Source organism: Podarcis vaucheri, assembly GCF_965113315.1.
Source record: "Podarcis vaucheri genome assembly, chromosome: 11".
Lineage (NCBI taxonomy): Eukaryota > Metazoa > Chordata > Lepidosauria > Squamata > Lacertidae > Podarcis > Podarcis vaucheri.
This window is the reverse complement of record NC_138749.1, coordinates 15,375,553-15,663,910: the sequence shown is the minus strand read 5'-3', so window position 1 is coordinate 15,663,910 and position 288,358 is coordinate 15,375,553. Positions and strand designations below refer to the sequence as shown.

Genomic DNA, 288,358 nt, shown 5'->3' with positions numbered 1-288,358 from the left:
CTGAAATCTCTTCCATGCTGATGAGCACCGCCAGGATTCACCACCCTAGCATTCTCAACCACTACTGATGTGGCCAGCCTCTGCCATAAGTAATATTCCTCCTTTTCTGTGCCTCCCATCAGTTTTCATTCTCCCACTGCTTCCACTTAGGACGCCCACTCCATACAGCGCTGTGAAGTCCTGTAACGCAGCACATATTGTGGAAAGGTGTGCAAGTCAAAACACAGCCACCCCTGTTCTGTTCCAAATCTAATACAGTCATACCTTGGGTTACAGATGCTTTCTGGTTGCACACCCCACCAAACCCAGAAGTACCGGAAAGGGTTACTTCCAGGTTTCGGCGCTTGTGCATAAGCGCTAAATCGAGCTTTGCGCATGTGCAGAAGTGCTAAATCGCGACCCGCGTGTGCGCAGCTGCGGCGCTGCAGGTTGCAGACGTGCTTCCTGCATGGATCACGTTCGCAACCCGAGTGTCCACTGCAGTCGTAAGGGAACATTGTCTGACCAGAAAGAGAAAAATCAGATACAAAATACAGTCCTTTGCAAACATAACCATACTAAATCTTCTATCTTAGCAGGCGTTTCAAAGACATTTTCTTTGTTTTTTGCGATTAATGTTAATTGATTTTATCCACTATGTGCTTTTTGCAATCTTTACACTTAGAAGCTCCTGTGATTATGGCGGTTGTTTTCAACCAGGGTGCCTTAAGTGATGGTCGGGGTGCCGCAAGCAACACAGGCCTCTGTCCCTCTTTCCTTCCCTCCCTCCTCTGATGCCCTCTCGCATCTCTGCCTCCCAAAGGCTTGCACGGCTGTTTGTTGCAGCAGGAGCCCTGGCTACAAACATCCCAGGTGCCTAAAGGGCTGGCTAGGGGGTGAGGGTTGCCAGAAACCAAGTCAGCCTCAAAAAGGGGTGAGGGGCTGCCAGCTGTGCAGGCAAGGGGTGACGTAACTGGGCTCCTGAACCCCACAGGGAAGCTGCAGAAAGAATGTAGTTGGTCAAGGTAGCCATGGACTCCAAAAAGGTTGAAAATCTCTGGATTAAGCAGTATTAAAGAGCAGCTACAATCAATAACCTGCAATGGCGCAGCTGGAGCCCTGCAGCCCAGAGCCACTCCACATTCCAATGGCCATTGAGGGAGCAGAAGGGAAAGCAGGCAGCAGCAAACGTATATCAGCATCTAGGCTGGCATGGCCATACCAGAGTCCACAGCATCCTTTCTTACTTATTATTTTTTAAAAAATTAGTCAGTAAGCAGCTATTTAAACACGTGCATGCCTACAGATGCTCGTTTCATTATTTTGGACTTCAGAATTTAATTGACACACCACCGCAATAGTGCCCTAATGCATAAGAAACAGCAGCACTTGCACCCGGTCGCCAGGAGACCATTATTAGTATTCTGTTGTCTAAATTTATGCCTGTGGAAAATTAAACGAAACTCTGTATGTATTTGCACTTTGCAATTTTAGGTATCTACTAAAGGTGGACACCCAGAAAGGTGAAAGGCAACAAGCGTATAGGCCTGCAAACATGTATGTCAAGCAGATGTGCTTCTCAGGGGAAGGGCTGTAATCCAGCGGTAGAAAATCCCAAATTGAAACTCCAGCAGCTCCAGGTAAGGCTAGGAATGCCCCCTGCCTGAAACCCCAGAGACAGCTGCCAGTCATTTTAGACAATAATGAGCTTGATGGATCAAAGGTCTGGCTTGATACAAGATAGCTAAGTATGTCAGGAAGTTCTGAGTTTTTGAAAGTGCCTGTATACGGTGTGAAATGGCCCTTTAATCTAAAGGAGTTTGCACAGCAAGACTCTGCAAGGTTTCTATTCTTACACTTGGCAAAGGCAGCCTAACATTTTTAAAGAGAAAGAAAGGAAGGAAGAAATCCACCCTGGTTATATAAGCACTCGAAGCAAATGTCCTAGTTTTTACAACATATATAAAACCATCCTCAGAACGACAACGCGATCTCGCTGGAGCAATTCAGACCTGGGAACATTTCCTCTCAGTGAACACACTTACCTATGAACCATGACTTCTTCACCTGCAAAGTTTTGAGCGGCTCCCCCACCCCGCAGCAAACACACCTGCCAGTTGGCAAACAAGTAAGTTTCGTGTCGGAAAAGCCGGGCAGGATTATGCCAGCGAAAGTGCATTAATGGTTTTGAAACTATAACCTGAAGCGCTCCTCTCTATATTGCATGGGACTGAAGCTTCTCCCCCTATCAGTAGGCCCCTCTCTCTCCCCACCAAAAAAAAAATGGACAGAGCTTCTCTTTGCCCTCTTTGCTTACCCTTCCCAAGCGTCGAGCCGCATCCAGCACCAGCCAGCGACGCGAGGAGAACTGAAGAGTGCCCTCGGAGTTCCGAGAGCTGCCACTCCCAAATCAACTTGAGAGCTGGGAGTTGAGCAACAGAAACCACTCCTACCCCCGAGATGGGTGTGCCACCTCTTCAGCAGCACTTGAAAATCCTGGAACCTGCCCTGGCACAGAACGAGGCCAGGTGCTTGAACAGAGAGCTACTGTGCTGCGGAATGAGAGCGTGCCCGATATTGAAGAGAGTACAAAAGTAGGCAATGCAATACCTGCTCTTGAAAAGTCACATGTGTGGGGGGTTTTTCCAGCGCCCTCCACTCCCAAAAACTGTCCTGTGCCTTTAATAGGGTGGCGCTGTGGGTTAAGCCACAGAGCATAGGACTTGCCAATCAGGTCGGCGGTTCGAATCCCCGTGATGGGGTGAGCTCCCGTTGCTCGGTCCCTGCTCCTGCCAACCTAGCAGTTCGAAAGCACGTCAAAGTGCAAGTAGATAAATAGGTACCACTCTGGCGGGAAGGTAAACGGCGTTTCCGTGCGCTGCTCTGGTTCGCCAGAAGCGGCTTAGTCATGCTGGCCACATGACCTGGAAGCTGTACACCAGCTCCCTTGACCAATAAAGCGAGATGAGCGCCGCAACCCCAGAGTCGGTCACGACTGGACCTAATGGTCAGGGGTCCCTTTACCTTTACCTAACGTAGGAAACTGGGCAGAGTCAGACCGACGGTCCATCTAAGCTCAGCAATGTCCAGCTGCAGCTCTCCGGGGTTTCAAACAGGAGGTGCTCGGGATGGAACCAGGAACCTTCTGCAGATACTCTCTTGCTCAGTTAGTAATCCACAATTTAACCACCTGAAACTTTCCCCCATCCCTTCATTCTCCAGCTCCGTTGTTCAGTCCGGACAGTGAGATCCAGTTCCGAGGGCCCGCTGGAGATTTCCATCACTGCGAGAAGTGATGTTACTTGGAAACACAGGCAGAGAGTCTTCTCGGTAGCGGCGCCCGCCCTCTGGAACGCCCTCCCATCAGATGTCAAGGAGATAAACAACTATCTCACTTTTGGAAGACATCTGAAGGCAGCCCTGTTTAGGGAAGTTTTTAATGTTGGGTGTCTCATTGTGTTTTTCTATTTTGCTGGAAGCCACCCAGAGTAGCTGGTGTGACCCAGTCAGATGGGCGGGGTCCAAATAATAAAATCATCCTCATCCTCAAGCCAGGAAAATATGCCACCTGCTTAATTTGTCTGTGTCAGGCTATTACGCAAAGAAGCCAGGACAATACAAGAAATGGCATCCTAAACCATGTTTTCTCTTTTACTTCTGTCCTCTGCCTTAGAAGCAGCCTGCTTATTCCGTTCAGTAAGAGAGGCAGATCTGAAAAACTGGGGGCTTTTGCATTTTCAGAAAGAGAGCCATTGTTGCTGCTGAACTATGGGATGCTGACTTTGGAAATGTTGAAACTGGTGGTTGATGGAATGTGTTGACTACTAGCATCTGTAGAATCTTGGGTATCATTATCTTGGGCAGCTACTCCTCCCTCCGTTCCTCTCCTTTACAGTGGTACCTTGGTTTAAGAACAGTCCTGTTTAAGAACGATTCGGTTTACAAACTCCGCAAAACCGGAAGTAGTGTCTTGGTATGCGAACTTTACCTTGGTCTAAGAACGGAATCCGAAAGGTGGAAGGACACCAGCGGTGGGAGGCCTCATAAGGGAAATTGGGCCTCGGTTTTAAGAACGGTTTTCGTTTAAGAACAGACTTCTGGAACGGATTAAGTTCATAAACATAAATACCACTGTATTTTGCTTGGAGAATTTGATCACCATTTTATTTGGTTCAATGCCGATACTGCCCTACTGTGTGTTCTGGATTCTGCCCCCGACCCATGGACCAGCACTACTGCCTATGTCTTTTGTATACAGTGGTACCTTGGGTTAAAAACCCTTGGGTTACAAACACTACGGGTTACAGACTCCGCCAACCCGGAAGTAGTACCTCAGGTTAAGAACTTTGCCCCAGGGTGAGAACAGAAATCGCGTGCTGGCGGCATGGTGGCAGCAGGAGGCCCCATTAGCTACAGTGGTGCTTCAGGTTAAGAACGGTTTCCTGTTAAGAACGGACCTCCAGAACGAATTAAGTTCATAACCAGAAGTACCACTGTATTTCGGGAAACATTAATGTTGCTCTTTTGTACTGTCATGCCTGCGTCAGACTTGCAGGATGGATTCCAGACGCCCAGCATTAATATCCAACCAGCCCTGAGCATTCTTATGCAAAGGCAGAGATGTATTTGCCCACGCTCTGGCCAATTATTAATCAGATATTCATGCAAACAGCCTTAACAAACCAAGGCGGGAATTGCTGCTTGTGGGCTCCAGGCCCATAATTCTGTTTCCGTAGCTCGGCTTTCCTCTGAATAGAAATAATTCATGGCAGTTTGGCGTTTTCTATGGGACTACAAGATGCAATTTGGGTTAAAACTCCTAAAGGTGACAGAGACACATTTGCAAACAGTTACTTGCACAGGGACGCGGGTGGCGCCGTGGGTAAAACCTCAGTGCCTAGGACTTGCCGATCGCATGGTCGGCGGTTCGAATCCCCGCGGCAGGGTGATCTCCCGTCTTTCGGTCCCAGCTCCTGCCCACCTAGCAGTTTGAAAGCACCCCTAAGTGCAAGTAGATAGATAGGTACCGCTTTATAGCAGGAAGGTAAACGGCGTTTCCGTGTGCTGCGCTGGTGCCGGCTCGCCAGAGCAGCTTCGTCACACTAGCCACGTGACCTGGAAGTGTCTCCGGACAGCGCTGGCCCCCAGCCTCTTAAGTGAGATGGGCGCACAACCCTAGAGTCGGACACGACTGGCCCGTACGGGCAGGGGTACCTTTACCTTTACCTTACTTGCACAGAAGGCTGGATTGCAGTTTGCCCGTGAATGGAGGCAAATTCAATACAGTGTGACCTCGGAACTCGAACGGCTTCGTTCTCGAATGTTTCAGCTCCCAAGTGCCGAAAACTCGGACATAAGTGCTGTGGTTTTCAAAAGTGTCTCAGAACACAAGGCTTCTGCTGTGCAAAAATCTAGCTGTCGGTCAATTGGAAGCCATGCCTCAGAACTCAAACGTTTCGGAAGTCAAACGGTCTTCTGGAACGGGTTACGTTCGAGTTCTGGGGTACCACTCTACTTGCATGTGGAGAAAGAGGCAGAGATAGCCAATCTCTGCTCTCTCAAGCTATCGGAGTTTTTGGTTACAACCTTCCTTGCCTAATATAGTCAAACCTTGGTTGTTGAACGTTGGACAACTGAGGCACGGCTTCCAATTGGTTGCAAGAGCTTCTTGCACTCAAGCAGAAGCCGCTTTGGATGTTTGAGTTTTGAGGAACGTCTGAAAACTGGAACATTTACTTCCAGGTTTTCGGGAGCTGAAACTTTCAAAAACAGAGCCATTCAAGAACCAAAGTTTGACTGTAAACAGAGCTGCTGCTAATGGAAAGCCCAGGAGCCCTGAACCATAGAACTGTTTTGTTGGGCCCCAGATCTCACCTCCTTCCCCCACTTTCTTTTAAACATTTTTAAAAATAATTATCTGCTTACAGAGTTGCTGGGCAAATTGCAAAGAGCATGCAGGTGAGATCCTAGCCAACCCCCAACTTAAATTGCTCAGGCACATAAAATCAGCATGCACACAGCACATGCACATTTTATGTCAATCCACGCTGTGGGTCTGTGCCTTGGTCTTTAAAGTGCTTAGTAATGCCCTCATGTTATAAGGCAACTGCCACTCTAAGGCTGCAGGGAAACTGCACAAGCAACTGAAGGCACAGAGAGGGAATCTGCCTCTGATCTGGTCTTTGAGCCAGCCTTTCCTAAAACGGTCGAGGAAGTAGACCAAAACACAACCACAGCAAGAACTAAAATCATGTCTCCATATGGTTCAGTATCCTTAGCCTGCAGTTAACTCTAGCCAAAAGCCGCTTTTTGGAAATAAGTCCAGAAGGACCCCATAATCTGTACTTCCCACCCATCGCAGCTCCAATCCAGCCTTGCTAATTCTTCTATCCTTCTTAACAGGAGGTAAAGGGCAATCTGAAGAAATGAAATACCCATGGCCTAGGTGCAAGCTGGAGAGCGGGACAAAAAAGATAAATGTCATGTAACACAGCTCAGTCGTGAGAGTGTGAGACTCGTAATCCCAGGGTTGTGGGTTCGAGTCCCGCTTTGCAGGTGGGTGGACTACAATGACCCCCGTGGTCCCTTCCAACTTCACATTTCTATAATTCTAACATATTGCATACCCTCCAAGTGTCCCATTTTAAGCAAGACTTCCTGCCCTGGCTTCTGATTCCACAGCGCGGGACTAAAAGATGGGTGGTTGTTTTTTTGTTCCGTACTGTTGATTCAGTTGGCTCACACCAGAGTACAGGACTAAAAAAAACACGATGAGGGAATTCCCCTGTTGGAGGTGAGTGACGGGGTTGGCAGGATTGGGGTGTGTGCCCTTATTTGCCCACTTGAAATTTGGAAGGGTCTGCCTGGCTTGCTCAGAGGCTTGGTGAGGGCAGCAAGCCAGGCAGGGTAATGTTGCAGCTTTTCATTGCCCTGTGTACTGCCAGCTTACCACAGTGAAACCACCCCTCATAAATCTGATGGGAGAATGAAAAAAACCAAAACCAGACGCTGATCAGCAGTTGCCAGCTGAAACAGTTGTCAAAGCACACACACGAGCAACCGTTCCTGACCAAGAGAAGTGAGAACTTGGGATTTTATCAGCATTGCCCACAGAAGCTTAACTTCTTCCAGATGTTGCTAATTACTCCCCACAGGGGCTATGGGCAACTCCTGTTTTATTCTGCTAGAATCACATATTTGTCTTTTGGGATCCGTGAGCATGGGGAGAGAGGGGAATGTTCCTCAAATGCAGAAATAGTTATGGCTTTTCTAGTAAAAGGAACGAACTCTCCTTTGAGGTCCGTCTAATACCATGCAGAAGCCCAGTCCAATGGGCAAATCATTCCCTTAAAAACAGTATCGCTCATAATTTTGGCACAGCTCAGTTAAATACGATCCCTTCATTTCTTCCGTAGAAACAACTGAAGTCTTTGGTGCATACTAATAAGCTCTTAATCTTTCTTTCTTTATTTCATTTTAATCCTCTCAGCTACGCTATGCAAACAGACACAAGAGCAATAAGAAAAAAACACTTTCCTCACTCGTAACCAATTGAGCAGGAGAACAACTACGATACACGTGCCCTGGCAAAAAGTTTCATTAACTCTCTATTAAGCTGTTAAAGCAGTCAACTTCTGTGAAAAGTCAACAGCCAACTAATTAATTAGAAAAACGTATTACGCTGAAGTACATCATGCAACGCAGTTCAAAATGGGATCCAGACCTTAAATTCGGTTCCATTTCAGATCAAGTCCATTCTGGCCTTTGCTAATCTAGTGACCTTCAGAGGTGATCAGGACTTCAAATCCCATCAACACCAGCCAGCAATGATGGGAGTTGTAGTCCAAAAACATCTGGCGGGGGTACCAGACTGAAGCATTCTTGTTTATTCTGATATGCAATGGTCTTCAGCCATTAAAAGAGGCTTCAGCCATTAGCAGAGTTCTTCACCTGGAAAAACAGAGGAACTGGAGTTTAAATCCATTTCTGCCCCAGATCTCAGTGTATAGGATGCATATCTGATCAGAAAGCACTCTTCCTGAACATGTTGCATACTCCAAGCAGTCAACCCCAACACTGGAAACATGATTTGCCCCAAGCCCATGTTAATAACAGCAACGTATTCTGAGGCAGCCTTGAAGAGATCCACAAGAATTTCTCCTTTGAGTGTCTAGCCCTCGTGAGGTGTGGTGGGGGATGGGGCACAGTGCAAGAAATATTTTTAAGTTGTTGAAATAAATAGAATGCTTCTAAATTTAGGATGACAGGCACACAAGACCTCGGGCCACACTGAAATTAAAAGGAGTTAATTAAAAGGAAAAAGGAAATGTAGGAGAAAAAAAGAAGAGAAAGAAATCTACAACACTTTTGCTGTCAGCCTTTGGCACTAGACTGGGACACGGGTGGCGCTGTGATCTAAACCACTGAGCCTCTTGGGTTTGCCGATCGGAAGGTCGGTGGTTCAAATCCCCGCAACTGAGTGAGCTCCCCTCGCTCTGTCCCAGCTTCTGCCAACCTAGCAGTTCGAAAGCACACCAGTGCAAGTAGATAAATAAGTACCACCACAGCGGGAAGGTAAACAGCATTTCCGTGTGCTCTGACACTCGCCATGGTCCTCCATGCGCCAGAAGCGGTTTTGTCAGGCTGGCCACATGGCCTGGAAAAGCTGTCTGTGGACAAACACCGGCTCCCTCGGCCTGAAGGTTGATGAGCGCTGCAGCCTCACAGTTGCCTTTGACTGGACTTCACCGTCCAGAGGTCCTTTACCTTTTCACCTTTTACCAGACCTGCACAAACAGAAAACCCAACAATGCTCAACAGCATATAACACTTGTGCTCAGATATCTGCACTGATTGCTGATCTGCTATCGGGCCGAATTCAAGTTATTAGTAAATAAAGCCCGTAATAATTGGAACCAGTTTACTTATGAGATTCCCTAATCCCAAATGTGTCCACTCAACTGCTTTAATCAGTGGAACTGGCATTTTTACAGGTGTCAAATAATCCCTGCAAAACATTGGTGAAAACTCGATCGTTTAGTGTAATGGCAGCAGCACATTGGAACTCCCTGACTATTAATATCAGACATGCGCCTTCACGGTATTTTTTTGTTGTGCCTGCTGAACACATTCTTATTTAGACAAGCCTACCCAGATGTTTAGAAAACCTGTATGAGTTTTAATTTGCTTTAGCCTTTTCTATTGCGATTTTAACTTTCCATATATTTTAAATTATGATCGTAAATATATTTTTTTAGTGATCATTTTATGGTTCAATCTTTTTTGTAAACTGGTATATAAATTCTGTTAAAGAAACAAACGAACAAATCAAACCAAATTCAGTCCTCCAGCCAAGAACTGTGACCTGCAAAAGTGTCTGACAAAGCCGTTTAAAAAAAAATATTCCAGGGCAAAAAAATGAAAAACAACAACAGGTGATTTCTTGCAACCCTGGTGAGCAGAGTATTGCACAATTCTGGTTGGTGGGTCACAAAAATCTTACAGCGCTGCAGAATTTTCTCAATGGGAAATAAACACATACACAACTTTCCAGTGAAGAAATTTCACAGCTTTGTAAGTCTGTGCATCGGTCTAATACATTCTGAAGGGTACTGCTAAGCACTCCAATGGTTTATAAGTGTTTCAAGTTCCTGGTATGCAGAAGATAAGGTGAGCAAAGCTGTAAATTTCCACTGCGAAGGGATGCAGGTGAAAAGCCAGCCGCCTTCATGCAGTTTGCCTACAGTAGGCATGTCCAAAGTCCATTTCAGGGGCCTAATTCGGCCCCTGTGTCAGGTTCCTGAGGTAAAATCGTAAAAAAAGCTCAACAACTTCAATCCTAAAGAAAGGTCAACAAACAACTTTGGTGTTCACTTCATCAAATCTGGCCCTCTTTGAAAAACGTTTGGACACCTCTGGTCTACAGAAACATTAACACGAACCACCATTGTGGAATAGTTAATCAGGAAAGGGGAATTCTGAGCAAAGGGAAATCAGAGTTGTCACTAATCTCCATGTCTTCCACACTGATGCTGACCAAGGGACACAGCCCTCTCCCTGGCCATGGGTGGGAAGACAGCACAACTTACTGATTTTTTATTATTTTATGAACTTTATATACTGGCTTGATTGTAGAAAACCTACAAAGTAAAGGATAAAACTTAAAGCAATTAAGTTACAGCAACGCACTAAGAACCTAAAAGCTTCCATAATAGCTTGGTAGGCTTGTCTAAACAAAGATGTTTTGTTTTTAAATCTGTGCTGTCCTCTCCAACCCACCAGGCACTCCCAGGCCAAATTCCTATAGTTTTAACCTTGGAAGCCAAACGGAATCTGTTCCGGAGGTCCGTTCGACTTCCAAAACATTCGCTAGCCTAGGCGCCGCTTCCGATTGGCTGCAGGGCTTCCAAGCTGTGTCGGATGTTCGGCTTCCAAAGAACGTTCGCAAACCGGAACACAAAACGTTCGAGTTGCAAGGTGTTCAGCTTCCAAGGTACGACTGCATTTGTCGGTAGAGCATGAGACCCTGAATCTTAGGGTTCGAGACCCACCTTGCACAAAAGATTGCAGGGGGCTGGACTGGGTGACCCTCGTGGTCCCTTCCAACTCTATGATTCTACACCTACACACACACACACACACACACACACCCTAGCCTTTCCGAAAGCCCCAGGAAGCAAAGAATGAGAAAAAGAATACAACAGAAACACATTTCAAGCATTAGAAACATCAAAAAGCATTTGAAACAGCCACACACCCACAACGGCTAATAGTTTCAAGATTTTCGGGAGCAGCATCAAATGCCTGAGTGAACAGGAATGTTTTGGTTTTTAAAAAATTCCTCCTGAATGCTAATAAGGGGGGTGGGGAGAGAGACACACCTCACCAAGGAGGGCATTCCACAAACAGGGAGACATTATTAAGGTCAGTGTCGAGAAAGCACCACCCTCCAACGGCATCACCAATTCTAGGGAGGTGCCTAGGGCAGGTACTCTCTTAGGTACTTGGATTGCAAGCCATTTAGGGCTTGCAAGGGATTGCTAGCCCCTTAAACTGGGCCTAAAAGCTGACCTGTAACCAATGCAGCACTTTCCCGTTCCAGCCCGACTCAGCACCCTCGCAATTTATTTTATTTAAATGAAGCTGCCTTTGGTCTATTTGACCTACTCTGACAGGCAGCAGCTCTCCAGTGTGGTCTCTAGCACAGCTTACCCCCCCTCCCATCACCTGCTCCTTCTACCTTGGGATGCAGAAGACCTTGGTTTTGAAGCATACACTTTTGATGCTGAGATATGGTTCTCATTCCTGCCTCCCCTCTGGAAAGCTAACTGGCAGGCGTTCCATAAGCCGGCACTCCAACCTGGGGAGGGGGACCAGAGCTTAGAAGCTTGTCCCCACTCATTTTATGACTTACAAACAACCTAGTCCAGCATCTAACCAGACAGCCATGGAAAACCTGCAAGGAGGACACACACACAACAGCACTCCGCTGTGATTCTCTCTTCCCGCCATCTCTCTCTCGTATTTTTATTGATAAAGTAAAGGTAAACCCTTGGATGGTTAAGTCCAGTCAAAGGCGACTATGGGGTGTAGCGCTCATCTCATTTTCAGGCCGAGGGAGCTGGCGTTTGTCCACAGACAGCTTTTCCGGATAATGTGGCCAGCATGACTTAACAGAACACCATGACAGAAACCAGAGCACACGGAAAGGCCGTTTACCTTTCCACCACTTGTCCAAAGGTATTTAAAGGTATATAAAAATTCATACCCATCACAAAGTATCTTTTTTAATACACTGAAATACTTAATAATAATAAAAAGAACAGAGGCAGAAATAATATTTAGAAAGGAGAGAGAGGGGGGGAGGGAGGGAGGGAGGGAGGGAGGGAGGGAGGGAGGAAGGAAGGAAGGAAGGAAGGAAGGAAGGGAAAAGAGAGAAAGGAATAAAGAAAGGTAGAAGGACTTCCAGTTCTCAGTCTTGCTGCTAAACATAGTATTCACACATTAACGTCCAACCATTCTTTCTATAAACCAATATTCTTTCAGTCTTCAAATCCAGATATTGCAAGTTCATTTTCTCTTTCACGCAAAAAGTCCATAAAAAAATGTCAGTAATGGTTTTCTCTAATTAAACAAGTTAACTTTGCCATCTCATCTTAGTCCAATAGTTTTAGTCATTCCTCTACAGTGGGTGCCCATTTATGATTCTCAGCAAGCAGTATTTTAGAGGCATACTGCATCCGGCTGCCTTCGGGAGAAGAAAAGGCTAAGAAGCAAACCCTACTCAAATACGCAGTAGAGTCCCTAAGATGGTTGGACGGCGCCTTGTACGCCTCCTTCCGTCAACTCCTGCAAGCCAAGCTGCTGGTGCCGAACAAATTGCTCTGCTTTCCTTTGGACCCCACCAATGAGGCGGGGGGGGGGGGTCTTGGCCCAGAGGCACACTCCACAGTCTCTCCAGACAGATGCCAACAACTGCACCTGGAAGGTAAGGTTTCTCCAAGTGCGTGGAGCACGGAAGGGCATGCCCAGAATCTTCCATTTTGGGGGCTCTGAAGGGTTTTCCCAGGAGGTTCCAAAGTTCCTGGTCAATGGTCCTGAGGAAATGCAGAAGGAGTTCTGTATCCTTGACTAATTCCACCCAAGTAGCAACTTCCTCAGCGGTCAACCAAATTACCATTACAGGATTACAGCTGTGTTTAAATAGCTCCCACTGATAAATGGATAACAGCAGTGAAGCACCACAGAATGTTTTGCTGCCGCAGGGCCAGAGGATAAAAACAAGCAACTGCAGTGCGGAGACCGGAGACCAGAGCCTGCCGTATCTGGCCGCATACCTGAGGTTTATCTTCAAGTGTTTGTCACAGCAGCCCCTGCAACCACAAACCACTTTTAAAAACAGTGGCGACAGCATGGAAAGAACAGGCTGGAGTTCAGCAGGAGATTTTTATTTTATTTTTACTGAACATAAAAAGCCCGGGTGCGTGTATTTTGGATACTGGTTATGTTTAATCGGTGGGTGTTTTGGACTAAGGAAAGGTTCAGACACAAGGCCAAATAAATAAATTTGGTTTTATGTGCCTGAATCTCAAACACATTCATAGGAACATAGGAAGCTGACTTATACAGAGTCAGACAGCCGGTTCCACCTAGCTCAGCATTGTCTACACTGGCAGCAGCTGTGCAGGGTTTTAGGAAGAGGTCTTTATTATGTTTTTATAAATATGACCTTCTGTAGACACCTGAAGGCAGTCCATTTATGTGTGATGTTCTGTCATGTTTTTACATGTTCTGTTGGAAGCTGCCCAGAGTGTCTGCGGCAACCCAGTCAGATGGGCGGGGTTACAAATAATAAAATTATTATTACTGCATTTTTTGCTCTATAAGACTCACTTTTTCCCTCCTAAAAAGGGGGAATGTGTGTGCGTCTTATGGAGTGAATGCAGGCTGCGCAGCTATCCCAGAAGCCAGAACAGCAAGAGGGATCACTGCTTTCACTGCGCAGCGATCCCTCTTGCTGTTCTGGCTTCTGGGATTCAGAATATTTTTTTTCTTGTTTTCCTCCTCCTAAAACTAGGTGCATCTTATGGTCTGGTGTGTCTTATAGAGCGAAAAATACGGCGATTATTACCAGGAGATGACAAAGGGAATTGAATCTAAGACCTTCTGAAAGCAAAGCAGATGTTCCACCATTGCCCTACCCTGTGGGAATGATCCTGGGCAATGCCAAACTACAGTTAGCATCGAAGATTACGAGTTTGCAGCAGACGTTAAGATTCAAACCATAAACCTCCCCATTTACAATGAGGTCAACTGCCTATACACCAGTTGTCACAGCGTGAGCTGCCTAAGAGCCTGGCCTGAGCATTCCCACAATCACAGAGTTTCTGCAACCTGAAGATGGAACATGGAGGGTTACAGCCTACACAATTTTGCTTGTATGGTCTATTTTTTAACCTAGTATACCAAAGACAATCAGGGTCACCAGCGTGGTGCCACCAGAACTTCCCATGGCATCCAAGAGAAGTTTCAGTAAATATCCTGTCTACAACTGAAGCCATTATACCATGCCACCCCAAGCTGCCATTTTGTAAATAATAATAATAATAATAATAATAATAATAATAATAATAATATATTATTTGTACCCCGCCCATCTGGCTGGGTCTCCCCAGGCACTCTGGGCAGCTTCCAACAAAGATTAAAAATACATTAAAATGTCACACATTAAAAACTTCCCTGAACAGGGCTGCCTTCAGATGTCTTCTAAATTTCAGATAGCTGTTTATCTAGTGCCCATGGCACTCTCAACATTCCAGATCGGCCAACAAAAAGCTACCAACTTTCTCTTTACAATGGTACCTCAGGTTAAGTACTTAATTCGTTCCGGAGGTCCGTTCTTAACCTGAAACTGTTCTTAACCTGAAGCACCACTTTATCTAATGGGGCCTCCCGCTGTCGCCGCACCGCCGGAGCACGATTTCTGTTCTCATCCTGAAGCAAAGTTCTTAACCCGAGGTAATATTTCGGCGTTAGCAGAGTCTGTAACCTGAAGCGTATGTAACCTGAAGCGTATGTAACCCGAGGTGCCACTGTACTTCCATTTTCAGCATGTGTGTTTTGCCTAAGGATCCCAGGCAACAGCTGGGTTTTATATTTTTTTTGAAAGGGCAGGGGAATCAAACAATCTACAACCCAGTAGCGCTGGAGAGAGTCTTCCATGTAACTTGCATAGCAACTAGCAAGCCCTGATCTAATTCAGAATGTCTCTTCCCACCCTCAATCTTAGAACCATGACTAATTGCAGACACCATGCTTTCAAAACCAAGCCAATCGCCCACCCACACTTCTGTTTGTTGAGCATCCAGCCTGATGAAGGGTTCAAAAGCTCCCCCACTATTTCACGGCATTTTTGGTTGATTCCAAAGCCTTTGTCAGCTGTACATCTTGCCTCCGCGTTCGTGGACCAATAATACAGCTTTCTTCGATCTTTGGGAAAGCAAAGGATGTCTCAGGAGGAACAGGTGGGAAGAAGAAAGTCAACTTGTACTTCTAGCCGTTTCAACTCTCTGACTTTTGCTCTTTCTGCAATCCAGTTTTTGGCTCGCAGCAGGATTTGTTTTCCATAGGAGCTAAAAATAGATTAGTTTCCCCTTGAAAACATACAATAAAAAAATACTTCAACACACACAAAAATTAGCAGAAGCATATATTGTTGGGGAAAACAATTCAGCTGGCACAGCTGCAGAAAAACAGAAAGTATCAATTCTGTAGGGGGAAAACAGCTGTGGAAGCCTGTAGGGTGGTACAGACATTTGGTTTTTCGAACGCCATAAACCCAGAAGTAAATGCTTCGGTTTTGGAACATGCCTCAGAAGTCGAACATGCCACACAGCTTCCGCTGAGTACAAGATCCTGAGGCCTAGCTTTCAGATATTGAGTTTTCGGTTTTCAAACGTTTCAGAACTCGAACAGTCTTCTGGAACGGATTACGTTCGAAAACCAAGGCACCACTGTATACCGTGTGGGCCCCACACTGTGGTGATTAAAGGGAGAAAAGGATTTACAGACCTGATCAGCACAACACAGGGTGCCAAACCATGGTTTCTAGGGACTGCACAAACTATGGTTTCTGGGAGAGCAGCTTAAAGCAGCTTTGCTCCCTGCCAATCCTGTTTGCTTGTGCACTGCACCGCATGGAACTAAGCCAAGATTTAAGAATATAATGCTGCATCAGGTCACAGTGACCAACCAGAATGCCTATGGGAAACCCCCAAGCAGACAAGGGCCCTTTCCCCTCCCCACCGTTGCCTGCAGAAACTGGTATTCAGAAACACCCTGTGTCTGACTGGATAAAGAGAACATCAGTCATAGAGGAATTTGCATAGTGCAAAATTGCACAGGGCCCAAAATGGCCGCTATGTTCTCGCAAGAAAAAAATCACACAATCCCGGTTTTTCCAGGATACTTGCAGGTATGTTAACCACGAGCTATAGCCAAGAACAAACCTTGGTTTGGCTTATTATTATTATTACTGATTTATTAATCACCTTATAAATCACCATCTCAAGGTGATTTAAAAACAGCTAAAAACAGAACAACAAACACATTTAAAACAGGTAGACCCATTCACCCAGCAGGCAAAGGTTGTTTGAAGAGAAATGTCTTCAGTTGATTCTGCAAAGTGCAGATAGTGGATGCCTGTTGTTCCTCAATGGGAATGCTATTCGACAGAACATGGGTAACCACAGTTATTGTGTCATGTGAACCGGGTCAACGTAGATCCAAATTTTACCAGGTTTCTGTAACAACATGACACCCCAAACAAAATTACCGGCAGTGATGTGAGCTGTACATTTTTTTCCACCAGTATTCCCCCCCCCATACAAATGTTTCCACTTTTAGAAAAGTATTTGTCATAAAATTAATAAGTAACATAATGAACAGATGCAAGTCAAATTGGGCAAATAGGCTAGATACAAATCTGAAATCAAAGTTATAATTCACTACTGTATTTTCAGATGAAATAGCCCCTGGGAGGCTCATATATTTATGCACACAGCTCAGCAGGCCTGCTATAATTAATGTTAAGGATTTCCAGTGTTCTCCCTTGAGATCTAAATAATGCAAGATAAGCACGTGCTATTGAGTTGTGATGTCATGTTTACGAGAATCCCAATAATCCCCACTATACGTCTCTCTGAACACAACATATAAACCACACAAAATGTGCTTCGCTGAATTTTCAACCCCAAAGCAAATATTTCTGTTCAGCTGCTTTTGGCTATTAGATTAATTTTTTTTCAGATATTTATACAGCAGATGCGTATTAACATAGTGCTCATTTTTAGTTGTGTTTACGAACAAGCTAAATCGGAACTCTGGGGAGCAGAACGTTTTTCCAATTCTAAGGGTTGTAGCGATGCTAGTTTTACTAAAAGTAGACCCATTGGAATTAATGGCTATGAGTAACATGTGTAATTTCCATAGGCCTACTTTGAGTAGCACTTGCTTGGAAACGACCCCCCATTTTCCATAAATTTCTAGTCACAGGCTGGCCTGAGCACATTTCATTGGAAGGTGGTAGCATGTCTGATATTGAAGCTCCTTGTGGGTTCAGGGTATTTAAGTACTCCTTTGTAACAGCTAAGGAACAACCATAAGATGGGCCATCAAAGTACATAGCCAGAACAAAAGAAATAAAATGTGGCCAATAGCTTTGGATCACAGACTTGGTCCCATATATCATCTATCCTGACACATCCAACATCTCTCCAACATCTTGGGCAGCAAAAGGTCTTGCTCAACTCTGCTGCCAGAGAGTTTTTAATTCATGCATAGGTAAACTCGGCCCTCCAGATGTTTTGGGACCACAACTCCCATCATCGCTAGTTAACAGGACCAGTGGTCAGGGATGATGGGAATTGTAGTCTCAAAACATCTAGAGGGCCGAGTTTGCCTATGCCTGCTTTAATCCATCCAGGCTTCCCAAACTGGTGCCCTCTAGGTGTCATTGGACTATACTCCCCATCAGCCCCAGCCAGCAAAGCCAATGGTAAAGGATGGTGGGAATTATAGTCCAACTGTAACAACCATAATGTGGTGGTTAAGAGTGTTGGACTAGGACCGCAGAGAGGAAATTTCAAATCTCCAACTCGGACAGTCACTGCCTCTCAGCCTAACCCACCTCATAGGGTTGCTATGAGAAAAGAGTTGGGAAGAGGGGAGAAGCATGTACACCAACTTGGGAGGACAATTTGGATATAAATGTAAATGTAAACAAACAAACATCTGGAAGGCACCAGGTTAGGAGTATAGCCTACTATGATTCATAATAAGTTGGGACTCTGCGCTCAGGTCTGCAATCTAAAGGACACAACACAAAAGGAAAAAGAGACTGGGAGGGAAGAGGAAACTCAAACACTGTATCTTACAAAGTGATTAGAAATGTACTTCTGGTTGCAGGGCAGTAGAAAGAAAATGCCTGAAGCTGCTTCTTCTATAGCCAACTGATGGACCCACTACCCTTTGCTATTTGGAGAAGAAGGGGAGCAGTAGCTCTTGCTCTCCCAGCTGCTGTAATTTACCTACCCACCCCAGTTAAGGTGCACAGTACCGAAGGCCAGTCAGGTAATGTTGGCACATGAGCCAAAGAATCCCAGAAGCCCTCCTCCACTAGGAGCAAATTTAAACAATTTGCTGCACTACCCTGACTACACAAACGGCCGCCTCACTTTACCAGATGCTAGGGCCAGCCCTGGTTGCATATGCCAGAAGTATAGTCTACTACTCTCTCTACTACAGAGAGAGAAAAGTAGTATTCCTCCAAATGCTGGGGTAAAGGTAAAGGTAAAGGGACCCCTGACCGTAAGGTCCAGTTGCGGACAACTCTGGTTTGCGGCGCTCAATTCACTTTACTTGCCGAGGGAGCCGGCGTACAGCTTCCAGGTCATATGGCCAGCATGACTAAGCCGCTTCTGGTGAACCAGAGCAGCGCACGGAAATGCCATTTAACTTCCCGCCGGAGCGGTACCTATTTATCTACTTGCACTTCGTGCTTTCAAACTGCTAGGTTGGCAGGAGCAGGGACCGAGCAATGGAAGCTTACCCCGTTGCGGGGATTCGAACCGCCGACCTTCTGATCGGCAAGCCCTAGGCTCTGTGGTTTAACCCACAGCGCCACCCGCGTTCCAGTGCTGGGGTAGGTGATGGCTATTCATGAGTTTCCAAGCTGGCATCTAGATAGTCCTGAATGAGAGGAACAATATTGATTATTAACACACAGCAAAAAGCTCCTGTTTTGCAGCCATTCTCTCTCACCTGCTGCCATTTCAGCTTAACTTGTCTAGAGAGCAGATACTATTTGTGGAAACCACTCACAAACCTGCATTCCAGGGCCCTGGAATGGCAGCGTCTCAGAGTCTGGGGCTGTTATCTAACAGCAGAAGCAGCAGCAGAAGCAGCAACACACACACACACACACACACACACACACACACACACACACAAAAAAAAAAAAAAAAAAACCAGGAAAGTGACTGCAATGAAATTGTGAGGCTGAAAGTGCTACAGATTAAAAGCAGATTGCTTAAGGAAGTTGGCTCAGGGACAGAGCAAAGGTGGGAGGGCGGCAAAGTGCTGAATTCATGTTTTATTCACAGCTAAGAAACGTCAAATGCATTTAGAGTCAGAGAAGAGGAAACTGAACTTGAGCACAGAGCTATACAGCAAGTGATGTAGGATAACGATCCGGCAGATTCATTCAAGGCCTTTGGTACTGCAGATTTTGCAACAACGCAATGCAAACTGTGTGGCCTGAAAAAATTATACAGGCTATTTGCATCAAATTAAAGGCTATTTCCTACTTTTTAAACAGACTCTCGCCTGTGCTCTGGGGTTTAATCACAACTCAAAAATTTACCTTTAACCTCAAAAGCCAAGGATGAAATTCATATTGCAAGTCTAAGGGAAGGGTTGTGCCTTATTGTCTTCACAGTTACCCTGTGGAATGGGTTAGGCTGAGAGGCCGTGACTGTCCCAAGGTAATGCAATGGGTTTCATGGCTGAGTGGAAGATTTGAACCCTGGTCTCCCAGGTCCTAGTCTGACATTCTAACCACACCACCACACTGGCCAATAAAATAACAATGGCTTTGCTTCCACGAGTCAGGTTGGCAGGGATAAAAGCAGAGGACCCTGGTTGCTATAAATCTTAATAAACTACAGCCGCTTCAGAAGTGTCATGCATTGTTGGCACACACTTGCAATATTAAAAGCTATAAATTTCACGTTTAATGTATTTTATCCATATGATTGCGCTCCTGTATCACATTTCCTTCCATATGAGCCCAGGTCTGTCCACAGCACAATAAAATATCACTCTCAAAATGCAATTTAAAACTGTGTGTCAAAAAAACCCCACCAATGTTACAGCACAGCAGACAGGAATACTAAACTGTTGGGCTCCAGTTTGCATTTATGTTCCAAAAAGCCAGACGCACCCCCCCCCAAAAAAAATAAAAATCTTCAATTGATGCTTGAAGAGAGACAAGATGGGGAATAAGTGTCACCAATATCAGGGTCAAATGCCACACAGCAGGTGTGAGGAACCCTTAGCCCTGGACTGGCAAACTACAGTTCCCATCAAGCATGGCCAATAGTCAGGAAAGATGGGAGTTGTAGTTCAGCAACATCCAAAAGGCAACAGGTTCCCCAAACTTGCCATATAGGAACATAGGAAACTGCTTTATAGTAAGTGAGAATCCATCCAACTCAAAATAACTCAGAATTTTCCGCTGACTGAGGCCTGTCTTTTTGCTACCTGGAGATGGCTGGGATTGAACCCAGGGTCATGTGCACACAAAGCAGCTGCTCTACCACTGAGCTACAGCCCTTCCCCTCTCTGCAGCCTCTCTGTACTTCTGCAGAATCCCAGCATACACCTAGGTGGATGTCACCCTGTCAACATTTCTGAAATGAAGAGGAAACAGAGCATGCTTAATCCATAGCAGCAGAGCCCTGCACTTGGTGATGAAGAGAGACATTATGTAGAGAGACGTATTTACTGCCTCTCTGACCTTGCAGGCCATGCGGTACAACGATGCAAAGTCCAGCCCATTCCAGCACTTGAAGATCTCCACGCTCCCAGATGGGGCACTGGGCAGAGGTGGGAGTGACGCAAGGACCTCTCTAGCAGCAACCAGCCACCAGATACCCAAAAGCTGAGTCCCCAATACTCTCTTGGTAGCATTGCCACATTCATGCAAACCACAACTAGGTTCTTGAATTATAAGGAGAGACCTCTTTTTGGATTCACTCCTGAAGAAAATGACGAGAGACCCATGGATTTTATCTATCAATGGCCTCACTTATCGTCATACAAGGAATGTGTGAGGCCAAGTATCTAGCGAATATAATGGCTGACGGAGGTTTAATGGAGATCAAAGTCCTTTTGGGATGGGGAGGGCCGTCTGCATCAACAGCGATTCTCAACACAGGAAATATCACCCCAACTTTCAGGTTCCAGCTGAAACGCACTTGGAAGTGACACAGGTTAAATTGGAAGCTGCTGCACTCGCAAAATCACATCTGAAAACTTCAGGTGTGCAAGTGGAATACGGTATTTCAACACAAAACCAAGCTTGAAAGCGTTACGGGATATTGTTTCCTTGCCCTGTTCTGCCTACTGCAAATTTCTAGCTCATACGACAGGTCCAATTGCTTCATTTTCATACAATGAACTCCTATGACTAATGTTCCATAGGTATCAATTCAGTGATGCCACCAGCAAGTTCCTTTATAGTCAGTGTCCCCAATGCAGATCATGTGGGTCCAGGGACAACAATAAAGCTTCCATTGACATCTGAGAAGCCTCTGCACTCACAGGTACACCCCACTTGCCCCCTTTGCCAGGAGTTACTATTTTCCCTCCCTCTCTCTGGCTGTGGGAAAGCGAGTTATCTCTGCCTGGAAAACTACAGACAGTTGTGAGAGGAAGCGAGAGAAGTGCTAATCTTTCCCACTTCCTCTTTCAGCTCCAGTTTTCCAGGGTGAGATCAGAACCTGAGAGGAAAGCGCAGCAGGGGACCTGGCCAGGGAGAGAAGGGAAAGAACAGGTCGTCACTTACGCACAACCGCTTAGATGAGCAGCACCAGGAAATAAATGGATAAATCAATTTAAGCTGCAAAAAAGGAGCGAAAGGGGCTGGGGACGGCTCAAAAAGAGCAGGAAAACTGCAAAAATGGCGGCGGCGGCAGCAGCAGGTGAATCTGACCCACAGCCAAGCACTTTGGGGTACCAGTCTATTTCCCCCCCCCCTTGTCATTTCCACATCATCCTCCAGCGATGAGGAAGACTGACAGCCACCATTCATTAGGGTTGCCATATGTCCGGGAAATATTACATTTGGAAGCAGTGTCCAGGCAGAAATCGTTGAAATGTCCACGAAAATCCAGACGTATGGAAACCCATGTCGGCAGAGGATAATTTTCTTAAAAGTAGCTCAAAAATGTAATTTTTTGCTATTTTGAAAAACAAAACAAAAACAACCCCACAACTTTTGTGTGTCCGGATTTTCACTTTTTGGAACATGGCGATTCGTGCCAGACTGATGAGTGCTGGTGGCTTAAAGGTTTTTCAATGGTTTCCAAAAGGGATTTTTTTTTAGCAAGAACTCTGTGGAACTGAGTTCTGGCACCTGTCAAGTGAGCCCTACTGTAATTATAAAAGAACAATGGAGGCGTTCATGGTGAGTTCCGGCACCTCTTTTTCTAGAAAAATAGCACTGGTTTCCAGAAAGCTAAGGGAAGAGGGGCTGCCGTACTCTGGACCAATGACAGGCAGTTTGGGAAAGACTGCTCTCTACTGCTCTGTTGGATGGGTAGAAGGACACAGTAGGGATCAGGTGATACAAAGGCACTAATGGGGTCCCATCAGATCCTATAAAGGTGCCAATAACCCCTGTATGAGCAACCCATTTCTTAGAAAGGGTCTCTGCTGCTCTTTGTCATGGCTATCCAACAGACAAATCTTATCACAAAAAAGAACAAAAATTGTTAACAAGAGAAACTTATTTCTGCCAGGCCGGTCATGTTTTGTTTCATTTTGGCTCTGAATGCGGTGTTGTCCCATTCCCCCGCCCCCGCAAACTGCTTTGGTGGTGCTTTTTAGAACTGAAAAGACAATATAGAAAAGCTTTATAAATCTAATATAGCCCCTGTAGAACCAGGGGAAATATATTAGAAAAATGGTAAATGCGGAGTGTTTCCCATTAAGAATTAAAACTTAACCTGGAGTATCCTGGTTTTGTTAATGATATGTGTAAACACTAAGTGGTACCTCAGGCTAAATACTTAATTTGTTCTGGAGGTCCGTTCTTAACCTGAAACTGTTCTTAACCTGAAGCACCACTTTAGCTAATGGGGCCTCCTGCTGCCGCCGCACCGCCGGAGCACGATTTCTGTTCTCATCCTGAAGCAAAGTTCTTAACCTGAAGCACTATTTCTGGGTTAGCAGAGTCTGTAACTTGAAGTGTATGTAACCTGAAGCGTATGTAACCCAAGGTCACACACACACACACACACACACACACACTGCCTTCTTCCTCATAATGTCCCCATAACTGGAATCAGGTGGCCTGCTGCCATGTTCTTCTTAAGTTTTCTACAGAACACTGCAAGGTTCAAGTGATTCTCTTCAGCCCACTTCTTGATGGAGATGTTGACCCTTCAGGGTATGAGGAGATCATGTTCTCAAACTGGGAGTTGAAGAACAAGTTTCACTGGGAAAGCTTTCCAGCTCTCTCAGCTGCTGTTCCGATGCCTAGCTGGAGCAGAAGATGAACAGGGCCAAATTTTGGAAGGCTACCCAAGTTTGTGTAGCCAAAGTTTATGTGGCCAAAGCAGCATGACTTGCTCTTTATAATTCCAGCATTCTTCTTCTAAAGATCTTTCAACATGCAGGTCTCAAATAAGAGGACCCTTTTTTTAAAGGAGTCAAATACTTGGTGTATTTTCACAAATAATAAAACCAGAATTCAAAGTCTGAAATCTAGGAAGAACGTCATTTAATTAGGTACTGGGCAACACAGATTACCATGTGGCTGCACACATAACACGGGAATTCAGAGAGAGTATCATTCCTAATCCTTTCAATATATTATTTTTTAAAACAACTATTTATCTGATGTGTCAAATCTAATTACAGAAGAAATCAAAACTTGCACAGAATCACCTCACCTCAGTTTCATATTAGTTTCACACTGCTGGATAAATAATTTGTCAATATATAGAATTTAGGATTGGGGAATATTTCCCAGGCAGTCTCAGGGACTAGCAGGGCGGTGGAGGCAGCAGCACAATATTAAACAATGAGGCACCTGAAAATTGCCTAAGTACAGGGGAAATGCATAGATCACATGTGCAAGGGTTTGCACTGAAATCAGTCTCCCCAGGAGGTGAGCTTCAAATTGTGAATATGCTGATTTCTAAACATAAAAGGACAGGGTTGTCGAGAGAGAGGCTTCTTGATTCTTAGCTTGGAGAAAAATTATGCTTTCGGTGGGAGGTGGTCAAACACACACACCCTTATTGGAACAGCATCAAGCTGATCCGTCTGCTAAAGAACATCAAAGCAAACGCCAATTTACTTAAATCAAAACACAGCTGTGAACAAAGTAGGCAGGAAGGCTTTCACTCCCCTTGGGAGCCTGCCAAACAGTGACATCTTCTGGAAGAAGGCAGCAAGCACAAGGGGAGAAAGAAAAAAACACCTATTCCTTTTCCCATTCCCCCAAAGTCATCCAAACCTAAGGGCATTTGCCCTAAATTCCTAGGGAGTCTAGTCCTAAGCTTGCAACTCGGAGGACAACTGTACTGGGTGTATACCTAGAATTAACTATACAATAATTTATTTGTGTCTAAGGTTGTCATCATGCAGCAGTTATCTTGGCTGCCAACAGGTGGCGCTTCAAACTGCAGCACAATAACCACTTCAAGGAGCTTCTGGGCCACACAGCAGCACTGGAGGGTAGTAGTGGCAGGTTGTACAGCCCAGCAGTGGAGGACCAGTCACAACCAGATGGGACAGCTCCTTAGCAACTGTCCTGCTCTGTTGCTGCCATTCCCTGCTCCACCAGTGGAGCCGTTTCACCTTCAGTGGCGGGGGACAAGGAGGGAGGGAAGCAGCAGGCCAGTGGGACAGCTCGATGAAGAAGACCCAGCCTGTTGTGGCTGTTCCTTGGTAGGTCCCCTTAGCCACCTACCACTGCATCCCTTCTCCTCTGGGGAGAAGGTCTAAGGCATGGGATGGCAAACTAAGGCCTGCGGGCCAGTCAGACCCAATTGCCCTCTGGATCTGGCCTGCAGACGGTCCTGGAATTGCTGCTTGGATAGGCATGATTGTTCGGGCTGTGCCATTTTTTTGCATTTTTCCCCGGGTGCCATCTTTTTTTTGCCATTTCCCCCCCTTCCCTCCCTCACACACACAGCGGCAGCACCTCCTCCCTCTTCCTGGCTTCTCCCCGCCCTGTGGAGAAAGGGAGCTGGGCTTTGATTGGTGCCAGCCAATCCGAAGCCTCACCACCCGCCCGCCAGCCTCTCCATCCACAGCCATGTGGTGGGCATCATGACGGGCACGGTGCAGGGCTTTGGCTGGATCTTGCTGCGCCTGCTGGCCCCACACCTGGCACCTGGGAAAGCTGGCCTGGAAAGGAGAGGCGCCAGAGCCAGTGCCGGCTCAAAGCTGCAGGCAGAGCGACGGAGGAGGAAGGCAAGCAGCGGGAGGGGGGGCTGGGGGAGAGAGAAGCCCCCCAACGTCACGCGTGTATGCAGTCCGGCCCGCCACAAGGTCTAAGGGACGGTGAACCGGCCCCCTCATTAAAATGTTTGCTGACCCCTGGTCTAAGGCGAGGAGGCTTGTATGAGGGGTAAATGGGCTTGGCGCTCCTTTGTGCCTCTGACACAGACGGGGCAAAGGAAAAGCAAGGGGGGGTGCACAAACAGTTGAAAGGAGCAACACAGCGTAGGTGTTGCAAGCCTTCCCGTGCTCCCCCTTTCAACCTCTGATGGTGAGGTTTTGACCAGAGTCTGCCCTTTCCTCGCCACCAAGTTTGTAGCGTTAGACCGCAATAATAAATAAAACTTCTTTACAGTCGTACCTCAGGTTACAGACACTTCAGGTTGCGTTTTTTGGGGTTAAAGACTGCCGAAACCCGGAAGTACCGGAACGGGTTACTTCCGGGTTTTGGCGGTCGCACATGCGAAGAAGCGCTAAGTTGCGCTTTGTGCATGCACAGAAGCGCGAATCACAACCCGAGCATGCACAAACACGACACTGCGGGTTGCGGACGCTGCTGGTTGAGGACGTGCATCCCACACAGATCACGTTCACGACCCGAGTGTCCATTGTACTTGCAAGGAAGTGTATCTGTTGTTGTTGGGGGGGGGGCAGGAGGTGCCATAAGTATTGTAAGGATAGCATGCCTGGGGGGGTTGGAGATGGGGGAAGAAGTGCTCTCAGTCATCAGAAAAGATGCCCAGCATCTTGTTCAGTGTTCGAATCTCGGATATAAAAACTAATTGCCAAATTGCACCTTAAACCTGGGTTGCAGTCACTACAGCAGTAGAAGAAGAAGAAGAGGAGTTTGGATTTGATATCCCACCTTTCACTCCCCTTAAGGAGTCTCAAAGCGGCTAACATTCTCCTTTCCCTTCCTCCCCCACAACAAACACTCTGTGAGGTGAGTGGGGCTGAGAGACTTCAAAGAAGTGTGACTGGCCCAAGGTCACCCAGCAGCTGCATGTGGAAGAGCGGAGACGCGAACCTGGTTCCCCAGATTACGAGACTACCACTCTTAACCACTACACCACACTGGCTCTCTATGTCTTCTAGGCCCAATCCCCCCCCCCCCGTGGAGCTTTTTTATCGTTGTTGTTCATTTCATTTGTATACTGTTTTATATTTTAAAGAAAAAATCTCAAAGCTGTTTTCAACACATTAAATCAGGGGTCACACAGAGCCTCAGTTAATTCCCATCCTCATCTAGGCAGAAATGTTATTCTCTTCAAACGGCAGAACTTTCCAGAAGATGACTTGGCACAGCAGCTCTTTTGCTCCCTTGGCATATCACAAAATTCTCCTACCCTTGGCTTTAAAGAATCCTGCACTACAACAATTCAGGTTTTACACAACCTTTGGTATGTTCGAAGTGAGCAGAACGGTATTTATTTATTTATTCAGACATTCGCTCACTGCCCATTACTAACTTCCTCTGGGTGGGTCACACGAAACTCAAAACATTTTCTTTAAGAAAGGGGGGAAGGTGCGAGTTTCAAAATGACGTGCTCTTTGTAGGTCAGAGTTGTTGTTTTTCTGAGGGTTCCCTGGAAAGGGCCTGGCAAGTTTCTTTCTGTGTCCCGTCATTTACACAATACGCAAGTGTTTATACAAGGAGCCGTGCACCTCAGGAAAAAGGAGTGAAATAAGATTAAGGTGTTGCTTTATCTTCAACCGTTTCCAGATTTCAGACCTTTGCATAAACACAGATAAAAGTCCTGAATATGCCAGCTGTTAAAAAGGACTGCATCTGATATAAAACCTGTCACAATTCCAGTTGCACCCCACCTGTCAAAAACTGCATGGCTTCGACAACGTAGGTCAATCTGGTTTCATGTCATGGCTGCCAGAATTCCTCTCTCCAGTTGCAATATGACAGATAGAGTATTTAAGTTGTCTTATACAAGAAGTTGAGGTTGAAACCTCTGCTTAGCCATGGCGATGCTTTCAAGATCCAGAGCCTCCAAGTGTCCCTGTTTTCCAGGGAGAGTCCCAAATTTACAGAAGCTGCCTCGGTTTCTGATTTGATCCCAGATCCTGCTTTTCCCTGTGGCATCCCTGTTTTCATTGGAGAGTAGTAGAGGGCATGGAGTTATGTGACCCCCAAGCCAAGGGAACACATAAAAGTTTTAGAAGACATCCGAAGGCCTGTATGGCCCTGCACGGGGAAGTTTTTAATGTTTAATGTTTTATTATGTTTTTATATGCGTATGTAAAATATCATGTGGTACTTTTGTTTTAAGGTGTCTCATATGTGAATAGACTTAAGTTAGACGATATATCTATCAGTACACATTGAAATATAAAAGTTTATTATTTTCATTTTCCTTTCTGTTAGAATGATACATGGGGGGGGGGGAGAAGGGTAATTCAATGGGACCTCTTGATATAGTTTAGGACAGGGGTCAGCAAACTTTTTCAGCAGGGGGCCAAGTCCACTGTCCCTCAGACCTTGGGGGGGCCGGACTATATTTTGAAGGGGGGGGAAATGAATGAATTCCTATGCCCCACAAATAACCCAGAGATGCATTTTAAATAAAAGGACACATTCTACTCATGTAAAAACACACTGATTCCCGGACCGTCGGAAGGCCGGATTGAGAAGGCGACTGGGCCCGATCCGGCCCCCAGGCCTTAGTTTGCCTACCCATGGTTTAGGACGTCATCATGTCTTAATCTGGCCTTGTTGATGGGTGAACACTTTCCCGAGATGCAAATACCACACATCTTAAACCTGACCACACAGAGTTGAAACCAACTCACTGCAAGAACTGTGTGCTTTTATTATTGATGATGGTGGTATTGGTGATGATTTTCTCCAAGCTGCAAGTGACTATCTGCTGTGCTGAAGTATTATGAGTGTTGACTCCTCTCCTCACTTCCACTGCAAACCAAATGCATTCTCCTCCAATAATTTCAGCAGGTCGCGGTGCCTAGTGTCTCTCTGCTATTAGCAATGAACTTTTTTTGTAGTTTCCCATCTTGGTTAAAGAAACCTTCGTATGAACCACTGGGAAGTGAAGCACTCCACTGTCCAATAAATTATACAATTGCTGCCGCAGAGATGGCATTCTTTGAATTGGAGACAATCCACACTGGTAGTCCGACCATAATCAGGATGCCATCTGACCTATGCCGGAACATTTCTAGATTGGGTCAGAACAAAACAAGCAGCAAGAACTGGCTAGGTCCTGGCATTTCGGCATTGCAATTGTTAAGAAGAAGCAACACTGCCAGCTCCATTCTATTCAGCAGCCAAAACAAACATCCATTTCAGTAAAGTACAGATTTTGAAGGTGAAGTTCTGTATGTCAAAAGCAAACTCATTATCCAAGTGCCTATTGCTGAAACGGCATCATCAATATCCCAAACAGGGAGAGGCACTAGCAGGCTTAGCGGGAGAGGAGCTGCCAAGGTATGAAGAAGTATGAAGAATCTTTGGGGAAAACCCTTAAGGGCAGGGGAATCAAACCACAAACAGCCCAATGGGGACTGGGCATGCTTAGAGGGCGTGGAATGGCGACATTTCGTTTGGGGTGGGTTGCAAATGGAAAACCAAGTGGGGAGAGGAAATGGATTGGACGACACTGGGAGAGGGCTGGAAACCTGGATAGGAGCTCCCCACACTGCAACATTCTGTTGCAGATACAGTGGTACCTCTGGTTAAGAACTGAATTCGTTCCGGAGGTCCGTTCTTAACCTGAGGTACCACTTTAGTTAATGGGGCCTCCTGCTGCCGCCGCGTGATTTCTGTTCTTATTATGGGGCAAAGTTCTTAAACTGAGGTACTACTTCCGGGTTAGCGGAGTCTGTAATCCAAAGTGTCTGTAATCCGAAGTGTTTGTAACCAGAGGAACCACTGTATTACTTGTGTCCATTACTGCGCTAGTAGGAAGAGGTAAGCCTTGCTTGGGCTATTTCTTCCAAACAAGCAGCAAATTCCCCAAGGCCTGCTGTGGCCTCAGCCGCAGCAGCAGTGAAAAAATTGCTCTCAGGAGGAATGACCAACAGACAACATTACAAAAAACTGGAGGGGGGGGGAGAATTCCACAACTTAGGGGCTGCCAGAGAGCATCTGCCTCTCCTGGGTCACCACCATCTAGAACAGGCATAGGCAAACTCCGGCCCTCCAGATGTTTGGAACTACAATTCCCATCATCCCTAGCTAACAGGACCAGTGGTCAGGGATTATGGGAATTGTAGTCTCAAAACATCTGGAGGCCAGAGTTTGCCTATGCCTGATCTAGAACATGGTTAGGCAAACTAAGGCCTGGGGGCCAGATCTGGCCCAGTCGCCTTCTCAATCCGGCCCACGGACGGTCCGGGAATCAGTGTGTTTTACATGAGTAGAATGTGCCCTTTTATTTAAAATGCATCTCTGGATTATTTGTGGGGCCTGCCTGGTGTTTTTACATGAGTAGAATGTGTGCTTTTATTTAAAATGCATCTCTGGATTATTTGTGGGGCCTGCCTGGTGTTTTTACATGAGTAGAATGTGTGCTTTTATTTAAAATGCATCTCTGGGTTATCTGTGGGGCATAGGAATTCGTTTCCAAAATATTGTCCGCTGTCTGCCCCCACAAGGTCTGAGGGACAGTGGACCAACCCCCTGCTGAAAAAGTTTGCTGACCCCTGATCTATAACTTCTGAGGGAGGTGGAACTACCAACTCCTCCCCCCCCCCCCGCTGATCTTAACACCTGAGAGAGTCTGTGGGGAAGGAGGTGCCCTTTCAGATATGTAGGGCCCAAGTCATTTAGGGCATTAAACACCAGCATGTGTATCTTGAATTGGGGGAAAAACAAACCCAGACCAGCAACTAGTGCAGATGTTTTAAAACAGGGGCTATATACGAGATCTGAAAGGAACTCCATCTTGCTGCATTTTGGACCAGATGAAGTTTCTGAGCCATCTTCATGTAGGGTGCACTGCAACAATCGGATCTGAATGTGAGTTTATATGAAGCTAGATTAGGTCTATGTAGCTCAGCGTTTTGCCTGTCAGCATTCCTCGAGATTATGAAGTGTAGATCTTTCCTGGCCACAGCACCATGAGAGAGAGCCACTGAAGAGGGGGTCTTGCAAGATGCTAGACGCATGTTCTGCAACTGTGCTATGGCCCTTTCTCCACCAGCCACCTAAGAGCACTGCACCCCTCCCTCCCAGCACCCTCTGTTTACCTTACTTTGAAAAGAGAGCCTGTGACATGTTCTACTGAAGCCGAACTTGCCAACAAGTTCTAAATACAGAAAGCCTATTCCATGGTGCCAGGATAAGCAAAGGGTGCATGTTATCTGAGAAAACAGAGAAACTTGGAGTCAGAATAAATTCCCAGCAAGGTTTTCATTTGTTGACAAGATTCCCAGTCGGACAAAAAAAGGAAACAGAAAAACCCACTGAAGCCAAGGAAGATTTTTGTTTTCGCCTGCAACGGAAGATGCTTACAGAAGCCTCCGGATTATAAAGGTAAAAGCTAGTAGTTCTGGCTCAGCAAGCCTTCTCCAACCGGGTGACCTCAAAATGTTTTGGACTACAACTCCCATCATCCTTAGCTGCTGACCTGAGGCTCAAGGAGAAGTGTCTATCCTAGCACTGGGGCATTCTCTTCTAAAAAGACTGTTCCCTAGACAATTAAGCAAGACAGAAACATTACGGAATTGAATGGCCATCTGTCATGGATGCTTTAGCTGAGATTCCAGCATTGTAGAGGGTTGAACTAGATAAAAGGCCTCAGTCCAGTATACCTGAAGGAGCATCTCCACCCCCATCGTTCTGCCCGGACACTGAGGTCCAGCGCCAAGGGCCTTCTGGCGGTTCCCTCGCTGCGAGAAGCCAAGTTACAAGAAACCAGGCAGAGGGCCTTCTCGGTAGTGGCACCTGCCCTGTGGAACACCCTCCCATCAGGTGTCAACAAAAACAACAACTACCAGACTTTTAGAAGACATCTGTTTAGGGAAGCTTTTAATGGTTAATAGACTATTGTATTTTAATATTCTGTTGGAAGCCGCCCAGAGTAGCTGGGGAAACCCAGCCAGATGGGCAGGGTATAATAATAAATTATTATTACCCAATTATTATTAGTACTATTATTACCCTTCCTACTCTACAATTCTATGGTTCTATGGACATCAGTTGCAAGGAAGCAATCGTACTTCTTTGCTCCCTGGCTACATTAGTAAGAATCCAAGGATCAGCCTAGGTTTTGGACTTGCATTTTAAAGTACCGTATTTTTCCGTGTATAAGACTAGGTTTTCCCCTTTTAAAAAATGTCAAAAACTGGGGGGTGGCGTCTTATACATGGATATATCTCCCCTCTGTTTTCTTAAATCTGAGTCCCCCAAAATAGAGGGTGTCTTATACATGGGGGCATCTTATAGACGGAAAAATACGGTAATATTCATGCAGTCTGAGCAAATTTGTTTGAGAAGCCTAGGAGACATACCCCTGCGATGACATTTTCTCCTTTTTATAAAACGCTCATTATCGGCATTTTAAGTCTTTGCCTTCCAACCTGCTGATTAAGTATAACTGTGTGTGTCAGTAATTATACCTTCCAGCAGCGAGACTTTACCGCTGGATTATTCGGTTTAGATTAAATGCATTCCAATTTCTTCTGTCTTGGTGTGATTAAGGAACACAGCCACACGGGCGGAAAGTAGGTACATCACACCGAGAAGAGGGCATGACAGGTGTGTCCCACTGCTTGTTGAAGCAGAGCTACACAAAAAATTACATTCCTTGGATTAATGGCCAAGTTATGTACCCTTTGCTTAATTTGAGGTGCAGATCAATTGCAAGACATGAAAAAGTTCCTAAATGCAGCCCTCAAACAATGCTGCTTCGGGCCTTTTTAATGTAGAGGAGACACGGTCAAGGTGTAAAAAATTATACACTGTGTAGGAAAAGTGGCTAGAAAAAAGCTTTTCTTCCTCTCACATAGCACTAGAATTGGTGAGCGTCCAATGAAGCTGAATGCTGGGAGGTAACTGCCGAGATAGCTCAGCTGGCAGAACATGAGGCTCTTAATCTCAAGGTTGTGGGTTCGAGCCCCACACTGGGCAAAAGATTCCTGCATTGCAGGGGGTTGGACTAGATGACCCTAGTGGCCCTTTTCTAGCTCTGTGATGCTACGAATTCCATCTATCTATTCAGGGCAGACGAAGGAAAGTGCTGCTTTGCACAAAATGTAGTTAAACCTCGGCTCAAATCCGATCCACACTTCTCTTGTTCAGGTTTTCCCTCCCGCTCCCTCAATATGGGAACATGTGAAGCCACCTTATATCACACCAAGCCATTGATCTGACTAGTTCAAACAGTCAGCACTTACCACCATTGACTTTCCAGTGTTTCAAGTCAGGAGGGTCTCTCAGCCCAGCCTGGACTTGCCTGGGACTGAGCCTGGGATGTCTTGAACGCAAAGCAGGTGTTCCACCATTGAACTATGGCTCCTCTGAGCCTTGCTGCTTATCCCTTAGCCTGCTAATTTAAGGCATTTGTATCCCGCTCTTCCAAATATTCAAAAGTTTTGTATGCAAAGCCTTCATGGCTTGGGACTTAAGTATCTGATACATTAGAAGTTTTGCTTCATAGATCAGCAATATGTTGTTGTTGTTGTTGTTGTTGTTATGATGGTGATGATGATTACACCCATCAGGGGACACAGGTGGCACTGTGGTCTAAACCACTGAGCGTCTTGGGCTTGCCGATCAGAAGGCTGGTGGTTTGAATCCCTGCAACGGGGTGAGCTCCCGTCAGTCTGTCCCAGCTCCTGCCAACCTAGCAGTTCGAAAGCACGCCAGTGCAAGTAGATAAATAAGTACCGCTGCGGCGGGAAGGTAAACGGTGTTTCTGTGTTCCATTGCGCCAGAAGCGGTTTAGTTATGCTGGCCACATGACCCGGAAAGCTGTCTGCGGACAAACACCAGCTCCCTCGGTCTGAAAGTGAGATGAGAGCTGCAACCCCCAGAGTCACCTTTGACTGGACTAAACCATCCAGGGGTCCTTTACCTATTACACCCATCTGACTGGGTTGCCCCAGCCACTCTGGGCAGCTTCAAGTACATATAAAACATAATGAAACATCAAACATTAAAAACCTCCAGATACAGGCCTGCCTTCAAATATCTTCTAAAAGTCATATAGTTGTCCATTTCCTTTGCTTGCAGCAAAATATAAAAACACAGTAGGGTCTCGGTTCAGCCCAGCTGACTCCCAACAATTTGTTGGATTCTCCTCCTTAAATCTCTTCAGCCTTAATTTGTAGCAGGGTTCCTGTAATAACCCTGGAAGGAACTGGATTTTTTGGGGGTTTTTTACACATTAAATTTTAGGCTTAACTTGATGTCACAGTAAGGTGTCTATAGCCTGTAGATCAGGGATGAGGAACCTTTGGACCTTGGGCAATTGCTGGACTGCAACTCCCACCATCCCTGCTAAGGCTGATGGGAGTATCTGAAGGACCACCAGTTTCCCAGCCCTGCTCTAGATGGATGCACAGCATGTCATTAGGAAGCCAGTTCAAATTTTAAAAAATAAATAAAAGCACGCCATTTGAGCTAGAAATGGTTGGCTTGGTATAATGGCTCTATTCCACTGCAGTATAAAATCCCATTTCCAACTAGATTGTGCAAAGTTAATTTGGAGGGGGGGGGGAATTCATAGGAAAGAAACTTTTTACATTTTTATGAGATGCAAACAAATCGCAATAATCTTCCGACTTGCTTCCCTGATCAAGGCTACCAACTTTATACTGCAGTGCATCAGCCTACAAACACATCAACATTTTGCTGCTCTCTAAAAGTCATACGCAAGTAGCATGCAGCATTGTGACCTATGGATGCGATGGCTTTTAGGCTTCCTTCAGCTTCTAGCTATAAGTCATTTTTCTGGATTCCATTTCCTTTCTATGCAAAAGGGTTGTCTTTTATGTTAGGTTTCAGAATGAATTTTGTGCCAGTTTCAGAATCCTAAAGAGTATGGTGTGCCTGAGAGACGCTGAGAGATACAGAAAGAAGGAGAAATCAATCTAGGGTTTATAAACGTAATTATTTTCCACTATTTCCAGTACTGAATCTCTGGGATGCCCCATATGTGAGACTCCTAAAAGGTAGCAGCTATGCCATGCTACAGAATCTTCATGTGTTATAAATATTTGAAACTACTCAGGTCCTTCCACTTTTCCTTATCTAATTCCCCCTCCCCCTTTTTTTTTTTCAGTCTCCCCATTGGTATTTACACAGCCAGACACATTTCTTAATCATTTCTGTCATCCTTGTAATGTGTTTAGGCATGAAAATTGCAATTGCCAAAAATAAAACATTGGGTAATATACTCGTTTTTATTCCGGACATTCTTCTGCTGCATGGCGGATTAATATGTGTCCTTTCCCATAAATCTCTCCTAATACTTTAAATGAGACTTTCACAATTATCCTTAAAACAAAGCTGATGCTGTTTCACAAAGCTACATTTTACGTTAAGATTCCAGCCATGGTGTTTGCAATACACTTTCCCGTCTCATCTTTTCCCCGTCTGCTCTTACGTCATTCCCTAATAATTGCAATCTCACAACATTTACTATAACTATGGGGTTTCCCACATCATGAGTACCAATTTTCAGAGCCAAGTGAAAACATAGCTCTGGCTAGTTAACCAACACAGTCTGTAGAACTAAATGGGTGTCAGTGAAACAGCCCTCCCGTCTACATCTAGGGTTGCCATATGCCTGGAATTTCCAGGATATAGCTGGAATACCGCAGTCGGAAGCAGTGCCTAGGCAGAAATCGCTTAAATGTCTGCAAAAAATCGGACATATGGCAACTAATGTCGGAAGTCTAGGTTTTGCAAATTTCCTTTAATAGCTAAAAAACTATCCTGATTTTCACTTTTTGAAATATGGCAACCCTAAGTTGCACTCAAGTTCCATTTCTTGCTCAAACCCAGAAAGGTGTTTGAGAAAAATCTAGAGCGAAGATGTGAACACTTTCTTATGGCAATAATAACAACAATAACAATAGTAACAACAGCATGAGACTCTTAATCTCTACAAACCCCACGTTGGGCAAAAAATACCTGCATTGCAGGGGCTTGAGGTAGATGACCCTTGTGATCCCTTTCCAACTCTATAATTACATGGTTCTAGAATAAGAATAATTTATTTCTTATACCCTGTCCATTAACTGGGTTTCCCCAGCTTCCCCTGTGCAGCTTCCAACAAAAATACAGTGGTGCCTCGCAAGACGAAAAGAATCCGTTCTGAGAGTCTCTTCGTCTAGCGGTTTTTTCGTCTTGCGAAGCAAGCCCATTGACGGATTAGCGGATTAGCGGCTTTTAGCGGCTTATCGGATCAGCTGATAAGCGGGTTAGCGGCTTAGAAAAAGGGGGGAAAGGAAAAAAAACCCGCAGGAACTCGCAAGATATTTTCGTCTTGCGAAGCAAGCCCATAGGAGATTTGTTTTGCGAAGCACCTCCAAAACGGAAAACTCTTTCGTCTAGCGAGTTTTCCGTCTTGCGAGGCATTCGTCTTGCGGGGCACCACTGTACAGGAAAAAAACAGCAGCAGCAGCGGCAACAACAACAACAAATGTTAAAAGCTTCCCCAAACAGGGCTGCCTTCAGATGTGCACGAAAAATTATATGCTTGTTTAACTCTTTGACATCTCCAAGGTGAAGATTTGACAGGGCAGGTGCAACTACTCGGAAGGCCCTCTGCCTGGTTCCCTGCAACCTCACAGTGACGGAACCACCAGAAGGACCTCTGAGATGGACCTCAGTGTCCGGGCTGGATGATAGGGGTGGAGACACTCCTTCAGGTTTACAGGGCCAAGGCTGTTTAGGGCTTTAAAATTGAAAGCCAATTGTGCTTGGAAACATACTGGGAGCCAATGTAGATCTTTTGGGACCGGTGTTATGAAAGGTCCATGAGGTCAGACTCTGCTGCTGCCATGTATTTAATTTCCCCTCCTGCACAGCCAGCAGAGAAACACAGGCATATAAATTGCAGTCTAGGGGCATTAGAAGGCAATTCTGTTGGGCGTTGCCCTGATATTAAGCATATGCCAACTTTTGAAGTGCTACATAATAAAAATACTATATAGTAATAATTTATTATTTATTCCCCGCCCATCTGGCTGGGTTTCCCCAGCCACTCTGGGTGGCTTCCAACAAAAGATTAAAAATACATTAAAACATCAGTCATTAAAAACTTCCCTAAACAGGGTTGCCTTCAGATGTCTTCTAAACGTCAGATAGTTGTTTATTTATTTGACATGTGATGGGGGGGGGGGCGTTCCACACAAAAATGCTTTGGTAGTCTCCAGTGCTGGGGATACTGGAACCAGTTTAATGTTCCATTAGAGCATCCTGAGAGTTAACGTGCAAGCATCGCACAGGAGTCCCAAACTGAACACCAGTGTCTGTTTTCCCTCATTGCAGCCAACAGTGAACATGCAGCTCAGCTGCAACTAACACTGCCAACAATGTTCAGGCCAGAGAAATGGTATTTTAAACGTCTCCGGAGAGACATGTGACCAAACCCTGGAAACAAGCAAAACAGCCTCTTTCTCCTTCCTCCTCTATTATTAAAAAAAGGGAGCTTCTTTTACAGAGAAGAATTATGGTTAAACAGAATGAATTTTTTCGCAATATAATGAACTCATTAGGATCTGAGAAAATACTGTAGCCACAACTGAATTCCCTCATGACGAATTCAATAGAGGTTACACTCAGGCACTCATTGATAAAATGGTACTTGACACTGACTAGACTGGGAAGCACTCGTGAGAAAAACCAGCCCTTGTTACCAAAGACAAAGCGGGAACTCTGTGCATTGGCCGGGCATTCTGGTTACAAAATGCAGATCATCCAAGCTGAAGAAAAACCACATTCAGAATCAGCACACTGCAGAAGGTGGCAGCAAGTTCAGTCATTCATGAGAGAAGAGCAGGACTTTGTCCTTGCAGAACACAGATGTGCTTTTTGTTGTTGTTGTTGCTGCTGGAGGGAGAGAATGTGATCAACAAAATAAAAATGAAGATTCAGTCTCCCTTCTCACCCCACCCAGCTTTCAGCCAACCAAGGCAAATAAAGCCAGCCAGCTAGCCGTGTTTGAGGCTCAGCCTTCCCCCCACCTCACCCTATTTTTGCAGTCCCAGGCAGGCAGCACGCATGGGTACAGCTCCTGGCAGGCTGCCCTCCACAGAAATAATCGGCTTGGGGAGCCACAAGTTAATAAACTGATATATGATCGCACAAACGGGTCCACTACCTTAAACTAGCACACCCACACCAAATTGAGCCAAAAATAAAGCAATATCTGAGCTAACAAAACCACAGCAGGGTTTATTAAAACGTCTCTATCTCCAGGTGGTGACAGCCTGGATTTGCCATGCGATTAACCACCCATAACAACTCATCCGGATGACACTTTGCAGACGGGAAGGCAGCAGAGAAGAACAATATCTTCATCACCTTCCCTGCAGCAGCAGAATCCCTTTAAAGCAATCCATGCCACGATCAGTTACTTTTGGCACAAATTGAATGCCACCTCCGTTCTGTTCGTCTCCTTTCCCATTTCATCAGCTTCAGATGAGCCAGAGGAGAACATGAAAAACTGACAAAGCAGCAACAGCAGCAGGATAGCGCACCTGGGAGCCGCTATTTGCAATATGCAGCATCTGCCCCTGACTTTGCAGGTAAAACAGAGGAGGAGGAGCTGTCAGAAGGAGGGTAAGGAAAACCCCGCAGATAACTTCTGTAATCTGACTGCTGCTATGCGTTTTTGGGAGCGGAGCAGACTAACCAGGCATATTCATTATCTCAACATTTGTAACAAAAAAATGGCTCTTGGTCTGGCAAAAAAAATGAGCAGTCTTTTCTGCTCTGCTCAATGGAATGTGACATTCGTGGAATATTTGGCTACAGGGCAGCTATCTTGTGCAGGTGATCCAATCATGGTACCCGAGTACAGTGGTACCTCGGAAGTCGAAAAGAATCCGTTCCAGAAGTCCGTTCAACTTCCAAAACGTTTGGAAACCAAAGCACGGCTTCCAATTGGCTGCAGGAAGCTCCTGCAGCCAATCGGAAGTTGCGCCGGACTTTCAGGTTCCAAAGAATGTTTGCAAACTGGAACACTCACTTCTGGGTTTGAGGCGTTGGGGAGCCAAAATGTTCAACTCGCAAGGCGTTTGGGATCCAAGGTACGACTGTACTTGTTCACTTCTACTGAAGCCTTCATAGATGCTGCTGTCTCTTCGTGACTAAAGAGCTGATACATTGCAGACGATCCTCCATATGCCCTTTTAGGATGGCAACCCATCTTATGGGCAGACATGGGAGAACGCCTTTGGGAGATTATCTGAACATCATTTGCAGCCTAACACAAATATAAAAGAAGCACAACACAAAGGACCCAGCAGCCTCGCAAGGCCTCACTAAACACGTCCAAACTGTGCAGTATGTTTTTATTCAAAACTGGCTTTTAAGAAGCCAGGGCCAGGGCCAGAAGAAGAGATGGACATTTCCTGTATATGCTCCCTCCTGTTATTTTTAGAAGGTCACTTGAGTTTAAAGCATATCTTCATCTTCATGCTCAAGCTGCAGCTTCTGGCAAAAAGTTCTCGGCAGCTCAGTTTGCTCAGGCAGAACAAACCTCCATCTATTAAATGCCTCATCAGAAAAGCAGGCAGAGGAACCCAGCGGAATCCTGTTTCATTCTCTTCTTGGGGTTGGAGGGGAGCGACGAGCAACATTTTTACACCACTGGTTAGCTTAAAACTGGATCTGTTGAGAGGTTGAATGGAAGAGGAACTCGCAACCCCAGAAATTAGGCCTGATCCTAATGAGGCACTGTGAGATTCTCAGGTTGCAGCCTTTTAAGGCAGGCCTGCTCAAACTCAGCCCCCCAGATGTTTTTGGCCTACAACTCCCATGATCCCTAGCTAGCAGGGATGATGTGAATTGTAGTCTCAACACATCTGGAGGGCCAAGTTTGAGGACGCCTGCCTTATAAAGTTACTAGGAGACCCTCAGACTCCTTCCTGGCATGTCACCAGCCCTAAACCATAGCAACACAAGAATGGGCCTTTTCAGTGGTGGCTCCCTGGGCAGGCTTGCCTGGCAGCATCATTACATATATTGAGGTACCAGGCAGAAACTCCTCTTCAACCAGCTCTCTGGTCTCTATCTGTGACCTCTTAGAGGGAGTGAGATGTTTTTAATGCATCCTCAATGTATTGCTTTAATCGGTTCTTTGTTTTCTCTTACTGCATCTATGTGGGGATTTTGTTTGTTTCCTTGTTTGGTTGTTTTGAGCTGCCTTTGGCAAGATAAATTTAGCAAACCATAAATTTGGTAAATCATAATAAATACAGGTGAGTAAGTCGCACAGAATTTGGGGAAGGGCGTCTGCTCAGTATTGGAGTATCTGCTTTGCAAGCCAAACGTCTCAGGTTCAATCCCTAACATCTCAAGGTTGGCTCCTGCATGAAACCCTGGAGAGCAGCTTTCAGTCAGTGTAGGTATTACTGAGTAAGATGCACCAGTGGTCTGACTTGGTTTCAAGTGGCCAGTGTTCGAAACTCCCATTGTTCCAGGAGCATTTTGTGAAAGGGAATTTTATTTGCGGGAGCAGTTTCTGAGCTCTGGGCGCAGTACTGCACCTAAGATTTCAGATTAAAACTGCACAGTGGAAGGAAAGGAGAATCTTTTTCTGCCTCCCCACTTCCAACTGGGTGGGCAGGGGAAGGACTAGACCAGGGGTAGGCAAACTAAGGCCCACTTCCAGATGACTGGAAGAAGACTGGAGAAGAGACCCTCTTAAGAATATTAGGGGGGGTGGGGCAGGGGAAGGACTGGACCATGTGGAAAATGAACACACAGCGGTACCTCAGGTTAAGTACTTAATTCGTTCCAGAGGTCCGTACTTAACCTGAAACTGTTCTTAACCTGAAGCACCACTTTAGCTAATGGGGCCTCCCGCTGCTGCCACGCCGCCGGAGCACAATTTCTGTTCTCATCCTGAAGCAAAGTTCTTAACCTGAGTTACTATTTCTGGGTTAGCAGAGCCTGTAACCTGAAGCGTCTGTAACCCGAGGTACCACTGTACAGTAGTATTTTAGCTGCAGTTCATTCATTTGCAGCTTTGTATTCTTGTTATAAAAAAGCATGCCTAGACATTCTGTTGTTGCGCCCATAACTTAGGTTTCAGGTGCCCTTCAGCTCCTAGCTTTTGTATCTCGGTTTCTAACACTGCAAGTGGCCAACAGCCAGGTGCAAAATGTGCCTGGCGCCTGGCTAATTTCAAACACTGCTTCCTATGTTCCTACTTCTGAGTGTTAGACTAGGACCTGGGAAACCAGGGTCCAAGTCAACCACAAAGCCAGGCACATAAACACTCAACAGGTGATTGTTGTATCTGTTTTCACAACGCCAGTGGGAAGATATTTTCACACCCGAGACCTATGCAGACTTAACTATGGTTTGCTTATTTTATTAAACCACCGTTAAACGTATCCAAATACAGAAATCACAACCACAGGCTTGGCCCCAAGCTGGAATGTAAACCTATAATTACAGAAGCAGCAACCAAAACATGATTAAGGCTGTTTGCCCACCTCTCCAGTCTCTGTTGGCAAGAAGACAAGGAGGCCTTGTTGACATTTCCCCACACCTTCTGAGAAGCGGAGCTTAACAAAAGAATGGTTTCACTTCTTGAGCTACCTATCTCGAGCTACCAGTTTTAAGGCGACAAACCACGGTTAGTGCTAAACATGGTTAAGTGGTTTGTCTGCAAAGAGCTGCAAGTTAAGGGCCATAGCTTAGTTGCAAACTGTCTGTCCCAGTTTCAATTGCCTGAAAACCTTGGAGAGATGTGTCTAGTCAGGATACACAATATGGAGCTTGACTCTGATTCAGACAGCTTCCTATGTTACAGCAGCAGACTCAAGTTGGTGCCCTCTGAATGTTTTGAACTACAACCCCCATCAATCCTGATAATTGGCCTTGCTGGCTGGGGCTGATGGAAACTGGGAGCTTGAAAGGCACAGTCGTACCTCAGGATGAATACGCTTCAGGTTAAGCATTTTCGGGTTGCACTCTGCGGCGACCCGGAAGTAACGGAACGCGTTAGTTTCGGGTTTTGCCGCTCACGCATGCGGAGACGCTCAAAATGACATCACGCACATGCGTGGATGCAGTGAAACGCGACCCGCGCAGTCACGTATTATGTTCGCTTCAGGATGTGAACGGGGCTCCGGAACGGATCCTGTTTGCATCCAGAGGTACCACTGTACCAGGCTTGGCGAAGCTGCTCCAGAGCAAGGCCAGGAATATACATACAGGAGAGGCTATGTTAAAATATGCTTTAGCAAAATTCCTGACATGATCAGCCACTCTGTACAGTGACTGTACAGAACCTTCAAACTGAATGAGGGAAAGAGAGGTTGTTATTATTTTAAGGACAATTAACACCCCCTGCAAGAGTCAGGTTTCCACAGCAACACTTCACACCTACATTCAGACTTTGATTACAATTGTTAATGAAACGCTAGTCTTAATCAAAATGCCCCTTTTTAGCATTGTTAGCTTTGCTTTCGGGACCCCTCGGTCTCCGTTTCTCAACACCGCAACACCAATAAAGGAAATGTTAAAAGTGGTCAGAAGGGTTGCTCAAAATAAATTGCCTTTCAAACGAGAGAGAGAGAGAGAGAGAGAGAGAGAGAGAGAGAGAGAGAGAGAGGAGTCACTGCTGCTCTGCTGGAAGATCTGATTTTGTATTAAACTCTAGGATAACGCATAGTGGAAATTAACTTTCCATCTCACTATTTAAAAGGCAACTAAGAAATGAACAAAACTGACAGAGCGAGTTCTGCTGGAAAAATAGCAAGGACAGATAAAAGGGAAAGAATGGCTGGAGAAGACACACCCAGGAGAGTCAAAGTTCTCAAGGTAGAAGCAGCCTAGGAAGTGGCTGGGGGGAAATGCATGCTGCTTACTGGGGTGGTTCACATGTAACACTAAACCAAGGTTAGTGTTATGTGAGAACCCCGCCTGGCACTTTAACTATGGTTTGTTTAGTACCAAAATATGGCGAGCAAAAGGCAGAGTTTGCCAGAGTGGTTAATGAATCCACACAAGTGTCAGGTGTGCGTGCAGAAGCCAGGCCCTGTGACCAGTAGGACTTTGCAGGACTGGGGCCTTCCTAAGTTTCTTCTGAAGAGGCAAGGTGCGGCCACACAGGTGAGGCCAATTGGTAACTCACAGCACCTGGTGGCAGGAGCCGGGAAGGGATATAAGGTCAGCATTTCCCTTCGGCTCTTTGCCACAGCAACACGTTCCCTGCCTTGCTGCGTTTGACTCCTTGACTCCTTGCTTCTTGATCATCGGACCCTTGACTTCGTAACTCCTTGCTTCCTGACCCTTGGACCCTTAGCTTCTTGACTCCCGGCTCTCTGACCCTCGGACTCTTGGCTTCCAGACTCCTGGCCCTCCATTCCTGCTCCCACCCCGCCATCTTGCCCCCGGTCCTGACGTCCCCTGCCGGGACTTCGATCGCCCGTGAACCGGACCATGACAACGGGTCGTTGAAATGGCATATAACTGGAAAAGCCCGCAAACACCCTGCCCTGCCCTTTTATTAATGTTTCAGTGACATCTTTATGACGTTTCCGGGTCACTTCCGGGTTCGGTGTGATGCTCGTATACAAGGCCGCACAAATATTGTCTGCGCATAAACCGGGGGCTGCCTGTAATTAGCATCACTTCTATTCAGCACTGGGGCTCCAGTCTCCCTGCTCCTAACCTTTGACAGTCTGTATGAGAGATTCTAACAGTGTACTGTTGAAGATGGTTAGAATTTCCCCCACTCAACCAGAGTCCTATTCTGATGCTCTTACAGGAGAGCTCTGTCCCATTTGTCCACTTCAACTTCCCATGCATTCCCACTCATAAAACCCTTCGCAAGCTGACAGGCACGGTGTCCACATCCCCTACCTAGTTTGAGGCCTCGCGCATTCTTTTCAATACCTGATAAGGATTCTGCTATTTAGGACAACGCCCTTTTCAGTACCTGATCTCAGTGATGCCGGGTAGGAAATCTTCCAGCGCTTTATTTTTCCACGGAAAGCTCTACATTTCATGCATTCATTAGCAAGCAATTAATGGATGCCGTCTGCAAATGCATTATTAGGCAAGCCTGACAAGTTTTCAACTTTTTCCGCTCTCTTTTGCTAAATTTCAAGTGAAATAAACATGCTAATTCAGATCTCTCTAAGGCACCAGCAGTTTTTCCACTGCAAAACGAAGTTTTCCAAATGCAAATTAGCCAATTTTGCAGAAGAAATTCCCCCACAAACCCAACGTCACTGCCTCACACGACACGCACCAGCTGAGAAGAAATATCCAGCTTGCTTCAGGTTCTTGTACAACTATCAGCTTGCTATTATTTTAGCACAGGATTTTGGTTTTTGCATAATAGCTAAACTTCAGATTACAGATTAGTTTTTAAATTACAGATTACAATACAGATTACAAGGACACTGTGTCACTCAGCAGAGTGCCACATACATGAGACAGGACTGCAGAAAGAGATTGCAGAAAGAGATTCTGGTCTTTTTCATTTTACAAGCATACGGGTTATACAGTATAGGACAAACCTAAACACAGCTAATTTGAGAGAGCGACCCTCTACTGAAATCCAAGTGGCCATTAAGTGAGCATCACCCAATAAGCTGTTCAGCTTTTCAACCGCCATATAAATTAAATGCTGAGAGAAGAGGTCACTGAAGTTAAGTTTGAAAAAAAAAAAAAGAGCAGTGAAGACCCTGCCTGGCGCTAGGCAAACCGAGACAGACTCGGAACTGCTAGGCTGCCCTCAATATCTGGCTACCCTTGGCAACAGCCAATTCTGTCCCCAGGGAACAGAAATATGTGCTCTCAGGAGCAGGCTAGTTTTACTAAAAAGTCTCCAAGAAAAGAGGAGGAAGAGAAACCACACACAGAGAGAAAAGCAAAAACAAAAGGAGATAAGACATGAATGAAAAATGGATTCCAGTTTTGCATAGGTGACGTGCAATGCTTTCCCTTTAAAGTTCTCCAGTTGCAGAATATTAATACAGTGGTACCTCGGGTTACATACGCTTCAGGTTACAGACTCCGCTAACCCAGAAATAGTGCTTCAGGTTAAGAACTTTGCTTCAGGATGAGAACAGAAATTGTGCTCCGGTGGCGCAGCAGCAGCAGGAGGCCCCATTAGCTAAAGTGGTGCTTCAGGTTAAGAACAGTTTCAGGTTAAGTACGGACCTCCAGAACGAATTAAGTACTCAACCCGAGGTACCACTGTACAGTTTAAGATGAAGCTGGCTATTATTATTTTTAAGTCACTCATCTCAGCTTCCAAAGTTTCAAAATATTTACAAATTGAAGGGGGGGTAATGTAATATATTGTCTGCTTTTTCCTATCAAGATCCCACCCAACCCAGATCCTGGAGAGACCTCTTGGAAGAGGGCCCACAGAACTCCAGACACAGATCCACATCTCAGGGATGGTTAATCTGGACACCTCAAGAGCTGCATCCGCTCCCTTTTGAGTTCATTCATCTCCAGCTCCTTTGTCCTTTCTGGCTAAGCTCCATCTCCAGCATCTATGCCAAGGGCTGGTCACAGACGCCATAACTCCTCTTGGCTATAAACCAAGAGACACCCCTTCCTCATGAATGAGCATTGCCTGAAGACCACCATGAGAAGGAAGCAGGGAGTTGGCAAGTGTTCCCCTAGCCCAGCGCCAAATCCCACGGCTGCTCATTCCCATTTGCCTTTGGGGCTGGCAACTGGAGAAGAGGAGACCAGGGCTGACGTCAGGTGCCTCCCAATGGCTCCCTCACCACGACAAGTGCCCCCCCCGTTGGCTTATCAAGTGTTGGTCTACACTGGGCGGCCGCCATTTTGATTTCCTACAGTGCATTGTGGGAAATTGAGATGACAGGTGCCTGGGGAGGGGGGAGCCAGGAGAGGCAGCAATGGGAAGTGCCAGCAGCTGCCTGAGAATACTGCTTGATGACGCCAGACCTGGTCAAAGGGCATTGCCCAGCAAGCCAGATATGGCCAAGAAATTGCCAGCTAGAACCATGATGGTATTTGAGAACTTTCTGCATCTATCCTAGATCAACGACTGCTACAACCTGCTTCTGTGCAGACAGTAACACTTCTCCACCTCCAGAGTACGACGTCCGAATACCACATTTGGTTGCTGGCACTGTAAGAATCTCAGGAACTTGGCAGTCGCTTTGCTTTGAGAGAGACCAGTTCTGTCAACACTGACTGACAGGAGCTCTCCAGAGTTTCAGTCAGGGAATCTCTCCCCAGCCTACCTGGAAATGCCAGAGATGGAACCTGCATGCTAAAGGGATACTCTACCACTGAGCGATGGCTGCCCTTGTGGGCGTTGCTCCTGTACCCACAAATCCTTCCGCACATACAATGGTTTATGCACTACAGGGAAGTTCGGAGTGACAATCACAATAAGCAGAAATATGCACAAGGCTTTTGTCCACACACATAACCACTTCCCTTCTCCCTTTCTAGCACACAGCAATTAAACTCAGAAGTCTTCAATTTGTGCAGTCTGAGGAACTATGATTTCCACAGTGGAGGAAAAGCTAGAATCTTAAACCGCAAACTGAACTTAGCTTCAGATCCTGGCTTGTTCTGAACTTGGTAGCCACACCTTCCCAATACAGACAAAACAGAAACGACACTTCACTGGGGATTTACTAGCTTAACTGCAGTGTGCTGCAAATGGAGGAGAGAAGAGGGGAAAAGCTTGCGCACATATGAGCTTTTTAAGACAAGATATGATCACCAGAGCCAAGCATCTATCACCAAGAACCTATCCATTTGTTATCCATCACTGTTAAAGGGCTACTGATAATGAGTGATATTCAACCAGCTCCTTCCTTTAACACAATGACTATAAGGTTGCAGAATGCTCTCCCTCTTCCCAATGCTACCCCCTTAAATCTGTTCCGGGTATTCCCCCAAACCTCCAGAGCAGATTTGGAGAGGGCATGGGAAAGCCAAAAGGAGGAAGTTCCAGTGAGCAAGCAGAAATCCTTACACTAACAGAATGAGTTCATTGGACACTGCCCAATATACTTAAAGCCATTGAAACACTTAGTATAGTTACACTCCCTTTCCGATCATTAATAAGAAAGTCTCTTGGCATTTCTATCAGCTCTGCAATCTGGCCTGAGCGTTTTAGGAGCACATAAGATGCAGTGTTCAACCACAAAAAGCAGTTAAGTCGCTTTCCTGCCAACTCCCGTAGGGGTTCACACCACACATTCACTCCAAATAATAAATAACTCCCAATTTATTGCAGTCACTCTAGCATGTGAACACTTCTATTTGCAATCATTTAACTTTCTTCATATATAAACTCTTGACTAAAATATATGAATGTATGATCTATCTGTGTGTCTGGGTTGCCTATGGAGCCCAAAGCCACCATGTGCACTGACATTGTGCCTAGACACACACACACACACACACACACACACACAGAGAGAGAGAGAGAGAGAGAGAGAGAGAGAGAGGGAGGGAGAAACTAATCAACTCCTGCTAAAACCAAGAATACACACATAAAATAGGCAGAGTGTCCTGGGCTCACTGCTGGACAAAGAACTCAAACTACCAGTTCGGTTTCTGCCCAAGACTTTAACGCTTAAACCGGACAGTGTTTGTGATGGCCACATTTTTAACAATAGTGATAATAAAACAACTCCCGCCCATTCCCTCCAGTGTTCAAAATTCCCCGGTCGCCAGTGGTTTTTTGCGACTGCCGACTGTTCACTGTGACCAAGTGGAGAGGTCTTGTTGCCAGGTTTGGTGACTGACATCTCCACCATGTGGCTAGCTGGCACACAGCATCCTTTGCTGCCGCATACCTAAAAGGTTTAAGGTACCATTTGGAGACTAGCTTACAGTATATATTTGAGTTTCTAACGCTGATCCACTCAATTGGGGGGGGGGTGAAAATGACTGAAGTTGGTTCTAAAAGGGTAAAGGGACCCCTGACCATTAGGTCCAGTCGTGGCCGACTCTGGGGTTGCAACGCTCATCTCGCTTTATTGGCCGAGAGAGCCGGCGTACAGCCGCTTCTGGCAAACCAGAGCAGTGCATGGAAACACCGTTTACCTTCCCGCTGTTAAATAGGAGCGGTTCCTATTTATCTACTTGCACTTTGACGTGCTTTTGAACTGCTAGGTTGGCAGGAGCAGGGACCGAGCAACGGGAGCTCACCCTGTCGCGGGGATTCGAACCGTCGACCTTCTGATCGGCAAGTCCTAGGCTCTGTGGTTTAACCCACAGCGCCACCTGCGTCCCTTACGAAGTTGGTTCTAGGGCTAAACAAAAATCCTTGGACTGAGCACTCTGCTCCCTAATTCTATGTATACATGCACAGGATACGATTTGCCACCTGGGTCTGATAGCTTGGCCTCTTTTACGAATGTGATGAAAAAGACCTTGGGTCTGAGATCCTGCAGAGAGACTGTTAGTCACTGCTGATCATTGGCCTTCAACAGATGGACTAGGGCTCACTTCTGGGTGGCAGCCTGACTTAAAGTGAGTCACAATAAACAATACTGGGCCAGATGGATAAATAGCCTGACCTGGAATAAACAAACTTCCTCTGTTCTTGGCATGATAGCACCGTCCCCTTTTCTTCTTTCTACTTATGGTACATCAGAGGCTTAAAACCACAATAGGGCTGGTTCTATTGTATGCAGAGCATCCTGTTTTCAGGGTAAGAACTCAACTAGATACAGGAACTGCCAACCTTTGGTTCATGGGGAAGACTGGATCACAAGCAACTTTCTCTCCTACTATCTGAGCACAAAAGCTCCATGCACAGGAAGTTCTTGCTGCTGGGCAATTATTAGAATGCCTTATGAATCATTAGATGGTAGAGACTGCCCTGTTTGCCTTGGTGCTATCTAGACAAAACAGTGACCGTACAGAAGTTAAGGCAGGACCTGAAAAGGGCTGATTTTACAAATTCAGGCCATAACTTAGAGACATTAGGAATAAGTGTAATTGTTACAGAGTAGACCCAGATTAGAAGCTAACCAAGATTTTACTGTACACTGCACACATGCGGCTGGCAAGAAGCAAAAAGCTGATTACTCATTAAAAGCTGCCTTTGTAAAAATGCAGAATTGCTGTACTTCGGAGACAACTACAAAGTAGTAATTTTGTTATTATGTCTCAGCAAGTGAATAAACACTATTATACATAATCACTTGCATCCCTTGACACTTACAATTTTGCCATTTCCTTATTAAGCACATGTGACCAAAACAGATACGCTCCCTCTCTCCCAAGAAGAGAATCTTGATCGTCGACTGAAAACTCAATCGGTTTATTATTTCCAAGCAAAAGTTAATGTAAAAGCTAGGGGATGAGGAAACATCATCCAACCATACAGGCAACAGCAGTCCTATGAACAACCTCCACACTGCAAAGCAAAGTGGGTATGGATCCTTTAAAAAAGTCCCATATGACCAGAGGATTTGCGGCTGTCCATTGGGGGATATAGGAGGGATGCGGGTGGCGCTGTGGGTTAAACAACAGAGCCTAGGACTTGCTGATCAGACGGTTGGTGGTTCGAATCCCTGTGATGGGGTGAGCTCCCGTTGCTCGGTCCCAGCTCCTGCCAACCTAGCAGTTCGAAAGCACATCAAAGTGCAAGTAGATAAATAGGTACCACTCCGGCGGGAAGGTAAACGGTGTTTCCGTGCGCTGATCTGGTTCTCCAGAAACGGCTTAGTCCTGCTGGCCACATGACCCGGAAGCTGTACGCCGGGCTCCCTCAGCCAATAAAGCGAGATGAGCGCCGCAAGCCCAGAGTCGGTAACGACTGGACCTAATGGTCAGGGGTCCCTTTACCTTTTAAACAGAGGACTCAGCTCCATTAGCCAAAAAACAGCATTTTGAATGTGTTATAAACATACAACAACAAATAGTGCTAGAGAGCAAAAAAAAAGGGGGGGAGGAAAAAATAGGTGTTTTTTCTTTTGTTAAAATGATTTACTTTCTGACTTACTTATAGCAGGTTTTTCCCTGTGTGTAGATCTACCCAGTCACTGACATGAAATTTATTACGGTCAGAGACCAGCTTGAGAAATACAAATGGAGCTACAATTCCAATAGTAAAACGAACATTTACAACAATGGGTTTTAAGTTTAAAAGTGTGATAGGCACATAAACACATAAAAACTTTAAGATAAGACTACCTTAGAGAAATGACCCAGAGTCGCCTGTGGATCCGAGTTTGGGAATTTTCGTAACAAACTAGATTGAATCGGGGGATGGTCTGCGCCTACAGATCTGTGCGCAGAATCTGGTGACAATCCAGGTCGTCTTGTGGTCTTTGCCTAACAGGAGAAGAGCGAATTTTTGCTTTGCCGGGAGGTCAGCAAGCCTCACCAGCAGGGGGTCAATGGTTTCTCTACGTGCCTCATCGTAAAAGCGACATCTAAAAAATATGTGTTCAGGGCTTCCTATACCCCCCAATGGACAGGCGCAAATTCTCTGGTCATGGTGTTGTTGTTTAGTCATTTAGTCATGTCTGACTCTTCGTGACCCCATGGACCAGAGCACGCCAGGCACTCCTGTCTTCCACTGCCTCCCACAGTTTGGTCAAACTCATGCTGGTGGCTTCGAGAACACTGTCCAACCATCTTGTCCTCTGTTGTCCCTTCTTCTTGTGCCCTCAATTCTTCCCAACATCAGGGTCTTTTCCAGGGAGTCTTCTCTTCTCATGAGGTGGCCAAAGTATTGGAGCCTCAGCTTCAGGATCTGTCCTTCCAGTGAGCACTCAGGGCTGATTTCCTTCATTATGGATAGGTTTGATCTTCTTGCAGTCCATGGGACTCTCAAGAGTCTCCTCCAGCACCATAATTCAAAAGCATCAATTCTTTGGCGATCAGCCTTCTTTATGGTCCAGCTCTCACTTCCATACATCGCTACTGGGAAAACCATAGCTTTAACTATACGGATCTCTGGTCATATGGGACTTTTTAAAAGGATACTTCCAAGACCGGCTAGGGCAGAGCCAAGCTTCTGGCAAGTGTAAAAGCCCTTCTATCCAGTCACTGTTTCCTTCATATCTTTTGCACTCTGAGAGTGACAATGGGGGTGGGGTAGGGAAAAGGCAGGCGGTGTTTCTCCAGGATAGCTTGGTGATTGCAAGCATAATCTAGTCCAGTGGTTTCAACATTTCCCCCCATGGAGCACTTGAAAACTGCTAAGGGTCTTGGCAGACTACTTAATGATTTCTCTGCCTACTGCACCATCTGTAAAGCACTGTGCTAGATGCTGAACGTTTTTTTTAAAAAAAAAACTGAACCAAGATTAAATATCTTACTTCTAGCGTGCCATTAACTTCCCTGCTCACCCTCTCTACCTCTTTCCGTTACACCTCCATCCCCAATAGCTTCTCGCTTCTTACCTGCTCACAGACGGCTCAAGTCCTCCTGGCTGCAGAGGTCAGCTTTGTCAGCTCATTTCCCAAAGCAAACATGCTGGCGAAGCAGCACGTAGCAGAACTGAACCCCAAATCCCGTTCACCTGCTGACAGAGACAGGCGGGAGTGGTTTGGGGGAAATGGCCTTGCATGCTATGTTGAACCCCCTGACAAGCCAAGATTGACCCGCGGGCTGAAGGTTGCCCATCCCTGCCCAGTGTTAGAAACTCAGATATAGAAGCACTTTAAATCTAGGTAATGGCTACCACAACAGAATGTCTATTCACCATGGGGTTGGACGAGATGACCTTCCAATGCTGCTACACTTCTACAATTCTATGATCTCAACTACATTACTTGACTGTGGCTTCCTCTTACAACAATTCACTTGTCCCATTATGCAAGAAGGTGAAACACACACAGTAGAAATGGAATTAACTATGGACTAAGGCAGAGGTTTTTAAACTGTGGTCGCCAACCTACCACCCAGAAATCTCCACGTAGTAGCAATTGCACCTGCGACAGTAGCAAAACGCGCCTGGCGCCTGGCTAATTTCTAACACTGTGATCCCGCCGTATTTTTTTATGGCTGTGGTAGGCAGGAGGTTCTGGCATGAACTTCCTTGCGCACTTCGTGGAGAATATATGCATCCCATCCACTTTTGACTGCTGACAAACCTGTGCAGGCCATAGATGTTCCTATGAAGAGCTAGGGAAATGGCTGCAATCTGCAGGTATTCAGGCTTCTCTCACAGAGAAACAATAGTCAGGTAGTGGAGCTACAACCAGCCTGCAGGCCAAGCCTGTTCTTGATATTGATGTGGCAAGAGCAGCACAATGCATAGGACTTCTGTAGAATTCAGTTATGATCCTAGGCACCAGCATCAGGGCATTGCACATGCCAGGTACCTGAAGTTGCATCACAAAGCGGTTCAGAGATCATGTGGTACTATATACTGGTTTATTTCCTCATAGTCAGATCCCGTCTTTCCTTCCAGCAGGTGCTCAGTGTGACTATACTAACAATCATAATAAGCAATGAGGTATGATTGCAACACATCAAATAAAACACAACGGCAACAAATCCGGATGCAACATAACCAAACAGAACATCAAACGAGTGGCAGTGGAAGTATTAGTTACATCCAAAAGGCCTGGACAGACAGAAAGGGCTTTACCATACAGCTAAATATGGCCAATGTGATAGACAACCAAGCATCATTCATGCTGGAGTTTCATAAACCAGGAGGCCACCACCAAAAATGCCCTGCTCATGTTGCTGCCCTGATAACAGCAGCTAATGTTTGGACAAGCAGGGTATGCACTGCTGATCGTAGTAGTCAGGTGGGGCAATTGTGAAGAAGGCACACCTTCAGGTACGTGGGTTCCTATTTGCTCAACTCTTGGTACCCGATAACCTTGAATTAGGCCCAGTTACTAACAGGCAGCCACTGTAGAGATTAGATTAGTGGAGCCATATGGAATCCCCCTTCACCATTGCAGACAGTAACTGGGCCTTCTGCACCAACTGTAGCTTCTGAATAGTCTTCAAGGGCAGCTCCATGTAGAGCACAATGCAGTAATCTATCCAGGAGGTTATCAGCACATGGGTAAGCTGAGGACGAGGTGTCCCAGTCCAGGAATGGCCACAGGTTGTGAACTAGCTAGAGTTGGGCATAGACACTCATATCAACCTGTCTGTCTTTACTCAAGGTGCAAGAATAGGCAGCAACTGATGCAAAAGGTCATTATTCTGCACTGTCTATCCTCCTGGCAATGTTATGCTAGCAAGTCGCAACACCCAGACTGTCAGAGCAACTCAAGAGAAGGCATCAGCTTCACTGCTGGTGAAGGAAGCCACACCACGAGAAGCGGTGAACAAGTTAAAAATTAGGGGCGTGAAAAGACAGCAGCATTTGCTGTCGCAAGCTGGGCTTCCCATGTTGTCCCATCCACCCTACATCCTGCAGTAAAGTGAACTTGCAGGGCTGCAATAAAAATTAGCTTCAATCATAACAGAGCAGTTGTTAGCGTTCACTTCCTCTTGCAAAAATAAAATAAAAGTGACCTCACTTTCCCTCCCCTCTAATGCAGTATCTGGCAAACACAAGCCAATGTTGGGGTAACACAGCCAAGAAAAATAGTTGTGCTCTCTCATTTCTATCTCTCTCCTTCCAGCCACCCCTCCTTTTTTTAAAGAGCTGCTAAATAAATAATAATAATAATAATAATAATAATAATAATAATAATAATAATTTATTACTTATACCCCGCCCATCTGGCTGAGTTTCCCCAGCCACTCTGGGTGGCTTCCAACCAAACATTAAAAACAATACAGTGTCAGACATTAAAAACTTCCCTAAATGGGGCCGTCTTCAGTTGTCTTTTAAAAGTCATATAGTTGTTTATTCCTTTGAGATCTGGTGGGAGGGCATTCCACAGGGTGGGCGCCACTACCAAGAAGGCCCTCTGTCTGGTTCCCTGTAACCTCACTTCTTGCAGTGAGTGAACTGCCAGAAGGCCCTCGGCGGTGGACCTCAGTGTCCGGCTGAACGATGGGGGTGGAGACGCTCCTTCAGGTATACAGGACCGAGGCCGTTTAGGGCTCTAAAGGTCAGCACCAACACCTTGAATTGTGCTCGGAAACGTACTGGGAGCCAATGAAGATCTTTCAGGACCGGTGTTATATGGTCTTGGCACAACTCCCAGTCACTGGTCTAGCTGCCACATTCTGCAGTTTTTAGGGACGCCAACCTAGCAGTTCGAAAGCATGCCAGTGCAAGCAGATAAATAGGTACCACTCCAGCGGGAAGGTAAATGGCATTTCCATGCGTTGCTCTGGTTTCGGTGTTCCGTTGCACCAGATGCTGCTTAGTCATGCTGGCCACATGATCCGGAAAAACTTTCTGTGGACAAACGCCAGCTCCCTCAGCCTGTGAGGTGAGATGAGCACTGCAACCCCAGAGTCGTCTGCAGCTGGACTTAACTATCATTTTGGGGAGAGAAATGTTAACCCAGACCTCCATGGGCTGGAGGGCAAGAAAGCAGCACCAGAAATGTTCCTCTGCATGTTACTGCTGATCTCACTGTGGAGGGCACCGCAAAAAAAGAGAGGCCACAGCAGAATGGAGCCATTTTTTAAAGGTGATTTGTTCCAGGTGAGGTTTTTGTCCATCTAGCCCTGGATTAACTCTTTCAACAAGCACCATGCATTTAAAGCACATCCAACACACGACTTCCCCCAACATTTCCTGGGAGCTATAGTTCCCCCCGAAAAGAGATAAATTTCCCAGCACTCTTAACAGACCACAGTACCCAGAATTCTTCGGTGGAAGTCCTGTGTGTTGGAAGCACTTTATTTGTATCGTGTGGATCTGCTATTGCAGTCCCAGGATCCTCGGGTACAGCATTTCCACATCACCTGCTGTCCAAATCTCTGTTTGACAGCACCGCCATGGCATGGTTCCCAGAAGGCAACGAACCCCACAGAGCGGCCCCTGGAGGGCTGCCATTGCCAGACGAATGTGACGCTGCCAATGAAATGAAGGCTGAATAGGGACTGTGGTGGGAATTACTGAGGAGCAAGCCTTTTCACTACTCTACTGCTGTCCAAACTGGCACTGTAAAAAGCTCCAAAATTGTTAGCCTTCCATTATTATTATTATTATTAGTAGTAGTAGTAGTAGTAGTAGTAGTATTTATACCCCACCCATCTGACTGGGTTTCCCCAGCCACTCTGGGCAGCTTAAAGTACATTTAAAACATAACGAAACATCAAACGTTAAAAACTTCCCTAAACAGGGCTGCCTTCAGATGCCTTCAAAAAGTCTGAGAGTTATCCATTTCCTTGATATCTGCTGGGAGAGCGTTCCACAGGGCAGGCGCCACCACCTAGAAGGCCCTCTACCTGGTTCCCTATAACCTCACTTCTCGCAGTGAAGGAACCGCCAGAAGACCCTAGGAATAGCCCACCTGCTCATAAATATATTTCTATTTTGTGATCAGTATTCCATATTATAAGAACTGCCCTGCCTGGTCTCACCGGAAGGCTGTTCTTATGACAAGGGACAGAGAGCTGTTTACCAGCCTGATACACAAACATCTCATCCCATTCCTTTTAGGGGAGGACTATAACCTGAGTAGGGACGCGGGTGGCGCTGTGGGTTAAACCACAGAGCCTAGGACTTGCTGATCAGAAGGTCGGCGGTTCGAATCCCCGCGATGGGATGAGCACCCGTTGCTCGGTCCCAGCTCCTACCAACCTAGCAGTTCGAAAGCACGTCAAAGTGCAAGTAGATAAATAGGTACTGCTCCGGCGGGAAGGTAAACTGTGTTTCCGTGCGCTGCTCTGGTTCACCAGAAGCGGCTTAGTCATGCTGGCCACATGACCCGGAAGCTGTACGCTGGCTCCCTCGGCCAATAAAGTGAGATGAGCGACCCTAGAGTCGGCCACGACTGGACCTAATGGTCAGGGGTCCCTTTACCTCTTTATAAGCTGAGTGACAGAGGATGTGTCACCTTTACTACATAGGTGGCTAACATGCTGCCTTCCAGAGGTTGTAGGATTTCAACTCCCATCACGCCCTGCCAATTTGACCAAGGATGTGTTGGCTTTTTGCAGTATAGTAACGCTGCAGAGAGCTTGCTGGGGAGATCATGCATTAAAAAGAAAGGACTCAAAAATAACTTAAAGAAGGTTTTAATAAGAAAAACAAAAACTCCATTTACACTAAATACATCAACAAACCAGACCCAACCACCAACCCATCCCCCAGGGTAATGGGAGAGCTAGGTGCTGCTCCTTATATACTCTACCCAAATGCTGACACGCCTTAATCAAATAAACTCAGCAGCACCTGCTATGTTTCACAGCTGTAAAGCTGGGTCTCGTTAGTTTGCTCTGGCCCCTTAAAGACATACACATTGAGTGGAACAATGATGAACCTTTACATTTAAAGAAACCATTCAACATTTCCCCTGCGGTTCATCATTGTGGAACAAAAACATAAAGCATACTTTGTACATGTCTTTCATGTGTGATGTAAACTGCAACCTATAATGTTTGGTATGTTTAAGGTACGTTACCACTCTCTTAAGAGCAGAGAAACATTGCATAGTGGGCTTTTCCACACTGTGAAGCATCTTTTAACAAAAGCTTAACTGTTTCATATTTTATACTTAGTGAATAACACAAAACATAATCTTCACCTGGAATTTGTTGAAAACCCCTAGCAACTAATCTCGCCTTGTACCTTAGAACTTCATTTTTGTCATTCATTTTAACTCTATAAACCCATTTTGAATCAATAAGTCTCATATCTGGGGTTTGTGGTACAAGAGACCAAGTGTTATGCTCTTTTAAAGAAGCTATCTCTGAGTTCATAGCTTTATACCAATTTACAGCTTGGTGCTTAGGTAAATTCTGAACATCATTGTAGCTTTTTGGCTCAAAAACCGCCTTATTGGCATACACAGTATTAAAATGTTCATCTGCGAAACGTTGTGGCTTCTGCCTCTTTCTATCTGAACGTCTCAGTCCGGAAGGAGAGTCAGACTCCTCAGACTTAATGGGACTAAGTGAACTACTAGTTTCAGGTTGTAAATCATCATTGTCAGACTGAAGAGGTGCCTGTAGGCTAAGCTCACGGTCAGAAAACTCAAGAGAATCTAACCTCCCCTCGGGTGCCTGTGACTTTAAATCCAACAAATTATCAGATTCAACAGGCTTTTTGTCTTTCCCCATTAATTCAGAATCACCATTTCCTCCTGCTGCTGCTTCTTCTACCTCTTCTTCCTCAGTATCATTTATACCATTAGTATCTTGGAAAACAGCAACTCCATTCCAATTTACAGTTTGTATCATGCTTCTGGTAATATGAAATTTGCCAGTTGCTGGTATGTAAATTCTGTACGCCCCCTGCTGGTATCCCATTAATTTTCCCTGAACACTACGTTCACCCAATTTCTGCTTAGCAGGATAATGCATAATTACATCTGAACCCCAAATACGTAGGTATTTCAGATTAGGGCGTTTTTTAAACAGCTTCTCATAGGGGGTGACATCTAAACCAGAATGATAACTGCGATTTCTAACATAACAAAAGGCATGGAGCGCTTCAGCCCAAAAGTCTTTGGGCAGATTAGCATCGTGCAGATAAGTTTTAACCCCTGCCTGCAGGTCACGCTGCACAACTTCAACAAGCCCATTTTGCCAGGGACTTCGGGGGCAAGATAACTCATGAGTAGTCCCCTGCGCTTCCAGGAATTTCTCAAAATCCTCAGAAACAAATTCCCCGCCCCGGTCAGAAAACAGGTTCTTAATAGGTTTGTTAAAGTGCGTTTTTACCCAGTTGCAAAAAACCTTGTACTTCTCAAATGCTTGGGACTTCTCAGCTATTGCATAAGTCCAACAATATCTACTATACTGGTCTACGAGAGTAAGCCAGTACTTAGAACCTCCTAATGATGGTGGGAGTGGCCCAACTAAATCACAATGTACACGCTCAAATGGCTCAGTTACTTTCCTATCTGAGCACCTACCCTTGCGTGCAACCTTAATCTTATTCTTGCAACAGGATAGACACTGCATAAAGAATTTACATGGTTTTAAGTTGAGGCCATTGACAATACTCTTTGTCTTAATTACATCAGCAAAATTCAGGTGTCCCAGAATTCTGTGCGCCATGTGGACACACCCAGAATGTGGCCTTACATTCCTCAACCCCTGGCTTGACTGTGCTGCTCTGCAATTTATAGGCGATTGTGAGTAGGTGCGAAAATACAGTCTATATAAACCATCAGATTCCCGGGCATACAATAGACGTGTGTTCCCCTCGAAAAACTCACACATTGACTTTAAGAAACGCACAGTTATGCCTTGACGAGCAAAACACCTTACTGATAATAAATTGTCCATTGAGGGGCAGTAAATGCAGTTCACTATTGTAATGTTTAAAGAGTCAAGTTTAACAGTACCCCTGCCAAGCGACTGCAGGACTTGTGAATTGGCTAAATGTACATTACCAATTTCCTCTTCGAAAGAAATAAACAAGCTTCGATCATTGCAAACGTGCTGCGATGCTCCTGAGTCAATAACAAAAGACTTCCACTTGGCATCTTTAATTCTTTTACGATCTTTAGTCAGAGCGTGAAAAGCTTGCGGCTCGTTTCTGTCTTTACTATACGATGTCGGCTGCTGGGCTGACGACCGTGACTGATGAACAGAAACAGGCTTGGGAGTACTTTGCTTTCTTTTGGATCTGCAGTCCTTTGCAAAATGTCCTTGCTTATTGCAGAACCAACAACGCTTTGCAGCTTTAAATGCAGTTGTATCACCACAGGTTTGCATATGGCGTTCCTCATTCTTTCTGGAAACAGGAGTGCTTATGGCACAAGCCTCCCTTCTATCCAACTCGCCCATTAATCTTGCCGTTACCCCTTCCACAGTTAATTGTGCTGGTGGAACGGCAGATATCTGGCTAGCTATACCATCAAAGTCCTCATTAAGGGAACAAAGGATGATAAAAACATACTGAATATCAGGTACCTCCATGTCCCTTCGAATTAATTCGCCGCGTATTGCCTCCAGACGTCTCAAGTGTGCTGCCAAATCACCACCAGGCTGCAACTTCGTCTGGTACAACTGCTTGAAAAACGTCAATGCAGACGCTGACTCTTTTCTAACATGCACTGCTGCAAGACTGTCCCACATTTCTTTGGCAGTTTTCTTATTTCTTATATAGACTACTTGCTGGTCGCTGACTGCCAAATTAATTATTGCCCTGGCTTTTGCATCTCCTTTCGACCAAGCATTAGTTACAGGGTTAGGAGGGTCATCAGTTACATAGGTCCATACTTCTCTAGAGGTCAAAAGCGCCTCCACCCGAAAATACCATAAAATATAGTTCTCATCTGTTAGCTGTGGGAAGACCAGAGCCTTCTCAGCTTCTGGAACCCGGTCAACCATTCTGGAACTCTTCCAGACCCACAAAAACTACGCTAACAGGAGAAGGAGTTTTCAAACCTTTCTCAGAGTCCAAAAATATGCAGTCATCCACTCAGCAGCTGGGCCCATAACCAAAGATGTTGGCTTTTTGCAGTATAGTAACGCTGCAGAGGGGGGCGCGGGGGGCGCTGTGGGCTAAAGCCTCAGCGCCTAGGGCTTGCCGATCGAAAGGTCGGCAGTTCGAATCCCCGCGGCGGGGTGCGCTCCCGCTGCTCGGTCCCAGCGCCTGCCAACCTAGCAGTTCGAAAGCACCCCCGGGGGCAAGTAGATAAATAGGGACCGCTTACCAGCGGGAAGGTAAACGGCGTTCCGTGTGCGGCTCTGGCTCGCCAGAGCAGCGTTGTCACGCTGGCCACGTGACCCGGAAGTGTCTCCGGACAGCGCTGGCCCCCGGCCAATAAATGTGAGATGGGCGCACAAACCCCAGAGTCTGTCAAGACTGGCCCGTAAGGGCAGGGGTACCTTTACCTTTACCTTTTTAACGCTGCAGAGAGCTTGCTGGGGAGATCATGCATTAAAAAGAAAGGACTCAAAAATAACTTAAAGAAGGTTTTAATAAGAAAAACAAAAACTCCATTTACACTAAATACATCAACAAACCAGACCCAACCACCAACCCATCCCCCAGGGTAATGGGAGAGCTAGGTGCTGCTCCTTATATACTCTACCCAAATGCTGACACGCCTTAATCAAATAAACTCAGCAGCACCTGCTATGTTTCACAGCTGTAAAGCTGGGTCTCGTTAGTTTGCTCTGGCCCCTTAAAGACATACACATTGAGTGGAACAATGATGAACCTTTACATTTAAAGAAACCATTCAACAGGATGATGGGATTGTAATCCAACAACATCTGGAGGACCACAAGTTCCCCTCTGTCATGCCCATCTCCTAAAAGTACTTGAGCAAGCCATCACATCTTCAGCTAGAAAGAGCCCTGGAAGAGCAAGGAATTCAGCGCAGGAAAGCCTCTCTCATACTCTCTCTTATACTTCAGAATACAATGGAAAGCTGGCTAAATGAACAGCTAGAGCAACAGCAGAAGGATTCGGCTAATTCAGAGTCAATAAATCCAAGAGGCATGCTCGTTTATCATCAGATTACAGGACACCCACTGGATTTTGTTTCAGACAATCCAAGGTGGAATTAAGACGTTGCATGAGCAAAAACACAGGGCCGTTGCCTAAAAACCAGCCATGTGTCAAAAGACATTATAGGGGCAAATACAATTTACAGCACATCTTATTACTAAGGATGCAGAGCAGGCTGGGGCAGGACATAGGGGAAGCCGCACTAGAGTCTAGACCAGGGGTCGGCAACCTAAGGCCCAAGGGCCACAAGAGACCCATGGGGTCTGTTTAACCGGCCCATGGACCCCTGCTGCCTGCTTGGGGACCCCCACCGCTTGCTTGTTCGGCTCCTGTGCACAGAGCAGAGCAAGGACCACCTTCTGTGATGCTGGCCGGCTTCCCATTGGCTGCAGGAAGCTGCGCATGCCTCCTCCACACCGGGAGGAGCGCCGGAAATAGTGTTTTTGTGCACTCCAGCACACAGCAGCGTCTGCAGGACCGTGAACCGGCCCGAGCCACAAAAACTTTGCCGACCCCTGGTCTAGACATAATGCAGGAAGGCAAAGAGATGCTGTTTTGCACGTCGGTGCCTATTTTCTTGTGACATTTTCTCCTGCCTTCAGAAGTAACCAGGATCGCACATGCGACGAACCTCTTCGCAAAACACGCACTGATAGATTTCCTCCCGTCTCCATCGCAGTTCCGCAAATGCTTTCCCCCCTCTGCCTCATGCATAAAAATATTTTGCATTTTTTGAATTAAAAAAAAAAATCATCTTATTCTGGGAGTTATGAACTAAGCAGCCCTCTGCGTTCCACCCACACAAACACACACATTGTTCAATCCGGTTAGAACAAAATGGCGCAGCTGCTGCTTGATTGCAATGAACATTCACCCCATTCACTGAAATATGCATCGTGAATGCTTCAGTCGCTGAAGTTTACCCTCTCGGGGTCTCCATCTTGCCTACTTTTGTGCTGGCGCGACAAGAGAATTATCAGAAGATTAGCTCATAGCTAGCAAGACGAGGAGCATCAGTGCTCAGTACCTATTGGTCACATTTGCACTCTGCCTTTCCTATAAGGCAGGGGTAGCCCTTCAGATCTTGCTGGACTACAGCTCCCATGATCCTCCAGCCCTCATCTGCCCCAGCCAGCATCACCAGTGGTCTAGGATGATGGGAGTTGTAGTCCAGCAACACCTGCAGGGCCATGGGTTCCTCATACCTGGTGCAAGCTGACTCGCTATAAGACAGCTTCCTATGGCCCTAGCAAGGCTCTGAAGCAGCTCGGGCTGTGAGTGACAGGCTCAAGGTTGGACAGTGAGCTCCCTGTAAAGCAGAGAGCTGAGCCAAGCCAAAGCTCTGCACGCTACATCACCCAGCTCACACCATATTGTTTTATGTCACTGGAGGGAGCAGAACCCTAGCGTTGTTCTCCCTTGGGAGAGTGGTTTGTTGTTGTTTTAAGTACAGTCATACCTTGGATCCCGAACGCCCTGAGAGTCGAACGTTTTGGCTCCTGAATGCCGCAAACCCGGAAGTGAGTGTTCCAGTCTGCGAACCTTTTTTGGAACCCGAACGTCTGACGTGGCTTCCGATTGGCTGCAGGAGCTTCCTGCAGCCAATCGGAAGCTGCGCCTTGGTTTCCGAACGCTTTGGAAGTCGAACCGACTTCCAGAATGGAATCCATTCAACTTCTGAGGTACCACTGTAATTGCCTTTAGGTAACAGTTTGACTGCCAAAGGATCAGTCCTGTTCACTGCAGACAATTCTGGGTCATCTTCTCCAAGATCTCTAGAACTTGATTAACTATAGACCCCCTAGAACACACTCAAAGAGAAATTTAATCAACAACCACAACATTTCCTACCATCTCTACATTTCTCAGAAGCAGTGGGCAAGCTGTCCTTCAAGAAGTTGGCCCACAGTTACTGATCTTCAAATTGTGGAACCCCAATAACAGCCCCAGGGTTTTCCGCAACAGTTTGAAAGCCACTAATTTATTTTTATTTTTTAAGTTGACAAAGTAATGGTTATTAGCAATCACCACCAACCAAACCCTCCCCTCCCTGTAAATTATCTCCCCAGAAAAGCAGTCAACTCCACTCCCGATTTATACTCCAGACAGACTTTCTGGTTAATGTTTTTCCATTTGCAGTTTTCACCCTTGTTCCTAAAAGCGATAAATTCCCAGGAGGAAATTCTGCTGTAGAAGATTCAGAGTCTTAATTGCCTTCAAGGTGCCACAAGACTCTTGGCTGTGTCTCCCAAGGGCAGCCAACACCTCTCTTGTACTGACTTACTCCAAGCAAAGGGCTGATAAGACATGTTTCCTTTTGCGCTGAGCATGAATTTGACTTCTGGCAAACATCCCTGAATATAAATACATCCTATTCTCTCACCAAAAAAAGCCCAAAAAACATACTGGGGGAAGGGAGGGAGACACAGAGAAGCCTGCATTCCATCATAGCAAGCATATAAACCACCTTTGGTGCAACCAATTGTCTCTGAGCTCACAATAAAAGACTCTGTTTATACCAGCAGCATTCAATCTGTGTCCTCTGGAAGCCTAGTCGCCATTCCTAAGCAAGAAGATCAGCCATGCAGATGAAGGTTCTCAACAGAAATCTCTCTCTCTCTCTCTCTCTCTCTCTCTCTCTCTCACACACACACACACCCCTGGAGTACACAATTACAAAAGACACATTCTAGGTGTGCTCTCTCGGCCTGCAGACAGCAAAAGCAAAGTCCATGAGGTATGCAACATATGCACCGACCACTGCCCTAGAATGCTATCCCAAATCCTGGACTGCATAGGGATTCAGAAGATGATGTGCAAGGGACAAAATCAATGTACACGGAGCTGCCTCAACGCAAGGGAGCCTGAAGCCACCAATTTACATAGCCAGTTATCATGGGAGACGAACCCCCAATTCAGACATCCATTTCATTCCGTTATCATTCCATTCAGGCGTAATGCCAAAGCACGACTGCACCTCAGGTAATTTTGAGGAGATCAGTAAGTGTTTCTGACTTCTGTCGGCTTAACGGAAATGAAAAGCCTCCCCACCCAAAACAAAAATAGGCTAATGAAAATATTAAAAAGAAGGAGAAGGTTTGTTATGTGAAAGGATCTGTGTGAAAGCTCCAGCACAATACATTTTGGGGGGTGGGGAGGCAACTTTTTCCCGAGCCACGATTTTGCGCATGGATTCAGTCAATGGAACTCTGGTTCTAGTGGAAACTAAACAGATCCCTCCAAGCCTCAGGTCTCCCAACCCTGGCTCTGCTTTTACCAACCTGATGTACACCAGAAGTTTTGGACCACAACTCCCATCAACCTCAGCCACCACACACATACCCTATATACCGACTAACTCACTCCCGGCATATACGCTTCTGCAAGGCTGATATAGGGTTGGTCCAGGCTTTCCTGACAGCTTCAGAATTCCAACCTCTGATGTACCCGCTAATGATATAAAACCCCACAGAAATTCTGAAGGTTGTACCTGTGTCCCAGACCCTTATATAAGGATTACAGTCACCAAAACAGAACATCTAGTTGCCATTTGGGGTCCAGATGGCTCGAAAGTCGTATTTTTTTAATACGGCTTTTCAGGTCCTGAAATTCATTCCGATTGCGCAGATAAAGTACAACAGATAGAATTCCACAGGATGCGTTGCTAGTATGCGAAAAAGTGTCAAGAAAATGTTCCTAGCACCTGGCAAACTTTGAATGCTGGCGACTGGTATTCAGAAGAAATACCAGCCTCTGCCTAATGGCTAGTAGCCTTATCTCCCATGAATTTGTACAATCTTCCTTTAAAGCCATCTAAGTTGGCAACCCCAAGGGACACGGGTGGCGCTGTGGGTAAAACCTCAGCGCCTAGGAGTTGCCAATCGTCAGGTCGGCGGTTCGAATCCCCGCGGCAGGGTGCGCTCCCGTTGCTCGGTCCCAGCGCCTGCCAACCTAGCAGTTCGAAAGCACCCCCGGGTGCAAGTAGATAAATAGGGACCACTTACTAGCGGGAAGGTAAACGGCGTTTCCATGTGCTGCGCTGGCTCGCCAGATGCAGCTTGTCACGCTAGCCACGTGACCCGGAAGTGTCTGCGGACAGCGCTGGCCCCCGGCCTCTTAAGTGAGATGGGCGCATAACCCTAGAGTCGAACACAACTGGCCTGTACGGGCAGGGGTACCTTTACCTTTACTTAAGTTGGCAACCCCAGGGAGGCAGATTTGGCTTGGGGGCTTCCAACTGCCGACCTCCATCTAAAAAGGCATCCAGTGTCTCTAATGCCAGCAATTGCTTAGGACAGGCTTCCTCTTCAGAACCACTGAGTCTTAAACTAGACTCTGATCTTGCACAAAAGGTCCATGTACAATTTAATAGCTTGAACTTTTATCTGCTGTGATTTTTACTGCCTTGGCCATTATGGCTAATAATATAACACCAGGGAATTTGGATGCGGAATTGCGTTGGCATTATCTGCAGAGCAGCAACACCCAAAAGGCTCCTGCAAGATTATACGTTAGCAGAAGCAATCTTTGCCCTCCAGATTGGGCACATAAAAAGCTGATTAGATAACTTTTTTTTAAGGACCAAGGACTGAGTGCCAAGCACCAACTATTGGAACTTTATATATGCAACAAAATATGCTTGATCAGGCTCAATTTCATATCTCTCTATGCACATGAAACTGAGAAAACATTATGCCCAGCTAAATCTGCAACCACCAGACTTTAAGAACCACTATCAACCTGCCTGCACTTTGAGGTCACCATCCAAATCCCTACGCACACGTCTACCTGCAAAAACACTAAGAGCCAGATTGGCATAGTATTTGGAGCATCAGACTAGGACCTGGGTTCGAATCCCCATTGATTACAATGGGACACCATCCCAGTGTCTTTTCTATCCAGTATCTACATTCTTCATGTGCCTCCTCCATGAGAGGTCTTGCGGATAGCAACACAAGAACGGGCCTTTTCTGTGGTGGCTCCCCGTTTGTGGAATGCTCTCCCCAGGGAGGTTTGGCTGGCACCGTCATTACATATCTTTAGGCACCAGGAGAAAATGTTCCTCAAGACCCTGAGCCCTGTCTTGGCTGGGAAGGGCGGGGTATAAATAAAAATTATTTATTTATTATTATTATTATTATTATTATTATTATTATTATTATTATTCGACTAGCTGTTTGGCTGATTAACTTTCTATGGCATTTTAAATGTATTGGGGTTGCTGGTTTGTTTTGTTTTATGTATTTTGTGTTTCCATTTTCTATTTTTATGTTGTGAGCTGGCCTGGCATCTTCTGCTAAGGGGCACTATACAAATTTAATTAATAATTATAGTAATAATAATAATGCATTCCCATGTGTCTTCCTCACAAAAACCACCCCAATACCCAAGAAGTACCTGTTCCTATTAATTTTGTTGCCGTGTTAGTTTCACCGTTCTGAGAAGGCAAAGTTGTCACCCAACCCTCTCGCCCTACTGGATTTACGTTTCAGCAAACAAACAGCAGCTTACAAATCTCCTCCCAGGATCCTATGGTCCCTTCCAACCTAAGGGTGTGTAAACGTACCTCCACTATCAGCTTTTTGGAATCATAGGATCGTAGCGTTCGAAGGGACCCTGTGGGTCATCTAGTCCAACCCCCTGCAATGCAGGGATCTTTTGCCCAACACGGGGCTTGAACTCGCAGCCCCTGATATTCAGAGCCTCATGCTCTAGCAAATGAGCTATCCCAGCTTGGCCTGATCATTTCCCCCCCAAAATACACCCACGCTTTCCTACCACACATCTGGAAATGCACATTGCCCGGGAGATGGAAGATGTGCAGATGTGAGCAGCTTCTGCCTTCACCTACACAGAATGGAAAGGGAGCAACAAGAAGAGGTGGGAAAAGAAGTAAGCAAAGCGAGCACAATATAGCTCCCTATTGATTGGTAAGGGGGAGGAGCAAGGAAATCAGCGCCAAGTCTTCTGCATGTACACACACACACACAAGCACTCCTGTTTCCTTGGCTCATGATTCTTGCCTGCCATTCCTCTGTTCCCAGTCTCTGTTCCAGCCCCGAATTCACTCCCTAAATGGCATGCCACTCACTGGTGTGGTGATTTTATAAGCTTGCATTGGGTGCCCACTGCCACCAGGCAAAGCCCCTTTCCTAGATCTACCCCACAATATCTCAATGGTGTTTTTTTTGTTTTAAAGCAAAAGCTTAAACAGTACACTAATGGAAGGACAGAATCATTTATCCCTCCGTTTGCGCACACGGGCATCCAAATCCACACAACCATCGCAAAACACGGGTTGTGGCACATCTGGGTGGCAACACTCGCTTCGCCAACCAAAAGGCGCTCTGTCAATGCCCATGTCAACAACACCTGCTGCGGAAGACTACATGGGTCGACCGGGAAGCATTTCTGTGCAATTGCTGGTACAAGCCGTTCTTCCTGGGGAAGCCCATATATTAGTTCACATACATGCACACACATACACATGCCCATTGTTTCTTTCATATGATTCATTAAGTACACCAGCTTCCTTAGAGGAACGGAGTTCCTGGAAAAGAGGAGATTTAAACTATGTGGAGCATTTCTCTCTCCTATTTGCACACGTGCTATAGGAAGCACACAGCCTTCCAAGCCCTCCCGGCTCATCTCAAGGGAAACAATGGAAAAGATGCTACTCCTCTCCCACCTCGCGATTCACTTACCTGTGCAGTCATAAAGAGGCCGCTCACCTGGCTCGCCACCCGCCCCTTTCCTTCCTAGCTTTCACTCCAAAGCCCCTGGCTTTGCTAGGAAGCAGAACCTGTTATTGACAAAGGAGCATGCAGCAAGCCCCGTTCTAACTCTGCATTTCGCGTTTTGTTTTATTTATTTATTTGCATTTTTGATTTGGGAAGGCCGGCTTTATCCAGAGTGGGGGGCGGGGAGTGCAGAGCTCGTCGGAGGGAAACCCCCACGGGACCCCCTGTCCCTCCCCCCACCCCTGGCTTTGCATTTCCACACCGAAGGAACTGGAGCTCAAAGACTTTCGCTCCCAGCAGCTTTGTTGGCAAGATACCACCCTGATCCCCCCAATCGAGATGATGCGATAACAGTTAGCTTTCGTTCAAGTCCCAATCTCTCTCTGCAGAAAGGGAAACACGCATTTCTCTTTCTTTCTCTCTCTCCCCCCCCCCCCGCAACGTCGCCTACCGTGCCCATGCAATGCTTTTTTTTTTGCAAGGCAACCTCAGCCACAGAAAAGCCTTCGTTGCCCCCTTCCTCTCCTGCCCCCCACCCTGGTTCCCTCCCCCTCTTCTCCCCACCCAATTTGCAAAAATAAAGAGAGAGAAAGGGCGGGGGTGGGGGGAAGGGACGACTTCCCTGTTTTGCAAACCGGAATGCAAAGCGGGCAGGGACAAAGAGTGCTGGGGAGACGCTCCAAAACATGACACGCACATCACACACACACACACCCCGGAAACACGCGTGCATCGCTCAGCCCCGCTCTCTCTCTCTCTCTGCCGGCGCCCGGCTTACCTCTTCTTCAGAAAGTCCATAGACCGGCTCCACCAACCCAGTCGCCATGGGTCCGGAGGGCTGCGGAGGAGGGGGCCCCTCGGGCAGCGAGGCGAAAGCCGGCCAACGAAAGGAAAGCAACGGCGGACGGGTGTCCCTGCAAGGCAAGCGATGCACCGCCAAGCACGACAAGAACAGAAGCAGCCTCGCAGCTTTCTCCCTTCCAGCAAGAGTCAGGCGGCCAGATCCAGGTGGGGCGGGGGCTAGGGAAAGTGCGGCTTTCCTTTTTCCCCGGCCACCCACAAGAGAGGGAAAGGAGGACGTGGGAGCGCGGGGTGCAAATATGCAGCTGTTTCTCCTCTTCCACCCGAGCTGCGGGAGTGGTGGGAGGAAGCGACGGAACCACCGGGGACTCGAACCCGCGACCTGAAGGTTCCCCTCCTTCCTGCTTCTGCGCCCGGGCTTGGAACGGTTCTATTGCAGCCGCTGGCGAGCCGCGCGCAATCAAGAGCGGGGGGAAAAACCCTTTCCTTGAGCTCCGGAGCTAAGAGAAAGCAGGGGGCGGAGCTCCCAAGCAAGTCGCGGAGGGGGGGCGGGCAGAGAGCCCCGCCCGGGCCAATCGAAAGCGCTATCAATAATGAGAGGCGGAGCTTGGAGGAACCAGTGGGGTAGGTTGCCTCGTTTCCCACCCCCAACTACTGTACATACAGCTCTCGCTTTTGGATTTCTTCTGTTTTTCCTTTCTGAAGAGTTTGGACTCGCGAAGGTTCAAAGGAAGGAAAAGGTGGCCAGGGATTTAACGCAAAGCTTTGGGCTGCGGGGGAGGGGAAGGTGCGGGGTTTGCAGACCGGAAGGCGCGTGGGATACATTTCCAAATTTTGCACTTTTGGTAAGATTGTTGCCAGGATACTCTCTCTCTCTCTCTCTCTCTCTCTATATATATATATATATAATTTTTAGATTAGATTTTCCACAATGAGAACAAAAACCACAAAGCAGAATGATACACAAAAACAGAAAGAAAAGAAAGAAAAATACATCAATGAACGAAAAAAAAAGGGGGAAAGAACAATAAACAGATAAACAATAACAACAAACTTAATTCTTTACAAATCCAACCTTTTAAACATCTTGGTTGACTTCCTCTAGTTCCTCCCTTCTGAGTTTCCTTGTAGTTGAAGGTAACAGCTTTCCCGTATCATTATTAAACTAAAACAATTTCCAGTTATAGCCCATCTTATTCACATTTCTTAATATTCTAAATCCCATTTATTTCATTATAATTTAGTTTAATCCTAGGCCTATTCGTTCCCGGATACAATATAAATGTGCATCTGAGAAACATGGTTAGGCTCCCCTCCTGTAAACGGGGGTCGTGCGGGCGTTTTGCTTTGTTCTTAAGTAGAAGCAGCAATTGCTCTGTTTCATTTTTTTATTGTTGCGCGTCCTTTATTTACACGAGCACACGGTTTCTCATTCCAACACACGCGCGCGCGCGCCCTCGGTACGCATACGGCGCACGTTCGCCTTCCCGAGGCGGACTCCAGAGGAGAAGGCGCCTCCCAATGGCCACGGTGAGCAATTGCAAGCTCTAGCTCCGGAAAGGTGAAATTCTCTCATTTTTTCTAAAGGAAAATTAATGCAAAACCAGATAGGTGTAATCATGATTGTAAAAGCAAGTAGTTTGGGCTGATCTAGGAGGGCTGATCTCTTTTGTTTTTAAGCTTTGGGCTCTGTGGGGCTTTGTTTACACGGCATATTTATCAGGTCGGCAAATCTCTTCGGTTCGGTTTAAAACACCTTGTTCCTCCTGCGCTCCAATGTTTGAGTTAGAAACAAAGAAGGATGGTGTTTGAACGACAAACAAGTTCCGCTGCCGTGTGTTTGCTTTTCAGTCTGTTAAAACACTTTTATTCACAATATTCATTGGGCCAACAAAACCTTTATTTTGGACACACGCTCGCATTGCGGTGTACACTGCAAACACCTTCACTGATCACTAACTTTCAGGAATCTCATTGTCATGCTTTTGTTTGAGGTTGACTGCGCTGAGATTATACGTGGGAAGAAGGAGGGAGCACAATGACATTTATTTCTTTTTTGCGGGAAACTGGATTCCAAAAGCACCAGAGAGCAAAACTGGTGATTCATCCCTATTATAGAAAGCAATTTCCTCACCTTTTCTAAAAACCAGGGATGGGAAGCTTCTGTGTCCCTAGGGACCACTCTGTTCTCCAAACAGGAATGGAACAGAAGGGTGTTGCAAACCCATCCCCCTTTCTAGATATCTTTGTCTGTCTTGAGAGACAATGCAGTGAACCTCCAGGGGTGATGTCAAACCACTGGAATCACAGCTCCTGCTGTGGCTGCAGAGTAACCCATAACTGCTGCCTCCCACATTGTTTTTGCTGCATTTGCAGGACCAAAGTGACCACTCTGGGGCACAAGCCTAGGCAGTGTGTGGAGGTCCTGGGATGCCCAGACAACAAGAACCCCCTCTCGGCCTCACTGATGTGCTCCAAAGGAAAGCAGAGCAATACATTCGGCACCTGCAGGAGTTGACACAAGGCACCATCCAACCTGTTGCCTTTGTCCATGGAGTTTGGGAAAATTGGGAAAGGAGTACGACAAGGCTGTATATTGTCTCCCTGCTTATTTAACTTACATGCAGAATTCATCATGCGAAAGGCTGGGCTGGATGAATCCCAGGCCAGAATTAAGATTGCCAGAAGAAATATCAACAACCTCAGATATGCAGATGACACAACCTTGATGGCAGAAAGTGAGGAGGAGTTAAAGAACCTTTTAATGAGGGTGAAAGAGGAGAGCGCAAGATATGGTCTGAAGCTCAACATCAGAAAAACTAAGATCGTGGCCACTGGTCCCATCACCTCCTGGCAAATAGAAGGGGAAGAAATGGAGGCAGTGAGAGACTTTACAGTGGTGCCTCGCAAGACGAAATTAATCCGTTCCGCGAGTCTCTTCGTCTTGCGGTTTTTTCGTCTTGCGAAACACGGCTATTAGTGGCTTACCGGCTATTAGCGGCTTTAAGAAAAAGGAAACAAACTCACAAGAACTCGCAAGACGTTTCGTCTTGAGAAGCAAGCCCATAGGGAAATTCGTCTTGCGGAACGACTCAAAAAACGAAAAACTCTTTCGTCTTGCGCGTTTTTCGTCTTGCGAGGCATTCGTCTTGCGAGGTACCACTGTACTTTCTTAGGCTCCATGATTACTGCAGATGGTAACAGCAGTCACGAAATTAAAAGACGCCTGCTTCTTGGGAGAAAAGCAATGACAAACCTAGACAGCATCTTAAAAAGCAGAGACATCACCTTGCCAACAAAGGTCCGTATAGTTAAAGCTATGGTTTTCCCAGTAGTGATGTATGGAAGTGAGAGCTGGACCATCAAGAAGGCTGATCGCCGAAGAATGGATGCTTTTGAATTATGGTGCTGGTGGAGACTCTTGAGAGTCCCATGGACTGCAAGAAGATCAAACCTCTCCATTCTTAAGGAAATCAGCCCTGAGTGCTCACTGGAAGGACAGATCCTGAAGCTGAGGCTCCAATACTTTGGCCACCTCATGAGAAGAGAAGACTCCCTTGAAAAGACCCTTATGTTGGGGAAGATTGAGGGTACAAGGAGAAGGGGACGACAGAGGACGAGATGGTTGGACAGTGTTCTCGAAGCTACCAGCATGAGTTTGACCAAACTGTGGGAGGCAGTGGAAGACAGGAGTGCCTAGTGTGCTCTGGTCCATGGGGTCACGAAGAGTCGGACACGACTAAATGACTAAACAACAACCATCCAACCACCTTAAGGACTGCACTCCAGATATGTGTAGGGTTTACTCTTTAACCTATTCTTCTCCCAAAGTTTGGTGAGCATTTGCCTTACTGTTAGATAACTTGCGGTCTTCAGCGAGCCTCAGGTCGGTGATGCACTAGGTATGGAGGACCTGCAGTTGGAGTCAAAGTCCCACCAGCCCTAGAGAACATGGCCAATGACCAGGGATGATGGAAGCTGAGTGGCTGCAGGTTGCCTATCCCAGACATAACATGAGAAGAGCTTTACTGAATAACATCCCCTTTCCCACCACAGCATCCAGCACATTGACTCTGAAATACGCAAGCAGAATTTGCATTTCTATTTATAACTGCCATGGGTTAACACTGCAATCCTACACCTGCTAAGCCTCACTGAACACAATGGAACTTACTTCTGAGTAGACATGCTAAATATTGTGCTTTGAGCTGGCAGCTAAACCTGCCCTTTGTCAACTTGTCTAATCTCTTTTTAAAGCTATTTAAAATAGCCCTAAAGCCTATAAGTTCATTGTGCTTTGTTTCAACAAATGCTTCCTTTTAACTGACTTGTTGACACTGGTTTCTAGTATTATGAATGAGTGTAAGAGAGAGAGTTTATTTTTCTTCACACTGCATATTTTTCTATATCTATTTCACGTCCCCACTTAGGCTACACTCCTATTATGCACTTACCTGAGAGTAAAGCCCCATTTAATACAGTGGGATTTAACTTCCAAGTAAACATGCCCAAGATAAGAACATAAGAAGAGCCTGTTGGATCAGGCCAATGGCCTGAATAGTCCGGCATCCTATTCTTAAAGTGGCCAGCAAGAAACCCTCAAGCACACGAGCACTTTTCCCTCCTGCAGTTCCCAGCAATGGTACTCAGAAGTTACTGCCTGCCACCAAAAGGCATACTTTTCTTCTCCCTTCCTCAGTCTCTTCCCCAGCTAAGGTTTATGTAATCCAGGTGAAAGGGACATGGGTGGCACTGTGGTCTAAACCACTGAGCCTCTTGGGCTAGCTGATCAGAAGGTTGGCAGTTTGAATCCCCGCGACGGGGTGAGCTCCTGTTGCTCTGTCCTAGCTCCTGCCAAGCTAGCAGTTTGAAAACACACCAGTGCAAGTAGATAAATAGGTACCACTGTGGTGGGAAGGTAAATGATGTTTCTGTGCACTCTGGTTTCCATCACGGTGTCCCATTGCACCAGAAGCGGTTTAGTCATGCTGGCCAAGTGTCCCAGAAAGCTGTCTGTGGACAAACACTGGCTCCCTCGGCCTGAAGGCGAGATGACTGGACTTAACCATGCAGGGGTCCTTTACCTATGTAATCCAGGTAAGACAAAAGGAACAGACTTCAGTATGAGGCAGATATTCTCGGTGTGTTTCAGTGGCATAGCAACCTCCACCGGAGCCTGGGACAGAGCTTTTTTAAAGAGATCACCCAAAGTTGTTGAGCTTTGGTTAGGTAAAGGTAAAGGTAAAGGTACCCCTGCCCGAACGGGCCAGTCTTGACAGACTCTGGGGTTGTGCGCCCATCTCACATCTATTGGCCGGGGGCCAGCGCTGTCCGAAGACACTTCCGGGTCACGTGGCCAGCGTGACAACGCTGCTCTGGCGAGCCAGAGCCGCACACGGAACGCCGTTTACCTTCCCGCTGGTAAGCGGTACCTATTTATCTACTTGCCCCCGGGGGTGCTTTCGAACTGCTAGGTGGGCAGGCGCTGGGACCGAGCAGCGGGAGCGCACCCCGCCGCGGGGATTCGAACCGCCGACCTTTCGATCGGCAAGCCCTAGGCGCTGAGGCTTTAGCCCACAGCGCCACCCGCGTCCCCTAAAGGTAAAGGTAAAGGTACCCCTGCCCGAACGGGCCAGTCTTGACAGACTCTGGGGTTGTGCGCCCATCTCACATCTATTGGCCGGGGGCCAGCGCTGTTAGGAGAGCCACCAAAATTGTGTCACTGTGCAGCTCCAGTGCCACCCTTCAACCTCCTAGCCCCAGCCCCTGCCTTCCTACACTACTGGTGTGTTCACATTCCTGCCTTAGAGTGCAGTGAAGCTGTTTACCCCAGTGTGTTTTCCAGCCTTCCCCCCTCCAGCTGCTCACATCAGCATGACTTCCTTATTGTCAGATTTGGTTCTGTTTCTGTTCACACCAGGGGTGTTGGCAGGATGGTGCCACAATTTAAGGAGGATACAGAAAAGCTGGAATGTGTGCAGAGGAGGGCGACCAAGATGAACAAGGGTCTGGAAACCAAGCGTTATGAGCAATGGTTGAGTGAGCTGAGTATGTTTAGCCTGGCAAAGAAAACACTGAGAGGAGATAGGATAGCTGAGAATGGAGCAAGCTTGTTTTCTCCTGCTCTAGAGTCTAGGACCTGAACCAATTATTTCAAGTTACAAGAAAAGAGATTCTGAGTAAACATCAGGAAGACCATTGTGACGGTAAGTGCTGCTCAACAGTGCAACAGGAAGTGGTGGACTCTCCTTCCTTGGAGGTTTTTAAGTAGAGTTTAGATAGCCATCTGTCATGGATGCTTCAGCTGAGATTCCTGCATTTCAGGGGGTCGGACTAGATGACCCTCGGGGTCCCTTCCAACTGTACAGTCCACAGCTTGGGAACGTTCGTGATAATATGAACAGCATTGGAATAAAAAAGAGCAATGGTGTGTTGCTTGCTTCTCGCCTTTGCTTGTCACCCAAGAGAAATGGAAGCCTGTCAATTGAAAAGCTGAATTTCATAGCTATTGATAGACATGCTTCCATGAATTAGCCTGTTTTTAAAAATTTTGCATTTGAAGGGTAAGAATGTGACGATTCACCAAAACCACAGAGAGGCTGAAAGAGAGAAGTGCATGATTGCTTCACATATAGACATAGGGAGAGGCAAGGAGGGAGATACACAGTTTCTCTGTTGTCCCTCACCCCATTTTCCAATGTCCTCTGTAACAGGATGGGATAGAATTTCCTGCAGAAAGGTGGAATGTCTCTGACTGATGAATGGGTCTACGATACAAATGCAGAAAAATTAGCTCTCTCTTGCACACACCAGCTGGGTGATTGGCTGGCTGGTGCCTCAGCACCTCATTCATCACAGAGATCACTGGTTTATTTTCTTGCTGGGACTACATGCATAATTCCTCTTTAGATATTATATTTAGGGTAATGGATGGCGCTGGAGTGAATACAGGCCCGCCGTTGCCTTGTGCGGCACTGCTGACATCCACGCTGGTGATTGATGGCAGGTCTACGAGGACCTCGGGTGACTTGCATCCTTTCCTTCACCAGAAGCCCATTAAGTATTCACAGTTTCCAGGCAGAAATCAGATGGGATATAAACTCCAGGGGAGTAAACAAGCACCATGAAGCATGCGGGAAGTACAGAGGTGACATGTCTGTCCAGAGTTCGCTCTGAGGATGACCCTTCTTGTGAGAGAGACAGCGGAACTGCAGCCCTGTTTATTTCTGCTCCTTCTCTCCCTTTGACCATGATCTCCTCCTGGACAGACTTGGTGGGATGGACTTTATTACAGTGGTTCCATTCTGTGGTTCCCTGGCATACCTGGTGGTCAGTCCCAATGGCATAGTCATAGGGAATAGTCAGACAGTCCAAACAGCCAGGTCCAATACAATGAGCAACGTCCAAAGTACAATCCGTAAGGTCAGGTTTCTGCCGCTGCAGAAGATCCAGGTTGGGAACACCTGTCAGGGACTGTGCTGAGTGTTGGGGTGCTGCCATGCTGTTGTTGGGATGCTGCCAGGAATCAGGGGCAATTGGCAGGCCCCCAGTTGGCTCCGGACGATCACCGGTCTCCCGTGGAACAGCATCAGTCAGTCAGCGACACGAGCCTCAGATGCATGCACGCTCTGTCAGCAGAGTGTGTAAATCTCCACAATGGAAGAGGCGGACAGAACGATGTGCAAGCATAACATACAGCATTTTATTCAGCATAGTTCAGGAACAAAGGAAAACATGTCTGCTTGCCTTCGTGTCCAGCAAAACAGCAGTATAGCAAAAGCAACATACAACAGAAGTTCCCAGTGAGTGCTGGAAGTAAACACGCATGTGACACACAACAGCCTGTTCCCTTTTAAGGTGGAACGGAACTATATCCTAACACTGAGGAGGGATGGTGGGAGCCACCACCTCGCCCTGATCCTGAATCTTCCCAGGAACAGGAGGACAGCGTTGATTTGTATCAGTGGTTTGCAGGGGGGCATAGTTCAGAATGCAGAAGCTGGGAAACACTGGATGGGGAACAGCAAGAAGAAGAAGAAGAAGAAGAAGAAGAAGAAGAAGAAGAAGAAGAAACACTGGGAGAGCGAGGGTTAACAGATTCACAGTCGTTGGACAGCATGCCTCCACCGCCCTCCCCAAAGTCGAGAAGAGCTCAAAAAGTCCCAGAGCAGAAAGCGCAGAGGGTACAAGCTCAGATTACAAGACGTAGGAGTGACGTAGATTAATAGGGCTGGGAGCACCGTCATTTCTAGCGAGACACAATCTGTTGTCTCTCACTGTGATTATTAAAGAATCTAACTGGTAAGATGTTCCTTTTTTTACTTATTTACTGCTGCACGGGGGAGGAAGCTGATTCCCTGAAGCTTGAAAACACCTGGGGACAGTCCAGAAGTCCCGTGGAGTCCCACAAGCAGTCAAACCGTGGTCCATCAACAGAGAAAGTTTAGCAGATACAATCTCTCTACCTTGCTTCACTTTTATCCTTCCCATATTAGATTGCTGTGCCTGAGTTTGCTCCAGCTGAGCAGCTGTGTCTTTCCACTGTGATCCTCACCTGCCCTGAGCCTAATCCAGCTGTGTGACCATGTCATACCTTCTCCCAGACCTAGCAAGCCCCATGATCTCCACCTGGTCCACTAATGAGCGGGGCTGTGTTCCCTTGCGTGCCTCAGTCTCCTGGCAGTGTACTTCCTGCTGTCCCTGGTGCCTCAGAGCCTGCCATGTTCACGGGCGCACCTCTGGTTCTGGTGGTGTGTCCCCCTCCCCTGGCTCCCCTGAAATGTTGGCTGCTCTTGCAATGTTCTCTGATGTTCCACAAGAACCTTCTAAGTCCCCAACTCTCCCCTTCCCCAGATTTTAGGAATAACTATAGGCAAAAGAGACATGGACTGGAAATAGAGGGTTAGTCCATCACACTGGACATCTGGCTTGTTATCTTCCCAGTCCCCAACCCTCCCTCCACATAGGAGGGAACTTTGTCTTTGTATTTTTAATGCAAACCTACCAAACTTGCACTTCCTGAAGCAACACATGTACCAAAATGCAGCTGTCCTTTGAAAAATCTGCACTTCTCTAAATTTTGTGATGCAGTTCTCCAAACCCTGCCACCCCATCAAAATATGTAGGGAAAATGCACATATTTAGAGAAATTGCACACAAAATGCACACATTTTAATGAAATTAACATACAAAACCTTGCTGGAGAAGATCGCTTGCAAAAAAATATCCAAACTAGGCAAAAATGAATAAAAAATGTATTCAAATTTTCATGCAAAAATTAAATAAATTGCAAATGGATGCTGAAATGGGAAGAACAGGATTTAAGAAAAAGAACAACACCAGAAATGGATATTGACAGATCCATATGTCCACATCATGGCAGAGAGGCTGAAGCTCTTAACCGAGGGGTCAGCAGACCTTTTTAGCAGGGGACTGGTCCAATGTCCCTCTGACCTTGTGGGGGGCTGGACTATATTTTTTTTTGGGGGGATGAGCGAATTCCTATGCCCCACAAATAACCCAGACATGCCTTTTAAATAAAAGGACACATTCTATTAATGTAAAAACACGCTGATTCCCGGACCGTCCACGGGTCGGATTTAGAAGGCGATTGGGCCAGATCCGGCCCCCAGGCCTTAGTTTGCCTACCCATGTCTTAACCCATTCCAGTTACCTTCCGTAAAACTGTTAAAGGCCCATAATCCTGAGCAACTTAGTGCAATAGTTACCCAATTTCAAATAACCTTTGAAATTATAATGACACAACTGAGCATATGCCAGTGCAACCATTTGTGTGCCATGCATACAGTTCTGGATCAAGTCATCCCACATTGCACCAAGAAACAAAGTGACTCATCTCTTTCCTGCCATGTCAGAACTGGTGAAAGTAGAAAATGCTGACACGGGTATTTCGTGTCTCAAGAGAAGGGTTAGCAATGAGTCATTATGATTATGCTATGAGTGATTTGCCCATTTTTTTGGGGGGGGAATGTAACCAGATGGGGGATGGGGTAATTTTTTAACTATTTAGTAAGTGGCACTGTGGTCTAAACCGCCAATCAGAAGGTCGGCGGTTCGAATCCCCACGACGGGATGAGCTTCCGTTGCTCGGTCCCTGCTCCTGCCAACCTAGCAGTTCGAAAGCACATCAAAGTGCAAGTAGATCAATAGGTACTGCTGTGGTGGAAAGGTAAATGGCGTTTCCATGTGCTGCTCTGCTTCGCCAGAAGTGGCTTAGTCATGCTGGCCACATGACCTGGAAGCTGTACGCTGGCTCCCTTGGCCAGTAAAGCGAGATGAGCGTCACAACCCCAGAGTCGTCTGCGACTGGACCTAACGGTCAGGGGTCCCTTTACCTAAGATTTTTTAAGGAATTAAGAAATCCAATTACTCCATAGTGATAGGGATATGATAACATTATCATTAATATTTATTAGTCAACATGGCCAACTCTGCTCTATAAGTACTGTATTTTTCGCTCTATAAGACGCACCAGACCACAAGACACACCTAGTTTTTGGAGGAGGAAAACAAGAAAAAAAATATTCTGAATCTCAGAAGCCAGAACAGCAAGAGGGATCGCTGCACAGTGAAAGTAGCAATCCCTCTTGGTGTTCTGGCTTCTGGGATAGCTGCGCAGCCTGCATTCGCTCCATAAGACGCACACACATTTCCTTTACTTTTTAGGAGGGAAAAAGTGAGTCTTATAGAGCAAAAAATACAGTATTTCATTCATAGTTGGTTTAATTCTAAACAGACCTCTTCTAAGATCTCTGTTTCCCAGAATTTCAGCCTACCCCCAGCCACAGATATTGTGGAGACCAATATATTTGCTCTGCTTTGAAAGCTTATGGCAGGTATTATTATTTTTAAAGTGTCAAAGCACTGGAGGTTTCAAGCTGGCAATCTGTTATCTCCAAACAATACCCATTAAAAACAAAAGTCTCAACATGAACAGTTTCCCAGTGCTGAGCAATTCTGAGCAGCAATCTGCTGGCAACTCATGAATGCCACAGTATGCTAGTTGAAACAGTAGCGGAAGGTTATCCAAACAACAGTGGGAAAATTTGTTCCTAGTTCGGATTTTGACTGCAATGTTGCTTGTTCCCTTCAGGATGCAGGCACTGAGCATGCCGTGGGAAGCTTGCAAGCAAAACACATGACTTCTTCGGCAGCAGCGGATCTGTGGTCACGGTGAAAGAAAGCAACGAAGTTCCCCCCATATCAAATGTTTAATTTGTTTGTTTTTAAAGCTGGGGGAAGGGATAAAAAGAGGGGCACAGTCAGTGACGAAGCTGCATGCTCTGGCACCGTGGGGGGTGCGGAGAGCGGGCAGGGGCGTGGCATGCCGCTTGTGGAGGCGTGGTGCACCCCTTGTGGGGGTGTGATACCCACCACAGTGGGGGGGGTGCGTGGCGCGTGCCCGGGGGGGTACCACCCTCCCCGATGGTGCTGGGGCGTTGCACTCCCCCCACCCCCCATTCCTCTGCTGGTGGGCATAGTTGTACAAGACTACAGAGAGGCCTTACTTCTAACCTCAAGGCATATCCCATGTGAAGCCAGCACGGTTCCACAGCATTGAGGAGGGGAATATGCTTGGACATGCTCAGAGATACTCTTATTACTGCTTAACATTCCCACTGCTCCATATTTATGGCCTCGGTCCAGTATACCTGAAGGAGCATCTCCACCCCCATCGTTCTGCCCAGACACTGAGGTCCAGTGCTGAGGGCCTTCTGGCGGTTCCCTCACTATGAGAAGCCAAGTTACAGGGAACCAGGCAGAAGGCCTTCTCAGTAGTGGCACCTGCCCTGTGGAACGCCCTCCCACCAAATGTCAACTGCCAACAACTACCAAATGTCAAAGAGAACAACAACTACCAGACATTTAGAAGACATCTGAAGGCAGCCCTGTTTAGGGAAGCTTTTAATGTTTGATGTATTTTAATATTCTGTTGGAAGCCGCCCAGAGTGGCTGGGAAAACCCTGCCAGATGGGCGGGGTATAAATAAATTACTATTACTATTATTATTATTATTATTATTATTATTATTATTATTATTATTACCACAGCCTTTGATTCAAACAGAAATCAGGCATGGCTCTGACTCCATGGCTTCCCTGCCTGCGGCCTTGATTCCAGCTTCCAGCTCACATAACTCAAACTCTGCCTTTGTCTTTCTAATTATCAGAGAGCTGAGGAAGGAGGCGGGACTCCCCTTTGATCTCTGGCACAGAGCCACTTCCTTTGTTACCTTAATGACCCATACTCAGGGGGCCATTACCTCACCAGGAAGCTGGCTTGGCTATTCCAGGAATTTGAATCCTTGCTTAGATTTTAACATTAGCTGTATCCAGGAATAAGAAGGGTCTCAGCATACAGCTTACTCCCAGCCGGACTCATAACAATAGCATTTCCCCCTTCCTGGTTGTATGGAAAACTGTACCCAAAATGCCTACATGACCATCATGAGAAATCAAGATATATTTGCTTGTAAACACCTTCTCAGATCCCAGTAATCACATAAAAATAGATATGAGCTGATACGTACATTAAAAATAACAATAACAACAACAATAATAATTTATTTATACCCCGCCCATACCCCTGGGCCTCGGCACTGGACCTCAGTGTCTGGGCAGAACAATGGGGGTAGAGATGCTCCTTCAGGCATACTGGACTGAGGCCGTTTAGGGCTTTAAAGGTCAGCACCAACACTTTGAATTGTGCTCGGAAACTTTATGGGAGAAGCAAGACCCTTTTGTGGTGTTAATGCTGTAGACCCCTTCATTGTACGGTCAGGTTATATATGTGTGTAAATAAACCATATATCATAAAGACAACACAGTCTCTGCTGTAAGGTAAAAGACCCCCTCAATGGTTAGGTCCTGTCAAAAGGAAACATGAACCCTGGGTAAGGGCCTGGAACCCCTGCTTGGAGATTGGAGTGGGGTACAACATGTTCTCGAAGCTACAAACATGAGTCTGACCAAACTGCGGGAGGCAGTGGAAGACAGGAGTGCCTGGCGTGCTCTGGTCCATGGGGTCACGAAGAGTCGGACACGACTAAACGACGAAACAACAACAACAACACAACATTATATTTAAAAAGTACAATCTCCTTGATAGAGGCTTCCAGGTGGGTGGGCATGTCCCCATCAGTCACAAAATGACATTTGATGAGCACGGGACACCTAGACAGAACAGAAAGCAGAAACAGCAATCTTTGAAATACAAGTTTAACTTTCAGTAACGTACTTGCAAAAGCAACCCCATTCTGGACTCTGTTTTGGATGGAAACAGCCAAAAGGAGTTGAGATATATACTGATTATGGACACAGCATTTTCTGATGCAAACATGGAGTGTCCCTGCAAATTGTAGCGTTTGCACTTGCAGAGGGCAGTCTGCAAAAGGGAGTTGCTTAAGTATTCCCCAACTCTCTGGAGTCCCTCTTCCTGTCTGTTTGATCCCCACTTGGTTCCATAACTGGATATGGAGCAGGGGAAGCCTAGAGATGGGGAGATTGCTGGGAAGAACAAACAGGTGGTGAGAGGCTTGGATGACTCTCTCATACAGATTGTCCCCTGCAAAAACCCACCTTCCACATTGCAGGAAATACGTGTTTGCAAGTCAGAATGTAGACCTTACGTTGCTGAGCCCTCCTATAGAGGAAGCAGTGCTCCCTCTTAAATACTTAACTGTTCATAATACTTAACGTCCATAATTAAGATACATTAGATACATGAAGCAAATTGCAAAGGTGTTGACCTGGGTATACGTGTATTTATATATACACATCTGAACTAGTGATATAGTACAGGATAAATCAAATTAACAAGGTGTGAGCACTGTGGATAATGGGGATGCCAAAATCTGGGGAAGAATCTGGGGCTGGGAAAAGATTACAATACATCATCCGGGTTTGTGCAATACTGTGGAAGAACACATGTGAGCCAGATGCTGTACTGGCAGGTGGCCTTTTGGAAACTGCCAATAATTCTTAGCCAGATGCTCTACAGCCAAAGACTTGACCAGCTCTTTCAACTCAAAATGTAGCCTCTTTTGCTTCCATAGATCCAGGCTGTGTGCATCTCATCTCTTTGTCCGCTGTCTGTGCCCATTTTCCTTCATGCATACCTCTCAGATCCTGATTACCCTCCCGCACCCTCCTTTCAACTGCCCAAGGCCTTCATTCTTCTTAACCCATCCAATTTCTGTGACCCATGCCAAAGCCCCTGACCTTTGTGGCTACTTCTTTTAGTCCAGGGTGCTTGGAGGAAACATCTCTCAGTCTGAAGGCCTCTTTCCCTTATGAGCAACCTTCTGCGGAATGGATGGCAGGGATGGGTAGAACCAAGGGCAAAAGAGTTCAGGGCAACAGGTGCGACTAGGCTTGCCATATGTCAGGAAAATCCCTGACATGTCCTGGTTTTCGGGTGTAAAAATGGTGTCTGGGGGGGAATCTTGCTGAATCGGCAAAATGTCAGGGAAAACCTGGATGTATGGCAACGTGATGAAAAAAAGCTCCAAAAGCTTAAAATCACTATCTTCGGGGGGTTCCCTAAATTTTTTTTTGTGGCAACCCTAGGTATGACCCTTCTACACAAGGTTGCAATCCATCTGCATGCCTCTCTGTAGTCTTGAGGAGCCAGCGTGGTGCAGTGGTTAAGAGTGGTGGACTCGTAATCTGGTGAACCGGGTTCGCTTCCCTGCTCCTCCACATGCAGCTGCTGGGTGACGTTGGGCTAGTCACACTTCTTTGAAGTCTCTCAGCCCCACTCACCTCACAGAGTGTTTGTTGTGGGGGAGGAAGGGAAAGGAGATTGTTAGCCACTTTGAGACTCCTGAAGGGGAGTGAAAGGCGGGATATCAAATCCAAACTCCTCCTCCTCCTCCTCCTCTTCCTCCTCCTCTTCCTCCTCCTCTTCTTGTATAGCTGTGCCCCTCTTTTTATTCCACACCCCAGCTTTAAAAACAAACAAACAAACAAACAAACATACATACATACATACATACATACAAACAAACAAACAAACAAACAAATTAAACATTTGATAGGGGAGAAACTTTGTTGCTTTCCATCACTATAATCTCAGATCTGCTGCTGCAGATCCATCCTAGCAAGGAAACTTTCCAGCCAGGCAAAACTAGTAAGAAGTGTGTATTGGGGATGAGATGAAGCATAGGGTCACAAAGGCCAAATAGAGGGCCACATTTGGCCCTGTAGCCTGAGATTCTCTAAGCCTCTTTTAGTGCTGCTTCTGAACGCTCCTTTTCCTATCCAGTCCTGTGATGTAAGGACAGTTTAGCCAATCATTGCCATACCCAGTGCAGAATCATTGAATGTATGCACCATGCCTACTTCATCAATTTCCCATCAAAATTATTAGTTCACTAACAAACCTTGGATTCACATTACTTATGTGTCAACACATAAAGAATTTCAGTGCAGGAAAGGCCATATAGAAACTGATAAGGTAGAAGAGACCCTGGGTATTTTTATTTCTATTTTATAAAGTTTTATTAAGGCATTACAATAAAAGAACTAAACAAAAACATAACAAAAAGAGAGAGAGAAGAATACAAAGTCCTCTTTCACAGGTAAATCGTAGCTTGTCCCACACAGAGAAAGGTGAACCCTCCCAGATCTTGCCTGGGAGCTTCACTTTCTTCCCTCATCCTCGCACCCTGGGAGATTTTCTCTTCCCTGCTCCTTACTCAGGATACCCTGCATATTTAGTGGTGCTGTGGCAAAAACTGGTGACCAGCAGCCAGCAATGATGTCATTTTGGGAAGGCTGTATTTCGACAGAAACAGGAAAACATGCATCCACCAGATTGCTTCACTCGAACAGTATCATTACAAGGGACTTCCTCACAATGAAAAATGACCATTTCCTTGACCCATTAATAAATCGAAGGAACATCATTTGTGTACAATACGCCATTTCAGCTATCTTCCCCTACAACAAGAAAAGAGAGCTCTCCGAACTTCAGCTACGCAGTTCTTACAAAATATAAGGCTGAAAACAGACTGTTCCAAGGAAACTGAAAGCTCAACAGGCGGAATCTCTAGAGCAGAGAAGCTGGAACATTTTACATCCTTGTTTACATAACAAAGGTACAGTATCCTCAGCCTTCAGAAAGATGGGTGGTGTGGGTGCTCCCTCCCTCGCTGTGGCAAGGTGTACAACAACACTAATTACCCGGGAATGCACCATGCTAGAATGTTGCTTAATTTAGATGTTGATCTAAAACGACATAACAGAAGGAAGTACAAAGCTTTGGGGAAAGCACTCTGTCTTTGAATAACATCACTGAAGGAGGGGAAAAAAAATCTGCACAAAGGTCAGACAACCTGGATGATATACAGCTTCAGGAGATTTGTCCTGAATTTGCTGGTTTGGGCTCAAAACGTTATGCTTTTTCCATTTGAACTTTTTGACCCCTTTGCATTCCAGAGGGAGTGTATATGTCAGCAAGGGCATTCGCACTGTGAATATAAAGCCCTGTCATTCTGCTTATGGCTTCCCCCAAAGAAGCCTGGGAGTTATAGTTTGTTAAAGGTGTTGAAAGTTGTTAAGAGGCCCTCGATTCCCTCGCAGAGCTACATTTCCCAGAGTTCCTGGGGAAGAAGAACTGTTTTTATACCACTCTGGGAACCGTAGTTCAGTGTGGGGCCTGCACAGAGCCTTGGACTTGCCGATCAGAAGGTTGGCGGTTTGAATCCCCGTGACGGGGTTAGCTCCCATTGCTCAGTCCCTGCTCTTGCCAACCTAGCAGTTCAAAAGCACATCAAAGTGCAAGTAGATAAATAGGTACCACTCCAGTGGGAAGGTGTCAGGGAACTGACATCAGAGCCAGAGGCAGAGGGAAGGCTCCCAAGTGATGCTGGAGAAGGACCCAGCAGGGAGAGAGGCAGCTCATCAGCTGGGGAAGGAAATCAGCACAACACCAGGGATAAAGGGGGGCAGATGGGGGAATCGGCGAGAGGGCTCCTCGCCGGACACCAGCGGGGAGAGCACGGGTCCTCTGCTACCCACACCCTCCCTGCGCAGAAGACTTTCACACAGGGAGAGTAGGAGGAGACTTGGCGTCAAACAGCTTTTATGCTGGAAAAGGTTTAAGAAACGCCCACTGACAGATTCTGCTAGTGACTGAAGCAGCCACGAAGTGAAGGGCTGTCCAGACAGAGAAGGTTCAACCAGGCAAACTAGCCAGGAGTGGCGGCAACTTACGCACGAGCAACCCCTATTACTATTACAGAAGGTAAACGGTGTTTCCGTGCGCTGCTCTGGTTCGCCATAAATGGCTTAGTCATGCTGGACACATGACCCGGAAGCTGTACGCTGGCTCCCTTGGCCAATAAAGCGAGATGAGTGCCGCAACCCCAGAGTTGGTCACGACTGGACCTAATGGTCAGGGGTCCCTTTACCTTTACCTAACAACTCTCGGTGTCTTTAACAAACTACAGCTCCCAGAGCGCTTTGGAAGAGGCCATGGCTATTGATGTGCCATAATAGTGCTTATGGATGTGGTTGAATACACACCACTACTAATTTACTTAGCTTTTACAGAGATGCACATGCCTTTTGGCAGGTTTGATCTCGGATACAGTGGAGGACACCATCACATTGGTAGTGTAGAAATAAGGTTCCGCCTCAGTGCATGGAATGGGTAGAGGGCGCCATCTTGTCGTGCGCAGCAAGAAGCCCTAGTTATGGCACAAACGGCATCTTACTCTGTTGCCACAGGACTGGCTCTTTCTAGCTTCGAGTGGCTAACCCTAAAGGAGGACATTGACTAGGCTGCTGGGGAGAATGCTGGTTCCAGTCTTGGTTGATCTTGACTGGTTGGTGTGTGAGTGTGGGTGTGTGTGGGTGTGTACTATGAAATGTCCAGACTCTTAATATTCAAAAGAACTTTACTTTCATATGACTGAAAAGAAGAACATATCTACAACCTCATTTTACTCACTTCGCTCCTTATAGAGAGCACAGGTTTCTCCTCCCTGTTAACATTTAGGGATCTTCCTCTGTCTGCTTCAACCCAGACAGAGCACACCGACAGCGCATTGCCCTCAGCAGCATCCAGAGAAGCCAAACTCAGCAGCCATTCTCCCACACACAGAGAAAGGAGAACAGAAAACAGTTAAAAACGACAGTTATTTGAATAACAGTCACAACAGAATGGAATGCCTCTCTCATGTGACTCACAGCCAGCCAATCACATGAGAGAGCTGTTGCCAAAGGAAGAACCCTATGCAAAAAATAACAAATAAACACACACCAGTGCAACGTAAGCAACATTTCAGGAAATTAAACCATTGTCCTTAACACTGGCAGCCCTCGTCCTAGAAGCTCTTTGAGTTAGGATGAAATGTATGTAGAACAGGGTTGTTGTTGTTTTGCAAGATGGCTAGCATTGCTGTTTGCATCAGCCGGTTATAGAACGTCTGGTGCACAGACCTTGACCAAGCTGTGCCTTCTCAGCCCATCCCCCAAAGCCCAAAGAAGCATAAAATAAATAATGCCAGTAGATTGGTCTTTAAAGGTACTGCAGACAAATTGTGATGGAAAAGGCCATAAATCAAAGTACGGGCAGGCCATTGCTCTTGATGGAGACATAAGCCTCCCACCCCCTGTAGCTCCCGCAAGAGAGATTTTTCCACAGCCATATATGGGAAAGGGCCCTGCACGAAATGGCAAACTAATGACTGAAGAGCCAGGGATACACAAGAGAGGATAATAGAGGCTCTTCCCTACCCCAGTCACGACCCGCTTCCCCAGACTAACTGATTGCCGTTTCACAGCTGAGGCCCTTAAAGAGAAACACGTGGTTCCTGCCAGCCAGAGACATGTGCTCCCATTTCTAAGCCTCCTGCTACACTGATGCTTCCAAGTTCCCATTATGCCAATCCACCTTTTGTCTTCCCATCCGACTCTGACGGGTGGGAGAGGGAGGGAAGGTGATGTATTTATCACCCCTACATAATGAAGGCTCTGTCATCAACCCACATACATTTGATTCACAGCTGGAGGCAAAAGTCTCGCACTGTGCATTGATTTATGCAAGATTCTTTATTAAAAAAACAGGAGCCCAGGAGCTGAAATGGGTTTGTTCTCTCTCACATACACACACAATATCACACATTCACACAACACACACACACACTTGTGTGGCAGTTGCTTCAGGCTAAAGGTGCAGCTTACAGTGGGATCCACTTCTTTCAACTTTGGCCCAGACTTCTTCATCTAGCCAATGTCTCTGCTTCATAGTTGGCGAATTTTTTTGTATAAAAGATGCCCAGTTAGCAAGGGGGTGGGGGACTTTGGTAATATAGCACTCTGGTGAGGACAAAATCCCCCCCTTATTTTCACAGTAATTCATTTTGGTACAGTTGCTTTTTAAATGGATCTTCTCAGTAGGCACCTGAATAAATATAGGATGGTGATGATGATGTTGATGGTGTGCCCCCTCAGCTTGGTGCCCTGTGTGGGAGAACTGATCACACAACTCTAAAGCCAGTGCTGAGTTGGCTCACTTCATTCTTAATAGGCTTTGCAGCCCCCTGCTGTTTACCACCTAACTGGTGCTTTATTCCCTATTCTCTTCCCTTATTTTCAGGAAACATAAGTGTCAGGGAACTGCCATCAGTGCCGGAGGGAGAGAGCAAAATCCAGAGGGATTCCGGAGAGCGTCCCGGGATTGGGAGAGGCAGCCCATCTTCTGGGGAAGAGAATCAGCGTAGCACCAGTGGAGAAGGGGGGCAGATGGGGGAAGCGGCGAGGCGGTCCCATGACTCCTTGCCAGGGACCAGCGGGGAAAGTAGAGGTCCTCCGCTGCCTACGGCCTCCTTGTGCAGAAGGCTTTCGCGCAGAGAGAGTAGGAGGAGACTAGGCGTCAAAGAGCTTCTTTGCTGGAAGAAGTTTAAGAAACGCCCACTGACGGATTCTGCCAGCGATTGAGACAGCCACGGGTGAGTGGCTGTCCGGACAAAAAAGGTTCACTCAGGCAATCCAGCCAGGTGTTGGCACCGGCTTACGCACGAGCAACCCCTAGAACCATTACAATAAGTTTGGAACCAAAAGAAAATATGAGTCACATATTTGATTAATCAAATCCATTGCATTCAGCAATCAGGGGGCTATATTGATTGGATTTGTTGTTGTGTGTGTGTTATTTTTTAAAAAAGGCCTTCATGAGAATATTTTATCTGCTCCAATTCAACATCTCATCTGGTGAAAATGACATAATACAAAGCAACCCCAGGCAATAAAAAATTAACTGCAATGTTCTGTTATTTGTCTACATACTCCTTTTTTTGTAAACCCATAAATATGTGCTTCACTTTTGCAAAATAGCATTTGCTTTTGCTCTTTTTGGATTTTCAAGAACCTGACACTTGGTAGTGGGCAAAGGAGTTCTGATAAATGGCCTTTTAACGGCTAGTGGCTATTTCATGGCCCTGGACTTTGTGTTGTATTTTACCTACCTGGGAAATGGCTAAAAGAATTGCTTTTTGTAATCTTGAATTTTGCTGGAGAGAAAGAGAGAAATGGCAGCTTGGAGGCAGTTGCAGAGAAGATTCTGACTGACCATAGCAGCTTCTGGAAGATGGACAAGTACCTGAAGGTTCAAGGTCACAAGCAAATTACCACCACCTTCTCAACTGGTCTTACAGCTATAAGCTGTCTCTACATGTATAGAAGGGTGCTTGTGAAAAGCTGTACACTGCTTTATTTGACCAGCTTAGCTATTATAAGCACAGCTACACAGCTGGTACGATCATTGAATGTTACACGTGAATAACTGGATGAGCATATAGCTCAACTATTTATGTAACACAGATGGTTCACTCATTGAATGTAACATGATGTGAACATGCCTTACATCAGTGAGAGAGTTCAGAAAGCAGGTAGGAGGCTTTGACTCAGTGACACAAGCTGAGGAAACAGCAAGCGCCTCAGGTCAACCAGAGGGCACAAGGGGTGTTAAGCAGGCTTCTTTAATTTAAAATGCCTGTTCTGTATAACTCCTGTGTCCTACTTGGTAGGACACATCTCTTGCAACATATCCCCTGGATAGCTCAGTTGATTAGAGTGTGGTGCTGATAATGCCAAGGTTGCAGGTTTGATCCCCGTAAGGGACAGCTGCATATTCCTGCATTGTAGAGTGTTGGACCACATGGTCCTCAGGGTCCCGTCCAACTCTACAATTCTATGAAATCTGAAAGTTAAAGGTAAAGGGTAAAGGGCCAGCATGACTAAGCCCCTTCTGGCGAACCAGAGCAGTGCATGAAAACGCCATTTACCTTCCCGCTGGAGCAGTACCTATTTATCTACTTGCACTTTGATGTGCTTTCGAACTGCTAGGTTGGCAGGAGTAGGGACCGAGCAACGGGAGCTCACCCCGTCATGGGGATTCAAAATGCTGACCTTCTGATCGGCAAGCCCTAGGCTCTGTGGTTTAACCCTCAGCGCCACCCACGTCCCTGAAAGTTTTTCAAAATATAGTCCGGCCCACCACATGCTCTGAAGGACGATGGACTGGCCCATGGCTGAAAAAGGTTGCTGACCTCTGCTCTAGGCTTTGTGTATATTTTCTATGCAAGCCGAGTGCAAGCACTGGATTTGGTGCAGAACACTTAAGTATGCAAAGCAACTGCTCATCCTTAACCTTATTGTCTTCCTCCACAGATGCACAGCAGCAAGCAGATTTCAGATTCCCACTCACCCCCAAGCTTCCAGGGCTTCTCTGTATTTTGTTTTATTAGCGATTCACTCCTAAAGTGCTAAACTCAATGTTTCCATGAACAAGATGAATCACTGAGAGCAGTGGATGGTAAACAATAAGATATTAATGGCCCTTAATGGCTGGAAATTTCTGCCCAGCCTTTGGAATGCCCCAGTAGGAACAGCACAATAACTGTTGCTGCTTTGAATTCAGGCAGAGCAAGCTGCAATTTTGTAGTAGCTGGTTGCAGGCAAAAATGCCCTTGGGTGCACTGACTTTGGGGGCAGCAGTATGCCTTGGTTTATGATTCAGCTTGCCTCCAATGTGCTCTATTTGTAGGTCTGTAAATAACCAGATATTATAAAAAAAAAGATGGTAGGTTTCCAGTGTTTTCTTATTACCAGGAAATATACCTTGTAAAGATGCCATTCCCGGAATGTCCTACTGTTTAGGAAGTGAGCTGAGTCACCCTCTCTCTCTCTCTCTCTCTCTCTCTCTCTCTCTTTTGTAACAATATCCTAATGAGCTGCCATTGCATACATTCATGTTGAAAAGGATCTGCTACACTTCCTTCAATAGAAAGTTGCTTGTCGCAGGGTTTTGTTTTGTTAAAAAATGCTTCATACCACGGAAAGGGCTGCTTGTTAATTACAGAGTATACGCATGCATAGCTAATGCTTGTAGATTAATAAAAAGCAGGAGCATATGCTCTGTCAGTGAAACGATATCATTTGAATTGCAGTGGCGGAGCCTGAGCCCAGCAAATAATGATGCCAGCTGTTGCCAAAAGCAACTCATAAAAAAAAAAATCCGTTCAAGCTCGGCATTAAAACAACGGTGCTGGATCTGAGACGAGAAGGCATCACTTGCCCACCACTCCCTTTTGCAAAAAGTCAGTACTACCTCACAGAAGCAGCTCCAGCCTTGGAGCGATATGTGGGGGAAAGGGAGATTTTTGACAAAGCAAAAATAAAGAAATCACAGTATTATCTCATAGTTTTGCAGCAATGGTGAGGAACTGGGAATGATTAAGGATAGGGTTTTTTAAGAAATGCCCTGTTCTTGTTCCTTATGTTCCGCAGTAACATTAAAAAAAATAAAAATCTGCCCACATTATTATAAATATGCATGTGCAACTTGTTTATATGACAAATGCACAAGGCTTTTAAAAAATGTCTCATTTCCCACAGAACTGGCACTGAGGGGCTCTGGTCCCCTTCCTACTGCTCAGACAGTGGAGCTGTCCAGCAGTGTGGGGGTGTTCTTTCAGACCAAGGATGCTGAGATAGCCTGGGAGCTGTCCAGGGAAGTTAAAGAAACCAGACATTTTCAAGTCAGAGGATTGGACAGGAGGAAGTGTTGTGCCAACAACAGCCAGGCATCAGTGGAGTTGCTTTAGAGCTGCCCCACCTAGAGCACCAGCAAAGTCTTGATCCAGAGTGAGCTCTCTGCGAGAAGTGAGGTTATACAAGGAACCAGGCAAAGGGCCTTCTCGGTAGTGGCGCCCGCCCTGTGGAATGCCACACCCCATCAGATGTCAAGGAAATAAACAACTATCTGACTTTTAGAAAACATCTGAAGGCAGCCTTGTTTAGGGAAGTTTTTAATGTTTGATGTTTTATCATGTTTTTAAAATTCTGTTGTTATTATTATTATTATTATTATTATTATTATTATTATTATTATTATTATTATATTTCTTTTTATTAAGTTTCATATACATACCCAAAGGAAAAAATAAAAAAAACACCAAGTCAACCATTACAAAAGATAGGTAAATATATTATTATTATTATTATTATTATTATTATTATTATTATTATCATCATCATCATCATCATCACCACCACCACCATCTCTAGTGCTCTTTCCTCTAAAGCAGCGTTCTCAACCTGTGGGTCCCCAGATGTTGTTGAACTACAACTCTCATCACCCCTGAGCTCCGGCCTTGCTAGCTAGGGGTGATGGGAGTTGTAGTTCAACACCATCTGGGGACCCACAGCTTGAGAAAGGCTGCTCTAAAGGAAATCAAGTTGCAGTGCTATCCTTAGAGAGCTGGGGCCTATGCAACAGGATATCGCTCTCTTATCCACTTCTAAGTGAGAGGTTCTGAGGATGGCAGATTCTTATTTAGTTTTTTTTTAATGACATATACACACACACTTAATCAGGGATAGCCAACATGCTGACCTCCAGATGTTGTGGAATACAACTCCCATCATCCCTGACCATGGGCCGTGCTAGCTGGGGCTAATGGGAGTTGGGGTCAACAACATCTGGGGGGAACCACTGCCCCTGATATATATATCACATAAGTCTTGGGCAGTTGCTCCTTGCTTCCTTTAGGAGCAGACTGACCTCCCTTCTCTGTCCTCCTGTCAGCCTAGTTTGGCAGAAGAGAAATAACTCAGCCATCCTCTTCTGCATCTCCTTACCTTGCCTTCCTCTGTGGCTTATCATGTGGAGCCTAGGAATTTCCAAGCCTCTTATCAGCCCTGCATGCAGCCCATCTTGGCTGATTAGTATTTGGGCTACTCATGAACAGCTATTCTCATTTGCAGACTTAATTACAACCCCCCCCCCAACTATTTCTCTATTGTCTTTCCAAGCAACATGGGGTGTGTCCTCTCCAGTAACCATTAAGCCTCATCGGCAGAAATCTCAAGTGACCATTAGCAAGCAATTAATCACAATGTCCATCTGACAGCTACTGCAATATGATATGCCAGTTAACTTTTTCAGCACCGAAAGTGAGCAAATGCCATAAAACAAGTTGCAGATTCATTTTCATATAATAATATGTTTTTAAAGTGAAATCAGAACATAAACTACAATGGTCAGATCCATTAAAGATAACAGCCAAGGACCGCATCAGATTTGAGCCAGAGACTTGAGAGATAATTAGCTAATGTGGTCCAGGAGATGGAGCCTTTCTGCATTATTGGAAAAATATGTGCACTAACCACATTTTTCCTAATGCTACCCGGGAGTGCCAACAGCATGATAGCTTCTCACCCAATAAGAAGAGACTGACGGATCAGACCAAAGCCCAGCAATCTGTTATCGCAGTGACCAGTCAAGTTGCCTGTGAGAAGCCCCCAAGCAAAACTGCACTCTTGTAAACATGAATCCCAACAACTGCCAGAAAGAGGCTTACTACCTCTGATACCAGAGTTAATATAGACACTATGTGGATGGTGCCATGGATTGTCTAGCTTAAACCAACTAACAGACCAAATGTGGATAACTGTATGCTACAGTACAGGGGACAGGATGCCAACCTCTCTTCCCCAGAGCTGGCTGAGGTCTCCCCACCCAACTCTCTCTGCAATTTAATAGGCAGTTTACGTCTGCCCTGGATGTAGGTTTGCACTTCCATTCACAGGCAATCTTTAGTAGCGTGTGTTAAGTATATTTAAAGCACATGGCTTTCCCCCCACCCGCAAATCCTGAAGGAACTGTAGCTACCTGTAATAACTGTAGGGGTTACTCGTGCGCAAGTTGGTGCCATTCCTGGCTAGTTTGCCTTGTTAAACCATTTTTGTCTGGACAGCCCTACACTTCGTGGCTGTTCAGTCGCTGGCAGAATCATCAGTGGGCGTTTCTTAAACCTTTTCCAGCATAAAAGTTGTTTGACTCCAAGTCTCCTCCTACTCTCCCTGCGCGGAAGTCTTCTGTGCAGGGAGGGTGTGGGTAGCGGAGGACCCGTGCTCTCCTCGCTGATCTCCGGTGAGGAGTCCTGGAGCCCCCTCGCCGATTCCCCCATCTGCCCCCCTTTATCCCTGGTGTTACACTGATTTCCTTCCCCAGCTGGTGAGCCGCCTCTCCCCCTGCTGGGCCCTTCTCCAGCATCATTTGAGAGCCTCGCCTCCGCCTCTGGCTCCGATGTCAGTTCCCTGACACTACCCATCATGGAGCTACAATTCCCAGCATTTTCAACATACTATAGTTCCTAGGATTCTTTGGGTCCTCTTTCCCAGCATGGCCTGAAAGCACAAGATGCAGCCACTCTGCTGAAGGTTCTAAGCTGATCAGGCCACCTGTTTGTTGCCTTGAATACCTGGGTGGAAGAAAGATGGGACTATAATGATATTAACTATTCAAGGTGCACGATCCCTGTCCTCCTTGGTAGCTGGTTACTGTTGGCATGCAACCAAGGAAACAGGGGCAATTGGCAGGCCCCCAGCTGGCTCCAGCCCACTGGCCAGTGTGCCGGGCAAACCCCAGTTCTTGGTGCAGCATGAATCTGCGACCCGAGCTTCAGAAGTTAGGGCATGCTACTCAGCAGAGTAAACACTGCGCAACAGAAGTAGCAGGAGAGGCTGTGTGAGCATATTTACAAGCAGTTTATTCAGCGTACATCAGGACAAAAGGAAACATGTCTGATCTCCTTCATGTCCAAAGCAAGATGGCTAAACGGAAGTTCCCAGCAAGCTGTGCTGGAGTGTAAACAGACACGTGACACACAACAATCATGCCTGTTCCTTAAGGTGGAAATGGAATATCCCAACAGTTACCACACAATAGTGAAAACAATCCAGATTGCAGTCATGCATCTTGCTTTCTCCCATGCATTGCTCCTCCTTTGGATAGCAGCCATAGGGCTGGACCTAGGCTTAGTCATACATACCATGGTCTCGTGGAAGTCAGCTCAGCCACCCTGAGTCTTGTTAGTTTGAATCAGCCTGCTCTAAGCATGACTAAGCCTGGATCCACTCCATTTACATTTCCTCCTCCAAGGGTTAATATTTAATCTGTTGTCTTCTGATGCAAAAGTCTGGAAGAAATCAGTTCGGAGACAGCTAAACACAATAGAATGGAAATAAGGGTAGTAGTTTAAGGCCCCATATGCACTATAAATGTAAAGCAGTATATCACCTTGAACAATACAGTGGTACCTCGGTTTAAGAGCAGTCCTGTTAACAAACGATTTGGTTTACAAACTCCGCAAAACTGGAAGTAGTGTCCCGATTTGCGAACTTTACCTCAGTCTAAGAATGGAATCTGAACAGTGGAAAGGCACCAGCGGCAGGAGGCCTCATTAGGGAAAGTGCGCCTCGGTTTAAGAACAGTTTCGGTTTAAGAACGGACTTCCAGAATGGATTAAGTTTATAAACTGAGGTACCACTATAATGGCTTGCCCCAAAGACTCATGAGAGCTTGTGTATATAGTTGTTTGAAATACCTCTGGAAACAATTTCTAATCTCAGCTGGGTTTTGTATATTCCTTCCTTCCACTTCTAAATTTGTAACTGTATTTAATTTTTGTCTTTTTTTCATTTGCCAAGCCAGCAATTTCCCACATTTATTAGCCGACTCGAATGTCTTTTGTCTCATTTGTTTAATTTTCCATTCTATCTCCTGATTCATCATTTTCATATATTGCACTTGATATAACTTTATTTCTCTCAAAATCTCTTGAGACTTTGGTTTTGCTCTCAATTTTTTTTCACTTTCCTTTATTTTCTCCAAAATGTTATCCTTCTTCTCATTTTGGATTCTCTTCTTTAATGCATTCTGTTGTATCAGGAACCCTCTCATAACCGCTTTACTTGCGTCCCAGATTACTCTTTTTTCCACATTGGTGTTCATATTTATCTCAAAATAGTCTCTCAAGGTTTTTTGGGCCTTCTTAAGCACTTCTTCATCTCTGAATAAGGTGTCATTCATCCTCCATCTAAAGGAGCCAGTTGGTATTAGTTTCATTTCCATCTTAACAGCATTATGGTTGGAGCAGGTTTTTGGACAGATGTCCACTTTTCTTGTCTTTGGTGCCATTCCTCTAGTTACCCATATTTGGTCAATTCTTGTCCATGTCATATTGGCTTCAGAAAAGAAGGTTCCTTCTTTAGCCATGGGGTTCTTTGTTCTCCAAATATCAACTAAGTCCAAGTTGTCTGTCATCTCAAAGAAAGTTTTCGGTAGTCTACCATCCTTAGTGACTACCTGTCTTTGTGCCTTGTCCATATGTGTAGATACCACTCCATTCATGTCTCCCATCAAAATCACATTATAATCCAGATAGTCCATCAGGGTCTCATGCAACTTTTTAAAAAAATCAAATTTCCCCTCATTTAGTGCATAAATTCCTACTATCAAAAAATTTTCTCCTTGTATTTGAATTTCAATTGCCACAAATCTTCCTTGGTCATCTTTAAAGATAAATTTCGGTAATAATCTGTCCTTTGCATAAATCACAACCCCTCTTTTTTTAACCTTGTCCGATGAAATGAACTCCTGACCAAGTCTTTTATTAATCAGTAGTTTCCTGTGTAACCTTGTTATATGTGTTTCTTGTAAACAAATCAAGTCCAATTGTTCCTTTTTTAATAAATGAAACACAGATCTCCTTTTCTGAGGGGAGTTCAAACCATTACAATTCCAACTTAATAGTTGCAGAGCCATGATGTAGTTACTTTACTTCTCCTCCAACTGCACCCAGTGCCTGTTCCTGTTCTGTCGGTGGTATCACCTTCTTCAGGCGGTCTTTTAGTTCCGGAGGTAAATCTGGTATGTCTAAAGTTTCACTTACAAGTGCTCTTAGCTCTCCTGTAACTTTCTTCTGCAGGTCTTCTCCGTGGTCTCTCCAAAATTTATCTTTGTCGTCTTCTGATCTTATTTTTATCTTCTTCCCTTTATAACTGAAGGATAAGCCTTGGGGGAATTTCCACCTAAAAATGATTCCGTTGCTTCTCAACAGGGCGACCAAATCTCTATAATTGGACCTAAGGTCCAAAAGATGTTTCAGAATATCCTTAAATATTTCCACTTTTGACTGATGTATTTCCAAGGTCTTCTGGAAGTGCAGACTCAAGATTTTGTCTCTCTCCTCTTTTGTTTGGAGGGTGATCAAACAGTCTCTCACCCTGTACAAGGAATACGGTAGGTACAAGGAATACGGGTCGGAGCGAAACAATATAAACTGAAAGCATTTGCAGATGACTTGGTTTTAACATTACAGGAGCCAGAACCTAGTACAAAAAGAGTTTTGGAATTGATTCAGAAATTTGGTCGGGTGGCGGGTTTTAAGCTGAATAAACAAAAAACTAAGGTGTTAGGGAAAAACTTGACGGTTACTGAAACAGAGGGATTTCAGAAGGAAACAGAACTAAACATTGTTAAAAAAGTGAAATACCTGGGGGTCAATCTGTCCTCCAAGAATTTGAATTTATTTAAAGATAATTATGAAAAATGTTGGTCAGAAGTTAAAAAAGATCTAGAAATTTGGTCAAGATTGAAACTATCCTTGTTAGGCCGAATTGCAGCTATAAAAATGAACGTTTTGCCAAAAATGTTGTTTCTGTTCCAGGCCTTGCAGATTGTGGACAGAGTGGATTGTTTCGGAAAGTGGCAGAAGGACATTTCTAAATTTGTCTGGCAGGGCAAAAAGCCCCGAATAAAGTTTAAAATACTAACTGATGCAAAGGAGAGAGGGGGGTTTGCCCTGCCGGACTTAAGGTTATACTATGAAGCTGCGGCCTTCTGCTGGATGAAAGATTGGATTTTATTGGAAAACACTGATGTCCTAGATCTGGAAGGCTTTAATAATTCGTTAGGTTGGCATGCGTATTTGTGGTATGACAAGGGGAAAACACATGGAATGTTTAAAAACCATATTGTCAGAAAAGCAATATTTATGGTCTGGAAAAAATACAAAGACTTATTGGAAAGTAAAACCCCGAGGTGGATTTCACCAATAGAGGCCAAAGCTCGGAAAACATCCAATATGGAGGCATATTGGCCGAAATATTGGGAAATAATAGAAAACATTGGAGGTAATTGGAGGTTGCAGAGCTTTGAAAAATTAAAGGATAAGGTGCAAAATTGGCTACATTATGCCCAAATTAATGAGGTTTTTAAGTTAGACAAAAAAATAGGATTCCAGGTGGAAAAATCGAAACTTGAGACAGAGTTGTTAGAACCAAAGACCAAGGTAATATCGAGAATGTACAACTTGCTGCTTAAATGGAACACTCAGGATGAGACAGTTAAATCAGCCATGATAAAATGGGCTCAAGACATTGGTTACAATATTATGTCTGAGGACTGGGAAAGGTTATGGACCACCGGTATGAAGTTTACGGCATGTAATGCCTTGAAAGAAAACATTATGAAAATGGTTTACAGGTGGTACATGACCCCAGTCAAGCTCGCTAAGATATACCATTTGTCTGATAATAAATGTTGGAAATGCAAGGAGGCTGAAGGGACATTCTTTCACCTCTGGTGGACTTGTCCAAGATTGAAGGCCTTTTGGGAAATGATCTATAACGAGTTAAAAAAGGTGTTTAAGTACACCTTTCCCAAGAAACCAGAGGCCTTCCTTCTGGGCATTGTCGGCCAGAAGGTGTTAAAAAAGGACAGAACTTTTTTTATGTATGCTACAACTGCAGCAAGAATTCTTATCGCCAAGTATTGGAAGACCCAAGATTTGCCCACACTGGAGGAGTGGCAGACGCAATTGATGAACTACATGGAACTGGCCGAGATGACTGCAAGAATCCGAGACCTGGGAGAAGAGGCAATGGAGGAGGACTGGAAAAAATTTAAAGACTATTTGCAAAAATATTATAAGTTGTATGAAACATAAGACGTCGTATGATTTGGAACGTTAGCCCCAGCAATGAAATTTAATTATCTATGAAATTGCTAACATTTGTGAAAGAATCAAGGTTTAAATGGGTAAAAATGATATCATGTTATATTCTTAGAGTAAATGGAAAATAAGAGATTTAAACTTAAATTGCAACTGAAAATATAAAGAAACACACGAAATAAGGGTATAATTTGCTGATGACTTTATTATCAAGAATGCATTATGCGGGAGATGTGGGGAAGTCCAATGGAAATTTGAAATAAGCTGTTGAAATGGATGTGATTTTCTGTTCTTTTTTCTTTCTCTCTTCTATTCTGCTTTTCCTTCTGTTTTTTCTGTAATTTGGAAAAATGTAATAAAAATTATTATAAAAAAAACAAAAAAAAAACAACAAACAGTCTCTCACTGTTTGTTGTGAGAGCCAGTGTGGTGTAGTGGTTAAGAGCGGTAGTCACGTAATCTGGGAAACCGGGTTCGCGTCTCCGCTCCTCCACATGCAGCTGCTGGGTGACCTTGGGCTAGTCACACTTCTGTGAAGTCTCTCAGCCCCACTCACCTCACAGAGTGTTTGTTGTGGGGGAGGAAGGGAAAGGAGAATGTTAGCCGCTTTGAGACTCCTGAAGGGGAGTGAAAGGCGGGATATCAAATCCAAACTCTTCTTCTTCTTCTTCTTCACCCTGTTCTTCCTCCCTCCTTTTCCAAGCCTGAAAGCACTCGCTATGTTGAAACTATCCTTCCCCAAATCTGGGTTCCAAAAGTCTGCAAATTCCTGCGTAAGAAATTCAATCAAATTGTCTTTCTCCAATTCAGGTACGGCCCTGACCCTTAAATTTGCTTGTTTCTCCTTCAACTCAATCATAGACAGTATTGACTTGTGGTCTTCAAGTTGTTTGTGCAACGGTGGTATCTTCTCTTCTACAACAGTGGCTGTAGCAGTTGCAATTTCCTTAGCCTCTTCGGCTGTCTTTCGTGTCGAGGTGGATTCCTGCAGTAATTTCTGGATAGTTTCTGTATTGGTATTTACCTTCTGTCCCAAATTATTAATACTTGTGGTATTTTGATCAATTTTGCCCGATGCCTCGGCTACTTGTTTACTTATTCTTTCCAAAGATTCATTTATTTTTCCTAGTGCCTGAGCCAGGGCATCGTCAGCTGCCATACCTTTGGATTTAGGTTGTGCCGATGAGGTTACTGTTGGTAAACCAGAAGGGCCAGATGTCGAAGCCCTTCTTTGCAGCCCACCGTCTGTGCGAAATACTCTGCCAGACCTCGTTGCTTGTAACAAATCTATCTTCTCTTTCCCATCTGCCATAACCCTCAAGATATAGCCCAAGGTCAATCTCACGATCAGAGTCAGAGTTGTTTTGAAGTGGAAAATCCCCTTAGCCCAGCTGCAGTTGTAACAGTTTCAAACTTCTTCTAGGGGGACACAGTAACAAAGAAGAATGTCTTAAAGTAATTAACTTCTCCCTTTCGCCCCCCAGTTCACCAAAAAGACAACAGTTTCTATCTCAGTTATATCCTGTTACTTTAAAACCAGAAGAAGCCTGTCACACTGGGCAGGGTTGAGGGTGGTGAGCTGCGCTGTGTTGCCGTGGCCTTTCACTTCCCGGCCTTGGGGGAGAGGATGGGGGACTATGCGCGGGGTGGGTGCTGCTTTACCTCACTCCTGGCACTGTTTGCCCCTTGCTCCTGGCTGCATAACGTAAGGTAGCGAATATAAACCGCACTTTAACTTTTCACGGTCGGAATTGGGGGGAAAAGTGAGGCTTATATTCAGGCCAATACGGTATATTTCCCAATCTGTTAGCTGCGGCTTTTCAAACAAGCATTTCCTGGCATTCTCCTCTGGGTACACAGCAAAGGATGTCGAACCACAGCAAGCCAGAAAAGGGAGCTGAACAAGGGCTCCAGGTATTTGTCAGTCGGAATGAGACTGTGTGCATGTCTCTAGCACACTTTCTCTTCTCCACCCACAGGAGAGGAGGAGGCTATGATGGTGGCTAGCTTGAGTACTGTGTGAAGGATCGCTCTAGGCTTACCAACAAAAGAACACCTGTGTTCCCTTAACACAGAGGTGGCTGGTGCCTCTTGGGACTGGCGGGGTGGAAGACAGGGAGCCGAAAGAGTAGGTGCAGCCAGAGCCAATGAAAGGAACAACAAACACCTTCAAGTTTTCTCCCCACCTTCTTCCCTGATGAGTTCTACAATGGCAACACTAAGGAAGAATGGGAACCTGACAGGCAATGCCTTTGCTTGGACAACTTGCAATTAAGAAGGTGGGCAGATGAGGGCCAGCAGAGCAAAAAAAACCCCCATATTTTTTATTTTATTTGCATACCACCCTGCACCCGTAGCTACTGCTTATAACCTGCCTCAGCAGTTGGTACTTGCAAGAGGCTGGGGGAGAGACTTGTCCTCATGGCTCTCCTCAACATTTGCCTTTTGGTCCTGCCAGCTTCCTTTGGAGGAGAGGTGTGGGAGCCAGTTGTACATCATGCATCCCTCACCTCTGAACTGTATGTAAGCCAGGCTCTTTGGAGGGCAGGTAGACCAGTACCAAAAACTTTATTGTCGGTTAACTTTTGTTTTTGTTTTGCATTCATGTACGTAAGCCTAGATTGGTTGGATTTATTCTGTGTCTGCTAAACTGTTGGGTTTTTTTTTGTAATTTTGAAGTTACTGACATGCAGTGGCGTAGCGTGGGCGGTGCAGGGGGGGCCGGCCGCACCGGGCGCAACATCTGGGGGTTAGGGGTAGGGGGTGCAAATCCATGGGTTAGGGGGCGCAAATCCACGGGTTAGGGGGCACAAATTACTTGCCTTGCCCCGGGTGCTGACAACCCACGCTACGCCACTGCTAACATGTACTGTAGCTTTTATATTTGTAATTCCAATGTTCTCTATTTTAATGTTTTGGGTGTTTGCTGTCAGCTGATTTGGGCAAAGCTTGTGGAAATGTGGCATATAAGTGCAACCAATCAACCCATGGGATTCACTAGCTAGCTACTCGAGTGTAATGGTATTTTAAATGCCATCAGACAAAGAAAGAAACTCATTTATCCATTTTATTGTATTACCTGTTTTCTCCTGAACACGTTGAGGGAGCAATGACAAGTCAATGAAAGCAGGAGCGTAGCTAGCTGCTCCAGCCACCCAGAGGGGTGGGGCAATCCATGCATGGGGCACTGTGGTGATCCATCCATGGGGGCCGCGGCAATCCGCCCAGGGGGGCGGTGTGGTGCCATGCGGTGAGCTGCCCACAGAGTCTGCCTAGTAGACGCAAGCCCCATGCTGCCATTTTGGGCAGCACGGGGCCCAAACCACCACCTCACTCCCAGGAGAGATGCGTGGCTCAGGCACACTGCAGGCCAGGCCCTGTGGTAAGTTCTGCCCTCCACGGTGTGCCATTTTGTCACCCCCTCACCCAGGGCGGTCTGCACCCCCCTTCCTATGCCCCTGAATGAATGCATACAATGGTATGAAGCACACAATACCTGCCCCCACAGTTTGAAATTCAGTATTCTGGGCCCTCTTGGCTTTTGGAAAATGGAGCCCACATGAAGAATTTGGAAGGAGATAATTCATGCAGTTGCTAGATCTAGAATAGGCATAACTACAATATCTATATCCTGTATACTAACAGGAAACTCATTTGCTGAGTGCCAATCCTTATGCAACCAAAACAGCACCATTCATGCACAAGAACATACTCCTTAAGGGGATAAACCCCCAAAAGAGACCCAAAAGAGTCCAACGAGGAGTGAGCCTGTTCAGTGACCATGGGATGATGATTGACTGTTGGAGAAGGAATGGGAAACTGGGTGGTGGTGGAATGGAGTCTCTTAGAAGATGGCATGGCTGGCTGGCTGGAACTCTGAACAGAAGCCCTTGACACTTCAACATTTTGTTGCTGGGCCCACTTGTAATTGGAAGGCAAACAAGTGAATAAGAAAAAGGACCAGATGAAAGGAAGCAACAAAGAAATGTGGTGAGCAAGAGTCTCAGTAGGAGGGAAAGCGAGCTGTGATGTAGGGGGGTGGGAAATAGGAAGCACCACATTTGAGGAAGAAAAGTGTGAGTAAATATATATATATATATATATATATATATATTAAATCACTGAATCATAAGATGTTTATGACCACAAAAGGTATATCCCATCTACTTAGATTTTAAAAATGCATGAAGATGATCCTTTCTGCGAAGGAGCTCTCGCAGCCAAAAATACATTATACAAAAATCAATATTCATCACCTTGGGTTAGGCAATGGATGGTGAATCACCCTGCTGGTGTCTGTCTGTATGAGAATAGACTTTCTTTTCTTGGAGGCTGCATACATGCAAAATGTGATCCATGTGTAATAAAGGAAAGACAGGCAACAGAAGAACAAGTCAGACCATAAGTGAATACTGAACTTGGACATATTTCAGTGAGGGGGAAAACTCTGATCTCTAATCTGAGGAAACTGGCATGAGGTTGGTGGGGATGGGCGACTCTTTGCAAAAATCGCTTGACTGGCAAGCTGTACTAAATTCAGAGAAGTGCAAAACATGAAGGATAGCCATGCTTTGATTCTCCTACCATTTTGCAAAAATGCAAACGGCCTTCAAAGTCGAATTGAATCAGATTTCTTCCCCCCACCCATAGTGGCTGGTGCAGTGCAAATCTTGGACAACTCTGTGACAACAGGGGGTTGCCCAACGATGGAACAATTTGCCAGTCTGTGTTTTGGGGAGTCTGAATATTCCTTTGTAAGTGGGCCCATCTTCATGAGTGAGCAACTGTGTACTCCCAGGGACCTAAACTGGTTTTAAATCAGGCATTCCAAGTTCATTCCCTTATGGAGAGACACGAAATTCTCAATGGAAGGACCCTGCTATCTGAAATGAGTTGGGTCTCCCAATTCCAGGGGGATGGCTGACTACATGTGCATATTAGAGGCAATGCAGGTTAGGGCAAAGGTAGGTGACTTTTTTCTGTCCAGGGTTGTGCTTCATCAGGTGGGATCCGCCAAGAGCCATATTCCAGTGGTACCCAATTATTTATCTGCTCACCACTCTCATGAAATTAGGTCAAGGACCTTATGAAAACAGGCTGAGGGCTATAGGTTGCCGATCCCACAGGTGAGAGCATCAGACTCAAGCAAAGGAGAGATCCATGTTCAGATTCCTACTTAGCAATAAACCTCAGCAGGTGGACTTGGAATAGTCGCTCTCTCTTTCAGCTTAGCCTACCTTGCAGCAATATTTTATATTTAAATAGTTTTGATATTTATTGTAAGCCACCCAGATAACTTTATTTTGGGGGTGGGGTGTTGTACAAGCACCATTAAATAAATGAATAAGTGTGTGTGGGATTTTAGGCTGCTTCCATGACCTTTTCAGTCTCTTATGGGAGGCATCTTTGATAGAACACCCATCACAAAAAGGATTTGGAAAATGGAGCTTACCGTATTTTTCGCTCTATAACACGCACCTGACCATAACACACACATAGTTTTTAGAGGAGGAAAATACGTAGGCATGCCACCCGTAGGCATTCCCTCCATAACACGCATAGGAGGAAAAAAAGTGAGTGTTATGGTGCAAAAAATACGGTACCTTTCCCTCTTCCATTATTTGTTTTTCACTCTTCTCTACCAATAGCCTACTTCCTTCAACTTCCAGAACATCATTTAAGCTGCCTTAAGGCAGGAGTGAGCAGACTTCAGACTTCTGGGATCTACTTTGCCTATTAGGAGAATCCCAAGATTCATCAAAACCAAAGACAGGTGCAAAAGACAAGGAACCAAAGAATTTTGCAGCAAGGAATTTATTTTGCTCTGTGTACCAGAACTTGGATGGAGTCCTTTCACACAAAAATCCACTCCTAGTTCTCACTTTGAGTCTTTGGTTCCACCCCCTGCTCCATCTGAGCAGTGTAATTCAGGGCATGAGAGATTAAATTTTGTCACTGTTGCTGTTGTTAAACAATTGGGAGAAAAATGCTTGCAGAGCTACTGCAAATTAGAGACTACCAGTATATCCCAGTCTACATTTTGCTCACCTTTGTGGAGGGTTGAAAATTAAGATCTCCTGCTGGTTTTTTACCAAAGAACAGTGCAAGGGATTTGAGGAGAAAGGGAATGGATTTAGCAGAACCCACAATATGGTCATAAATCTGCTTCTTCCTCCACTACCAAGTCCCTTCAACTGCCAGAGCAGCCACTGACCCCTTCGCTGGATCTCAGCCATGAGAGGTGGATCTGTGTGAGCCTGGCGCCCTTTGGCTTGATCTGAAGTTTCAGCTGCCCATTCCATAAAGTAAGGTTGCTGTTCTATGCATGCCAACTTGGGAATATTTGAATTCAGTAGCACTGCCTTCTGGGTAAACATGAATAAGGGTTAGGCTGTAGGTTTCATATGCAGCCCAACCCATTGGACAAATCAGGATTGGGACTATGTTGAAAGGGCAAGGAGTTTAACCCTTTCCCCCACCACCTCAATGACATTACAATCCTGACAACACCACACACACCTTTCCTAAAGCTGCTTTTGGCTTCCATTGGTGCCAGTACATTCCTATATTACTTCATGCCACAAATTGCAGCACTTCAGTTTATGAAATCTGAAGATGTTCCTTTGTTAGCCCTGGAACAGAATGGTGTGAAACAGCCATTAAAAGCCTTCCTATGCTAAAGGAAGCGGTACTGGAGTACTGTACAGAAATCCATTACTGAATATACAGTTTGGGGAAAATTCAAGCTCAGATGAAGTTCCCAAACTGTCTCCTGTAACTTTCATAATGATAAAACTTACCCATGTTAATAATCTTTGGGGATCTTTTCAAGGAAGAAACATCACAGTTTCTCTAGAATTATAGACTTTGTTAAGGATGACACTCTGGCTTAATTTGAAACATTAAGTGAACCATTACAATGCAGGGGAACATAATGTTTCCATCCATATTTCACATTAGGCATATTATTCAATATATAATGAGAGTGTTCAGTGATGGCAGAGTTCAGCTGACCTCCTCAGGAGCCATATATAAGAGGAACACTATCAACATTTTATATTCTTGTTGGTAGAAATAAAATAAAAAATGGTAGGAAAAAAGTGTCTAAGATGAAAGGGAAAATGTCCAAGACTTTTGGAAATATCAGAATCTATGTGGTTCTCAAAGGAAAACACTTTAAAGGGCTGCAATAATCAGGGGGCTGGGACCGGGACCTTAGGCCTGCAGTCTAGATGCGGCCCTCCAGTCCTCCCTATCTGGCCCTCAAGACTTTCCCCAGGCCACACCTCTCAGTGGCCCTGCTTCGCACCTTCCTTGAGTAATTTTACCTGGCTGGAATGCGTCCTTGAACTCTGATAATGCTTCTTGCTTGCCTGCATGCATGGAAAGGCATGTGTTGAGTGGGTAGAAATTAACAAGATTAATTACCCACCCCTCACTAGAAGGTGGATACTGAGGAATACTGAGGAATGGGCAGCAGGAGAAGCTGAGTTGGAGACTGGCTTGGAAGAAAGGATTTGTGATCTGGGGGAGTCAAGAGGTGAGAGGCAGAGGCAGGAGAAGCTGAAGGACTGGAGAGTGAAGAACAGGTGCAAGAACCAGGTCAGGCTGATTATTTTTTGTATACCACAGCTGCGGCTGAAATCACAAGAAATTCCTACTATTTCGGAGTGGCAGGCGAAAGTGATGGATTATGAGGAGTTAGCCAAACTGACCGGCAGAATTCGGGACCAGGACGACCAGAAATTCCAGGATAATTGGAGTAAATTTACTACTGTTTATCTACAGGAGAACTGTAAAAACTTAAAGACGCTAGCAGGACTGAAGTAACCCCTACAATGTAGATAAGATGTTAAAAATTAAAATATTGGATTTGATAAGGGGTACCAGCTGAAGGGAAGGAGGGAAGTCACAAGCTCAGAAGAGCAAAAAGGTTTATATGTTGGTGAATGTATTGTAAGAATGATTGTGTAAGGAAAATAATAAAACTTTATTGGGGGGTGGAGAAAAAAGAGAGCTAGGTCAGGCTGTGGCAGGAGGTGGGAGGAGGGGGGGGAGACATAAGTCAAGGGCTTCCATACTTCCTCCTCTTGTTACTCCCACCTCTCCTGCTCCACTGTCTCTCAGGATCAGGCTAGGGCTGAAGAGGGAGGAGCAGGTGGGGGCTACATGAAGGCATAGTCTTCGTCTGCTTGCATGCAGCTCAGGTGGGAGAGATGCAAAAGTTGAGGTTGGGGGCGGGGCCTCTCTGTTGCAACCACTTCCTCCCTGGGTGCACACCTAGGAGTAGCTGAGAGACGTGGGACTGATGGACATGCCTTTCCCTAACTTGGAAATATACTTTCAACTATAAAGAGTTAATTCCTCACTCTGGACATGCCTTGCCTGAAAGCCCTGTGACATTTATGACTGTTTAAAATGGATGCGCTGCACATCGATCATGGTACCATCTACTCATTTAGCAGGTTACAGGGGAGAGAGGTTACACAATTTACATTCTATATGCACAGATTCCAGTCAAAATGGAATGAATTCTTGCAATCATCTTTTTCCTCTGATGGGAATGTCTCCATACCCTACTCTGGAACATAATAAATCATTATAGGTTGTGGTGGTGGTTGTTCTTGTTCCTTGTTGTGTGTGTGTAAAAATCTAGCAGGAGAAATAGCTGAACCAGTCAGACTAGTATCTTTGTAAAGTAATAGCCTTAGCTGGCCAGTTATGTGCTCTCATTAGCATCTCTTAAGGATGAGCTATGTTTCCATAGAGACAGCTAAGTGATTATGTTCTCCAGGAAAGGGGTAGGCATTCCTCCACCCTTACCTGGCTGGATGCCACACCATCCTACAAAGGAGAACAATAAACCAGGGCTGTTAGATTTTGATGTCTGAGTTTTGGCTGATGATGGAGACACAGACATTTCTTTGTGTGTCAAGACCCCGAAGCCACCCCCCTCGTTGAGAAATAACACACACAAGGACACAAATATTGAGTTAATGTTATTGGGCAAATTTTGGCCACAACTTTATTGATTACAGAATGTGAGTGGTATTGGCTTAGGCACTGAATGGACCAGACTATATCTGACTCCTGCCCGCTGCGCAGGGAGTCCAGTAAAGGTAAACCACCGGAAGGGGGAGCCCCGTCGATGCATACCGACTCCCTTGTGTTCCCATCGGGGTCATGTCATGGCCCTAGCCCCGTCCCAGGCTTCGGACAAGATCCACACCCCCAGATTCCTTTAACGGAATACCCTTAAGCTTGGAGGGGCAGGTGATGGCCACACCTCCCCTCCCCCATCATAAGGTCAAACAATGCCTAACCGCAACCCTAACAAAGTTGTGACGATTACTACGATGTAGGTGGAAACCAAATGTCCTGTGCCAATTTGCCAAGTGGAAAAATTCCTACCAAGCCCCTCAACGGCGACCAACCAAGGTCCATAGCAAGGCCAATGTCTAAAACCTGCAAAATAGGGAGGGAGGGTGGGTGATTGAGGAAGTGAGCCAAAGAGGAAGCCCTCAGACTTGCACCTCTGTTTAAATGGTCCCGGCCACACCCTCCGGCCAGAAGATTGGCTGGCTGGTCGCTGACGTAGCCAGGATCCCCCGGGCAATGCGGGACTACGTCCCCCACCCCCAGAGGAGAGTGGGTGGCCACGCGGTTCACCACAACTCCTCCCCATGCGGAAGTGGAGCGGATTTCTCCAGACTGAACCCCAAGAGGCTTCCCTGCAAACTTAACAGGGAAGGAAGGTCTCTTGGTGCGTTAATACTGTGAGCCCTTCCATCCTATGCTCAGGTTGTATATATGTGTGAATAAAACCACAGGTACTTAAGATGTCACAGTCTCCGTTGACCTTCATTGCAAGGACACCAAACCCTGGGAAAGTTCAGGCAACCTTGCTGATTTGGAGATTGAGGTGCACACAACCGTATGCACATTATGATTCTGATCTCTTCTTTCTTTTTCATGTGGGTATATGTATGCAGTGTATGCAAATGTTATATTTGCTTCTTGACTCCAGGGCAGGTGCATGTAAAAGCCTGAATGCAGTGGAAGGAGACCGCAGAACCAGCCATCCCGTTCATTGCAACTGGTGAAATTCATTATAAGATAGTCATTTGCTAGGCATAAGCGATTAGTGAGCTAGGCAGGGGAGAGAGAGAGAGAGAGAGAGAGAGAGAGAGAGAGAGAGAGAGCTCAGAATATGACTCACCAATTTGGAGTCTATTTTACACTGCACTGAAATTGTGTGTCATCTGAACTTTTTTCAGAACACGCCTTTGAACAATAACACCAGAATAAACACACAACACTTACCGTTTCTCATCACACATATTTCGAGATTATGATCAGGCTGATTAAAATATCTTTAACCGAAAACACAAATGCCTTCTTTGCTTTTAAACCACAAAACCCACCAGAACCAAACTAACTACAGTGGTACCTCGGGTTACATACGCTTCAGGTTGCATACGCTTCAAGTTACAGACTCTGCTAACCCAGAAATATTACCTCGGGTTAAGAACTTTGCTTCAGGATGAGAAAAGAAATCGTGCTCTGGCGGTGCGGTGGCAGCAGGAGGCCCCATTAGCTAAAGTGGTGCTTAGGTTAAGAACAGTTTCAGGTTAAGAATGGACCTCCGGAACGAATTAAGTACAGTGGTACCTCGGGTTAAGTACTTAATTTGTTCAGGAGGTCCGTACTTAACCTGAAACTGTTCTTAACCTGAAGCACCACTTTAACTAATGGGTCCTCCTGCTGCTGCCGCGCCACCGGAGCACGATTTCTGTTCTCATCCTGAAGCAAAGTTCTTAACCTGAAGCACTATTTCTGGGTTAGCGGAGTCTGTAACCTGAAGCGTATGTGACCCGAGGTACCACTATATAGGAACATAGGAAAGTGCCTTATATTGAGTCTGCCTGGCTCTGTAGTGCCTGCACAGGCTGGCAGCAGCTCTCCAGGGTTTCAGGGCAGGGGTTTCTCCCAGGTCTACCTGGAGACGCCAAAGAATTGAATTTGGGATCTCCTGCGTGTAAAGTAGATGCTCTACCACTGAGCTACAGCCCTTCCCAAATTACTGAAGCTGCATGTTCCACAATATGTAGCTGCTATGCTTAACAGAGAAATTGGAACCCTGGCTGGGCCATAGTGGAGCGTGACTGAGCAGCGCAGCCACCCTGCAAACCGCATGGAGGGGATACAGGCAAAATGTTGCTCCACACTCTGCTGGCTTGCAGTTAGCATAGTGATGGGGCCAAGATCAGGCTGGTGCCATCAAGTGATGGTTGCAGAGCCAGCTTGATATTCAGGGGATCCTGGGCCAGCTCAATTCTACCCTTGGCTACTTCCAGTGACAACTTATGCCCATATACTCTCCAAGCACAATTCAAAGTGTTGGTGCTGACCTTTAAAGCCCTAAACGGCCTCGGTCCGGTATACCTGAAGGAGCGTCTCCACCTGCATCGTTCAGCCTGGACACTGAGGTCCTGCTCTGAGGGCCTTCTGGCAGTTCCCTCATTGTGAGAAGTGAGGTTACAGGGAACCAGACAGAGGGCCTTCTCGGTAGTGGCGCCCGCCCTGTGGAATGCCCTCCTTTCAGATGTGAAGGAAATAAGCAGCTATCTTATCTTTAAAAGACACCTGAAGGCAGCCCTGCTTAGGGAAGTTTTTAATATTTAATGCTGTACTGTTTTTAACATTTGATTGGGAGCCGCCCAGAGTGGCTGGGGAAAATCAGCCAGATGGGCGGGGTATAAATAATAAATTATTGTTATTATTGGCAGGCAGAATGGAGAGCCAGAGTACTGATGCTGTTGGGAAGAACATAAGAGCCTGCTGGCCATCTAGTCTAGCGTCCTATTCTCCCAGTGGCAAAGCAGATGCCTCTGGGAACGCTGAACGTAGGACCATAACACAAGATCACTCTCCCCAGCTGTGGTTTTCAGTAACTGGTATTCAGAAGTATCACTGCCTCCCACCATGGGGGCAGAACATAGCCATTATGGATAGTAGCCATCTCTTCTCCTCCATTAATTGTTCCAATCCTCTTTTAATGCCATTGAAGTTGGTTGCCATCACAGCCTCCTGCAGAAGGGAGTTCCATAGTTTAACTACGAGCTGCGTGAAGAAATACCTTTTTCATCTGTCCCGAATCTTTCAACATTCAGCTTCATTGCATGCTCACAAGTTCTCTATTCGTTTTCTCCAAGCTATGCATAATTTTTTAAACTTCCACCATGCCATATGGTTTTCCCAGTAGTGATGTATGGAAGTGAAAGCTGGACCATAAAGAAGGCTGATCACCGAAGAATTGATGCTTTTGAATTATGGTGCTGGAGGAGACTCTTGAGAGTCCCATGGACTGCAAGAAGATCAAACCTATCCATTCTTAAGGAAATCAGCCCTGTGTGCTCACTGGAAGGACAGATCCTGAAGCTGAGGCTCCAATACTTTGGCCACCTCATGAGAAAGAAGACTCCCTGGAAAAGACCCTGATGTTGGGAAAGATGGAAGGCACAAGGAGAAGGGGACGACAGAGAATGAGATGGTTGGACAGTGTTCTCAAAGCTACCAGCATGAGTTTGACCAAACTGCGGGAGGCAGTGGAAGACAGGAGTGCCTGGCGTGCTCTGGTCCATGGGGTCACGAAGAGTCGGACACGACTAAACGACTAACAAAACCAACAACAACATGCCATCTCTTACTGTTTTATGCTGTGTGAAACAGGCTTAAAAATCAATGGGCCGCTTTCTCTGACACCTTTTTGGATGCAGACAAAGGTTTTGTTTACAGTGTGTGAACCAACAGCCACATTTACTTTTCAGAAACACTGTGATCATTCCTGATATTCCTGTGATCGTTCCTGACCTCTTGCCTTGCGCTCCTCACAAGGAGTGAAAACAATGACCCTAAAGAGGAACTAGCGGTGAGGATTTCATGAATGTCTTAAGCTTCTTTCATATGCCCAGCAAGAAATGTGGGAGTCCACGTGCTGCAATTCCAGACTATAGAGTCATGAGTGCGGTTAATGTGATTGCGTAGGCAGAGCCAATGACACCGGTCTTTCCCAAATGACGGAACTCTCCCTCCAGCAAGGAGGCAATTGTATGAGGAAGAGCCACATGACTGGACCCACCCATGTTATCTCATCCTGTACATGTGCACCTTTACGGTGTGGGATGGCATTTTTACGGGAAGTGGCTCTCACACTGTAGACTGTGGTGCATGAGAACAGAGTCCTTAAATAGATACTGAGCCGTCCGGGCGTCAGTAGTAGTGGATTCTTGCTCACATAGAAAAGAGATGAAAACGTGGCACTTGAAATGGGAATTAGTGTTTCTGCCACTTTAAGCTTTGAACTCACATTTTAAACCCCACGGGACCATGACTCAGTTTAAGCTCCTATGTGAAAATGCCTAGTTCCTAGTAAAGTTGCAAGTTGGAACTTGATCCCATCCTGGAGACCAAACCCTGTCCTTCTGCATCGTAAGGAGGAAATAAAAGCCCTGATAGATTAGGCCTAGGGGGAAGTATTCTGTTCACACACTGCCCAACGGAGTGTCTGTAGGAAACACACAAACAGGACATGAACACAGTAGTACTCTCATAGAATCATAGAGTTGGAAGAGACCACAAGGGCCATCGAATCCAACCCCCTGCCATGCAGGAAACACCATCAGAGCACTCCTGACATATGGTTGTCAAGCCTCTGCTTAAAGACCTCCAAAGTAGGAGACTCCACCACACTCCTTGGCAGCAAATTCCACTGTCGAACAGCTCTTACTGTCAGGAAGTTCTTCCTAATGTTTAGGTGGAATCTTCTTTCTTGTAGTTTGGATCCCTTGCTCCGTGTCCACTTCTCTGGAGCAGCAGAAAACAACCTTTCTCCCTCCTCTATGTGACATCCTTTTATATATTTGAACATGGCTATCATATCACCCCTTAACCTCCTCTTCTCCAGGCTAAACATGCCCAGCTCCCTTAGCCGTTCCTCATAAGGCATCGTTTCCAGGCCTTTGGCCATTTTGCTTGCCCTCCTCTGGACACATTCCAGTTTGTCAGTGTCCTCCTTGAATTGTGGTGCCCAGAACTGGACACAGTACTCCAGGTGTGGTCTGACCAGAGCAGAATACAGTGGCACTATTACTCCCCTTGATCTAGATGCTATACTCCTATTGATGCAGATACTCTACTGCTCATCTTCCACATGCTGAGAGACACAACCTGCCTCTGGCACGCAGCCATCTGAACTAATAATAATAATAATAAATTTTATTTATACCCCAGCCAGAGCCGGGCTCAGGGTGGCTAACACCAGTAAAATCACAGTAAAAACATAATAGGAAATTTAAAATACAGGTTAAAATGCAATTTAAAATGCAGCCTCATTTTAAAAGTAGCCCATAGATCAAAACCATAAGGGGAGGGAAACATAAGGGTGAGAGTCCAAGAGTCCAAACCAAAGGCCAGGCGGAATCTTGCAGGCCCTGTGGAAAGATGTCAAGTCCCAGAGGGCCCTAGTCTCTTGAGACAGAGCGTTCCACCAAGTCAGGGCCAGTCCTGAAAAGGCCCTGGCCCTAGTTGAGACCAATCTAACCACCTTGCGACCTGGGACCTCCAAAATGTTGTCATTTGTAGACCTTGAGGTCCTCCGTGGGGCATACCAGGAGAGGCAGTTCCGTACGTACGTGGGTCCTAGGCCGCATAGGGCTTTAAAGGTCAAAACTAACAGATATTGATAACCTTTATCCTACATGAATTTGTCTAATCCATTTTTAAAGATGTCCAAGTTGACATTCATCAGCAAATATTCTAGGAGCAAATTCCATAGTTAAACTACGTGCATTGTGAAGCACTCCCCTTTGTCTGTGCTCACCATCATTAGTGACCCATTCATAGCAATGGGATATGGTCATGGAGGAGTTCCTTTGAGCAGTGGCTCCCAAACTATTTGGTATGGTGACCGTCAAGTCCAAAATTACTTGGTATGCTGACCCACCAATTTATTGTCACATGAATTTTGGACCTCAGGTCTTCAGCAGCCGTTGGTTTAGCTGCAACTTTGCCTATTTTATAACCATTACTTGAGGCATGCATGCAAAAAAAATTACTCAGTGCTCCTATTAATGTGGAATTTGTTGAAATATTTGTAGCACTTACAAAATTATTCAGTTTTTTTTAAAGGGGAAAGCAAGAACACCAATAATCTGATTGCAGGATGTTGCTTCATAAGCTATAAAAACTTATTCTAAAGACACATGGTTACATAAGCAGTGTTAAGAATAATGAACTATGAATATTCTAAATATTTTAATTCATGATAAAGTCCATTTTGGAAAGTGAGGTGGCTGAGCTTGCCTTTTGGTATTATGGGGTTTGATGGCGATTAGATAATTATTAATACATATTCTCAGGGGCAGCCCGAGACATTTTGGCACCTTAAAGAAAAGTTCTTGCTGACTTTCCCTTCCTTTCCAGTAGCAAGGATCTGCAAGGGTTTCTCCTTAGGAAAAGCTCTTGCAAAGCCCTCAAAACCCCATCAGGGAACACCTCCTGCTTGCTGAGACTTGGTGAGAAGGGGCTGTTCTTCAAGGCTTTGCCTCTGGTCCCGTATAACCACCTTCTAGCAAACCATCTCTTGATGTACCGCCATCCACCAAAGAGCAGTTCCCCAAGCGTTACAAGTGTAAGGCATGAGCCTTACTGAAGTTCAGTTCCAAGCGTCAACACAGCGTCATAATATGCCAACGAAACAAGGAGGTGTAAGAGATATCCATCGTACCAGTTAAGGATTAAAAGCAGCAATTACTTTGGGCTTACTTATAAATTGTGTAACCTACTTGCACAGACTTTGTGACCCACGTGCAAGTCACAACCCACAGGTTGGGAAATTCTGCCCTAGAGGATTCCTGAATGGTTACAGTTCTGCCCACTAGGTGGAGCCCAGGTATTTTATTGAAACGGGTCCAGCTTCTGAAGGATCTAGGAGAGGAAGATAGATTTATGTATGTCCATCCCTCTTCCACTTGGGGGTTGAATTTAAAGTGGGAAGGGGAGTTCTAATTCTTTAGAATTAGGACCACAATACTTCAAGGACCGCCTCTTCCCATATAAACTGATCGTCCTCTGAGGCCCTTCTTTTGTGTGCCTCCTACCGTCTGCCTCCTACATGAGAGGTCCAGAGGATGGCAACACAAGAACGGGGCCTTTTCTGCAGTGGCACCCCACTTGTGGAATGCTCTGCCCAGGGAGGTTCATCATTATACACCTTTAGGTGCCAGGCGAAAACGTTCCTCTTTGACCAGGCCTTTGGCTGATTAATATTCTACGGCCTTTTCAATGTGGTTGTGGGAGGAGAGGCTATTGTTTTGTTTACGTGTTACCTTTTGTATTTTGTGCTTCCATCTTGGGAACCACCCTGAGGTCTTCAGATATAAGGGCGTTATATAAAATTTAATAAAATAAATAAATAAAAATCACCCAGAAAATAGATCAGTTATTCATCCATGGGGGTGGGGGGGACGACCTTAATTGGATCGCAGCCCTAAAATTAAAGTGCATGTGACAAATTGCCTTAAAGAAAGATGCCAAAGTTAACTTCGTTTAGATCTTTTGTCTATGGGTGAAATTAAGGGTAATGACTTTAAAGTAAAGTGGCAGATGACTCAAATGAGTATCACAGAACGCTACATGATTTAAATTAATTTAATTAATTATTTAAATTAATTAATTAATTAATTGTCATCATGTATAAGCATTAAAGAGAATTATTATAAAACAATTTACTACGGGGATTTAACATCCCACCACTTAGCAAGAATTGCGGAAATAGGGGCGTTGACTTTACACGTGCTAGTTTGCTGGAGTGCTGGTAATTTAAAACCATTCGGAATGTTGAATATCAAGTACCATTCAAACCACTGTTAATTCTTCTGGGAGATATAGAGAAAGACATATGTTCTGAGTTTTGTAATTCTGGGGGGAAATTTATCCTGCAACATCAGAATATTGCCAGTCACCGATTGCTGTACAAATGTCAAAATGCAGTTAGAAGAGTGGATTATGAAACAGCAGCAGAATGTATTATGGAAGCATGGTATGTACAGTCATGGCAGAATTCACCGGACTGGTCAGGCTGAGCAGGTGGGCGGGGTGGGCAGCACAAGAGCAATTTGAAAAGCTGATGGGGTTTGCAACAAATATTGGGAGCAAAATTAAAGGAAACAATTATTTTTCCACAAACGGGATGAAATGTAACAAATGTTGAAAGAGTATTAGTGATCTATAGCACTGACAATCATATAGTTGCTTTATAAATAATGAAATTGTAACACGTGGTAGGGCATGTTCTATAAGAGCAGGTTTATAACCATATGTTTATATAAATATTTATGTCTGTGTTGTTTTGTATGTTTCTCGTAAGGATAAAGAACAAAATTGCCTTAAAGTTCACCAAGGAAGACTTAAATTTTCAGTCAAATTTCAAGGGAAATTTGCCACAAAAAATTCATGTGTTTGGAAAATTGATTTCAGCTCTTTTAAGAACAACTCCTTAGGGATGAGTGAATGTCAATTTCTCTTTGTTTCTCATCTCCACAGCCTTCAGTCCACTATATCTATTTGCATTTTGTTAAAAGCACTCATGGAAATTCTTCACCATTTTAGTGTAATTTCCCCCAATACAGTGGTACCTCAGGTTACAGACGCTTTAGGTTACAGACTCCGCTAACCCATAAATAGTACCTCGGGTTAAGAACTTTGCTTCAGGATGAGAACAGAAATCGCACGGCGGTGGCGGAGTGGGAGGCCCCATTAGCTAAAGTGGTACATCAGGTTAAGAACAGTTTCAGGTTAAGAACGGGCCTCTGGAACGAATTACCTGTTTTCCTCCTCTAAAAACTAGGTGCATCTTATAGTCAGGTGCGTCTTATGGAGTGAAAAATACAGTAAGTTCTTAACCCAAGGAACCACTGTATACATGTCTGCATGCAATTTTGTCCAATATACACATTTTTTTGCAAAGCATTACCGGTATAAGCACTGCTGTGTACACTTTAACCCACAGTGCATTTTTGTGCTCATTACTTGGGGTTGGAGAACTGTATTGCAAAATTCAGAGAAGCGAGAAATTCAGTGGGTGGCTGTGACTTGGTTTGCATATTCAAAAGTGTGAATTAGGTGAGTCTGCCTTTGAATGTGAACTGAAATGAATTTCTCCCCCATACTTGCAGCGCTTGTGGGCAGCACACAAGCGTTACCACGTAAGTGCTATTATGATTCTAGCCAAAGAACGGGCTGCGCCAATGAAGGCTTGCGTTAGTATGGCCTGAAATTGCTTGAACAAGGGAAGAGACAACGGTGGATGTTTCTCTGACTAATGAGGTCATCAGATAAGTTCAGCTTCCACGCAGCACCCAGGGTCACAGAACCATTTTGCTCTCAAACAGCACTGCTGACTCAGAAAACTCTGCTGTGGCTCTATGGCTCTATGGCACTTCCACATCATTAACCTTTGGACATGGCTTCAAAGCCTCAACTTCTAGCAGACAGTATCCCACCTCAGGCGGGAGCTTCGTGCATGGTCTGGAAACTGTGCTGGGCAGGCTGAAAACTCTCATTTTTCTATTGTTCTCTAGTTACTCTCCCTCCAGCTTCCCATTTATTTACTTTGTGGATTAGGGTGTGTTTTTTCAGCAGCCCACTGGGGAGGGGGAGGGGCGACAGCTTCGGCTCTCACTTCACAGTATTTTTCCAAGCTACTCCTGATGCTTGTGATCTCCTGCTGTCCATTTATTGATACTTCCCAGTATGGAGCCCTTGGCTGTAGATCTGAAATATCTGCATGAAAGGAATTCGGGTGGGCTGGTCTCTATATACCGCCATCTCTGTCTGTATAAATACACCAAGCATAGGGAAATTCGGCCCTCCAGATGTTTTGTGACTACAATTCCCATCATCCCTGACCACTGGTCCTGTTAGCTAGGGATGATGGGAGTTGTAGTCCCAAAACTTCTGAAGGGCAAAGTTTGCCTATGCCTGACATACACTGTGTGTGGGGTTTTTGGTAAAAATATGACTTGCCAATCCCCATCTTGATAAAAGTGCGAGAGGTGTCAGCAGAAAAAGTCAGCGAAACAAAGAGGTGTTGGTGTGCAGTACCAGTGAGTGTCACCACAAGTGTGTTTGTGTGGCTGCCAACTGAGGATAATGCTTCAGGCATCTGACAAAGTGGATCCTCATCCATAAAACCTCATGCCATAACAAATCTTTAAGGCGCCACAAGTTTCTTTGGTGTGTTGACTGCTACGGTGTTGAATTTTTCAACTTTTAAATCCCGAAAACAAGGGGCGCTAAAAAGTTGCAACATGACTTGGGAATTCAAATAACACGCTTGGTAAATAAAATGTGTGCAAAATTGCATAGAAATCATTAAAAATGATTGCCAAGTACTTGCAGTTATATTCAGCGTTACTTTTCTAGAAAAAGAGATGCCGGAACTCACTATCAATGCCTCCCTTGTTCTCTTATAATGACAATGGTGTCCACCTGAGAGGTGCTGGAACTGAGTTCCAGATGGGAAAAAAGGCCCTTTTTGGATTATATATTAGTATATACTATATACTATATATACTGACATTTGCAGAAGGTAAAAATTAAAATTATCTGGTTTTCCAAAAGCAGTTTATGTGCTTCATCACCAAACGTAGACTTACCAAGCTAAATGTGGGTTGGACTAGATGACACTCAGGATCCCTTCCAACTCTATTATTATATGAAATATTGTCCAACCACAGATTCAAATTCCTCACACTCCAAGACATATTCTAAAGACCCCTCATTGAATAAATTGGCAAACATTAAGTTTCACCTCCTAAAATCGCACACCCTACAGGTGTACACAGATACCTCTCTGGAAGTTGCAGCAAAGCAGTGAGAAGAGAATGGGTTGTTCCAATAGACATCTCTTAGGGAGGGGTCATGGTAGCCAAATACTTAGGGCACTGATCTGGTTCACACACATGCACACACACGACTTAAGTTTTCTGCATTAGATGACTGGCAGCTGACTGTGTGAACTGGCTACTATTGTGAGATGTTGCAAGGAGGTTTGGAACTGTGACGTACCTGTGATTAATCACTCAAAATCACAGTCATCCACTGAACGATGAGACACGGACCAGCCCTATGTTTCCGAAAGCTACAGTCTTTCACTTAAAGCTTAAAGGCACGGGACTAATATTCGGGGGAATGTTCGCAATATAAATTACCTAGCTCTTTTGAAATCCCCAGAACAGTAGTGTACAGTAATAAAATTTCACAGCTTTCAATTATACTTAGGCACCCCATTAACTAATCAGGATTGCGCCATTGCACCGAAAGTATGAGTAAAAATTGGCTTCTCTGGGAGATGCCATTTTAAAAAATAAATAAATAAAAGGTTGAGTCCAAAATAACACTGAGTAATGAGTCCCATCAATGAAAGGATTTCCACTTGTGCAATAGGATTCCCCCCCGCCTCCCCCATGTGCCCTAAATCTATCCTAGGCGTTCCCCCACCCTCAGGAGCAGATTTCGAGAGGATGCTCAGGGGGGAGGAAATTCTCCTGCGCAAGCAGAAATCCTTGCACTGATGGGACACTTTAGTTGGCTTCCACCCAAATAGCTCCAAGAGAGTCAATGACTCAGGAACCCACCCACACAAAGAGCTCCAACTTCTAGCATAAACCTCTTTTACATATACAGTCAGTGTGTTGTAAGAGTGTAAGACTAGAAGTGAGGAGGCCCAGGTTCAAATCCTGAAGCTTCCTGGGTGACGTCAGGCCAGTTACTCTGTTGAGAAAGACCATAGCTAAGTGACCAAGCATTTGCCTGCATTGAGAGAGGTCCCCAAATATCTCCAGGTAGGACTGGGAAAACACTCCTGCCCCAAACCCCAAAGCGCCACTACTACCACTCAGTGGGCAAATAATAATAATAATAATAATAATAATAATAATAATAATAATAATAATTTATTTATACCCCGCCCATCTGGCTGAGTTTCCCCAGCCACTCTGGGCAGCTCCCAATCAAGTGTTAAAAACAGTACAGCATTAAATATTAAAAACTTCCCTAAACAGGGCTGCCTTCAGATGTCTTTTAAAGATGAGATAGCTGCTTATTTCCTTCACATCTGATGGGAGGATGTTCCACAGGGTGGGTGCCACTACCAAGAAGGCCCTCAGCCTGGTTCCCTGTAACCTCACTTCTTGCAATGAGGGAACCGCCAGAAGGCCCTTGGTGCTGGATCTCAGTGTCCAGGCTGAACGATGGGGGTAGAGACGCTCCTTCAGGTATACAGGACCGAGGCCATTTAGGGCTTTAAAGGTCAGCACAACACTTTGAATTGTGCTCGGAAATGGTCTTGGCTTGGTGTCGCATTCCAGGAGATGGCCTCCAGGGCTAGCATCTCAGTTCAAAGAGAGCCTGTTGCCAGAATACTCACCAACATAAGTAGAAAGAGTGAGGTTGACTGGGTGAAGACTTTGGGCCAGGAATAGACACCTTGAGTGGTATGATGGGCCTCCCTTCCCAACCCTGGAACTAGGGAGTACTTCAGAGCAGCATTCTTGAAGACCCCTGCTGGATCAGACCAAAGACCCACATAGTCCAACATCCTGTTGTCACAGTTGCCAACCAGATACCCGTGGGAAGCCCACAAGAGGGGCATGAACACGACAGCAAACTTGCAATTCCATGTAGCTGTCATTCAGAAGCATGCTGCCCCCCACCGTGGACGTAGAATGTAGCTACTGATAGCCTTATACTTCGTGAATGGAGGAGTCATGGCACCATGCACCTCATTTTTTTCTGTTCAGCTTTGAACAGATGGCGCATCACAATGATACGGCAGGACAAATTAATTTTGCACTGAATTAGAAAAGGCATGTTAATTGATATCTTCCAAACATATTGAGGAAGGGAAACGCATGCATAAATCCTATTTACCCAGCTGCTTTACAGTCACAGCTCCTTCTTGTATCCATTTGGAAAATGGTGTCTTACGCAGTCTGTGTATATGTGCATGGTGGAAAAAGGAAACTAAATAAAGCAGACTGCAAAGTTTATTCTATTGGTGATTCCTCTTAATTCCAGACATTCCATTTATATTATACTAGCTTAGTATAAAGTCCCCATCCCCCCAATCTCACATCAGTGTCCAATAGAATTAGGATAAATGCAACTTTCTTATCCCCTGATGTGGAATTTAAGTGTTGCTTCCAACATTTCCATTGTTGCTGTTACAGTTTCCTGAAAAGACTGAAGGTTTCAGCGGAGTGAGGTTCAAATGCTGTCTTTATTATTGCAAACTCTTTGCTTCTGACCATGTCCTTTCCACAGCCATAATTGCCAAGTACTAACAAATTGCAAATGTAAATGAGGTAACATTTCCACCCAGTCTTTTGTTCTTTAAGTGTATATTATAAAAACCAGTTTGTCGTGGCCTTTGGCTAGAACGATTAACCTACAAACTGAAGCTGGACTAAAAACCAAATATATAATCATCTTAAAGGGCAAAAGTTAATAATAATAATAATAATAATAATAATAATAATAATAATAATAATAATTTATTTATACCCCGCTCATCTGGCTGAGTTTCCCCAGCCACTCTGGGCGGCTTTCAATCAAGTGTTAAAAACAATACAGCATTAAATATTAAAAACTTCCCTAAACAGGGCTGCCTTCAGATGTCTTTTAAAGAGAAGATACCTGCTTATTTCCTTCACATCTGATGGGAGGGCGTTCCACAGGGCAGGCGCCACTACCAAGAAGCCCTCTGTCTGGTTCCCTGTAACCTCACTTCTTGCAATGAGGGAACCTCCAGAAGGCCCTCGGTGCTGGATCTCAGTGTCCGGGCTGAACGATGGGGGTGGAGACACTCCTTATGTAGTTATTGCAGTCTCTACTTCCCTCCATTTCATTATCATGCATTCTTTAATTGTTACATTTATATTCCATAAATATTTCACATATATTCCTTCAAGAAGATCAAGGAGGCGTTCATAGGGATTCGAACCTACGCAGGGGGTTGGACAAGATGAACCCTGGAATCCCTTCCAGTTTTACAATCCTATGAACCCTGGTCTTCTCTCTCACTTCTGCACAATGCCTACTGTGCATTCAGGTTGCTGACCATAGTTCATGACTCTCTCTGTGTGTCAGGGACTGGCAGGGCTCTGTGGAGTCGGTGGACGAGGCACCAGGACCAGAGGGAGCGGGAAGCAAGTAAAGGGCTTTTGTCTCCTGTGAGGCAGGGGACAGGCTGGAGGATGGGGAGGTGTGTGAGTTGTTGGACATGCAGCTGTAGCTGGGTTCAGAACCTTCTTCTGGGCTTTCCCATGGGCATCCGGCTGGCTATGGTGAGAACAGACGGGCCTTTGCCCTGATCCAGTAGCGCTCTTCTCATGGTCTTGTGTTGGGGGGTGGGTGGGTTGGCCTTGCTGCTGACTGCTGATGCCCACTGTTCCCTGTGGTCTGGCTGCTGCTTCTCTTCAGTAGAGCTGTTTGCTTACCTGCCCAACAGGCAAACAGGGGCAAGAACCAGCTGCTTGCCATCTCCCTCCAGGAAGTTGTGTGGTATGCCAAGGGCGAAAAAAGAAGAAAAGCATGACAGTGGTAAGGAGGGAGACCCACTTAGGACATCTTGCCTGACGCCTCCCCTCAAACATGGAGCCAGAACTTCTCTGCATTAATGGCGCACCCACAAAATAACCATTGTTCAAGAACGCAATTTTACACTGAAGATCAGTTTAACTTTCTTATCACCCATACGTAGATAGTGCTTGTAACAGTACGCGGTTACTATAAAACGGTTTAGAAGTGCTTTCCTTTGAGATAATGCTGTCAGGGTTAATTGGCGTTCAGGGTTCTCAACATCGTAACGCAGGCATGCCCAAACTCGGCCCGCCAGATGTTTTGGGAATACAACTCCCATCATCCCCGGCTAACAGGACCAGTGGTCAGGGATGATGGGAATTGTAGTCCCAAAACATCTGGAGGGCCGAGTTTGGGGGTGCCTGTCCTAACGTGTCCTTCAGCTGGGCTCCCTAGCTTGACTCTACAGTTGTCGTTAAGCCTTCCAGCGTTAATAGTTTCAGTACTGACTAATGTTGTTCATCAGCTGAAATCAAGTGGTTCGGTTGGGAATCTTCGCTTTGAAAAAGCAAGCAGCTAGCTTTTATAACCGCAGTGACAAGCTCAAGGACGAGATCCAAGTGTCTTAAGAGCTAGCACTTTCCTTAATTTTGTAAAGGATTCAGATGCTGATGGTGTGTGTGTGCGTGTTGGGGGGGGGGAGGAACGGAGGGAGAATTGGGAAAACTGGCTAGAGCTTTGCATATTGGGGCCCACCAGGGAAATATGAATAAGCAATATGAGGTTATGAAACACACACACACACGCACACACACTGCCGTTCTGGATTGCATTAAGGGAAGCATTGTTTTAAAAAAACAATAGATAATATGACATTGCTCAATTTGGCACGGCTTAGGGATAAAGAAGGAATTTTCCACTTTAGGCTGCCATATCAGGAATATAAACAGGCTGGGAGGAATATGGGGGAGATGGGGCTGAAAGGAGGGGATGGGTTGTGGAGGCTGGAGGGGGAGGGCTGCAGCTTGATGATGGTTTGGTTATTCCTAACAGCAGGGAGGTGAACATGATGACCTTTGATTTGCTCCTATGGAAGGCTTATTGGGCACAGTAGAGGGGTGGGGAGGTGTTAACAGAAATGTGTGGTGAACAGCTTAATGGCAAAAAGCTGTCACAAAGGAGAAAGAGAAATACTTTTTTTAAAAAAACCACACACATTATAACTGGATTTCATGCTCTTTATTCAGCTCATAGTGGTGAGGAGGAATGGAAGTTCCCCCAGAATGTCTGCTTTATATGCATTATTTACACAATGGGCCCCACGTGATTGGCTAATTCCGGGATTCACCTGTAGGCCAATCAGGTTGCGGATTCACTTCCACCTGGAGCTGGATTGGGTGGCTCCTGTGGACCAATCGGACTGCTGCATTCTGAATACTATTGTTCTAGGACCAATCAGACTGCTGCCTTTTGGATCCTATTCAACTCAGTACATAACAACAGCCTTGTAGCAACAGCCAAAAGGAATGTCTACTTCAGCCCTCTTTGTCTCCACCAACAGGAAGGTGAAGGTCCCACCAGGACAAACACAGGGCATGATGGAGACAACAATAATCCCCTACTGTTGTTTATTATAGAGGTCTACTGGGTCAGAAAACAAAGGCTGAAGTTTTAGCTGCCATAGCTCAAGTCGCCTGTCCGTCACACATTCATCTACACCAGCCTTCACAAACAGATGCCCTCCAGATGTTTGGACTACAACAGCCACAAGCCATCCCAGACTGGAGAAGACTGGTCTATGCCTTTCAATAGGCATCCTAGCCTGGTGGCCATTGTCACGTGTTGCAACTGTGAAGGCCATAGCCAGATGCGGGGAACCTCCAGATGCTGCTGAACTACAGATCCCATCAGCCTTCACACACATAGCCAAGGATGATGAGTGTTGTAGTTCAGAACATCTGGAGGGCCAAAAGTTCCTCGCACCTGCCGTAAAGTAATAATGCATTTTTTAAAAAAGAGAGAGAAAGAGATTTTCTTTTAATCCTTGCTGAATCTGCTGTAAAATGATTTGCTTGAACAGCCTCTGGTCAGATGCTGGTGTTCCAGCTGGAAGGGCACACCAAAGTGTCAGCTGTAAGCCTGCTGAGAACCTTAATTCATGGGACTTCAGTCGCTAGCAGTCTGAATCCTGAAATCACCTCCCCATCTTCTGACTCTTTACAACTATTACACTCTCACTGTCAGCTGGAATTGTGGAGAAAGAGGTCAATGGACTTATTCTGTGTGTACATTAATTGTCCCCATATGGCTCTATGAACATGATGTATCCTTCTGCAGGAAAAGCTCCCCTCTCGTTCAGCTCCACCCAGGTATCCAGTGGAGCGTCAGCCTCAACTGGAGGGCTGGGGAAGAGGAGTTGCTGTAGTCCATAAATATTCCACCATGCTCATCAGATAACCTCTCTATCAGCCCTGTGAGGTAGATCAGCTTGAGGGACTATGGCTGGCCACAGGTCACCCAGTGAGCTTCATACCTGAATGGAGACTTGAACCCAAGCCTCCCAGCTCCTACTCCCAACACGCTAACCATTGCACCATGATGGTTCCCATATCTGAGATTATAAATCTCTTACACACTAGTGTCCAAAAGTGTAGCTGTTCTGCTTTGCTCAGGTGTGCCTCTTTAAGCAGTGTGGAGTACCACACACAGAGAAAAGTAGCCAGGTAATATTATATGCATGCACAGGCTTTACCCAGATGCGCACTCGTTTCTTAAAAGCCCACTTTGAATATGTGTGGTGTCTTTTGCCCTCTAGTGGCTATTTTTCAGAAAGCATGGGTTTTTCCTTTTTCCATGTTTCCTTTTACAGAATTCAGAACTGAGCAATACCTTTATATGAGAAGACCATCCAAAATTTCAAACAACAACAAAATCAGGCTAGATAGTGTACTCATGAGGTCAGTTTCTGGATGCAGCTCCAAGATGGAGATTGCAGGCTGAGTAAGTCCCTCCCATTTGCACCTGGTATCAGGTTTTGCACCTAGGATTTTATGGACAAAGAAGCATAAAATAACTCAGACCTGTCCCAAACTTTAAGTGAAACGCATGGGTTCCTCCACATAATGGAAGTGCTGAAAAATATTGCAGTTCCAGCACCTCTCAGATGGGCGCCATTGCCATTCTATGATAATAAGGGAGGTGTTCTTGGCGAGTTCCAGCACCTATTTTTCTTTTTCAAAAAAGCATTGATCATGACATGCCTAATAAAAAAGAACTTCCACTCAATTCAGTGCCTCTTACTCCCAAATAAGAAAACTGAAGTTCTTTGAGTATACAATAGGGCTTCAAAACAAACAAGCAAGCAAAAAAGCAAAACACGGATGATTACATATCCTGCAAGATATGTTAGAGAAATTAGCTTGCTAGACAAATTGTGCTATACAGAGGTACCTCTGGTTACGCACTTAATTCGTTCCGGAGGTCCATTCTTAACCTGAAACTTCTTAACCTGAAGCACCACTTTAGCTGCGCTGCCGCGCGATTTCTGTTCTCATCCTGAAGCAAAGTTCTTAACCCGAGGTAATATTTCTGGGTTAGCGGGGTCTGTAACCTGAGGTACCACTGTATTTTGTATAGTACTTATCCTCTAGTGATAAGACTTTGACATTTTGCCAGTATAAGCAGAAGCCAAATACAGTAATAAGTGTGTTGAGAAGAGTGCAAACACAAAATCTAATGCTCCTTTCATGAAACGATTTTGTTCTAATGTATCTTAAAGATCCAAAACATTAAAACAAACAAAAGAAACTTTGCAGTGAACTATTGACGTTGCTTCAGACCTGTGATTACATGCCTTTCTCTTCGCCCAGTGCGCCCCACTCTTCCAGCAAATGCATAGGCTGCCATGCCCAATTCCGTTAGCATGTTCAAAGGTCAAGGAGGGCTGCTTTCCAACAGCACGTTATCATATACCGTGCTGGAATATGGGGCTGTTGCACAGGCAGAAATGGTGGGCTTGGGTGTGGTTAAGTGCTCTTCACTTGGCAAAGTTCATAAGTCGCTTTTTGATTCTTGGCAGTTGTTCTTCACGCAGCGTTGACTTTAACCTGAGCTTGGCCTTGGAACAGGGGGACTATGTGATATGCATCAGGTTGATAGGCGCATGCCAGCAAGATAAGTCCTGTCGTATATACATGGCTGGTTGACTTTCGTCTCTGGAAGAACACTCTCCTCTGCATTGTTCGCAAAGGGCTGTTGGACAGGCTGTGTGGTACACACAGCTCTGATCTCCAACAGAGGGGTCATGGAGGAGGCTCAGAAAGAAGGACTGGGGGCCACCACTGCTGTCCTTCAGAACCTGCCACTTGAGATTATTGCCTCCCTCTGCCTAATGGTAGAACCAGCCCTGGGAACAGGCAATTATTTTGCTTTTCTGTGCACACCGAAAATGCTCTATCACAGCATTTTAAATAGCTGAAAGACCATTTTCTTCTGTTTTTTTTCTTTGTGTGTGTGTGTTGCAATTCCAAGAACTGATTATAAAAGTATAACCCTTTGAAATGAGAGGCACTTGCTGTTCCGTACAGATATTTAGGATGGAGCTATAAGACAAAGACAAGAGGTTGCAAAATATCTGGCAGCACCTTCGTTGCATTTAGTCCAAATGCACATGTAGTTTCTGGGGTTGAGCTCAAGGGAGTGAGGGAGATTGGAAATTGGCTCTGCAAGTTTGAAGCAGAATCTGGCTCTGTCCGGCACTGGTTGGCTGGCCTCTGTGAAACCTCCCCAGGATCCCTGAAACACTTTTGCTTAGCAAAAAATAGAGTTTCCGGTGTTTTTAACAAAAAATACCAATTAATGTATAAATGCATGAACTTTCATATGGTGCTTTGGTTTATTTTTTTAAAAAAAATAAACAAATAGCATGTCTGGGATGGTGGTGGGGAGGCCGGTGGCTCAATCATGCCTATGATTTCAGTTGCAAAGCAAGCTATGTTACTGTGACTCTGTCTTCACTGTTGCACTGTTGTGCCCATGTCATGATTGTGATCTTCCCATAGGCATCTGGTTGGTGAGTGCGAGAACAGGATGCTGGACTGAAAGGGCTTTTGTTGTGCTCCAGAAGGGTTCTCTTTAGGTTAACCCTAAGAAGACCAGCCAATTATGGTGCAATACAGAGGTTTTCAACCTTTTTGAGTCCACGGTTCCCTTAACCAACTACATTCTTTCTGTGACACCCCTGTGGGGCTCAGAAGTCCAGTTATGTCACCCCTTGCCTGCAGAGCCGGCAGCCCCTCACCCTTTTTCACACACCCAACAGGAGCCTGCACACCATTCATCTGAGGAGCTTGTAGCCAGGGCTGCTGTAACAAACAGCCACACAAGCCTTTGGAAGGCAGAGACATGAAAGAGCATCAGCGGAGGGAGGGAAGGAAAGAGGGTCAGAGGCCAGTGTTGCATGTGGTACCCCTGACCATCATTCAAGGTACTCCAGGTGCCACAGCACACTGGTTGAAAACCACTGGTGCAATCATATCCCTGTAGAAGTCAGTCCCATTGAGTCCAGTAGGTATAGGATTGCACTGCTAGTTACATCACAAAGAGGTACTGTCAGTTACAGGAAGGTCTTTGCATTTATTTAGCTGCTACAGTGCTGTTATTATAATTGGTTCAGCGAAGTTTTTAGCGTATGAATGAGACAGCTCATAAAGTTGAGTTTTTTCTTTCGATTACTCTGTGAGCTGCACTTTACACAAAGGTGATTGTACAACCTCACCTTGAACAAGAAAAGCCCTGCATACGATAGAAAAGCAAAGACATAAAAATGGAAACCTGAGATGTTTCATCCAGACATAGACATTACTTCTGGTTTTTGTGTGGGTGTGTTTTTGGACGATATACACACTTGGTGCTGCAAATGTTCCACCTGGCATCTGTCTGTTTATATTTTATGAAGTCTGAAGATAACCAGAGATCTTCTACCTTGCTGATGTGAAAAGGGATGAGTATGGATTTGAGCAGGATTTATGGATCACTAGGCAAGTCCAAGTTCTTTGCAAATAAAAGCTAGCAGGCTGGCCCAGGAACAAAGCAGAGGTGATGTTCTGACCAAATGCAGGAAACAACTCAGTCATTGTTATTATTCAGCTGTTACGAGGGTTGGTTGTCCACGCACCCAGGTGTATCCAACACACAAGAGGGCTGAAACCTTTTGCTGGAGTCAGTATGTGTGTCTGTTATGAATAAGTGTCTTAACCTACTGTATGTCCAATAAAGAAGCTGACACACTAGAGGAATAAACGAAATAAATACGAAATATCACATGAAATAAAAAGAGGCAGAGTATGCACATGCCGCTTCAGACAAGGTTAAAAATATGCAGTATAATACACACCTTAATTATCGGAGAGAAAGAGAATTCCTAATTATCCAAGCCTGAAGAACATATGCGGAAGTCTCCCTCACCTGTTCCCTGGTCTGCCATCCAGGAAGCATGAAAATTGACCATTGAGCAAAAAGGGGGTCCCATTAGAGCTGTGAGCTAACCAGTGGTTGAACATCTGGGGTTTAAATACAGTTTTAGGTTGATGTACTTCTATGCAGTGAGGAGGTGGCTTACTGAGTGAGGGGGTGATGATGATGATTAATACCCCACCCGTCTGATTGTTTATACTGTAACATCTTTATTCCTTTGAACCATTGTTTTGTTTCCTGCAATTTCCTGTCCATTTACAATTTTGTTTACTGAAATAACTTTGAAGTTGAAGGGCCTTGACTGTACTGAGAAATGTCTAAATGGTTATCTATATATTTATTGCATCATTTCTTTACTCTTGGAAGAAGATGTCATTGTCTGTGAACAATCTAGTTCCTTCTTATAGGAGGTGCTGATTAAACTTTGCTGGTAGCCCAGGATTAGTCTGCTAATTGTTACATTAAATATTAGGAACTTAGAATATTTACTTGTACATTCCAGGTCACGTTTGACCGAAGAACTGGTAACAGCACCGGGGTTAGTTCATTGAGCAGTATATATTATATTAAAGCAATGCCCACTATACTGACACCATGATTGACAAAAATGAACCACAGAAAAAGTTCAGCTTGGCACCTATCGTTACACAACTGCCAGCAGTAAAAATATGTGCAATCCATTGAGTGTTGCACAATTACACCCTCCCTTTGTTTCAGTTGGAGAATTAAGGATTTGCCTAACTCTTCTTTAGTGAAAATAAAAAAAAATTAAAATTGCTACAACACTTGGTTAAATATGCTCCCACCTTAGACAATATGCTCCTTAACATGATTTACTCATAATTTATAATAATTTAACTAGAATAGTGCTATGCTTGTTTAAGAATAGCAGCACACACTTCGTGTTTTAACAGCACAATATTTATATGCATGGGAAAACAATCTCATGCCACGAAACAGATGTTACAGAAAGTCTCTTGCTGAGAAGAAGCAACCTTATGGAGGTGGATTTTTTTAAAATAGAAATCCCCCACACTGAGAAGAATTTACAGCCTTATTTATAGTTAAGTATTATTAGCTCGAAAACTTCCATTAACGAGTCTAGCAAGAATTCTACAGTCTCACTGAGAAAAAGAAGCCTTCTGTTTAGTGTTTTTGAAAAGACAGAAATATTTGGCAACCTTTCTGCTCCCAAAAGCTTGCTTTTTGGCAAACACAGCAACAGATATTGGAGTAGAGGAGGGGTTGCGACCACTAGCCACTTCTGACCAATAGCCTAGCAGTCTCAAATTTCAGTGGCACCCTGTGCAACGTCAAAATTTAGTGCCTCTCACCTTCCATTCTACATCATAGTTGTGGCACCCCCAAACCAGTTGTGCTCCCCTAAATCCACCTCCAGCCTAACACAGACCCAGATTTTCTAGTTTTGCTACCCTTGGAGTCAAAGGCTAACACGCAGAGAGTGCAGGCAGGCGTCTTGGTCAACTGTATGAAAAGCTGCTCCCTGGCAAATTTTGCTAAAAAGTGAAATACCAATGAAAGAAGAGTGGCAGATGAAGGTGATGGACTTTGCAGAACTGGTGAAGCTGACAGGAAAAATCCAAAACCAAAAAGACTGGAGTAATTTATACAATATTTGAAAGATCATTGTAAGCAATTAGTAGGGTTATCTGAATACTTGTAATGAGTTTTTTTTTACCTTTCTACATTTATTTAAACTTTGAGGTATTTTGTAATGAGTAAAATTAGAATTGGAAAATATATAAAATGATGTGATATAAAAGTTACTTCTGAAAGCCAAGAGGTGAGAGGGAAGGAAGTTGACAGCTCTAAAGAGCCAAAGAAGTAAAGTGGATAATAATGATGTGATTATATATGCTTAAATGGAAAATAAATAAAAAATATTTATTTATTTTTTAAAAAGGACAAAATATCTGGAAGGGAGTGGACACATATAAATACACAAGAAGGTACCGGTAATTTTAATTTATTAGTTTCTCCATTTTCAATCTTAAATTCAGTTCTGCACATTTCCACATCTGTTCACAATTTTTTAAACAGAAAAGTCCTCATGAAAATCCATCAACATCTTAACGCACATTTCTCCTAATATTTGTATGCACTTTTGCCTAATAGACATTTTTTTTTTTTGTAAAGCAATTTTCCATAAGCCAGTGCATTTTTGTAGACACTTTGGTTCAATAGGTGTGTGTGTGTGTGTGTGTGTGTGTGTGTGTGTGTGTATTACTTGTCTGGAGAATGACATTGCAATATTCGGAGAGCTATGAAATGTGAAAGATAGCTGTCTCATTTCCCGTACTGTTTTGAGAAATGCGAATGAGAGATGTTTGCCTTTAAATACGAAGTGAATTGAATTCTTTCCCCCATTGTTGGTCCTGACATGCATTCTCAGTTTGAAGAGTCACAACATTCCTCACTGCTGGGCTATAATAACTCTTAAGTAACCCATTAGTAAATTTACCAGTCACCTGGAGGTGGTGGTGAGGGAATGCTGTGCTGACACATTTGGAAGGTGCTATAAATAGCTTGGAAACAAGGGAGGAACCTACAAAGAAAAAGGTGAATCGGCCACATCATGGTGTTCGAAAAGATGATCATGTAATCAGAAACAGTAACATGGACAACTCACGCTCATTGCAAGGCTATAGATAAGTGAGTAAACTACTTATGAAAACAGGATTTCTGTGTTATTTATTTATTACCTGCCCTTCATCCTAAGTTCCCAGGGCAGGTTGCAACATTAAAAGACAAGATTAAAAACGGTTTTAAAATGACTTACAACCATACAAGATAACGTGGGTCCTAAAAATATACACCTCAAGTGTCAAAAGCCAGAGCAAAGAAGTGTGCCTTCAGCATTCACCAGAAGCTGTACAATGAAGGTGCCAGACACAACTCTGTGGGGAAGGAGTTCCACAGCTTAGGGGCCACCACAGAGAATGCCCTGTCAAATGATGCACACACACATGCGCGCGCGCGCGCGCACACACACACACACACAGTCTCTGAGGGCCCCTCTGCCAATCTAAGCACTCAAGGGTCTGTAGGAAAGGAGGTGGTCTTTCAGATATTTGTGTGAGAAAAACAGCACAAACTCATCTCGTCCAATTTGTCCAATTTACATTCATTTAAAGTGTGGGGAATGATTGCATGGATTAGATGTAGCAACGCTGCTACATCTTTTCTCAGAATTGTCTGCATTTAGGCACACAATTCCTTTCATGCAGTTTAGCAGGCAAAAACAAACAAACAAACAAACCCAGAAAGAGAAGGAAAGAAAATGGGAGGCAGACAAAGCTTTGTATGTAGAGGGATGTAAAATACTGGCAGGTGGAGGCACAGGAGGCAGTGCCACAGCAGGGGAAGTATCTCAGTAGGAATGTCTGGTGTCGCAGGAGCATAACACTCCTCTGTCAGCCCGCTTAGTACTCCCCCTGGATCTCATTTTATGGAGCCCTTCCTAATTCATGCAGGTGGCAATGATTAAAAAATGCTGTGTGTGAGGGAATTGAGAGAGTTAAAAAGAAGTGGCAGAAAGAGAGGCAGGAAAGATGGTGTCAGAAGATAAAGGGGGTGGACCCACCCATCTCTAGCCCCAAAATGATTACCTCCAAGAATAGCAATCTTTTTTCATTGATAGGCACCTACCTGCACATGTGGTGGGAATGCCAACAAGTTCAAGAATTTTGGAAGGTTTTTGCAGAAATTTCTGAAACAGTAGAACAAGAAACAAAAACTGCTCATATGCTGAACTTACTGAACTTATTTGAGGTCATTCAATTCAAAACTGTACTGATTTTAACCACTGATTTCAAAACTGCATTGATCTTTTGGTTTCTTTGAATTCCTAGCAACGTTGGGTATAAGGCTGCTAGTTATTAACAGAGCATCACCGGTGTAAAAGTACTTTATGGAATAACATAAGCAAAAATACAGGTTTATTCACCGAGAAGTTTTGCGATTTACATTTTGATAGTGGGAAAGACTATCAAAATTAGAGGGAGGAGACTGAAGCATTAAACAATGGAAGAGAATGTGCAAATGCAACCGCCTTTACAGTTTCCCTTGAAGGATGAGGCACAGTAGGTTAAGACAAAGGTTTCCTGGAAGGCATAGGTTTTGAGGAGGAATGTGAAGGAAGAAATGACATTGCATAGGTGTTCTGGGAGGGTGTTCCAAACAACCAAAGGAGCAGCAAGAGTGAGGGTAGCAGACAGTAGTCATTTGTCTATTTTATCTGAAATCATTTCTAAACCATTTAATATACTGAGATATCATAGAATTATAGAGTTGGAAGGGACCCTGAGGATCATCTAGTCCAACCCCCTGCAATTCAGGTGTATGCAGCTGCCCCATACCAGGATTGAATCTGTAACCTTGGTGTTTCAGCACCACACTCTAACCAACTGAGCTATGAGGGAAGAGCTATAAGGTATGGTTACCAGACGTCCCCGTTTCCCAGGGACAGTCCCCGGATTTACAAATCTGTCCCTGGACAAAATCTGTCCCCGGATTTCATTTAATGTCCCCGGATTTATATTTTAAGTGTTGTAGATTTATTTGTAGGGAATGGAAGTTGTGTGATTGGTTCAACGGCACAAGACACATCATATGGCGACTTCCGGCAAGGCAAAATGGCAGGTGCCACAGCAGCGAGCAGCTCCTGAAGCCAGCCAGAGCCAACTGTGCTACCAGGCTGGCTCTGGGCTGCTGAGACTGCCGCTGCTGAGGGGGAACTGGGGCTGCCCGGCACGTCAACTGGGGGAACCACTGACCCCCCCCTCCATGACCCAAATCAAGCCAGGAGAGAGAGTGCCCGGCCACCCGGCTGACTGCCCAGTGGCGCTCCAGGGCCAGTAAAAACCCTGGAACCGATGCAGGGAGATTGAGGAAAGGAGAAGGAGGAGAAAGAGAGAGAAAGAGGAAGGAGAGAAAAGAGAGGAGCCTCAACCTTGCCACGCTGTTGCTGTCACCTCTGCTGAGAAAGAGAGGTAGGAGAGCACCGGGAGGGCAAGGACACGTGGCCGAGCCCAGGCCCGACCCAAGACTACTTCACAGCAGATAGCGCTCCAAGAGAACAGGCCAGGGCCCAGAGGAAGGCCGCGTGACAGAGGAGACCCAGAAGAGAAGATACTACTTCTTCTTTTTTTAAAAAAATGTTTTTAAAAAATCACTTTCTTTTCTTTTCAAAAAAAGAAGTGTCCCCGGATTCTTTGGAAAAAATCTAGTAACCTTACTATATGGGGAGCAAAGTATGGACGGTGTTGAAGAAAGGACATTGTTTGCTTGTTAGGCTGCATGCAGAGAGAGAACCGGGGTATGGGTTTAAAGAGGGGTGCCACATGGTCTGAACTTTGAGGTGAATGATTTTGGCAGTAAGGTTCTGGATAAAGGACACAGGCTTAAGGTGTGGCAATGGAAAGCCCAATAGGACAGAGTTGCAGGAACCGATAAACGAGATCACCAGACCCAGAAGACTTCATTCTTTGATGTTTGTGCAGCTGAACAAACAAAACCCAAAGAGAAAAGCTGGGCACACCCAAGGCTTGAATGGATCCTGCTAGGAAAGTTGACTTGCTTTCACTTCAGAAAAGACGCCCAACCCATACAGTACCAGAAGCAGGCTGCATCTCAGAAACAAGACTTAGTGAATTCAGTGGGGCTTCTTCCCAGCTATGTGGTGTTAGGATCTTACCCTGAGTTTGACATAATCATGGAATTGGAAGGGACTCCTAAGGGCCATCTAGTCCAACCTCCAATGTAAAAATCTCAACATGAGACATGCCCCATCCAATTTGCAACGTACCAGACCCTGCTTAGCTTTGCAAATGTGCTAGCAGTTTTAAAAAACCCGCTGTGCCACTAGATTCAATGCAGTTTGTCATAGCTGGAGTGATGGAGTTTGAGACAAGGGCAAGTTTGAACTCCTAGTGGGCACATGGAAGGAGTCATAGAGAAATAAGTGGGTGACACTGTGGGTTAAACCACTGAGCCTTGGGCTTGTCGAACATAAGGTTGGCGGCTTGAATCTTCATGACGGGGTGAGCTCCTGTTGCTCTGTCTCTGCTCCTGCCAACCTAGCAGTTCGAAAGCACGTCAAAGTGCAAGTAGATAAATACCGTATTTTTCTCTCTATAACACGCAGATTTTTTCTCCTAAAAAGGAAGGGGAAATGTCTGTGCGTGTTATTGAGCGAATGTGTGGTCCCTGGAGCCAAATGGCGCGAGTGGAGGCAAAAATCAAATTGTGTCTCGGAGAAGGGAAACCTGAAAAGAGGAAGTGGCTGCTTTCCTGCATTCTGCCTCAGGGTCTTACTGCCCACCCTCTCTGTTTCGTTGCTGTGTTTGCTCAAACGGAACAAAGAGCAGGGAAAGCCCCTCCCCTCCAGGGAAGCAGAGGGGAAAGCAGAGCGTCCTTCTAACTCCTCTCCATGCTCCGGAGGGAACAATGTTTGTGAAGGGAAGAGAGATTACAGGTTCAGCTTAAAATTCTGATTTGACTTCCTGCTTTTTGTTTTTGAGGACACACAGCATTCAAATATGCTTTCTTCCATTTAAAAGGATGAAATCCTTAAACAGTGTTTTGCCTGTAAATTCATGCGATCTGGAAGATTACAGTGTCTGTACCTCTTAAGGGATGGCAAAGCTTAGGTTTCGCTGCTAAATAGTTCTTAATGCAGTTAAAATGCTTTCTTCTGTCAAGGCAATTAAAAAAAATAAATATCAGGCAGCCAGAAAACATGCAGGTGGGAGGGGGAGAGAGAGAGAGCGCTGGCTGGCTTGGGTGGGTGGGTGGGGGAAAACTTTTGCCTTCCTTTCCTCACGTTATAGCCCTCTCCTGCATTCTTAGCCAGCTGCTTCTCTGCACACCCCTCTCCTTGTCCCTTCTGTGTTTTTCCTTCCCTTCCCACTTAAAATGGGTTACAAAGCATGGATCCAAATGGATCCTCAGGATCTTTGCATTGGGTCACCCCAAATTCACCATCAGATCACATAGCATGTCCATGGCTACAGCCTGCCCCCCAAAAATCACACACCCACTGTTGCCTGGGGCTGCAATGGTGCAAAAACGTGGTTAAAAAGCATGGATCCACATGGATCCTCAGGATCTTTCCATTGGGTCAGCCAAAATTCACCATCAGATCACATAGCATGTCCATGGCTACAGCCTGCCCCCCAAAAATCACACACCCACTGTTGCCTGGGGCTGCAATGGTGCAAAAACGTGGTTACAAAGCATGGATCCACAGGGATTCTCAGGATTTTTGCATTGGGTCACCCCAAATTCACCATCAGATCACATGTCTGTGGCCACAGCATGAAGCACAAAAATGATACGTCCACTGTTTCATTCAGAATGTTTTTTCCCTTGTTCTCCTCCTCTAAAAACGATGTGTGTGTTATGGTCAGGTGCGTGTTATAGAGCGAAAAATACGGTAGGTACTGCTCTGGCGGGAAGGTAAACAGTGTTTCTGTGCGCTGCTCTGGTTCGCCAGAAGCAGCTTAGTCATACTGGCCACATGACCCAGAAGCTGTACGCCGGCTCCCTCGGCCATTAAAGCGAGATGAGCGCCGCAACCCCAGAGCTGGTCACAACTGGACCTAACGGTCAGGGGTCCCTTTATCTTTACCTAAGCCCCACTTCACACATTACTTTCATCTTCATGGCTAGCCCAAACCGCTGCGCCCCACTGTTGCCCTCAGGTCCTGGTTACTGGCTTCCCAAAGGTCCCAAAGTCGGCCACTTTCAGAACAGGATGCTGAACTAGACGAGCAAGCTTTTCTTATGAAGACAAAACAGAGAGGGAGTTCGTTTCCTTTCAGGTAATTTCCAGGTAATTATACTGATTGCATCTTACAGATTTACAACTTCCCTATTCTTTACAAAGCACCTGCAATACCACTTTTTTTTTAAAAAAAACAGCTCTTTGGGAACGGGCGACAGTGACGCGTGTGAGGCGCCTATTTACCACTTACATAGCGCGGGGAGTGGGGAAGGTAAATTCAGATACTGTAATCCTGAATGAACAAGACCGGAAACCGAATTTAGTTCGCCTCAGGAAGGGCGCGCGCGCGCGCGAGCTAGCGCTGCTCCAGCAAACTTCCTCGCCAGGTGCGCTGTTTCCCACCCAGCCTTCTCGCGCGCGCCTGGAAACGCAGCAGCTGGAGAAGCGGCCGCTCTCCCAAGCCGCGCCCTTTCTTAGCGGCGCTGGTAGGTAGGGGGCGGTGCCCGCCAGCCGCTCGCGCCCTTACCTGCGAGTCACGTGTTCGCCTTCCGGCAAGGGGCGGGGCTTCTTCTTGTCAGAGGTGTGTGTGTCTCTCTGTCTCTCCGCCTCCTTCTTTAATTCGGCTTCCCTTTCTCTCAGGAGTATCCCAATTAGACTCTTCTTCCCTCAGACCTCTCCACGTTTCACTCGACTTTTTCTCTCGCCTCCACTCCCCGCGCGGAGGAAGACACCTGGTGCGCGCCTCGCTTTCTGTGTGTGTTTTGCGCGCTGCCGGGAGAAGGAAGCGAGGAAGAGAGAGAGAGCGAGCGAGCAAACTTGAGAAACTTGTTTGTCCACTCCCCGGGCTGGCTCTCCGCGAGCGAGCTGGTTTTAAAAGGGGAACGGTGTGGGGAGGGGGAAAGGAAGGAAGGAGAGGGAGCCGCTGGCCGAGAAAAGCATGAAAGCCAGCTGAGCAAAACATCCCCCGCCTGCTTGGGATTCTGCCTGGACGCGGAGAAGAGGGTAAGCGAAAGGGGTGGCTATTGTTTGGGGGAGAGAGGGATGGTTGGGAGGCGGAGGGAGGGGAAGGGGAAGGGGCTCCAGGTGTGTTGCAGCACAAAGGTAAGGGGACAACTTGGGGCAGAGTCCTGGGCTTTGTTCTTCTCACCTGCCCGTGGCATGACAGCGCCACAACTCCCCCTTCTTCCAGTCTTTCCCATATCTCTCTAGCAAGAAGTTGTACTGTATCAGATGCTGGGCGGAGGTTGGACTGTACCTCTGACCTAAGCCTTCCACTTCATTTTCGTTTCCTCTGTTCCTTCTCTCCCCCGAAAAGACCGACCTTGTTTTTGAAGAGGGTCTTCTTCTTTCCTTTTCACTTCCTGTTGTTTGTTTGTTTCACCCACCCACCCCTTTTCAATCTCTGCAAAGCTGTGTATGTGGCATGTAATGTCTGGGTTGGTTTTTGATTTGCATCTCTCAGCTGTGTAATCGGGACGTGGACTGATAACTACAGGAAAGCACACATGCTCTGGTCCATATTGCAACCAACTTGCTTTCCTGCTCACAAATCTAACTGTTTCTCCAATTAGATCTGGAGACATAAACAATGTCTGCAGTCCACGCCTTCGGAGATTCCTCCCTTTTCATTTCCCGTTCACAACTTCTCAAATGGATTTTCCTTAATTCAGATCCAGATGATGTTTAGCGATGTCTGGCTGCCTGTTAAATTTGTTTGGTGGATTCTTATTTAATGATATGAGATAAAAATCGGTGCTGGTGTTCGCTGATGGAGGGAATTGTTGGGGGGACGGTCTTCTGATAGCTGTGAATCTCTGTTTGTGAATGAGGTACCCATTAGAGTTAGAAGACAGTGAGTGACACATGCACATATCCAGTTATAGGTAGAGGCAGAGAAAGCAGGAACTCTAGCTTGAAGACACAAAGGCAGAGGGAGGGAGAGTTGTGAGTTAGTTGCAGGAGAAGGATCTGGGGCTCAGAGTTTTTTTCCCCTGGGAATGTGACACAGGGTGGCACTAATCTACTGCCTTCGGCCTATTTAATTAATTATTATTACAGTGGTACTTCGGGTTACAGATGCTTCAGGTTACAGATGCTTCAGGTGACAGACTCTGCTAACCCAGAAATAGTACCTCAGGTTAAGAACTTTGCTTCAGGATGAGAACAGAAATCGCACGGCAGTGGTGCAGTGGGATGCCCCATTAGCTAAAGTGGTTAGGTTAAGAAGAGTTTCAGGTTAAGAACGGACCTCCAGAACGAATTAAATTCTTAACCCGAGGTACCACTGTATTAAAATATCTGTCCATATCTGTCCTGTCATTTCTTATTAAATACTGTGCTCTATTTATTTATTTCATAAAGTTTATATACAGCTTGATTGTAAGAACCTCAAAGCTCACAGTTTTGATGTTTCTCTCCATCCCCCCCCAAAAAAAACCCCCTGCTTTGATCCAAATTGAGAAGAAGAACCACCTAGCTATGTTTTAAGTTGGTAAGGTGTACACAGCCCCGGATACGCTGTTTAGTTTCTTGATTTACCTATGTATTCAGCAGGTAAATTAAGATACCAAACAGTGGGGGTTGTGTACATCTCACTGACTTAAAAGGTAGCCAGGTTGTTGTTGTTCTCAATTTGGATCAAAGCAGATTTTTTGCTTATGTGCCATGGACAAATGAGAAAGGACTTACTATTCAGTTTCTAATACAGTGGTACCTCGGGTTGAGTACTTAATTCGTTCCGGAGGTCCGTTCTTAACCTGAAGCACCACTTTAGCTAATGGGGCCTCCTGCTGCCACTGTGCCGCCGGAGCACGATTTCTGTTCTCATCCTGAAGCAAAGTTCTTAACCTGAAGCACTATTTCTGGGTTAGCAGAGTCTGTAACCTGAAGCGTATGTAACCCGAGGTACCACTGTGGTAGAACCCACCATTTTCTACCTCTATCCTTTTGGGTATGCACAATACCGAAAGCAGTCGTTTTCCAGCCTGGTGTGCTCTTGATGTTTGGCACACCAGCTTTAATCAGGCCCAGCCAGCCAAGGATGGGGAACCTGTGGCCCTCCAGATGTTGATGGGCTGGAGCTCCCATCATCGCCAGCCATTGGCCACACTGGCTGGGGGCTGAAGGAAATTGGAGTCCAAGAGCTGGGCAGCCGCAGGCTATACACCTGCCTTAGACAGTCACCTGCAGCCTCAATGCCTTAAAGATTAGGCAGGTGGCCCCTAGGAAAAGAGTATTTCCGTGGTAGGAGCTTGTCTTTGTCTTTATGTGCTGGGTAAAATAAAGAGGATGGAATGGGCATGGGCATTTGGAGGGAAAAGGCTTTGGGTATCCCACCAGCCTTTGAACCCAATGTTTTGACTATACAGTGGTACCTCGGGTTAAGAACTTAATTCGTTCTGGAGGTCCATTCTTAACCTGAAACTGTTCTTAACCTGAAGCACCACTTTAGCTAATGGGGCCTGCTGCTGCGCTGCCAGAGCACGATTTCTGTTCTCATCCTGAAGCAAAGTTCTTAACCCGAGGTAATATTTCTGGGTTAGCGGAGTCTGTAACCTGAAGCATATGTAACCTGAAGTGTCTGTAACCCAAGGTACCACTGTACACAATTTGGATTTTACGTACAATCCCTAGAACGTAACCTCCATGTAAGCTGAGAGTCACCTGTATGGAAATCAGTTGATTTAAGAGCTCCTATATCTGCAATCTACCCCAAAAGCAGCTTCTAATAACTAGCCAAATCTCTCTGGGGAGGGATTTCACTATTTGGGATGCTGCAACTAAAAAACAGAAAATATTGTTAGTTCAATATACACACTACTACTGGCATGGATCTTCCTTGAATGAAGTGTTGAGGTGCATGGTGCAGATATAATAATAATAATAATAATAATAATAATAATAATAATAATAATATTTATACCCCGCCCATCTGACTGGGCTTCCCCAGCCACTCCAGGAGGCTTTCAACAAAATACTAAAATACAGTAATGCATCAAACATAGAATTGTAGAGCTGGAAAGAACGCTGAGAGTCATCTAGCTCAACCCCTTGCGACGCAAGAATCAGCTAGTAACTTGTTCCTTAGAATGTTTACTTGGAAATAAGTCTCCCTGTGCTTAATGTCACCTATTTCCATGAAAGTGTGAGTAGGCTGCTTGCCTTGGGCATTAGCTATGCTTGTTATGTGCTTTAACCTTTATTCTGTGATTGAAATACGTGTTCCAGGTGTGGTAGATAAAAATGACCCCTTCCTGGTTGGATATTGCTTGGGCCAGAACAACACCGAATATCTATAAGTGATTCACTAGAGCAGGAATTCAAGCAGGTCACAACCAGACTGCAGTGTGTGGTTAGTCTGGAGATTCCACCCTTTACTCCAGAATTCAGAGCATCCTTCTTCAAATATGTGCACTGTTTGCCCAGAGCTTTAGATCTTTCCATGGTAGACATGGCATGTAAACACAAAGTACTATTCCGAAGCGAAAGTGGGTTATTTTCCATCAAACAACATCAGTGAAGTTTGAAGGGGCAGAGCAAAAATTTACTTCCTCTTGTCTATGTGGCTACAGGCTACTTGCTTGTTTCTGGGGTATTTGCTTGTAAAATGACTCCATGTGGCAGCTTCTTTCAGATTCATTTAGAATAATTTGGGCTGGCACAGTTCGTATTGCACCTGAAACAGAGAGGATAAGGAATAATAGTTTGTGGCTGTTCAGGGATTTTTTTGTTTTGTTAACTTGCTTGTTTAAACCATTTGAAGCACCTCTCCATACCCAATTAATGTTACTGTTTTTTGAGTTTGTATGCGGGGTAGGAACATAGACCAGCTGTTAGCTCTATCGTAAGCCACTTTGTCTTAGTAAGCCAAGGTATGCACGAGCCTTTTGCTTCCATTGGCATGAGCTGTGATTAAACTAGGAAGCCTCTAATTAGCCATAGTTTCACACTCCTGTGGTAAACTGTAGTCACCAGCTACAGAAGGAGCCAGGACCTTTCATCAACTTTAAACCATGGTTTAAGAGCCTGGCTTGTTTTGAAGCTGGTGACCATAGTTTCCCAGTTTGGAGCAACACTAAACTGTGGTTAATGAGACTTTCCTGTTCAGCTTCAGGTTATAGTAAACAGGCTACGTGTGTGGGAAAAGACTCATGCATATATATCTTCCCGACAACTGGATACAGAAGCTAATGGAATATGCAGAAATGACGAAACTTACTAGGGGGAGAAGAAATCAAGATAACAATTTTTTAAGAAAGGAATGGAAGTGGTTTATTGAGTATTTACAAACTGTAAACAGATCAAGACATTGGCAGGATTATTGTAAAAAACCCTGCAGTTTAAAACATATATATATATATATATATATATATATATATATATATGGAATACTGTAAATGATTAAAAAAATAAGGCAATTTGGAGTATGCAGGAAAGGACGAAAATAAACGTAAGGAACTGCAGAAAGAGGGGGAAGGGAGTAAAAATTGAAAATGTTAAAAATACGGTTAAATAAAAGACTTGTGCATATATTGACTTAATAAGCTGAGGCACAATGACTGGAAGACAGCCCACATCAGCTCTGAATACATTATAAGTCCTGCATTAGGATTTAAAAAGAAACATTTTTTTACTATTGTCAGATACTCAGTTCCCCCGGCCTCTTGTGAGTAAACAAAAGTAGAGGTATCTGCACTTCTTAAATTTTCTGGTGCCATGAGTTCACTCAGAATGCTTTCAGAACTACCTGGTAGCTTCAGTGTAAGATTGACACCAATGCTAGAGACAGGATAAACTTTACACTAAGATGGTTGGTTTATTAAAGGAATATTAGGTACACAAGGTAATATTTATATTAGGATCATAAAGGTGCTTGTTGACTGATTCTGAAGACTCGGGAGACACTGTTGCTGACACCTGCCTCCAAGTGGCTTTTACCTTAAACCTCCGCCCTGACCAAATACTCCCACAGCCCTGTCCAGCTACTGGGGACAAGCTGCCTCTGTACCCCAAAACTCCTCTAGCTGTATTCCTGACTGTTTGGACAGTTTAGGAAGATTTTAAAAACCCGCTGGTGTCACTTTCCTCTGGTACACAGGGCAGCTGTTTGGACCAACTCAGTCAATGGCTCCCTTCTACTGGTCTTCACCAAAAAAATGTATTAATAAGAAATTGGGTATTCAGTTCAGGCCCCAGTATTTCTCCTCAGCTCATCTCTGGTCTATTTTTTCACATTACCCTCATCAAATCCATTCTCTGTCCAAACTTCTTAGCTGACAAAATCTCAACTACCTCTCCCTCAACCGGCAGTTAACTCTCAAGCAACTAGAACCTCTGGCCAATGAGAGTCCCCTTTCACCTAGACCAATTACCGGTAGTCCAAATTCATCCCATTCCACCTTCACCCAATGAATTCTCAATGCAATCGTATCTCTCTCTCTCTCTCCTCTCAGAACCTGTCACCTTGCTGCACCGCTAACCAGGCTTGCAACATCATGACAGAACAACTCCTTGAGCTTCCTTGGTCACAGAATATTTCCCCCTTCAGAATACAAACATAAGCAGACATATATACAGCATTTCTGTTCTCTGTTCCTGTTGCTTAACTCTGTCTTAATCTTCACTGGAAAACTAATGTTTGAATGTTAAGAATCCCAAGGGTTAATCTATGTAGGCTGGTGTGATACTGCACTGGAGAGAAACCAACAAAGTTTTCATTTAAGAAAGCAAGCTTACTCTCTTGTCTTCCAGTCACTTGGAAATTTAGCAGGATATATTCAATATGTACATTGTTTGGTCATGCATAACACTGCACACAGACATGTCCATAATGAAACATTGTATAAGAATTCCTGCTAACTATCCTCTGTTTTGTTTTTTAAACACATGTACACTTTCTGACTGGTTATGGATTTTGTGTTCCACTCCTAAATTCATTCTTGCAAAAGACTTAAATTATGCTGTCACTTGGAGATGTTTACACCAGCATGTATTTGTTCACAGTAGTAGGGAAGAGTTGCTGTGATAACAAAAGCTTGAAAACTTCTCTTGACTGCATTAGTACAGGAGATGAGAGTACACAAGCCTGAGGTTTACTGTAGCATATGCCGTATTTTTTGCTCTATAAGACTCACTTTTTCCCTCCTAAAAAGTAAGGGGAAATGTGTGTGCGTCTTATGGAGCGAATGCAGGCCCCGCAGCTATCCCAGAAGCCAGAACAGCAAGAAGGATTGATGCTTTCACTGCACAGCGATCCCTCTTGCTGTTCTGGCTTCTGAGATTCAGAATATTTTTTTTCTTGTTTTCCTCCTCTAAAAACTAGGTGTGTCTTGTGGTCTGGTGTGTCTTATAGAATGAAAAATACGGTATGTGTCACACTAAACTATGGTTTAGTGTCCCTGATATCAAATTCTGTGTTGTATCCAACTAAGCTGTAGTCGGACTAGACCCATTGATATTATTGTAGATCTCTAACTTTCGGTCCATTAATTTCAGTGGGTCTACACTGAATAGAGAATAGGTGGATCCAGCCCTCGGACGGTATGTGGCACCTCCATAGACTTGTTATAACTAATAGCAATGGAAGGACTTGTGGTCTATTTATTATATAACCAGTTAAGCTAGTGGCCATCATCACATCCTGTGGTACCGAACTCCAAAAAGGAGAGGAGATAGATACAAATGATGAGGCATTGGCCAGGCATATGAAATGTGACCATTCTCTCAAGCTGCCGTCAGATTCCATTGTTGTAAAAAGCACTGGATTTGGAATGGAAAATTTCTCACGTAAGACCAGTAATTAGGAATTAGTTACAGTTGACACAAGCCTAGTATAATTCTTTAGAGCACGTTTATGAGACAATATTTGATATTTCTCACGCGCCAAAAACATCTGACTTAAAAATAGTAGAACCAAAGCAAACAAGGTATGAGTGATTCATGCTTTGTTTCAATCCAGTCTGAGTAGATCCTGTGATACCTCAAAGCAGTACTACCTTGGGAAGAAAGGTTGGTTGCTGATTACCCAGATTTGGTCTATTTATAGTATAAAATCAGTATGCAAAGCCAGATGACATCTGTTAAATCATAGAATCACAGAATTGTAGAGTTGGAAGGGACCCCAAGAGTCACCCTAACCCTATTGGTTCGGGCTGTACTCTCCAGAGCAGGAGAAAACAAGCTTGCTCCATCTTTCATGTGACAGCCCTTTAGATATCTGAAGATGGCCAACATATCTCAGTCTCCTCTTTTCCAGGCTAGACATCCCCAACTCCCCCATCCATTCTGATAAGGCTTGTTTTCTCCCCCTTGATCATCTTTGTCACCCTCCTCTGTACATGTCCTGCCTTGTCAATATTGTGGCGCCCAGAACTGGACACCATATTCCAGGTGTGGTCTGGCTAAGGAAGAATAAAGCAATGCTATTACTTCTCCTGGAGGGCACAAGGAGAAGGGGACGACAGAGGACGAGATGGTTGGACAGTGTTCTCAAAGCTACCAGCATGAGTTTGACCAAACTGCGGGAGGCAGTGGAAGACAGGAGTGCCTGGCGTGCTCTGGTCCATGGGGTCACGAAGAGTCGGACACGACTAAACGACTAAACAACAACATTACTTCTCTTGATCTGGACACTAGACTTCTGTTGATGCAGCCTGGAATAGCGTTAGCCTTTTTCTTCTGCTGCAACACAGTGCTGACTTGCGTTAAGCTTGTGGTCTACTAAGATACCTAGATCCTTTTCACATGTACCGCTGGCCATCTAGGTGTCCTCCATCTTATTGTTACAAGTTTTGGGTGCCAGCACTTGTGGGTCCTGCTGTCTTGTTGCAGCTATGGCAGGGAGGATGTGTGTGACTTTCACTTACCCTTCCTTTCTCTCCCCACATTTTCCTCCTCCTTTGGGTAGTGCAAGGAAATTAGCATTGCAAGGTTTATGGCTGGCATTGTTGAGGACTCCTTTGCAGGGCATATCAGGGAACAAACAGGCTTTAGGATCCTGCAGATTCTTATTTGCCTCAGTAAGCCCTGCTTAAACTCTCATTGACAGTGGAGCGTTGCTGATGGGAGAGCTTTCCATCCTTGCATCAGGCCTCTCTCACCACCAGCAGAACAGTGCCTATATCCTTCTTATAGATGCTCTGTTGGGTGAAGGGCTCTGCTTTTGCAGAAGAGCATCTGAGCATCAGAAGATCCCAGATTCCTGGCATCTCTAAGTAGGACTGGGGAAAACCACCACAAAATCCCGAAGAACTACTGCTTGTCAACGTAGACAATACTGAGAGTTGCCACAGTACAATCATTCTGGATAAGGGATCTTCCTGTGTTCCTAAATGCCAGCTGTAGGATTGCACCTTTAGTGTCTTGTTCGGAAGTTTGCTTCCTAATTGCTGCTCAACCTTGCAACCTTAACTTTATTCAATCTTTAAAACTTGTTTTCTTCTCTTGTTCTCCCTTGGGCAATCTACCAATGTTCTAGTCCCCAGGCTTGCAGGTTACAATGAAGACTTAGGTGAGCTACTTGCCTGCCAAATGTCTTGGCCTACTCGTTAATTTTGAAGTTTCTGCTGTAGCCTGAGAGCTCTTTACTGAGATGACAGATTTGATTGTGAAGCGGGTGTGTGTGTGTCTTTTTTTTTTGTTGAGTACAAAACCCCATTCAACTGTTCTTGGCTTTGTCCTTGTCGATGACACCATTCCAAGTTAAATGAGTTTTTACTGCTGTGTTTTGAAACACAGTGAAATTACGACGAAACTATTTTCTCCTTCCCTTAATAAATATCTGATCTCAATAGACACACTCTGCAATTTTTTAAAAAAGCTATAGAACAGGGGTGCAGAATCTTCTTCGCCACAAGGGCCACATTCCCTCAAAGGCAAACTTCCAGGGGCCACTTGCCTGTGGTGGGCAGGGCCCAGTGTTCGAAACTCCCATTGTTCTTGGTGCATTTTGCGACAGAAAATTTCATTGGGACCAGCAATTTCTGAGCTCTGGGCATGGTACTGCACCTAAGATTTCAGATTAAAACTGCAGTGTGGAAGGAAAGGAAACCTTTTCCTGCTTCCCCACTTCCAGCTACTGTCTGAAGACTGGAGAAGACACCCTCTTAAGAATATTAGGGGGGTGGGCAGGGGAAGGACTAGACCACGTGAAAAATGAACATAATATTTTAGCTGCAGTTCATTTATTTTCAGCTTTGTTTTCTTGTTATTAAAAAGCGTGCCTAGACATTCCGTTGTTGCGCCCATAACCTAGGTTTAAGGTGCCATTTAGCTCCTAGCCTTCATATCTAACACTGGTGGGGCCATAAGCAAAAGTGCGCAGAGCAACAGACGTGATGCTTAGCTTTGTGCATTAGGCTGCACAAAAAGTCTAAGGTCTCTGCATGCACATATATCCCCAACCCTACTCGTTCCTCTATTTTTTTTAAAGGTCTCCATGCTTTATTCTGTGTATAGAGCAGGTTGTTCCCATCAGTAATATTAAGAAATCATTCTTGAGAGATGCAGCCTTTGGCTTTACACAAATGTCTTCAGAACTGGTTTGCTTTCTGTTGAACTTTACAAGTGTAAAGTTCAAACATTTGCCTCTCTGCAGTAGCGAAGTTTCCTGTACAAGGGAATACAGTTGGGAAAGTGCAGTTAAAGTGCACAAACCACCTATCCCTTTTCATGCGTCATAGGCGTTTTCAGTTTGCTCAGTACTTGAATGGTCCCAATATATCTTATCTCACTTTTATGTGATATCTTGCTATCTGCTCAATCCTGTCGGTGCACGCCAAGTTGATCAGGGAAAACCATGTATGAATGATTAATTGACTTTCACGAGTCCTTTTCAGGCAAAAGCTACATGTTACTCTAATTGTGTGGTTAGCAACCTCTTTTGGGTATTTGGCCGTTTTCATTAGGACTACAGCCTGCAGGGAAGAGGATCTATGTTTGATAACTTGCTGGAATTGGTTCCATGACTTGGTAAACCAAGCCCATGGCTTACTGCCATTTTGCTCCTCTGTTCTTGAGCTTCCCTGAGCTATCAAGGTTTGGCTTAGCATGTTGTCTGAATCTGGGCTTGTGGTTAAGTGCTCTCCTCGCTTATCAGAAGCTGTAGTCTTGAAGAAAGCTTCGTGGTTCATGGTTGTGAGGACAGAGCTGAAACCATAAGCCGGGGTTGCAGATGACATGCTAAGCCAAACATTCATTCTGCTACAAAGCATATTGTCCATTGTGTTACTTAATGTTTACTTTCTATAAAGGTCATGGTGGGAAATGTTTGGTGAAAGAACACAAAGTGAGACTGTGTACTTTTTTATATATATAATAAACTTAGTAAAACATACAATAATAAAATAATGGGTAAAATCACAGTTAAATCATCAGCAGCAATGTATATTCTCTGATGGGACAGTAAAAGACAAAGTCACTTATGATCCAAAAGTTTGGACAAATAAAAATGTATTTTAGCTTATGGTTACCACAAAAACCACCACCACCACCACCACCACAACAACTGATCATTGCTGGCAGAAACATTGACTATAAAGGGGGCAGAAATTACTTGGTGACACAATTTAGGTGACCAGGAATGATTGCTGGTGACTTGTTGGTATCTGTCCATCTCTGGAGTGGAGAAGTGTGCTTTTGTTGGATGAAGTCAAATTGTTGTAAGCTTACAGCGCCTGCTGTGGCTGTAGAGACATGTTTTGTTGCAGCTTCTTCTTTCCACTCCTCCCAGCGGTCATTCCTCCTCTGGTCACTGCTGTGGATACACAACCTAATTGCCTGTCTCCAGGCATGGTGGTAGAAATCTGTGCTAATCAGGCTTTGAACCATTTGTAGCATGATAGTGTTCAGTAGGAACAGTCTCAAACTCTCTTCTAGAACTGTCAGTAAATGCAGTTTTAAAACAAGGATAGGAAACCTGTGCCCCCCCCCCCCGATGTTCTTGGTCCCGCTGAACACTGGCTAAGCTGGTTGGGGCTGATGTGGGGATTCAACATCTGGAGAGCAACAGGCTCCCCACCCCTGCTTTAAAACATCCTGTGCAATCCTGTAACAGACTGCTTCTGATCCTTTCTACATGAAGTTTCAATGCAGGTACTTATATACTTCCTGATGTCTACAGTAATTTGCAAGTAATAAATCATTAGACAGCTGTCTTGCAACTTCATTTTAGCCCTGGAAAGTTTGTATAGGTGCAGAACTGACTTGAATGCTGCATGCATTCTCATTAGTGCTGGAAGAGACTTTTAATTAGCCCCATTTCATTGTGCCCCAAGGGAAGTAATTCCCTATTTACTATATCTTTTTCTTCCCTGCTCTTTATATAATAAGCAATCTGTTCTGCTGGGCAAAAAAGTCAACAATTAAATCGCATCTATAAGAAATCTAAATGATTTATAGCAAGAAGAAAGCCACAGTGCTGCTATAGATCTAGCATTAGATTGGAACCTGGGACTGTAATTGTAACCCCATTTACCCAGGAATAAGCCCCATTGAATTCAGTAGGAACTTCCTGCTGAATAGACACAATTAGGACTGTGCTGTTGTTAATTCTTTGTTAAAATTCATGCTAAATATACACACACACACACACACACACACACACACATACACACAGTGGTACCTCGGGTTAAGTACTTACAGTAGTACCTCAGGTTACATACGCTTCAGGTTACATACGCTTCAGGTTACAGACTCTGCTAACCCAGAAATAATACCTCGGGTTAAGAAGTTTGCTTCAGGATGAGAATAGCAATCGTGCTCCAGCAGCGCGGTGGCAGCAGGAGGCCCCATTAGCTGAAGTGGTGCTTCAGGTTAAGAACAGTCTGAGTTTAAGAACGGACCTCCAGAATGAATTAAGTACGTAGCTAGAGGTACCACTGGGTTATTCTGGGTTAGCAGAGTCTGTAACCTGAAGCATATGTAACCCGAGGTACCACTGTATATTCTTTTTTTTTGTCCAACACCCCTGTTTGTGGAAATAAATGTTTTCTCTTCCTGGTATTTTGCTACACCTTAATTTCTGAAGTTGCATCACCCCACCTTCAGACTATACTGTTTTCAAAAGGGCATGCTCTGACTTGGAACACCTGCTTCCTCCTCTGCTCCCACACATCCTGACGTTTCTGTGGAAGTTGCAGTCTCCCAAGGCATGCTTGGTCACCCGTGCTACAAACAAGGGGCTACACATGGAAGCACAAGCAGGTCTGCCTGCTGTCTGGGTCTAGGCCACTCCCTTTAAACATGAGGCTAGCTCCCTTTTACAGGAGCACATCTGTTCCCATGTGATGATAAACGGCAGTACCAATTGCTCAGATCCTCTTTTTTCCCTGACTTCCATTCTTTAGGCAGATGCATTGCTGGTTAGCGAACTGCATTCATGCTTTGTAGGCACACTTTCCATGACACATTCCAAGTGACAAAGCTTCACGCTACCCTTTAGTTAACCTCCTCCCCGGTGTCTATGTGAATTGGCTATGCTGAGCCAAGATGTGACTGATGTTAATTATATAATAGCGGAACGTGCGTCCTGTTGAAATGTGCCTAACTGCTTGTGGAATCAGCGTGCACTGTGAACAGTATAGGTCTGCAGATGCACTGCGTGGCCAGATGTTACTCAGAAGAGAAACATCTGGAGTGTCACCTTCTGCTTGCTTGTTTTTGAGAGGCAGGTTTACGGGTGCTGGTGGTCGCACCCAAGCTTTTTAATTTCTGGCAAAGTAGTTTGGCTCCAACATGCTCTTTGGGCAGAGCTCACTCTGGTCAGTACTTGCATGTATGTGCTGGGGTTGATTTTGTGAGAACTCGCTTTCTGCAGCTCCGGATTCCCTGCACCTTGTGTTGAATAGTGGAAAAGATGGACGAAGGACACAGCTCTGTTGGATTCACAGCTCTTTATTGCAGTAGTTAGAACTGCTCCTGGAATCAGAATGACTGCAGCTTAGCTGGCTGCTTTATATAATACTAAGTAACTTGAAACATTAACAACTTACAACTAGCTAACCAATCAGGAGCGACAGTTTTCAATCCTTCATTTACATACTGGTGGCCCTGAGTGAGAACTGCAACTAATCTTAATACATAACACCTTTATTTATTAAAGACATGCACACACATACACAATGTACGCCTCCCATTCTTCCTTGCCTTTTCTGGTCTCAGAATTTCATATCATCCAACATTCCTCAGATGAAAGAAACTAGGGACATTTCTCACTCCCCCACAACTGACGCTCCTTGCCCCCCATTTTTTGCCCCCCATTTCCTATCAGAAGAAGGAGGGGAGTGTTACCACCACTACATGTGTGACATTTTGTGTGACATTTTGATGTATTTTTAATCTTTGTTGTAAGCCGCCCAGAGTGGCGGGGAAACCCATCCAGATGGGTGGGGTACAAATAATAAATTATTATTATTATTACATCAATGGGACACAGCACACATGCCCTCCACCATCCTGAGGAAAGTTTCCAATTGTCCTTTAAGACAAAGTAATATTCACTTAGCAGTTTGAAAGCACGTCAAAGTGCAAGTAGATAAATAGGTACCGCTCCAGCGGGAAGGTAAACGGTGTTTCCATGCGCTGCTCTGGTTTGCCAGAAGCGGCTTAGTCATGCTGGCCACATGACTCGGAAGCTGTACGCCGGCTCCCTCGGCCAGTAAAGCGAGATGAGTGCCGCAACCCCAGAGTCGGCCACAACTGGACCTAATGGTCAGGGGTCCCTTTACCTTTAATATTCACTTGCCACTGGAAGGGATACAGTGGTGCCATTATGGCACAGGTCCTAACCATTTGCCATATGCTCCTCAAAACAATACAGGTACCTGGAACAGGGCCTCCAAAGCAGATCAGTTTCAAGTCATTTATGTAGCATTTAACAGTAATGGTCCGTTTTTGTTTGGTAATTATAAATTTGAATCACTGATTTGGATTGCAGAGGCATTCACGCTTATGACTGATGCTCGTTGCCACTATTTGCAAACAGACATCTTTGCTGCCATTTCCCATTATTCTTTGCTCCACTCATGCTCTTAAAATGACCAGTTGGTCTAAAAACAACAACAGCAGCAGCTCATGATCTTGTGTGTCTCTAGCATGCAAATCTGAAATTTTTCTCATTAGTACCTCAGCACGTGGGAGCCATAAGAAAAGAAAGAGCAGCTTTTGTTAGCTGGCGGTGCCATCAGATGTCTTAGTCTGCAGCTAAGCACTTGTTCGGGAACACCCTTCCCAGGGTTCTTGATGGCTACACTTCTATCATTTGGACTCTAAACGAAGAGTACTGTACTGTATAATTTTTTCCGGAGTTTCTGCTTCAGTGAGATTGAGTGTTTTGGCTAATTCTTCTCTTAAGGGTTTTGATGCTGCTTTGTTTTTGTGGGGCTAAGTCTGTTTATCGTCTTATAGTCATTTAACCTTGTGTTGTAAACTCCTGTGAACACATAATTTGGAGAGACGTAAGGCGAAAAAGAAAAGTAAATGCTGGAAGTAGTAACCATCTTATTTTGTACCATTATTTTGTACAAATCTGAAAAAAATGTGGACAGGCTTGGACTGGTAGTAGCTTTAGCTCAGTTCTGTCAGTGTTGCTGTTGTTTAGGTTTTTTTAATTTCCTGGTTTGCTAGAACAGGCTTAAAATCAACAATCCATGCTGCCAATATGGTTAAAAGGCACCATGCTTCTGTTGGAAAGCCTGAATAAATAGTTATAAAATTAAATAACAGGATGTGTGTTTTCCTGAGCTGCCTTAGGTGTGCCTTGATTCTATGCTGAGTGAATATTGGCATGCTTGCACTTACCTGGTTTTTTGCATGTTGCTGTGTGCTTATAGAATTGTAATTTGTTGTATAGGCACACAGATCTCTAACTAAGGAGGTTAGGTAGCACAATCGCACATACCTTCTGGTAAGGGATGCATTTTCCACATTTTTAACAGTCAAGAGTGGCTTCGTTAGTACTGGTATCTCTAATTCTGGACAAGTTTCTCATCAGGTAAGTCAAGTTTAATCCAGTCTAACGGCTCTTCCAGACAGACAGTGTTGCAAAAAAGTTGGCAACTGTAAACCACTTGGAGACAAATAGGTTTTTTGTTTTGTTTTGTTTAGATGCCTTTTGGATAGCTCCAAACTAGATTTTCAAGCTTCTTTCTGCAATTCAGGGCATGTGATTCCAGCTCTCTCTTCCCTCCCTGCTCTCCAACATACCTCAAGTACTGGCCAGAACGTGGTGGTTTTTTTTGGCTGAAGTGTCTGGAGTGAGGGAGGGAGAAAACTGGAGGGAAATCCTTTTTTTGCACACAAACAAAATAACAACAATAATAATGAGGTTGAGCTGAACAGAGTCCAAACAGGGTACTAGTGGTGTTTTGGGGCAGCTTTGGAGTGAACTGTATGGCGCCACTTCCAGTTTTGTTCAACTTGCGCTCTTTAAGGGTAAGGCCACCTCGACCAGGTTCTTCTCTTGCCATTTGGGTGCTGGTGCTAAAGTGTTATAATAGTGCTTTGGATGTATGGTGTGGCTGTGGCCTCCTGCATGTGAGAACCTTATCCTACAATGTCAGTCCCTTGGCCACCACAGCTATGGCAACCTCCACCATCAATTCTGTCCCAACATTTTCTTTTATCTTAGAACGACAGGTGGGTTGGGGGAATATATATTGGCTCCAGGAAGAACAATTGCAGGTGTTTCATAAGTTCCACTGTCCCCCCCCCCATTTTTCTTTCTTTCTGTGCTTTATGCGTGAGATTTGGTGATTGACAGCCTTTTGGAAATACGGTTTCTGGTCTCTGCTTATATATAATCAGATGGCCTTGGGGAGACTTGCTTTCTTTCGAACTTTGTTCCGCACCTGCCTACGGATGCATAAATCTATATCTCCACACTAGCCAAAAGGCCGAGAAGCGATTAAATCTATATCTCAGTGGTATTTTAAGAACAAATAGATTGAGGGCATGTGGACATAATCCTAGCTCATGGTTTATGAGGTGCAAAAATGATCCAACTTTCTTCTGAAGTCTCCCTGGTTCGCATTTGGGTTTTATGCACAATCTATGCCTGGAGCTTTGGAAATCTGGTTCCTTCTCCTTAGGGGAAACGTTTAGAGAAATGTTGTTCAAGTACGGGTTTTTTTACTGAAACTTCTGAGAACAGTCTTGAGCAATTTGACAGAAGAATGTATGTGTGTATTGCACACACACACACACACACACACACACACACACTTTAAGTAGAAGTGCAATAGTATTGGTAGCTAAAGATAGACATAAGAGAGGTCTGGGAAGCAGGGTACTGTCACCTTGATGGGTTTGGCCATGGGTTGGTGAGTTGGAAGGTCCTGGGCTTTTGAATTCCACCTTGTTTTAGGCACCGGTCAGCACTACAGCTAGAAATACACTGGTGGGAGAAATTACCTGTGTCATTTATCGTAAGATTATTTTAACGTATCGACTTTCAAAATCCCTTTTAAGTTCAGAAGCCTATATTTTGTATTTCTCTGTTATTTTATACTAGTTAGGGCTAACAGAAGGTTGTTATCATGGTGTAAAATTGTAAAATTAGAATCCATAGAGTTGCTCACGCTATTTCAGTAGTGAGATACCAGCCTTCAGAAAAAGAGGCAGAAGAAGCCTAACCTGTGAATCTCCCAGTTCAGTGCCAAGATTGACTGCGATACATGAAGGCAGTCCTGTTCTGCTCTGGGCTTTGGTTATTCTATCGCCTTTATTTTGATCCAAGTGATAAATTGGGAAGATCGCTGAACACTCATCTTCAGCTTGACACATGTTAATGTCGTGCTTGACCTGGTTTGAACTCTTGTTAATATTTTCGAAGCATATCTGGTTGTGCAAATTGGACTCTTTTTTTCTGGCAGAATCTCCTGTTACAGGAGCAATTAATACATCTTTAAGCAATTAAAGGCAACTAATACAACTTTAATGAAGGATAATATTCCATGAGGCTGTTTGGTTAGGGATTGCTCAAAATGACAAGAGCAATTGCTTATCCTCAATATGTTGTGCATATCTGACGGATCCTTTTGTGAAGAATTAAATGGACAAGAGGGAACTGTAGAAGTATGTATTCAGCCTGTGTTAGCTGCTTGATATTGTGATTGATGTAAACTCTTAGAGATCTTGTGTTGCTGTCTTTATATTTTACTTTTGGCCTTCTTTATCTGCTTCTTAACATTACCGCCAATCATTCTTTCTGGAACTAATTGCTGTCTGTGTCCAGAGCTGCTTTCTCTCGTGTCTTCCTTTTCTTTCTCAATATCAATTTTTTATTTAACATATTTTAATGCTGGAAAGCGTGACAAATATGGTTTAAGGCAGCAAAACACAGCTGAAAACTAAACCTACTTTTAGTTTTAAAATCAGCACCTTAAAATAAGAGCCTGCCCATCGCAGGTGTAAATGACACAACGTGAATAGAATAAAACAGCCTGCCATATCCCCAGATGACTTAAAACCATTCTATAAAAATGTCAGAGATATCTTTAGACCCTGCTTGAAATTTTGTAGGGATAGGGCTAGCCTGATCTCACTTGGAAGCATATTTCACAGGAAGTGGGGCCATTGCTGAAAAGGCCCTGTCCTGTGTGCCTGCCATTCTGCTTGCTCTCATAGGTGGGTATGTGAATGGGGCCTGTGATATGGATGGCATGATAAGGGCAGGTCGGTGAGAATGAAAGCGGTCCTTCAAGTAACCCACACCCAAACTTCTTAGGGCTTCAAATGTCACCACCAGCACTTTGTGTTGGGCCTGGGAACACACTGTCACACAGTGCAACTGGTACAATACACATGAAGTGTACCGAATCAACTTCCTGGTACCAGCCATTACCTGTGTGGCTGCATTTTTCACTGGCTGACGTTTGAGTGCATTGTAGTCCTTAATGCATCTTTTCTTCAGTTTTTAACTGCAGTTTATCATGTCTACTCCTCTACCACCACCTGATTCTCCAAGATTCCATCTGAACTTTATTCCACCTGAACAGACACTCCTCTGCCTTGTATATTAGGTGAGCATGTGTATCTTGACTCTAGTGCCGGGGTTGTCAACCTGGTCCTTACCACCCACTAGTGGGCGTTTCAGGATTCTAGGTGGCAGTAGGGGTTTCTACGGCACAAGCTGAATCCTCCTTCCATCGAGTACTGGTGGGCGGTAAGGAAATTTTTCCATCAAGAAAGATGCATTAGTGGGCAGTAGGTATAAAAAGGTTGACTACCCCAGCTCTAGTGAATGAGAGACAACCGTGCCGCTTCTACTACTGATTCAGGAATTGCACCTCTCCAGCAACACAATATCTGTAATATATTTGACCTCTTTCTGCCTGCCCCCTCTCCATCGCAATGATTAAGAATCTTATTAGTTAAATGATAAGAGGCCGGGATCCAAATAGTTACCTTAGGTGTGGCCAATCACTTTTGCCTCCCTAAGCACTGCCTTTGGTCAAGGGACCATGATACCTTATCCTAAACTACATTTGAAAACCTCATTGGTTCGAAAAGCGCTTTTTGTTTTGAGAGCAACAAGCCCAAAGCTCTCCCAACCTACTTGCCAGTGTATAACTGCTGTATTTTTCGCTCTATAAGACGCACCAGACCACAAGACGCACCTAGTTTTTGGAGGAGGAAAACAAGAAGAAAAATATTCTGAATCTCAGAAGCCAGAACAGCAAGAGGGATCGCTGCGCAGTGAAAGCAGCAATCCCTTTTCCTCTTCTGGCTTCTGTGATAGCTGCCTGCATTCGCTCCATAAGATGCACACACATTTCCCCTTACTTTTTAGGAAGAAAAAAGTGAGTCTTATAGAGCAAAAAATATGGTACTTTTGCGGATCTTGGGGATGTATGGATCTGTGATCACAGCACCCTAGGTTGTGCTGCTGGCACTAAGTTGTTGTAAACTAGGAAACAAATTCCAGAGGCAACTCTTGCGACAGCTGCTGTATTTGGTGGGGAAAGTTTTCTTGGGGTTAGTTGGACCAGGGTGGGGGTAGTTAAGTGGTAAATCAGGATCGTGGAGGAGGTAGAAGTAATTCAGTACCGTAGAGAAGGTGTTAGTGACGCACCAGAAGAGCTTCTTTTCCTGTGGGAGTCTTCGCCACTTGGCATTTCCTCAATTGCCTGTCAGATCAGTGGCAAATGTGACCCAGTTTGGGCATTGGTAGTATTCGGCTCAAAAAAACGAAGATCATGGCCACTGGGCCCATCACCTCCTGGCAAATAGATGGGGAAGAAATGGAGGCAGTGAGAGATTTTACTTTCTTGGGCTCCATGATCAGTGCAGATGGTGACAGCAGTCACGAAATTAAAAGACGCCTGCTCCTTGGGAGAAAGGCGATGGCAAACCTAGACAACATCTTAAAAAGCAGAGACATCACCTTGCCAACAAAGGTCCGTATAGTAAAAGCCATGGTTTTCCCAGTAGTGATGTATGGAAGTGAGAGCTGGACCATAAAGAAGGCTGATCGCCGAAGAATTGATGCTTTTGAATTATGGTGCTGGAGAAGACTCTTGAGAGTCCCATGGACTGCAAGAAGATCAAACCTCTCCATTCTGAAGGAAATCAGCCCTGAGTGCTCACTGGAAGGACAGATCGTGAAACTGAGGCTCCAATACTTTGGCCACCTCATGAGAAGAGAGGACTCCCTGGAAAAGACCCTGATGTTGGGAAAGATGGAGGGCACAAGGAGAAGGGGACGACAGAGAATGAGATGGTTGGATGGTGTTCTTGAAGCTACTAGCTTGAGTTTGATCAAACTGCGGGAGGCAGTGGAGGACAGAAGTGCCTGGCGTGCTCTGGTCCATGGGGTCACGAAGAGTCGGACACGACTAAACGACTAAACAACAACAACAACAGTATTATGGTTCCCTCTGGCGTCCTCACCCTGTGCCCAGAGGGCACTGTTGTCACTCAACAGAAGGAAGAATGGCAGGGAGAAAAGGGTGATTAGAGCAAGTTTGGAATTGGAAAGACGTCCAGGAGAAGTGTGGAGGCAGGAGAGAGAATACCTGTTCCTTTTAGGCTCTGAAACTTCAAAAGATCTGGTGTTTGCTTTTCCACACCCTTCTCCATTACTGCAATATTTGTTCTTCAGCAAGTATTGTGCATGGTTCTTAGAATTCCAGTTGCATGTGGAATATACTCATAAATGTGAACGCCACCTGTCTGGGTAGTCTTGTGTTGGTACGCTCAGTCGTACATATATGAGCTGTAGCCTGTCTTGTATAGTTTCATTGCTCGATTTTTGTATATGCATGGTAGGCTCGAACATGTCATCTTATCGAAAAGCCCTTTGCCCCCAAAGTGGAGATCCATACATGTACAAAGGGGTGGGTTGTCTGAGGCAGTCCAAAGTACAGGAAAAGGCTCTCTGTGCATGCTGAGTGGCACTGCATTTGTGCCAGCAAGCCGGGTGTGAAGGAAAGGTTGTTAAGAGTACATGCTGCTCAATGTTTCGCAGATGAAAACAGGGACACTTTTGTAATACTACCCGCTACTCCAACCAAGGTTAACTGTCTGAGCTTCCTATCCCTCTCATTCCATTCCATTCCATTCCATTCTCATACTGGGGATCTGCCAGTATCAGCTGCTCATTCTTCCAGTTTTCTTCTTCTCTTCTTCTTCTTCTTTTTACATTTTAAAATTCATTTTCACTTTTAACATTTATCATCATACATAAATCATAATCATGGCTCCCAGTACGTTTCCAAGCCCAATTCAAAGTGTTGGTGCTGACCTTTAAAGCCCTAAACGGCCTCGGCCCAGTATATCTGAAGGAGCGTCTCCACCCCCATCATTCTACCCGGACACTGAGGTCCAGTGCCAAGGGCCTTCTGGCGATTCCCTCACTGCGAGAAGTCAAGTTACAGGGAACCAGGCAGAGGGCCTTGTCGGTAGTGGCGCCCGCCCTGTGAAACGCCCTCCCACCAGATGTCAAAGAGAACAACTACTACCAGACTTTTAGAAGACATCTGAAGGCAGCCCTGTTTAGGGAAACGTTTAATGTTTGATTCATTACGGTATTTTAATATTTTGTTGGAAGCCGCCTAGAGTGGCTGGGGAAGTCTAGCCAGATGGGCAGGGTATAAATAAAAAATTATTATTATTATTATTATTATTATTATTATTATTATTATTATTATTTTACAAACAGGATTCTCAGAATCCCCGAACTTCCCTCCACCCCTCCATGGTTTTCCCAGATATTATTTTCAAACTGCATCCTATTGTATTCTCCATATTTTCTTAAAACTCAACTTTTTTATCATAGTTCTCTCTTCATTGCAAGTGTTCTCAAAATCCTGCTAATGTTTTAAATTGTTTACAGTGTTCTTTCAAGTAACTTAAAATTTTCCCCCATTCTTTGTTCAGTCCAGTCATCCACATTTTCACATCGGTTTGCGAATTCCCCCCGCCAATGAAAATACTTCAGCATTTGTGTGCAAATTTCTCCTGCTGTATACGTGTGATGTGTGCAGTTTTGCCTCGTATACAAATTTTCACAAGGCAATTTCCCCTGATAAAATGTGATTTTCACAGACATACGTTTAAATGTTATTTATAATGCTGTTGTTGCTTTGATTTTTTTTCGTGCACTATCTGAGTTTGCAGAAAGCTGGCATTAAAAAAATAGCAACAAGTGAATAGCAATAACAAAATAGCAAAATGCCTGAGTAATTGAAAGAATGAGTGTGAGTTCCTTCAGGGATCCTGTTTTGGATCATTTGCTATGGAACTTCCTTTTCCTGCAAACTACTTAGTTTTCAGTGCATGTAACTTAAGAGTTCGGAAATAAAGGCAAAGGGCTTAAACACAGTACAGTCGTACTTTGGAAGTCAAACAGAATCTGTTCCGGAAGTTCGTTCGACTTCCAAAATGTTTGGAAACCAAAGTGCAGCTTCTGATTGGCTGCAGGAAGCACCTGCAACCAATCGGAAGCCGCGGACGCCCCGTCAGACGTTCAGCTTCCAAAAATAGTTTGCAAACCAGGACACTCACTTCTGGGTTTGCAGCCTTCAGGAGCCAAAACGTTCGAGAACTAAGCTGTTCGAAAACCAAAGTATGACTGTATATAACTCTTTTTTTAAATGGATGCTGTGCTGCTGCTGTTCTTGCATCGTGACGTCAGTGACTACTGGCTCAGTAAAACACTGATTCCTACCTATTTTGTTAGCTTGCTGGAATGACAGTCTGGAGACCAGTGCCTTCCTGCAGGCTGCAACAAAAAACGTATAATCTTTCAAATGTCTCCTTAAACAGCTCTATCCATATGCTGGAAAGTCCTGAGTGAATTTCATGTTCCCTGTGGCATGTATACAGCCAGTTGAGGATGGAAGATTGCCATTTATGTTTGGAAGTACAGTAGGCAGCACCAGCAAGCTTTTGGTATACCTTCAGCAGACACTGTTTCTGTATAGATTGTGGCGTCATGAAGTCACTGTAGCTCCCTACCTATTCACCTGATGTGCTAATGCCTGAAGACCAGAATTCGAAACTTGTTTAATCCATCGCTAGGCCATTCCATGTTATCTATATGCATACACAAGTGTAATTGCAGAGGAGAGGAAAATGACTGGCTTTTTGTTTGCTCCTTCCCTCCCAACTTATCAGTCAGGCTGGGGTGGGGAGAATTGGCTCAGAGAAAGGTAGATCTTTCTTCCTTCACCTGCAGTTATTTCAGAGGCAACGGTAGGCTGAGCCTGAATAGTCCTTCCCCCCTCCAATGCCCAAAATGATTGTTGGGAAAGAGGGTAAAGGGGTGTGTAAAAGGTCACACTTCCTTTGAGTTCGTAACAAGTCTGCAACCTGTTCAAATTTGAGTCTTCAGCGTATCTGGGCTCAGCTGACCTAGGCCAGCAAACCGGTTTCCAGACCAGGAAGAAGCAAGTGGCAGTCTGCTTGCTTTCCCTGTGCCAGTGAAACTCCTCGCCTCAGTGGGTTGAAGGCTACCCCCTGTGTACTGCCATGTGCTACTGAGGGTGGGATGACGATGCAGCGTGCATTGGCTTAGTCAGCTGAGCTTTTGGGTACTGAGGAGGGACATAGGAGTTCACCTTGTCACCTGTACAAGGGGTAGGGTTCCTGGACGACCTTACATAAAATATTTTGTTGCAGTTAGCAAAGTTGCATGGTTCAGGAGCAAGACTATACAATGTAATCAAAGAGGTAAGCGATGCGGGTGGCACTGTGGTGTAAACCACTAAGCCTAGTGCTTGCTGATCAGAAGCTCAGCGGTTCAAATCCCTGCGACGGTGTGAGCTCCTGTTGCTCAGTCCCTGCTCCTGCCAACCTAGCACTTTGAAAGCATGTCAAAGTGCAAGTAGATAAACAGGTACCGCTCCAGCGGGAAGGTAAACAACATTTCCATGTGCTGCTCTGGTTTCGCCAGAAGCGGCTTAGTCATGCTGGCCACATGACCCGGAAAAACTGTCTGCGGACAAATGTCAGCTCCCCTGGCCAGTAAAGCAAGATGAGCGCTGCAATCCCAGAGTCATTCACGACTGGACTTAACTGTCAGGGGTTCTTTACCTTTACAAAGAGGTAAAACGTGGGGTTCCCCCCCCCCAGACCTGATTGTTGCGTTGAGCAAAGCCATTGACTTGAGTAGCAGAAAAGAATTAGATGCCTTAAACTCTTATTATCTCTGTACTGTGCTTGTTGTGGGGTTGTCTTAAAAAGTGCTTATTTCAGGAGCATAATTAATTGCAGAGTGTGTATTAAATACAGTACAAAAACAAGGAAACCTATGGCTAGAGAAGAAATTTCCCTATGAAGATTTGGAAAAACATGATATCATCTTGTCCGCTGTGAATATTTGGTCTGAGTTATATTACGTGGACGACGAAACTCTTGATGGCTCCTATCAAGGTTTGCTTTGGGCAGCAACCTTCTCTGTCTGGATGATTGACAGATGAAAGTTCCATGAGTTCAAGTTTTTAGAAGGATTCTTCTTTTGAATCTGATGGGAACCGTTGAATCAAAAGGGATTGCTGAAAGTGGAGAAGCAGAGGCACTGTTGTGGTCCTTAGAAATGGTTCCGGGAAAGTGGGATTGCTGCAATGCTGGAGTTTGCAAAACTCCAGCATTTTCAAAGGAAGTGCTCCATTCCTAATCATACCTCCTAAAATGATTGATAATATGAATTACTTATGTTCTGCTTAGTTAGAATCAACAAAACCCTCTGCTCCATATCCTTTCAACAAATCTATGAGGTTGGCAATCATTTGATGCAGAAGAGCGGCTCATTCACAAGTAAGCATATGCAAGATACTCCCTTGCCTGTAACTTAAGTTATGTCCCATGTGCTGCTTTATTATTATTTACCACCACCATCATTTATTAAACTTGTTAGCCGTCTGCTTACCCAAAGGTCTCCAAGCGACCTAAAACACATTTTGTTGCTTTAGCCTTTGAACCAACAACAAAAAAAGCAGTCATGGGGTTTGAAAGCTAGTTAGGGAGAGAGGTTGTATCCTTGAAATTGGCATGTTGCTTTAGTTCTTTGACTGTTGATTTAAGTGGCACAATACACAATTCCTTTGAGTTTGTTGTTATTGCCTTTATTAGCAATCTAGGCTTGTTGTGTTTTGAGATGAAGGAGAAAAATACTGCTGAGTCAGAATGAGATCACCCAAGTTGCATTTAGGACTTCAGAAACTAAATCGACGCCAGAAGACTTTCTTTCTTTCTTTCTTTCTTTCTTTCTTTCTTTCTTTCTTTCTTTCTTTCTTCCTTCCTTCCTTCCTTTCTTCCTTTCTTCCTTTCTTTCTTTCTAAAAACCTATTTGGAGTGTGTTGCTCAGCTTACCCGGCGGTCTACATTTTTTTTTAAAAAAATGAAAGCAATTGTAAGTGTCTCGTGAGCAGTGTACCTTTTTCATATAAAATGGGGATCTGGTGTGTGGGTAGCTAGCATAACTGATTTGTCATGATTCTCTCTCATTATTATTTTTTGTAAAGGAACTGCTCAGGGTCATAATACTCTTTTCTTTATGAGTATCCGGTATCCAGCACAAAGAGTGTGTTGAACAGTTGGCTAGGGGAGCGGCTAAAAGGCTTTGGTTTGTGTGTGTTTTTATTACCCTGTTAGGCATTAACAGGGCCACTCCCTAGCCTAGACTGTATCAGCAAAAACAGTCTTCCTAGTATATGCAGGTGTGGAAGCATATTTATGTAGCCTTCCTAGAGTTCAAATGGAAAATCATGATTTAAAGTCCTTGTGGCATGGATGATTGAGGACCGGAATTGGGCTGTTATGACTACTGTCTCTCTGCAGGCAGTGATTCTTGCCCAGGGATGTGGAGCTCCATTCTCCTACTCATGTTCCTTTTAAACCAAATCTTAATTGTCGGGGCTCTGAATTTTAGAACACACTTTTTTATTTCTTCAGTCTGTTTTGGCGGCTTCAGTCAATGTAATGGGAAATGAAGTGATGACAACGGCCCTTGCCGCTAGCAAATGGTAACTGCTTGTAGAATCATAAGCTTACCTCCTTTATACATCACAGAAAGGCAGCTTTTATATTTGATAAAATTCAAATTTAAATGTAATGATCTAATCCAACTAATTTGTTCATTAAGCACCCTAAAGCATAGTGACATTCATATTAAATTTCAACACTATTTAAGTTCGTTCCACTTTCAAATGAGTTTCCCTTGAGCTTTGGATTCCCATTGCATATGCTTCTTACCTATGAAATTTTTAGTACTTTTTAACAAGCTTTATTGCAAGCTTTCCAGATGTTGTTGGGCTCCAACCTCCCTGCCTGCCGTGCCCCAGCCCCAGCCTGCAGGGTCCAATGATCAGGGATGGTGGAAGCTGTCATCCAGCAATTTTTCAGAGGAGCATAGGTTCCTCAAGCCATCTTCTGGACCCCCTGAGAAACTCAACAAACTGTGCTGCACCTGGAACTGAGTGTGGAGAGGGGAACTGGATGGGACACAACTGTGGGCAGCCTGAGGATGTACCATCCACCTTGGGCCAGTCTGTAAAATGCAAGTCTGGAGTGAAAGACTAGGGTGACTATTTCCAGGAACTCTTATTGTGAGACTTTTGTGGGTGAGCTGAGAGTTTGTTTGGGCCCTAGGAGAGAACCCAGAGGCTGAGAGGAAGAGGGTGTGCCAGAAGGAAAATGAATTGATGTTGATTTTCATATGTTTTGTAACTTCTTTGCAATGTTGTTGTTTCAGTTTTCTGCGTACTGCTTATATTAACAGTATACAAATTAGATCATCAGTCAATCGTTTGTGGGGTGGGGTGTAGTGCTTGGTATTGGCAGAGGGTAAAGCTGTGTGTCTTCTTTAAATTACAACTTTCTGCTGCAAAACCATTGTTCAGTTCCCCTGAGAGAGAAGGATTGTAGTCATACTTCACAATACAACATATTCTGTTCTGTTAGGCTTCGTTAAGAAGAAACAGAACGGTCTATTAGAGGTGCCCTTCTATGTGCTGTTGTGTTTTATTGGAAAATTGCCTTTATTGTCATCTCTGAAGCACATATGTGAGCTTTCTCCCTTTTATTATTCATTTCCACACACAAATACACAGAAATTTTATTTAATAACATATTCTTCAAAGGCCTGCTTTTTAGTATTCAGTTGCTGTACTGATAAGAGATGGCTGCATAATCGCACATCTCATTCTAAGGAGTTTTCTGGGGACTGAGTGCAAGCTACGTTTGGCAGAAGGCAGGTGGCAATGCCAGGGTTGTGCCTTAGGCAAATGATCCTTAATCATAGAGATGAAAATGTGTACTCAGAGGTCATCCAGCTGAGCCCCCTTGCAATGCAGGATCTATAATGCCGACTGCAGCTCCAGCGTCTCTGACTGATAGCTGTCCAGCCTCTGTACACATGCAGGATAGAAGCATGTGGTAATTTTATTAGATCCTGCCACTTGTTGAAAGAAAGGTTTGTTAAACATTTGAGTTTTAATACATTGATCAACCACCGTATTTTTCGCCCTGTAAGACGCACCCAACCATAAGACGCACCTAGTTTTTAGAGGAGGAAAACAAGAAAGCGACGCAAAGCCTATGGAGCGCAGCGGGAGGAACGCTCCCACTGCGCTCAAGAGGCTTTGCGTGCTGTAGTGGTTGGGAGTTACTCGTGCGTAAACTTTCCCGTTTAGAAGCTTGGTTGCATAGGTTAAACCGTCTTGACTGCACAGTCCATCTCAGCGTGGCTGCCTCAGTCGCTAGCAGAATCTGTCTGTGGCCGTTTCTTAAACCTTTGCCAGCATAAAAGCTGTTTGACACCCAATCGTCTCCGCCTCTCATTTCGCGGAAGTCTCCTGCGCAGGGAGGGCATGGGTAGTGGAGGACCAGTGCTCTCCTCACTGACTTCCAAGGAAGAATCCCGGAGCCCTTCCACCTCTTCTGCCATTTGCTCTCCTGGATCCTTGGTGTTACGCTGATTTCCTTCCCCCTCTATCAAGCTACATCTCCCCCTTGTGCTGGTACCTTCCCCTGCAGAATCGGAGAGCCTCTCCTTCTCCTGTTGCTCTGATGTCAGTTCCCGGACACGTAGCTATCGCTGAAGCCAGAAGAGCAAGAGGGATCAGTGCGCACCAATCCCTCTTGCTCTTTTGGCTTCAGCGATAGCTGCACAGCCTGCATTCGCTCCATAAGACGCAGACACATTTCCCCGTACTTTTTGGGAGGGGAAAGGTGCGTCTTATAGAGCGAAAAATAAATTTGCATCTCCAGGTGAATGAGAGAATAAGGTATATTTGCAGGATGCAGATAGCGAGAAGAAATCTAGGATTGTCTTTGCTTGTGTATAGTGTTGGGGAAGCAAATGCTGTATGTATAATTCGGCCTGTATAAGGTTGGAGCTGCAGATAAATTTGACAATTACACTTTTTTGTTTTTGAAAGCACATCTTTCAGTTGCCTACATTTGTTTAAAAAGTCATCTCTGTCACCAGTGTTGATGTTGTTTTTCATTGGTTTTATGGATTTTAGCTGCATTTTATCTGTACACTACTTTGATAATTTTTCTGATTTGTTTAAATTTGCCATGATGATGAGGATGATGGCTAAAAAGGGATGAGTGCAGAAATCCCAGCGTAGGGTAGGTTCTGAAGTCCTTGGATCAAATTTTAACATCTGCTGCGAACTCACTAGGCACACTGCACTCTCTCTCTGCCTCAGTCCTCCTCATCTTTAATACAGGAGATAATAAGACAACAGCTTTGTTTACAACAACTGTATAGTGTATGTGGAGCATTTTTAACCCTTGAAATCATTATCAAGTTTGGGCAACTGTTGACACTGTGGCAGATGTGCACATCCAGGCTGATTTCCCTCCTTTCTCTGATAGTTCAAATGGAAGTCCTGTTGCAGAGATAAAGAATCTGTGGCCCTCCAGATGTTTCTGGGGTTCAGTTCCCATCATCCCTGACTATGAGCCATCATGGCTGGGAGCTGATGCGAGTTGGAGTCCAACGTCCTCTGTAGGGGCACAGGATCTTCACCACCCATGATCTGGGTGCCTGGAAAGCATGTGTGTTGCTCATGTACATGGAAGCAGCTAAAACCCTCTGGCTCTTTGAAAGGAATTTGATGGGTGAATTGACTTCCCTTTGGATGTAAAGTACCGTATTTTTCGCTCCATAAGTTTTTAGAGGGGGAAATCAAGAAAAAAAAAATCTGTCCGCTTCTCCCAGAGCTTCTGGAGCTGCCGGTAGAAGCCCCCCCCCCCAGAAGAAGCCATAGCCGCGCGCAGCCTCTCCCGGCCGGAGGTGCTGCGTGTGGCTATGGCAATACCACCACCTCCCGCAAAAGCCCACAGGAGCTGCACACCCTTTAAGGAGTGCGCGGCTCCTGCGGGCTTTTCTACAAGGAGGGAGAAGGGACTGACTGGCCGTGTCAGTCCCTTCTCCCTCCTGGGGAAAAGCCCGCAAGAGCCGCGTGGAGCTTGTGTGCGGTTCTTGGGGGCTTTTCCTGCCTGCCACACACACATTTCCCCTTACTTTTTAGGAGGGAAAAAGTGCGTCTTATGGAGCGAAAAATACGGTATGCGCCCTCCCCTCAGTAGTCCACCTTGAGCTTGATTGTCTTCTAGCACCGTGAGCCAAGAACAATCAAGGCTGGAATACATGAAGTTTTTAGCTATACCTATTCGCTTAGAAAATGATCCTTTAACGTTTCCCCACCACCAACATTACATTTTACTGCCTGTAAACTCCCAGGTGTATTTGCACAAGACCACAGAACTCTCAGCCCAACCTCCTTTGGCAGTTTAATCTGTTACCAGGGTCTATGTCTTAGGTGAGAGACTTCAACCACTTCAGGAGACAGGCTACTGAAAACAGATGCATGACTGAGATTCAGAAAAAAATAATACCTTTTATTATTATTTTTAAGTGGTGCTAAGGGAACTTTGTTCCAGCTTGCAAAGTCTCTCAGGGAGGTGGTTGGGGCTGTATCCTGTGGCTATCCTGCTAGGCTGAACTCAGGTTTGCTTTCATTTCCCGCTTTAGGAACGGCTAGGAGGATGAATTCGGAAAGAGATTCGGAAACTACCTTTGACGAGGACTCCCAACCAAACGACGAAGAGGTGCCATATAGCGATGATGAGACAGAGGATGAATTGGACGTTCCGCCTCCTGTCGAGCCAGAGCAAAACCGCATCAACAGAGAGGTGGAAGTGACTCGAGATACGCTTAGAAAAGGTGAGTCAGACATGTATGATTCCGGAAGGGGAATGTAAGGTGAGCCGCGCTGGATCACGTCAAAGGCCCATTCAGTTCTGTGTGGAATGGCCAACCAGATGTCAATGGGAAGCAGGGCCTGAGCATGGCAGGACTCTCCCCACTTGTGACACCCCCACTAACTAGTATAGCTAGCAGACAGGACACAGCTAGCTGTGCCATTTATAGCCTTATTCTCCATGAATTTGTCTAATCCTCTTTTAAAGCCATCCAAGTTGGTGGCCACCACCGGGGCCGGCCCACACACGAGGCAAGGTGGTCCACAAGAGCAGCAGCTCCAAGGAAGTGTTCGTCTGCTGCTGTTGCTTCCGCTGTGGCAGCGAAAGCCGGGCCCACTCCTTGGAAGTGGAATTTGCCACCTCCTTGGCTGACTCCCCCTCCAATGCTGCCCCCACAGTGGTCTCTTGGAGAATAGGAGATGCGGCTGGTCTACTCCCACCCCCTAGCAAGGAAATGATGGGGGCTGCCCTCTGGGGTCTCCTGGGCTGTGCACCTACCCAACAAGATTCAGAGTGGGTCCATTTTCCTCATTGCAATGGCCTTTGATTTCCATTTGACCATTGAGTAAGGCTGATTTGAGTTTCCCAACTTGTTTCTGATGGAGATCTTCACTCACCCCTTCTTCCCTGGTGTGGTGGTGGTGGGTTCCATTTTGTGGTGGCAAAATGTATTGGGCCAGCCCTGGCCATCACTGCACCGTATGAAGTACTTTCTTTTGACTGTCCTAAATCTTCCAACATCCAGCTTCGTTGGAAGCAATTACTCTGAGCGTTATGTTTTTACTGTTCAGTTTCCAAAACACCACAGGGTCATTCCTAGATTGATCCAACAGGGAAACTACCAGTGTGGTTTGGAAGTGGCATAAGCCTGTTTAAAATGAAATTTATTTGGCCATATCCTCTAAACAACTGGCTGAAAATGCACAAGCCACATTTTATGCATGGGTTTTCTTATTTTTATATTATTTGTACATACAAAGTATACTATAAATATACAAGAATGCATAGTAATATAATCAAGATAAGATATGGATGCAGAGAAAACTAATTGTCTAACTTATAAATATAAAACAAGGAGTATAAATCTATGCATGAAAGTAGGAAATAGGTATGTGGATAAATAGGTTGCAATATTTAACTTCCTATATATTTTACACTAGCATATAAACAATCCTTGTCCTAGCTATTTCCAACTCTGTTTTTCACAAGCTTTGAATTTTCAAGTTGATGCAAAGCAATACTGTCAAAATTATCACTTCCCCCTTCTTTTAACCCTCATAAACCACCACATTTTAGAGCATACTTTCTCTACTTTTATTAACTTGGTTTTTCTGGCACTCCAGAAAAACCCCCCTAGAATATGCAATGTACTTCCAAAAATACATAATTCGTTTCTGCTTAGATGAACTAGCCCACTTCTCAACAAGAAAACTCAGCAAAGATAACAGCTGCAGTTCTGAAATTTATTCCAGTAAATGCTGAGAATCCCCAGAACTACAACTATTCGCTGCCAGTTTTTGTCTGTGGGGAGGTGGTGATAGAAATTCCCATAATCATAATTTCAGGACTTTGCAATGTAGATTTTGAAGGGGTATATACTATCAGGCTCAGGGTGCAATTTGACACAAACAGTGCATTCACACAAGCTTGGCACATTCTTTATGGGGCATTTATGCATAAACCAATAGTCAGGGTGGACTTGATTTAAATCAAATTGATTTGAATCACGATTTAAATCACTAGTCAGTAAGACTTGATTTAAATCATATATTTTTTAACAGAAAGACTCATTCTTGTTGGTATAATATTAATATTTACAAATGAGAAGAAGGACCTGGAACCAGCGAACTCTTATTAGTTGACTGGCAAGCACTTCAAGGTCTTGCCAAGGACTTACAGGTCCCCGTTACTATTTCCACACACACCCCTATTTGAATTTGCTTCTACTTTCAGGTGCCTATTCTGTACGGTTAAGTGTTAGTGCAGTTGTTGGAACCCAGTGGGATTGGGAAGAGGTTGCCAGCCCTGAAGTGCCTTCAGCACTTGCCTCAAGTCTGAGTTGCACAGAAATGCAACTCACTTGCACAATTATTACACAAAGATCCCAAGAATTGTGGAGTATTCCGCTCACAAGGTTGTGCTTTCATTTTTCCTGCTTCTTACTTAGCTACTTGTGCAGATCTGTTCCACTCCAAACAATCTGTTCATTGAACCTCTTGGAACTTTGTATTTAAGAGGGGCTGATTCTGTGTATATAAATTTGCAGCGGAACAATGGGATTAAGGTCCCCCCCCCTCCGCTCAACTCTGTGTATGTTTATTTTACAAGATTTTTCCTGTGCAGAAAAGGCACGTTATCTCTGCAGACGCAAATTCACACTTTTGAAAACTGAAAAAAAAAGCATCTGTGATAATAGCTTCTTGTTAGAAAAACTGCCCCAAATAATCTTACAGAAACCTCTGGAAGAGCATGACATTGTGTACGAATTAATGGAATTCATTTACCAAAAAATTAAAACATTGCATATAAAGCCTCATGCAACGTAATTGAAAACAAATCCTTATTTCCTGAAGGACTATAATGTAAGTTAAATAGAAAACTATCTTTAGAAAGATTTTTCCTCCGAAAGCATTTTATTTTTAAAAATCCAATTTAAATTTAAAAAAAATCCAATTTAAATTTAAAAAAATCCATTTTTTTTAAATCATTTATTTTTATCCACCCTGCCAATGGCTCTACACCAGGCTTCCTCAAACTCGGCCCTCTAGATGTTTTTGGCCTACAACTCCCATGATCCCTAGCTAGCAGGACCAGTGGTCGGGGATGATGGGAATTGTAGTCTCAAAACATCTGGAGGGCCGAGTTTGAGGAAGCCTGCTCTGCATGCTGATGTGAAAAGTAGGTCTGAGATGAAGAAAAACAGTTGTGGCAGTAAATTAACTTTCCTCTCCTCCGGATCCACCAGTAGATGAGTCATAACCTCATAACCTTTAAGTGAGATTTCCAGTCCGTTCTTTGCTAATTTTCTAAAAGACAAATGGTTGACATCACCACAAATTGCATCGTATTTACCTGGGATGTTCTCCCCAAGGTCATTCCGGTAGTAAAGCTTATTTCTCTCTCTCACGGCTAACTTGTTTTCCCACTTCTGCCTTAGCGGAAGCAAAAGTTAGCAGCTTGTAGGTAGTTTTGAAATTATGCAAATCAAGGTAAGTTGTTTGGAATTCCTTAGGGTTCCCTTGTTCTGTTAATTCTTTGAACAAGGAGTAAATGTTTAAAAGCAGAACACTCGCCATTTGTTCCACTGCTCATCTTTGTTGCATTTGTAGTTTCTTTTTGATCTTGGGTATGCTAAGACTGCTAACTGGGGAGCGGGATGGGGGTCCTAACCATTCTAGCCTTCATATGCCGGTGGGAGTTAATAAATTTCCTGCTTTCAGTCACTTGATTATTACGTTCATGATTGTCACACTTTATGGTTTTCATTTTTTTGTTTTATCTTTCAGAATGCGGCTGGCAAGTTAAAGCAAATGATCGTGCCTTCTATGAACAGCCCCAATTTATGAAAACGGCTTATCTGTGCCTTAAGAAAAGTAAATATGCAGTAAGTGGATTTAAAATCATGGTGTTGAAGGGGACCTTCACCTAGTCCATGGATCAACTAGTCGTGGTTGGTTGGTTTTCATTACTAGAGTACAAATCCCATCATCCCTAAGCAATGGCCCTAGATAGGACTGATGGGAGTTGGAGTCTAGAGAACCACAAGTTTCTAATCCTTCATCCATTCCAATTCAACACCTGACCTGGAGGAAAAAGTTCCTGCAGGTTTTTTTGTTTTTTTTTAATGCCTCGTTTTATCACTCTTTAAAGCACAGCACCAAACTCTTCGATAACATGAAATGGGTTACACCAGGGGTCTGCAAACTTTTTCGGCAGGGGGCCAGTCCACTGTCCCTCAGACCTTGTGGGGGGCTGGACCATATTTTTTGGGGGGGAAATGAACCAATTCCTATGTCCCACAAATAACCCAGAGATGCATTTTAAATAAAAGGACACATTCTACTCATGTAAAAACACGCTGATTCCCAGACCATCTGCGGGCTGGATTTAGAAGGCGATTGGGCCAGATCCGGCCCCCGGGCCTTAGTTTGCCTACCCACGGGTTACACCTTTTTACAGTACATGAACACCCCATATCCATTTCATATGACTTGTTCAAGGTGGTTACTAGTGGGAAAACTATAATGCACCTGCCTAACTGAAGGATGATTTCACTAAATGATAACGTTTCACATGAAATGCTACCTTGTTGGTATATTTAATGCTTTTTCTGTAATATGCTTCTTTGTCTTCTTCCACAGGGGAATGCAATCAAGACCTACAAGTATAATCCCATTACCTTCTTGCCACTGAATTTATTTGAACAGTTTAAAAGGGTCGCCAACTTCTATTTCTTGGTTCTACTTATTTTACAGGTAAAACAGGACTGTATAATTCATTGTGGAGACTGGCTCACCCACCCCACCCCTTTGTGCCCCAGTTAAAGCAGGTGTGTGATGAAGTACAACTCTTCATAGGTGGCAGATCTTGGGGTCTCAAATTTCAGCAGCACCCTGTGTGATGCCAAAATTCAGCACCCCTCCACCTATCGCTCTTCATTCTGAATCGTAGTTATGGTGCCCCCAGCGGTGACCCCAAGACCCAGTGCGACTGAACTGGTTGTTCTCCCCTAAATCTGCCTTTCCTCCTGCAGCTGAGCCTATTAAAACTGAAGGGTTGGGAAAGTCCTGGTACCATTATCAGTAGGAAATGGTCAAAGAGGATATCTGGGTTAATTGATTTTTAAATTTATTATTTTAGTGCATGAACGATGGAGCATGTAGGTGTTAGGGCTCAGAGAATCACTCCACCCTGACTTGAGAGAACAATGGCTCCCCAGCTTTCAACTTTTAAAGTCCTCCTCCCTGTGTAACTGCAATTCCATTCATTCCTGGAGGATCAGCTGTGGTGCTGGAACTGGTTTTGAGCTTAACGTGTAGATGCAAGCTTGTCTCGGTTAACAGCATGCTCTGCTCTCTCATTACACCTGCCTGTTTACTTGCTAGTGCAGCTCTTCTTCTGACCGTTGCTGCCTTTCAAAACATACCTTAGTGGAGGTTGGAGGGGGGGACAGGACTCCCCATGGTGCCAGGCAAGGAGAGTTAACAGTTCAAAGGTATTTACTGTGTGAAAATTTGTACTGTATATTGAAAGCCATGTGGTCTACTACTGAGATATGGCGTCTACAGATGTGTAAAACACCTTGGACGTAAATGCAGGGTAGTAGGTTTTTCCCCAAAAATAATAAATACCGGCACATACATAAATATTCCTATTTTTTTCCCCTTGCAGTGCATTCCTCAGATAACCACCCTCTCATGGTATACAACTCTGATACCTTTACTCTTGGTTCTCGGCATCACTGCGATAAAAGACCTAGTGGATGATATTGTAAGCATTGTTTTATTTATGTATTATTCCTCTTTTTACATTTCAGGGTGTTTCTCTCTCCCCCCCCCCCCCCGCATTATATTGGGGTAGTTAAAATAATTGTCATAAGAAACCTTCCTGAACCAAAGAACAAAAAGGGTGAATGACAAATTATAATTGTAACAACAGGTCAATTGGTGACCTGCAACAAATTAATAGAAGAGAGAATTGTGTTTTATGCCACCCCAAAGAATGAATCTGCGAAACCTTTGTTCCTAGCATGATTATTCACCGCAATTGGGGCTTCCCATTCTTTGCCTTCTGACCTATCAAGGAATGTACAAAGTTTAATTTTGTTCATTCAAAATAGAACGGATGATTACTGCTATTACTGTTTCTTAAGTTTAGTAGCCACTTTACACAAACATCTCCCCCCCCAAAAAAAGGTCTTACAAATAATAGTAACATGCGCATTAATTGAAAGCAAAGCAGGAGGAGATCAAACCATATGAACAACCCATTCCCTGTCCACCACAGATAGCAAAGCAAAAACAAACACCACTCAGTTTCCTGGGAGAAAATAAACTTCTTTGGCTAAAGATGTCAGTATTGGTGCCAGGCGAGGCTCCCTGGGGGAGAGAATTCTGTAGACGAGGGGGGAGGACACAAGCCCATTCCCTTGTTGCGATCCCCTGGATAGTTCCTAGGGGTGTGGGAAATAGAGAAGGCCTCTGGTGCTGGGACATGGGAACACTCAATTAGAAGATGACGTTCTGTAAGGTATTGGGGTTCTAAACACACACGCCTTCATTCCAACTCCATTCATTCTTCTGGGCTTAAGGAGCTGTGCCGAAGGAGTCTGAGGGCCTCATACGGGTTGCCCAGCTGTGCTTTAAGACAACAGCAACAACGATATAGGTACTTTTAATCTCTCTCCCTTCTTCTTCCTTTTTCTTAGGCTCGGCATCGGATGGACAATGAAATTAACAACCGCACGTGTGATGTAATCAAGGATGGCAGGTATGGTTCTATAGGTGTCACCTTAACAATTGTCTGTCTGAACAGCCATCACTCTGCACTAATCATACATGTTTTCAAAAAGGTTTTCTGTGGAAAGTTAGCGTGGCTGTTTTTAATAATTTTCTGCACAGCCAGAAACTGAGAGGGTTGAAATATTATTAGTTAATATTACCTAGTAGAAATGGCATATATTCTTTGAGAGCATTCAGCCTTTTTCTTAAATGTTATCCAGTTCACTTTTTAAATATATATATATATTATTTCTCTCTACTTAAGGTTTGAAAATACAAAATGGAAGGACATCAAAGTTGGTGATATCATCCGTCTTAGGAAAAATGCCTTTATTCCTGTAAGTGAAATGCTGTGTGTGTGTGTGTGAGAGAGAGAGAGAGAGAGAGAGAGAGAGAGAGATTTTTTTTTGCAGTGTGACGGCAGTGTCATTCACATGCATTTAATTTGCTTTATTCTTTATTTAATCAGGCTGATATCCTGCTGCTGTCCACTTCAGAACCTAATAGCCTTTGCTATGTAGAGACAGCTGAACTAGATGGGTAAGGGTTCTTTCTCCTAACGTTTACCTCCCCATAATATTAAAAAGTTACTCTTCTTTGTAGTCTTAGCCTTAGCCATGCTAAATTCCCAGTCAACATGTGGGGTTTTTTTGGTGCTATGTTTTAAAACTTGCTCTGTCCATTTTAAGGTTGCGTGGATTCAGAAAAGCACATTTTGACCCAACGTGCATAGGATAAGGAAATACTGCTCTTAAACATAATTAGGTTGTACAGTGGTACTTTGGTTCTTGAACTTAATCCATTCCGGGAGTCTGTTTGACTCCCAAAACCATTCGAAAACCAAGGCGTGGCTTCCAATTGGCTGCATGACTTTCCTGCACTCAAGCAGAAGCCACGTTGGATATTCGACTTCCAAAAAACGTTTGCAAACTGGAAGACTTACTTCTGGGCTTGCGGCGTCCAGGAGCCAATTTCTTTGGGAGCCAAGCTGTTCAAGAACCAATATAAATATTGATTTCTGGGTGAATAGCAAGAGCAGAGGTGGGGCTATTCTTTACCATTACATCCTGGGAGGTTGTCGATTTTGGATCTAGCTGAGTGACATGACACTCAGACCTAACCAAATATAGTCTTATCCATTGAGCCATTGTATAAATTGTCCTTTTTGTAGGGCATGGCTCACCATGGCTAGGGCTGCTACTGATAACTTCTTCTAATAAAAACTATTAATTGGCTCTGTTGTTTTGAATCATAGAATTACCAAGTTGGAAGAGACCACCTAGTCCAATCCCCTGCAATGCAGATGGCCAACTGACCTTCAGCATTTGCAGGAATACTTGACTATAGAGAGAGAAAGTAGCCTGAATGATAAGGGGCTTACACAGAGACAGGTGCAGCCATTTCTGTGGTCCTGGCTTCATACAGCCATTTTCCACCCCAATCTTCTGCTTCTGTAATCATGGTGCAATGCATATTCTCCCGTTGTGATCAAAGAAATGAACAAAAGGCCTGCTTGCATGTCTAAGCAAGCTCCAGGTAGCTTCCCCAAGCGGTGCTTAATAAAATCTATGTGCAACAAATGTGTTAGGGAAACCTGTTCTGCCTTGTTGGGATTAACATTTTATAGCACCATCATCTGATTGACCCAAATGGACATGCACCACTGTGTACTCTTATACTTCAGTAGCAAAGAACACCGTGTGACAAAGCACATCTTGTTGCTCATACCCTTGTTGCTCTCTTTGGAGCCCCAGGGGTGCTGTTTGCTTTGTGTGTTGTTCAGCTGCTGTTTTGTTAGAAACCCGCAGAACAGTAGAACAGAAAGCTAAGCTAAGGTTCCTTTTAATGGAACCTTAATGGTTCCTTTAAAATTTCTAATGGCCCATTGTCCCTATAGAATTTGCAACATTACAACTTTGCATTTCCCTCCTGTGCTTCAGTGAAACCAACTTGAAGTTCAAGATGTCTCTGGAGGTGACTGACAGATACCTTCACCAAGAGGGCTCCTTGGCAGCATTTGATGGTTTGTACAAACGTGCATTTCTTCTTAATTACATATGAATATGCTGTCTTATGCCATGTCAAGACACTGGACCAACTAATGCAGGATGGTCCAGCAGCAGGTCTGCAGGTTTGCAAACGGAGACTTTCCCAGCTAGTGATTTCAACTGAGAACTGTGCACGCAAAAGCCATGCTTTACTAATGAGCTACAGCTGCAAGTACCTAATGCCACTGAAGTTACAAAAAGAGGGGAAAGACAGTCTCTTTCAAAAACAAAAGCCTGGTTTGCACAACACTCTTTCCTGATTGCTCTCCTGTGAGCGGTGAGGGAAGCAAGGTTGTGTCATCTCTTCCTCCTTGTTCACCTGTGCTGTGCGCCTATCCTGGGAGATGACTGTTTCAGCAAAGGCTTTGCCACTTGCTGCCCCAAATGCCTTCTCGGTAGTGGCACCCACCCTGTGGAACGCCCTCCCACAAGATGTCAAAGAGAAGAACAACTACCAGACTTTTAGAAGACATCTGAAGGCAGCCCTCTTTAGGGAAGCTTTTAATGTTTAACAGACTACTGTATTTTAATACTTGATTGAAAGCTGCCCAGAGTGGCTGGGGAAACCCAGCCAGATGGGCGGGGTATTAATAATAATCATCATCATTTAGTCATAATCATCACCCTTTAGTCATAGTCAGCAGCACTAGGCTAGGTAGATGAACAGTGTTAAGCTGATGGCAGAGTCATGTCGCCTGACTACAGTGGGCCATCACTTTAGAAGTCTCTTCCCAAGGATATATGTTTGCACCTTTTCGACCGGTTTTCAAAAGAACACAAAAGCCTTAAGGGGGAGGGGGGAAACATCTAGTCAGCTTTTGAAAAAGTTTGGGTCTGTTTTTATTCCGCTGACACTGTTTTCAATTGCTGTTGCTGTTATATTTTTAGACATTTTGTGTTTATACTATGGTTTTTATGGCTTGGACTGTTTTGTGTTTTAATATGTGGTGAGCCACTTTGAAGCAGGTCGCCCTGAAAGGTGACCTATAAATAAGCAACAGGATGTGCACAAGACGGTACAAGTTGGTTTGGCACCCAATTCAGCACTTTGGAAAACAGCTGATCTCAGTCTGAGTTGGCTCATAGGCCAGTGATGGCCAAACATGGCCCTCCAGCTGTTTTGGGACTACAGTTCCCATCACCCCTGACCATTGGTTCTGTTAGCTAGGGATGATGGGAGTTATAGTCCCAAAACAGCTGGAGGGCCAAGTTTGGCCATCACTGTCATAGGCTGCCCAATTTGGCTTGTGTCTGGCTAATTTCCACCCCATTCATGGTTGGGAAACTAAACAATAGCAATAACATTCCCCCCTTTTTGACAGAAGTGGATGACATCTGCAGACGTAGTTCTCTTCTCACTAGATGCAGCCTGCTAAATTCCAGGCAAATAGGGGCAGAGGATTTTGTTCTGGACACTCCCAAAATGTGTTGTTTTTCCTCCCAAACAGGAACTACCTGTGTTTTTTATATTATTATTGGAAATAATTGGGTGAAATTTTCAGGCAAGATTGCCCCTTCTGAAGGCATGAATCCTGACAAATTTCAGAGCTATATCTGTAGTAGTTTTCACACAGGGGTAGTCATTTGGGGTTGGGGGTATTTTTTGAGGGGGAGGCAGAAAAGGATTCGCTTAAATGACCCCAGTGTTTTGAGATCTGAAAATTGCAGGTATGAGAGGGGGCGGGGTCCCCTGAGTAAGAAAGCTTTTCTGTTAGGCACCTTAATGTTTGTTGAGCATTTCAAATAATTCCCTCTTATTGACATGTTGGTCACGATGAAGCTCTCCAATGATTAGGGACTCCAGCTCCCATCATTCCCAACCAGCATGGTGAATGGTCAAGGATGATGTGAATTGTAGTCCTGCAACATCTGGAGGGCCACAGATCCCCATATTTGCCATTGCTTGTGATTACTCCATAGTTTCCATTTATCTCCTGTGTAGAACCACTTCTAGCATCTGATCACATTCCAGTCAGATACAGATGCATATTTTTTTTGCTATATAACATGCTCATCCAAATCGCCTCAATAGTTACTGAGAGGTCTCCTTAAATTGTCTTACTATAAATGTACTGCAGACTTATCCATCGTAGGCTAAAAGGGAACTGCAATCAGTGAGTTTCCTTTTTTCTTGATGATTGATCTGCTTCCTCGTTTGTGCCTGTATGTTTTTTACTTCGCTTCCAAATGCCGTCTTAACCTCATCCCCTGAAACATTTCTGCCACAGAGACCAACTCTACAAGTGGTACATAACTATATGTAAAAACTGCAGTGCATTTCTCCCACAGTTGACGCAGTAGGAAGCTAAGGGGTGTTGTTCCTTCAAACATCTCCTTTTAAATATTGTACTTTTGCAGAATTCATTGCTTAATATTTAAAGAGAATGGCTTACCGTGAAAATGTTGCAGTAGTAGATAGGTAGCCGTGTTGGTCTGCCATAGTCAAAATAAAAAAAATTCCTTCCAGTAGCACCTTAAAGACCAACTAAGTTAGTTCTTGGTATGAGCTTTCGTGTGCATGCACACTTCTTCAGATACGTGAAAATGTTTTAATACATTCTTGTGACGTGGTGTTTTTTCCCCTCTCCTCATTCTTTTTTTGAACTACCACACCAGGTTTGATAGAATGCGAAGAGCCCAACAACCGACTCGATAAATTCACAGGGACTTTGAAGTGGAAAGGAAAAAGCTATGCTTTGGATGCTGATAAAATCTTGTTGCGTGGCTGCAAAATCCGGAACACTGACGTTTGTCATGGGCTGGTCATATTTGCAGGTATCTGTTTTGGAAATGGAATGCTGCTGCCTGCTTAAATTAGAGCTGGACCAATGCAATAACCCCAGCTTTTTAATTTTTTTATTATTTCATGCGGTTGGGGTGTAATTGTTGACATTGATTGGCAGGGCTGAATGTAGGAGTCTTTGTTAGCCCAGCCTGGAGTTGTTGGAGGCTGAGCCCAAAACCTTCTCCCTCACCTAATGCCATACCCTCCAATATGTTGAGTCCCCAAAGTGAGACACGCTCCCACACGAGTCATGTGACCTGTGAGGGATCATGGAGCCCCAAAAATGTGTTTTGGGGTGCTGCGTGAGATCGCTGCTCCAAAAAAGTGGGGTTTTCTGGGGGGGGCGAGATCTTGGCAAGAAGTCATGTGAGATCACGGCACCCAAAATGGCTGCTGAGATCTTATGGGGGGGAAATGGGGTGTCCCGGTTTTTCTGGGACACTTGTAGGGTATATAATTATTAGGGTACACTTGTAGGGTATAAAATTATTTGGGGAAGGGAGGTCTTTTTACCTTAACACAAGGTAGTGATTGTTTTTTTTTAAATAAAATACAAAAGACTTATTGAAGCTTGCATCTTTCCCATGGGGCATTCTGCTTTAGACTGGGATGCCCATAGGTTCTTGTGAGAAGCCAAACTAATGGAAGCATCAGTAAGGTCTTTTTTAAAAAAACTAAGAAAAGGAAATTACTTGCATATTCATGCAAAGAGACATCCCAAAATGTCTTAAAATCCTCCCCACACCTCTATATAAGTCACACAATACGCACTTTTGCATGAGAGGAATATTCCTATGACAGTGTATTGTGCCTGGGATATTCAGCTTACTGTTTTCAGCAACAGAAATAGCAGCTTTAAAAAATAAATCATTTGTTAGAGTTGCCACTATATTAACAACGCAAGTATATACATTTCTACTTAGAAGTAAGACTCATTGTGTTCAATGGATCCTACTCCCTCACCTAAATCTATGAGAGATAATCAAATGTGCTTATATTATTTAAAATTATTCATGTTCATAGTTGTCTTTAGCCGTTAAGAAAGCAGTTTTAAAGTATTCATATTTGTTTAAAATTCAGTGACATTTACACTGCAGTTTTTAATATGATTTTAGGAGCAGACACAAAAATAATGAAAAACAGTGGGAAAACACGGTTTAAAAGGACTAAAATTGACTCCCTTATGAATTACATGGTTTATACGGTAAGAAGTTTTGTGTTTGCTTTTTGCTTTTAGAGCTTACGGGAGCTGTAGCTCTTTACTGATCGCTAGCTTGCAGTTCTGTGCAAATTAAATATTTCTTTTGCTTATTGACAGAGTCATTTGTGTACCTAGCACAGGCTCTGCAAAGGCTTCCTGCTTGCTTCCATACTGAAGTTTGTGTGGGTGGATGGTTTTCTGTGAGTGAGGCAGGTAGAGAGAGGCCAGGACTTGCAAATACATAGAAGTGTCATGCAGAGATCTGCAGGTTTAGCTTTCCCATTAGGCAACTCTTAAGCGTTTCACTTTATGTGCTTTGTTAGGGTCACGGCCGGCATTTAAGAAAAAACACCTTACCTGGAGAAACAGGTTTTGCCACAGATACTTGCTGCTGGCTATATCCAAACTATAGTTCTGCAGCGTGGGCAGCTTTTAAAGATGGTTTGGAAGCTCCGGTTGGTGCATAGCTGTCAACTGTCCCTTATTTGGTGGGAAAGTCCCTTATCCCAGCACTGTGTCCCGCTGCTGTCCCTTATTGATGATGTCCCTTAAATTTCCCGGGTTTCAAAGGAAGCAGCTCCTCTCCCTCCCTCCCTGCCGGCTAGGGAGGAGGGAGGCTCCAGCTGTGTTGCTTGGCTGCGTTGCTCACCCAATAAGGAGTCTAAGAATGACTGGGGGGGTGGAGCTTGCATGCCTTGTGCTGATCAAATTGGCCGCGTTGCCTGGGGACTCTCCTTTGCTCAGCGCTTCCCAGCGGAGAGGTGACGGTGGTTTTCCTTGCTGCATCCCCTTTGCCGGGTTGCTGCGCTGTGGGAACCACCGCTTGAGGCTTCGTTTGGCTGCTGGCTGGGCTTTCTACCTTTGGCTCGGAGGGGCTCAGAAGTTGAACATACCTGTGCTCTGAAAATCCCTTCTTTTGGCTGCTGGTCCCTTATTTTCAAATCTGTAAGTTGACAGCTATGAGTTGGTGTGGAGCTGCATTCGTCAACCTGTTGCCCTCAAGATGTTGTTGGACTGCAGTTCTCATCAAGCCCCGTTCAGAATAGCCAATGGTAAAAGACAATGCAGATTGTAAACTAGCAACACCTAGAAGCATCAGGTTGGGGTAGTTAGCGCAACATGTGGCTGCTTGGCTGCTTTGGGTAGCTGGGCAGTTAGAACACACAACTGTTTTCCTATCAGCGGCACTGGATTGTCAATTTGCTCCTTGGCCCAACTGCTGGTGGTTACTGTATTTTTCGCTCTATAAGATGCACTTTTCTCCTCCTAAAAAGTAAGGGAAAATGTGTGTGCATCTTACGGAGCGAATGCAGGCTGCGCAGCTATCCCTGAAGCCAGGAGAGCGAGAGGGATTGGTGCGCACCGATCCCTCTTGCTCTCCTGGCTTCAGGGATAGCCACGCAAAGCCTCCAGAGTGCAGCGGGAGCACTCCTATCGCTGTGCTCCGGAGGCTTTTGCAGAAGCCAGGAGAGCGAGAGGAATCGGTGCGCAGCGATCCCTCTTGCTGTTCTGACTTCGCTTCGCTGGAGAGGCACTGCACAGCTTTCCCTCTCTGCGCAGCGCCTCTTCAGTGTAGGAGAGGCGCTGCGCAGAGAGGGAGAGAATATATTTTTTTCCTTGTTCTCTAAAACTAGGTGCATCTTATGGTCGGGTGCGTCTTATAGAGCGAAAAATACGGTATCTTTAAAGACCTAAGCAGTTCGATGCATATGGTCCCTACACTGATGGTTCCTAAAGGGGCCTTAAAGACTTTTTTTGTTTCATTCCACGTTGCTTATAATTGGCATTTATGTCAGTACTTTTCTGCTTCTGGTCTCCCGATGTACTATTTTTTGCTGTTTTGTCTGCTTTTATATGTGTCATAGTCTGGGCAGTTGATATTGATTTATCAGGTGCTCTGATGCTTCTTAGCTTGGCTGCATTCACATGTAACACTGGCCATAAATCACAATTAGAGAAATTAACCAGTGCCTGAGCTGCGTGCTTCGCTTTATACCTGCCCCCTCCTCTCAAGGAAGGCAGAAGCAAGTTATGGGGTGGCTGGTTTAGCATTATGCAGTGATTTCCCCCCCTAAAAATAAATAAATGTTTAGGGGTACTCTCATTTTCCTACTCAAATTGAAATACTGCCCCTCAATGAGGCCAAACTTAGATTCACAAAATGTTTAGGGGTATGCGTAGCCCTGTGTCCACCCCAGAAAAAAAGCACTGCAATTGGGACGTGGGTGGCGCTGTGGGTTAAACCACAGAGCCTAGGACTTGCCGATCAGAAGGTTGGTGGTTCGAATCCTCATGACGGGGTGAGCTCCCGTTTCTCAGTCCCTGCTCCTGTCAACCTAGCAGTTCGAAAGGACGTCAAAGTGCAAGTAGATCAATAGGTACTGCTCTGGTGGGAAGGTAAACGGCATTTCCGTGCGCTGCTCTGGTTTGCCAGAAGCGGCTTAGTCATGCTGGCCACATGACCCGGAAGCTGTATGCCGGCTCCCTTGGCCAATAAAGCAAGATGAGCGCCGCAACCCCAGAGTCGGTCACAACTGGACCTAATGGTCAGGAGTCCCTTTACCTTTACTTTTACAATTGCCACACAGCCTTGGTTCCTCATTTGCACAGGATCGCTCATTTAGTGTCCTCTGGAACCCCCTGCCTATTGACATTAGGAAGGTGCTTTCCCTGGACTGTTCTAGATGCTTGCTGAAACCTTTTCTTGTTTCAGTGGGCCTATCCAGACACAAGATTTGGGTACAACTGTTTTTAAACTTGTTTTAAGACTTTAATGGCTGTTGTTTTAAAAAATGCTTCAGGTTTCTTTTAATGGCTTTGCTTTACTTTCAGAGTGGATCTACACATAGGAATAATGCTTTAAATAAGTTAGAAATGAAGTTATAACAAAGGGGGGAAATGCTATCTGGAAATCACATAGAATTTTCTTTTTGCTCTCTGGCGCCATCTGGTGCTGCATGTTTATAACATTGTTTTTTGACCAATGTCGCTGAGTCCTCAAGGGTACTGTTTTATCACACATGGGTTTGCTGCCCTACGTTCCTTTGGGAGGAAGGGTGGGGTATAAATGTAATAAAATTATTGCTGAATGGTTTTTGAGGCTTTTTTAAAGAAAAAAAACAAGACTGAGAGCCACTTTGAGAGCAGCAACCTTGGTAGCCTATACGTAACAGAAAATAAAAGAATTCTGCTGCATCTGTCAGTGACTCCTGTTTCTATTCTTCTCAAGTACCAGGGAGTTGATGGCTAATTCTTCTTCAAGGTAGTTAGTCTGGGAAGCAGGAAAAGATTAAAAAATGCATGAGCTTCAGCTAACCTTTTACAAAGCTTTGTCGTCTTAATGTTTTTTCCTCCAGATTTTCGTTTTGCTCATCTTAGCGTCAGCTGGCCTGGCTATTGGGCACACCTACTGGGAACAGCAGATTGGCAATTCTTCTTGGTACCTCTATGACGGGAAGGATGAGACCCCTGCCACCCGAGGCTTCTTTAACTTTTGGGGTTACATCATTGTCCTTAACACCATGGTCCCAATTTCCCTCTACGTGAGGTAACAAATATATGTAACTTCACTGCAGTTCTGCATGCAAGCATTGAAATTGTTATAGGTTATTGAAATCTCAGTCTGTCCAATAAATTCTCTACATAACTAGTTTCTCCCATAGACCATGCGTTCTTCCAAATGGCCATTTATTGACCGTTCACCCTGATTTGTTTATTCAACCTATGTGTGGAGATTATATTATGTCATTGCTGAGACTTCGTTCAAATTAGTTTGCATAGAGATTATACAGTGGTACCTTGGTTCTCAAACTTAATCCGTTCCAGAAGTCCGTTCCAAAACCAAAGTGTTCCAAAACCAAGCTGCACTTTCCCATAGAAGGTAATGCAAAATGGATTAATCTGTTCCAGACTTTTAAAAACAACCCCTAAAACAGGAATTTAACCTGAATTTTACTATCTAACGAGACCATTGTTCCATAAAATGAAAGCAATAAACAACATACTGCAGTCACACAATCAATCAGTCAGTAGTTGAATTGGGTTCCACACAGTCACAAAAACAAAACAACAAGATCCACAAAAACACAAAATAAATAGCAAAAAGACATACCCTAGCATCACACTCAAAATGGAAGTGTGCTATTCAAAATGGAAGCGTAACACACAAAACAGAAGTGTGGCACTCAAATTGAAAACGTAACACTCAAAATGGAGTACGTTTGGCTTCCAAAAAAAGTTCGCAACCAGAACACTTACTTCCGGGTTTGCCGGGTTTGGGTTCCAAGTTGTTTGAGTACCAAGGCGTTTGAGAACCAAGGTACCACTGTATAATATTGCCCGATGTCACCATTATCCCACAATTCCTAACGCATTTCTCCATCACTTTTCCTACTACAAAAATAAATCAATTTTTGGCAAAGTGGTTTTTTTTTAATCCAAGAGCAGAAGAGCGCTAAATCCACTTCAGTTCAGTAACCTAAAATTGTGGGTATATCACAGAATCATACCCATAAAAGGTATGACAGTTTGGAAGCAGTGCAAGGCTGCCACAATATCTGTTTGTTTTTCTTGTAAGTGTAAACATGATTCAGATATTCCCCCCCTGACAATCCTGCCCCTTTTTACAAATACCTTCTCTGCAAATAAGTCAAGACAAGAAGTCGATGATGGAGATATATTTGCCTGTTCTTTCTGAGCAGTCCTTCGGTGGTGCACGTCTGGTCTTGGTGGCAGGGAAGTGGGACATATTTATAGAACCACTTCATTTGTCTTGGCACCAACTTGCATAGGGGAAGAAAAATGTGTGGTGAGTTCGTTGCATGCATGCAAGAGCGAGTGCATGTTCAGTGACTACTTTTACAATGTGCATAACTGCATTGATCTGAACAGCCTCCCTAGATTTAACAGTTAAGAATCTTGCATGGAACTCAATAGTTTTGTTAAATGCCCTGCTTTTGTACGTTGAAGATCTCGAAGCAAGGATAATAATCACTGTTACATCTTACTCCCTCAGTGTTGAAGTGATCCGTTTGGGCCAAAGCTACTTCATCAACTGGGACTTGCAAATGTATTACCCAGAGAAGGATACAGCGGCAAGAGCCAGGACAACCACTTTGAATGAACAGCTTGGACAGATCCACTACATCTTCTCAGATAAGACAGGCACACTGACGCAAAACATAATGGCATTCAAAAAGTGTTGCATAAATGGACAGTCCTATGGTAAGTCTAAGCGTCACTGGAGTTTCCCAAAGAAATTGGTTGGATGCCACGGAAATATTAGCAGGAGGAAGTGCTCCTTCACTTACTATCAAAAATTATAGAATTCACCACTGCAGAAGATGGTTCTGTGTCCAATGTTTGCCATACCTGGAGGCAAACACATTGAAATTAGTGGGCATTACTAACAAGTGTATTTACTTAACAATTTGTTTATTGCTTAACCGTGAACAAAGCCTCTAAGTTGTTTGCTAAAAATGCAGAATAAATGTTAACATTTTCCATAAGAACCAATGTTAAAAACAAGTTTATTTTAAAAATCAGAATAAATAAAATAACCATTTAATTTTAGTTTACGGTGTAAACTTTTAAATGTTAAAATGCACATCAGCTTTACATGCCTGGGTGCATTTGCCAAAGCAGAAAAGCTGTCAACAGGCATGGAAGATATCAATGGGCAGAGAGTTCCATAGGAGCTGTCTCATGAAAAAAAATTGGCTCTTTGCGAGGTACTTTAATTTCAGTTCATCTGCTCTGAGTAGCATTTAGTTGGATGCAAACCATGGTGATGGCCACCAGCTTTTAGATGGCTTTACGAGATGATTAAACAAATAAATAGAGGCTGAGCCGACCAATACCATTGAGCACTATGGCTAATCAAACATTCACATGCCAGGACTGTGGAAAAGCAGATGCTAGGAACAGGGAACCACCTGTTCTCTTCATTTATTGCTTGTATGTTTCTTTAAAGGCACTGGCAGACTCCTGAAAACAAATTTTGGTTATATCAAATTTTGATATTTATATTTATCTATTTTCCTTGCAGGAACGTGCAGGGATAAAACAGGCCAAGAACTGCATCATCCTGAGGTAAGTGACTTTCAGTAGCAAGCAATACATGCCTAAAAAGAGGCAGAGATATGACCCTTGGCCCACTCCAAAGATACCTTTCTCTGAGGCTCCACCTCCATCGTTCAGCCCGGACACTGAGGTCCATTGCTGAGGGCCTTCTGGTGGTTCCCTCACTGTGAGGAGTGAGGTTGCAGGGAACCAGGCAGAGGGCCTTCTTGGTAGTGGCACCCGCCCTGTGGAACGCCCTCCCACCAGATGTCAAAGAAATAAACGACTATCTGACATTTAGAAGACATCTGAAGGCAGCCCTGTTTAGGGAAGTTTTTAATGACTAATGTTTTAATGTATTTTTAATCTCTTGTAGGAAGCTGCCCAGAGTGGCTGGGAAAACCCAGCCAGATGGACAGGGTATAGGAAATTATTATTATTATGATTATTTATTATTAACCCCAGATGGCTAGCCTGTGACATAGATGCCAGAAGCATCAAAGGAAGCAGGAGTTTGTGAAACACCTGTGAGGTAGTTGGAGGGTCAGTGAGGCTGGCTACACATTTTGATAATTAATACCCAAGAAAGAAGTGTTTTACACCCTAGAGCAGCCTTCCTCAACCTGTGGGTCCCCAGATGTTGTTGAACTACAACTCCCATCACCCCTAGCTAGCAAGGACAGAGCTCAGGGATGATGGAAGTTGTAGTCCAATAACATCTGGGGACCCACAGGTTGAGAACCACTGCCCTAGAGGGTTAAGTTACAAATCAGAATCCAAAGAAACCCATGCCATATTTACTTGGCTAGGACAAATCTACCTCTAAGTACAATCCTGGTGCTTCTAGTTTGCACCAGGTTCTCCCTTAGCTGGGTGTTAGGCTGGTTTTAATGGTTCCAGCTGTTTGGGTTTTTTAATGTTCATATGGGTTGGGAGCTCCTGGGCCTTTCAGCTTCATGATTTGGTTTGGCTGTGAATTGCATGCTATTGTTGATTGTGAACAACACAAAGGACTTGGTTGGATGAGTAGTATACAAACCAAATAAGTAAATGGCATGCATATCTAGCTGAATCAGGCAACGTGCCAAAATATAGAATAATAGAATCTTAGAGTTGGAAGGGACCCAAAGGTCATTTGGTCCAACCCCCTGCAATGCAGGAATCTCAGCAAAAGCATCCATGACAGATGGCCAGCCAACCTCTGCTTAGAAACCTCCAAGGACGGAGAGTCCACAACCTCCTGAAAGAGACCGTTCCACTGCTGAACAGCTCTTACTGTCAGAAAGTTTTTCTGATTTTTTATAAATGTTTTATGGGGTACAGTTGGACTTACACCTGCTTCTCTACTGCTGACCTTTCTCAGTAAAGGTTAAGTTGCCCCAACTGTCCCAGGATGTGGCCTACATACTGTTTATCCTTTGAACTGGTTGTGCATTGCCAGAAAGATAGACTGTGTGCACTAACACATTATTCACATACCCTTCTTGTGTAGCAAGTTGACTTCAGCTGGAATATGTATGCAGATGGGAAGCTCACCTTTCATGATCAGTATCTGATCGAACAAATTCGGTCTGGCAAGGAACCTGAAATTCGACAGTTCTTCTTCCTGCTTGCAATTTGCCACACAGTGATGGTGGATGCCTCTGATGGTAAGTACTGCATCCACAAAGAATCTTCATTTTATATACACTGAGCTGACCCAATATTCATTGAAATGGAATGTTTATAAGGCAGCCTAGTTTAGAATTCTACATCTATACAGCAAAAGCTGCACTTTCGTGCGTCAGGCGTTACTACGAAATTGCAAACTGCTGGCAAATACACGTACTAATGATGTTGCCAAGAAGCCCCTCAAGGCTTTTCATCATCCCTAATATCATAACAGTCCCCTCTCCACACTCTAGTGAGGTTATATTTCGACTTAATGAGAGCCAGTGTGGTGTACTGGTTAAGAGCGGTAGTCTCGTAATCTGGGGAACCGGGTTCGCGTCCCCGCTCCTCCACATGCAGCTGCTGGGTGACCTTGGGCAAGTCACACTTCTCTGAAGCCTCTCAGCCTCACTCACCTCACAGAGTGTTTGCTGTGGGGGAGGAAGGGAAAGGAGAATGTTAGCCGCTTTGAGACTCCTTCGGGTAGTGATAAAGCGGGATATCAAATCCAAACTCTTCTTAATAAACTGGCATGTGAATGAGTCTTTCACCTGCACACATCCTGTTTCCTCCCTCCTTTCTTGGAACAATTAATCCTGGAGGCCTAGAATTAACCAGAGTTTGCTGTTCCGTCTGAACTGGGAAACGATGGTTACTAGACTAAGGAAAAAGCCTTATGCCAACCCCACAAAAATGGTTCAAGGTCTGGCATATTCTGTGCCTGCTAACCAAAGTGTACAGGTTCAGATGTAATGAGAAACTGATTAATTGAAAACTTCCAGGGTTATTGCAGCATGTCAAGAAAGGAGGGGCCGGTGTGAGAACAGAACACATGGGCAAGAGACTCACGCATATATTAACTCACGTAATTCTCCCATCTATGAAGGTTTTCTAATTTTTTGTCTTAATACTCTAGGTGAGCTCAACTATCAGGCAGCCTCCCCTGACGAAGGAGCATTGGTAACTGCAGCCAGAAACTTTGGTTTTGCTTTTCTTTCACGGACACAGAATACTATTACAATAAGCGAGATGGGAACTGTGAAAACGTACGAAGTTCTTGCCATTTTGGACTTCAACAGCGACAGAAAGCGGATGTCTGTTATCAGTGAGTAAGCTGGGGGGGGGGGAGTTCAAAAGCCCTAAAACCGTGTGCTAGAAGGTCTCTCTGCTGGAAGTGGAAAAACACATCAACTGTGATCTCTGCCCTTTCTTTTTTAAAGAGGCAATAACAAATGAATTAACAAAACCTCCTTACAGAAATAATTTGTATACTTCCAGCATAACAGCAGACCAGCTCATCATCTTAGCTTTATAGCACTGATGCCCTTCAGACTCCTGTCTTCCAACCAATCTCCCACATGTTTTCCTAATACAGTTCTCCTCCTCCTCCTCCTCTCATTTTAGTCTAAGGATGGAGGCAGTTTGGGAAAGGGCCATAGCTCAGTGGTGAGGCATCTGCTTTATATATAGAAAGTCCCAGATTCAACCCTCAGCATCTGTAGGCAGGGTAGGAGAAACCCCCATCCGAAATCCTGCAGAGGGACTGCCACTCAATTAGACAGTATGATCTGATTCTTTAGGAAGCACTTCCCTGTGTTCCTTAAAGGGTCCAGCATAGGCCACATGAAGGGGGAATGCATTTTTCCTATAACACTGTGTTCCTAATCCATCTGTTGCTTTTGTAGCAAGAGAACCTGATGGAGCAATCAAGCTTTATTGTAAAGGAGCGGATACAGTGATATATGAACGGCTGCATCCAAGGAATCCTACGAAGCATGCAACGCAGGAAGCACTGGATGTAAGTTGGGTTCCACGTGTTTCTGTTTTGCTTTGTTTGCCATGTTTATTTCCTTTCCTTTCCTTTCCGTATTCCATAAAGTTCAAACACTGCCGGAGTCAGGAATAGGTTGGCAATTATAGAATTATTTTTTCATTAATAACCATCCAATGCAGGCCACATCAACACAATGCCAAATCACAATACAATCAAAAGAGCCAATTAATCAGTTCCAAATGAAACATTTTTGGATGGCTTCCCGTGTTCCGGCTATCAGGAGTTGATGTCATTCCTTCGTCCTGCACCAGTTCTCTTAATTAGTCCAAGTTCCACAATTCCGATCTTAATCCTTTAGTTTTGCAGCCACTGATGTGATGACTTTCGATCATATTTGGTAAAGGAATAGGTCGGCAAATGTAGAAGAGCATAAGAAGAGCTCTGCTGGATCAGGCCAGTGGCACACCTGACCCAGCATTCTGTTCTCATAGTGGCCAGCCGGATGCATGTGGGAAGCCTGCAAGCAGGACTGTCCTGCTGTTTCCAACAACCGGCATTCAGAAACATTACTGCCTCCAGCCACGTAGGCAGAGCATAGCCATTGTGGCTGGAAACCTTTAATACAGCCTTATCATCCAGGAGTGTGGATTAGGTGACACTTATAGGTGTGACCCTCCAGATGTTGTTGAACTCCAATCCCCATCAGTCCTAGCCACCATGGCCAATGGTTGGGGGTGATGGGAGCTGTAGTCCAACACCATCTGGTAGAAACAAATGCTGACCACCCCCAAACAATTCGCAGACTTGCTGCATTTGTTTCTACTTAGATTTCTCTGCATCTCTTTCAGTTATTCCAAAATGCCTTCCATTTTATTCACAATCCCTGCTTGGCAGAATGATACCTGTCAGTCTGTTTTTGTCACAGAGAGCTTTCTCAGATCATAGAATTGCAGGGTTGGAATGCAAATTCAGGACTCTCAACTAAAGCATCCTCGGCAGATGGCCGCCCAACCTCGACTTTTAAAAACTGAGACATTCTCGTTCCTTCCCCCTGGTAGATCTTTGCAAATGAAACCCTTAGAACGTTGTGCCTTTGCTACAAGGACATTAGCGAAGAGGAGTACGAGGCGTGGAATAAAAAATTCGTGGCTGCTAGCGTTGCTACAAGAAACCGTGACGAAGCTCTGGACAAGGTGTATGAAGAAATTGAAAGAAATCTAATTGTAAGTCTAATGGGAGTGGCTAGGGAAGGGAGCTTTTGCTGTCTGCTTCCACACTTGACCTTGCAATACTTCCTATGAGGCTGTCAACTCAAATAGCATTTTCTTAAATACACACATGTGTTTTTCTGGGCCTCTCTCTCTTCACTGCTTGGATGGTTACACGTTTATTTTCCTTTGGCACCCACATACATGCATCCTGACGCCTGAACAACTTCTCTGCAATAGAGGCTGCTTTGGCATACTAAAAGTTGTTGTAAGTTGCTTTGGGATGATCTTTTCCATGCAGAGATCATGGAATTGTAGAAATGGAAGGGGCCACAAGGAGCATATAGTCTAATCCCCTGCAGTCAGGAATCTTTCACCCAATGTGGGGCTTGAACCCACGACTCCAAGATTTAGAGTCTCATGCTCTGCCGGCTGAGCTATCCAACCTCCTATGTCTGGGTAGGGAAACCTCTGGCTTTTGAATGTAACCTGATAGATTCTGTTAGTCATTTCTAGCATAGCCACACCATGCATTTAAAACACATCCATCATGTGACTTCGCCCAAAGAATCCTGGGAAGTGTAGTTTAAGGATGCTGGGAATTGTAGCCCAGTGGAGGGGGGGGAGTTACAGTTCCCAGGATGCTTGGGTGGTGAGGAGTCATAGGCTTCAGATCTGACAACGGCCATACTAAAAATGCTTGTTGTTTAAATAACCTGCAGCTCTTGGGTGCCACAGCAATTGAAGACAAGTTGCAGGATGGAGTTCCAGAAACAATATCCAAACTGGCGAAGGCAGATATTAAGATATGGGTGCTGACAGGCGACAAGAAAGGTAATGTGTATATAAATAGCTGCTTCTTATTTACCCAAGGGGTGTGAATGCAAAGCGAATAGCTCTGTTCCAGGGCTTTTTCCTTGTGGTTTGAATTGCTGTCGTAAGTGTAGTGCCGGCATATGCTTGTGAAAAGTCAGGTGAGCTAACAGATCATGACACGGCATTTTGTTGTTCTGTTGCAGAAACTGCAGAAAACATCGGGTTTTCCTGTGAACTCTTAACGGATGAAACAACTATCCACTATGGAGAAGACATCAGGTAAACAGGAAGAAAAACCCTGGGGTTTTCTTTTGCATGCAAGGGATCTCTACTGAATGGAGTCACAGTGTAGGCTGGTCATTTAGGCAAATAGAGCATGTTATGTACTGAAGATCTCACCCTGGGCCAGCAGGGGGATACTGTAGATAGTTCAGGTCCACATATGCAAATAAGGGATTGAAAGTAATGTTAAGTGATTGGAAAATTAAAGAAAATGGTTACTGTTGCGTTCTAGTGGAGCTCTATATAAGCAGGCTGGCCGAACCCTTCAGTTCAGTTCTGTTCTGGCCTGTGAATAAACAAGACCTGTTTGAAAAATTGCTGTGTCGTCTGATATGTTCACCCACAACTTAACAGAGCACAGGAACCATCATACTCATTGGCCTAAATCTACCTCACAAGGCAGTTGTGAGGACAAAATAGGATAACTATTTTTCCTGAAGCCGGGTGCCATCATTATATAACTTTAGACACCAGACAAAAACTTTCCTCTGTAACTGGGCCTTTGGCCTTTAACTATCTGTGGCCTTTTGGAAGTGAGTGGGATGTTTTTTTAATGCATTTCTTTTTCGCCTTAATGTATGTATGGGGTCGGGAGTTTTCTTGTCTGTTTGTTTTGTTGTAAGTTGCTTTGAAATGCCCTGGGCAAGATAAAGCAACTAACAAATTTAATAAATAATAATAACAACAACAACAACTCTTACACGCACCTCCTGTTAGCTTTTAGGAGGAAAGGTGGAATATAAAAAATTTGGGGACTGGATGAATGATAGAAATAGTACTTTAGGTTGATGTAGTAACCTGTGCTTAGGAGGATAATTCTAAGGGTCTGTTAAGGACTGGCGCCACTAACTTGGACAGCTGTTGATCTGTAAAACAGAGGTGACGAACTGTTTTTCTGGCTACTTGTGCTACAAGTCCAGTACAGAATATTACAGTGCACAAAAAGTTATCTGAGTTTTACCCTCCTTCCTCTAACTGCTGTCCCCACCCTCCCACTCAATGTGACACATACATGGGAACCCCAGTTATAGGGAAAACATTCGGTGAATTACAGGTGGAGAGAAGTTTGTGGAGGGGAGGGTTAAGCCCCCTCCTCATCTGCAGCTTCTCTGCTTAGAATCAGCTTTCCCCTGCCACTGAGTCAGAAAAAGAATGACACAGGTTTGTAGACTCACCTTTGCTACAGGGGTTTAGTTCCTGGTGAAATACATAGGATTTCTTGTTAGGGCAAGATTAAGGAATTTCACAACCAAGGCTAAGAGGTTTCAGAAGCCTTGTAGCTTTTCCAGCTGCACTGGCCCCCGGTGGAGTACAGGGTCAGATTTAAGGTGCTGGTTTTGACCTTTAAAGACCTCCACGGCCTAGGACCCTTGTACCTACGGGACCGCCTCTCCCGGTATGCCCCACGGAGAGCCTCAAGGTCCATAAATAGCAACACCCTAGAGGTCCCGGGTCCTAAGGAAGTTAAATTAGCCTCAACCAGAGCCAGGGCCTTTTCAACACTGGCCCCGGCCTGGTGGAACGCTCTGCCTCATGAGACCAGGGACCTGCGGGATCTGATTTCTTTACGCAGGGCCTGTAAGACAGAGTTGTTCCACCTGGCCTTTGGCTTGGAGCCAATTTGATTCCCTCCCCCTCTTTCTTTCCCTTTCTCCTCCTGCGATGAGGTTTCAATATTTTAATGTTGTATTTTAATTTTGTTTTTAAGTTGTATTCATTCAATTTGTTTTTATTATTGCTTGTTAGCCACCCTGAGCCCGGCCTTGGCTGGGGAGGGCGGGTTATAAATAAAAATTAGTGTTGTTGTTGTTGTTGTTGTTGTTATTTATTTTCAGTGTAATATGCTGAGGTTCTAGAAGACTTTGGATCAAATGCCACTAAGGCCAACTTAAAATATGCTGTAGGTGTTGTACACCATTCAATTGCAAAGTGGCCTTTCTTGCTAAATCCTAGTGGCATTTTCTTGGACATCTTGAATTGTTACACCCATCGTGGTTAAATAGTAAGATTTAGCTTTTGCCTCTACACCTATTTAGTGCTTTTCTGCAGACAAGGTTGGAAAACCAGAGGAACGTAGTCGGATCAAACACGAATTCATCCCAAAGAAGCAACGATCCCTTTTTTGAGTCGGGTAGAAACCGTGCCCTAATTATCACTGGCTCATGGCTGGTAAGTATGGATTAGAGGTGCACTGATTACTTTGATGTGAGAGTTTTCTATACCCAAACAGCAGAAAATAAAATGCTAAGAATTTAGCGAATCAAGGCAGGTAAGCACATGGTCTTGCAAAGCCACCAACACCCACATGGAACTGAAACTGTCTTCATATTCAGGAAATTGGAGAATATTCATAAAGTTACTCCTTTTTTAATGGGTCAAAGCTTTTTGCCTTTCATGCTTCCTGTGGAGTCATGGGGTTAGAATATTTGCTTTCTGTTTATCTAACTTGTTTACCCAGCTCAGTGAGATATTTGGCCATTTGAGTAAGTGTAACAGGTGTACAGGATCAGATCAATCATCCTTTGGGACGAACGCACATACCACTGACAGCAGGCAGCATTTTCCATAAGGATATTTTACTGAATAAGGTTGTTAATGATTGTGTATTATTAGAAGATATATCTGATGGTGAATGGCATTGCAGAAGGTCTTTGCAACTGATCCACAGAGATGTTTATAAGCCCCTTTCAGACACGTCTTGCAGTACAGAATCAATGTGGCTACTAAGCCAAATACTCATAAGCAACCTGAAGGCAATTTTACTGATGATGTATGACTTTAGATGTGTCAAGTCATTGCAAACAAAAGAGGTAAAACCTCAACATGCCATTTTTATAGGGGGTGGTGTGCACATGACCCCAGATTCACTTTCTATCTCTTGTGGTGTTTTCAAATTCTAATCAGATTTTGAGTTGCTCTGTGCATTTGCTGCCTGTATTTAGACTTCTGAATTACTTTGCAATAATCTTTCAATGATGGTGGATGAAATTTTTCGGACCACTTCAAAGGTCTCCAAGCCAGTAAAAGGGATGAGGAGGGGGGAAATGTGAGTTGGTTGATTTCTTAGCTCAAAATAATTAAGAGATGGCAAAGTATATATTCTTGCTGGGACATTAAAAAAAACCTTTTCAGCCTTCCCAGTCGGCCTTTACAGGTCGATGACAAGTCTTACAGTATGAGGCTGTATAGAATTCTACATGTGGATTTCTGAAGTTCAGGAGGGGGGGAGCAGTTGCTAAAGAAGAGAAGTGTAGAATTTTTATTTTTAAAAATTGAATATAATTTTTAAATTTAATTTAAAAAGGTTAAATGGTGCTTTTAACTTTTCTTTTTAAAACAACAACACCAAACTCCTCTGCTGTGTTCTAACAAAAAATAACAATCCGGAACTCTTCAGTGCTCTATAGGTAATGTTTATTACAGCCTCTCTTCTTGCAAAGCACATAGACCTAGTCAGACATAAAGGTATTACAATGGTACCTCAGGTTAAGTACTTAATTCATTCCGGAGGTCCGTTCTTAACCTGAAACTGTTCTTAACCTGAAGCACCACTTTAGGTAATGGGGCCTCCCGCTGCCGCTGCGCCGCCAGAGCACAATTTCTGTTCTCATCCTGAAGCAAAGTTCTTAACCCGAGGTACTATTTCTGGGTTAGCAGAGTCCGTAACCTGAAGCGTCTGTAACCTGAAGCGTATGTAACCCGAGGTACAACTGTATATAGGAAAGTGTAGAGCTGTATTGGCACAGCAAAGCATGAATGCAGAGGGCTCTGTGGCTTACTGGTAAACCTGATCTGACTTGCACGGTGGTAAAGGTAAAGGGACCCCTGACCATTAGGTCCAGTCGTATTTGCCTCTTTATCCAGCCCCTACAGACAGCCTGTGCACACTCCTAATTTTTATAGCAACTGGAAGTTTACCGAGAACAATTATTTCTTACAGAATGAAATTCTCCTGGAGAAGAAGAAGAAGAAGAAGAAACTCTTGAAGCTGAAGTTTCCAAGGACAGCAGAAGAAAAGCAAAAGCAGATGGAGAGCAAAAGGAGAGCCGAGCTGGTCAAGGAGCAGCAGCAGCAGAACTTTGTGGACTTAGCTTGCGAGTGCAGCGCAGTGATTTGCTGCAGGGTGACACCCAAGCAGAAAGCCATGGTGGTTGACCTGGTGAAGAAGTACAAGAAAGCCATAACCTTGGCCATCGGGGATGGCGCTAACGACGTAAATATGATAAAAAGTAAGTGGTGCACGCATTATTATTTTTTTGCCGAAACACATTTGTTTATTTAAATGTTTATATGTCTCCTGTTGTGAAAACAACCAAGGCGGGTTACAATAAAACCCAATAAAAATCCAGTAACAACAGTAAAAGAATACCAGCGGTATTAACAGTCTGTACAAAATGTAACTTTAACAGTTTCCGACAGATGCCTGTCAATCAGTAGCCTGGAAAGGCCACAGTAAACATATGGAACAGGGCTGCACTGGTACAGTTAAGACAGAAAACAGGAAGGCTGCCCTCACATCCATTGTTTTTCAATTTAAATTGCTGGGGGGGGGCGGGGGGAGGAATGCACCCAAGTGCATTTGGGCAATGGTATGTCCCATCTTTTGTTCTAGTAATGTTTTAATGCTGCAAATTCTTTTTCTTGGCCCAGTTTGCCACCCACATTCCTTATTTTCTGGGTCTACTTTTTCCTTTCTACTATTTTTGAGAATTCTGAACTTTTTAGATGACACAGTACAGTGGTACCTTGGGTTACATATGATTCAGGTTACATATGCTTCAGGTTGCAGACTCCGCTAACCCAGAAATAGTAGCTTGGGTTAAGAACTTTGCTTCAGGATGAGAACAGAAACCGCGCTCTGGCGGCATGGCAGTAGCAGGAGGCCCCATTAGCTAAAGTGGTGCTTCAGGTTAAGAACAGTTTCAGGTTAAGAACAGACCTCTGGAACAAATTAAGTACTTAACCTGAGGTACCACTGTACACTCATGTCAGAATTTAATGTTGGGAAAGCAGGAAATAATGGACGGCCTAGCCTCACATGCAGTGAAAATGTTTGTTTTTAATCTTTGTACACAGCAGGTGAAAATACATATATGATTGATTTATTAAAATGTGACGCCTCTATGACGCTTAGACCTGGTTTACATATAATCCTAAGGTAAATAGTTAACTGGATCATCCAGACCCAGGGCTTAACAAAGGTTTATTCACCACGAACAAGCCACACTCTTAACCCGTGGTTTGTTGTTAGTTGATAAAGCTTGGTTAATGTTAATCATTGGCTAGCATTATGTGCAAACCTGGCCCTCAACTCCCTCCCTCCCTTGGTGACTGCTTTTTGTGGAAGGAACTCTCAACTGTGTGTTTTCATTGTTGTTTTTCTAGCGGCCCATATTGGTGTTGGCATAAGTGGACAAGAAGGGATGCAAGCAGTCATGTCCAGCGACTACTCTTTTGGCCAGTTCAGATTCCTCCAAAGGTTGTTGCTTGTTCACGGCCGATGGTCGTACATAAGGATGTGCAAGTTCCTTCGGTACTTCTTCTACAAAAACTTTGCATTTACGTTAGTCCACTTTTGGTACTCCTTCTTCAATGGCTATTCTGCCCAGGTAAGAGAGAGAAGGGGCGGGGGGGGGGGCACGTAAATGTCCAAGTTAGCTCATAGTCTAAGAAGCAGGAACATCAGTACCAAATAATATTCATGAAGTTTTACTCCAAAGTGAATTTTCTAGAATTGTGCTGAAGATTTAAGTGCTGTTCCAGTCAAAACAGTTCCTGGTGACCTAATTTATTGTCAAAAAAAATTAAAAAAAATCCTTCCAGTAGCACCTTAGAGACCAACTAAGTTTGTTATTGGTATGAGCTTTCGTGTACATGCACACTTCTTCAGATACTTCGTGTGTATCTGAAGAAGTGTGCATGCACACGAAAGCTCATACCAGTAACAAACTTAGCTGGTCTCTAAGGTGCTACTGGAAGGAATTTTTTTATTTTGTTTCGACTACAGCAGACCAACACGGCTACCTACCTGTAACTAATTTATTGTGTTATGAAGAGAGCCTACAATTGGAACTGTGTAACTTTTCAACAACCGAGAACTGCAAGAGAAAAATAAGATTTGCAGTTAATTCTGTTTGTGGATGCCTGTTCTTTCAATTCTAGTTACAATCTCTTGACTGACTCTCTCTCTCTCTTTACATGGGAGATAGAAAAATGATGTAACCAAATTATTATTATATTGTTTATTGCAGACAGCTTATGAAGATTGGTTTATCACTCTCTACAATGTATTATATTCCAGCCTGCCAGTTCTCCTCGTTGGGTTGCTTGACCAGGTATGCCAACATAGTCAGAATTTATTTCTTTTAAAAGCAGTTCAGACTTTGGGATGCCATGGAAACAGCTGACCTGAATCCTCTGTGTTAGTGACCTCCATCCTGCTCAAAACCACTTACCCGTGGTTGGCTCTATTGGTATACTGTAGAACTAGGAGCACAAATCCTGTAGCTACCTCCCACATCAAGGCCACACCTTCAGACCTGCCGATTCTATCATAGGAAAAACCCATGTGACTCTAGGTGAGGTTGGGTGTTCAGTGAATGGACTCTTGTATAACCAGCCTCCAGATTCCTCTTCCTCTTTGAATGAGGTTGTTGCTGGCATTCATCAGTCTTGAGAGACAATGGAGCGTGCCTCTGGGGGTGAGGCAAAACCCTACGAAAATGCCTGTGTTTCAAGACTTATCAGGGAGCTATATAAAAGCCCTGTGCCTGTAAAGTCTTAGTGTCTTACGTTAGGCACCAGGTTGCTTTTGAGCAACCTTGGAGCTCCCATCATATATTATATGCTGAGAAGGCTGCAGAAGCAGAACTATACTGCTGACATCCCCCTTAGTGCTGAGCATGCCACTGAGCCCACCTTCTAGACATCTGTGCATTGGTGTGGATGTCCACAGTGAGGAAGTGTTTGCATAAGCAGCATAAGGGAAGACCTGGGCATTTTCTGGTACCATAGTGCAGGTACATGCAGAGCTTTTGTTGAGCAGTATGGAAATAAGGGTGTAACCTTCCACTGGTCAAAGCAGAAACGTAAGTCCTTATTTATATTGAAATACCTGCAAATATTGACCCAGTTTGCTTAGTGGGTTCTCGGAGATAAGATTGTGGCTGCTTTGCTCTCCCTCCTCCAATCTTGCTGCTGTTGTGATTGGGTTTATGATTGGGTCAGCAAACATTTTCAGCAGGGGGCCGGTCCACTGTCCCTCAGACCTTGTGGGGGGGGCGGCGGACTATATTTTCTTTTGGGGGTGGTGGAAATGAATGAATCCCCAAGCCCCCAAAATAACCCAGAGATGCATTTTAAATAAAAGGACACATTCTACTCATGTAAAAACATGCTGATTCCCGGACCGTCCGCAGGCCAGATTTAGAAGGCGTTTGGGCCTGATCTGGCCCCCGGGCCTTAGTTTGCCTACCCATGGTTTAGTGTGTCATCCGAACCAGGGGTGGTGGTTTGTTGTGTTCCAGACAAGCCAAAGATGTAAATGAAGGCTTGTTCTTGGGTTTCAGTTTGTGGTTTGTCCAGAGGAGACAAATCATGGGCATCGGGTGAGATGAAACACTAAGCCAAATCATGGTTTTGCTTATGTGCAGTGCAGCAGGACCAGAGGAGAAGCAAAGAGGCCACAATTGCCTCTCTGGGAGCTCACATGCTCACATATTCATAGTGTTACATGCAAACTGGGCCATTTTTTACTGGGGACCAATTTTTCCTCACTGTTTCTGTAATTGAGATATGGCTGCCTTTCTGTTTTGGAACTGAATGTTTCTGATTAATATTACAGAGTAGTTGTGGGTGTGTGTGCATATTTTATAGTTACCTTTCAAGATAAAAAAAATTGCTGTAGTAATAAAATTGCAATGATTTCTTTAAGGACGTGAGTGACAAGCTGAGCATACGTTTTCCTGCCTTGTACGTATCGGGACAGAGAGATTTGCTTTTCAACTACAGGAAGTTCTTTGAAAGCCTCCTGCACGGTGCTCTATCATCGCTGGCTATTTTCTTCATACCGTATGGTGCTTACCTACAAACCATGGGGCAAGATGGAGAAGCACCCTCAGATTACCAGTCCTTCGCTGTCACAGCGGCGTCCTCTCTCATAATCGCAGTCAACTTTCAGGCAAGTAGATGAATCTCATATAGCTCCTCTGATGTACACAAAACACATCAGTGAAATGGGCAGCTTGGGAATCAAACTCTCTCTGATGCTGTGAACACGGAGATTTATGGCCAGACATTGTGTGTGCGGGTGGGAGATTGAGAAACTGAACGACCATTTCTCAGTCCTGCAGACCTGGAAAAGTTTTATGCCATATGAGACTGGGTGTGAGGAGGGCTGAGAGAGAGACCCTGTCTGCACTATACATTTAAAGCAGTATTATACCACTTTAAACTGTCCTGGCTTATCCCCCTCCCCACCAAGAATCGTAGGAACTGTAGCTTGTTGAGAGCTGTTAGGACAGTGGTGTCCAAACTTCTTTCAAAGAGGGCCAGATTTGATGAAATGAAGGGCTGTGAAGGCTGACCAAAGGGCCAACTGGCCAATTAAAGTTGTTGAGCTTTTTTTATTAGGATTTTACCCCAGTAAATAAACTGCCACAGGGGCCGGATTAAACCGACCGGTGGGCCGGATTAAGCCCCCAATACAGACTTTGGACATACCTGTGTTAGGAGAACTCTATTCCCTTCACAGAGCTACAAATCCCAGAGTGGTTTAAGAATCAATCCCTCTTCATAGTTGTCACTCTGGGAACTGTAGCGCTGTGAGGGGAATAGGAATCTGACAACTCTCAGCAGCCTCAATAAACTACAGTTCTTTGAGAGAATCCCATGACTCTTTCAGGTGGCATGATGCTGCTTTAAATGTATGGTGCAGACGGAGCCCAGAGTGTTGCTACGGCTCTGTCTTGTAGCAACTCTGCCCTTCATCTAACCCTCACATCTGTGCATCTTAACCACTGGAACTCTTGCAAGAGGAGCAGGAAACCTGCAGGAAACCTATGTGGCCCCTATCACCAGAAGTAGCATCTGGCAAGAGTGCAAATGTGCCGAGTGATTTGGGCTTTTTGCAGTTGTTCCTTATTTTTCTTACAATCCTGCCCTTCCTCTCGTGAGAGACCAGGACACAGCTTTTACAACAATCATAAAAACCCAAAGTAAAATCACAACCCACAACGTAAGCAAGTTATGCAGGTCAAAGCCGATTCCACAGTGTTTCAAAGGCTACAGGAATGAGGAGCTTTTTAGCTGATACTCCTATGTGCAAACAATGCACGGACGATAGCCGGATTTTTGTAAGCAGGGAGTTTCATGATAACTCTTTCGTGCTGTCTTCTGAGCACAAGCAACTCCTGCTTCTCTTTGAAGCAAACCCAGAAATATTTAAAGCAGGAGAGGCGAAATGTTGGCTGTGGGAAATGGTATGAGGGAAAGGAAATGAGAGAGAGAGAGAGAGAGAGAGAGAGAGAGAGAGAGAGAGAAATAAATTGCTCTTGCAGTAGACCAGGAGGGCTGAGGGATGGCTCCCTGCTCTGTCCACTTGAGCATGCAATTCCTCAGAAAGTCAAGCTGAAGAACAGCTTGGGCATAGCTGGGAGAAAGTAGCAAATGGAGGTGCCGGTCTCCTTTGTCCTCCCCTCCCTTGTGTTCATCTTGCCCATTGAGAGCCAGTGTGGTGTAGTGGTTAAGAGCGGTAGTCTCGTAATCTGGGGAACCGGGTTCGCGTCTCCGCTCCTCCACATGCAGCTGCTGGGTGACCTTGGGCCAGTCACACTTCTTTGAAGTCTCTCAGTTCCACTCACCTCACAGAGTGTTTGTTGTGGGGGAGGAAGGGAAAGGAGAATGTTAGCCGCTTTGAGACTCCTTAAAGGGAGTGAAAGGCGGGATATCAAATCCAAACTCCTCTTCTTCTGGAGAACTTTCTTCAAGGTTTTGCAGAATCTATTGACACCTCCCACCTGCACTGTGATCTTCCCTCTTTCTAACTTCCACATGTCTGTCTGTTTACTTCTAGATGGGGCTCGATACATCTTACTGGACGTTTGTGAATGCTTTCTCAATATTTGGGAGTATTGCACTTTACTTCGGAATTATGTTTGATCTACACAGTGCTGGGATCCATGTCCTTTTTCCTGCTGCTTTTCAGTTTACAGGTCAGTACTTAACTAAGTCACCATAGCTGCAGCCACATTAGTGACTACAAATGCCATGTGACACATCCCAAAGAGTCTACACTATCCTGGTGTGCCCTCCATGGGACTAAAAATCCCATCATCCCCAGACATGCTGGCTGGAGCTGATTGGAGTTGAAGTTCAACACCATTTGGCAAAGGCGATCTTAAAAGAGAAACAAGAGTTTACCGTAATTAACGTTTGGGCCTGGTAAGGAGGGGGCTCCATTTTATTCAATTTCATTGAATTTTATGTACGGCTGAAGCTATTGAAGTCCAGAAAACTGACAACGTATCACAGGCATATTTGAGGCCATGGTTGGTTGGGAACCAAACCCAACGTACACTAGCAATTTTTAATGGGGCTGTTGCTAATAACCACTAATCTTCAAATTTGAGTTCGCATTGGGACATCAAATTTCTGTATCTGGTTTCTAATCTGATTTATTGTTTGCATTCATATAAATCATCATAAAAACATCACCATCTTATTTTTATTTAAATTTGTATTCTGCCCTTAACCTGTAGATCACAGGGCGGTTCACAACATAAAAGTAGAAGATAAAAAACACAAAATACAGAATAAAAGCAAGAACAAAAACAAACCAATAACCCCCTCCCTCCCCGCCTTTTCCGTTGCCACCTTTCCACAAAAGCAGTCATCGTCAAAGTGGCTTTAGAGATGGAGCAGGGGCTGGGGACCGCAGAGCTCTGTGGAAGGGCACACATTGCAGAAGACCCCAGGTTAAATCTCTGGTATCTCAAAGGATCTCAAATAGCAGGGTTGGTAGGTACACCTGCTGGAGACATTGAAGTGCTGCTGCAAGTCAGACTAGATAATGTTGGACAAGGTAGACCAGTTTGGGTCTCCAGCTGCTTTTGGACTACAATTCCCATCATCCCTGACCACTGGTCCTGCTAGCTAAGGATCATGGGAGTTGTAGTCCAAAAACAGTTCGAGCCCTAAGTCGGGGAAATCTTGAGGTAGACCAATGGTTTTGCTTGATGCAAGGCAGCTTCATTTATTACACACACACACACACACACACACACACACACACACACACTTCAGCCTTCACGAACCTGTTGCCCTCCTGATGCTTTGGGCTAAAATTCCCATCAGCCCTGTGCTGCCTGGAGCCTATGGAATTTGTAGTCCTGGAGGGTTGCAGCAAAGGGTTGCATCTGGAGGGTTGCAGCAAAGAGCCATAGTATTTGGGCCCCAAGAGGCCATGTGAGAAATGCTCTGGAAGTTACTTCTCAAAACATAAACCCATCACCAAAGCCTTTTTTTTTAAAAAAAAAAAAAGCCAGTAATTCTTACGGTAATAACATTGCAAGCATGTTTGCTTTCTGTGTGATACTATTAGCATGAAGGGGAGCACCACAGCCATAGCTATGTGTACATTATTCTTTCCTCTCTTTTTCCTCCTACAGGCACTGCTCCAAACGCTCTCCGCCAACCATATCTCTGGTTGACAATAATCCTATCCGTTGCACTTTGCTTGCTGCCGGTGGTCGCTCTCCGTTTCTTGAGCATGACCATTTGGCCTTCGGAAAGCGAGAAGGTACGTATGAGAAATGTAGAGGGCATTAACTTAAAACAGGGCGAGCCGAGCTGAGCTCAACGAGCCCACTGGTCTGTCTCAATGCAAAGTAGCATCTTAGGGTTCCCAGCATCTTCCAGGAGTCCACAGGACTTCACTTAACCTTCTGTCCGTAGCAAGCGAGTCCGCTTCCTTGCCTCGTCGTTAACCTTTCGTGCAACTTTCTCCTTTAAAAGGTCCAGAAGAATCGCAAGAAGTTCAAGGCCGAAGAGGAAAAGTGGAAGCGGAGGCAAAGCGTCTTCCGCCGCGGGATCTCGGGCCGCCGTTCTGCTTATGCCTTCTCCCACCAGCGGGGTTACGCTGACCTCATAGCTTCCGGGCGGATCATTCGTAAAAGGAGAGCTTCGTTAACCGCAGTCCTTGGCAACAATTTAGCAGAAGTCAGGCAAGCTGAAGAAGCCAGCTGATGATTTTCTGTGTCCTACAGGAAGTGGATCCCCCCCTTTGAAAAACAATTGCACAAAGTTTTTATTTTTTTATGAAAAACTCAGGATTCTTTTTTTCTTTTTTGGGGAAAAAAAATCAAGATTATGAAGACCACTTGATTTCCTCCTCAAGCTACTTCGTTTGAGATAACTGAACTGAAGAACTGAGCAGTGTTTTCAGATCTTGATCCTTGTATATTTTGTTTCATGTGAAATTGAAGGATATAAATCTATGGGCTTAAAGACCAACAATTGCAACGGTTGTTCTTTTAAAATGATACTTAGAACTTCATGTTTCTTTTTTTAAAATGCAATCATGAAATACAGTTTCAACTGATGTTTTGTGCCTCAACACCAAAGATGGACTTAGCTGAGAAGCAAAACGGTTCTGTTTGCCACTTCATTCCACTAACTCAGCTATGATTATTATTTTTAGTTAACCAAAGATGTCCTCTTTTTCTTTTAAGACAAGAGAGGTGCAGTTTTACTTTGCAAGCATTCGGAACCATTATTCACCGATCCATGGGGTATTGTGGTCCAAGGCAGCATGCTTTTAATAATTTTCAGGGATTTGGGTGGGTTCAGTATATGCAAAGCATCTTAATCAGGTTACCCTCTTAATCTGGCATTGGGGATAGGGAGTCTGTGGCTGCGTGCATGTTGTTGAGACTCCAACTCCCATCAGCCGCAGCCACAATGGCCAATAGTCAGGGGTGATGGGAGTTGCAGTTCATCAGCATCTGGGAAGTACAAGTTCCCTATCTCTGTTCTAGGCCTGGTCCAGGAGGCATAGCTAGTCTGCAACATTCACTCAGTCGGGGCTTTCTTGGGGGATACTCTACTGAAATGACCACCAATTTTTCACCAGCAGGACTTGGTGAATTGAATCTCTTTTCTGGTATATTGTTTTTATACCACTGCCTTTACTCTTTTTAAAAGTCTCTGTGTTCTTTGTATCTTGTTTTTCGAAAAAAGGGAAGAGATATCAAACCAGTGAAGGGTGTATTATTGGCATACTTCCTTGATTTTCTACCTGCTTAACCTTTATGCAAGGTAGACGTCAACGATTCTCACATTACGGGAATTGTTTCCACGTAGAACAGGAGTGAGGAACTTTTGGCCCGCCAGATGTTGCTGAACTACAACTCCCATCATCCCTAGCCATTGATTTTTGCTGGGTGTGATGGGAATTGTAGTTCCCCACACCTGATGCAGAACATGTGGACACCATTGTACTTAAAAGGCACATGCGTTGTCTATTTTACTACACATGTATATGTGGCTAAAACCAGGTGTGCATGGGTTCTTCACACATGATAATGTGCACGCTTAAGTGAGACCCATGTTACAAGTCCTGGGTGAAACAGACTAATCTGAATAAAATGTTTTTTGTTCACTGGGTGATGGTTCAAAGCACAAACTGGAACAAGAGAACTGATCACATCAAGGATGACTCCTTTTCACTATGTTTTAATAGTAAAAAAAATGTTTGAGATTTTTAGTGTACAGATCTTCAGAGGGTTTTTGTGTTGGGACATATAAATGGTTTACATTTCAAAAATTTCAGTGTACACCAATGTGTCTTGTTAAATATTCACTATATAGTTCCACTTTTTTTTTTTTTTTGGCAAACCATGCAGCCCGGTGTCTAAAATCGTCTTTTAGGAGCATGGAATTCATACATTTCTTCATTATTATTGTTATTTAATGTGCAAAGGTTTACAGCTTTTTCTTTTCCATAGGTGGGAGAAGATTGACTTTAGCTTCCTAGCTTGATTTCTCTCCATCCAAAGATGAGGAGGTGGCGAGCCACACGTTTCAAGCTCCTAATCTGGGTGCAATATTAATTTTAACGTGCTGGTTGAGATAGGTATGCCATACACTTGTATCCCTACCATAAATTGTAAATATTTTTATTTGCTTAAAGATAATGTACATATTTAACAGGCCTTAATTTTTAATGCTTTTGACTGAAGTGAAAGAAGTGTTTTCACTGGTCCGGAATATTTTTATTAAACTATACTTCAAATACATATTTGTATATTCATATAGTGTTCAGCGACTTTCGTGAGAGTGCAACTGTTACTTTATTTGCTATGTTTATGTTCCCCCTTTCCATCAAGCAACTCAGGAGTGGCATACACAGTTCTCCCCATCTGTCAGGAACAGGCAGAAGTCCAAAGGAGGCAGGGGGCAGGAGGACAAACCAAGAGAAGGGGATTCTGTGAGGCAGGGGAAAGAGGAAGAGTCTGGGCAGTCAGATGGAATAAATTGTTGCAGGAAGGCGCAGAGGTAAAGAGAGTGTCGGTGTCATGCAGTGATTGGACAAAGAGAGGAACCCGCTGGGGAATCACCAAGGGGAGCAGGCTCAAAACCTGAGGAGTGGTGGTGGGACGGTGATGGGGGTCAAAGGAAGAAAAGACTGGGAGGAGGTGTTGGAAGCTGAAAAGGTAATTGTTGGAGCCTCCGTACGACCGAGCTGTAATGGCTACTCCTCCGACTGTATTTTCGGAACCCCATCCAGGCTCTCCTCCGACGGTGATTAACGACCTAAGCCTTTGAATGAGGCTTCAGGCACGCTCTCCATCCACAGAGTACTCAGACAGCAGCAGCAGGAGCCAGAAATATGTGCTACATTGCTACTTTATTTCTAATTACGCAAGACAGAAAACAACAGAACAAAGAAACAGGAAACCAGTAACTTCAACATCCGTCTCCCGTCAGACTTCCAACAGTCTGGAATGTCAACAGAGTCTTGTGACTCCAAGAACTGCACAGTGACTTAACAGAAACCTAACAGTAACAGGGCTTGGTGAGCTGGGAGAGTCTGTGGCAGAGAGAAGTCCAGAAGCAGAAGAGAAGGGAGGTCAAGAGGCAGAGATGGGTCAGGCTTGTGAAGAGGCGCAGGTGTCTCCCCCTTGTGCTGTGACAAGCTCCCCTCCCCGCTGTTCTCCCAGAACCAGGAGAGGCATGAATCGGCAGACATGCAGGCGCAGTCTCAGATTGCTTGGGTGGGTGGGTGGGAACTGCTACCAGATTTGCAAAGCTAAGCAGAGTACGGTATGGTTTCAAACTGGATGGGGGACTGCGCGTTTGGGATTCCTGCATTGTAGGGGGTTGAACTATATATGATTCTTCGAGAACACTTGGGCTGGATCTATACAGATTTATTTATTTTTAAGTCACAGAACACGTTATAAAGGCTCTTAAAGGAAAACCCATTGGTGATGGATCACTGCTCTACAGCACCATCTGGTGTCACATGTTTATAAGGCAGGTATAATGATATACAATGGTACCTCTGGTTGCGAATGGGATCCGTTCTGGAGGCCCATTCGCAACATGACAATAGCGCAACTCACAGCAGCGCGTCTGCGCACGCGTATGTTGCAATTTGCCGCTTCTGCGCATGTCATTTTGCACCTCTGCGCATGCAGCGAAACCCAGAAGTAACCCTTTCCAGTACTTCCGAGTCGCCGCGGGACATAACCTGAAAGAACGTAACATGAAGCGGACGTAACATGAGGTACGACTGTAATTGAAGTCTCACTTGAGTCCTTGCTCTATCTCAAAAATCTGCTGAAAGTGAAGTTTGACATTTCACCACTAGAGGTCTCCTCACAGACCTGACTTTAGATAGCTAGAATATACAGTGGTACCTCAGGTTAAGTACTTAATTCATTCCGGAGGTCCGTTCTTAACCTGAAACTGTTCTTAACCTGAAGCACCATTTTAGCTAATCGGGCCTCCCACTGCCGCCGTGCCGCCGGAGCACGATTTCTGTTCTCATCCTGAAGCAAAGTTCTTAACCCGAGGTACTATTTCTGGGTTAGCAGAGTCTGTAACATGAAATATCAAAATGTTCAAAAGTAGGGGGTCCATGGTTTGGCTTCTGAAAAACATGCAGCCCGCAGTATTTAATTAGGAACTACTGTGCTAGATGATGCACAAGCATCTTGCTTTCCTTGCTACAGAGGAGTGAAAAATGTGTGTTTAATAAACTACATATACAGCTTCCCCCCTTAAGATAGACAGCTTTTTTTTTAAAGAAAGAACTACATAAGAGTAGCTAAGCCTGCAGCAAAAAATTACAAGGAACTTGCAGGGGTTTATTACAACATGAACTTTCATGATTCAAGCATGCAAATTTAAAACAAATATGCACACAAACTCATGCATACTCTCATATTCTGCAATTTGCAAAACCAGCATAACTCCCATGATCCCTAGCTAGCAGGACTAGTGGTCAGGGATGATGGGAACTGTAGTCCCAAAACATCTGGAGGTTGAGGAAGCCTGCTTTAGATACCTATTACATCCATAAATTACCATATAGCATATATACTGTATTCAACACAAAAAACAGCGACAATTTGTTGTTGATGAAGGACAGCTGGACATATAAAGGGCCCCATTACCTTCAGTAGCTTAGGGCCTCGTCAAACCTAAACCCGGCCCTGGGAAACACTGTTTTAATATAATATTTTAGCTTCCTGTTCATTACATTTGCTTTGAACGTATACTTTGACTTTCTCCAGCGACGTTTCACTTCGGATTTAACTGACGCAAACCGTTTCGAATCTTCCTCCCACCCCCCCCTTGAAATTATAAAGCGGTACTGGAAATTAATCATAATCATAATCATAATCCCCGCATCCTGCTCCCGACGCCGCCGGCCCTCCCCAACGAGGCGCAAGCAGCGCGCAATGGGTGGCGACGCCGGGGCGGAGCGCAAAGCGGAGCAGCAGCGACTGCTGCGGCAGCCGGCCTCGCTTTGCGGCAAGGGCGGGCTTGTGGGCGGGCAGGCCTGATGCAATCTCCCTGCCGGGAAGCGCAATCCCCTTCTTGAAAAGGAAAGGGAAAGAGGCGGCCGCCACCTGTCTGGTTCGAGGGGCGCGCGGCGCTTTACGCAGGAGCAGCGATGTCTTTGGAGATCCTCAAGCAGACGGGCGCGCTGGCCCTGGGTGAGTTGTGTGTGTGTGTGTCTGTGTGTGTGTGTGTCTGGCAAAGAGAGCCCGGGAGGGAAGCCTTCAGAAAAAAAAGGCCCTGGGATCTGGCAAGGGCAGGCGGAGATCCTGTCTCGTTCATAAGCAATAAGAATAATAATAGAAACTATTCACGTTGGGTGAGATGGCGCTGCTGCGGAAAGGGCCCAGGAACAAAAGATGCGCGTCCTCCTCCTCCTCCTTTTGCCATTGTAGCAACTGCAGCCCTGGCCTCGGATGAATGAGGGGCCCGCCATCTCCACGCGTCGGAACCAGATTTCAAGGCCCCGAGGCGTTTGGCTGCGCGCTCCGTGCGCCCTAGACCTTTCCTTCCCCATCGGCAGCTGTTTAAAAAAAGATCAGCTAGCGGCTGGTGTTAAAGGATTTAAATGGCCACTTATAGACCCGCCCTTCTTCCCCTGCTTTCCTTGGGAAGAGGCGCTGCACGCGATTGTATAGGTTTGCTGGTGCCTCGGGGCAGGGGACCTTTTCTTGTAGTCACCTATTCCCCCTGCCTGTGCTAGAGCCACGTCCGCTTTCCCCCCTTGCGACGCAGGCAATCGGTGCAAGGGAGGAAGGGCTTCTCCTGCCGCTCTTCTGTCTCCTTCCAGCCAGCCTCTTGTCGGGAAAAGCGGCTTGTAGCAATGAGTTAAAGAAATGCAGCTTACCAGAGTCATCCTGGGGGGTTGGAAAGTCGGGGTTCAACCTGCCAGACATGTTCTGGCGCTTGGAAACGGGTCTCCTCCTTCCGTTTTTATTACTCATGTTGGGTGTGCCAAGCGACGTCCAGACACAAGGAGAAGCTGTATTAGCAGGCTTGGGGGGTGGGAAGGTATTAAATATCAGATATTTAAGAGGAAGGACCCGCACCATCCCAAAAAAGAGCCTAATAAGGCCTCGGTGTGCAAATGGAGTGTTACTGGGGTGAACGGTGGACAACTGGGAAGGAGGACAATTGTGCAGGGTGGATTTCATTTAATTCAAATTGATTTAAATCACGATTTAAATTACTAGTCAGTAAGACTTGATTTAAATCTTTCCTTCTTTCTTTTTTACAGAAAGACTTATTCTTGCTGGTATAATCTTAATATTTACAACCAGAGGAAGGTTTCATTTTTGGCATAATAAATTTTCAGAGTTGTTTTTACAGTTGTATCAAACATTGCTGATTTGGTTATACTATTAAAAATACATAGATAATTATGAAATTCTTGTGAGGTTTAGTAAGTTAACTGTTTATATTTGGACAACTTCTGTGCTTTGTTGGAAGGAGAAAAATAATCATTTCTTTAATAACAATTTAAATTTTTTATTTAACTAAAGCAATAACATTATAGCATATGTATCCATGTTTGTTAACTGATGTGGTTAAACTTTTTTTTAAAAAATGAAACAAAAACTTAGACTGAGTTTTAGCACACATGAAAAACTTGTTTAGTTTTGTTTAGCACTGCCAGTTGAGGGGAGAGTTATTTCCCCCCCAGGTGCACTGCCAGCCTCAAACCTACAGAGCAGGAGAGGAAAGAAGAGGAAGAGGAGTTTGGATTTGATATCCCGCCTTTCACACCCCTTCAGGAGTCTCAAAGCGGCTAACAAATCCTTATTTCCCGATGAAATAGCTTTTGGACTCTAATGTAACTTAAACAGAAAACTATCTTTAGAAAGATTTTTCCTCCAAAAGCATTTTGTTTTAAAAATCCGATTTAAATAATAAAAAGCATTTTTTGTTTTTTTAAAAAATCATTGATTTTTATCCACCCTGCAATTGTGTAAGGCAGAGCTTTGCGCTGCCACATTTTGTGGCAGGCCCTCGCTTGTCATTTTTGCAACGAACTGACTGGTACCTCGGGTTACATACACTTCAGGTTACAGACTTCGCTAACCCAGAAATAGTACCTCAGGTTAAGAACTTTGCTTCAGGATGAGAACAGAAATTGTGCTCTCGCAGCGCGGCAGCAGCAGGAGGCCCCATTAGCTAAAGTGGTGCTTCAGGTTAAGAACAGTTTCAGGTTAAGAACGGACCTCCGGAACGAATTAAGTACTTAACCCGAGGTACCACTGTAGTCTATTAAACATTATCGAGTGCAAAGCAACAGTTTTGTGTAAATCGATCTCTATGTGAATGAATGTGTGCTATGTGTAAGACTCCTAATTTCCATGCCTGCTTTTACAGGAGAGGTCTATGTCTCTGATCGAGAGGGAAGTGACGTTACTGGAGACGGGTCGCAGGAGAAGCCTTACAAAACTGCTCTGAAGGTACCTGACAAGCCCAGTTTTGGTTCTCCCATTTTCTCCCAGGAGTTCACAACCAAGGCCAATCAGTGAGCTTATTCTGTGGGTTATGGCAGCTGGAAAGTCCTTGGTGCAACGGTGCTTGCAGCAGCTTGCAGAATGTCTGTGATTGCCTGCTTTATGCATCCTTAACATTTGTCTGCACAATGGGGTTCCAAAGAGCATTCAGGGCAGCATTCAAAATGTGCCAGGCACATTTTGGGAGTTGTAGTCTGGCAGTGCCCTGGCTGCCCCTGCTTTTAGAACTAGCTGCCTTAAAAAATAAAACAAAACTTATTCCATCCTTTTCTCTTTTTAAAGGCTTTGCTGTCTGCCGGAAAGGAGCCGTTTCCTACGATCTATGTGGACTCGCAAAAAAAAGACGAGGTTGAGTATTAATGGGTGTTTTTCTGCCTTTTCCACGGTGAAAGGATTTGGTTTTGATTGGCAGTAGGTTCAGGACAGACAAAATATAGTCTGCACACCAACACAGAAGAATTTGCAATATGTAGTGATGGCATTTGCTTGGTTAGCTTTAAAGGGGGATGAAACAAATCGATGGAGGATTAATCAACAGTGACAAAAAGGTACCTGCGACAAAATGTTGCAGCGTGAAGTACTCTGTTCACTATACCAGCCAGCCAGCCTAAGACTCCATTATGTTATTTTCCTCCTCCTCCTGTTTTTGCTAATATATTGTGTTTCTGCAAAACTTTGGGGTTCTCTCAATCTTGCTGGATAACTCCTCTTGCCCCTGGATGGTTCAATTTTGACAGTGTAAATAATAGCACTTATTTTCTGAACATTGGGGAAAGGGGATGATAGCGCTAAGGAACTTTTGAGTCATCTGATTGGCCACTAGATGGACTCTGGGGTTTTATGTTTTCATTGGAAAGCGAAAGCGTAACTCTCTTCTTTATGCTTTCGCTTTCTCTTCTTTTCATCTGCCCTAGAGATGGGATACCATTTCCAAGACCCAGCTGAAGAATGTCAAAAAGCTGTGGCACAGGGAACAACAAAAAGCTGAAGCTAGAGAAAAGAAAGAGGTAAGGTTTGCAAACGTTGCTCCTTTTTCTTGTGGCATCTTCAAGACTCCCAGTGGTGGTTTAACAATTCCCCCCAGGGAATTCTGGGAGCTGTAGCTCAAATGGGGCCTTAATGCTAACGTTTCCATTGGTTCTAGTGTTCCCAGATCACTCCCCACACGCTTGCATTCAGAGTAGAGTCTCGACTAAACCACTCTTTAAAACAACCCGCAGGAAGAAGATCTCTTGCGCCGTGAAAAGAACTTGGAGGAAGCAAAGAAGATAATCATTAAGAATGACCCCAGTCTCCCAGAGCCCAAATGTGTGAGTAAAGCTTGAATGCTTGTGCAGACAACCTTAACCAGCTCTTTTCAGGGGGTGGGGGGAGAGCCCTTTTAAATGACATCCGCTAGGGGGTGTAGGCAATGTGGTTGCTTCCATATATTGGTCTACCAACTCATCCCATCATCCCTGACCCATGGGATTGGGAGTCCAACAGTATATAGAAAAGAAAAAGGTAAAGGACACTTGGACAGTTAAAATAATAATAATAATAATAATAATAATAATAACAACAACTATTATTATTATTATTATTATTTAATATTTATACCACGCCTATCTGGCTTGGCTGTCCAAACCACTCTGGGCGGCTTCCAACAAAATATTGAAATACAGTAATGCATCAAACATTAAAAGCTTCCCTAAACAGGACTTAAGTCCAGTCAAAGGGGACTATGGGGTTGCGGCACTCATCGCGCTTTGAGGCTCAGGGAGCCGGTGTTTGTCCACAGACAGCTTTCCGGATCGTGTGGCCAGCATGACAAAACTGCTGCTGGTGCAACGGAACACCGTGACAGAAAGAAGAGTGCATGGAAACACCGTTTACCTTCCGGCTTCAGCAGTACCTATTTATCTATGTGCACTGGCGTGCTTTCGAGCAGGAGCTGGGACAGCAACAGGAGCTCACTCCACTGCAGGGATTCGAACCGCTGACCTTCCGATTGGCAAGCCCAAGAGGCTCAGTGGTTTAGACCACAGCACCACCCACGTCCCTTGCCCAACAGTGTAGCCCATGATCCACACCCCTGATTTAAAGCGATAGTAGGAGGGTCCAAACGTTGAATGGGAATCTGTATTGTGCATGTTTATAGTTTAGCACATTCAAAATAAACTTAGCTCTCTTTTTTCGGGGTTAGAAACCCAAGTATTTCTAAACATCTGGATCATTAGACAAATGCATGGAGGATAAGCGTATATAACAATGGCTGCTAGCCACAGTGGCTATATTCTACCCCCGCTGTCAGTGTGCCTTTGAATACCAGATGCTGAGAATCGTGGAATTGGAAGGGACCCCTAGGGATCATCTAGTTATTAAAATACAACTTAAAAACAAGATTAAAATACAACATTAAAATGCAGCCTCATTTCAATAGAACCTCAAATCAAAAACTTTTTGGGGATGAAAACATCAAATCTTCACCAGTCTGGTCCTATGTGAGCCAGAAAAAAGCTAGGGAAGTCCCCCAAAACAGTTCATCACAGAAGGAGAAAGGAAAAAGGAAAGAGGGGGAGGGGATCAAGTTGATTCCAAGCCAAAGGCCAGGCAGAACAACTCTGTCTTACAGGCCCTGCAGATGTCAAATTATGTTAGCCTCTGGATCCATGCCTTAACGCAGATTAAAATCTCTGCTTCAGTCCCAAACATGCCCTGAAATGGTAGTGGGGAACCCTTCCCAGATCATATGACTGGATGCTTAAAGGGCAACTATCTTCTTTGGCGAACATGCGTACCTGAGTAAGATTGTCTTCCATGAACACGGTTTTAATAGTGAGTCTGTAAGTGACTGGAGGCCAATTCTGGATCCACACGTCCTTCCACAGTGGGGACATAGGTTTCCGGGCAGGAGTTGATCATGGTGTGGGTTTGCCAAGCGTGCCTTCCTCTTAGCGTGTTTCTCCCTTTCGTTCTGAGTTCGAATGTCTTCAAAAACCCTGACACCTTTAGTAAAGGCTGTTCTCCAGTTGGAGCGCTCACAGGCCAGTGTTTCCCAGTTGTCGGTGCTTATACTACATTTTTTTTAAAGATTTGCCTTGAGAGAGTTTTTAAACCTCTTTTGTTGACCACCAGCATTACGCTTTCCATTTTTAAGTTCGGAATAGAGTAGTTGCTTTGGAGGACGATAAATCAGGCATCCGCACAACATGACCAGTCCAACAAAGTTGGATGTTGAAGAATCATTGCTTTGACACTGGCGATCTCTGCTTCTTCCAGTACGCTGGCATTAGTTCGCCTGTCTTCCCAAGTGATGTGTAAAATTTTTATCAGCATGCTCCAACTTAGGCCCAAACTATCTTGAGAGACTGCCTCCTTCCCTACAAACCTTCTTGGTTGTTAAAATCAGCAGAAGGGGCCCTCATAGTCGTTCTGCTGCTATCAGGTTTGGGGGGGGGGTGGCATTCTCTGTGGCAACCCCTGAGTTGTAGAATTTCTTCCCCACAGAGGTATTATACAGCTTTTGGTGAATGCTAAAAATGGAACTCTTCAGCACCTGAAACGTCTTCCTGTAATCTGTTTTAACTGTTGTTGATACCGAATTTCAAATTGTTGTAACCTCACCCTGGAACCTGCCGGTGATTCAGGGTTTAAGAAATTTGATGATGGTGCTTTAGGGCTTTTCTGTCCAATAAGCATGCGTGGACCATAAGATCATAAGAGCTGGACCATAAAGAAGGCTAATCGCCGAAGAATTGATGCTTTTGAATTATGGTGCTGGAGGAGACTCTTGAGAGTCCCATGGGCTGCAAGAAGATCAAACGTATCCATTCTTAAGGAAATCAGCCCTGAGTGCTCACTGGAAGGACAGATCCTGAAGCTGAGGCTCCAATACTTTGCCCACCTCATGAGAAGAGAAGACTCCCTGGAAAAGACCCTGATGTTGGGAAAGATGGAGGGCACAAGGAGAAGGGGACGACAGAGGATGAGATGGTTGGATGGTGTTCTTGAAGCTACCAGCATGAGTTTGATCAAACTGTGGGAGGCAGTGGAGGACAGAAGTGCCTGGTGTGCTCTGGTCCATGGGGTCACAAAGAGTCGGACACGACTAAAAGACTAAACAACAACAAAGCATGCGTGGGGTTGCAGCCACCATGTGTTAGCTGTGGAAAGTGACCTTGAGTGCTTGTGTCCAGGCAGGCTGCCAAATTTAGCTTGCAGAAATGCATGGAATTGGCTTCCCAGCTCACTGAATCGTTCCACCTCCTCTGGCAGGAGAATTGGTTTGGAAAGAATATTTTTCCTTCCACCAAAAAGAGCAGACCAGGAAATCCATCTAGACTTTGACACATTTGAGGTTAGACTCAAACTACCGTATTTTTCGCTCCGTAAGACACACTTTTTTCCTCCTAAAAGGTAAGGGGAAATGTCTGTGCGTCTTATGGAGTGAATGCCTATGGAATGCGGGGGGATCCTGCTGCAGTCGCGAGCAGAGGAGCCATGGTTCCCCTTCCTTCCCTCCTCCATGGCTTGCTTTGAAGCAGCAAAGCGGGAGAGGAGCTGATTACACGGCTGTAAGTGGCTCCTGTCCAGTTGGCTGCTTTAAAGCACATGGATCCTCAGGAGTTTTGCACTGGGTCACCCCAAGTTCACCATCAGATCACATAGCATGTCCATGCCTACAGCCTGCACCAAAAAAATCACACACCCATTGTTGCCTGGCGCAAAAACATGGTTACAAAGCACGGATCCACATGGATTCTCAGGATTTTTGCATTGGGCTACCCCAAACTCACCATCAAGTCACATGTCTTGTGACCATCAAGTCACAGCATGAACCACAAAAATCATACATCCACTGTTTCGTTCAGAATATTTTTTTTCTTGTTTTCCTCCTGTAAAAACTAGGTGCGTCTTATGGAGCGAAAAATACGGTATTTGCTCCTCGTCTTGTGACATAGATTGGTTGGTCCTGATACAACTGGCGAGATTTGGAGATTGTCTAATGTGTCTTGCTTTGCTTTTCATGTGTAAGGTATTGTAAACGGTATCTGAGGAAAAAAGCAACACACAAGGAGAATTTCTTTTTTATTCTTGATTCGGTGTTAGGCAAGCAATCTGTGTGTATATCTTGATAATATTTTCAAAGAAAAACAACTTACTCGGCTGCTTTCTAACAGGTGAAAATTCGTCACTTAGAGGCCCACAGAGGAGAGAGAGTCAAGGTCTTTGGCTGGGTCCACAGGCTGCGTAGACAAGGTGAGTGCCGTGTTAAAAGGAACCAGTTCTGTAAAGGGTGAACAACAAACTCTAGGACCATCTGTAAACTGCCCCTCAAAAGGATTGAAGCCTAAAAATTTTGTGAGAGAACTTAGGAAGCTAGTCAGAAATTTCCCAGCATTGTTGCAAAACTTCAAGTTAAAGCTTCCTTAGGGAAAGCCAGTTTAATTTAGTAGACTGACGTAGTTCGTGGTACGTATCTTATCAAAGCAGCCTATCTTTTGTTAAGACTTGGGCTGCTGTTTCAGAGCACTTTCCCCTCAGAAAATGACTCAGCTCTTACCTTGCATGCATTTGGGCTCTGCACAGAATGTGACGCTCCTTTTTTATTTCATGGCCCTTTCAGCTCCGCTGCTTGCAAACTGAAACCAATAGTTCAGAGCTGCACAGTTAGTTTAACTTCCTTGTGAGGGTGTAAGATCCCTGGTGAGCTCTGTAGTCCTTTGCATCTGCGCATGTAGACTTATTTTTATCGTGCATATTTTAAGTACAGTAATACTTTAATGGGGTTGTTGTATTGCATCTTGAATTATGGATGTTTATATTTTTGTGTTTTTGTACTATGCAAACTGCTTAGAAGCCTATTTTGGCATTAAGCGATTAATAATAATAATTTATTTATTTATTTATTACTAATGCCCCTGCCCATCTGGCTGGGTTTCCCCGGCCCCTCTGGGCAGCTTTCAACAGAATATTAAAAACACGATCAAACATTAAAAACTTCCCTAAACAGGCCTGCCTTCAGATGTCTTCTAAAAGTCAGGTAGTTGTTTATTTCATTGACATCAGATGGGAGGGTGCTCCACAAGGTGTTTGCCACTACCAAGAAGGCCCTCTGTCTGGTTCCCTGTAACGTGGCTTCTCGCACTGAGGGAAGCGCCAGAAGGCCCTCAGCGCTGGATCTCAGCGTCCGGGCAGAACGATGGGGGTGGAGACGCTCCTTCAGGTATACTGGACCGAGGCTGTTTAGGGCTTCAAAGGTCAGCACCAACACTTTGAATGGTGCTCGGAAACGTACTGGGAGCCAATGTAGGTCTTTCAGGACCGGTGTTATGTGGTCTCAGTGGCCGCTCCCAGTTACCAGTCTAGCTGCCGCATTCTGGTGATAACATAGTGATAATAGCAGGCTTCTTGACTTCACTTGTTTCTTAGATCACCCTGGAAGGCTTGGCTTGTTAAGACTCGGCTACGTTAGTTTAAAAAACAAACCAACAGCTTTTGAATGCATTTTAAACATGCAACAGCAGATGGAGCTGGAGAGCAAAAAATTAATTCTTTGCAATTTTCCGTAACTTTTTTTCTTTTATTATAACGATTTAATTTCTGACTTTATTTATAGCGGGGTTTTCCCTGTGTGTGGATTCATCCTTAGTTTATCTCTCTTGCTTTCGATCCTCACACACTACATTTGACGAGTGTATAGTCTGTGTACACAGTAGGCGAGCTGCACAAATTAACAAGTATAAACCCTTTTCCACACAAGCACTTGTACCTGTGTTCAGGATAATATGTGTTCCCTCTTTCTCTCCATGCGTCTTTCACATGCAGTTCCAAGCTCTTCTCCACAAAATAAAATCATATATGTATTTAAGGTGTCGTGGGACGTCTCTCCCCCCCCCCCCCGGGAATATTTATCTTCCTTGTTTTGTTTCTTAATAGTAGAAATAGTTTTGAGGGTTTGGGATGGAAGGGGATGAAGGATGCTTTTCAACGAAAGGAAATTTAAATTCTAACACCTAACGCTTCTTTTTTTGCTAGGGAAGAACTTGATGTTTATTGTATTAAGAGACGGCACAGGATTCCTTCAATGTGTTTTATCAGACGAACTGGTAAGCTGCTTTGAAGTGTGTGTGTGTGTGTGTGTGTGTGTGTGCGCACACACACACACACACACACACTCTCCTCACCCTTCTTTCTCCCCCCCCCACAAAAAACACCCCTTGCTTTTACTCTTCTTCCACTCCCAAACCCCCAGGGTCACAAGTTAATAAAGAGAAAATACAGAAAAAGTGAGGCTGAGGAGGAGGTCTGGGTGTGTAGCATCTTTGAGTCCTTTTGATAGGTCAAGGATGATGGGAGTTGTGGTCCAGCAATGCGGTGCAGCCAACACACATTTTGGAGAGGAAATTAAATAATGTACGGGTGTGGAAAGTTTAGAAGAGGACCCATTACGATCCAGTCCATCCCAGTTCTGGAGTGCTCTGTCCTCAGAATCTGGCGGCCCACCGGAAGTTGAGTGGGACAAGACTGCAGCGATCATCCAACACATTGGATTACAATCGCTAAAACAGGCAGGAAAAAAAATAATTAAGTGGTCCATCAAGATCTCTTAAGACCCTCAGAAATCTTCAAGCGGTCTGGGGAGAAGAAAGTTTGGGAACCACTAAGAGAGAACGAAAGGGAGCGATGGGACCTGACGACAAACGGAATTCTATGGCTCAAACATGGCCGCCCCAAGTTCTTACATGGGTGCGTCCCTGTCTTTTTTCCCTATACAGTTCCTTCTGAGAGCAATGGAACATTGTCAAGTTCTCTTTCTCCCTGGAGGAACTTTCTCTGTTCAAGGTGAAAATGGCAGTAGGAATCTCAGTGTGCTAGCTCCTCTATGATATCCGGGGTTTTGCAGAACAATTAAAAGGGGAGAGGGGGAGAGGTAGCGCTGAAACCTGCCTGGACTCGGGATCTGATCTGCGTCATGAATCTGCCCCGATCAAATCAGATGAGTTTGGAATTCACAATCTATGGATTCCTCCTCCATCCCTAAGCGAGAGACAACTCTTGGCTTTTGTGATGAAGCATTCTCAGTGTTTCCTTGGTGTGCTCCCATCTGCTCTTTAAAAAATAAAAGGAAACAGGTAAAAGCCTAGCCCACACAGCCTGAATTTCCTCCTCTGTTTCTCTCCCTTCTAGTGCCAGTGTTACAATGGAGTTGTCCTCTCAACCGAGAGCACCATTGCTATCTATGGAACTCTGAACCTTCTTCCAGAAGGCAAACAGGTGAGTAAGGGAGTCTGCTGGCTCTCTCCTTGCTCCTGCCAAGGGAAGGGCTCTAGCTGGAAGGTAGAGAGTTTGCTTTGCATTCCAAAGGTCTTCCGTTTGGCATTTTCTGGTTGGGCTGAGGAAGCCCCTTATCTGAACCCCTGGAGAGTCACTGCCAGTCAAAATGGCCTCCCTGTTCTGCAGGTAGTAGGGAATGTTTGTTTTTTGTTTTAGTTTAGGGAAGCTTTTATTGTTTAATAGACTATTGCATTTTAATATTTTGTTGGAAGCTGCCCAGAGTGGCTGGGGAAACCCAGCCAGATGGGCGGGGTATAAATAATAAGTTGTTGTTGTTGTTATAATAGTTATCCTCTTCCAAGCATGGTATTGCTCCAGGAGATGATCGGACAGGCTTTGGAAACCAGTAGAGATTTGCAGATGACATGGCTGGCCTTGGTTAAGATTCAGAAGTTGATTGTGTAAACTGATTTGCTGTTGGTCTTTTTTTCTTGTGACTGGCAACTGCTACTGATGTCTCACAGCTAGAGCATTTCTGAATAAGTTCTCAAAGTGTCTGCAAAGCCAGGTTTGATTTTGAGGCTCTGTTCAGTGTTTTGAGAGCGAGAAGGGTGCTCAGGACTTGCAGTTTCTGCCGCGAGCAGCTGGAAGTCATTTAGTCCCAAAGACCATAATTCTGTTGACTATATAGCTCTGATGTGGAGATGGGAATGCAAATAAATGGGTTATCTTGGTTTCAAAGCCAGAAATACAGCATGTATGGCGGTTAAGTGCTGCTGTAGCCCTGTGTCAACATCACACATGTTATTCACCTGCTAAATATATTCCTTGAAAGTCGTCGTCGTCGTCCCCCACATCACCCCACCATCTCAAGAACAAAGGACTGCCAAGCTGGTTAAATGGGATATTATCATTGAAGGAAAGAATTTTGATGGTGTTAATCCCTCAAGTCTGGTTTTTCCATTATGATACATAGTTTTAAGTAATAATAATAATCTAATTTATTATACCCCGCCCATCTGGCCAGGCCTCCCCAGCCACTCTGGGCGGCTGGGGAGAGAATATTAAAAACACAATAAAACATCAAACGTTAAAAACTTCCCTAAACAGGGCTTCCTTCAGATGTCTTCTAGAAGTCAGATAGTTGTTTATTTCCTTGACATCTGATGGGAGGGTGTTCCAAAGGGTGGGTGCCACTACCGAGAAGGCCCTCTGCCTGGTTCCCTGTAACCTCGCAGTGAGGGAACCACCAGTAGGCCCTCAGAGCTGGACCTCAGCGTCCAGGCTGAACGATGCGGGTGGAGACGCTCCTTATAAATTCGCAGGAAATGAAACCTGTAATATTAACCAGCAGAGGGAGCTTGTGGAGTTATCTAGAGAAAGAATTTAATTTGCCTGAGAAATAACGCATTGGCCTTTGGGATATGTTCAGTACCAGCCATGTTATATTAGCTCAGATATAAAGAATAAAACAGTGCAAAATCATACTGTCAGGGGATGCCTCCCACACTCAAGTTCTTGTTTCCTGAATCTCCAGCTTCATCTGCACGGTTGATTTAAAGTAGTACCATACCACTTTAACAGTCATGGCTCCCCCCGCCCAAAAAGCAAAGAATCCTGGGAGCTGTAGTTTTTGTTAAGAGTGCTTGGTACTCCCCTGTTCCCCTCCCAGAGCTACAATTCCCAGATTTCCTTGGGAAGAGAGACTGATTGATAAAACACGCTGGAAACTGTAGCTCTGTAAAGTGAGTAGGGGGACGACCCCCATCCTCTCCTGATCTTTGCACACTTAACTTGGAGACTTGCAGGAAGAGTCTTATAACTGTGTTCAACTGATTGGGAAACCTGATTGCAGGAAGGTTTCAGCTTAACACAGTTAGAAATCCCCCTTTGTGGTCTTTTGCGTGAAGTTCAGGAGAAGAGAAAGGGCTTGTGTGGACCTTAGAAGGAGGAGGGGGCTTGCAGGTGTGTCCCCGTCCCATTTTAATCTCTGCATGTGACAATGACAAAAATCCACCAACAGCATACAAATCAGTATGGCTAGCCTGATCCAAAACACCCACCCACCCCACTCAACACATGAAAACAAAGATCAACACAGCCAACCACAAATGAACAACCACACCCTAGGCCAACGCCAACCTCTCTCACCACCAAAGGAGCACAAGCAGAGAACCTGCACAAGCAACGCTGACACCAAACCCTACATGTAGTGAAATAGAAACATCGCCACCCGACCCCCCCATCTCTCCCCCCCCACCTCTTTCCCCCTTTTCTTCCTAATGTCTCAACGAATGAAACTGATTTGTAAAAATGTTACATGGGGAAAAAACACGAGAGAGAGACATCGCACACTTTTGTAAATCAACAAAATCTTTTATATACACACACACACACACACACACACACACACACACACACAGTGGTGCCTCGCAAGACGAAAAGAATCCGTTCTGTGATTCTCTTCATCTAGCGGTTTTTTCGTCTTGCGAAGCAAGCCCATTGGCAGATTAGCGGATTAGCGCTATTAGCGGCTTATCTGCTGATCAGATCAGCTGATAAGCAGCTTAGCGGCTTAGAAAAGGGGGGGAGAGGAAAAAAAACCAGCAGGAACTCGCAAGACATTGTCGTCTTGCGAAGCAAGCCCATAGGAAATTCGTTTTGCGAAGCACCTCCAAAACGGAAAACTCTTTCGTCTAGCGAGTTTTCCGTCTTGCAAGGCATTCGTCTTGCGGGGCACCACTGTATATAAAATAAAATAAAATAATCTCTGCATGTGTGTCAAGGGGCTGCTGGGGAATGCCCCAGAGCTGAGGGAGGGGGAAGAACAGGAGCCTTTAGAAAAGACAGGAGAGGGAGAGGAGGACAAGCGAGCGGAAGGGACTCAAGCGGCGAGGACACTCCCGGATGCTGGAGAGCAGCAACACCACTTGACTAGTTCAGGGACAGAGGGAGACTCAATGCCCATTCCTTCAGCACAGGACAGGAGGGGGTTAAAATGTAGGGAACAAAGGAGGCCTTTGGGGCTTCCCAAGCTCCTCTGCTGGAGGAGGATCAGAAACCTCCCACTTCCTGGATCTGCTACCGAGGATTCGGATGCTCTGTACCTTTGTAAATAAGGACTGTAAATCTATCTCTGAGTGAGTAGAGGTACTCCTTGCGAAAGGCTTCTAGACCCATCACAATGTGGACTTTGGACCACCTGGTGTGCTGTTGTTTGCTGGTACAGAGAGCCTTGTTGGTAGTTGCAGGTGATTTTAACAGAGCATAATATTTGTGCTTCCATCTCTTTCTCTTTCAACCTATGGGCACACCCAACCATAGGCTCCAGGAGGCCATGAGCTGTGTTGCGACTACTGGGAGCTCATTGGCCTGGCTCCCGCTGGTGGAGCTGATAACCTTGTCAATGAAGAGTCAGATGTGGACGTGCAGCTGAACAACCGGCACATGATGATTCGAGGAGAGAACATGAGCAGGATCTTCAAAGTGCGCTCCGTGGTTGTCCAGTGCTTCAGGGATCACTTCTTCGACCGAGGGTATTACGAAGTAAGTAGATCTGCTGCTTCGCTGATCTTAAAGGAAGGATCTCCAGTCTCTGGGATCCCCCTTCCCACTCCAAGAAGTACATCTGCAGCCTTTTATAAAGTTGTTATTAGCTCTTTTTTCTCTTCTCTTTTCTTACTATTTTCTGTTAAGATTTACAGTCGTACCTTGGATCACAAGCGCCTTGGTACTGGGATGTTTTGGTTCCCAAACACCACAAACCCGGAAGTGATTATTCCAGTTTGCGAACATTCTTTTGGAACCTGAACATCCAAAGGGGCTTCCACGGCTTCTGATTGGCTGCAGGAGCTGCCTGCGGCCAATCAGCACACACAATTTGGTTTTTGAATGTTTTGGAAGTCAAACGGACTTCCGGAACGGATTCCGTTCAACTTCCAAGGTACGACTGTAGTTTGCTTTTTAATCCTGATGTAAAAAGTTTTAATAAAACTTTTTTTTAAAAAAAAGTTCTTTATTAGATTTCTCTCTTGCTTTTGATCCAGCAGTCTACTTCTGTCTTGTTCTTTCTGAACTGTACACAAAGAATCCAACATTTAGCTCTCGGGCTTAAGTTAGCTCTTCGGAGGTAGACAGGAAATGGTGTTACTCAGTACATGCATAATCTCATTTCTGCTTCCCTTCTAGGTCACCCCTCCAACGCTGGTCCAAACGCAGGTTGAAGGAGGCTCCACTCTGTTCAAGATGGACTATTTTGGCGAAGAAGCCTTTTTGACACAGTCCTCCCAGCTGTATCTGGAAACTTGCATCCCTGCCCTGGGAGACACTTTCTGCATTGCCCAGTCCTACCGAGCTGAGCAGTCTCGGACCCGCAGGCATCTGGCTGAGTAAGAGACCCTTTTTGTGGCAGAGCTGGGGAACCTTTTATAGCCCTTCAAATATTCCTGAATTACAAACCCCATACAGTGGTGCCTCGCAAGACGAAAAGAATCCGTTCTGTGATTCTCTTCGTCTAGTGGTTTTTTCGTCTTGCGAAGCAAGCCCATTGAAGGATTAGCGCTATTAGCGGCTTTTAGCGGCTTATCTGCTGATCGGATCAGCTGATAAGCGGCTTAGCGGCTTAGAAAAAGGGGGGGAAGGGAAAAAACCCCACAGGAACTCGCAAGACATTTTCGTCTTGCGAAGCAAGCCCATAGGAGATTCGTTTTGCGAAGCACCTCCAAAACGGAAAACTCTTTCGTCTAGCGAGTTTTCCGTCTTGCGAGGCATTCGTCTTGTGGGGCACCACTGTAATCCTCAGCCCAGTGAATGGCCAGGGATGGTGGGAATTGAACAGAAAGCCTGCAGCTTGCACACACACACATTTAACTTGTGCGCGTTCAGATTTGGCAAAACAAAACAAGAAAGAAAATTAAAAAGGGATTGAGCGTTCAGGAAGAAAGACTTTGCCACCTCCCATTGACTATGTACAATTTTAGGCATGATAATCCGAAACTTAACCCCCATGTCTGTTGCGGGCTTGCTGTAGTTCGGCAGTGTCAGGAGGGCCAAAGATTCCTCACACCTGGTGTATGGGGCAGAGCAGTGCTGTAGCGTGAGTTGCCAGTGCCCAGGGCAAGGTCAGCACCGCCAACTGATAAGGCTAGAACAAAGGGGCAATCATTCGGCAACCTACCAAAGTGGGACGGGCTTGGTCGGGAGTGGTTATCTTTCTAAAGCTCATGCAGAGGGTGTCCTAGGAACCGGACATCTCCCAAATCTGCTCCTCAGTGCACCCACACGAACACTGGGAGATTTTCTGTGTGAGGGGGAGGGCATGCCATTTATTACTATTGCTGCTTTCTTCTTTTTTCTTTTAACAATAGTAATAATAATAATAATTAATAATACATTTTTATTTATACCCAGCAGCTAACACCAGTAAAATTACAATTAAAAAAAACCCCCAATTTAAAATACAGGTTAAAATATAATTTAAAATGTAGCTTCATTTTAATAGTAGCCCATAGATAAGGGGAGGGAAACATAAGGGTCAGACTGAGTCCAAACCAAAGGCCAGGCGGAACAGCTCTATCTTGCAGGCCCTGCGGAAAGATGTCAAGTCTCGCAGGGCCCTAGTCTCTTCTGACAGAGCATTCCACCAAGTCAGGGCCATTACTGAAAAGGCCCTGGCTCTGGCCCTAGTTGAGACCAGTCTAACCACCTTGCGACTTGGGACCTCCAAGGTGTTGTCATTTGTGGACCTTAAGGTCCTCCGCGGGGCATACCAGGAGAGGTGGTCCTAGGCCGCATAGGGCTTTAAAGGTCAAAACCAGCACCCCTAATAATTTTGCGCAGAGTGGTTTTGTGCCATTTCAGAGCAATTAGGAAGTGGCCTGCAGGTTGTTAGTAACAACTGACTGTTGAGCACTTTGTGTGTGTCGACTTAAAAAAAAAAAAAGTATTTGACCGACTGAGGTCATGAGGCTGAGTTGCAGAGGTTTTTGGGCCTAGCCTTGTCGGCTTTTCATAGCTACGTAGAAGGGAGAAGTTCAGTTCAGGTGGCTCTTCCCACCTCGGCAGCAGCGCCACGAAGAGACAGGTACCTGCCTATCTTTTAGAGTTGTGAGCCACACTGAGTCCTGTTTAGCGCAGTTCCCATGTTGTGATCTCAGTCTAATAAGCCACCGTTTGCAAGGCTGTGTTTAATGAAAAGGTGATCAGCTGGTGCTTTTGTTGTCGTTTAGTCGTGTCCGACTCTTTGTGACTCCATGGACCAGAGCACGCCAGGTACTCCTGTCTTCCACTGCCTCCCGGAGTTTGGTCAAACTCCTGCTGGTAGCTTCGAGAACACTGTCCAACCATCTTGTCCTCTGCCGTCCCCTTCTCCTCGTGCCCTCAATCTTTCCCAACATCAGGGTCTTTTCCAGGGAGTCTTCTCTTCTCATGAGGTGGCCAAAGTACTGGAGCCTCAGCTTCAGGATCTGTCCTTCCAGTGAGCACTCAGGGCTGATTTCCTGAAGAATGGATACGTTTGATCTTCTTGCAGACCATGGGACTCTCAAGAGTCTCCTCCAGCACCAGAATTCAAAAGCATCCATTCTTCGGTGATCAGCCTTCTTTATGGTCCAGCTCTCACTTCCATACATCACTACTTGGAAAACCATAGCTTTAACTATACAGACCTTTGTTGGCAAGTTGAGGGGAAGCAGTTTGCAGGCAATAAGACTGCGAGTTCCCAACGTGTTTTATATTGAAGGCGTCAATGTTCTCCTGCAGATACACACACATTGAAGCAGAATGCCCTTTCATGACCTTTGAAGACCTGCTGAACCGCCTCGAGGACCTTGTCTGTGATGTAGTGGACAGAGTCCTGAAATCCCCAGCGGCTGACATGCTTTATGCCCTCAACCCAGTAAGTGGCAGCGTGAAAAACAAAAGTTCTCCTGTTTTTACTAAAGCGTCTTTGCTTCTAAATCTTCAGGGGCCCAAGGCAACCCAAAGTGACTTACAACCAGAGCTTTTTTCCTTAAAAAAAATGTTTAGGGGTGGTACTCATTTTTACTTGAGAAAAGCACCATCAAATCGGGGTGGGAAATGAATACAGTAAATGGACAAAAGTACAAAGGACATGCATTACCTCATATTACGTAGTTGACAGCTCAAAGTAGCTTCCATATTGGCATGAGGTTGTTTGCACTGACATCTCATATTGAAACACTGCCCCTCAATGAGGCCAAACTTTAATCAGTAAAACACCACACATCCACATTCCACACTGCTTCACACATTAAACGCTCACTTCCATCTGAAGCTCTGGAGACACCAGGAAAGGAAATGAGGCTGCCATCGGGGGTAGCAACAGAACTGACAATTCACTGTGCTAGAGAAGAAACTTTTTTTTTTTTAGTTTCTTCTCCCATTAGATTCACAAAACGTTTAGGGGTATGCGTACCCCTGTGTACTCCCCAGAAAAAAAGCACTGCTTACAACCCAAAGAGACCTACTTTATACTGTAAGCTGATCAGAGCTCCCATCTTGTGAGGATGGTTGGGGTACAAAGATGATGAAATAAATGTGTATTGTTTTAATTATTATTATTAAGTTACTTGTATACTTTGGTCCGGGACGCGGGTGGCGCTGTGGGTTAAACCACAGAGCCTAGGACTTGCCGATCAGAAGGTCGGCGGTTTGAATCCCCGCGATGGGGTGAGCTCCCATTGCTCAGTCCCTGCTCCTGCCAACCTAGCAGTTCGAAAGCACGTCAAAGTGCAAGTAGATAAATAGGTACCGCTCCGGCGGGAAGGTAAACGGCGTTTCTGTGTGCTGCTCTGGTTCGCCAGAAGCGGCTTAGTCATGCTGGCCACATGACCCGGAAGCTGTACACTGGCTCCCTCGGCCAATAAAGTGAGATGAGCACCGCAACCCCAGAGTCGTCTGCGACTGGACCTAACGGTCAGGGGTCCCTTTACCTTTATACTTTGGTCCACAAGCTACCATAACTTGCCTTTGCAAATTGTTGCTTTTGTGGTCTTCCTCAGGCCTTTTCCTTCCTCTGTGTTTGCAGAACTTTGAGCCCCCGAAGCGCCCCTTCAAACGGATGAACTACACAGATGCCCTTGTATGGCTGAAGGAAAATAATGTGAAGAAGGAAGACGGCACATACTACGAATTTGGAGAGGTGAGTCTCTTGGGTTCCTGTTCAGCCGGCTTTTGCCCACTTGTGTTCCTTCAAAATCTATTGCATTGCTTGCTAAGTGTTCTGTGTGGGGCTGCCATGCAGAAGAAGGTTGTGTGCAGACGTGGGCAGATTTCTGCATCCAAGCAGTTGACCAGGAAGGCCAGTTAAATGGAATACGTGACTCCCAAGTTAACAACAGCTACACTGGCTTCCAGTCCGTTTCCAGATGGAGTAGATAGCAAATACAGTTCTGTGTTTCCACTTCAAGTCTCCCACCTCTTTTTAAGGGATTCCCCCTCAAATATTGTATTGTATTCCTGTAAACTATGTAGGTTCCCCTGCGCCCCCCCCAAAAAAACCTGCTGATGCCTCTCTCTTGTAGCTGTTTTAGCTCTATGAGGCATATTTGGAGAATGAGTTTGCTATTAGCCTATAGCAGCCTTGCACAACCTGGTGCCATGCAGATACTTTGGATTCGAACTCGCATCAGCCCCAGCCCCAATTTGCTTCTCGGCTGCCGGGTGATAAGTGGTTTGAAGAGGGAGTCCGGCATGTATATCTAAGCACGTATTGCAGGTAGAGGAACCCCCAACTACAATTCCCATCATCCCAAGCCATGCTTGCTGTGGGTGATGGGAGTTGTAGTTCTGCAACACCTGGATGGCCAAAGGTTCCCCACACACCTGATTTATTGGTTGCCTAGTCAAAACAACGGGCGTTCCAAATCGCAAGCTGAGTTTGCAATCTCTATATAAATAAGTAGCGGCAAGTAACGTGAAATGCCAGGGTGGCTGGAGAAACAGTTCCCTTGAGCAGGGAAGTGGCTTAATGAGCGGAAGCATGGCAAGAGGTGTTCTTAGGCAGTAGATGAGCTAATAATAAGTCTTGTTCCCTATCCGTAGGATATTCCAGAGGCCCCCGAGAGACAGATGACGGACGCCATTAATGAGCCAATCTTGCTGTGTCGATTTCCTGCTGAGATAAAGTCTTTCTACATGCAGCGCTGCCCTGAGGATCCCCGCCTTACTGAATCTGTCAGTTTGCATTCCCCGCACATATCCCATGCAGGGGCTAAGCCTGGGGAGGGACGGAGCTGTTAAGACATCTTCTTAATGGGTGTTTTTGCCCTCTGTTAAAAGGCTGCGTAGATATATTTTAAGAGAGGCGTGAACGTAAGGGTTAGAGGGTTCTCGCAACCAATGTAATCATTAGAGCAGAACACTCCTCTTGAAGCAAGCCTTGTTTTCCAGTTGTTTTAACTACATTAAGAGGCTGGTGTACAATGTCACTGAGCTATACTTTAAGGAAGGGTTTTCCAAACTTGGGTCTCTAGCTGGTTTTGGACTACAACTCCTGTCATCCCTAGCTAGCAGGACCCAGTGCTCAGTGATGATGGGAATTGTAGTCCCAAAGCAACTGTGGACCCAGGTGTGGGAAACCCTGCTTTTTAAGGGTTACATCACACATGCATGAGGATCCCTTGATTTCTGGCACTTGCTGAATGAGGTCTGGTCAGAACAGTCTGCAGAATAGAAGTAGTAAGACTGCGTCACGTCAAATTGCAGGTAGGAGACTCACTATGTGTTTTGAGTGTTCCCTGCATGTAGTAATTTAGCACATCAGAGAGAGCTGTGTTAAATTTCTTTCTGATGGGCTCGTTTTCTACATGCAGGGAATCTCTTTTGAACTATGGTCTAGCCTTTAGCACCACCTCCACCTGAAGTCTTGAAGTGATAAGAGCTTAGAATTCTGCCACTCAGTTCTGTGTAGAGTAGCTCTTACTCCATAGAAAAAAACATTGTATGTTTCTAGCGACACATAGGCTCTAATCTGTGCTGGCTCCTGTATATAATCCTGCGATAATCTCTGCTGGGCTTCGTGGTGCTGAGTGCCTTCCATAAGCTTTAGATGATGGCCCAGCTGTGTTCCTATCTGGACTGGGATAGCCTATCAATTATGCTCTGGTAACCTCTAAGATAGATAACTGCATCACATTATATGTGGGGCTGCCCCTGAAGACTGTTCAGAAACTTCAGCTGGTGCACAATTCCATGGTCAGGTCGCTCACTGGGGCAAGATGGTTTGAGCATTTAACACAAATCCTGGTCTGACTGCACTGGCTGCCAATTAGTTTCTGGGCCCAAATTCAAAGTGCTGGTTTTGACCTATAAAGCCATCAATGGCTCAGGACCGCAATACCTCAAGGACCGCCTCTCCCCATATGAACTGACCTGGACCCTGAGATCATCATCTATGGCTCTTCTTCATGTGCCTTCTCCATGAGAAGTCTGGGGGGGGGGGGCAACACAAGAAGAGGAATGTTTTTGCTTGGCAGGGAGAGGAGCTGTACTTTCAGTCCAGTCGTAGGACGTCTCCAACCCACCTGGGAGCCACAGAAACTGGGTTTGAGGAAACGCCTGGTGGGCCACAAATGGTCCAGCAGCTAATTAACTTGATCCCCTCCCCCTCTTTCCTTTTTCCTTTCTCCTTCTGTGATGGAACTCCTATTTGGGGACTTCCCTGACTTTTTTTCTGGCCCACATAGGACCAGTCTGGATAGTTGGCCTTGGTGAAGATTTGACGTTTTCATCCCCAAAAAGTTGTTGATTTGAGTTTCTGCTGAAATGAGGCTGCATTTTAATGTTGTATTTTAATCAATTGTGTTATACCTGGTGTTTAGCCTCCCTGAGCCTGGTCTTGGCTGGGGAGGGCGGGGTATAAATAAAATTTATTACTATTATTAATTATCTGGCTCTTGCTTAAACTGTTCAACATGGTTCGTCCTGCCTCTTTTTAGGTTGATGTGTTGATGCCTAACGTCGGCGAGATCGTTGGAGGCTCAATGCGTATTTGGGACAGCGATGAGCTGCTGGAAGGCTACAAGAGAGAAGGGATTGACCCCACGCCTTATTATTGGTACACCGACCAGGTGCGTGTTGATGGTCTTGTTCCTTTGGCCAACTGTTGCAGCACAGCCACCATGCTCAAACGCAACACGCAGAGCCGTAGACCAAGGCAACAGCAAACGTTTGGCAGGCCAGTTAGTCTTTAAAGGGCTTAAAAGTTGTTGTCTTTTCACATTTCCCACCTGGCTTTATGTTTTCTGTGTACAACCAAGCCAGAGGCAGTGATGAGTCTAGGATGTTGGAGCAAATTTGATGAGGATAAATCTATCCCCTGATCTTTTGCGCTGGGAGTTTTCCCTGGAAAGGGTGTCTTGCCTATTTTGGACCCCACATACGGCCATGCCTCTTCATTCGAAACCATGTCAACGCATTCACAAACCCATAGCATGCTGGGTAAGGAGGATGGAGGACCGAGAGGGGAACTCCTGCTCCTCCCTCCTGGCAGCTGCTGCCCCCTCTTGCGAAAGGCTTCTTCAGATTCTTCTGAATTGCAACTTGGAGGGCTCATCTGGCAGGAGGAATTTGAAACTCTCTCGCTTAGGGGCTGCCTCCTTTTTCTCCAGCTGCTGGGTGACCCAAATGGTCATGCTTGACACATTGTACGTTGCAGATGGCTGGTTTCTGTAGCAGGGGGCTGGCTCCCCTACTCCCCCACCCCACTCGCCGAAGGAGCAATTTGTTCCGATTCGTGCAATTTCCCATTGCCATTCCTGACACGGAGTTCTGCTGTGTGGCCTCAACTGTAGCGTTCAAAACCTTGGGGAGGTGCTGTCTTTCCTTAACCTGTTTGTTTCATAATTTGCTGAACTGACGCTGGTTTTGAAAACGCCGTGTGTCTAGGGAGCGTGGGCCGATCGGGCTGATCTTAACCCCAGCCGGTGACCCAAGGCGGCAGCACGTCAGGGCTGACAGAGGGGTCTTAGGTGGAGTGCAGGGGGCGGATTTTTTTGCGATTGCCAGCGCTAGGCAAAAGCTTGAGGTGCTGGTACCCTCCTAACTGCTCGCTTTGGTGCCACCGCACCACTTCTGAGGATGGACGGGGGATATAAATGCAAATACCCGACCATAAGACGCACCTAGTTTTTAGAGGAGGAAAACAAAAAAAATATTCTGAACGAAACAGTGGGTGTATGATTTTTGTGGCCACAGACATGATATGTGATTTGATGGTGAGTTTGGGGTAGCCCAGTGCAAAAATCCTGAGAATCCATGTGGATCCGTGCTTTGTAACCACGTTTTTGCGCCATTGCGGCCCCACAAAACAGTGGGTGCTTGATTTTTTTTTTTTGGGGTGCAGGCTGTAGCCATGGACATGCTATGGGATCTGATGGTGAATTTGGGGTGACCCAATGCAAAAATCCTGAGGATCCATGTGCTTTTACCTCCCCCCTCCCAGGCAGCCTCCTTTATCGCCAGAGTCCCTTATCTCCCTCCGATCGCTTGCCGGCTTTGTTTCAACACCCCCTTCCCTCTTTCTTAAAAAAAAAAAGAATTGCCCCTGGGCAATTCGGCTCCAGGGACCACACATTCGCTCCGTAAGACGCACAGACATTTCCCCTTACTTTTTAGGAGGAAAAAGGTGTGTCTTACGGAGCAAAAAATACAGTAATTTTGGGTATGCTGGCACCAGGGCACTGCTCTTGGGATCAGGCTGCGAGATGGCTGGAGACAGGCGTGTTTGTGGGTGTTCTTTCCACCTGTCCGTCCGTCGAGTGACTTGTTTCTTTCTTGTTTGGCTTTGCAGCGTAAATACGGCACGTGCCCTCACGGTGGCTATGGCCTGGGCTTGGAAAGATTCCTCACCTGGATCCTGAACAGGCACCATATCCGGGATGTGTGTCTGTACCCACGCTTTGTCCAGCGCTGCAAACCTTAACCAATGTTGATCTTGTGGCAAAAGTCCAGCAGTCTTTAAGCAAAACCCTCCTCCCTCCACAGGGCACATTTCATCATCCTTATAAAGCCAACCTGACAGGAAATCCAAGAGATCAACTTCTTTTCCTTTTTCTACCTCCCAACCTTTTCCAAATGAGAATCTGGAAATTTGAATTGCAGTCCACTGATTTCAGAAAACCCTTCTTTCTCCTCCTTTCCCAGATTTTCTCCCCTCATCAATCCTATTGATGCATTTTAACTTATTGATTGCTAGGATAAACGAGCAGTGTGCAGTACTTAAGAAATGCACTTCTGTAGCAGCGCAGAGCCCATAAAATAATCGGGTTGTTTGGTAAAAAGGAGCCGGAAGCAGGGCTTTTGAAAAGGGAATATTTGAGTTTTCTCCCCAAAACAAAATTCATTAGTAAGTGCACAATGTGACATAATATAATATATCTAATACAATAATCTGGGATAGAGTACTGCTACCCTGAGGGACAAACTAAGCCCCCCAGCTATTTTGGCCGTGGTCAGTGGCATCCAGTTTAAACGTTTTCCCAATCCAACATCAGAGTTCGTAAGAAAATCATGCCACCTCCATTCTTCAGGTAAACAGCTGAAATGTAGAGATGATACTGTTCTCCCCAACAAAACACTCAGCTTGGCAGAGTGACTAGAATGATAAAAGCATTACAGTGTAAAGAACCACCCAACTGAGAGAACTAAACTCTAGATACCTTTTACCGCCTTCCTTAAAATTTTTCAGCCTGAATTCTTAGAAGTGGTGGCTGGGCAGAGGTCGGGCCCTTTAACTCTGCCTTGAAAAATTTCTTCATTAACAAAATGCTGCCCTAAAGTTACTACAGCTCTAAGCCGTAGTAACCGACTATTCCCTAATGGGTGAGATTAGGGTGGAGAATATGATGGTCTTTTTTCTTTTAGCCTTTCATGTGAAAATCCTGTGTACCTCTTGTGTGGTAGGATATTCCCTGCTTCGGACAACATTGAAAAATCAACCCTAAGCAATTGTACCCATAAGGATCCCTTCCTGCCACTGTATTTTCATTATATCTGCATTTTGAACTTGGCACTAATTGATGACTTCACTTGCCCAAGTAAGGATGGCTGCTGTCCAAACTCCCAGTTCCATCAAAAGGTTTTCAGCAAATGTTCTCTTGGTAGAAGCCTCCTGTGTTTCACACTCGGTTAAGTTGCTTTTCAACATGCCTCAGAAAGATGGTCTGATACAGCTTGCATTCCCAGAACCCCGGGAACTGAAGTTTTGAGAAGGTCCTTTGATCCTTCTCGGTTTCTTGCTTATCCTACCCACTGAATGTCTTGGGTTTCTTAGGAAAGAGGGGCCAACTGAAAATTAGAGGAGCTTTCAGGTGATGAAGCTGACTGACGTCATTGTTCCTCCTCTTTCCAGCAAGTGTTATGAAAATGGTTTTTAGTTATCAGACTAATTTAACTGGAGCAAAGTACAGTGTGTGTGTGCTCTGGGTCGTTGCTGTAGGACCTTGCCTGGTCAGATTTCTCTTATTCTTCTCACTGTTACATTTCTGTGATGATTGTGCATGCCTTGTTTTCAAAGCTGGTTGGATCTCGCAATCAATAAATTCATAGCACTGGAGGGGGGAAATGGTCTTGGTTCTGTCACTGCGCTGCGTGCTCTAATTTTGCTCATTTTCACGTATTGGTAGAAGAATCCTGCCCTCCCACATCTTGCCTCCCTAGTTATTAAGAATGTAAGAAGAGGCTGATGGATCCAGTCAATTTAGGGTAGAATCATATATTTGCCAACAAAGGTCCGTATAATTAAAGCCATGGTCTTTCCAGTAGTGATGTATGGAAGTGAGAGCTGGACCACAAAGAAGGCTGATCGCCGAAGAATTGATGCTTTTGAATTATGCTGCTGGAGGAGACTCTTGAGAGTCCCATGGACTGCAAGAAGATCAAACCTATCCATTCTTAAGGAAATCAGCCCTGAGTGCTCACTGGAAGGACAGATCCTGAAGCTGAGGCTCCAATACTTTGGCCACCTCATGAGAAGAGAAGACTCCCTTGAAAAGACCCTGATGTTGGGAAAGATGGAGGGCACAAGGAGAAGGGGACGACAGAGGACGAGATGGTTGGACGGTGTTCTTGAAGCTACAAACATGAGTCTGACCAAACTGCGGGAGGCAGTGGAAGACAGGAGTGCCTGGCGTGCTCTGGTCCATGGGGTCACAAAGAGTCGGACATGACTAAACGACTAAACAACAACATATATTTGGAAGGGGCCACAAGGGTCATCTAGTCCAACCCCCTGCAATGCAGGAACCTTTTGCCCAAAGTGGGGTCAAATCCACGACTTTGAGAACTCATGTTCTACTGGCTGAGCTGTCCTACCTGTATACAGAGCTTTGGTAGCTGGATTAGGCAACTTCGTGGAGGGTAGCCTTGACCTCCATTAATTTGTCAAACCCAAAGGGCATGGCTCCAGTAGAAGTGTATGGGCTTCCCCAGCCCATTCCTGCAAAGTGGAGGCAGTGCACAATCCTCCTTGTGTGGAAGATCTTGCCACGTGCAAATCGGCTGCCTCTGCTTTGCTGCCCTTAATGTGGAAAAATGCCCCAGGCCACAGTTGAAGCTTGATGGTGCATTTGGGCTCTAAACTGTACTGCATTATTTCCAAACCCCTTTCACTGAGATAAGCAGAGTAAAGTGAGCACGGCTTTTCCCCTCTGCTTTAGCCTATTCACAATGCGGCTCTTTTATTTATCAAATCTCTGCATTTATCCTACTGGCCTTAGAAGGAACAGGGCTCTTTAGTCTCCTGTTTTGCTTCCCTTTGTGGCCTGTTGTGTGTGACATTTGAGTGCACCCAAGCACAGAATGTGGAGTTTGACTTGATAAAACATTAGGGACTTGATCTGATTGGTTAACCAATGAGTTATCTATGCTGCAAGGATTCTTGAAACAAGACCCTGCTATTGTTTAGTCGCTCTTTGTTTTGCCCTGGGCATTCAAAAGCTCTTGTCTAACCCCACAGAAGCTACCAGCTGCTCGGAATGCAGTAATTCCTGCTAAAACTACACAAGAAAGTTAAACAAAAGGGCCAGAAAGATAACTGAGCGAAATACAAAAGTAGTGCACAGACATGTCATTGTCGTTATTCTTGACTTTGATATCCAAAAATCACTATCTGTCTGGATGTAAACAGAAGCAATTTTTCGACTGTTTGGTGCCAGTGTGAAATATGGCTGGCCTAGTGAGTCCTGAAAGCCAACCCAAAACTGATCCCAGATTCACAAACATGTCAAGATAACCTGGGTAGTGAATTCTTTAGCGCAACCTGATACGTTCCCAAATGTTGCCAGACTACAACTTCCATCATCCATTGAACATGATGGCTGGGGGTGATGGGACTTGTAGTCCAAAACATCTTGAAGGTACCAGGATTAGGAACGGCTGCTTTAGGTTTATTGTTTTTTTAAAAAAACAAATTCAGCAGCGATCTGCCAGTTTTATGTGAAATTAAACTCTGGGCTATAGAGCCCCTCCCCACTTTTAACCTGACCTTTGACACTTAAGATGTGTATTTTTAGAACCCATCCTATTCTTGCAATTTGTTTAAAACGGTTTGACGTATTTTAAACTGTTGTGGCTCATCCTGGGACCTTAGGGTGGAAGGTGGGTAAAAAAATCAAATTAAAATTATTGTTGCTTATTATTCAGTTTGTATACTGCCCTTCATCTGCAGAGAACCACTTGCAGGCGTGGGCAGGTTCTGTGGATATACGCCATTATATTAACCATTGTGCTTGTCTGCAAGGTTGCCCATTTTGGACTCGATAGCAGTTTCGCTGGGCACAGAATCAATGCATGACTCATGCAAAAGCTCTGATCCCTTACAGACTTCACTCCCCAACCTCCCTTTATTTAGTAATAGAATAAAGAATGGCTGACCCATCTAGTTAGGCCCATTGTGATTGGTTAAAAAAAATAAAAGATGCTAGGATGTGATGCAGTCACTTGCGGTCCTGGTATTCCCTCCATCTACATATGGCTATCCAGAGCAGGATGAAGACGTTTTGGTGTCTGAGGCAGAAACCGCCGCGCTCCAAACCACACAGCATCATCGCCCCTTCCCCTACATCTTGTCTATAACTCAACAAGAACAACAGTAGGAGTTTCTGCAAAAAAAACCAAACTGATGGAAATGAATGCAAGCTGAGGAAATTAAGTTCCTTCTGTAGCAGAACTTCCTCAAATAAAAATATGACACCCCAAGCCTGCCACCCGTGGCAAACACTTTCCACATTGTCTCCCAGCGGGGCTACCTGCGTGCCTGTTGTATAGTTGTGTCCGACTCTTAGTGGCCCCATGGACCAGAGCACGCCAGGCACTCCTGTCTTCCACTGCCTCCCGCAGTTTGGTCCAACCATTTCTCCTCTGTTGTCCCCTTCTTCTTGTGCCCTCCATCTTTCCCAGCATCAGGGTCTTTTCCAGGGAGTCTTCTCTTCTCATGAGGTGGCCAAAGTACTGGAGCCTCAGCTTCACGATCTGTTCTTCCAGTGAGCACACAGGGCTGATTTCCTTCAGAATGGAGAGGTTTGATCTTCTTGGAGTCCATGGGACTCTCAAGAGTCTCCTCCAGCACCAGAATTCAAAAGCATCAATTCTTTGGCGATCAGCCTTCTTTATGGTCCAGCTCTCACTTCCATACAGCATTACTGGGAAAACCATAGCTTTAACTATACGGACCTGCGTGCCTACCTGAAACAAAAGGTTATTGCATCGTCCTTCAGAGACACGCTAGCTCATGCGTTAGTAGTTAAAAGTGTTTTCTGGGTTGGTGGATACAATGGAACTGTAGGGGATGATGTGCTTACTGACCTGATAACAACCGCCACATTTACCCTTGCTTAATACCCTGGAATATAGGCATGTCCTCCTACAGTAGCCCCCCCCCAAACCCCCATGACATGACAGGATTGATTAAACAACCTAGGGCCTGAAGTCCACCCCATGTGTGCTTGTGTAGCATCTGGAACAATGTAGCTGGCTGGGATGTTAAACTGGGCAGGGTGTGTGCGCATGAAATGAGCAACTAGAATACAGTGGTACCTCTGGTTGCAAACGGGATCCGTTCCGGAGGCCCGTTCGCAATATGAAAAGAGTGCGATTCGCTGCTTCTGCGCATGCGCGTGATGTCATTTTGCGCTTCTGCACATGCACGAGCGGCGAAACCCGGAAGTAACCCTTTCTGGTACTTCCGGGTCGCCGCGGGATATAACCTGAAAGAACGTAACATGAAGCAAGCGTAACATGAGGTATGACTGTATTGATCCTCATCTCAGCAAAACAAAGAATTGTTTTAAAACTGGCTTTATCTCCAGTCTCGCAGTACCAAATCTGGGCACCTGGCTATTCTTTTTATTCATTTTAGTTCCAATATAAGATTCTGCCCAATAGCGAAGGTTTGTTCCTTGTTTATTTGCTACATTTATATCACTCCTTTCCTTCAAGAAGTTCAAGATGGCAGACATCTTGTATACATCCCTCCTGTATTTTATCCCCTTCCCCCTTTTTACCCAGCCAGATGGGTGGGGTATAAATATATTATTATTATTATTATTATTATTATTATTATTATTATTATTATTATTATTGCAGCCCTGGGAGGTAGGTTAGGCTGAGAGACAGTGGCTGGCCCATGGTCATCCAGCGAGGTTCATGGCTGAGAATCAGGAGCTCAGGGTGGTTTACAGGGGAAAAAATAAAACCAGACAGAAGAGTTCTGGACGACTCAAAAGGTTTCTCAGGGTTACTTCCAGATTGTTGTTGCTTTCAGGTAGGATTCGATCTCATACCAGCAAATTTAAGTTGTGCAGTTAAAATGGTTGCGAGCTCCTGCGCAACAAACCTACTTCTCCCCCCAAAATAAAACTTTTGGCAAAAAGGAAAGTGGTGAAAAATGTACTGTATACCTGAAGAAGTGTCTCCACCCCCATCATTGAGCCCGGACACTGAGGTCTAGCTCTGAGGGCCTTCTGGCGGTTCCCTCGCTGCAAGAAGTGAGGTTACAAGGAACCAGGCAGAGGGCCTTTTTGGTAGTGGCGCCCACCCTGTGGAACACCCGCTTTTCAGATGTCAAGGAAATAAACAACTATCTGACACTTAGAAGACATCTGAGTGTGTTTTTAATATTCTGTTGGGAGCCACCAAGAGTGACTGGGGAAACCCAGCCAGATCAGCAGGGTATAAGTAATAAATTATTATTATAATATTATTATTACTGGAAAATGTGGGGTAACATCTGCTTGATGCATTGCCATCTAACCTCCCTATAAACAAATCGGAATGAATATGTGACAAAAAGTCATTGCATAACTCTCTCCGGAAACTTTGCACAAACACATCAGAATGAGGGCTAAATAAAGAGCCGGCATTGTCTTCTTACAGGATGGGACTGCAAAAGCCCCTAACAGTAAGACAGTTAAGACTTACTCTTACAGTAAGTCAATGTGCCTGGCTGTTAAGCAGCAGGTTGGTGGTTCAAACTCACCCAGGGGCAGCTGTGGGCAGAATTCCTGCACTGCAAGTGGTTGGACTGAATCTCCCAACTCTTATGATTCTATGTGGTCCTCGCAATCGAATCAGAATGAATGCGTAATATGAAGTCAACTGTTGAACCACTCTGGAAACTTTTTTTTTGCAAACACACCCGAATGATGCTCCTCTGCGATTACCCGAACATTGTCCCCCCTCCCAGCAAACGCATCAGAACAAATGCTAAATAAATCGGCCAAACTTTGTGCATGCTCAGGAAGCACGGCGCCGGGAAGCAACCTTGCCTTTTTGTGACATTGCAGGTTTTTTTATTATTTAAATTTTTATCCCCCCCCCATTCTTTATACTCACACTTTCATCCAGGGTTGTCAAATAACTTACAAAAAAATCATTCAGTCAAAAATCTAACAACATGAATCAAAATCATCCTCCTATTAGTTATACATAACAGTATATACTTTTGTCCCTACTCATTTATCCTAATTTTCCCCCTTCCTCCCCCCTTTTAACCCCTCCCCCCAACACTTGTTCTCTCTTCAGATCTTTAACCATGAGCACAGATTATTCATTCTAATTTGGATGCTTGGGTTGGCTTCCCCCAGTGCTATCCAATTCCTATAACTTGCCCATTTATTCAAAATCTTTTGACATTTGTTTTCCCAGGTATCTTCCGTCATCACCTGTTCAAATACCATATCAAATTGTATATATTCAAAAACACAGTCATTCCATTTATCCTTTTATTTCCATCCTAATGCATTGCAGTTGACCTGATAAAGGTCAGGTTTGGGGGGGGGTATATTTTTCTAATTGTCCAAAAAACCTTTTTAAAAAGAGTTAGGGGCTTTCCCAGGGCAAAGCGCCGACTCCCTCCGTCCCCGCACATGACTCGCCTTGCAGACAGGGGGAAGGGCGGAGAAGGAGGCGCCGCCTTCCGCCCCTTTTTGCGCACAAAGGGCTTTTCGCCTTTTCTCTCTCGTCGCCCCGCCCCTCTGGCTAGCTTGTCACAGCCCAGGCGAGCAAAAAGTGCTTCTGGAAAGATTAAAACAGTGGGCGAGACTCCCTGGGAAGGCATGCCACAAAGCAGCTCAGTTAACTCGGGGAAGGAACTGTACCACTCGGGCTGCTGCACAGTAACGGAATGCATTTAGTTAACACAAACATGGCTGCTGCCTTCAGAGCTGCAAACCGAGCCTTGTACCCATGTAAGTGAACAAACCGGCTGCATCTTTCTCCAAAGGGTCGTTGCAATGCCTATTTCCTTCCCCCTCTCTTCCTTACTAAGAGGATTCTCCCCTCACCCCGCAGAGGGGGAATGGGGAGAGCACCTTTTAACTGGGTTTTGCTGGCTGTCTGGAGAGAAAGAAATGAGGGGGCTCTTGCATTGTCCTTTTCCCGGGGTGGCGAGAGATGCGCTTTTGCTGCGGAGGTCGATCTCCCGGGGTCAGTGGGGGGGGTGGGGGTGGGAAAAAAGAAAAACGGCGTTATGCAAGCAGCATGTTACAGAGGGCTCTGTCCGGCGTCTCTCTTATATAAGGACTTCTAGCAAATGCATTGCTTTTTTATTTTGTTAAAGTGACAGCACAGAAACCGCTTTTTCGCAATCCTATGCAACTTTTTACGCGGAATCAGGATAAACAGACTGGGCAAGAGAATTGTTCTTTTTCTAATTATAGAAAAGGGTTTTCAGCACGCCTTGCATAAATCAGCAGAACAAGGCTAGTACTTGAGCGAGATATTATTTTTAAAAATTAAAAATCCACGCCCACCTGAGACCCGCAGAATGCACGCGCGGACTATATAGCCCTCCCAGGTAAGACTAAAGTGCGCGCGGTTGGTTTTGTGCAAGCGATCGTCGGTTTGGGTGCGAAAACGAAAGGGGATCCGTGTTGCTGACGCCGAGAGCTTGTTACACAACGTGGCCGCCGGAGAGGAGAGTTTGCGTAAAGGGCTTAGCAGCACCTCTGGAGAGCTTTGCATCCGGCGTGCAATATCAGGGAAACGGAGAGTTCTAAAAGTGCAACAAACTGCAGGGAGTTTGATTGTTGTTCTGCTTGGAACCGTTTAACTTGGGAGGTGTTGTTTTCAGTTTAAATTAAATAATTGCAACTATTTTTATCTGGTGGTTTTTAAAAAATAGCTGTATTTTATGGTGCTGTAACCCATCTGGGAACCTTAGGGCGAAAGAACAAATACTGTGGAACGAATATTGTCAACATTTTAAGAAACCAAAGAGATCTGCAGTTTTTGCGGACCTGCCTCTCAGCTAGATGTTGCAAGGCTCATTTTTAAATATGGCATTCGTGGGTTTTCTCCCTCCCCTGCTAGGTACAATCTTTTCCTTTCAGGGAAAACTCAGGTGGTGAATGTCAAAAGAACTGTAGCATGTTGGGAAGCCTCCAAGTTTTCAGAACTAAAAATATTTAAAAGGTGGGAGGGGAAACCAAAGCAGCCAATCTAACCCCTATAGTTGAATTTGAAGCCCATTTCAAGGCTTTCATACCAAACTTGCATGTATGATTATCGCTGTCACCTTTAAAGACTAGAATTGATCACAGTCTCTCACATGCACAACGTTTGGTGAATGGGCGCTGATGAAAAGTTTCTACCAAAAACAGTGTTCGAAAGTCTAAGCGCTTTTTGCAGAAGGGAATTTCATTAGCGTGAGCAGTTTCCGAGCTCTGGGCTCAGTACTGTGACTAAGATTTCAGATTAAAACTGCAGTGTGGAAAGAAAGGAGGACTTTTTCCTGCCTCCCCACTTCCAGCTACTCTCTGAAGAATGGAGAAGAGACCCTCTTCAGAATATTAGGGAGGTGAGCAGGGGAAGGACTGGACCATGTGAAAAATGAACATAATATTTTAGCTGCTGTTCATTCATTTTCAGTTTTGTATTAGTGCGCCTAGACATTCCATTGTTGCGCCCATAACCTAGGTTTAAGGTGCCCTTTAGCTCCTAGCTTTCATATCTCAGTTTCTAACACTGACCAAAACACAAAATGTTGAAAGTGTGATACTGGATTATGAAGGTTAGTACAGTAGTACCTCTGGATGTGAACAGTATCCGTTCCGGAGCCCCGTTTGCATCCAGAAGCGAACGCAATCTGTGCATGCGCGGGTTGCAATTTGCCGCTTCTGCTCATGCACGTGACGTCATTTTGACCGTCTGTGCATGTGCAAGCGGCGAAACCTGGAGGTAACGCGCTCCGTTACTTCCGGGTTGCCCCAGCGAGCAACCCAAAAATACTTATCCCGAAGCTACTTCAACCCGAGGTACGACTGTATTGTCAGCTTTACAAGTGAAGGTGAGCAGTTTGCACTCCTGTTATCAGCTGTGAATTTGGTTCCCCCCCTTCCCCAAGCTCTAGACCAGGGGTCGGCAACCTAAGGCCCATGGGCCACAAGGGGCCCATGGGGGTCATTTAACTGGCTCATGGACCCCCGCCACTCGGTCGGCTCCCATGCACTGCGCTAAACCAGCATGGAGCAGAGCAGGGACTGCCTTCCGCAACGCTGGCCAGCTTCCCATTGGCTGGAAGCTCCTGCAGCCATTGGGTAGCTGCGCACGCCTCTTCAGCGCTGGAAGGAGCGCTGGAAATAGTGTTCCTGCGCGCGCGCACTCCGGCCCACTGCTGAGTCTGCAGGACCATGAATCAGCCCAAGCCACAAAAACTTTGCCACCCCCTGCTCTACACAAGTCAGCTGCCTACAAATGCAGCCCTTGTTGTTTTATAGGCAAATTTTAGAAGATCCAGAAGCTCCGTTTGGGGGCGTCAAGTTTTGACCTCGCACAAGGCACCATATTACAACAGATGACTAAAGTATGCCTATTGTGCAGGCATCACTAAGTGGGTAGGCGGCATTGTGGAGACAGAAAAAACGCACAAGAGAAGCTCTAGAAATGCCCCTTGAAATATGCTTAAATTTAACAACTGTAGAGTGAAATAAACCAATCCTTAATTTTTTCCTAAATGCCTGACACCTGCTTATCGGGGGATTTTCTGTTGTGTTTATTTTCCGATTGCATTTGCATCCGTGTGTGCATTTTCGCGGCTGGTCTGTGACCGTATTAAGAAATTCATTCATTCATTCATTCATTTTCGAGGAAATGCTGTAGCTCAGTGACAGAGGCCGTTTTATGCATGGAGAAAGTCCCACGGTCAGTTCTTGGAGGTCATTGTGGACCGTTCTGGGCTTGGTGAGGACGAATCATCTGACTCCGTATAAGGCAGCTTGTCATGGGTTTGGAATGAACGAAATACCGCATTGCAAAGAAACAAACCAAGTAATAAACTAATTGTGGGTTGTTCTGTTTCCCCCTTGCTCTTGTCTAGTCACAGCAAGCAATGGCTGCAGTCGGGCAAGAGTCCAGCTACAAGGGAGATGTCAGTCAACAGCGACGGCAGCTGTGCAGGCCCAAAAAACCAAGCCTCAGGCCCAACCTGAAAAGAGGTAGGGAGCTGTTGTGTGGGTGGTTCATCTGCACAGGAACTGATAAAGCTCTGCATATGGGTGTAGTTTAAACTGTAGAACCTCAGAGAAATTACATGCTTTTCAGAGAAGGGGGAGGGGACCCTGCGGCTCTGCAAATATTGGTGGACTGTAATTCCCATCAGCCCTGGCTAGCATAGCTGACAGGTGTGAGGGGAGTTGCAGACCACCAATATTTGGAGGGCAGCAGGCTTCTCACCCCTGCGAAAAAATTTAAAAGTAATGTCAGGCTGTGCATACACTTAACAGGGAGTAAGCCCAATTGGAACACAGCGAGGCTTGCTTACAAATTAAAATGGCTCGGATTTTGGTGCCTGTTAAGCTAGTGTTACCCGTTGGCTGATGAGGAGTGAATATTAACGCCTCCCTTCAGTGCTGGATTTACGTATAAACTAAACAAGCTATAGCTTAGAGCCCCACTCTCTTGGGGCCCCAAAAAAAATTTAAAGGGAAAAAAACCTGGATGTGCATTTCCAAAATATAAAATAAAAAACAAATGAAATAAAACCTACATACAGCAACAGTGTTTTGTGTTATGGAGGCTCCTAACATGTAAGTAATGGGCCCCGCCTGCTAGCTTGCTCCCTAAAATATCACTAGTTGGCTCATTTTTATATACAGGGTGCCTACATTCTGCTATTTATAATTATTAGTAGTTTGCATCATATATTTACACCTCTTGTTATTTCAGGTTATAGCAAGTTTCTAGAGACTAGATTATGAGTCTTTGTAAATTGTGTTTCTAAAGGAACTTTTGTTATTGCCAAATGTCAATGTGTTTGCATTATTAAGTTTGTTATGAATAAAAAAATCATTTTAAGTTAGCGCTTAATAATAATTTCACTATTAATATACTTCTTAATTATTTAATTATTTTGCAATGTTATTTTGCACTTAATTATTTTGCAATGTTTCCAGGCCGCCTTTCAGAGGGCCTTTCCGAAGCAATTTGGGCGTAAAATAAAATGTAAAGCTTCAATATAGAGTTTCAGTACAATAACAGTAATTTAAAACGGGCACCCATTACGATGCCTTCCAAACGTGGGTTGGACTCCATCTCCCATCAGCCCAAGCCAGCATGGCCAATATCGGGGGACACAGGAGTAGCTGGGGGATGCTGGGAGTTGTAGTCCTAGCACTATGTGGCAGGCACCCTGCTGGTTACCCCCAGGTTAAAATATCTCACAGCCAGCCAAATAAGAAACAAACAAAAAATGGAAAGTGGAAGGCAGCAGCCCTTGTTTGATTTCGAATTGATGTGTTAAACTTATCCTCCTGTTCTCTTTTTTCCTATAGGAAACCTAAAACGGGGATCTTGATGTTAAACATGGGAGGCCCAGAGACACTTGGAGACGTCCATGATTTTCTTCTTAGGCTTTTCCTTGACAGAGACCTGATGACTCTTCCAGTCCAAAAGTAAGACTTAGTACTTTGGTCTGCCCGAAGTCGTGCTGAGTTGCTTACTGTTTTAGGAGAGTTAGGAACCCTTTCTTTCTTTCTTTCTTTCTTTCTTTCTTTCTTTCTTTCTTTCTTTCTTTCTTAACACCTGGCTTTCTTTATTCTTTCATAAAATGTATACACCATTTGATTGTTGTTTAAAAACACACACCCTTAAAGCAATTCATGAAGAGAGCAAAGCAATGAAATGACCGGCAAAAGCAGTTAAAAACAACTAATGTATTTTTCGCTCTATAGGACGCACCGGACCATAGGACACACCTTGTTTTAGAGGGGGACAACAAGAAAGAAAAAAAATCTCCTCCTCTCTGCTCAGAGCCCCTTCAGTAAAGCGGCAGGAGAAACGGAGCCCCTTCCATTTCTCCTCCCGCTTCGCTGAAGGGGCGCTGCGCAGCTCTCCTTCTCTGCTGAAGCCACGAAAGCAAGACTCTCCCGGCTTCAGCGAAAGGAAGCTGAAGCCTGCGGAGCACAGCTACCCCTGAAGCCTGGAGAGCGAGAGGGGTCGGTGCGCACCGACCTCTCTCGCTCTCCAGGCTTCAGCGAAAGAAGCGCAGAGGGAGCGCTCCCTCTGCGCTTCGGAGGCTTTCGCTGAAGCCAAGGAGCTTGTATTCACTCCATAGGATGCACACACATTTCCCCTTAATTTTTGGAGGGGAAAAAGTGTGTCCTATAGAGCGAAAAATACGTACTTAGAACATTTGTAAAATACTTAGCAATAAGCTAATAATAAATAAGCAATAAAGCTTATTTTGTTGTTAACCGCCCTGAGCCCGGCTTCGGCTGGGGAGGGCGGGATATAAATAAAATTTATTATTATTATTATTATTATTATTATTATTATTATTATTATTATTAAAGCAGATTAAAACACATGTCAATCTGAGCAGGCTTTTGGTCAGGAAGGGTGATGGTTGACTTCCCTGCCTTGGTTGGAATTTTCATTAGCTGACTTAAATGTGATGCAGGTAAGTGGAAAGTATTTGACACCTTGTGTGGTGTTGCATATGTCTGGTAACATTGAAACGGTGCCTTCAGTTCCTGCAAATGGCTGGCTTGCAGTTCCATGCCTTGCCAGCCAGTCTGTGGTTTCTAGGTGTGCTAACATGTGCGTAGCTGCTGATGGCTCAATCTGAAATCTGTGTCCGGGGCGGCTGTCTACCAGCTCCATCTGCTACTCAGGTTGAGACCCTACCTGCCCATGGACTGTCTTGCCAGAGTGGTGCATGCTCTGGTTATCTCCCGCTTGGACTACTGCAACGTGCTCTATGTGGGGCTACCTTTGAAGGCGACCTGGAAACTACAACTACTGCAATCCAGCATGCAGTAGCTAGACTGGTGACTGGGAGCGGCCACTGAGACCACATAACACCGGTCTTGAAAGACCTACATTGGCTCCCAGTACGTTTCCAAGCACAATTCAAAGTGTTGGTGCTGCCCTTTAAAGCCCTAAATGGCCTCGGTCCAGTATACATGAAGGAGCGGCTCCACCCCCATCATTCTGCCCGGACACTGAGGTCCAGCGCCAAGGGCCTTCTGGCGGTTCCCTCACTGCCAGAAGTGGAGGTTACAGGGAACCAGGCAGAGGGCCTTCTCGGTAGTGGAACCCACCCTGTGGAACGCCCTCCCACCAGATGTCAAAGAAATAAACAACTATCAGACTAAGACATCTGAAGGCAGCCCTGTTTAGGGAAGCTTTTAATATTTGATGAATCATTGTATTTTAATATTCTGCTGGAAGCTTCCCAGAGTGGCTGGGGAAACCCAGCCAGATGGGCATGGTGTAAATAATATATTATTATTATTATTATTATTATTATTATTATTATTATTCAAGATGCTGGTGAACAGGATGGAGGTAAAGTGAGATTGCTATTGCTAACAGCTATGTCTCGACATTTCAGTAAGCTGGCGCCTTTTATTGCCAAGCGACGGACGCCCAAAATCCAGGAACAGTATAGTCGGATTGGTGGAGGGTCGCCTATTAAGAAATGGACTGCTACGCAAGGAGAAGGCATGGTGAAACTGTTGGATGAAATGTCTCCCCACTCTGGTATGTGAGTCCTTCCTTTAGGCATAATACTTTAAAAATACTTTTTAAAAAAGACTCTGCACACATTTGTATGGCAAAAAGCCAAGAAAAATACTCTCTTCCAAGCGGTGCATGTGAAAAAATCCATGTACAGTGGTACCTCGGAAGTCAAACGCCTTGTGACTCAAACGTTTTGGCTCCTGAACCCCGCAAACCCAAAAGTGAGTGTTCCAGTTTGCGAATGTTCTTTGGAACCCGAACTTCCGGCGTGGGTTCCATGGCTTCCGATTGGGTGCAGGAGCTTCCTGCAGCCAATTGGAAGCCGCGCCTTGGTTTCGGAACATTTTGGAAGTTGGACGGACTTCTGGAACGGGTTCCGTTTGACTTCCGAGGTACAACTGTCGTGTCCTAAAATGCGAGAAGCACAGTTACAGGGAGCCAGGCGGGAGGGCCTTCTCAGAAATGGCACCCTCCCTGTTCAATGCCCCCCCATCAGACGTCAAGGAAATAAGTAACTGTACAGTGGTACCTCGGGTTACATACGCTTCAAGTTACACACTCCGTTAACCCAGAAATAGTTCTTCAGGTGAAGAACTTTGCTTCAGGATAAGTACAGAAATTGGGCTCCGGCGGCGCGGCGGCAGCAGGAGGCCCCATTAGCTAAAGTGGTGCTTCAGGTTAAGAACAGTTTCAGGTTAAGAACGGACCTCCGGAACGAATTAAGTACTTAACCCAAGGTACCACTGTACAGCCTTTAGAAGAAATCTGAATGCAGCACTGTATAGGGAAGTTGTTTAATGATTTATTTTTATATATGTAGGAAGCCGCTCCACTCAGGGTAAAAAAAATAATAATAATAATAATAGTTATAACCAGAGACAAAGCCCTTTAGGGAATGTTGGGATACTGCCGGGGAGACGGGGGCATCAGGCAGACCCCCAGCTTTCTTTAGCCACTGGCTGGCAGCCGGGCGATCACCGGTCTCCCTTGGAACAGCATCAAACAGCGACACGAGCCTCAGATGCGTTTAGAGACTCGGCACGCTCTATCAGCAGAGTGAATAAATCTTTGCACAACAGAAGTGGCGGACAGAGAAATGTGTAAGCATATTTACAGCATTTATTCAGCATAGTTCAGGAACAAAGGAAAAAACATGTCTGCTTCCCTACGTGTCCAGCAAACAGCTGAAAGCAAAAGCAATATACAGAACCGAAGTTCCCGGCAAGTGCTGGAAGTAAACAGTTATGTGACACACAACAGTCATGCCTGTTCCCTTTTAAGGTGGAACGGAACTATATCCTAACAAGGAAGAGCTGTAGCTCAGTGGTAGAGCATCTGCTTTGCAGGCCAAAGGTTGCAGGTTCAATCCCCAGCATCTCCAGCTCGGGCTGGGAATCATAGAATCATAGAGTTGGAAGAGACCACAAGGGCCATCGAGTCCAACCCCCTGCCAAGCAGGAAACACCATCAGAGCACTCCTGACATATGGTTGTCAAGCCTCTGCTTAAAGACCTCCAAAGTAGGAGACTCCACCACACTCCTTGGCAGCAAATTCCACTGTCGAACAGCTCTTACTGTCAGGAAGTTCTTCCTAATGTTTAGATGGAATCTTCTTTCTTGTAGTTTGGATCCATTGCTCCGTGTCCGCTTCTCTGGAGCAGCAGAAAACAACCTTTCTCCCTCCTCTATGTGACATCCTTTTATATATTTGAACATGGCTATCATATCACCCCTTAACCTCCTCTTCTCCAGGCTAAACATGCCCAGCTCCCTTAGCCGTTCCTCATAAGGCATCGTTTCCAGGCCTTTGACCATTTTGGTTGCCCTCCTCTGGACATGTTCCAGTTTGTCAGTGTCCTTCTTGAACTGTGGTGCCCAGAACTGGACACAGTACTCCAGGTGAGGTCTGACCAGAGCAGAATACAGTGGCACTATTACTTCCCTTGATCTAGATGCTATACTCCTATTGATGCGGCCCAGAATTGCATTGGCTTTTTTAGCTGCCGCATCACACTGTTGGCTCATGTCAAATTTGTGGTCAACTTGACCAATGTCCCCTGCATAAAACCTCAGAGAGCTGCTGCCAGTCCGTATTGACAGTACTGAGCTCGATGGAGCAGTGCTTTGCCTGGTAAACGCAGAAGGCACCTGCCTTAATACGCAGAACTAACAAATTCTGCAGTATAGTTGCTGCGTTAAGCGGCCCGTTTCATGGCAAACATCCAACGGATGTTGTGAGGAGCATTGAGCGATGGTTCTCAAAGAAAGAGAAGGCATAGCATGGCCAGAACGCTGCCTGTTCATGTTTGAACCAGCTCCAACAAGTCCCCCTGGCTGCTGATACTGAACACAAGCAGATCTGAGTGTGGCTCGCCGTTCCCGCCGAAACCGTTACTCCTTCCTTATCATAAAGCCTGAACTCAGGGGAGGAACCTCGCAAGTTGTTGGGTGGGGCCGATGACAGTTGCTCAACTTGAGGGCGCCGGGGGAGTCTGGCAAAATGAGAACCTTATCAGACACTCTCTAAATGGTCCATTTGTCAGGCACCCAAATAGCCAGAGTTCTATGGGAGATGGAACAGGTTGAACCAAGTTGCAACAGCACCAGAACCCTCCCCATTGGCAGACCCAGATGCAGATGTGCTTAGTTACCATGCATTGCCTGTCCATCTCTTGACCCGGCGATGTGTCAATCAGCCATTCTGGATCAAAGCCACCAGGCGGAACTTTGGTATCCGCAAGCACGATGCTTTTAAAAGAGACCTGCTAGCGTGGGACACAAGATTGATGTGCGTTGCAAAGCAATTGCATGTGCGAACTGCGGTAATTAGACTAGCGCACGTAGATCGTGTTCTTGACACAAGTAAGCACACTGCGAAAGATCTGAAGGCTAGTCTCCAACACTCCCTCGCCTTGTCAGGCAAGTCAGTAGCTTTTAATTTTTTTTTTTAAAAAGTAAAATTAGTGTGTTTAAAAGGGCCGGGGAATTGGGAGCATTAAGTTAATGGTTTAGGGAGCCTTATCTGCTCCTGTCAGACCTCATCACTCCCTCTGATTTTACAGCCTGGCTTCCCCAGTGAAAGCCGCCTTGCCTTTTATCTATTTGTACATCCTTTGCATCTTAACTTTCACTCCTATTATGTCAGGCAGGCCTCTTCTGCTTCTGCCATGGCTGCGGGCTACTGTTTTATTGCTAGATAAGTGCAAAGCAGGTAGGAAAGGGGAACAGCGCTTCTTGGAAGCATGCTGAAGTCTGCGACTCCGACATGATGGAAGTCTTTGCTTCCTTGGAGTTCTGTTTAAAATGGTTAGTTTGTCTATTTTCTCCTTTCCAGCTGTCAAGGTTTCCTATTTGGCAAAATACAGTGGTACTTCGGGTTACATACGCTTCAGGTTACAGACTCTGCTAACCCAGAAATAGTTAAGAACTTTGCTTCAGGATTAGAACAGAAATGGTGTTCCGGCGGCAGCAGGAGGCCCATTAGCTAAAGTGGTGCTTCAGGTTAAGAACAGTGTCAGGTTAAGAACAGACCTCTGGAATGAATTAAGTATTTAACCCAAGGTACCACTGTACCAATTTAGTGGGTCATTGGAAGTTGCTATGATGTTTGCCCAAAGTGCTCGTGTTCTATTAAAAAGATGTGCAAACCAGCTGGGTTGTGGGTTTTTTTCCAGTTTGAGGATTTAGGTCACACACAAACCCTCTAGTGTAAATTCAAAATTCCCATTGTTCTAGGTGCATTTTGCGACAGTGAATTTCATTAGCGCGAGCAGTTTCTGAGCTCTGGGCACAGTACCACATCTAAGATTTCAGATTAAAACTGCAGAGTGGAAGGAAAGGAGGACCTTTTTTCTTCCTAACCACTTTCAGCTGGCTGGGCAGGGGAAGGACTAGACCATGGGTAGGCAAACTAAGGCCCGGGGGCCGGATCTGGCCCAATTGCCTTCTAAATCCAGCCCACGGATGATCTGGGAATCAGTGTGTTTTTATATGAGTAGAATATATCATTTTATTTAAAATGCATCTCTGGGTTATTTGTGGGGCATAGGAATTTGTTCATTTTTATTTTATTTTTCAAAATATAGTCCAGGCACCCACAAGGTCTGAGGGACAGTGAACCGGCCCCCTGCTGGAAAAGTTTGCTGACCCCTGGACTAGACCATGTGAAAAATGATCATAATAGTTTAGCCGCGGTTCGTTCATTTTCTTTTTTTTAATATGATATTTATTGAATATGATATTTATTCATTTTCAGCTTTGTATTCTTGTTATTTAAAAAAAGGCATTCCATTGTAGCACCCATAACCTTGGTTTAAGGTGCCGTTTAGCTCCTGGCTTTCATATCTCAGTTTCTAATGCTGTTGTAATACACGACTCGGAGAGCCTTTCAGAATTGTTGAGTTGGAAGGGACCCCAAGGGTCATCTAATCCAGCCCCCTCTTTATTGTTTTTAAAAATATTAATACGGTAGAAAAGACCACAGTGCAGATGCTGCTGCAACTGGAAGGCCCAGACAATGTTTACACCAGCTTTTTCACCAACCTGGTACCCGCCAAATGTTTTTGCTATCAATGTGTGTGATCCAGAACATCTGGCGGGTGCCAGGGTAGCGAAATGCTGCCTCACATAATGTTAAGATCACGTTGCTCCACAGAATAAGTTCACTAGCTGTCTTCTGTTTCCAGCGCCGCACAAGTACTACATCGGATTCCGCTATGTCCACCCTCTGACGGAGGAAGCCATTGAAGAGATGGAGGAGGATGGCATTGAACGGGCTGTTGCTTTCACACAGTACCCACAGTACAGCTGCTCCACCACAGGTGAGCTCATACCTGGAGTACAGAATCAATGCCTGGCCTCCAAAGGCAGGCCTTGGTCTAATCCAGGGGCCAGCTCTGGGAATCTGTTTGTTCTATGCCTCAGCAAGAATCATAGCTGTCAACTTTCAGATTTGAAAATAAGGGATCAGCAGCCTTGAAAATAATGGACCAGCAGCCTCACCTGTCCTGGGGACAGTCTACGGGATATCTGACAGTCCGGGATAGTAGCAGGAAACGGCGCTGGAATAAGGGAATTTCTCGCAAAAAAAGGGAAGGTTGACAGCTATGGCAAGAATACGCAAGGCAGTATTAAAATAGATAGTCTTCCTCTTGATTTTACATAACCGCAGTCCATTCTGCGCTCTTGAGCTCTACTTGGGCAGCAGCAGCAGCAATACTGTACAGGGTTCTCCTTTGGCTCGTTGCACAATTCATGCTGGCCTTGCTTTATGTGAAAGTGAGGTGGCGGTTATGTCAGCAAGCAGCCAGGCAGCTACGCTTTTACTTAGATGTGGACGTGCAGCAGAAAATGGTATTCAAAACTTGATTTTAAAAAAATGGTTTAGAACCACTGAATATCAGTTTCTGAGGAACAATAGGCAGGGGAAATGTGGAACCTGCTTAGCTGTGCCATAGTCCAAAAATTATTAGCTGGTGGTAACGTGGAGGTGACCTTTTTCACTGTTACCACCCATGTTGTGGAATGCTCTCCTTGCTAAAATATGAGAGGCCCCATCAGTATTGGCGTTCTGCCGGCTCTTGAAGACATAGTTCATTACATGAGCTCTCCCCCGAACCTCCTCTCTTAACTTGTTAATGCTGAGGTCTTGTTTTATTGCTCACTTTAATTGTGTGTGTCTGTTTCAGTGTTTTGTTGGAATTGCCTTGTGTATTTTAACGTGTGCTTACATTTTCTGGTAGCTGCCTTTATACTTGTAAACGGCTTCGAAGCCACTTGGGCAGTGTAAATTCAGTAACAGTAATAATTAACAAGAATAATACGTCCTTTTTGAGAGGCTTATCTTCCTGGCGACACCAGCCTGGCCACTGTGAGGGACTAAATGGGCCTTGGGTCTGATCCAGCAGGGGACTCATCCTTCGCAGAGTCCCTGTATCCCCTCCTTCCTTACCACAAGTCACCTTTTCTGCTCTTTTTTGCCTTTCTGATGGGCTCATTGCTTTTGTCCCCTTCAGGGAGCAGCTTAAACGCTATTTATCGCTACTATGACAAAAAGGGGGATAAACCAAAGATGAAGTGGAGCACAATCGACAGGTGGCCAACACATCCGCTTCTCATTCAGGTACGGAATTCTTGGTGGGAACCAAAGCGAGGAGCAGTGGAAACCGGCCAGGTTTGCCAAAGTGCCAAGCGTCTGTTGTGTCTGTGGGGGCAGGATGCAGGACAGTGTTTCTCCAACTCGGGTCTCCAGCTGTTGTTGGACTACAACTCCCATCATCCCTAGCCAGCAGGATGATGGGAGTTGTAGTCCAACAACAGCCAGGGACCTCAGGTTGGGAGAAACACTTGATAGGATCTCTCTGACGTGCAGTGGGAACGTAGGTTCCTCAAGGAGCACGATGCTGTATTTGTGAAACAAATAGATAGCTGAATAGGTCAGGGTTCTTACTTGGAGCCTTTCCCCATATTTTATAACCGTTTTTTGTTTTACTCTTATGTAAAAATGCATAATTGTTAGTTGGTGCATGCCTAGAAAGGTTGGAAGAAAATCTTGGTGCAACATAGGATATTATTATTATTTAAATGCATTCAAATTCTCAACTGTGCTTGAGGATCACTGTCATGATTGGGGAGGCTGGCATTTGGACTTGTGGTTTATTTCTCCAACTTTTGCTTTTCAGTGCTTTGCAGACCATATCCAGAAGGAACTGGACTTATTTCCACCCGACAAAAGGAAAGATGTAGTTATTCTGTTCTCCGCTCACTCTCTGCCAATGTCTGTGAGTAACAGCAATCCATTTCCAAAGCTGCAAAATATTTTCTTAGAGAGGCGATTAAAAAAAATCCTTGTTTGTATGATCTAATGATCCATTCACCAGTTTGCCTGTCCACGCACAAGACCTGCTCCCTGCCTTGCAGGCCGTCTTCCACCTGGCCTGGGAGGGTGGAGCTTGGACTGACTCCATCTACAAAAGCTGAGGCTGCTTTATTTTAGATCTTGTGATTTATATGGAAATTGTTCAGCTTGGTTGTGCATATCAAAATGTTTTATTTATTGTTCATGACTACTTTTGTTATGTTGTGGTTATGTATTTCTTATGTTGTAAGCCACCTTGAGCATGGCTTGAACTGCGGAAAGGCGACATACAAATAAAATTATGTATGTCTGTAGAGTGTCAGAAATACTGGGTTCTTCCTCGTATCATTCTCCTGCGCCGCACAGGGATTTTTGAGATCTGTGGAAATTTGGTGCCATCTAGTGGTTTCTCTTTAGCACCAAAAATAAGTTGCAATGCTGCAGTTCTGAATTAAGCTGTCTGGAGTTTGAAGGCACAAATGTTGCTTCAGTGGAAGAACAAATCACTAGAAATTATTTTTTTAAATATCCCCCGATAACATATTGCATCTGCTTGAAATGCCTTGTGCCTTGTATTAAACTCCGGTTGGCTCCTGAACGCCACAAACCTGGAAGTGAGTGTTCTGGTCTGCAAACTATTTTTGGAAGCCGAACTGTCCGATGTGGCTTCCGAATGTTTTGGAAGTCGAACGGACTTCTGGAACGGATTGCGTTCGACATCCAAGGTATGACTGTATCTCCCTAGTGGAATGAATTGCTGAACCTCTCTGTCAAGTGTAGCTCCGTAAGGAGAATTAGGGTCTCCCAGCGACACTCAGCACCCTTGACAAAACTCCATTTCTCGGGATTCCTTGCAGGAAGCCATGGCTGTTTAAAGTGGTGTGATACTGCTTTAAATGTATATAGTGCAGTGAGGGGGCCATAATTTATTGGGTATAAGAAACAATTGGTTCTAAGCTTAGGCTGGGACTGCATCTGATGGGACGTCTTATGAGTAATGGGAACCCTTTAACTGGCATGTGTTGCTGCAAAATGTGGACTAATTATGGTGGTTTGATAATGTAGTGTTTGTTTTAACCCCGATTGAGCTGTTTTAGCTAACTTGCCCTTTCTGTCCCATAGGTAGTTAATCGTGGCGATCCGTACCCACAAGAGGTGGGAGCAACCGTTCAGAGGGTTATGGAGAAACTCAACTACTCCAACCCGTATAGGCTTGTGTGGCAGTCCAAGGTATATTTTTATTTCATTTATTGACATCATTGGCATACTGTCCAGTGAAAGCCCGCAGGACAGTTAGCAATAAGCTTGTTCAGCTGTCGGAATTGGCCCGTGAGAGTAGATCCTGATAAGGATCTGGTCCACAAAGCTTAAAAGTGTCCCCACGCCTGCTTTAAAATGTGGTGTATATATTGAATCACAACTTAACACAGTGGTACCTCTGGTTAAGTACTTAATTTGTTCTGGAGGTCCGTTCTTAACCTGAAACTGTTCTTAACCTGAAGCACCACTTTAGCTAATGGGGCCGCCGCGCCGCCACCACACAATTTCTGTTCTCATCCTGAAGCAAAGTTCTTAATCTGAGGTACTATTTCTGGGTTAGCGGAGTCTGTAACCTGAAGCGTCTGTAACCTGAAGCGTCTGTAACCTGAAGTGTCTGTAACCCGAGGTACCACTGTAATATCTCTCTCTCTCTCTCTCTCTCTCTCTCTCTCTCTCTGTGTGTGTGTGTGTGTGTGTGTTTGTGTGTCCTTTTCCCTAGGTTGGTCCTATGCCTTGGCTGGGTCCTCAGACGGATGAGACGATCAAAGGGCTTTGCCAGAGGGGAAAGAAGAATATTTTGCTGGTTCCAATAGCGTTTACAAGCGACCACATAGAAACGCTCTACGAACTGGACATCGAATACGCGCAAGTCTTGGCCAGTGAGGTAAGCTGTTTTGCTTTCATTGCCATTCTGCACAGTTGTAGGCTGAAGGCTTTAAGCCTGCTTAATAGAAAGCAGATCCCGTTATAAACAGAGAGTCATAGAATTGTAGAGTTGGAAGGGACCCTATGCAGGAATCTCAGCTAAAGCATCCATGACTGATGGCCATCCAGCCTCTGCTTAAAAAAATCCAAGGAAGGAGAGTCCACAGTCTCTGGAGGGAGATGGTTCCACTGTCCCAACAGCTCTTACTGTCAAAAGTTTTTCCTGATGTTTAGTCAAGAAATCTCCTTTCTTGTAGCATGATGCTTATTTCTGTGTAACCATGTTTAAAATAGGGCTGTAGGTTTTGTTTCCAGGGGGCAGCTGCGTTTATCTGCTGGCAGCAAAAACAGCAGAGAATTTACGTGGCGCCTTAAAAACTTAACAGATTTCATTGTGGCACAACCTTTTGTGGATTACACTCCGCTTTCATCAGCTGCCTGCACGAAGTATTATTGTGATTTAAAGACAGGTAGGTAGGTAGGTTCTAAGGGACGCGGGTGGCGCTGTGGGTTAAACCACAGAGCCTAGGACTTGCCTATCAGAAGGTTGGCGGTTCGAATCCCCACGACGGGGTGAGCTCCCGTTGCTCGGTCCCTGCTCCTGCCAACCTAGCAGTTCGAAAGCACGTCAAAGTGCAAGTAGATAAACAGGTAGCGCTCCGGTGGGAAGCTAAACGGCATTTCCATTTGCTGCTCTGGTTCGCCAGAAGCGGCTTAGTCATGCCGGCCACACGACCCGGAAGCTGTACGCTGGCTCCCTCAGCCAATAAAGTGAGATGAGCGCCGCAACCCCAGAGTCGGTCACTACTGGACCTAATGGTCAGGGGTCCCTTTACCTAGGTAGGTTCTGCGATTTTGTGTTGGCACACTTCACCATCCAGGTGCCCCTGCCAGGGCCTGTTGGCTTTTGTAGTACAAAACACTTGAAGGCACCAGGGTGGCGAAGGTTGGCTGTGATGGTAGAATAGTCCCTCACCCCCAACCATGTTTCAGTCTGTACCTGTAATTCAAGATGGTGTTTCTGATGTAGTCCATGAAAGTTCATGTCATTAGAAATTTATTCGACTTTAAGGTGCCACCATACTTGGTTATACAGTGGTGCCTCGCAAGACGAAATTAATCCGTTCCGCGAGTGTCTTCGTCTAGCGGTTTTTTCGTCTGGCGAAGCAACCCTATTAGCGGATTAGCGCTATTAGCGGTTTAGCAGCTATTAAAGGCTTAGCGGCTTAGCTGCTAAAAGGCGGCTTAGAAAAAAGGGGGGGAGCGGAAAAAAATCTCAAGACTCGCAAGACATTTTTGTCTTGCGAAGCAAGCCCATAGGGAAATTCGTCCTGTGAAGCAACTCAAAAACGGAAAACCCTTTCGTCTAGCGGGTTTTCCGTCTTGCGAGGCATTCGTCTTGCGGGGCACCACTGTATTTTACATATTGTCTGTTTACAACCCAACTTTTCAGCCAAAACTAACCCCTGAGATTTTGCTCTCATTTGTAGAAGTATTTCTATCTGATTAAATGTCAGTCTGGTATACAGCGATGTGTGTATAATTAATGCCTAAAACACTTAAGTGGACACCAGGCGTTCAGGGCTCTGTATATGTAAACAAGAACCTTGAATGCGGCGTGGTAGTGTATGTCTTAACAACAATTAAAACTCAGCACCAAGGAACTAGACATTAAAGACGAAAGGGTGTGTGTGTGTGTGTGTGTGTGTGTGTTGGGTGTTTTCTCCTGCTCTCTGTTAGCGGATGACACAGTCCAGGATTTAGGTCATTTCCTCCTGAGAGGGACAGGATGGAAGCAGCTACATGTGACATAGCAGGTTGGCTGTGATGGTTAAAATGACCACCAATAGAAGCAGCCCTTTTCACTGCTGTGCTGTTGGTTGGACGCAAGCACTAAATATCAGTGCAGTTTGCAAATGGAAAGCCATATTTGGGTAAAAATCCCGGGGTTTGGGTAGCAGAAAAGAGTTGATGTAAGTGGGTTGGTTTGGCAGGGTTTTTTTTGGGGGGGAGGACCACTTCCCCAGTCCCTTGGCAATCAGACAGTGTGTTTGCAGATTTTTCCTAAGTGATTTCCAGAGTGCTGGAGGGACATGGGACTACAGCAGCAGCGGGGAATCCGTGGCCCTCCAGATGTTGCTGAATTACAACTCCCATCATCCCTGACCGTTGGCCAGCCTGGCTGAGGTTGATGGGAACCAGGAGTTTCACATCATCTAGGGGTGCCACGGGCTCTCCATAACTGGACTGCAGGAAAGCTCCTGTACTGCTCTAATATCATATGAACTGGGCTTAATTCTGCCTCGTTAATTCCCGTTGCTCTCTGCATCATCCTTGAAACAAGGGCTTTGTCTGAGGGCTATGGACTTAGTGAGATGATACCACGTGTTAAACCATTTGCTCCCTCTCTTCTTCTCCAGTGTGGAGTCGAAAACATCCGAAGAGCAGAATCCCTTAATGGAAACCCATTGTTTGCCAAGGTAATTCCACCCCTTTTGAGTCTCTCCAGTCTCCTAGTTAGGGATGGCAGACATGATTCCCATCCTTGTCAATTTTACAGGGGTTCAGCTTTTTTTCTACCGCTCCTGTTAAGTAAGAGGAAGGGATGTAGCTCAGTGGTACAGCATCGGCTTTGCATGCACACAGATGGAGCAAGGTTGAAAGCAAACTATTGTATTGGTAGACCATGGATACCTGAAGGAGCTTCTCCACCCCCATCGTTCAGCCCGGACACTGAGATCCAGCGCCGAGGGCCTTCTGGTGGTTCCCTCACTGCGAGAAGTGAGGTTACAGGGAACCAGACAGAGGGCCTTCTTGGTAGTGGCGCCCACCCTGTGGAACACCTTCCCTTCAGTTGTGAAGCAAATAAGCAGCTATCTTCTCTTTAAAAGACATCTTAAGGCAGCCCTGTTTAGGGAAGTTTTTAATATTTAACGCTGTACTGTTTTTAACACTTGATTGGGAGCCGCCCAGAGTGGCTGGGGAAACTCAGCCAGATGGGCGGGATATAAATAATAAATTATTATTATTATTATTATTATTATTATTATTATTATTATTATTATTTGAATTCGTCCCTCACAGCTCAGTAATGTCTACACTGGCTGGCAGCAGTGCTCTAGGGTTTTGTATGGGGCCGTTCTGGGCTTACCTGGACATGCCTGGGATTGAACCTGCGACCTTCTGTGTGCAATGCAGTTGCACCAGCACTGATCTCTTGTTCAGGTGTGGAGAAATTAATGGACTGGGTTTTCTAGTTCGGCAGAATGATCCTGACCCCTGCGGAGATAGGGAGGAGGATTAGGGTGGGACAAAGGAGTGGCTTTGCTAGGAACCCCCCCAGTCCACCTATGGAAAGTTCCACAGTATAGTTGTGTCCAACCATCAGTGCTTGGAGACACCAAATTCAAAGCTCCCCTAATTGGGATGTGAATAGGTGCTAGGGGAGGCTAGATGTACAATTGCAATCGGAATAATTCAGCCCCCGTTGCAAATCAGGTTTATTATCAAAACTGACAGACTTTCAGCTGTTTTGCAATGAGCAAATCAAAAGCAGTTGAAACTTCGGATGCTTCAAGTGGTTTCCCCAAGTTCAGCTGAAAACGCAATAATAGTGAGACTGGAGAAGCCAACATAAGTTGCACTTTCAGCTGAATTTGGGAAACCACTTGAATATTTCCGATTGCCACTGTATTAGATATTTAATTCTTCCTTCCTCACGTTTGTGAGTTCAGCAGAGTGCCATCCCTTTGCAGCTGAGAAGGGAAGCTTAGTTTTAGCCTTTTAGTTTAAGTAATCCAGGATGCTTTAAGGCAGTCTGGAATTTCCTGGTATTTCCCCCTTTTCTACTCCTTAAAATAATAATTACACAGATAGCCTTGTAAAAGATAAAAAATAACATTTACTAACTCAGGATACTTGCTGAAGAGCAACAGATGCAGCAACTTGGTTCCGGCAGGCTTAAAGAGGGTCTCCTCTGTGGGGTGTGCATGAAACAGGGCCTTCTCAGTGGTGGCATCCAGGCTGACACCAATTTGTTCCCTTCCTGACTTCCACAACCAGTGGAACCAGTGCCACCCAAGCATTTAATTAATAAATGCCCAAGATACTCAATGGTCTATTAAAACACACCTGGAAAATCTTGTGAAGGGAATTTTCCATATCATACGTTTTTAATCTCAATTTGGCCTTTGATACTCCCTTGCATCAATAAACCCAGCTTGCAACAACAATAATAATAACAATGTACATAAATTGTAAGATCACCAACTTGCACTTACCTTTTTGTTGGAAGCCTAATGTTTGTGGTTTTTGTCCTTTGTTTTTTTTAAAAAAACATTATTTTACTTCTTTTCAGGCCCTCGCAGACTTGGTCTCTTCCCATCTCAAGTCGAATGAAATCTGCTCCAAGCAGTTAACCCTCAGTTGCCCGCTTTGCGTGAATCCTACTTGCCGAAAGACAAAATCGTTCTTTACCAGTCAGGAGCTGTGATGCGCATTTGCAGTGGGTTCACCTGACACAGAGTATAACCCTGCGGATCCTGCCCTGTGCGCCCGTTTACACTGCTTTCTTTTGCCCCGCTCAGGGCCGCTTCAGACGGGACAATTAGCCTCTTCTGTGTGATAAGAAGGGTCCCAAATGGGGCTTGCACTGGTCTGAAGGAGGGATGAATCTGAAATCTTTTTATGTTTATTTTTTGTTTCTATGGAGGGATCTTGCGTTGGAAGGGAAGTAACATTTCAAAGGGTTTCATCCTGCCGGGGTTGCTGAGAACACACTTGTCTTCCTATAAAGGCATTCAGGGGACTCTTAGCACCTCACAGTATCAAGCTTGGCACTAGGCACTGAAAAACGAGCAAAACTTCTGATACTTATGAGCTGCATATATACTTGGAGTAGGGTTCAGCAGTGATGTTGAATAATAGCAACTGGCTCGATTTCAGCTTGCAGGGACTGGTTGCTGTCCAGGTTAGTTTAATCACTTCTAAAAGAACTACTCCAAGAATCTTGACCTGAGAGTTACAACATAGATCTCTTAATATGTTCTTGTCATAAAAATAGTATTTTTAAAATCCTTCCATGTAGGATACTACTTTTCCCCCCTATGTGGTGTGTTTTGTTTTGTTTTTTCACGCTTGGAACTCTGCAACTAACCACACTGACCATCACACTGCTGATACTGGTTTGTTTCAAATCAACTGACACCTTTTTTAAAGCATGTATTTGTGTTTTTTAAAAAATGAAGTTTTTTTTTCTTTTTTGTGGGGTTCGTTCTTCCCCTCCCCCCCCAAAAATGCAGAATTGATTCTGCACCAGCCCAGCAGCTTTCAGTTCCTTTGACAGCAGAGTTATCTAAATTGAATGGACGTGCGATTTCGGTGGTCTTGGTGGCAGCGTCTGCCCAATAAGCCAAAGATCAAGAACTTGTGCCCCTTCAGATGTTGCTTGACTCCCACTCCCATCAGCCCCAGACAGTATGGTCCAATGGTCAGGGATGATGGGAATTGCAGTCCAACAACATTATGAGGGCCAGAGAATCTCTATCCCTACAAACCGCCCAGATCCTTGGCCTAATAAGCCTTCCTGAACTTTCAGGCCTGCCATTCAGGCTTGTCCCTTGGCGCCCAGTCAGGAAAACAAACCACTTTAGCTTGACATTCATGGTTTGTTTCTCTGTAAGGAGCCAGGATTCATTAAGCCAGCAACGAAGTTTGGGTTGTTAGGGACAAACCAACCGGGATCCCTAGTTCTGACATCGCACCAAGCGGCATCCGGCTGGTCCACAATATGACATATTAAGCCAGGGTTCTTGGCTTATCATCATGGTCAAACTTGGCCTTTGTATGAAGGGAAAGCTTTTACTTTTTCCCTTGGAAAGCATAACCTGTCAAGAAATCGCCGTAGCCTGTAGCTTGGGGCGGGGGGAAGCTACATTGAGACAGCATTGATTGTGTGTGTATTGTGGTTCAACGAGTACAAATGTCTCTTCATAACTTCTGGATGAGACTCCGGGAAGCGCTGCATCCATATAACAGCTTGGACCTGAGGAGTGAGTCCTCTTTTCTGGCCCAGGAACCACATTCAGCCTTGGCCAATCCTTTGGGGTCTGCATATCAGCAGTGGGTGTGGCCAGCCACCCACTCTACCTGGGAAGACAGGTAAAGCACACAGCCCCCCCCCCCCCCCGATCTGTGAAGATGAGCTGAGATGTGGGGATTATCACACCACAGCATACATTCTGTGATTTATTTTTGCTGCTGCCAAATCAAATTCATAGGTGGTTGTTGGAGCGTAAAACATGACTGGGAGGGGGCGGTTCTTGATCAGGCCTCCAAAATGGGGGCTAGCCACCCCCATCCCAGCTCCCATAAGCTGAGGCTAGTTTCAGCTGGAGACCTTCAGTAATCAAGTTGTGCAGGCAGTGTTTTTATATCTATGTGCATAAGCACTGATGGTTGTGCAGTTCTACACACAAAAGGTGCAGAGTATGTGCAAATCAATGGGAAATTCTGTGCTTTGCTCAGTATGGGTAATTGCCAACTGACGTCGGAGAATGTGTGAATCGATCAGTGGTGTCTTTTTACATTGCTCAGTTAATACACATAACTTGTGTGCAAATTTTGTATGCCACTTGGGGAATTATTCTAGGGGAGAATGTGAATGTTACCTGGTGAGCATTGCCCGTTTTGCATATTCTCCACGACTGTGCTATGCTTGGTACCAATGTGATCTGGACATGGTAAAATAAAAATCCACTATTGATGACCTCTGAATATTCTGCACACCTCTGGTTATGTGTACAGCGTTTGCAAACCTACATTTCTGAAGTTGGGTTAACCACAGTGTGTGTGCATGGAACACATTGGAATGGATGTGTCAGTTTGAAAAAAGCAAAGGTTCTGACCTTTTTACTCCTTTGCCAAGTCCTCAGACCTTAGTTGGCACAAAAGAGTCTTTGAGAAAGAGTATTCTTGCAGAGTATTGCTGCTTTTATTCTTAAAAAGTCTTCTCCATCCACGACCGACAGCTTTTACACACACCAAACGCAACCAGCTTTCTACCATTCAACCAACCCACGCCCAACACTAACATTGACCACTCTATACAGGTACAATTTGGTGAAAGGTTGCGACTCATTGTAGGCCGCTGACTCATGCTGACTTAGTTCTTTTAGTATTAAAGAAACAGCAGCTAATTTTTAGCCATGACATGTACCGTTGCAAATTGCCTGGCTGATGCTTCTGAACTGGAACTGTCAAGAAATTCAGGCTCGATATTTCCGACAGCCTCTTACTTTAGATCATTCCAGCGGGGAATTTTAGAAATGTGCGTCATAAGGACTTGCTTGTTCTTGTCATACATTAAGTCAGGTGCATGGTAAAATTACGGAACCAAGAATGACACCTGGGCACTTGCTTAATAGCAAAGTTTGGTGCTTCCTGGGAAACGTCAACGTCTGAAATGCCTTCAGGATCTCTTAAGAATTGCCAGTAAATGTAAAACATTCACCAGACTGTTGACACCCACAGCAGGTGCCATTTGTCTTCCAGTGGTAACTGCTCTACTCCAGAAGCTGCCCTGTTGAATGTAGACTATTATGAGAAGCGAGTGCCCTTCCCATTTTCCTCCGTTGCTCCTGTGTTAGGAGCCTTGTCTCTTTTAAACCAGCGTTCTTGTCTTCACGGAGAGCTTCCTTCTCTTTGAACAAGCGGGAATATGAGGCCGTTCTTCAGAGCTGCGTTATAGATCTGCTTATCACTTTCTAGCTGTCAAGCCACTGTGGTTTTTGTGGTATTTCTATGGATGCAAATTGATCTGGATTTAATTCATGTTGTCAATTAAACTCCAAATGATCTATTAGAGCGTTTTTTTCTTTTTCAAATGGTGGTGAACACGCGAGACTGCTGGTGGCAAGCTTGTACTGCTGGTTCTTGGCAGGCAGAAGATTATAAATTTCCTTGAGTCAAATAAATAAAATGTTGGACTCTCTGTCTCTGTTTTTTTTTCTTTCTAAGAGTAAGTATGGATAGGGTAAGGATGCAGGTGGCGCTGTGGGTTAAACCACAGAGCCTAGGACTTGCTGATTAGAAGGTTAGCGGTTCGAATCCCTGTGATGGGGTGAGCTCCCGTTGCTCGGTCCCTGCTCCTGCCAACCTAGCAGTTTGAAAGCACGTCAAAGTGCAAGTAGATCAATAGGTACCGCTCCAGCGAGAAGGTAAACGGCATTTCCGTGCGCTGCTCTGGTTCGCCAGAAGCGACTTAGTCATGCTGGCCACATGACCTAGAAGCTGTATGCCGGCTCCCTCGGCCAAAAAAGCGAGATGAGCACCACAACCCCAGCGTCGGTCACGACTGGACCTAATGGTCAGGGGTCCCTTTACCTTTACCTTTTATGGATAGGGTGAGGAAGTACGTTTTATGCTGTGGGATACGATTAGGAAACTAATCCTGCTCCCACATCAGTAACTAGTTTTGCTTTAGAACCATGATGGGAAAACCCTGCCTCTCCCAGATGTTGTTTGACTACAACTCCCATTATCCCTGGCCATGTAAGCAGGGGCTGATGGGAGTTGGAGTCCCAGCATCTCCTGCAGAGCCACATGTTCTCCAGGCCTTAGGGAGAAATGGGATGAAGGGTGACTGAAACCCACAAATCAACTCACCAGCCTAATTTTGTTCATAGATGCCACAGGCCAGACCTGTAAGCCTGGAATGCTCTCCCGAGACAGACAGATGCCAACCATGTCGTAACTGTAGACATGAGCAAACTTCGGTTCTGGGTGGTGGGAATTTTTATGTATATAGGATGATAAAAGTTCCGTAAAGCTTCACATTGATCATAATTTATAAAGCACACATCTTTGCAAGGAAAAGCTAAAACAACAACAACAAATATATTATTTACACCCCACTCTGGGTGGCTGCCAACAGAATATTAAAAACACAATAAAACATGAAACATTAAAAACTTCCCTAAACTGGGCTGCCTTCAGATGTCTTATAAAAATCAGATAGTTGTTTATTTCCTTGACAACTGATGGGAGGGTGTTCCACAGGGCGGGTGCCACTACCGAGAAGGCCCTCTGCCTGGTTCCCTGTAACCTCACTTTTCGCAGTGAGGGAACCTCCAGAAGGCCTTCGGATCTGGACCTCAGCATCCAGGCTGACGATGGGGGTGGATACACTCCTTCAGGTATACTATTTGATAAAGGGAAGTTGTGGACTCCCTTGCTTGGAGGTTTTTAAGCAGAGGTTGGGTGGCCATCTCTCATGGATGCTTTAGCTGAGATGCCTGCATTGCAGGGGGTTGGACTAGATGACTCTTGAGGTCCCTTCCAACTCTGCAATTCTATGATTGTAGTAAAATCTCTTAAGTGCTTTACAAGATGTTTTAAAATTATTAATAAAAAAGAAAAATATAAAAGAGATTAAAACTTTTCAACAGGGATAGGCTTGCCCAAACAAAGCAAGCAATAAAGGCACCTGCCTAATGTCAATAGGGAGTTTCAAAGTGCAAGTACTGCCACACCAAAAAGACTTGATTTCTTACACCTGCAGAATGAGCATTGTGTAGAATCTGTAACTGATAGAATGGATGCATGTGGGATAAGTTGATCCCACAAGTAAACTGGTCCCTAGCCACTAAGGGCTTTATATATACGTACCAATACTTACACCTTAACCTTGGCTGGGATGCGGGTGGCGCCGTGGGTTAAACCACAGAGCCTAGGGCTTGCCGATCAGAAGGTTGGAGGTTCAAATCCCCGCAGCGGGGTGAGCTCCCGTTCGGTCCCTGCTCCTACCAACCTAGCAGTTCGAAAGCACAAAGTGCAAGTAGATAAATAGGTACCACTCCAGCGGGAAAGTAAACGGTGTTTTTGTGCGCTGCTCTGGTTCGCCAGAAGTGGCTTAGTCATGCTGGCCACATGACCCGGAAGCTGTACACCGGCTCCCTCAGCCAATAAAGCGAGATGAGCGCGGCAACACCAGAGTCGTCCGCGACTGGACCTAATGGTCAGGGGTCCCTTTACCTTTACCTAATCTTGGTTTGCTAACAAGCCAGAAGTGCAGAAAAGATGATGTCAATGCAGAACACACAAAACCAAAGGACTGCACTCTTTCTTTCTACCTCTTCTTGAAACCCCAACAGACAGTGCTTGGATGCTCATGCAGATTGCTTGGCTGTCGGCTGAGAATCTGCCCAGACGTGAAAACTGAAGTCTTAAGTTTTGTGGGAATGTTATAATGGCTATAAAAATTGATTGGGGTTTTTATCTTCGTACCAAAGAAGGGAGGAAGAATTAGCTGGCATTAACAATGAGGCATCGTGTTTTATCCCACGGTAGCAGGAGGTATTTAAAATTCAATTTTTATGTATCCTTAACCTCAAGTGGGATAATTACCCCAACCTGTTTGGTTTGCTTTTTGCTGTTAGCCCATAATGTAGATAACAATTAATTTTCCAGCTTCTGGCAGGCAGATGATGACGGGGAGAGAAACACGGGTGGTTTTTGATTAGCAGGGAGTGTATAATTAGCGCAGATGCTTTCTTTTGCCACATCTATTTGGCTGACGTCTTTTCGGTAGCATTAGTTTATAATTGTTTATATTTGCATCTGAAAAGGATGGCAAAGCAAATCCTTGAGTGCATTGTACGAATTGCCTAGCCTAATCACCAAATCTCTTAAACTTACTCCATTGTAAGGCAATATCAGGGTATCACAGCTTTATTTGATAGTACGCTGAAGGCGCATCAGTTTTGAGGCTGCGTGGGAAAGCGAAGCTCTACTAGCTGTAGAGTAGAACAGAAAGTACAGATAGGAATGGCCATTGTCTTGGATGACTTTAAAGGGGTACTGGACAAATTTGTGGAGCATAAAGCTGGCAATGGTTATTAAAAACAATGGTTATTTACCCCTGGTATCAAAGACAGTAGCTGACCACCAGCTGCTAGGGTACCCAAGCAGGAGAATATTACTGGCACTTGTGCCCTGGATGTAGGCTTCTCATAGGCGATTGGCAAATGAGGGAACAAAATGCTGGACTAGACAGACCTTTGGTCTGATCCGGCTGGGCACTTCTTCTTTTTTTATACATTTTTATTGATTTTTTAACATATCCGTTCCAACAGTCATACAACATATCTTCTCATCTTCTACAATGTTTTAGACTTCCATCAACACCTCTGATGATTTTCCGTTCTTTATCACTTATTCTGCATTTCTTAATTTCTATACTGCATTTAATTGTCCTTAACTAATAATTCTTTTCATAGTCTTTCTTGTAATATTTCAAATAATCCACCTGACAAAACTTCTTGCAGTCTACTAGCGTAATCTGTTCATCACAATTACTTTTCAAATAGTTCATATATTTACTCCAGTCCTCTAAGAATCTCTGATCCCGCAGGTTTCAAATCCTGCCTGTTAATTTATCCAATTCTGCATAGTCCATCAGCTTCATCCTCCATTCTTCTTTCGTCGGTAATTCTTCTTGCTTCCATTTTTGTGCCAATAATATTCTTGCTGCTGTCGTTGCACCAGCTGGGCTCTTCTTATACGTTCTTTGCCAGTGTAAAGGCACATGGATAGAGTCTGCCTAATAGCAGCGCAAGCTTGTGTCGTGCTGGTTTATGGAACTCACTCAACCTTAGCGATTTGCTTCTAGAAACTGGTGCATCGTCATCAATATCATCGAAACAGACCTGGTGTAAAAACCAGTCATATACGCATAGAAAATGTGCAGCATGACATGCAACTTTGATGCAAGTGATGCCTTCACCCATTTATTAAAGCACAAATAGCGAAGCCGCATGGGTTGCCTTCACTGCTTGTCTTTGCTTGGGAAAAGCAGGATGAACCTCTGATGCTATGTTGTTCTCCAAACATCAAAGGCAAAACAGGTGTGTGCGCTGAAAGATCCTTGTTGAGGGATGCAAGCACAAGCAAGGACATAAAACCATTGGCTCCTGGCAGAACCATCTACGGCCTGTGAGACCCCAATTGGGGCAGCTGCTCCCCCAGCATCCCTGCAGCTGCTAAAGACCCATAGGAGCCAACTCCTACCGGGCTTAGGTCCTTTGGCCTCCCCAATAAAATATTTGAGGGGGCCACTGTGGCGATCACAGAGGGTCCCCAAACATTTCACCGTCTATTGATCCCTGTGCCACCACTTTATTTCTCGCTGCCACACCCAGGCCCTACCTGGGACAATACTGAGTCCAGTCAGGGTTAAATTGGAACATAAACTTCTGTTTACTTATTGCAGTTTAACAAGCGTGTGGTTTCATAAACAGTATCGGTCTATTACAATCATTGGGTGCCTATCCAGACCTACAACTTCCACTACCTGCTCTCACTCACTAAACCACCTCTCAGATATTTACTTGTCTTCTTAGCCCCTAACTGTTCCTGTCTCAGCTTATTTCTCGACACTAACTCAACCTACCCACAGACTCACTCCCACTCCAACCAACCTCCCAACAAATTCCTCCCTTCGCCCCTCCCAGAGCTGGTTTTATAGTCCCTCTGACTCCACCCCCCGGGTTCTGATTGGGTAACCCGTTTAACTATTTCACCTCCAGCACTCTCATATATTAACGTCATAGCCACCCCCCCCAAGTTGATGGGCATTGCCATTCAAATGGTGCGTGTGCACCATGTAATGTGATCTATTATGCAGGGCGGGGCGTCCCTGGCCTCCCCCCACCATATTTTATTCAAGTTGGCCCAGACCAAGGGCCACATATCCCATTGGCTCCCAGTCGGCCTGAGAGGACTCTGGATTACTCTGCATATTATATCTTAGTGTTTTTAAATTGTAAGGCACCCTGGGTTCTGCAAACTGCCCTGACACCTCTGGGTAAAGGGCCGGTATATAAAGTCAATAAATAATAATAATTAATAACAACAGTGAGCCAAAAAACATCACTTATACCCATCTGAAGCTGAATATTACGTGGAGGAGATTAGCAAAAGGTGGGCAAGCTATTATTCGCAGAAGCTTACCCTCCTCCATTGCTCTGTGAGAAACTCCTAACGTGCCCCTTCAGAGCACCCTTTGGAAATGACGGCCTCGCACAATTTCCCATTCCCTTATCAAAAATCAGCTGAAACCCAAGGACAGCATTAACAAAGAGCTTTTTTTTTAAAAAAAAGAGGATGGCAAGAGGAGGAGGGGGAAGGGAGAGCAGACAATTTGACCTTGTCTCAAATGAAAACCCACCCACAACTGTTAATTTATTTGGTTATCTATTAACAGTCTCTAGGCAGCTTAGTTTTTACGTTTAAAATTAAGTGCTTGATTGATTATTTTCTGGAACAGTGATGGGATGTTGTTCTATACTTAAGCCAATCCATTAGTGAGCTCTCATTACTGATCTCTGGCATGTGTGTGTGTGTTTATGTAGAAAAGGCATTGAGGGCGAAGGGAAGACCAGGGTGAGCTCAGATTCAAGATGCTGTATGGATTTGATTAGCCATTAAATGCAGGTCCAACATGAACGTATTGCTGTATACATGCATGTGTGTACATATGGAAGCCCACGCACATGACCCTGTGATCCTCATTCATAAAGGTAAAGGTTAAGGTACCCCTGACCATTAGGTCCAGTCGTGACCGACTCTGGGGTTGCGGCGCTCATTTCGCTCTATGGACCGAGGGAGCCGGCGTTTGTCCGCAGACAGCTTCCGGGTCATGTGGCCAGCATGACTAAGCCGCTTCTGGTGAACCAGAGCAGCGCACGGAAATGCCGTTTACCTTCCCGCAGGAGCGGTTCCTATTTATCTACTTGCACTGGTGTGCTTTCGAACTGCTAGGTTGGCAGGAGCAGGGACCGAGCAACGGGAGCTCACCCCGTCGTGGGGATTCGAACCGCCGACCTTCTGATCAGCAAGTCTTAGACTCTGTGGTTTAACCCACAGCGCCACCCGCGTACACATGGAAGCCCACGCACATGACCCTGTGATCCTCATAAATGGCTGCATCCAATCACAGCAAATTAACCATAAAATGCTTCTTAAGGACAGGAGATAAGGAGCTGGGCCTTTCAGGCCAAAAATGCTTTCTACCCCTGCCCTAGGAGAAAACCAGCTGTAGGTCTGTATTAAGAGCCATGCCACAGAACTGCATGAATTTCTGTTTAATAAACCTTTTACCAAGACCTATAGGGAGCCTGAATCTGTAGGCAAGTATCAACAGGCAGCATATCTTTCATTACCAGGGTTGTCAACCTCTTTATATAGTAGCCTTCTTAAACGTTTCTTCAGGTTTACAGTGGGACCTCAGTTTAGGAACTTAATCCGTTCCAGAAATTTGTTCTTGAACTGAATTTGTTCTTAATCCGAGGTGCGCTTTCCCTAATGAGGCCTCCCGCTGCCAGTGCCCTTCCACCGTTCAGCCTCCGTTCGTAGACTGAGGTAACGTTCACAAACCGGAACACTACTTCTGGTTTTGCCGAGTTTGTAATCCGAAATAGTGTGTAAACAGGACTGTTTGTAAACTGAGGTACTACTGTACTAGTTAGTTTTGGTTTATCTGTTATTATCAAGCTTTCGGCGTGACGTTTGGGGCTCTGCGTTGTTGTTGTTTTTAAAAGGTTGTGTATATACTTCCTGAGGAGTATTTAGATTTCTGACTAATTTAATTCTTCTGTTATAAAAGGCTTGGTAGGCCTATGGGCTAGAGAGCTGGGCATGCTAATGACAGAGATCCCTTTGCATTAGAAGAAGAAACCGTTTTTAAACTACATACCCACACACCCACATCCCTGCAACAAATTGTCTTCACATTCAGTTTCTGCTTGAATCCAACATTTCTGAGCCATTTCAAATTTCCACAGAGCTTATTTTTTCTTGCTGGTAAAAAAAAATTCTCAGCAAATGTTTAAGACCCACTCTCCTGATTAAGTGACAAAAATTCACTATCAAGCCTTAAAGGTTTGCTGAAAATTATGCTATTCCCAACGCCCCCGGAAAGGAAATCTAGAATGGTAGTATATTTAATTCCCCTGCAAGAGTTCAGGGAAGAAAAATCTTAACATTTTGAAGCTCTAAATACTATGATTAGACCATGATTACCGCTCTATGTTGGTTCCTTTTATACCTGTTCCCCCACCCCCCGCCAACCGACGCATAGCAGATGAATCAGCTGAAGGGAGATATAGGTACTCCTGGTCACTAAGGTCACCTGAGCCTCACGTGGCAATTCTGGATCCAGGAGTACACCCAAACTTCAAATGTGGAGTAGTCTGGGTATTCTGAAAGTGTACGTAGGAATAAGCCATCACTATTATTTCCTTAGGGACGCGGGTGGCAGTGTGGGTTAAACCACAGAGCCTAGGACTTGCCAATTAGAAGGTTGGGGGTTCAAATCCCTGCGACGGGTTGAGCTCCCGTTGCTCGGTCCCTGCTCCTGCCAACCTAGCAGTTCGAAAGCATGTCAAAGTGCAAGTAGATTAATAGGTACTGCTCCGGCGGGAAGGTAAACGGCATTTCCGTGCACTGCTCTGGTTCGCCAGAAGCGGCTTAGTCATGCTGGCCACATGACCTGGAAGCTGTACGCCGGCTCCCTCAGCCAGTAAAGCGAGATGAGCGCCGCAACCCCAGAGTCGGTCACGACTGGACCTAATGGTCAGGGGTCCCTTTACCTTTACTATTATTTCCTTAATCCATGTGTAGTGAAATTTGCTTAACTGCAGACTGAATTGTCTCACAATGTTGTATGTAAGTCCTTCCATTCCATCCATGGGCCAAACCAATGTATAGAGGAAAGTGGAAGGTACAATTCACATTTGGTTTGTGATTCAGCTCAGAGAATGGGCAATGCTAATTGCATTAATTAAAGATAAACAGGGTTTGAGCTTTCTGTTGACCCTAAAATGGGGGTTTATTACGAAGCTATTAAATCCAGTCATGTCAGTGTGGCGGCTAATGGATTGGGGAATCTTCCACCATTCATGCCCATATGGGTAAAAAATATGGAAGTAACAGTTCTCAAACTGTATTAGAATCAGAGAAAGGTGACAAGTGAGAAGTCTGTAGAAAATAGGATTTGAGTTGCTCAATATGGAAATGAGAAGTACAGTTGATAATAGCGGTCAGTCATTTTCTTGACATCATAAATTGCTTCCTTTACTCTTGCCGTAAATTATGGACAAGGCTAACAGCATTAGTTAAAGGTACAACAAACTGGATATGTGTTGTCTGTTGGTCTTGAAACTAAACTAAACAAATCCTAAACGATTTAGGCCTCAACCCTATGACCACTGGCCTGGGACGAAGACCTATTGGGGCTTACATTCATTGTGTTGTTGGTCAGCTAGTTGTCCAGCCTCACAAAAGCCACTAGATTCATCTGGGAGGAAGCAGGCAAGAGATCCTTTAAACAAGAATGCTCTGAGATGCTTCGCCTTGTCACAGCTCTGAATCTGGCAGCTTCCCCCTTTATTGCAGGGAAGAGTGAATAGTGGACCCGTCTGGCTGTCACAGGCCTAATCATGTCAATTCTTCCCACTCATCACATCACAGGCTGATTGGAAAATGCTTGCCCGCTGCTAAGAAAACACCCCACTTAGACTTATTGCATCCAGAGAAATCTCAAGGTGCTACAATACTCGAGTTGCAAAAACCCAACCTGCACGGTGCCCCTCCACTGTGGTACAATATGCAATGGTCAATTTGTTGACTTAAAAAGGCACCTTCCTCACCCTACCTAATGGTAGAGGCTCAGCCTCTGGAATTCTCCTTTCTCCACTGACAAAGTACAAAGTAATCCCTTCCAGAAGTCTGTTCTTAAACCAAAACCGTTCTTAAATCGAGGTGTGCTTTCCCTAATGAGGCCTCCCACTGCCGGTGACCTTCCACCGTTCGGATTCTGTTCTTTGACCAAGGTAAAGTTCTCAAACCGGGACACTACTTCCGGTTTTGCGGAGTTCGTAAACCGAATTGTTTGTAAACAGGACTGTTCTGAAACCGAACTACCACTGTATTTCTGTAATATTTACTGGAACAGGAAGATGAAAGGGATGACTGAAAACAAGAAGGAATGACGCCTGGGTAATCTCATTCACGGAAGGCCAACATTAACATCCTTCCAGCGCCAGGTGAAAACCTACTCTTTCTTCCAGGCAACAGAGAGAACGTTTCCTTCCACCGCTGAGCATCTTTCTCCCCATCAAACCACAGCAAGGAACGGCTTGCAAATTAATCGTGCTTGTCAGTCACGGCTTGAAGAGCCTTCCCCGTTGTCCCACGCCACCAATTTGCTTTTGCACCTCACCGAGTTGGCTCGGAGGGTCGTCCTCCCCTGCTCTGTTGCAGCTCCCTCTCCCCTCGCGACACCTCGCCCCACACTTCCCTCTCCCGGTCCCCAATACACAAGGCGAATTTAGATTCAGGAGCGAACGCCGGAGAGAGAGAGAGCGTCATTTAATTTGTACGCCGTGCCCTGATTGAATGGCATTCTTTATTGTGACCGCGCAGAGATGGATCGTCTCTCAGGGCTTCACAGTCTTTTATCCTCTGGAGTTCAGAGGTTACATCAAAAACTGCCTGCCTGCTGCCTGAGGTGACCTATGAACCGCAAAGGCCAGGAGGTCATGAGGCCAGTGAAGAAGGCAAAGGCACTGAGAGTGTCATCCCCATTGTTCTCGAAGGAGAAGAGTTTAAGGCTGCACCACATGGCTCACACTGGGTGGAATAACGAGAAATGGCACCCGCAACTGCCTTGTGATAAGAACTGGCGTTGAGCCTTGGGGGTCACTCTCGCACCCCGCATATATTCTTATAAGCATCCCATTTTAACAAGAACGTTCGTTCTTTTCTGTCATGCTTTTCGTATCTATCTAAAGCCAATAAAACATGTAATTTTTTTTATCTGCTTCGCACATGTACAGAAAAGGTTTGCTGAGGTGGTTAACTCTCTAGGGTGCTTTTCTCCTTTTTTTGGTCAGGACTGTCCAGAGCTTGTTGATAATAAAGGAGCCTTCACTCTCCGTCAGAGCAATTTTTATGTTCTTTTAAGGATTGTACACAAAAGCAGGGAAAGAAATGAAACTCTTTTAGCAATTAAATAATAACAGTAGCACAAGGAATCCATTGGCACTATAAAGAGCAACAAATTTATTGCGGAATAAAGTTTTGCAGTCCAAACCCCACAGTATACTTGTAGGCCTTTAAGATGCCACCATGGCGTTGGTTTTGCTACAACCGACTAGCATGGCTGCCTGCTGGGAATCTTACGAATTAATCCTCTGCCTCGTGGCTCAGGAAGAGTTCTGCCACCAATTTTGTTTTCCCAGCCACAAGTGATGGGTTCCCACAGAATACGCGTTGTTATGTACTGAGCCGAATCCTAGAACAATAGGATCCAGAATGCAGCAGTCTGATTGGTCTGCAGGAGCTAGCTCCAGGTGGAAGTGAATCAGCGATCTGATTGGCCTGCAGGAGCAGCCAATCAGGCTTCTGGAGGAGGTCAATCCGCAACCTGATTGGCCTACAGGAGCAGCCTGGAATTAGCCAGTCACGCGGGGCCCATTGTGTAAATAATGTATATATAGCTAGACGTTTGGGGGGGAAGTTTCATTCATTGCTACTATGAACTTAATAAAGAGCATGAAATTCACACTCGGCTCTGAGTATATTTCACATGTGTTGCTTCAAACAGACATTTTCTTTGTTCTCTTTACTTTCTTGCGGTTCCCTGCCCCCTCCCCTTCCTAGTCGCTTGATATAAACTAGATCTCAGCAGCTTCCATGCCTGTGTATGTGGCCACACTGCATTACGTGCCTGATTCTTACAAATGCATAAACACTTTGGCTAGGATCCATTTTGTGATGTTTGCTGGAGCCAACCTCAAAAGCATCCCTCCTTGAAATACTTTGATCTCTCTCTCTCTCTCTCTCTCTCTCTCTCTCTCTCTCTCTCTCTCCCCGTCAGGGTTTGAAAAGCAATGTAAGTAATGGCTGTATGAGAATTTTTCAAAAGAAAAATAGTGCTGATTTGCAATGTTTTTCTTCAATTTCCTGAACAGATCATATACGTAGCATTTATTTCGTGCTTTACTATGAGCTTTTTAAATTGCAGCAACTTTAATAGATACTACTGCAGCTGGAATTACCATGGCTGCTGGCACCAGACTCGGCCTCCAATGGATCTTTGTTAGAGGATTTAAAGCACGCTCATTCCAAATACAGGGACTTAAAAGAGTCCTATATGGCGGGGTTTTTTTTTTATATCACTACCTCCCTGACTTGGAAGTGGTTAATTTGTACACCTGCTTCCTTCCTTCCTTACATTGCTTTCCTTGGATGTGATATCTTCTTTCCCAGGGAACTTCATCCTGATTCTCCATTACCGTGGTAGATGCAAGCTAACTATCATTTATTTCTTTATTAAATATCTAGCCTGTCATTCCTCTCAAAGGAGCCCAGGGTGGCAAACAACAAGTGATGAAAACGAGAAAAACATCCCTTAAAACAATTCCAGTGCAGATGCAGACTGGGAAAGAGGAAGTTCTTCAGTAGGCACTGAAAGGATAACAGCAATGGTGGTTGTTGTTGGCATCCATCTTTCTTGAGAGACAATGGAGTGCGCCTCCAGGGGTGAAGTCAAACCCCTGTGCTAGAAGTACCAATGTGACCTCCCCGGGGTGCAAGCCTGGAGAAATATGCTCGGAGTCGAGAGTGAATTTCATGCTCTTTATTCAGCTCATAGTGGTGAGGAGGAATGGAAGTTCCCCCAGAATGTCTGCTTTATATACATTATTTACATAATGGGCCCCACATGATTGGCTAATTCCAGGATTCACCTGTAGGCCAATCACGTTGTGGATTCATTACCACCTGGAGCTGGATTGGGTGGCTCCTGTGGACCAATCAGACTGCTGCATTCTGGACCCTATTGTTCTAGGACCAATCAGACTGCTGCATTCTGAATCCTATTGTTCTAGGACCAATCAGACTGCTCCACTCTGAATCCTATTCAGCTCAGTACATAACACCTGGGCAGTGTGTATGGAGGTTTTGGGGGTGCCCAGATTACAAGACCCGCCCCTCTCAGCCTTGCTGATGTGGTCCAAAGGAAATCAGAGCAAGACGTTTGGCTGCAGGAGTTGCCAGAAGGAGGCATATAAGGCATTATTCAACCATCTTAGCGACGGGTTTGTGTAGTTACAGATAGGTAGCCGTGTTGGTCTGCCATAGTCAAAATAAAAAAATTCCTTCCAGTAGCACCTTAAAGACCAACTAAGTTAGTTCTTGGTATGAGCTTTCGTGTGCATGCACACTTCTTCAGATACTTCTTAGGTTTACTTTTTAGCCTTTTCTTCTCCCATAGATATCCCAAAATAAGCAGTGCCTATCTAAGGAGGAGATACCATAGTGTGGGTGTCACACCTACATTGTGCGGAACCTGCGGAGCTCAGTGATCAGTTTGGTATATAAGGGATGAGCAATCTTTTTAGGCAACTAAAAACAGGTCGACACTATGCCTCTCAAGCATATTCAGTGCACGTTTAAGGCACATGACTCCCCCCAGAGAATCCTGGGAACTATTCTTTGAACTGGAGAATCCTTGACTCAGCTTAGTCCTCTAAGCACTACACTAACAGACCCTCCAAGTGCCCCTCTTTTCCAGAGACGTCCCTGATTTAGAGAAGCCACCCTGGTTTCTGATTTGAGCCCAGAACGTCCCACTTTCCCTTAGAACGTCCCTATTTTCATCGGAGAATGACCCCCGACCCATCTGAAGGCAATCCTGTATAGGGAATTTTTTTAGAAAATGTTTAATGTTTTATTATGTTTTTATATATGTTGGAAGCTGCCCAGAGTGGCTGGGGCAACCTAGTAAGATGTGTGGGGTATAAATAGTAAAATTATCATTATGGAATGGGACGGCTCTATTTTTATCGGAAAAATGTTGGAGGGTGTGCACTAAACTAAAGTAACAAAACGCACCAACATTTCTCCTTCTCTTGTACAGTGGTACCTCGGGTTAAGTACTTAATTCGTTCCGGAGGTCCGTTCTTAACCTGAAACTGTTCTTAACCTGAAGCACCACTTTAGCTAATGGGGTCTCCTGCTGCCGCCGTGCTGCCAGAGCACGATTTCTGTTCTCATCCAGAAGCAAAGTTCTTAACCTGAAGCACTATTTCTGGGTTAGCGGAGTCTGTAACCTGAAGCGTATGTAACCTGAAGCTTATGTAACCTGAGGTACCACTGTATATTATCAGAGCAAATGTTTCCAGTTTACACAATCTGAACCTTTGGTTCTCACCCACTCAATTTTCCTGGGTAACTGGGCTGTTCCTTAGCGAGTATTGAGGTGCTTTTTACTATCCTCCCACCCACCCACATATTGATTATGCCCCTGCCCCCCCCCCCACCATCAGCGCTGATGTGATATTCCCTCCCTGACCAAAGATCTTATGAGGTTCATTAGGCCCAAACAGATATTCCTAAAAGCTCTTTTAAGAGCTATTTGTCTTACAAGTAATGGGGAGAATGAAGTAGGGTTGCAGTAGAAGGAGGGAGAGAGAAACTACCCTCACTGCTCAAGCAATGGACTAAAAAGCTTTTTTTAAAAGTGTCATAATAGTAACTATTACGGCTTTTTAAAAACACAACACAGCCACCCCCAAGAGGATTGGAAGCAACCCAAGCTTCAAAACACAGCAAGCTGTCATTAGAGGGCGGGAGGAACGACTCTCTCAACATCGGTTTCTCATTTTTCTATTCATAAATTCTGTTCTTCGAACCTCCCTACCAGTTTGCTAAGTAGTAATATATTTTTTAAAGTTGTTGTGAAAACTCATCAGCATTTTAGTGCAAATCACTCTAGATGTAGACATTTTCGCATGGAATTTTCCCTAATACAACACCTCTTTTTTTTGCATGTTATATTTTCACTAATATATGCATTCCTCTCGTGTACACATTTTGTGTGCGTCGTTTGGTTGGAGGAGACCACCAAATCTGGGAAAGCGCAAAGTTTGAAAGATAAACGCAGTTCGGTTTGCATATTGTTTCAGGGTATATGAAATAAGGAATTTGCACTGCAGTGCAAACTGAACCAAACGTTTACCCCATCCCTAATTCAAGGTGAGAAGATCTACTTGGAATAAGAGCAGCACTACGCTCTGTGCCTGGCTAGCATCTCAATACACAGCAAAATAAAATAACTACCAGATAAAGTGAATCCAAACACATTTAGTGTTCCTGACGCTTTGAAGGACTGTGCCCCCCGGTGCTCCCAGAGATTTTTATGGACGCCTTGGGTGTTCAGAATTTCCCAGTAAGCCAGGCCTCAGCGGAGTACAAGGGAAGTGTCTCATTGTCTCACTACAAAAATACATTACAAAAAATTAACTTCTGCTGATTTATGCCAAGGCTTCAAAGATCTCTTCGGAAATGCACGTGGAGGCACATTTACACTCCCCAGAGGTCCGGAAAACCTTATACAGCAGCAGAAAAGCAAAATACGTGAGTGAAGCTGAAAGCTTAAGAGCAGCGAGAGCACAGCCGTGTCTGAAAAGAGCCATTATAAATAGAAATCTCTCCTCAAACAATATCCCCTGACGGTCGTGATAGTGCACCTAACTCTGTGCCAAAAGCGCTTTGAAACGCAATGCCTACACGCACACATACACACACCAGCCATAGATGGTATCCCAACAATTCAGATGGAGGGGAAAAGGAAAGGGAAACTCTCGTGTATTTGCAATGTTTCTTTTTCTCTATCAAGGACTAGGATCTTCCTTTGTCTCCCCTCCCCCTTGTTTAGACATTTCCGAAGCACCTATTGCATGGGTAGGCAAACTAAGGCCCAGGGGCCGGATTCGGCCCAATCGCCTTCTCAATCCGGCCCACGGATGGTCCGGGAATCAGTGTCTATTTACATGAGTAGAATGGCCACCTCATGAGAAGAGATGACCCCCTGGAAAAGACTCTGATATTGGGAAAGATGGAGGGCACAAGGAGAAGGGGACGACAGAGGACGAGATGGTTGGACAGTGTTCTCAAAGCTACCAGCATGAGTTTGACCAAACTGCGGGAGGCAGTGGAAGACAGGAGGGCCTGGCATGCTCTGGTCCATGGGGTCACGAAGAGTTGGACACAAGTAAATGACTAAACAACAAAGAATGTGTCCTTTTATTTAAAATGCACCTCTGGGTTATTTGTGGGGCCTGCCTGGTGTTTTTACATGAGTAGAATGTGTGCTTTTATTTAAAATGCATCTCTGAGTTTTTTGTGGGGCATAGGAATTCGTTCATTCCCCCCCTAAAAAATGTAGTTTAGCCCCCCACCAGGTCCAAGGGACAGTGGACCGGCCCCCTGCTGAAAAAGTTTGCTGACCCCTGACTATTGTGTATTGTAGTCGCCCACTCTGCCTTCTGTTGGCTTCTGAAACAGGCAGTGATGTGCAACAATCTGTTGCCCTTTGCATTTTTGAGTGGACTTGCATAGGATTGCACTGTTACATTTAGGCAGTTATAGATTTTTCGGGCACTGCAATCTCGCGCAGCCCTGAAAGAAGCGCATCTTTTTTCTCCTGTGGCACCCCAAAATGCATGTTTTGAGGGACCATGCTTTCAAAGAGCACACCACCTCAAAACAGAATGCCCCATCATTGGAACAGTTGAGGGGTATGCGCTTGCATACCATGTTGTAGATGTGTCACACTTGGCGTTGAGTAGGAGGCTAAGTGGACCATGATTAACCATAATCATTAAAGGATGAGGTGCTGGAAAGAACTCTGTGGACCACAGATGACTGAGCTTACTGACAGAAAGGAACTCAGAGTTGTTCATCAAAGATGAAACTTTCCTTTAATGTTGAGTCATGGTGAACACACATTTCAGGACTGTGATGTATGCAGAGAAGGCCAAGATATCTCTGAAACAGAGGCAGAAGACTATGAAGGCAGACTGCTTTCTGACATGGCACACAGAACAATGTGAAACTTTAATAGGATCACACAGAATGGTACTTTGTGTGCCTTTTAAAATTGCTCAGGACATCCAACTGCTCCAAAAATGACAGCCAGACTTTTGCCTAGTGCTAGATGATGAGAGCATATTATTCTGAGTTTGTTCAAGCATCCAGCATCTAGCATCACCTGGGCTTGGTTCAAAACTTCAGTATTGGTCTTCAAAAATGGTCAAGGTGTTGGTTTACCTCAGGCATTACCCACTTGCTTCTATAGCAACAGCCGGCCCTGCCATTAGGCAGAGTGAGGTGGTTGCCTCAGCAAATTTTGGGTGTCACGAAAAAGCAGAAAATCATTCGTTTAAAATTTATTATCATTGCATTTCTATTGCTAGTAAACAGGGCAGTTGCTCAAGTACCCTCGTAACTTGACTATATCTTTGGCGCTATGTACTGGAGTGCAGATGGTGCCATTTGCTATTCTGCCTCAGGCAGTAAAAATTATTAGACTGGCCCTGCTGCCTGGACTTTAATGTTTCCAGAATCTCTGCTCTCTTTGTGCCCTCATTATAGGTGGCTAAGCGAGTGAGTAGAAAAGACAGAGCCTGCTTGATAGGGATTGCCCTCCCTGTGGGGTTCTCACCTGGTTCCAATCTTCCCTGTTCTCTGTTAGAAATACATTGCTTGAACTGATTTTATTTTTAATTCAGAGGCTGTCAATGTCTAGGTCTGCTCCTGCTTTAAACGACTGCTATATTAATTGGTGGGTTTAATATTGCCTGTTGTATTTCTGTTTTCTTTTCTGAGTTGCTCTAGATGTTAATCGGAATACAAAAGTGGGGTGGAAGTATGATTGAATAATAATCTGCCTCTCAGCTTCCTCATTTAGAATGCGGTTCTCACAATGATATAGGAACATGGGAAGCTGTCTTATACTGGGTTAGAGCACTGTTCCACCTAGATTAGGACTGCCTGCACTGCTTTGCAGTGGCTCTCCAAGTTTTCAGGCAGAGAATCTCTCCCAGCTGGGGATTGGGACCATCTGCATTCATAACAACTGAGCTACAGCTTCCCATTATAAACCTTTGAGTCCTTCTAGGCCATGCACTTATGCTTATAGGGATCTTGCCTATAGTATCTGTTTCTCGATAGATAGGGATATGGATTGATTAAATACATAGACAGATAGATATAGATTGGTTAGATTTCATTGAAGGTTGAACCGAAACAGTTGCACAGAACAGAACTGTAGAGTTGAAAGGGACCTTGTCTCGTCCAACCCCATGCAATGCAGGAATTTCAACTAAAGCAGCCATGATAGATGGCTATCCAACCTCTGCCTAAAAACCTCCAAGGATGGAGAGTCCACAATCTTCCAAGGGAGACCACTCCACTGTTGAACAGCTCTTACGGTCAGAAAGTTCTTCCTGATGTTTTGGCTGAATCTCCTTTCTTATAACCTGAAGCCATTGGTTCGAGTCCTACTCTCCAGAGCATGTTCAACTCAGAAGTAAGCATGCTCACCTGAAGCCTCTTATTTGAAAAAAACACATGATGCTGGCTGCCTCGTACCCCTGAGCCTTCCCTGGAAGGTGGACCTGCCCCCTCTGTTTTCAACAAGTGGAACTCAGCCAGTTCTTGGCATGTTTATGTGGGAGATAAAGGGGAAGGCATTGCCAAGACTACCACCGTTCTCATTTCCTGTGCTGAAAACACATGGGCACCAGCAAGCACACCTTTATATGAGAAGGGCCTCTGAGATACGTTGTTTTCTTGCCGTCGGTTGGTTCGGCACACTCAAAACGTGCTATGCTCCTTCGTTGCGTCTGTCATAAAGTGGTAATTTTCCCACATGGCAACGTAATGGAACAAGAGGCGTAATGGACCTTTCAGAGCTCTCTCGGTTGTTCATTCCCCCTCCCCTTCCTCCCCTCCCCTGTCATTTTTAAGGATGATCCACAATGTGTGAACGCCACCCACAAGTGAGGCCTAATTACGTTTCTTAAGTGAGCATGTTGCATTTCGGAGGAAGTCTTAAACGAGCACTTATGCAGTAATGCTCCAGAGTCCGCCGCTGCGGATTTTAAGGCCCACTATGTATCCTGGAGGCTGTGCTGAGCTGGTCGCGGACTACTCCCACAAGTACTTTTAGCACAGAGTTATTAGACCATTATGGCCGACGATTGTCTTTTACTGCCTTGGATCTCGTCTGTTGTCAGACGTGAGGAAAGTGATGTGTAATCCGATCCAAAAGGCTCTTGTTTGTTTTAATCTACTGTTTTAATATATTATGGCTTCCTGCCATTATAGCTTCTCCAAGAGATGGACCCTGGAGTAATTGGGAATGGTTTCTATATAGGCCAAAACGTAAAGCTTCCCGCCCCTTCCCCTCTCGTTCCCTACCCAGCCCCCACTCCAAATGGCCATGTACCATAAGAAGGAACAATACCCTTGCTCTCATGTAGCTCTTACGCAGAGCAGGAGATGGAGAGGCATGTGGTGGATGCTTGTAATGGGCTGTGTGCGTTAAAAGAGTCCTCTACACATTATTGCGTAATGCATAATGGCTGTGGGCCTCAACTCTCCCTATGGATGCTTGATTGCTTGGAGGTGCGAATTGTTCCTTAGGCTTCTCCCAGCCGTGATCTGAATGTGTCTTGGTTATCATGACTCTGTTCCCATTGTAGTGGATCCGGACCAGACAAACGGCATTTTAGGCCACTACTCTGAGCCGAGAGGGTCTCGGATTGCTTACTCTGCCTTTTTTTGTAATCACTACCCCTATCTTTGGAATCAGTAGGGTATATCATGCTATATGCTGGTTGGTTGTAAAGCGTTGACGTATACATTGCTGTAGAATCAAGGTAAAAAGGAACCCCTGACCATTAGGTCCAGTTGAGGACGACTCTGGGCTTGCGGCGCTCTTCTCGCTTTATTGGCCGAGGGTACAGCTTCCGGGTCATGTGGCCAGTATGACTAAGCCACTTCTGGTGAACCAGAGCAGTGCATGGAAACGCCATTTACCTTCCCGCCGGAGTGGTACCTATTTATCTACTTGCACTTTGATGTGCTTTCAAACTGCTAGGTTGGCAGGAGCAGAGACCGAGCAACGGGAGCTCACCCCGTCGTGGGGATTCAAACCGCCGACCTTCTGATTGGCAAGCCCTAGGCTCTGTGGTTTAACCCACAGCACCACCCATGTCGCATTGTAGAATCAAGTTAGCTGCACCCTATTTGTTAAGTTGTGGGTGAACATATCAGACAACACAGCGATTCTTCGAACAGCTCTTGTTTATTCACAGGCCAGAACAGAACTGAACTGAAGGGTCCAGCACTGTCAAGGAACGGCAAGCAGAACATCCTCCTGGAACAAGGGTGAAGATGAGGAAGTCACACACCCCAGAACCGAAGAACAAGTGGGAAAAAGTTGACTAGTGTTATGTACTGAAGTTCTCACCCTCGGCCAGCAGGGGGATACTGTAGATAGTTTTCACTCAGGTCCACATATGCAAATAAGGGATTGAAAGTGATGTTAAGTGATTGGAAAAATTAAAGAAAGTGGTTACAGTTGCGTTGTACTGGAGCTCTATATAAGCAGGCTGGCTGAACCCTTCAGTTCAGTTCTGTTCTGGCCTGTGAATAAACAAGAGCTGTTCGAAGAATCGCTGTGTCGTCTGATATGTTCACCCACAACTTAACAAATAGAGTGCAGCTAACTTGATTCTACAATGGGACATGGGTGGTGCTGTGGGTTAAACCACAGAGCCTAGGGCTTGCCAATCAGAAGGTCGGCGGTTCGAATCCCCATGACGGGGTTAGCTCCCGTTGCTCGGTCTCTGCTCCTGCCAACCTAGCAGTTCGAAAGCACATCAAAGTGCAAGTAGATAAATAGGTACCACTCCGGCGGAAAGGTAAATGGTGTTTCCATGCACTGCTCTGGTTCGCCAGAAGTGGCTTAGTCATACTGGCCACATGACCCGGAAGCTGTACCCTCGGCCAAAGCGAGATGAGCGCCGCAACCCCAAGTCGTCCTCAACTGGACCTAATGGTCAGGGGTTCCTTTTTACCTTGATTCTACAGCAATGTATACGTCAACGCTTTACAACCAACCAGCATGTAGCAAGATATACCCTACTGATGGCTTGATGTAAGCAAAACAGGCACCCATAAGGTGTGGAGGCTTGAGAATCCATCCCCCTGTACCTTCTCACTGCAGTCTGAATAAATCTTTTCCTATTCCACCCTGGTGCAATTATTGGCTCTGGTCACCCCAGCTCCGGACTCTTATTATCTGTCACTCCATTTCACAGCACCCTTTCTTAAACAACGTACAAACTGATACACCGCCATCCTTTGAAATTCAACCACCTCAAAATTTTGCAGCAGAGTTTACCAGCCACATAATGTGTACAAGAAATGCATGTGCTAGGGTGAGGTGTGTATATGGATGCATAAAAGGCAAAGGGACCCCTGACCACTAGGTCCAGTCGTGGCCGACTCTGGGGTTGCGACGCTCATCTCACTTTACTGGCCGAGGGAGCCGGCGTACAGCTTCTGGGTCGTGTGGCCGGCATGACTAAGCCGCTTCTGGCAAACCACAGCAGCGCACGGAAACGCCATTTACCTTCCCGCCGGAGCAGTACCTATTTATCTACTTGCACTGGCGTGCTTTCGAACTGCTAGGTGGGCAGGAGCAGGGACCGAGCAACAGGAGTTCACCCCGTCGCGGGGAGTCGAACTGCCGACCTTCTGATCAGCAAGTCCTAGGCTCAGTGGTTTAGACCACAGCGTACATTCGGGCAAATAACATACAGTAATGTAACGTCTTAGGGGAATGTTTTTTGCAGAAATGCATGCATTAGGCCAGATTGCGTACAAAATGTGTATATCAGCAGAAATTCGCACTAAAACGCTGATGGTTTTTCATGAAGCAAACTGAACTTTTGCATCAGGCAGGCACCTTCACTGTACTCTTTTGAGCAGCTGCTAAAAACATTTTTGTTTAGAGAAGGCTACCCATATATGTGGAACGTTGGTGTGACTTGTAATCTGTTTCTAGTCTATCTCAGGTTTTCATTTTTTAAAAAAAAAATTAAAGAGTTGTTTTTAACTGTTTTTACTGATAAATTTATTGTTTTATTCTTTTTGTAAACCACTTTGAGGTTTTGCTTTGCAATGAAGCCGTATATAAATTTTATGAAGTAATTAAAATGTGAATAAACTGAAGACTGCAAAAGTGAGAGAATGGGAGAAACCGGAACTTGACATATTTGTCCATTCCTTGTCTTGGTGCAACCATGTTTTCCCACATCATCCTTGTTGTGTCTCCTGGTACATTCCTGAAGTTCTGCTCTGCCTCATGATGGAGACCAGGCTGTATGGTTCCTCTTTTCCCTACTGCACAGTTTCTCAAAATGGAGAGTGCTCAGAATATGAAGGGGCAATTATAGAGAGCACCACAACCTTACTTCGCCCAAGATTTGGAGAGCCAGTGTGGTGTAGTGGTTAAGAGTGATAGACTCGTAATCTGGGGAACCGGGTTCACTTCCCCGCTCCTCCACATGCAGCTGCTGGGTGACCTTGGGCCAGTCACACTTCTTTGAAGTCTCTCAGTTCCACTCACCTCACAGAGTGTTTGTTGTGGGGGAGGAAGAAGGGAAAGGAGAATGTTAGCCGCTTTGAGACTCCTTCGGGTAGTGATAAAGCGGGATATCAAATCCAAACTCCTCCTCCTCCTCTTCTTCTTCTTCTTCTTCTTCTTCTTCTTCTTCTTCTTCTTCTTCTTCTTTAGGGCTGGCACCAGGTTTAGGCATACCCAGTTTATTTATGTAATGTTATTTAATTTATGAATCACCAAGCCAAAACAAAGAATCTCCGTTTCTCCTGATACCAAATTCTAGACACGTTATCAAAACTCTGTGTTTGTGCTGCATTTGCATGGAATATGCAGCCCTACCTTTGAGGAATAATGTGGTAAATCAATCAATTAATAATAATAATAATCGTAGTACTTTGAAATAACTAATCACTCCTCTGAGTACATATTTCCGTATAGGTGTTTAATCATTTGCGCTGTTGTTTTTTTCTCTGTTCAAGGTCAGAATTGTTTCTCGTTTCTTTAAAATAAAATAAGAGAGAGAGAAAGCGGTTTAACTTGAAATAATCATGCAAGATCTTGTCGGGTCAAAAAGCAGGGAGACCAGGGCAAGGTCATAAGAATAGACTGATTGCACAAAGTGAAGTTAATCTGGCTGGCACGGAATGTAAAATGTTAATGGAGAATGGAGTATAAATGTCATGACCTTAAACTGATAGAAACAACCGTATGACAGAAATGTAATTTTTGTCTTAGAAGGCTTTTAAAAATATATTTTATTGATGTTTGCCAGCCAAGAGGGAAAGGCATTTCCTGTGTGGTAAATGAATGCTTTTCTCCTCACAACTCCTGGTGGTGTTAGTGAAAATTATACTTGCAGTCCCCTGAGCTGCACCTTGATTTTAAAGAATACAGAGAGAAGAATTTGAATGAGATTATAAGGTGGCACTGATGTTTGCTTTTTTGGTAGGAAAACTTGGTTGGGAGGTGAGAGGAATGACAGAGGGACATAAAATTATGAACGATGGGAAGACTGGGAGAAATCCTCACTGCCCCCCCCCACTATAGGACAAAATCGGCAATACATTCAGAATGGGGTAAAAAAGTAATGACATCTCCATGTAACACATACCGGTAATTAAATTATGGAACAATGTAGGAACATAGGCAGCAGGCTAATACAGAGTCAGACCCATTGGTTCATCTAATTAGGTATTGCCTTTACCAAGGTGGGGAGCCTTCAGTCTTCTGGTCAAACTAGGCCGCCATTTTGAGCATTGTGACACCAGAGGATTGACTGGTGGGCAGCCCCGTCTACCTGCCAAATTTGGATGCTAATCAGGATTTAGCCCATGAAGCCTAAAAGGTTGTTTGGTTATCTCAGTCCACTTGGAATTGCTAAGGATTCGACAGTTGGGAGAAATCCAGTCCTCTCCTGGAGCATGTTTGGTGAAATTGCCTCCCTAATTTTGCTACCTGAATTGGCTGCAGAATTTCGGGTGTATTTATTCCCCCCCCTCCGAGTTCCACCCAGTACCTCCTTGCCATCCATCCCTGACAGGTGTTTAGACCTGCAGAGCTTGGGAAATGTTGGATCTTCTGTCACAGATCCTGCTTCCTTTACTGAAGCTCTCCATGAGTGGAGCTTAAATCATCCGGGGCGTGTGGAAATAATCACACAAAAAGCGTTTCACATCCATCGGCTTTTAAATACATACATTGTGGGGAGACTAATTAGACTCCAAAGTCTTCGTCCTAAGTGGTTTATAATGACAACCAATCTAAAGAAGCCTATAAACATCCTAGAAAGATTTCCTGTCCAATCTCTTGTCTCCCTGCTGGCAAAGAAGATAATATATTTTGTGTAGGGTGGCTGCACATTCCCCGACCTCCCACCCCCACTCATGCTCTGGAGAAAAAAAGTGCAGCTCTTCACAGTGTGCTGTTGTTACCAGATACACAGATGTTTTCTGTGGATGTTTGTTTGTTCCACTTTAGCGGTAAACAGTGAGTTTTCCCGGGGAAAGTAGCAGAATGACAGAAAAAGCTCTCAGACCCGTGTCCAAAAATCAGATGACAAGTGTTAGATTGGACGAGCCCTTCGTCATGTTCATTAATGTCAGTGGGTCTACTCTAAGGTTACCAGATTTTTTTCAACGAATCCGGGGACACTTCAACTTCCTAGTAAATAGATGGATTTTGTCAGGGGACTGATGTGTAAATCTGGGGACTGTCCCCTGGAAACGGGGACGTCTGATAACCTTAGTCCTCTTGTTGTTTAGTTGTTTAGTCGTGTCCGACTCTTCGTGACCCCATGGACCAGAGCACGGCAGGCACTCCTGTCTTCCACCGCCTCCCAGTTTGGTCAAACTCATGCTGGTAGCTTCGAGAACACGGTCCAACCATCTTGTCCTCCGTCGTCCCCTTCTCCTTGTGCCCTCAATCTTTCCTAACATCAGGGTCTTTTCCAGGGAGTCTTCTCTTCTCACGAGGTGGCCAAAGTATTGGAGCCTCAGCTTCAGGATCTGTCCTTCCAGTGAGCACTCAGGGCTGATTTCCTTCAGAATGGATAGGTTTGATCTTCTTGCAGTCCATGGGACTCTCAAGAGTCTCCTCCAGCACCATTAACCCTGACTAAAACATAGTTGAATGCCACTCATTTTGTTGCCTGACTTGTAACAACAAGCAGCGCCTCTGCCTGCTAAGGTGTGTATTACGATACTCTCCTTCCTTGGAAGTTATTAAGTAGAAGTTGGACGGCCATCTGCCATGGATACCTTAGCTGAGATTCCTGCATGTTCAGTCTCCATGGGGCTGCTTTTGGAACCCGGGACTCCCCTGAGGATGAGGACACAATCCCAAAACGGTTCGCTCATCTGAAGCCGGATTTGATGTCTTCTCCACACAGCTAGCAAAGGCCCTTTTATTTAGAAACAGAGGACGCAGAGACAGGACATTTGTTCATCTAGTTGGAAGATGAGAATGGCTACCAGCCACAATGGCTACGTCCTGCCTCTTCTGTTGGAGGTAGTAAGTCTCTGTAAGTGCCTGCTGCTGGGAATTGCAGGGCGGGGAAGAGTGCTACTGCACTCAGCTTCTGCCTACAGGTTTCCCATGGGCTCTTGTCCTACTCAAGTCAATTGTATTGCTTCTGTTTTGAGCGCAAAAGACATCTTTGTACTATCAAAGTACAGTGGTACCTCGGGTTATGGACTTAATTCTTTCCGGAGGTCCATTCTTAATCTGAAACCTGAGGTACCACTTTAGCTAATGGGGCCTCCCACTGCCGCTGTGTGATTTCTGTTCTCATCCTGAAGCAAAGTTCTTAACCCAAGGTACTATTTCTGGGTTAGCAGAGTCTGTAACCTGAAGTGTCTGTAACCCGAGGTACCACTGTATGGCTATTGTTTTGGGGAAAGGGGGGTTCATCCCAGTTTCTTGTGTATTTTGTGTTTTTTATCTTTCCATATGAACCTACCCAGACCCTAAGATTATCTTCTGAGGCCCTCCTTCGTTTGCCTCCTCCTTGTGAGGTCCGGAGGGCGGCAACACGAGAACAGGGCCTTCCCTGCGGTGGCTCCCCGTCTGTGGAATGCTCTCCCCAGGGAAATTTGCCTGGCGCCTTCATTATGTACCTTTAGGCGCCAGGCAAAAACGTTCCTTTATTACTAGGCCTTTGGTTAATCTAATTTACATCCTATGCCCTTTTAAAATGTGTTTTGTGTGTGGGAAGCTATTGGGTTGTTCTTTTTATTTTTATTATGTATTTTGTGGTTTTATATCTTGATTTTGTTTTGTGAACCGCGCTGAGCCCCCCCCCCCCGAGTATAGGGCGGTATATAAATTCAATAAATTCAATAAATAAATAATAAACAAATATGGTTGTGAACCTCCCTGAGATCTACAGGTATAGGGAAGTACAGTGGTACCTCAGGTTAAGAACATAATTTGTTCTGGAGGTCCGTTCTTAACCTGAAACTGTTCTTAACCTGAGGTACCACTTTAGCTAATGGGGCCTCCCGCTGC

At 44.9% G+C, this 288,358-nt stretch overlaps 5 protein-coding genes and 2 long non-coding RNA genes across 12 annotated transcripts in view; 5 read left to right on the top strand and 2 right to left on the bottom strand.

Moving 5' to 3' along the window:
* Nucleotides 1-67,935, bottom strand: part of NEDD4L (NEDD4 like E3 ubiquitin protein ligase) — a 250,903-nt gene extending 182,968 nt beyond the window's left edge. For 2 of the 4 annotated variants that reach the window (XM_082241798.1, XM_082241799.1), the window contains exon 1: nt 67,443-67,934. In XM_082241798.1, coding sequence (XP_082097924.1) covers nt 67,443-67,490 — 48 coding nt within the window. In that variant the 5' untranslated portion in view covers nt 67,491-67,934. Of the gene's footprint in view, nt 1-2,296; nt 2,360-67,442 lie in introns of those variants that run through there. The other 2 variants (XM_082241797.1, XM_082241792.1) reach the window with 2 other exon arrangements.
* Nucleotides 67,936-82,552: 14,617 nt separating this feature from the next.
* Nucleotides 82,553-87,730, top strand: LOC309514323. Its single transcript, XR_014211924.1, has 3 exons — nt 82,553-83,585; nt 85,219-85,316; nt 87,092-87,730. It is a non-coding gene; the product is annotated as an uncharacterized lncRNA (long non-coding RNA).
* A 42,191-nt stretch (nt 87,731-129,921) lies between these two features.
* LOC309514298 lies at nt 129,922-136,260 on the bottom strand. The gene is made up of 3 exons (XR_014211899.1): nt 136,187-136,260; nt 131,583-131,643; nt 129,922-130,479 (listed from the first exon to the last, which is right to left on the bottom strand). It is a non-coding gene; the product is annotated as an uncharacterized lncRNA (long non-coding RNA).
* LOC309542861 (phospholipid-transporting ATPase IC-like) lies at nt 136,237-198,919 on the top strand. Its single transcript, XM_082241832.1, has 25 exons — nt 136,237-136,662; nt 166,145-166,336; nt 169,881-169,978; nt 170,736-170,849; nt 171,766-171,864; nt 172,802-172,863; nt 173,140-173,212; nt 173,344-173,414; nt 174,815-174,897; nt 177,539-177,697; nt 178,823-178,911; nt 182,265-182,455; nt 183,923-184,131; nt 184,955-184,998; nt 186,461-186,617; nt 187,535-187,723; nt 188,304-188,416; nt 189,451-189,615; nt 190,323-190,434; nt 190,620-190,695; nt 192,735-192,867; nt 194,639-194,927; nt 196,084-196,307; nt 196,950-197,033; nt 198,632-198,919. Exons 2-25 carry the CDS (start codon nt 166,159-166,161, stop codon nt 198,887-198,889), a joined length of 3,270 nt encoding a protein of 1,089 aa, XP_082097958.1. The 5' UTR covers nt 136,237-136,662; nt 166,145-166,158; the 3' UTR covers nt 198,890-198,919.
* Nucleotides 198,920-200,743: 1,824 nt separating this feature from the next.
* On the top strand, nt 200,744-204,992 carry LOC309543076 (phospholipid-transporting ATPase IC-like). The gene is made up of 3 exons (XM_082242303.1): nt 200,744-200,909; nt 202,365-202,495; nt 202,711-204,992. The coding sequence occupies exons 1-3, from the start codon at nt 200,771-200,773 to the stop codon at nt 202,939-202,941; spliced, it is 501 nt and encodes a 166-aa protein (XP_082098429.1). The 5' UTR covers nt 200,744-200,770; the 3' UTR covers nt 202,942-204,992.
* Nucleotides 204,993-207,742: 2,750 nt separating this feature from the next.
* Nucleotides 207,743-233,088, top strand: NARS1 (asparaginyl-tRNA synthetase 1). Its single transcript, XM_082242004.1, has 15 exons — nt 207,743-207,923; nt 210,118-210,200; nt 210,537-210,602; nt 211,169-211,261; nt 211,475-211,564; nt 215,417-215,495; nt 217,275-217,345; nt 218,427-218,513; nt 221,838-222,059; nt 222,702-222,901; nt 225,273-225,408; nt 226,561-226,674; nt 227,577-227,708; nt 229,472-229,603; nt 231,325-233,088. The coding sequence occupies exons 1-15, from the start codon at nt 207,881-207,883 to the stop codon at nt 231,454-231,456; spliced, it is 1,680 nt and encodes a 559-aa protein (XP_082098130.1). The 5' UTR covers nt 207,743-207,880; the 3' UTR covers nt 231,457-233,088.
* Nucleotides 233,089-238,996: 5,908 nt separating this feature from the next.
* Nucleotides 238,997-262,801, top strand: FECH (ferrochelatase). Of its 3 annotated transcripts, none has more exons than XM_082242114.1 (11): nt 238,997-239,218; nt 242,353-242,464; nt 243,800-243,919; nt 245,863-246,011; nt 250,676-250,810; nt 252,005-252,111; nt 252,671-252,769; nt 253,969-254,076; nt 254,606-254,770; nt 257,232-257,291; nt 259,169-262,801. In XM_082242114.1, the coding sequence occupies exons 1-11, from the start codon at nt 239,155-239,157 to the stop codon at nt 259,301-259,303; spliced, it is 1,254 nt and encodes a 417-aa protein (XP_082098240.1). In that variant the 5' UTR covers nt 238,997-239,154; the 3' UTR covers nt 259,304-262,801. The 3 variants fall into 3 exon arrangements, with proteins under 3 accessions (XP_082098240.1, XP_082098239.1, XP_082098241.1); XM_082242113.1 differs by having other exon boundaries at nt 242,347-242,464; XM_082242115.1 differs by lacking the exon at nt 238,997-239,218 and adding an exon at nt 239,542-239,826 and having other exon boundaries at nt 242,347-242,464.
* The last annotated feature ends 25,557 nt before the right edge of the window (nt 262,802-288,358 follow it).

Excerpts from the sequence above, each read along its gene's own strand:
- LOC309542861 (XM_082241832.1), top strand. The coding sequence starts at position 166,159 with ATGAATTCGGAAAGAGATTCGGAAACTACCTTTGACGAGGACTCCCAA. Across the intron at positions 186,618-187,534 it reads GATGGTGGATGCCTCTGATG|GTGAGCTCAACTATCAGGCA; the intron begins GTAAGTACTGCA and ends TTAATACTCTAG. Across the intron at positions 196,308-196,949 it reads TCAATGGCTATTCTGCCCAG|ACAGCTTATGAAGATTGGTT; the intron begins GTAAGAGAGAGA and ends TGTTTATTGCAG.
- LOC309543076 (XM_082242303.1), top strand. The coding sequence starts at position 200,771 with ATGGGGCTCGATACATCTTACTGGACGTTTGTGAATGCTTTCTCAATA. Across the intron at positions 200,910-202,364 it reads TGCTGCTTTTCAGTTTACAG|GCACTGCTCCAAACGCTCTC; the intron begins GTCAGTACTTAA and ends TTCCTCCTACAG. Across the intron at positions 202,496-202,710 it reads GGCCTTCGGAAAGCGAGAAG|GTCCAGAAGAATCGCAAGAA; the intron begins GTACGTATGAGA and ends CTCCTTTAAAAG.
- NARS1 (XM_082242004.1), top strand. The coding sequence starts at position 207,881 with ATGTCTTTGGAGATCCTCAAGCAGACGGGCGCGCTGGCCCTGG. Across the intron at positions 210,603-211,168 it reads ACTCGCAAAAAAAAGACGAG|AGATGGGATACCATTTCCAA; the intron begins GTTGAGTATTAA and ends CATCTGCCCTAG. Across the intron at positions 218,514-221,837 it reads TTCTTCCAGAAGGCAAACAG|GCTCCAGGAGGCCATGAGCT; the intron begins GTGAGTAAGGGA and ends ACCCAACCATAG.
- FECH (XM_082242113.1), top strand. The coding sequence starts at position 239,155 with ATGCATTTAGTTAACACAAACATGGCTGCTGCCTTCAGAGCTGCAAAC. Across the intron at positions 242,465-243,799 it reads CAGGCCCAACCTGAAAAGAG|GAAACCTAAAACGGGGATCT; the intron begins GTAGGGAGCTGT and ends TTTTTCCTATAG. Across the intron at positions 252,770-253,968 it reads CTCACTCTCTGCCAATGTCT|GTAGTTAATCGTGGCGATCC; the intron begins GTGAGTAACAGC and ends TCTGTCCCATAG.